Source organism: Nilaparvata lugens, chromosome 3 (genome assembly GCF_014356525.2).
Source record: "Nilaparvata lugens isolate BPH chromosome 3, ASM1435652v1, whole genome shotgun sequence".
Lineage (NCBI taxonomy): Eukaryota > Metazoa > Arthropoda > Insecta > Hemiptera > Delphacidae > Nilaparvata > Nilaparvata lugens.
Window position 1 is genome coordinate 94,856,513 of NC_052506.1, and position 237,032 is coordinate 95,093,544.

Here is a 237,032-nt window from a genome sequence, read left to right on the forward strand (position 1 = left end):
GGGTGTAGTTCACTCGCTCGTTTGACCTATGTTTTGTGTGCATTCGCATGCCAATTTTCAATGCCTGTCTATCGGAATGTTTAGGTGGGTAGCTCCACAGTCTAGGGCGGGCTTTCTTCTATCTATGTAGCTGTATGTGACTATGTAGTATGTACTTGATAATGCAATGTCAGGGTGGAGAGGTATCGAGCTGTCGGTGCTTCTAGTGCGCATGTCTACATTGGTGCACCTTTGTCCCCCCTTGATCATCCCCCATGAACACTCAACCACCCCCCAGCCAACAGGACCCCAAACAACTACTACACCGCTCCCACACATCGATTCTGCAAATGTTTTTCTTCTCGTACCATGACCCATATACACCAATTACCTACCTATCCACCCTGTCACCGGCATTCTCTGCATATCTTTGTCTGACGGCGTTTGAATTGGCGCTAATAAGTGTGGTAGGGTGAGGCTGTAGCTTGTAGTTTTACTTTTGAAGTTAATTAACTTGAATCCACCACAGCTACTATGAATGGATATTGAATGGATTCATTGGATTGATTCAATATGAGAAATCTTCTACTGATTAATAAATTAGAATCAGAGTTTATTTTTTGTTTTGAAGTTGATGATCTCATGATTCAACAGATTTGCTATAGAATGGATACTGTGTAGATTTACTAGATCAATGTAATACAGTAAGAGAAATCAGATTCGAGTTATTGCATAATTATTCATTTGTATTGATTTTGTAAGAGAAAAGAAAATAGTCCTGAATTTGATGTGATTCGATTCGAGAATCGAGAAGTTGGAAGGTTTTATGTGGAATTGATAGGAATAGTCATTATTCACAACTATGAACAGGTACTGAGTAATGAAAAATTCTGTTATGAATTGAATTGATTGATTCAACATAGAAAATCTGCTAAGAAATAAAATGATAGGATTCAGGTTCATGAAGGATAAAGTCGTAACTGATGTTTGGATGTTTATATCATATAAATTCATAATTTTGAATTATGAAGTTCATTTAAATTGGATTGTATTGACTGCATAACGATGTATAATAATATACTTAAATGAATATTAATATACTTGAAACTGTATTATATTCATTCAATCCGGAAGTGGAGTTCCTTTTCCAACGAAACTGAAAAAATATTCTCATTTCTAAGTGATACAAGAAAATAGTACACATATTGAAAAGTAGGGTCCTTCGCAGAACATATTTTGATAATTTTTTATAGTATTTCAATAGCGATGATATCTCATACGAATTGCATTTTTGAAAACTTGATCCCAAAACTAAATGAATAAGAACAAACTCTAAGAACTTCAACTACATTTCACTTACTAATGTTAGTTTGCGAATAAATACACTTCACGTTGCTTCATCTGATACCTGATACTCCATTTTTGATGAGATTTCTCGAGATGGAGAGTATATCGATATGGTTCAAATGCAAAGTTAGTAGACAGAGGTCTACTAACGTTGGTACAAATGATACAAATAAGGATTCATCACAGTGATAAAACATTTATTTTCGGAAACTCTCACCCCAAGATTTGGGAACAGCCCCAAAATTTCAATGAATCACTCACTCTGCGTCAAAACCCCTTCTCTCTCCTCAAATTATTTGGGAAGTGTGGGCACCTCTGATTAACATGAATTTACGTGAATAACAAAAAATAAACAATCCATCCATGAAAATAATTTCTCATTACTGTTTGGGGGGAAATAATGATAAAAACCTGAATTTGACAATCTCATAACTTGTATTTCTTTCTAAAAGTATACTAGAATATAATTTCGGTGAAGAAAAAATTAGGAATAGAACTCAAATTCGACAATTTTTCGAGAAATAAATACGGAGATAGGATCTTGCTGAAGCACCAGTGTAAATTGAATCATCCGCTACAGAGAACAGCAATTGCCCAAGGGAGTGAAGATGTCCGTCTAGCGACATCAATTCAACCGTCATCGAATTTATTGACGTTTAACGCTTGAAGTTGCACTGTTATGGGTAGGAAGGACATCTAATGGTGGATGGTACGCATGATTTGTTTCGGAAAGGGTTGTGAGAGGGGAATAATGACAGGAGGTGGATGGCGTGGAGTAGAAGGGGGTTGTTGTTTAATGAAGTATGCCAAGTTGCTATGACGAACAGAGGCCCTGACGACTTGGCGACTATAGTATGATGCTGTATCTGTATCCCATGGTAATGATAGGGTTGGGGGAAATTTAAGGGTTGGGGATATCGAGGGGTAAAGGGGGGTTCGATGGCGCCAGGTTTTGCTTCTGGTGGCGCCTGAATGCTCACTTCTCTTCCTCTTTCTCCTCCATTTTCTCCTCTTCCTCTACATTTTTCTTCTTCTTTTCCTCCTCTTCCTCCTTCTTCTACTCTTCCTCCTCCACCTCCACCTACTCTTCCCCTCCGCCACTTCCTCCTCTCTCCTTTCTCCTACCATCCTCCATCACCAGATACACGAGTCTCGTCTCAACCCTCACTCACTCACTCACTTGAAAGATCTTGCTTCTCATACAAAAGATTTCAACTTGTGACGTCCAAGAATTCGTTCTTTGTTCTGATCCGTGAGGGTGGAAAGGGGAGGTAGGCGCTACATATCATGCCAGTATACAGTTGTTGAGCTACTAGTCTGGTTATTTCTGATTATGATGTCCACACGAGTCTTAGGCTTGTGCATGGTTAATGGGAGAGTTGTTGAAAGGAGAATTATTGTTAGATAACTATCAGAACGTTTCTTTATTTGCTGAGGATAATTTACATGAGCCCTCTGCGTGTGCTTGGATATAGTGGGTGGGTGAGATGATACTATTTGAATTGGAATTCATTTACAACATACAAGACAGTGAAAACTGTTTTTTCTGTGAAAATTGTTTATCGAAAACTTTTCGAATAGAACAGTTACAAACCTAATACAAAAGAAAAGCAAATATTGGTGTCGTGGAGCTTCAAGCTGAACGCAATTGTGTTGTAGGCTACAGAAGATCTGAATTGAAATGAAATTCACTATACATTTTGAATTTAACAAGAAATCTGAATAATTCTAATCAACTGGCAAAAATTGTGTAATACATTCGATTAGAAACATATAACTTGTAGAGATCAGACTAATAACTTGAATCAGAGTGATTGGCTTCCATAAATAATAGTGTATCAGTGAACATAATTCAAGAATAATATATAATATTTTATTGAAATAAACAGTCGACAGTATCATAGCCACCTCTAATACAAGGCCCCGGCCTACGATATTGCAACAGCGCAGTGTAGGCCTAGAATCTAATACATGATTGGTGAGAAAGATCAGCTGGTATTTTAAGAAATCTTTTTCACCAATCATGTATTAGATTCTAGGCCTACGCTGCGACGCTGCAATATCGTAGGCCGGGGCCTTGTATTAGAGGTGGCTATGCCAATATGCGTCTGTTAATAGTAGGCTATATTGCTTAAAAATTGAGCAATCTAGTACAGTAAATAACATGTGATTCTGGGAGCTTCTGTCAGCCAATCAGAGAGCTCAATACTCGGTCTGCGTCTAGACCAATCAGCGAGTTGCATTAGTGTGGTCGGCCATTTTGCTTTAACTTTTTTTCAAAACAAATTCTCGCTCATGTTTGGCTCTCTATGATTTGATTTGGAGTTCAATCCTCAATTCAGTGATTGGGTGTCTCTGAATCTGGAAGTTAGAAATTTGAAATGCATTACATAGGGATTTGTAGGTTGGGATAAATTAAAGCATTGAAGGCTTTAATAGACATGGCCTGGTTGCACAAAAGCCGGATAACTTTAACCGTGATCAATTTCACGAGAACCAATCAGAGAAAGCATTTTTGAATAGACGGCTTCTCTGATTGGTTCTCGAGGAATTAATCACTGTTAAAATTTAACCGGCTTTTGTGAAATCGGAACATGGAGAGATAGACAAGAACATCTATTTGTATTTCATACGAGTACCTTCTATAAGAAATGATAATTTTTTAATGTGAAAGGTTTTAATTACAAACGTTTTTGGTCACTTTAAAATAAACGATCACGGAATTATCACTGGAGACGAATTTAAATAATAAATGTTATATTCGATAAAAGTAACAAAATTTTATAAGCGTTAAACTCTTACACTTTAAAAATTAAGTATCCCGGTATTAACTCTGGACACAATTATAAAAGTTTTTTTGATGAATGTTACAAAAATGTTATAAGCGGATAAATGTATTCAGTGACAGGACTCATGTTTTGTTTTCCTATGAAACAGCAGGCAGATGAAGCAGCTTCAGCCAATTCACAAGACCTTAAAGCTTCAACATCCAAGTCAACATTAATCCGCTTACTTTTCCACTTTTCATCAGTCGTCTTCCCTCTCTGTCAGAGATGATTACAAAACTTTTTGTTGAACTTTGTTTAATAGATTGAAAACTCCGTTGCTGCAATGCCTTGACGTTGAAAACACTCAACGTAGTCTGTAAAACATCTGAAACTATGGAAAAATATGGACGCTGAGAGATGGAAATTGTAAATTTCAGCATAGATAGATCAATATAATCAAATCACTAACACAGCTTCGATTCTAGTTTGAATCTTCCATGAAATCAGTGGGTGAAAATGTTTTCGTAGTTATTCACGGAAATACTCAATCTGATGTATTTTATGACATCCTTTCTTCTAATCTATAATAAGAGAATTCTCTACGTAATTCATCTATATAAAAATATAAGCGAAATGGCACTCACTCACTGACTGACTCACTCACTCGCAGAGCTAAAAATCTACCGGACCAAAAACGTTCAAATTTGGTAGGCATGTTCAGTAGGCCCTTAAGAGGCGCACTAAGAAATATTTTGGCGATATATTTTAACCACTCTAAGGGTGGTTTTTAAGGGTTTAAAGTTCGTCTCTTAGCATGTATATTCTTCTTATTCCAATATCTTGAAATTATAATTGAAGTGTCCATACCATATGTAATATAGAACTATAATCTAGAGAGAGTACCTCTTCGAAACAGTTGTTCTGGTAACTAGATTAAAAATTTTGTCTGGTTGGCATTAAGTTGAGTTGACTTTGTTAGGTTGGCACCAAGTTGAAGATTGAAATGCATTTATCCAGGACCTCCTAAATACCAATTTATCCAGTACCTCCTAAATAACTGTTTAGGAGGTCCTGATTTATCGCGGAAAAATTGATTGGGTACTGCTACTTCAATCAGAGCTATTCCTGGGAATATTATATTACTAGCCGTCAGGCTCGCTTCGCTCGCCATATCCGTTTAGCCAGACGTTTAGTCTGGACCCCCGACTGGATCGTCCTAACATATGATAAAAATATGACATAATATTTCAAATTTGGTAGGTGTGTTCAGTTGGCCCTTTAGAGGCGCAATAAGAACGGATTCTCAGCTTTATCGAGAACAAATAAACAGAAAATGTTCAAATTTACTACAGAAGCTCAGCTGGGGTGCAATAATGTTGTGTTAGAAGGAATTTGAAATAACGCCAAAAATTAGCGTTTTCTCAGCTTTTCTGCGTTTCCTCACCTTTTTCAATAATTGATGGGAATATATTAAAAGAAAAATCAGTACACAGGTTTAGCTGAGGTGGAAGAATTTTGTTCGCCAAAGATACGCCGATATAGTAACAGGTGTTTTTCGAGATCAAATTGACATAATACGTTCAAATTTGGTACAGAGGTTCCGCTGAGGTCTACATGCAGGCGAGCGAAGCGAACCCGCTGATCTCATTTTTGGACAATCCAGTCGGGGGTCCAGAATTCGGTACAGAGGTTCCGCTGAGGTCTACATGCAGGCGAGCGAAGCGAGCCCGCTGATCTCATTTTTCGACGATCCAGTCGGGGCCCCTGGCTAAACGGATATGGCGAGCGAAGCGAGCCTGACGGCTAGTTCAATATAATTATGTCTATTTTTCGAGGATGATGTCCACATGAGCGCTAGGCTAGTGCGTGGTGGGCACAGGTGTGCACCTACAGCTCAACCGGAATTTAGTTGGGTTCTGAACCGCAGGAAAACAATTTTTGAACTTTATTTTTGTTAAGACAGAGTATTTATTATAATAATAATATTTATGATAATGAACAAAGTAGATTCCAATCACCTCATTATAAGAATCTTTCAAATATGTAAGGCTATAAAGCTAATAAGTTTACAAAAATTTGAATTTTTTTTAAGATAATGAATTATTGATAGTTAAAAAAATCATGGTGGATAGAACATTCCCAGATGAAAATATTTCTTTTTATACATAAGTATTTTTATATTTTCATCGGTCATGTTTCATGAAGGCTAAGCCTAGTGCCAAATGATCGTTTCAAGGAATATTGTGCTTAGGTTGATTCATTATCATTATTTGCCAAGTAATAAAATATAAGTCTCGGTAATATTATAATAAATATTTTATTTCCATAGATCCAATAAAGGTATCCATATTCCATTCTATTAATTTGTCTTATATTGTAATATTTTGTGAACTATGAAAATATTGTATGCTAAATTTGTATTATAAAAAATATTATTTGCTAAAATTGTCTATAAATCCTTCATCATTGCTATTGTTTTATTTTTCCGTTCTTATAATATGTAGTTATTTATTATCTTATATTAAATATAGGAGTATAGAGTATAGTTAGGTACCTATACTTAAGTTGCAAAACGAATGAGAAACAATTTCACGAAATATTGTGATAATGGTTAATTTATTATTATTTGCCATCTAATAAAATATATGGTAATATTAGCAATCTATAATTTTTGTTTTATTTTTCCCGTTCTTATAATATGTAGATATTTATTATCTTATAAATATAGGAGTATAGAGTATAGTTAGGTACCTATACTTAAGTTGCAAAACGAATGGAAACAGTTTCACTAAATATTGTGATAACAGTTAATTTTTTATTTGCCATCTAATAAAATATACGGTAATATGAGCAATCTTTAATAAATGTTTTATTTTCCATATTCTAAATACATGGTAATAGGAGAATATTGTAAAAATGAGATTCATTTACTAATAGAATGGATCAAAATCTGTAGTGAGGTAGGTTCACTAAATTAGATGTTTGGTCGAGTTAAAAATGAAGTTCAATGAACAAATCATTGTATCATATGGTAATGGAAATGATGAAAAGTTGAAAAAAAATTATATTGAAATCCATCAAGTATGTCAAAAGATATAACGTAATGAAAGTCGATGTTTTCCCATATAAGTCTGTCTGGGCGCCTGACTTCTTGCCCGATATTCAATGGCGACGAGAAATGAAGGAGGCATCATGCTTCCAAACGCTTGAAGGTATAGCTTAGTCATCTAACTATATATATCAATGGGCGAAACATCGTATTTCCGAAAATCATACGGCCACATATAGCCAAACTGTGAAGTATAAACACATAAAAGATGAATAAACTTAAGGGTTTGAAAGGTTAAACGGTAGGTTAGGGGGTTAGACTATTGATTTTAAATAACAAAATGCTTGTATTATTCAAATGCTTTGATAATTGTAAAGCAAAAACAGGAAGAAGCATTGCATGTCAGAACAAGTTTGTGTTAGAATAGTCACCGTATGATTTTCGGGAATGTGATATTTTGCCTACCCTGTGAGACGTCCGCATCTATAACGTGCAATAAAGAGTGGTCACGACACGTTCGCGTAATATGCAGAGAACCATAAATATGTGCCATACGTAGAGAACCATATGTAGAGTGGTTATGTAACGTCTGCCGCCATATTTTTACCAAACTGAAATCGCTTATACATAGGTCTTTCTCCATCATTCTATAGTTAGACTCACTTTATAGTCAGTGGAAATGTAAGAATAAACAGTTGCCAGGTTTATTCTTCCATTTCCTCCCATAGTAGATAGCTGGGATTCAAGGTATACCCATGAATAATAAAATGGTAAAACTGAATGTGATAACTGCCCTGTAAAACTGATATTTATATTCTGATATATGATATTAACTGTTGATTCCTGTTGATTCCTGTTGATAATGATCAATTCTATCTCTGTATATTTTGTTGGTCAAGGAATTGTCATTATATTTCTACTTAAAAAAGATGAATGAATTCGATTGGCCAATCTTTTCTCAATCCTAATCTGTGAAAAAATATACAGGCTTATTTGTTCCCACAAAGATTCATTTTGAATTGAATTTTCCAAAAAGCATAGTCATCCTCTGCCCAGAAACACGATTTAAAAGTGATATTTCTTGATATTTGAAATTGATATTTCTTGCTTGTTTCATTTATTATAAAAAATAGCCACACAATCAATTCTAATGATTGGATAGTTGATTTCCAAGATTCAAAATATCAATCGAGAAGATGAAGATGAAGATCATTCTTGAACATCTTGAAGTGAAATGAACTTCATGAAAATCGGTCTTACTGCCCATATGAATCCATTTATTAGCAATGATGGTGTTCAACAAATATCTTGAAAAATTTGTTCCAGTGCCTATATACAGGAAAACTTGTTTCAGCTATGTCAATTTAGCCGCAAAATGGCGCCGGCTGCCCCAAAGTCGTGGCCACACTGTCCGCTACAGCAGCGACGCGACGCTAGCGCCGCTTCATCGCCTGGCGGAGGGTGCACGAACTAGCACCGTTTTGTAGTGTCGCCTCCGCGGAGATTTCTGCTCATTCTATTGGAGCCGCTCTCACCGTCAACATACGCGCGTGATTCTTCCGACTCCACTCTCACGTCACAACTGATCCGGCGTTTCCTGCCTGTCATGACCGGAAAACGCCTTTCTCTTCTGGCCCTGCTTGTCGTGGCTCTTGCAACTCCACACGTCGCTTCAAGAGCGGTCAGTAGACAATATACTTATCTCAAACTTACTCTTCTAGGTATTGAGGGTTGCAGATTTCAACTTTGATGACAACTTGTTATAAGTCTGATTTGAAATTTCTATCAATGAGTTTGACTGTAAGCAAAGATAATAGGTAATTGGGGTTAGTTTAGTTTTCATTAATATAATATTTGGTGAAAACTCGTTATGGTTTGATTTCAATTTCCAATGATATTCACTAATGAATTTGACAGTAAACAAAGAACCTATTCTCTAAAATATTTTGGTTTGTGATTTTCCTTGTTGTAATACGAGTAGATAGATATATGATGAAAACTAATATGTATTTGAATTGAAATATTCTGTAATCTTTTTCCGGACTGCAACAATAATATGTGAATATGAAGTAGATATTGATTGTGAGAGGAAACTTGTAAAAAGATGTTCTATTTGCAAAATAAACACAATATTAGAAGCAGATCAAAATATTATTTGAGTAATTTATGTTGTCCTATAAAACATATTAGAACTGGATTATATTATCATATACACTTACTCCAGGATTATAGTGGCTGATCCTAAAGATTAGAAATGAAGACATTTCCCAAAGAAGTTGTAGGATTATTGGTATTGCGATTCAATTATTATTGAGTATTGACTACTTGAATTGAAGAAGAATACAATTATTGATCTGGGATGGAATAATAATAGCTCATCTCCTTGTTTCACCTGTATCATTCTATTTAATATTTTCATGGTAATCAAGCTCCAATGTTAATCTTGTACTGATGATTTAATAAAGCAGCGGGTTGTCAAATTGTAGCAGTGGAAAAGTCATAGATCAACAACAAAATTGATTATTATAGTGAAAATCGCATTTTCAATAAGATTTAAGATATTATCAATACCCAATGCTGAAAAAAGTTTGGTCACTAATAATACTTCTGATTTTGTGAGTTTTCCATTCCATTATTATGGAGTATTGACAACTTGAATAATTGAGATAGAATACGTTCTAAACTCTCCTTTTCTACAGTCTGATAGAAAATCTTAGTATTTCCAAGCATTCTGATATCGTTTCATCGAGATTTACTCTTTCGCCGAAACAAGTACCTCCAAAGTAACTCAACATAATTTACTGCTAGTATAAATACTGTACATTTATTACTCCGACACTGCAATTAGCTTGTTATGATTGATCCTTCAATAGTAGCCTACTTGGTCAAAATTGATCAATACAACAGATATTGATTAATTCAACAAAAGTTTTTCTTCTAACATTAATTAGACCTACAGTTTATTTTGAAGCTGCGGTATGACGGACCCATCATGAAGAATATGGAACATCAATCCAGAGAGTTATTTACTCAAAATTACATTGTATATTGGCCTACTCCATAAAAAAATTAGTTATCAAAAAGATGAGCGAACCAGACAGAGAGTGTATCGGATTCATGACATATTGAGAAACAAATAAAACAAATTATGAGTATATAATTGGAGTATTCTAGTAGTGAAACAAGTAGAACGAAAAGTGAGTCTTATAATTTATGTATATGAATATTTTCAATCTCAAATATGTTTCATGTACATGTTGTATATATGTCATGAATTATTATGACAATGTTTTGTGAAATGTAGTGATATTTATTTATGATGAAAACACAAAGATTTATTCAACCATCAACAATTTTATTTTAAAAAAATACTGGAACATGTTTGTGGGTTTTCTCTCCAAACAAAATTTGTGATAGATGACTACATATTTGTCTCTTCATCATGTGAATGTGTTCCTGACCAGAAAAATATTACACAATTCTCTGTTGAGTGAATGATGTTCGCTTATTATGAGGAGGACAGCAGACGAATAATACTGTGGAAATAGAGACGTTGTGACGTGAAGCAATCATCATTAATTCACTTGCCATCCGCCATATTTCTAATCTAGCACATTGCTCAGAATTTCCTTAATATCTTCCTGAACAATGGCCACAAAGTTTAACGAGACTTGCTTTCCTTGAGGAGGGAGAGTGGGTGATGAGGATGAGGGAGAGGAACACCAACTTTGGTCTTCTTCCCTTACACGAGAACGAGTTAGTGTGTAGCTGCTCCAATATGTTTACAATGAACTCATCCTGATTAACTTTGATAACTTCCAGTCGAGTTTGAACAAGAAGTTGAAGGAATTGTCTGCGTGATTCCTTTGTCTGCGCTTGGGTCTCTCAGATTGTTCATTTATCGAAATCCGAATGAGTATTGAAGCAGTAATTCATATTCACATACTGTGTAATATGCAAAGATGACTTATATTTGATTTGAACTCATCTCCGATTAAATTGTTCTAAACTGTAAAAGATATTCAATCATGTGATTTCAAATTCCATTCCCACTTACTACTTCCACTTACTCGAACTATTCACCAATCCACTCACTTGAACGATCTTTTTTACTTTCCTTGCCCTATTACCATAGGTAAGGAAAGTATTGCTTTCCAAAAAAAATTAAGGTACCCCAATTTCAAGTTTTCTATACGTTTCAAGATCCCCTGAGTCCAAAAACATGATTTTTGGGTGTTGGTCTGTGTGTGTGTATGTGTGTGTGTGTGTGTATGTGTGTATGTCTGTGAACACGATAACTCCATTCCTAATTAACCGATTGACTTGAAATTTTAAACTCAAGGTCCTTATACCATAAGGATCCGACAATTAGAAATTCAATCAAATTCAATTCAAGATGGCGGAAAAAATGGCGGATAATTACTAAAAAACCATGTTTTTCACAATTTTCTCGAAAACGGCTCTAACGATTTCTCTCAAATTTATACCATGGATAGCTATTTATACGTCCAATCAACTGACATGAGTCTCATTTCTGGGAAAATTCCAGGAGCTCCGTAATATTCTGAAGAAAAATGGCGGATAATGACTAAAAACCCATGTTTTTCACGGTTTTCATGAAAACGGCTTCAACAATTTTCTTCAAATTTATACCATAGATAAGTCCTATCAACTGACATGAGTCTCATTTCTGGGAAAATTGCAGGAGCTCCGTAATATTCTTGAGAAAAATGGCAGATAATTACCAAAAAACCATGTTTTTCACAATTTTCTCAAATATAACTTGACCGATTTTTTTTCAAATACATACCCTGTATAGTTATTTATCAGCTCTATCAACTGGCATGAGTCTCCTTTCTGGGAAACCAATGGGGGGTTCACCCCATCCTTGAGAAATGGACTCAGTAACCTCCTTCTCGTGCATGAGGTAGGTAGGTAGCGCAGTTCATAAAAATAACACATAGTGGAGATATTTCATCTGTAGAACAGCTGTTTTTACGACATTAAAAAATGACGACTAAAAAAAATCATCGAATTTCACAATTCACACAAAGAAAAAGTTCTCTGAAAACAATTATATATACACATATACAGAAGTCTGATCGTAGTTTCAAATATGAGCAAGGAAAGTTGTGTGAGTGTACCACACCAAATTTTTAAGTAAGTTGTATAATCGATCACAGGCTTTGTCTTTGTGGAGAGCTTTCATGAAGTTTATTAAAAAATAGTGTTGTATTTTCTGTAACTATGATATATTGCAGTTAGATTTAGCTATTACAATTCAATTAATTATTCTATTCCAACTGTAAGCTTTATTTATGATTATTCTTCATTGCAGAAGATGTAATGTTATTGTATGATTTGAATTTTTGTACCCTGTTATCATGGATAATAAAAACCAATTTGATTTGATTCATTCAATTTCAAATAATCGCAGTTTCAAGTCGGTATGAGTTTGAGGGGTTAATGTTCTGAGAAGCTTGGTTGAGACAATGTTATTTCTAATTATTTCCAATAATATTAACTTGAATCATGAATATATCATGAACTGTATATAGTATGTATAATACTTTATAGAACTATATTATTTGGTATACCTAACTTTTGAATGAATTCATGGATTCAAGTACAGTAGTAACTCTATATTATTCATAGTTAACGGGACCAAGCGTTCACCATGAATTATGGGGTATACGAATTATAGAGGCTATGGAGGAGGAGGATGAGAAGGAAAGTTTGAAGAGGAGGCTAATCATGGAGTTTGAAGAAGAAAACATAATATGAATTATAGAATGCTGAATATTCACTGAGCAAAGAGCAATCATGGATGATATAATATAGATTAGAAAAAATATTCACAAAATTGTAAATAAAAAATGATCAGAATTCAATCAACTTATTTTTTAAGCTTCTAATGTAAATTTAATAATGAATTGTTTTAATGATTAGGTAGGTAGTCGGAAAGGGATTGGACCCAGTAAATTGCATAATATCTAATCTTGATTTTTTGATAAGTGACGTGTCTTTGATCCTACTCCTATTAGAAGATTACCTCCGTAGTTGAGGTCAGTTTCACGAAGTGACGGCTACGAGCTCCAAAATAACTCCTGTTCATTCGAAACTCTCTGAGACTAAAAGTTCACTCATATCTTGTTCTTTCTTCTTAGAATCCTGTATTGCTCTCCCATTTTGCAGGTAGGAACGTTTATTACCTTTATGTACAAGAATTGCCCCCACTATTGGCACCTGTTTGTTTTCCTTCTCCGTCTTTTTCTTTGAAAATGTCTGTACTGAATCTACAGTTTGAGGGTAGGAACGTTTAGTATCTCCACGTAACGTTATTATTGACAGAAACTGTTTGAGGGTAGGAATTTGTAATGATCCAAGTTTACTACTGCTCCAAACTATTCTCATAAACTGGCCACTAAATTACTTGTGTTGTACCGACCGTTACAGCTCTTGCACAGAACTTCCAGCAGTTACACGAGCTCTACAGCGGTATTAGACACGCTAGAAGCTTTAAATTATTATCTCAGTACCAGCGAAATTCCCGATCGAAGATGTTCAGGACGTAATTGAAAAGAGAATGAATGAAGGGGAAAAAATTAGGGTAAACACGAAAAACTTTACACCTGTTTGAGGTTTCAGTTATTAAACGTTGACACTCAATGGAAAAAATTGAAGTAGTTGGAGGTAGAACATGAATAAAATCACCATATATCATCATCCAATGTAACTTACTGAGCGCGAGGTCTACTGTTCACTCAACTACTTGTTGAAGTATGTTTCGTTCAATTGAAACATGTAATATATCAAATTTTGCAATTTAGAGTGAATTATATAGATTACTCACAAAGTATTTTCATTTGAAGATTATGTCATTCAAATGTTTTCCACACACTCACTTAAACCAGTTCTAAAATCTGCCATTGCTCGCTCAATCATCACTTGTGGAATTAATTACATTTCTCGTGGAATGGATTCCTTCAGCTCTTGTCACGTGGTAATTTGAAACCACCAAATATTTTTAAATGAGCCAATAAAATGTAATAGAACTATAAAATTGGAAAGAAGGTTAGACCTATCCAAAGAGTAAATCAACTCAAATCAAGTATTATTAGTGATTAGGAGCAATAGCATTATCAACAACGATAAGAAAACATGTATTATTGTGATTTAATAATTATGAGAACCCATTGGTAAGATCAAAAAATTATAAAGCGGCATAATTATTATTGGCGGATTACAAAAAAATAAAATAAAATGCATGAACATTGAGGTTAGAGTTACTTGTTTACGTTTTGAAAAGAATTAGTCGATCTTGGATAAATCGATAATTATTAGAACCAATACTGAACGAATCAGCTGATTATTCGATCAACCCATATGACCGGTTGAATCATATAAATTCACTCATAAAGGATATATTATGTATACTAAAGGAAGTCGATGTGTAGAAATACAAATAACTATTATTTCTGTATAAATATTTATTATAATCTAAAAAAGCATGATAAATCAAGAGTATACAAAACTCATATAAAAACTAAATGTATTATCTATTAAAATCGTATGTTACGATTTATTTATGAATTCAATTTAAGATAAACACTCCATATATTTGTATGAAAACTTCTTTTATTTAATTTTTTCTATTGTAAAGCCGAGGAAGCCCTGATTCCCAAGGCAACCAATTGTATTGAGTCTATTAAATTGAAAGCCAATCAGAGAGTAGCTTACAGAATTATTCTAGGAAGAAGCAAAATTTTTCTAAAAACCTATTTCTTCTGGCTTAAGATCCCAACCGGAGAGGATGCACATGGAGTTTAGGGTCTTTTCTTCTTCCTTTTAAAAAATTTTTAATGAATTATTAAGCCAAACCCTTTTTTAAATGTAATGTATGTTTGTTGAATGTTAATTGTTTGTGAACTCAGTGCTGTCAAGGAGTTCGTAATTGTAAAGATTCCCATAAAAATAGCTTTAATTCGAAAGAAACTTATAAAAATCTGGATCACGCGTTAGCCCAGCAGTGACGAAAAGGAGCCTACCTAATTAATTATTGGAAATAATTAATTCAATCCACGAAGACATCTAGAACTTCAGTCAGTGAGTGATAAGTCAAACCAAATGAGCTCATTTTTTCTACGTTCAGTGGGGTAATAATTAATAAAAAAGCGCTATTCCTATTAATTTGAATTAAAATTAAGAGTCACCACGTGTTGAACAATATCACATAGTTCACAAGAACATTTTATAAATTTATTTATTATATGTAGGAAGCTTACTTCCATGCACTGCCCGAATTCATATTAAAAGCCCTGAGATCTCATGTTTGAATATTAATTTATTAAATATTAATTTTGTAATTGAATCAAGTATATCATATCAAACTTATAGACCGAACAGGTTTTTATTGGTAGAATTTTGTATTGATTGGAAGTCTAAGTACCAGTATTAAATATAATATATTTATGAATTTGAAACTCATTATTGTGAATATTAGCAAAGCCTGTGATAATTATTCAGATTTTAAAAGTAGATTATTTAAGTGAATTATAGATTTATCGAATATCTTATACACATCTTTTTTGTGGGAATATATTTTGTGTTTTATGTCAGCATACAAATCGTAGAAATTTATTTTATCCTAGTTCATCTCGTGTTATATAGTTTGAGCTGTTTTGGTACCAACAAATATCTAGCAGCATTTAAAATTATTGAATCAATTATATTAACCTTATTCAAAGCACTCAATATTTATCATCCTTTGATGATATTCACTTTATCAGCCAGAACAAGTATATTAAGAAATTATATTAATAAGGTTCCAGTTATATCATATAAGGATCCAGAGAGCTTCAAGAACTGGCGTTGTAAGTTCTAAGGAATTTTGAAGGGGTATATTGGTGAGTACTTGTATTCACGACGAGCGTTTTAAGAATCAACTAGAAACAACTATAGTTGGTCCTGATTATTCTCTAGTGGTACATGGTTACTGATAATCAGTCATCAAATATTCTTTTAATTTCCTTACTGGTATTCTTCAAGAATTTCATAGAAGCAGCGGTAAGAATTATCAATCCCTGGTCCTTGAACCTTATGGTGATTATTTGTATTTATAAAATTCATGTTTCTACCACTGAGCTAGAGCTGAGGTTTGAACCCAGTAATTTTGCGAGCCGGAAGGCCTTAATTTTTTGTGAATTTATTCGCAAGAGAGGGAATTTAGAGACTGCTCTTATAAATACCAGAAACATCGTATTATCTGTGAAGGAATTGCAATCCACAACTTCTCACAATAGCTTCATAACGTGGGACTCTATCATAAGAGGTAACCCCCCCAGGAGCACAACTTCACACTCTGTGGATAATTAGCTGCCCAATAATGGTAATTTTGTTTATTCACAAATTCCGTCAAATGGAAATGTGCCTCGTCACTTGAAAGAATAATGGCACCCTGGTGGACATTTTCGAGAATTATCTCGCAAGCGACTTTGCGATGTACCCAATCATTTGCATCAAGTTGTTGCACTACATTATTTTATGCAGATGGAATTTCAGGTCGGAATGAAAAATTCGTCATACACTTCGATCGGAAATGGCTAGCGCAACAGCATATTTCGCTGCTGAACGTCGTGGAGACCGTGTAACAGCTACTACTCTTACCGCGTTAATGTTTTCAGGCAGTCTCACAGTCCGTTTTCGTCCTGTTGGTTTCGTTTCTAAAGCAGACGACGTGTTTCTAAAATTCTTTACTCACAATAAGATCGTATTCTTACTGGGAACAGGCGCGTGGCGATTTAAATTGAAATGTCTGCGAAATAAACGCTGTGTTAAAATAACATTTTAAAAATAAGCTTCGATCACAAACGCTCGATGTTCACTTGACCACGAAATACTGGCTACTGAAATGGCATGAATAGACCTGTCGATGTACAACATTCCCTTTTCTATAACAGTGGTTCCAACATAACAATTACTACAAAATCGTCAGATTAATATACCGGTCTCTGTATAACTTATGACTTGAGGCAATCAGTTTGATGAAGTCTATCAACTAGGGAAAGTATTGGGAGGGTAAATATTCACAGAATAGCTATCTCTCTCGAAGCAGAATTCTAAGTGGAAAATACCTGGAATAACACAGAAAAAACTAAATGAAATGTGACACAGAAAACTATTTTTTTTCGAATTCGTTGCAAAAAATTCTGGATTATTCATAAGCGAGAAATAATCGTATCACTGTCAGTATCTTATCAATCTGGACTATTGATTCAGTAAAGTTCTGTCATAATTATGACATGGAAAATCCATAAAAAATACTCAGGCTGTTGATTGTAACGAAACAGTTTTTCACAAATGAAAGTACAATACCCTCTGATTTCTTGGAACCTGGGCTTTTTCAAGCTAAACGCCAACTGACTTAGCTGAAGTGTTCTCCAGAATAATCCATTATCCTCTGAGATTCCCATCTCGTGAGCTGTTTTTACAACAAAGATTTGTTCTTCCAACTTCCCCTAGGGATATCTTCGAGAATTTTCCACAGTAATGTACTTATAAAAATATTATTGGAAGAGTGTAGATTTTGACGGTCCCAGTTATTATTAACTCATCAAAGTATGTTGGAAGATGAATGCTCCTTACATTCGAATAATGGATAAATTGTTAAACTACATTCATTGATTGTATGAAATACACGTTAACCTTGCAGAATTATATAAGCAAATCAATAATTCACAATCATATATGACGTTAAGATACTCTTTCATGTGTTGATGATGGTGTGCATTATAAATATTCTTTACAAATCAGCAGGAATATTAGGAAACAAGGAAATGTATGGATTAATTTTGACATCATCAGCAAATAATGCTTTGTTTTTCGAAAATCTCATGGAAATTGCTCCTCGATTCTCTCATCTCACTCACGCACAAGCCTCCGGCTAATGTGAGCATCTTCATCAATGCAAATAATAAAAAATCCAATTATATGGATTACTTCTCAGGACCCGGATTATGCGCATAATTCGAGAAGAATCAGCTTTACTCATGTTCAAAAACATTAATCTCTCCTCCAACTTAACCCCCCTATTCCACCCCATCACGCTCTTGTGTTGATGGGAAAGATATCCTTTTCAGAGAATCGACAATTATTTGTTGAAACACCTTTGATTTATGTAGTTACTCGTACTTCGCAATAATTATATCATCGTTATTCAAATCGCAATCAATCTTCATTCTTATCAATTTATTTTTCATACTGTAGAAAATTCGTTGAATAAAGCGTGTACCGTATGTCAGATGGGCTCAAATCTGTTGTCAAAAAGTTAGATAAATAAATTGAAGAATTCAATAACGGTAGGACTAATCATTTTAAGTAAACGGCATAAGCAATAATGACATTTGATAAATTAGTGTATATTGTAAAATACATGAATGGAGAACTCAATAATCTAATTTAATCTAATGGTTTGGATGTGATGTGTGTCGAAAGAAACATGAACACATAGAAAAACATTACCGACTGATGTCGATTATCTTTCGACGAGGCGAGCTCCAGTCGGTTGGAAATGATAAAGATAATATCCAACTAATTAAAAGTGTAGAATAGCTTTCCGCGAGTCGGTTTTGCCTCGAATCGAGAAAGAAGTGCAATATTGTGATCGCAACGCTGAATGAAGAAGTTCTCCGGACTACAATGATTTAATTATCTTGGAGAGGACCTTCTCCTCTATCACTCCCTTTCACTCTATCTCTCTCTGTGGAATACCTCTATTCTCTCGGCTACAGTCTGAATAGATAGCTGCTGCCTCTTCTATTTCTTCAAGTGGAACTGTGCTCGCATTTTTCCAAGCAAAATATTGTTCCGCGATGAGAAACTGTGTTCGTTGTGCGCGATAAAAATTGTAATTTTCGTGGGATGACGAAGCCCATTGTAGCTGTCAATACATTTTCAGAGTTTCATTTCTGGACTGGATTAAATTTCTTCCGACAAATGAGAATGCAATGTACTTCAATGATGATGATTTACCATCTTCTCCATCTTCATTCTAGTTCTTCCTTCGATCTCATTTTCTAAAAAATACAGTCTTCTGTCCTGTTTTTCGAATCAGCTACTGGAATCGGGAATACTGTCAACAATAATTGATCTCCTTCCTATTCCAACCTACGTTTTCATGTTTAATAATAAGTTTGTTACGTTCCTTCTCTTTCTTTATATTAGTTCTCCCTTCGATATTATTTTCCAAAAATACAGTATTCACTTTTGTTTCTCGAATCGTCTACTGGAATAAAGAATATTGTCAGCAATGATTCCTTTCTTGCACCACTATTCCTTTATTTGTTTTGCTGTGATTGTTGTTGTATTTTGTTTTGCATGTGTTAATTTGTACAGTTGCATTCATCTTGTGTGTGTGTGTGTGTGTGTGTGTGTGTGTGTGTGGTGTGTGTGTGTGTGTGTGTGTGTGTGTGTGGTGTGTGTGTGTGTGTGTGTGTGTGTGTGTGTGTGTGGTGTGTGTGTGTGGTGTGTGGTGTGTGTGTGTGTGTGTGTGTGTGTGGTGTGTGTGTGTTGTGTGTGTGTGTGTGTGTGTGTGTGTGTGTTGTGTGTGTGTGTGTGTGGTGTGTGTGTGTGTGTGTGTGGTGTGTGTGTGTGTGTGTGTGTGTGTGTGTGTGTGTGTGTGTGTGGTGTGTGTGTGTGTGTGTGTGTGTGTGTGTGTGTGTGTGTGAATAAATGAATAAATAGTTTGTAGATTTAATTTGATAACAATTTATCTTCTTTTTCAAATCAAATTTTTATTTCGCCACAACAAAAATTGTTTTTCGAACATGCTTTTCCAAGTTCATCTATCACCACAGAACTACGTTCAGATGAAATAGAAAACTCCACACGATTTTAGATTACTGCAAGGTCCTTAATTTCAATGAATTAACACAGTCTGTGCTCGGAACTGATTACACGGAAAGCAGAGCACAGATAAACAGCTCCCAAACGCATGGCGCAGCTTCTTTTCCTGGCCAAACGAAACAGAATTTCTCTCTGCTCCACAGATTTATATTTCTTTTATCAATTCTAGCAAACTCTCTACCTCCCCCCATCACATCCTCTTAAACCAACCCAAAATTTCCCGCAACGAAGACCGAGGGAAATGGGAGTGGGGGTTCAAGAGGTAGGAAAACAATTATTATTGTTGCCAACGAGGGGGAAAGAAAAAGAGTGATGGAGTGGAAGAAGAAAGGAGGAGAATTCAGGAGAAGCAATAAATTGTGAGAAAGAGGTAGAGGGAAAAAAGAAGGAGAAGATGAAGAAAATATGATAATAGAAGATGCGTAGCAGAATAAGCAGAAGAAAAAGAAGAAGAAGAAGAAGAGAAGAAGAAGAAGAAGAAGAAGAAGAAGAAGAAGAAGAAGAAGAAGAATGAGAAGAAGAAGAAGAAAAAGAAGAAGAATGAAGAATATGATGATGATGATGATGATGATGATGATGATGATGATGATGATGATGATGATGATGATGATGATGATGATGAAAAAGAAGAATAGAACCGACCGAGGGAAATGGGAGTGGGGGTTCAAGAGGTAGGAGAACAATTATTGTTGCCAACGTGGGAAAAAGAAAAAGAGTGATGAAGTGGAAGAAGAAAGGAGGAGAATTCAGGAGAAGCAATAGATTGTGAGAAAGAGGTAGATGGAAAAAAGAAGGAGAAGATGAAGAAGAAGAAGATGATGATGAAAAAGAAGAAGAATAGAAGAATAATACGAGAAGGGTGTAAGGAGTAGATGGGGAATAGAAATGGTGAAGCAACTAACAAGGGAGAATGAAGAATGAGAGAGAAAGAGGAAGATGAATAAGAAGATAGCCTTTATTAGACAGAAATTCAGAAATGCTAGAAAACCTGAAAATAAGGAAGAGGACAGGAGGAAAGAGGATAGAGAAGCAGATTAAGATGTAGAAGTGGAGAAAGTCCAAGAAGATATATGAGAAGATGTATGAAAGGAGAAGGAAAAAAGAAGTAGGAGACAACTTAATCCCTATTCCTTGAATTGCTTGCAGCGCTAGAAATATTCTATTCTGGTACTATGTCTTTTCCTGTATTCTTTATTATGATTGTGGGGTGGCAGGTTACCTGGGTTATGAGTCGGTGGTGAAGAGGAGAAGTTTGCGAAACGTTAACGCTTATTACGGGGGATGAAAGGATAAGGGTGGTTGGGGTTGGGGAACTCCATTAAAACTCTGTCTCAGATGCTGCTAAATTATGACTTCTGTGCTGACTGCTGACCAACCAAGGTGACGCTCGCACGCGCCCGTTCGCGCGTCCGCCGCGCTGCGTCCCACGGCTCAATAATGTATGAAACCATCCCCCTTTCCCAACCACCCTCTGCTGGTCGACAAATTGGAATTACTCATGTACAAAAACAACACACAAAAGAAGACCTGTTTCAAATTTCAACATTAGAGACACAACAACTCCTATTCCACCTTCTCCTCTTCCTCCTCCTACACCTGCTTCTTCTCCTCCTCCTTATCCTCCTCATTGTCCTATTACTCCATCTCCTCCTATTATCATTTTTTCTCCTCCTCCTGCTTCTGCTCCTCGTACCTATCCATCTATCCATCCTTCTCATCCACATCTACCTTCGCCTCCTCTCTCACTCCTCTTCCACCTCCTGCTAATCATCTACCTCCTCCCTCTTCACTAACATCTTCTTATCCTCCTTTTCTTCTCCTTCCCACTCTTCATCCATCCCCCTTACCCCTCCTTCGACAACTTCTCATTCACTCATTCTTCTCTCTCTCTCTCTTCTCACTCTCTCTCCTCTTACTTGATCTACTACTTCTCTTCCACCATATAGTACCCTCCTTCAAGAAACTTCTCACTCTCCTCTTCTTCTTCCTCCTTCTCCACAAGTCTATCCTCTCCCTGAACCTTGTTCTTATTCTTTTCCTTCTGCCCCGTCATTCATAATAAAATTCTCATCCTCTTCTTCTTCTTCCATTCCTCAACTTCCTTCTCCTACTCCTCCTCCTATTCCTCTTCCTCTCCCTCCATCACCTCCATCTCTTCCTTCTCTTTTTTATCCTCTTCATCCTCTTCATCTCTCTCCTCTCATTTTTCTTGCCCACATGCCAGTCAACAACTGAAATAAAATATACACTCCGTTTGTAATTTTAATGTAGCACCTTTGGAATCTCGCTTCCCGTTGTCACGTACTTAATCAGAACCGTCACACCACGACAAATACTTAATTTCCCGTTGATGGCTTGCTCTGTTTCTGTCACCTTTTCGATTCCACTCATTTTATTACTGCAGAAATTTGTTTTTCCTACAGTTACGTTGAAAAGTGTCCATTGCTGCACTGATTACAGAACGCAAAGAATCACTTTTCCGCTCTAGTGCGGGAAAAATTTTTCTGCACTCCAGATTTGCAACATGGCAACGCAAAATACTTAGTAGGTTATATGGAGCAACAGTGCAGCAAAATGAAAATGAAGTTGGTAACAGTGACTGCTGTGGCTGCTATAGTGAGCAGAGGTGCAACCAAGCACAACGCGCTAATTATTACATTATATATTATAACCAAGGACAACGAGGACTTTGGGATTTTAGGATTAAGGTTTTTATCAATAATAAAATTACACAGAAAAACATTTGATGCATTTCAGGCAATTTTACCCATAATTACCCACTTTTCATATTCAATGGTAACTGTAGGAAAAACTTAATGTGAAATACGTGCGCAAAGTTCCTCTGCTGCACTCAAGAAACCATTCCGCCCTCGCCTACGGCTCGGGCGTAAACGTTTCTTTCGGTGCAGCAAACTGTCACTTTGCGCACTAGTTGCACAAATAACTATTTCAACTCAATTTTGTTTCCCGTCATCGTTCGATTCCAGACGAGAAGAGATTTAGAATAACCTGTTTTTCACTTTATATAGCAGCTACTATTTTCATTATTTGAGTTTTGAACATGATTTATGTAGATTTTCCATATCTATTCGACTCCTTAATGCACAGAGTCGTCATACTCATAATAATAATATTATTAATAATTACAGACCAGTAATGTTGCAGTGTTATAATGGAGATCACTATGTTCTCCATAAATACCTGGCTGACCCTAACTTGATCCTGTTCACGTTGTGAACACTCAAAACAACGAAAGTTCTCCCAAAAGATATTATTTATTCTCAATGAAACTAATGATGAAGAACGAGAGAGACATTATAGATCAAGTAATATTTGTCGAAAAGTTGTATAATTATTATTTGGAAAACAGGTTTGATCGATTTTGCACCGGGTTGAGATACTGTGCTCTATTTATCGTTTCTGGTAAAATTGATCAATCTTGAAAGAAGTGAACCAATAAAATCATCTCATATACAAACCGTGAATTTTGTTTTGTTGATAGAAATCAAATCTATATTCAGGTCTAATTGGTCGAAAATTTACTGGTCACAAATTACAGTGTATTTATATATGATTTCTAGTAGACTGCATAATATTCTGAGATTTAACTACTATAAGATGATTCTCTCTATGAGAATGGAGTGTATCATCCATTGGAAAGAAGGAATGTGAGTGAGAAATAAAATGTGAAAATATTGAAAGAAAAGCTAATATTCGGGAGCATTATCACTTCAAATGAAAATGTATCCAATATATCCAATCTGTATGTTAATATATCCAATTCGATGTTCCCAAATTTTCATTGATTTGGATTTCTAAATTGAAGCTTGCAATGGGTAGATTAATCAATATCTATTTGAATCCTTATTCATTGTGGTAATACATTCAACTACCTTTGAACGCTGAAAATCAGAAAACAATAATTTTCCGATTTGAAATCTCAACCAATTATCATTTACAATAATTAGTAGGATGAATCAAGATTAATTTGATTTCATATCTATTGTGGAAATACTTTTTATCATTTTCAGAACCTCGAAACTAGAAAATTATTATTTTCAAAGCAGGGAACAGAAAATTTGATGAGAAAGTATAAACAGTGGAATGCTCCCCTTTGACAAAATGGGTAAACTCAATCAATTCAATCAATTGGCTTTCGAATTCCATCCCTAGTACTTCACAACCAACAGAATCCAAATTAATTCTAGAACGTGTCATTGATCATGTCGACCTCAAACGAAAAAATATCAGCCCCAAGTGTTAATTAAAATCTCCATCAATTGAGTTGGCTTTCAATTCTCTTCCACCTTTTTTGTTACTCTGTAACATGTATTACATGGAGTCTTTGACTTTCAATTTGCATTTACAGTACAATCTGTCTGCGATGTATTGGTTGTAAACGGTCCGTTGTAAACGGTTCCGTGTTATGTATTACATGTATTACATGGAGTCTTTGACTTTCAATTTGCATTTACAGTACAATCTGTCTGCGACGTATTGGTTGTAAACGGTCCGTTGTAAACGGTTCTGTGTTATGTATTACTTGTATTACATGTATTACATGGAGTCTTCGACTTTCAATTTGCATTTACAGTACAATCTGTCTGCGACGTATTGGTTGTAAACGGTCCGTTGTAAACGGTTCCGTATTATGTATTACATGTATTACATGGAGTCTTTGACTTTCAATTTGCATTTACAGTACAATCTGTCTGCGACGTATTGGTTGTAAACGGTCCGTTGTAAACGGTTCCGTGTTATGTATCACATGTATTACATGTATTACATGGAGTCTTTGACTTTCAATTTGCATTTACAGTACAATCTGTCTGCGACATATTGGTTGTAAACGGTCCGTTGTAAACGGTTCCGTGTTATGTATTACATGTATTACATGGAATCTTTGACTTTCAATTTGCATTTACAGTACAATCTGTCTGCGACGTATTGGTTGTAAACGGTCCGTTGTAAACGGTTCCTTGTTATGTATTACATGTATTACATGTATTACATGTATTAGATGGAGTCTTTGACTTTCAATTTGCATTTACAGTACAATCTGTCTGCGACGTATTGGTTGTAAACGGTCCGTTGTAAACGGTTCCGTGTTATGTATTACATGTATTACATGTATTAGATGGAGTCTTTGACTTTCAATTTGCATTTACAGTACAATCTGTCTGCGACATATTGGTTGTAAACGGTCCGTTGTAAACGGTCACATGTAATAGTCCATGATTCAGTGATATACAACATGTTGTATTCAACATGGAATACAACTTGCATTCTATGTTGATATTTATGTTGTTATAGCAAGCTAGGTTATACATTTGTGTGACTGTATTACTGTATAATCCAAGAAAACGTATCTAAACCTGTTAGTTGTTATAGTTGTGTCGTACATTTTGTGTAACAGTGCTACACAATGTCACAGAAAGCATATCCTAACCTCACAATATCATCGGGTGCTGCAAGTCAATGACTTTTAGTCTCTTTGTGATCATACACACGAGTTGATATTGAAAGGGATCGCACCACTGCTTCTGACGAATAGGAAGACGTGTTTTGCGCGAATTTGCCTCAGTTGGCAGCCATTTTCCACTCCAGTCACGCGATTAAAATTCAGTTTGATTGATTACCTGACTCCTTTTTCACCTCCCAGTTATGCCACGTGCTCAAATAATATATTCTAGCTTGGCTATTGTGGTCGATGACTGTGCACACTACGGAATGGATTGGAAATAAGAAAGCAGGATTTGGATCGGGTGAACATGTCTCATTTCGAACAATGGCCAATTAATTGAAGCTATTTTGTCATTATTTGTAGGATTTGGGAAACTAATAAATCATTCAACATCAAAAAACGCGTATGATATGATGACATTTTATTATGTTGCTAGCGGTCGAAATGAATAACGATCTTAGATACACACTGATTTCATCACCGAATGTACAATGATATAACTCCAAGATTAATCCAGGCTATTCAGTATCGAATGATGCAGTGATTTGAAGATTATCAACTCTTCAATGTTCCATAAATTAATACCCGGTTTTCCTAGAACCAAGTAGAAAACAACAAAAGAAATGCATACTCATCAACTCATGTAACGTAATCAGTATAAACGATTAATTCTACACCTCACCACTCAAACATCCCTCTAGCTTTTGGTTTAGAATAAGCGTGTTGGTTTTTCAATGTAGTTCTCCTAGTTTAATTCTTTACTCTCATCAACTACTCGTTTCTCCACTCCTTCTTCCTCTGAATTTGATGGAAGCCATAGGATTAGATTGAATCTCATAATTAATATATATTACAATGACATAGATCTTATTTTCCACTGATCAACGACAGCCTCTCCTCCAGAAATATGGCTGGAATCAAGGTGTTCAGAGATTGAGGCCAGTGAATGTGAAATGTAAATATATTTCAATCTATACTCACAGGTTGAGGCTTGAGTAAATGATCTGAGTTATATGATAATTAAAAATTGGAACCATTAGATTCAATTTAAGCTTAGAGGGAGCATATATGAGTGTTTCTGTGTTGCATCTACCTGAGAGAGTGAGATTTAAACAATTTTAAGTAGAGAATTAAACGAGGAGTTAATAGAGGAGAACCAATCTGGAGAACTAACACGTATATTCTAAACGAAGAGTGAGAGGGATTTTGGGTGTTTGAGTGGTGAGGTACACGGAAAAACTGAAGTATTATAACATAATCATCCTCGTGTCAACAATGAAAGCTTGTTATCGTGTATCAAGTCGTAATATTTTGTCAATATGAACTGAACGAGTGTTTTGAGCCATCATCTGCGCTGCAATAACGAGACAATACGCAGCCGGCTATTTGCTTATTATGCAGAACGCATAGCTATATGCAAACAGTGAGCTGGAATAATGGGATTCAAATATAGCAGCAGTCTCTACTCCCGAATCACAGCCGGCTGAGTGGCAGTGGCTGAGTCCCCCTGGACTGATATACCATTAGCATATTTGGGTTGCTACTGCTCATGTATATTGTAATTAACTTATTCTGGTTGATAAGAAGCGTGTGAAGTTGTTCTGAAACCTCAAGAAAGAATTATTTATATCAGAAATCATGATCAGATGACTATGAAACATTATTATCGTTTCAGAAGAAACATTTTATTCAATAATTATTCTATTCAATAATAATTTTATTTACTATTTCATATGAAATAAATTTAATAATGTGTAGTCTTGAATGGCGTCTTTCCATTTGCTATTGACCATGATGGCAACACCTGCACTCGCTCTTTGGTTCTGCAGAACTCCTTTATATACCATCCAGTGATCATTCAAATCCTTCGTAGCCTGCACCTTCTTCTTCGTTTCAGTTATAACTGCTATGTCAACCTTTTGCATTTCCAGACAATCATTTAGTTCAATGAACTTATTTGACACTCCTCTAACATTCCACGTGGCTAATTTCAACGTATCCATAATTCCAAATCGTTTTTGTTTAGCAATCCTATTTTTATTATCCTTGATTCCGGTCCGATTTCCGAGGCTATTTGTGAGTATGTCAGTGATTTGATTGATCCCCTGGCCGCGTTACGAGCGCTGCGCAGGTTAAGTCCAAAGGTGGGAGCGCCATCTCACTGCATCTGGACTCACAGGATTTTTATAGGGTTTACTCCCCTAGACAAGTTGCTTCCACCACATCTAAAAAGTCTTGTCTACCCGAGAAAAGATTTGAAAGGGAAGTAAAAGAAAAAGAGAATGGCACAAAGCTAAGCCAGTATAAATAGTACCATTCTAGTATTAAAAAGATCCAAACCTGAATAAGAAGAAGGAGGGAGGGGGAAGAAGGGCTTTGGAAAGAGGGGCAGACCACGCAAGCGGTGGCAATAATAGAATTTTTCAAAATGTTTATTTGAATAATTGGCTAGATGTGAGTCGGAACAGCTTAAAGCCTAATCCTTGTTTGTAAGAAGAAGAAGATAAATAATGTGATAATTATTAATTTCCATCCATCGAAAGTGATGTTTCCTACTCCATTCTTAATATTACTGTCGCCTGAAGAGGATCTTTGGAAGCCTACAGAAGTCTACAGACTAATTCTGAAGTGATTTTTCTCCTCAACTTGTCATTGGAATTTGACAAAACATACATTCCCCTCCCACTCTTCCTCTCTCTCACTTTCTACTGTCAGCAACCAGCTCTCCATTTCGTATTGGTGTGTGCACTATTTTTCACATCGTGTCAGATGTGTATTTTTTATTTACATTGCGAAGTGCACTCTGTATTCTATAGGGCGTAGCAACATACATAGTGAGATTCACCATACATTGTCACCAATGGTTGAATGAGAAGCATTGATGTTGAGTATGAGAAATGCTGACAGTATGAAGTGAATTTCACGATACCTCCATCTATCATTCTTGCTTTCTACTCACACACATACATGCATGCATGCTCGCTCACACACATGCACACACTCAGCTGGCGCCTATTTCTACAAATACAAGCACTTGAACAGCAACACACAAACACACGTTGGAATCGAAGGCCTCCCTGCCAAAAACCAAGGAGCACTCACAAATAACTCGTGATCCTCCCACACCCTATAATAATTTCACTCCTTTTTTCTTGTAATGGTATTCTTGTGTGTTTAGAAACACTCACCAATAAGCCTATGACCCTCAATGCAAATACACGTATGCTATGCGCCTACATTTTCTTCATAAATAATATTTCCTGATAATCCTCCAATCTTGTGTATTAAATTGGAGATAAGAGGGTGCAATGTTTATGGTGTTTATCGAAACAATCAAGAAAATATTAAGTTTTTAAAGTTGGTAACGGAGTAAAACTACTCATAAACTGCATAATATTATACAATACTTGTACAGTAATATTAGTATTATTTATAGTAAATGATAGCGGTTATATTATTTGGTACTTAGCAAATACTCAATGTTCTACCCTCCATTCCACTCCACCCTTCATTCACCATTCCACTCAGTGCTATATTCAGTGATGTAAAACACAATCACCGATTGAAGTTCTCTCATTATTATATTTTTCTCAAAATTCGAAAATGTATATACCATATTCAGTAAAAGAGAACAAACCGTTTAAAACTTAATTTCTATATTATGATTGTTCATTGAGTTTCTTATAGATTCCAGATTAGTTAATTTCCTCGTAGACTTCATATTGGGTTGTCAATGTAATGAGATCGGTCTTTCACGGTTTCTATCCTCTTTCACAATGTATTTTCTTGAATGGATCTAAATCCAAATCATTTCTTATGAATATCTTGACAATTTCCCAGTTTTATATAGTATATCTTGCTTCAAATCATATTCAGACTAGTCTACCCACAAAAGTAAAATTTCTGTTGTAAATTTTCTAAAAATACCAATTTTTGAGAAAGTTGAAAGATTTACCAAAAATGACCAAAATTAACTCAACTAAAAGTTATTTTTGGTAATTTTTAGTAAATCGAATAACTTTCTCAAAAATTGATATTTTTTTGAAATTTTTGTTCAAATAGATTAACAATACCATAAACAGTCCATCCTTTAAATGTCATGAACTTATCTCTTACCGAATTTGAAATGTTCTGTCCCAAAAATTAAAACTTTAGGCGCTCATATCTCAAAAACTAATGATAGGAAAAAAAATTAAAACTTTTTAATTTCGATAGCTTCATCATATACAAATTAAAAAACGTTGAAAAATATCACCAGTAGAAAGTTTATTTTTAGCCTTTGCACTGCCTCAAACGATTATTGCATTCCAGTTTATTCAGCTCAATATAACGTAACCCCGGGTTAACCACACCCCACAACCAAAAATATAAGTGGCGCATGCATACTCTAACAAAACTGGTCAGTGCGATGACATATTAATTGCATTTGGAGCCTCCCCTCTACAACATTCTTCGATTTGTGTCAACCTGTACGATTCAAAAATTCCTGTACGCTTCAAAAATTGGTCATTTGTCATACATGCCTGAGGGGTGTGCGGAAAACACATTCCAATCGAAGTGATACAAAAACTCAGTCGTTACAAAGATAACAAACGAATCACTACTACTCTCCCATTCACTTGCTATCTCTGTATTTTTCTCTCTACATTATCTACCCCTCTCTTTCTCTTTCCAAGACCTCATCCGATGTTATTGTAAAAAAAAAAATTGAACCTCACGGTTCCAGGAAGATATACACCAATCATTATCGCACAATCTATAGTGAGATTCATTCCAAACTGTCAGCATAGATTGGATGGGAAGCTTCAATATCAATATTGTATGGAATGGTGACAGTTCAAAGTAATTCTCGCCAATTTTGTGTTCATTCAGAGCAAGTTTATACGTGATAAAAAAAGCGGCAGGTAAACAAATGTCCCTGTTCCCAGGCTTCCAATATTGGATTTTATTACATCGAGATAAATCTATCCTCGTAGCAAAAAAGGGGGGTGTGGTGGGTAGGAAGCAGAGCGTTGAAAAATTCCCGGGCATTATTCTTGGGATTCCTAGCAGGCTATTGGGACAGTGTGTGAGAGAGACAGATACTGCAGCGAGAGAGGAACAGATGATTGTCGATGAGATAAATGTTACAAATAGATAGAGCAAGAGAGTGAATGCTGTGATAAAGTGAGGCATAAAGTAGTGTAAAAAGGAGAGAGAAGAGGATGTGATGTTTGATGTAGTTGAGATGAAGTGTGAGATGCGATGGGAAGGTGGGAGGATAATTTAAATCAAAAAGTAAAACGGAATCTGTTCTTAAGAACAAGAATATAATACAATCCATGCCTTGATTTTCACATGCATATTTTTAATATCAAGACGGATGTTGAGAATAAATAGTAAGAAGACGTGAGAAAGACATGAACCGCGAAATAAAAACACAGAAGAGGTTTGTTTTGTTCATTAAACGTTGCTATTGGTTGATGATTGTGTGGCATGGTACAGTTTGAATGCTCTGCCCACTGTGGGTGTGTCTTGTCTCGGTGAATGGCAGAAGACTTCAACCTTGATAGACCTAACAGTTATCAACAATTATATGGCTCAATTTTCACTATCTCTGCTGATCGATGTTCAAGCTATCAGATTGCTGGATGATGATAGTTTTGTAGTTCCTATGAATTCAAGAAAGTTTCATCATTTTTCAATAAATTGATTTGGGTTTGGACAGTTTAAAGTAAATTCATTAATTTCGATAAAATTGTCCAATTTTTCTATGTCCAGCTATTGTAATACCATTCAAGAAATCAAATAATTTGGACATTGAGAAGTATGGTGATGCATAGATATTATAACTAAAACCATCAGCAAAGAATACAAAATAGTTTATACTGATATATTCTGAATTTTTATACCAAAAGTTCACACTTACTATTTTCAGACCTTTATATTCCTAATTGGGTATCACTGGAAATCTTCTCTATTAATTTTCCCATCAGAACTTGTTTAAAGGTGTAGTGGGAGGAGAAATGAATAATAATTATAATAATAATGAGTGTCAGAAAGTGAGTGGGTAAGAGTGGAACATCCAAAGAAAGTTTATACGAAGATAGGAAGTTGAATACCCTCCAGAATTATGCGATCTTGAGATCACTCACAGGAATAGAGATGGATTTATCGAGAGGAAAATGCGAGGCAGTGAGGAAAGATAGAGCGACTCAATGATATTATTCGACCTGGAGATTCCAATCAGAGATAGAGAGATGAGTACAGCTTGCTGAGAGAAAGAACCTGAAGTTACAGAGTAGAAACATTTTGTGAGAGTGAAAAAGAAAGTGTGATATCCAAAGTTGAGGTGATCCTGTGACGATCGGACATAGATTCCTGTCGCGAACCCATCATACAGTTGAGCCTTTGAGGGTTCGGATCTCATCTTCGGCCGGACACAGTCGCGACTCTTGACTTTGAGGTTCTAATCTCATCTTCTGCGGGACACGCTTGTGTTTAACTTGTCAATTCGTGAGTCCAACTTGCGCTGGAATCAGTCCTGAGTCTCAACCTGGTCTGAGCCTAATCTCGACTAGGTCTAACCCAGTCTGGAGCCCACAGCCGGGTAATTCATGGAAGGGTCGCGATCAAATCAGCGAGCGGCTTGACTAACGGCCTCCTCGATTCTATGAGAAATGGAACCAATAATAACGCTCGGCTGCACATTCCACTCTATAGTCAGATTCACCTTAAACTGTCAGCATTATTATTTCCTATTCAACAAACCCTGGCAATATGAAGTGATTCCTACTCTAGCCGTTAGCCGTTGGTCTCCAATTCATTCTGCGTCATTTATTCATTGTCCCAGGGGATTCGCCCACATCCAAGAGACCTAGGCGAGTCCAAATGATCTATTCGAGCACAGAGAGCTGCTAATAAATGAGGTGACCTCTAGCGTGAAAATTGAGTGGGTTCTATGATACTGAATAGACATAAAATGAATTATTCGAGATTTGCACTTCTATAATAAGTTACGATTTGAATCCCTGAGAGAGTCTTCAAAGTGATTCAAATAACCTTAGGCACCTTATTCTTCTGAATTATGATATATACCACTCCATATTTAATCTCATTAGAAAAAATTTCAGTCATTTCATTTCTCATTTAATATTGTACATTGATTATGTCATATTTATTGTAACTAAATTGATATTATAATATTTTGGAAAATCCCAGCCTACTATATTTGATGTTGCAAATCATCTAGGTGTTGAAGCAGTGAAGAAATACCTTAAATTCAAGTACTTGACTCATTTTGCCATTTCTGTTTCACTACAACAAGATTTTTGGAAATTATATTCATATTCCACTCAATCAATCATCATTTTTGAGTCATCAATTGAGTGATGACTTTTTTGTGTAATGAATCAATCGTCACTTTCTCCTAACAGCTCATTAATATAACAACATCAGTCTCCGCACTCAACGTCGACTTGATAGGCAAGCGGACAGCTTTGACAAATATCTGATGAAAGAGTACAGTAGGACCTGATCTACAGCACGTATTCTATCATCACGGGTATTATCATCACATGTCGCAACTAATCTGTCAGCCTGATGGACGGAGAGGAAGAAAAGATGGCTGCATTTAAATAACGGATAGAATTATTAATAACACACAGGCTTGACGTTGACACCAAAGGTTTTAGCCTGATGCGTTCCACAAGAGAGAGAAAAAATGAAGGAGGGAAAGTGTGTGTGTATGATTGTCTGAGAGAGAGGGATGAATGATGAAAAGTAAATGATAAACGAGGGATAGAGTGAGATGGATTGGATGGAAAAGGGATTTGATGCTGTTGAACGAGGGATGGCTTTGGTTGGTTAGATGATGGAAAGCCAAGTAAACAGCAAAATCCAGCACTGACAGAATGCCTGATTTCAAATACCCATCTAGATTCAACCCTAAACCCATTCACTCCCCCCCCCACCACTAGCCACTCCACAAAATCATACGTCTCCCGAAAAATATGAAACGTCGCGAATTTGAGAAAGTGGATTTTGGCAAGAATCTGGTGATAATGTCAATCTTGTTAATGCTGGATTATCAAGTACCTTAAATCAGTCGCACAAACTCACTTACAATTGTTCTTCTTATTATGGATTAATTTTATCTCGTTCAGTGTTATCTAGCTTACAAGATTAAATGTCAATTGAATCGATATGGACATGAATTTCATCAAAATCTCATCCTTTCCAGATATAAAAAGGACTTCTCAGAATAAGTCCCTGACTACCCATCGAATTATTATTTATTTCTTCCACCATCATTCATTATTAATCAAATAAAGTATTTCATTCATTAATTCGCACAGGGGTACTTAATAGTTTTCTCAAGAATATCCGATTCTTGTGACATTTCTTCATTTTAACAGGGCGATTCCATTTTAAAATGTTTTTTTTATAAAATTACTAGTACCCTTTCCTTATGTGGAGAATTAAATTATTAGTTTACTTCAATTCAATTTAGCTTATGTAGGATGCACTGTGGAAAAAATATTTGCATTAGTTCATAAAATGCCAAATAGATTGAATTGAATTATTCACTTCCTAGCAATACTTTTTTGGACACTTGATAATAGCATAATCGACCAAGACCAGTCGTGTCTTCGAAAAAATAATAAGAATAGAAGTTCTATAAATAAATTATGATAATTATTGAACTATTATCAAACTCTTGAAACTAGTATATTTCTTCTCTCTCTGCAGCAGCATAGCCACCATGAATCAAATGCATTTTTTGTTTGTTTACATTGTTGTGTTGTGAGTTTCTGAATTTATTGTGTGTTCCAATTGAATTTGTCATATAACATTGATGTTGATCATTATTATTTATATAATTCACGTTGCACAACGAGTCATAGCATCCACTATTGTTGCATTCTGGTCATATTTCTAGTGAGGAAACCTCTCAATGCTCGATATCTATTTCAGAACATATGTATCTGTGGAACGCTTCACAAACTAACAATTTCTGAAGCCTTAGTTAGGAAGCTAACGTTAGAATGTGAAGCATATTCTTGACTATAATGGTGTCCTATATATAGGCTTTGACCAGTGGCCTACCCTTTTTCTACATTAAAGGCGATTCGATAATAATCCATATTATATCAACGACTTCGGGTTGTTACCGGTGGCTTGAAAGATAATTTTAAGCTGTATTAAGTTCACTCAATTGTCTCTTGTATTCATCCAATAATCAAACATTAGTAGTAGGTGAGTTAAGTATATCAAGCTCTTTCCATTTTTTATTACATTGATTGAATAGAAGTACAATAATATTAGGTGATTCAACTTCATCAAGTTTAATCAATCGCTCCTAATAATCATTCAATATTATCACTTATTTTGTCATAATATGAGGAATACAATTAATTCGACTTAATCAAGTTTAATCAATCGTTTCTTGTAATCATTCAAGAATATCACTTATTTTGTTATAACATGAGGAATAAGATTTAAAAATCTCCCAGTTTTGTCGGTTTTAATGTTGGAAAACTAAGGCAATGATCCAATTTATTGATTTTCAAATAACTCCAACGCAATCAAATTTTTCTTCCTTCCTTTGATCTTTAGTCTTCCACCAGGACTCCAATCTCATCTCGCTGATTATAATTTCTCAAAAACATCAATCTTTTCTCAAATTCTGCTTGACTAAAAACGGAGATTTTCCATGCCTCTGTTGTCAACCAATATCTATTTTCATGTTCTTGATTGTTCTGAATGACCTTGCAATCAACTTTGAATAATTGAAATTGAAATGAGTTTCAGCCCACAGAGTTTCCGAGAATTATGCTGAATATTTGCATCTTATCAATTATATTTTGTTCTCGGCTCTCGATAATAACGGCTTCTCAATCATTCGATGATCACAAGTTGCAGTATTAATTTCATTAAATTCTTAATCACTGGTTTTCAATTGGAATTGAAATTCAGTACCGGAACACTAAATGACTTCATCGCTCGAGCAACTTGATTTTCATACAAATTGGAATTGAAAAAGAAGCTGAAGTCAGTGATTTCTCAAAATTCGTCAAGAGTTAATCATAATAAACCTGGAACTATCTATATTCCTTTTTTGGAAATGATCATGATTCTAGAATTTCATAATTTCTACATTAAAAGAATATGGTTCAATGCAGGATATTATGAAGCTCAGGGATTGTTAGAAAAAAATTTGTGAATGTTGATGATAATAATATTCTGTCATATTTAGTTGAGTAGTCTAGAATATTTATTAGACTAGACTTTCTCTAGATAAAACTTTAGGTAATACACTAGACTATATCCATCCAGCTAAAAATTCACTTTGTGAATTTCATCTCTACTCACTACAATATTATTAGAAGCATGATTGGAGAATTTCCAAGAATCTCTTCATTTCTGATATAGATTGATAATATTATAAATATATAATTCAATGCTCTCATGAAGAGTAAATCTCCTGTCAGATTCTATTCCTACAGGAATCAATTGAAAACAATAATTTCTTTATCATTCAGTATGCAGGAACATAAAATAATCAGTTGTTCATTAATGAGTTCTGCAGATATTGATCCAATGTTAGAATTAAAGTGAAGTGAGCAGACATTTGTGGGAGCTGGAATGTTATTGCGACGATCAGTTGATAGTCGACTGCATTTATAAAATCGAAAACTAGCACTTTTGGACGAACGGAAAGTGGGAAAATTGGGGCAAAAGTTTCGACTGCTCTTCAAAGTTGGCGTCTATCACAACGTCAAGTTGGTTCGGCCGAGTCGAAAGTTGTGTCCTCCCAGAACGGCACCGCTCTAGGGCGAAAAGACAGGGCAAACTTGCTTTTCTCATTTTCTGCCACGAGCTTAATTCAAGTATGTATTTGTCTGTTCAGATTCCCTCGAGGTTCCAATCGCTGGCAAGATTGGATTGCTCGCTCCCAGACTAGACTCTAGACAAGTGAAAAACTTTCCAGAACATCAAAGAAATGACTCTTCACTTTGTTTCCCAAGCATGATCTTCTTAGCTCCATTCTGGAATAGACGCGCGGAATAAGAAAATATTCAATATAAGGTTCGAAAGTGGTCTTGTCGCTGCCAATATTCTTCACAGATTTCCCAAAGTCAATACTACTCCCAATACTTGAGGCAAACAATTCAAAAGCGTCAGCTTTCTCTTGTACTTTTGTGATCTCACTCTCCAATCACCTCTAAGAAATTCTGTAACCTTGTCATGTTCAACTTTCTTTTCACTCATGAACACTGACTCAGATTGAACTCTGTTGAAAGATATATTTGCTGCATATTCTCAGATAAAATAACATAATCTGTTGTATTTTCAGCTAAAATAGTTGTTCTATGTACACGAAACGTATGTTCAAATGCTCATGACATCCCCGCTAGCTCAAAACTCAACCCACGTCTAAGGTCCATATGCACCATACACGTTTAACGCTAATCTGCGTTAACTAGTAGAAACGGACGTATTGATTCCCCTTTTAACGTAGATGTAGTATACGGGACTTTGCGTTTCGTTTTTTTCCAGGACAAAATTGATTTTAATTGGTTCTTATTGATATCAAAAATAATTGCGTTCCATGACTTATATGTATTATGACTTTTCAAAGAATCGCATTTATATACAATGCACATTTAGAGTGGATATCACTACAGTTGAAATACAGCATACATAACATCAGGACAACAGATAATATAGGCAGCAGAGATATCATGACATCATAATATAATGATCAATCTCATGAAACATGTATATTGTAGATTGTATCCTTGCATCAAGAGCAGCCTGGGGAATCGAATAGTGTTTATTAGCACAGTACAGCACTGACAGCTAAATCTGAAATGCCATAACGGTGTGCACTCGGCTGCATGAATAATGCAACCATGATAATGGAAGAGAAACACATCGCTAATTTTTAAATAACGATTCCCTAGACAGCATGAAATTTAGATGTGATGTGTAGTTGCGCAACTCATGCTACTGGGGGATTAAGTTGCTGTTCAGAGTTCATATAACATTCTGTTGTTGAAAATTCAAATTAGAAACAGGAGAGAAATGCAAGTTTGGTGATTCAAATTGGGAGCAAGAAAGGTATGCACGGTTTGGTATTTGATCTCACTTCATAGGCCTACTATATGGGAACAAATGGATACAACAAACACTCAAAGTAACTATGTAGATATATGGAGTGGTTTGGAAATATCTTTTTGGAGTGAGTATATCTGTGTATTTTGATATATAGGTTGTCAAATATGTTGTCAATAATTTTCCAAAATAGTCAGCGTGTCAGACAATGTGGAATAGATTAATAAAAAATGATAACAAGTGACCCAGAATAACAGGAACTTTTAAAAACGCCATAAAATATTGGTGGGAAGGGCAAAAATGATTTTATTCAAACTAATGTGAAGTTCAAAACTTGCCATTTGAGAATTACTAATAACATCTATCACCTTTTAAAAATAAATTCATTAAGATTGCTTCCTCCTGCACGAATACACTTTTGAAATCTGTGTTGAGATTCCTAAACGATTGCTGCAATATTTTAGCTGGGATATTAATAATTTGAAATCAAATAAAATCATTATTGCCCTTCCCACTATTGTTTTATGGCGTTTTTAGAAGTTCCCGTTTCTTGGTAATCCAGTATTTTATTGACTCTACACACAGTTTCGATTCCCATTAGCTCAGACAGTTTTTTTTTCTGAAAATCAGCTCTGATTCAGAAATTAGTCTTGATTTAAAAATCAGCTTTTACGGCTTCACATATTGGAATATAACCTGTATATCTTTCCCAAATTTAAATGGATGTCGTGGTATGGGATAAAGTCATGTGGCCTATCTCTCATTAATAGAGGAAAGAGAGAATAATTTTTTATTCTGAAAAAAAGAATAAAAAGCTACCATTCATGAGCAGAATGCATCGGTAGTATGGAATATAGCTATCTCCACTCCTTAAAATTGATCAAAAAAGAATGGTTATGCAATAATCAGAACCATAAAATCTCAATTCATGGGAGGAATGTGCTGGTTTTGTATCTCTTCTGATTGAAATTAAGGTATATTTGCAGGTTCTCAATTCTACAACTGAAAACTTCTCCACACTCAATCAACACAATTACAGTTTGCATCAAGTTGAAGCCAGCCGCAAAACAACATACTCAACATTCACAACCTGCGCTCTCTAATCCACTCTAATTCGATCAATGGCCGACTGTTTCGAGCAGAGCTGCCCTCGTTCAATGCATCAAATCGGCAAATTCGATAGTGTACTTTGCAAGGTTTACTAACTACGCTGCGGTTGCATTCTGACAGCGAACCGAACACAGCAGTTCACCAGGAAACCACTGTGCGATGTGGAACAGGAACAAGAAACAAAAGGAGGGAGAGGAAGAAATGGCTGAAAGAGAGGATGGAATTTGGGGTATTGAAGGATTCCACTCCACACCAACTCTAACATGGCAGCGGACTTCCATTTGTTTCCTTTCAATTTACGATGAACATGCGTCGGATGTTGTGATAGTTTGATCACATTTGGAGCAGCGTATTGTCCAGTGTAGAGTGTAGGTCTAATACCTGGTCGCCAATCTAGGGCTATCACGAATTTCAATTATCGGCTACATTATTTGGATAGAGTTTGGGCAGGCTCAACCATTTGAAGCTTCTAATATCTCTATGAAGCTTCAAATGATCTCTAGAACAATATTATCTCTAGATGGTGTGGGTTGTGTAATCATATTATATAACAGACCATTGTTTTGGTATGAACCGCTTGTAATTTGGTCCAGTATAATGTTTAGAGTGGATGTCATTGATTTTGTCATCTAGTATACGTACGGTATAAGGATTCACAATAGTGATTGTATAATGTTTTTTTTTTATTGCCAATGAAGAATTCATTCCATATTACTTACGTCTACTCTATGGACCATCTCAAATGTTTTCCACAAATAACTTCTTATGGTAACTTTATATTTGTAATGTTACCGTACGCTTACCGAAATAATATAGTTGTTGATGAATTTGTCTTTATCATTCAGCAGCCAAATATCTTGAATATTTTTGAGGGACTGAATGACAAGAATGAAAATAAAAAGCTTCCACTCGATATTCCATCCTTAATAAAGATAATATCTTGAAAATATAATATTATTTTGAATTTCAAACCCGTAGTATTTATTGGGTTGATTGAGAATTTTGAGAGACCGCACAAAAAATAAAAATGTAGAGCTATTGATTGTTTGATAATCCATCAGGAACTTGAATGAAACTCATCATTGCGACAATTATCATCACTGTGTTGATATTGAAATTGACAAGGTGCGACCAGAAACCTCTGACTCCAGACCTGAGCAAGCCAGTTCACTCGGATTCATTTTTATCACTCATATGGGATTATATATTATGACAGATACACCCCATAATGTGTGTGATACAGCAAGCGAGGTTGGTTGGTACCCACACAAGCCCACTTATTGTGAAATGGAATGGAAGTTGCTACACGGCTCTCACGTGAGTATTTCCGTTCACGCTGTAACGGTTTCAGAGTTGATTCCCTCAGATATAATGCAGCATTGAGCAGGATTTTCAGAGAGGGGTAGAACGATTTTCGATCTCGGATTCCGTCCAAAAGTTCCACTTGTTCGAAAAGTATCTGTCCCAACAAATAATTAGATTTATATATTAAAAATGGACTTTTTCATCAGATTATGATGCATTTTATTTTGACTTTTAGGTCATGAAATAATCACAAAACGTTTAGCAAGATCCTTGTGCTTTTGTATTTTTTTATCAAGATGATAATTTATTGAAATGTACTGTTAGGTAAGATCAATGTTCCTATTTCCCATGTTCGATCAATTTGAAACATCCCGAAAATATGTTTGAATATTTTAAACCTCTAAACAATAGTGATTTTATAATGTCAACTTTCAAATCATTTCCATGGGAATTTGGGATGTGTGGAATTGGATCGAGTCTCCAGTTCGAAGCAAATGCCTGATTTTTGATCCCCTCACTTCGCATGTAGTTACTCTCAATTGGCTAAGAATTGGAAGATGGAATAACATTAATAATATCAGAGAAGTATAATAGAATGATAGCAAGTATTCTAAGGCTAAGCTACTTCCTCGTGATTGGTTTTCATTCTTGTTTCTGATTGGTTGTAATTTTAAGATTTGAATACAGAGAATGGCGGATTCAACTTGATACAAAATGGCTGATATCTCATGCCATAGTTTCCTTTCCGTGATTTGTTAGAATTCTGGACTCCTGGACGATTCGAATTATTTTAACATATATGATGAACAATCGAGCAGAATGGTGATACCAGGGCTTGAAAAATAGGCTGTATCACGAAATCTGTACGAAATTGTCCTGATTCTACTCTTAGTCGAATAATTTCGATAACTTGCTCCAATGAACAGGAGCTCCGTCAAGTCTCACGTACATTGATGTAACATTCATCAATATTCTTGTTCAGAAAATTCTTCCCACGTTTAGTAAAACTTGTTTTAAAATTATTGGATGTATCTGAAGCGCTCTATAACATAGAAAAAGCCATTCATGTCGTAGAGCTGCTCTGGATGATGAATCTTTTTAAGAATAAATAATATGGACAATATCTTGTTATCCTAATCTTATTGAACAAAAAAGTTTAATTACTCGAAACTATTCCCGGCATACCTGATAGTGAACTCACTTATTCAATAGACTATTCATTATGAATTGGTCATTGAAGTAAGAATCCCAGTACCCTTTTCACTTCAATTTTATAAGAATGATGTTGAAAAATTAGAAGTATAAAGCTGAGGATAAAGATAGAACAGCATTGCTTTTCATTCTCTGTCTTGTCACTGGCTTTAATAGAATATGGCTGGTACCCTGTTTATCTGATGCAAAATCAACTGTTCATTCTTTTAAAAAATTGTAAATCATATTTCATTCACCAATAAATTATATTTTTCAATGATTTAATAATAAATGTTCACGATTGAGATTGGATATTTTGTTGATCAATTATATTTATACATTGTTAAAAACGACCTGACAACCTTGGGGAGCTAGAAAAAGATGGAGCTATTCGCTTTGTCGAATGATGGAGAATGGTAGCAACACGAATGCTGATGGAATACTGTCATTATAACGTTGATCTCACTAACTTTTCTAGTGAGAGATTTAGAATACATATCTCGTATTCTGTATCATTTTCCCCCGCACATTCTGAAATCGGATGAATCTTTGTGCACATGCTGAATCAAACAATATGATGCGTGTTTTGTATGATTTGATTTCTATCATCTCCAACTCAACATGACGTTTCATCGTTTGTAACCAGAATAGAGGGAATTTAGACAGTAGATTCAGCTCGAAGCGGGCCCGATTTCCACTCGTAATACCTGTCGAAAGTCAACCCTTCAAGATAATACACGCAGCTAATGTTACTTCCAATCCGCCATTTGTTTGTCCAAGAACAGAGATGGGGAAGCGAGATATACAGCGAACGAATCGTATGAGATTTGCTTCCAAAGCTGGAGAGAGACTGGAGGGAGAGAAAAAGGAAGATACAGGAAAGGAGAAGAATGAAGAGGGGAAGGAGAAAATGGATGATTAGGAGATGTGAAGCAAGAAGGAAGTGGCTAAGGAGCGTGAAAGATGAAAGATATAGAAGAGAAAAAGTTGAATGAGGAGGAGGAGGATGAGAAGGAAAAGAATTTGAAGAAAAAATGAAAAGGAGAAAGTGATGAGGATTGGGAAACGAGGAGAAGGATGGGGAATAGGTGGAGGAGGAGGACAGCGTTGGAAACTGACAAGTGGATGATAAGGAGTGGGAGAGGTGGAGAAGGAGAAAGTAGAGGCGAATGATGAGGGGAAGAAACAGCATTAGGTGGAGAGAATAAAATGAAAATTTGAAAGAGTAGAATGAGGAAGGAAAAGGAGAAGGAAGATATCGACGATAATGAAGAGGCGAAGAATGAGTAGAAATAATAGAAGTGGATAGGGAAGAAGAAGAAAAAGGAAAAGTATGAGAAGAAGTAGAATAAGGAGAAGGAGAGGGAAGATAAATGCAGGAAGAGAAGGTGAAGGAAAAGGATGAGTTGTATGATATGGAGAAGGGAGAGGAAAAGGTGCAGAAGGATGAAGTAATAAAAGAAGGATGTAGTGTAGCAGGTGAAGCTGGTTAAATTATAGAGGTTAAAGTACAGATGAGGGAGAGAAGAAAGACGATAAGGGAGAAAAGGAGAAGAAAGAAATTGGCGAAAGTGATAGAGATGGCAGAAGAAGAGTCGCTTGTTAGTGCAAAAGTAATGGCAAGGGAAAAACGTAGGAGACAGGTGAACGAATGTGTGCATGATGAGGAGGAGGGTAAGGATGGGGAGGAGTAGGAAAAGAGGGAGATGCGATGGAAAAGATTAAACAAGCGGGCTGGAGTGCCAAGCGGCCCCCTGCGCCGTTCAGGTCCAAATCCTTCTGCAGCAGTAAACCAAGCTTTCCTGTGCGACGACATAATCGATTCGCACAATAAATCGATCTTCTCACTCTTCGATACATCGATCCTCTCACTCTTCAATACATCGATTCACAACGCCAGTCCAAACATGTTTATCCACGCGCTATTCCGAAAATTTTCCCAGTAACCCCTTCTCAATCACAAACCGTCACACACACACATATATACGAATATACGCACCTTCCAGCGACGACGTTCACCCCACTTTTATTTCTGCACATTGGAACTGAGAAATTAATGGCCGCAACTCCAGCCGTGTTTTTGCAGAATGAATGAATTTCCATGCAAATTAGCAGGTTTGCCTTTTTTCAGCCACTTCATTCTGCAAAGTCAGCTTGAATGGCTATCGTGTTTCGCTCTTGAAAAATGTAGGCCTACTATTAATTTTATGAATCGTTCACCTTTTTCAACCCCAGTCAGGTACAGTTTCTGTTGAGTTGTGTGACTTGTGTCACCCATCCAGAAAAAAAAACGGCGATATTAATTAACTTTAGTTCAATTAAAACTAAACTCATGAGAGTTGAACTCAAATTGAAAAAATTGTTGAATAAAAACACACATATGTTGTCAAATTCTACACAGTTGTAACTGTGTAGAATTTGACAACATATGTGTGTCTTTATCCAATTATGGAATGGTTCTACAATATTGACAATGACTCAGTCGAATTTTTGAAATAAATTGATTCATGCCAAGTTTTTGAGCAGTCAGTGAAGAGTTGTAGCAGGAGTATCTTAATATGGCTACTAACTACTCTTATTGGAACACAATAGAAATCATACAGTACCCTCAGACTGTACAGAACATTGTGTTTGAGTGTCGAGAAAGGAAGTTTAGTGGAGATTGGCAAGATGATTGGAGTTTCATACGCTTTTGAGGCTCTGGATGTGGTACTATGGCTGGAGCTGCACTAGACAAAAACTATCTCATAACCAATACAAGGAGATCGAATCTCAGCTAATTGAAGTGATTCTAATTATACTTGTATTGAATCTCTGTTGATCAAAGTGGTACTTGACTTGTATACATACTATGAACTCCTACTCCTATACCTCCATACTTTATGTACTTTATATCTATTGTGGAGCGTGATTTTACTCGCCTCACATATGTAGGATGAATCTTGTACGGAGTCAATGGTGTAGAGGCTATAAGTTTTTCAATGCGTGTGTGGACGCTAAGTGAACACCAGACTGATTGACTCACTACAAGATTCAATACAATTGTCGGAATCGCGGGAGGCCTAAACGCTCGCTCACCCTTGATTCTTCTAATGACAAATTGTACAGTGATGAAATTTTTATAAGCAGTGTAGCGATCGCTAAACACTGAAGACGGATACCTTAAAATTATTACCTGTGAAGAATGAGCATACAAAATCATACAGGTCGAGCAAAAATCCCGATGTAGATAATTTACGGGACTGCGTCTCTAATAAGTTCCGAAGGATTAAAATACGGTATTTGGACCAAATATCGTTCAGAATATACTTCGAGAACAGAGTCTTGTCGGGTTTTAAGCTCTATTGTAGGAATTTATATGATCTCTGGCTGCATCTGCTGTACAATTGGTGTGTTCGCTCCTAAGTCGAGGTAGGTAACAGATAAAAGCTGATATATGAGCAGGTAAGGACAAAGAATAAATATCTCGATCTGACCCCACTCACTACATCCACTTAGACCTGTTCCAATATCCAGCTTAATTCAATTATTCCAATGATCGTATTCGATCGGTTCTTGATGATATAGAACGTATCAGACACAATAATTGACAGGCTTAAGAAATAATCGAACTCAGAAAGCGAATTAACAAAACTGAAATATATTATAATAAAATATATGATCATACAGTGCAGATTCAGAATTTGATTTACAGGTTGATAATAATTTAGCATTAACAGAATAGTTAAAAATTTTCTTGTGCTTGCATGATATCATGCGTGATTCAACAGAATTTTACAATTGATAAAATTGAACAGTTTTGAAAAAATAGTGAAAAAATGAATTATAAAATATTTTTAAAATGCTCGGGGTCGTGGTTCTGGCAGCGGAGGATAGCTAATCAACTACAAGTTCTTATAAATTCTATAGGAATAAATTCTAGGCTCTTAATAACTAAAAGCGCTTGTCGGCGTGGCCAATAATTTAACGAAGAAAATTTTATGTCTTTCTGCACTGAAATATTTTCGAAGCGTAGATTGGGGCCCCTTTTAACTTATAACTCACGTGAATTTCCTTGGCGGTCGTGGTTTTCTTCTTTAGATCAAAAATCGTTTGATCGGCAGCAATCCAGGCTTCGGTTTCAGCACGTGGGGAATTTTTAATTTAATATTTCCTTCACCAAATTAATTAAGGGATAATTTACTTTAAACTCTTAAATTTATCGATTGATGAATACAAATTTACAAATAACAAATAGATTGGCCTAAAATATTGGCTCACAAATAAAACATATAAAATCGAACAAGAAATTTTTACGAATAGGTCTTGGTAACTATAAAGAGATCTGAACGGTGAGGATTCCAAAAGGGAAGTGCTGTCTTTTCTCTCAGCTTCTTGGCTAGACCTTTCTTCTGAGAATCTCAATGTAATAATTTGCATGAAAATTTGCCATTGGTAGAACGATTGTGACGTAGACATGACGTCAGTGGCAGGCAGTAGAATATAATTCCTTTAATTACAATAATAATTCAATTTATGTAATTCTTAAAACTGCTTAATCTTAAAGACATAGTTCCTCTCATACAATGTACATGTGCTAGCGTATATGATAAGGCAGGGTTGTTGTCTGATAGTAGATTAACATGTGTTGCTTTCAAACGATCACCTTTTTGGTGCTATTTCTATGCACTATGATTGGCTTAGGCTTGTCAAAGAGATTTAATTACCATGTGGTTCAGCTGAATTAAATCATTAATAAATTAATATTCTTATACAATTTTTATTAGGTTTGAGACTGTTATAATTAATTTCTGCCGTTTTATCAATAATATACTGTTCATGCTATGACCTAGTTAGTTACAATAAGACCTGACATATAATATAATTTCTTAAATAATAAATAATTTCAACGATAATACATACATTTTATTTTTTTTTTATTTGAAATTCTTGGTCCTTTATTGATAGTTTTATAATTTTTAGAGATGGTATTATATCTTACGTGAAGCCAGCATGACATTTGACAATACTTTGAATCAGTCAGCTGCGTTCGAACTGTTTTAAAAACATCTGATCGATAGTAAACAAAGTGTAACCTCAAATTCAATGAGCAATTCGTAAATAATTCGTGCTTTATTTGCATAATAATTATAATTTTATTGAATAATTTTCTAGAAAATATTCAGTACAGAACGGTACTCTTATCTAATATACGGTTACTGATAAGTAAGCTTTATCGCTCGGTCGCTAACTATTCCTTTAGCAAATTCTTTCATTTTAAAAGGTAATCACAATTTTTCTCTCTTCTCATGAGATCTATTTGAAAGATTCATCACACAAAAGCCCCCAGGATATTTTAAATAGGTAATTGGGAGACGAGTCGAAACAATGACTATTTGAAAAATCTGATATTGTGATGAATACACCATTTTATCTCCTTATTTCTACGAAAACTCCACACTTAACACTAAAAACGATATATCGTACACTTTTGGCTATGAGAAAATAAATAATTGATTGTTCCTTTTATTGGATACAATCGAAATACAATAATTAATGAGGTCTCTTTGGATCCTTCATTAAAACAACTCCACAACTTCCATTCACGGGTGGCTTATGAGCAGACCCATAACTATAACAAATATACAAGATTTCACATATTATCCTCTTAGAATTCAAACAGTATTTGCAACAAATATAGATTTTCATCATTTTTCATGGTTATTACAGGTTTCGACTCTTTGTTCTGGCTTTTACATAAATTGGGTGAGAGTGTGATTTTACTTCGGTGACTTGACAATTGTCTACCGTTTGACTCGAGCAATTCCTTTTTTACGCTTAGTATGTTGTGTACGAACAGGGTTACACTTGAAATGGTTTTCTTGATTTTTATCAATGCTGGTTACAAATATTATGTCTTCAAGATTACATTTATCAATTTGAATTACAATTCATGATCTTTTGATGCAATAATAATAAATTTCACATTTGAAGGTAAGAATTTCATTTTCTTTTTTAGCTTTTTAGCAATACATTTATATGATATAGAACATGCGCATTTCGTGCAAATTAACATAAATATATATTTTTGGTTGCGTTTTTTACTTATAATTTCACATTAAATAATAGGTTACAATAATTAATAACGATATTGCTTCGGTTCCTTTACATTGACTCTATGATTTCGTACACATTGGTTGGTGTGACGAAGAAAATTATCGAACAGGCTTTGGTTCTGAATAGATTTTTCTATCGATTCTGTATTTCGAGGTTAGATTTACATATTTTTTCAAATAAACTTTGTTTATTTTCTTTCCTCCTATTCACTACTAACTCCATGTTATTTCTAATTTACAATTATTTTCCGTGGATAATATAATTCTTGTTTCTATTTTTCAGTTGTGCAGATGATACCAGGCGATTGTTTCGGTGATGACTCTGACACGAGGTGGATGGCTTGATCAGGTTGGTAAATTCTTAAAGTTGTTTTCAGTTTTAATTTCTTGACTTAAAGTTGATAATAATTTCTTCATTCAAAGTATTGATAATATTTCCTTATTAGCTGATATGCGGCGAAGTTTAGGTTATGTTGATTAGGCTGCAGTAGAAAGATGCTAGTCTGCAAAGTAATGATTTGATGGGTAGGCTGTGATTATGAAGTGTTTGATGGTTGATGTAATTCACAACGTAGCTTCCAGTTGATTAAAAGATTATTATTTCCTCAAGCCCCCCCATCTAAATTTGATTTCTGATTTATTTCAAAGTTTCCGTTCCAATTTGCAACTATCCGTTTTATTAAACTTGGCTTAAAACGAATGTGCCGACAAAGTAGGTAGATTTCTTCAGCCAATGTTGTCTTTTCCTTGTTGACCGGTGACATGTAGTTTGATCTTTTTAAACCTCACATGCCGATGGTGTCTGTGGGTTCTTCTAAATAATATTTTCCTTTTCTGCATGCTAGTGTACAGTCTGTTTGATTTCAACCTGACATGACTGCGGTGGTTGTAGGCCTTTCTTGATGATTTTCTTCTCTCTTGCATGCTAGTAGAAAGCTTGATGTAAGATTTCAGCCTTATATGACGGCGGTGTAAATGAACTCTATTAATGCTTCTTCTTTTCTGTTGAACTACTATTTTGCTTGTATGTTGTTTGGATTCATAGGTTTCCGGTTTTTGTTGTGACTTTGATTTGTGGTGGGTTTTTGTTTTATTTCTATTGTTTAGTGGACTATCTTCATGAATGCTGGGTTTATATGTTGCAGGCGCTGTCCTCGGTGGATGGACGGTGATGTGGATGGTCGGCGGTCCGGGCTGCTCTTCAACGTGGTGGGCAACGTCCTTGGACTCCTGGTGTCCGGCGCGCGGTGGTACAGGCTGTCCCTCTATGCTATGAATGTCGTCCTCAGCTTGGCGGGTGATGTCGTCCGGTCCCTCTCGGCGTTCTGCAGGGTGCGGTGCGACTTCAGTCTTGACATTCTTGGTAGGTTGGTCTTCCTTATATGTGTCACGTTCGCTTGCCTGTTTTATGACCTCCTCCTTGGGTGTGTCTGCCTTCGCATGCATGGGCTCGATCACTGGTCCAATATTGATTTTAATTGTCTGACTTTTCTCCTTGATTTGCCGTCCTAACATCCTGCTTCTTTCCGCTGCTTCCTTCAACTGTTGATCCAGTTTCTCAAAACCTTGTTCACTTGCTTTTCTCCACTGTTGGATTTCCTTCTTTAATTCTTCATTTGCTTGTTCATGTTCTTCGAGTGGTTCTTTACTTGCTTTCCTTAATTCTTCATTTTTTTGTTTATTGTCTTCCTTTAGTTCTTCTCTGGCTTGTTTGTCGGCTTCCCTTGCCTGTCTGATTTCTTCCCTCCACTGTCTAATGTCTTCTTTTAATTCTTCCTTCATTTGTTCGTTCATCTTGGTTATTGCTTTCAGGAGGGTGTCCGTATCCAGTGCGGGAGCGGGCGTATATCTAACGGTCATCTGCTGGTTTTTCATTCGAGCAACGGTGCGAGAAATGGGAGTTCCTGTTTCTGGGGCGTCGTCGTCCGTATGCTCTCCCGATGTTTCGTCCTCCGGCTCTTGGACTACCAACGGATCTTCCACTAGGATGCAGCTCTCCTCCACCTGTGTCGAAGATAAATCATCCAGTACATTGGGGTGGAAATTGGCGGATGCGGTGGCAGATGCGGATGGCGGCGAACAATCGGGTGAGAGGTCCTCGGTGTCCGACAGACTTGGATTGACCTGGTCGTTTCCTGCCATAGTTTGCGGAAAAATAGCGCAACGAAAGTGTGCAGTGAATAAAAAACGTGAAAGTGTTGTGATATACAAAATAATTGGTAAGGAATCCAATAGAAATTATTATAGCGCCGTAGTGAGTGAAATACAGAAAAAGTGGTTTAGCAATGTGTTCAGTGATAAAATGAGTCAAGTTAGCAATATCGTTAACATAAAAATGACAAGAACATACAGGATACACAATGGACACTTATGCGGTAATACAGGTACGCCTCTTATAATTTATTATTGTTATTATTATAAATATTTTACTCTTATAATTTCTTGCCGCAATTCTATATATAGGCTAGTGTTCTTTGCAAAAATTTTATATAAAAGGAGCAGTGTTCTGTTTGAATTATTCTGCAATATATCCGTGATTTAATTTTACTTCCCTCTTTATGCTTTAAAAATTCTTTTTTAAAAAATGTAAATAACTTCAATCCTCTTTTCCAAAAATTTTTTATAAATTGTTTCAATATAGACCTAATATTCTTCAAATAATATGACCTTTCTTATGGTATTTCTTATACCTATGGCTTATGATATGACCAATTTTCGAATAACACAATAATAAAATTCTGAGTTCGATTTTTTCTCTAAAAATTCATCAATCGATAAATTTCTTTTCTGTTCAAAAAATTGGGTATGGTACGTCTTGTTATTTTATATAACAGTGAACAGTTAATATTAAATTTGAAGAAATTCACAATCATGAATTTTTCAAAAAATTTTCCCGTTGTCAGCGCTATAGTATACTGAGCAACTAAATAATCCTCGCAGTCGATTATCCACCTCTTCAATGCCTATCACTGTTGGGCGCCAAATCATGTAAAGCTCTTCCTGGGGGGAGTCACTCTCACCTCCAAGGATAGGACAACACACGTAGGGTGATGTAATGCTGTATCTAAATGCCCCACGTTGGGCGCCAAATCATGTGGAGCGTGATTTTACTCGCCTCACATATGTAGGATGAATCTTGTACGGAGTCAATGGTGTAGAGGCTATAAGTTTTTCAATGCGTGTGTGGACGCTAAGTGAACACCAGACTGATTGACTCACTACAAGATTCAATACAATTGTCGGAATCGCGGGAGGCCTAAACGCTCGCTCACCCTTGATTCTTCTAATGACAAATTGTACAGTGATGAAATTTTTATAAGCAGTGTAGCGATCGCTAAACACTGAAGACGGATACCTTAAAATTATTACCTGTGAAGAATGAGCATACAAAATCATACAGGTCGAGCAAAAATCCCGATGTAGATAATTTACGGGACTGCGTCTCTAATAAGTTCCGAAGGATTAAAATACGGTATTTGTACCAAATATCGTTCAGAATATACTTCGAGAACAGAGTCTTGTCGGGTTTTAAGCTCTATTGTAGGAATTTATATGATCTCTGGCTGCATCTGCTGTACAATTGGTGTGTTTGCTCCTAAGTCGAGGTAGGTAACAGATAAAAGCTGATATATGAGCAGGTAAGGACAAAGAATAAATATCTCGATCTGACCCCACTCACTACATCCACTTAGACCTGTTCCAATATCCAGCTTAATTCAATTATTCCAATGATCGTATTCGATCGGTTCTTGATGATATAGAACGTATCAGACACAATAATTGACAGGCTTAAGAAATAATCGAACTCAGAAAGCGAATTAACAAAACTGAAATATATTATAATAAAATATATGATCATACAGTGCAGATTCAGAATTTGATTTACAGGTTGATAATAATTTAGCATTAACAGAATAGTTAAAAATTTTCTTGTGCTTGCATGATATCATGCGTGATTCAACAGAATTTTACAATTGATAAATTGAACAGTTTTGAAAAAAATAATGAAAAATGAATTATAAAATATTTTAAAATGCTCGGGGTCGCGGTTCTGGCAGCGGAGGATAGCTAATCAACTACAAGTTCTTATAAATTCTATAGGAATAAATTCTAGGCTCTTAATAACTAAAGCGCTTGTCGGCGTGGCCAATAATTTAACGAAGAAAATTTTATGTCTTTCTGCACTGAAATATTTTCGAAGCGTAGATTGGGGCCCCTTTTAACTTATAACTCACGTGAATTTCCTTGGCGGTCGTGGTTTTCTTCTTTAGATCAAAAATCGTTTGATCGGCAGCAATCCAGGCTTCGGTTTCAGCACGTGGGGAATTTTAATTTAATATTCCTTCACCAAATTAATTAAGGGATAATTTACTTTAAACTCTTAAATTTATCGATTGATGAATACAAATTTACAAATAACAAATAGATTGGCCTAAAATATTGGCTCACAAATAAAACATATAAAATCGAACAAGAAATTTTTACGAATAGGTCTTGGTAACTATAAAGAGATCTGAACGGTGAGGATTCCAAAAGGGAAGTGCTGTCTTTTCTCTCAGCTTCTTGGCTAGACCTTTCTTCTGAGAATCTCGATGTAATAATTTGCATGAAAATTTGCCATTGGTAGAACGATTGTGACGTAGACATGACGTCAGTGGCAGGCAGTAGAATATAATTCCTTTAATTACAATAATAATTCAATTTATGTAATTCTTAAAACTGCTTAATCTTATAGACATAGTTCCTCTCATACAATGTACATGTGCTAGCGTATATGATAAGGCAGGGTTGTTGTCTGATAGTAGATTAACATGTGTTGCTTTCAAACGATCACCTTTTTGGTGCTATTTCTATGCACTATGATTGGCTTAGGCTTGCCAAAGAGATTTAATTACCATGTGGTTCAGCTGAATTAAATCATTAATAAATTAATATTCTTATACAATTTTTATTAGGTTTGAGACTGTTATAATTAATTTCTGCCGTTTTATCAATAATATACTGTTCATGCTATGACCTAGTTAGTTACAATAAGACCTGACATATAATATAATTTCTTAAATAATAAATAATTTCAACGATAATACATATATTTTATTATTTTTTATTTGAAATTCTTGGTCCTTTATTGATAGTTTTATAATTTTTAGAGATGGTATTATATCTTACGTGAAGCCAGCATGACATTTGACAATACTTTGAATCAGTCAGCTGCGTTCGAACTGTTTTAAAAACATCTGATCGATAGTAAACAAAGTGTAACCTCAAATTCAATGAGCAATTCGTAAATAATTCGTGCTTTATTTGCATAATAATTATAATTTTATTGAATAATTTTTCTAGAAAATATTCAGTACAGAACGGTACTCTTATCTAATATACGGTTACTGATAAGTAAGCTTTATCGCTCGGTCGCTAACTATTCCTTTAGCAAATTCTTTCATTTTAAAAGGTAATCACAATTTTTCTCTCTTCTCATGAGATCTATTTGAAAGATTCATCACACTATTCATGAAAATTTCAACCATACGTCAAACCAATCCAGTATTATTCATTATTTTTCGACTTATGAGAGCCATTATGTGAAATTCGTCAACAGGATTAATTTTTTCGGTAGGCCTTGATCGAATAAAAGTTTAACAGACTGATTACGGGCTGATATCTACTGGCATCACAGTTCTTAGTTTTCAAACGCCCTATCAGAGGAGGGAGTAAAGTGGACAAAGTCAATAATTATCTGTCATCCAGCTAGTGCCGTCACCTGTTATCAGAGTTTGAAGTTGGATGCATTTCAAACTGTTAGCCAATCAGGAGAGAGTAGGCGGAGTCGTGAAGTTTCACTTGTCAAGTGGTGCCACCTATTGGCGGAATTCTGCACTATTAGATTCATGCCAAGTTATCGAGCAGTCAGGGAAGAAAAGCATCAGGGACATCCTTTTCATCTATATGTAACTTTTATATACTTGCCAAATTGTTGGGTAGGCCCGAGCCTGCTCTGCCTATTCTTCGGAGTTCGACAGTCGAAGTGTGCTGTACCAGTCCATACTGAATTTCGTAACGTTGAGTCACTGGAAAATTATGATATTTGATCCACTCTTTTTCAACGAAATACTACAAAAATAATGTAACATCAAATAGTGATATTGTAATAATGGAGTCACAAGACAGCTAAAATGGCTAGTCATCATTCTGTCTCACTTTACTTGTTACTGTGAATCATGAGATATTTTCCAAATGATTATGATATAAATAGTGATCAATATTTTTCATGCTTAGTCAAAAAGTCTATGTCGTCGTCTCACTCCTTCTCGGTTTTCCTCTTTACTATTACTATTACTTCACTTATTACTATGGAGTAAGTATATGAATCATGTGTAATTCTATAATCGAATTTACTGGTGTACCAATCCATATTGGAATTTTGTTACTGAAGTTTGATGACTGGAAATCATGATGTCTGGAATAAACCAGGAATTGTAAATAATTATAGATAGTTTGATATATCAGGTTTTAATTTTCTATATAACATTGATGAAATGATGGAATAGAAACATTTTACCTGAATAAATTTTCTTCTTTCATCTCAAAAAACTAGAAAATTATCATGTGTGTTGGGCATGTACAATACCGAATCCATCAAATTATCATAAAACTTGTGAAGCATGAAAGAAGGGTTCAATAGACACGGGAACAAACATTACCAAGATAAACACTTCCAAGATAATAATGTCGTAAAGAGGGAAATGGTGAGCCGCTCCCTAGACAGCTAGCCTACATTCGCCGCATAAATTGATCTAGTCTCAACCATTGGAAAGCCCAGGCTGAACCAATGAAGAAGGAATGGAAAAATGGTTGCATAGAATCGGAATGAAGAGAAGGAAAGGGGCGAGACGAGAAGGGGGGGAGACGAGGAGGAAAAAGGGAGAAACTTACTCATCCACCATTTTATTCCTTCTATAAGTAGAGAAGAAGAAGGGAGGAAGTGGAGATAGGAGAAAAAAACATGGGGAGAAGAGGGACAGGAGAGAGAAGATGTGGAAAGATGAGGAGAAGAATTGGGAAAAAGTGGAAGGATTAAGAGAAAATAGGCTTGAAGAAGTGGAAGGAAGGAAACGACATGATAGAAAAGGAAGTGGAAGAGGAGAAATCTGAGACATTGATTTCGCTAAACAAATCAAGAGAAGGAGACAAACAAGTAGAAACGAAGTAGAAAATCATATCAGGAAAAACAAGAAAGTAGATGGGATAAAAAATAGATGAATAATTGAGGAAAGATATGACAGGAGGTGTAGTAGAAAATGTGGAGGTATGGGAAACGATGAGGAAGAAAGTAATAACTTAGACAACGAAAGGAAGAGAAGGTGGCTGAAAAGAATAAGAAGATGAAGCAGGAGGGAAGAGAAAATGAAAATAAGAATAGGACATATAACCATTGAGAAAAGATACGGAATTGGTGAAAATGAATGGAGAAAGAGAATAGGGTGATGATACGGAATAAGAAATGCAATATCAAGAAAATGGAGAAAAGAAAGAATAAGGTGGTGTGGCGGAGAAGCTGGAAGTGGAAGTAGGAAAATAATTGGGAAGAATAAGATAAAGAAATAGAAAAGAAGAAGAAGAAGAAGAAGAAGAAGAAGAAGAAGAGAAGAAGAAGAAGAAGAAGAAGAGGAAAAAGAAGAAGAAGAGGAGAACAGAGAAAACGTGGTTTGAAGAAGGCATCGATTTAGTAGGGAAGCAATGCTCTTCCTCACTTGACCCCATCCCATTCAACAATTGCCTTCGAACAAGATCAGAATCCCAAATGGAACGAACGTCTTCTTCGCCAAAGAGAAAAAATATCACCATCACCTCCGCTCCAAATTTGGAGCAAACACCTTCAGCAATCAACCAACTAAATTGGACACCAATTTTGCAAAAACGGCTTCGAGCAATCAGCCAACTCAAATGAATACCAATTTGGAAGGGAGGTTCGCAGCAGTCAATAAACGGTAAAAAGCAATTCTGCTAGATCTTTCTAGGAGCGAATGACAACTTTCATGAAATGGATCCCAATAAAATTTGATCATGATTACTGGTTCTGATACATGATACAGGGTTTGGCAATAAAGTATGGATAATTTGAAGTACGGTAGCAATTACACATTCATAAGTAGAACTCAACATTTTTCCTGGAATGCCGCTTTGTAGATAATTAGAGAAGAAAAATGCAAATCAAATACCATATTTTTGTTATTAGGCCTCGATGTACTAAAAATAACAAAATATTATGGCGTCCGTTTTTGTCCTTATACTTATGTAGATATTGTGGGCTTGTCCACATACTCCTTTGAAACGTTGCACATGGTATCGCTCGAATTTCTTGCGTTATAATCCTACTCAGGACTCCAAGTGTTTGTGTTTTCTATGGACCGTATACACATGCCTTCAGCTAGTCCATGAAAATAGTAACAATTATTCACAAGTTGACAGGTCCGGTAACTGAACATCTAGAAGCAACGGAATGAGGTGTCCAGAGGAGGTGTGCTTTGGAGATTCCATAGTTTCTCTTGATATAGAGCATGTTGAACCGTACAGTATTGGGGTACAGAAATTAATACGTAACTGCTTTTTCAAATGCTTTATTCTTCATTTCTAAACCCTAAACTTTGAATGTAGAGATCGGTGTTTACTTACCGTGACACGTGTTTCGTCATACAAAAAGTACTCATAAGAACACTTCACTCACATGGGCTACTTTTCAACAAATTAATGAAACAATATAAAAATATTGAAGTACCCTCTATTAAAAAAAAAATTCAGAATAATTCAATAACTAGTTTTGATCCTAAATTAGGTAATTTTCAAGATGAAATCTAATTAAAAGTTGAATACACCCTGCAGCAAGTGGGTGATTTCAACGATAGTCAGTTATTACTAATTCGGTGGAAGATTTCAATTGAAAATGACCTAAGTTGGGTCAAAACTAGTTGTTGAATTATTTTAAAGTTTTTTATAAATAAAGGGTACTTCAAGATTTTTTTATTGTTTTATTACAAATTACTCGTTGCTTTTAATCAACCAGTTAGTTCATCATATTCTTCAGTACAAAAATAAGAAATGATCCACAACATCTTCGGATTGGATTGATCAATGTGTTTTTGAAGAGCAAAATATCCTAAAGTTGATTAAATGATTCAAGAATTATCATCTTTTATTGGATGGAGTCGTTTTTCTTAACCCTTCAATCCAAAATTTTATTGTAATATGCTTGTGAGTATTAACCATTCATGATGGTATCTTATTTTGAACAATAGAAATGTTGAATGAGAATAAATCTTATTTTCCCATGATATAAGTCTTCTCAATAAAGAGTCGGGGAGAGAAAACTTTGAGACTTAGGCCCGGTTTCTAGAACACTCATTGATTCTAATCAACGAACGGACCATAGTATCTAATATCGGGACACCAAGCCTCGCTCGTTATTTTTTTTACTTTCCTTGCCCTATTACCATAGGTAAGGAAAGTATTGCTTTCCGAAAAAAATTAAGGTACCCCAATTTCTAAATTTCTATACGTTTCAAGGTCCCCAGAGTCCAAAAAAATGGTTTTTGGGTATTGGTCTGTATGTGTGTGTGTGTGTATGTGTATGTGTGTGTGTGTGTGTGTGTGTGTGTGTGTGTGGTGTGTGTGTGTGTGTATGAGTGTGTGTGCGTCTGTGTAAACGATATCTCATCTCCCAATTAACGGAATGGCTTGAAATTTGGAACTTGAGGTCCTTACAATATAAGGATCCGACACGAACAATTTCAATCAAATGCAATTCAAGATGGCGGCTAAAATGGCGAAAATGTTGTCAAAAACAGAGTTTTTCGCGATTTTCTCTAAAACGGCTCCAACGATTTTGATTAAAGTTATACCTAAAATAGTCATCGATAAGCTCTATCAACTGCCACAAGTCTCATATCTGTACAAATTTCAGGAGCTCCGCCTCATCTATGCAAAGTTTGATATTAGATTCTCAATTATCAGGCTTCAGGTAGAATTTAAACAAAAATTACGAGTGGAAAAGATTGAGCATGAGAATCTCTACAATTAATGTTCAGTTACATTTTCACCTAAAATTAAAAATAAGCTCGAAATTCGAGAAAATGTGATTATCCAATGGCAAACTGTTGTCAACTGTTGATTCTATTGAATTATTCACTATGAAGAGATAACAGACCTCGTGTGTCTCCAGCGTTATTGCCCTGTCACCAGCTGGTTCAAATCTTTGAATAGTAGACTTGAGATGCGCGGGAACACTAGCGTCACGTAATCAATTTCCATAACTGCAAGGAAAGTTGTGTGAGTGCGCCACACCAGATTTTTATTTATTGATAAACAGGACACAATTCTCTGAAAATTATTGTTCATAAATTTCACAGCTGGCTAAATGTCGTCTTATGAATTTTGGGGAAGCGATATTTTGATTTTTCACAAACTCACTCCCTCACTCACTTTTTTACTATCCACAGTTGTTTCAGCCAAGGATGAATTATCCTTTTAATGTCGTTCAGCGAGTTTTCCCAAGGATTGATTGATTGAGTACTTTATTTATGTAGATTACAATATATACTGGCTTATACACTTATATACAATAGCTGACAATACAGCAAAATTATATATGATATGAAAACTGTGTATGATATGAAAAAGCAATTTGTAATATAATAACTATAGATAATTATATTGTTATGCATCTACATAAATTGGCGGAGCAAAAGGATGAGACCTAGTGCAATCGAATCTTTATATCATAAACCTACTATGTTCCAAATTTCGTGAAAATCTTTAGAGCCGTTTTCGAGATCCGTCAAACATAAATAACTAGATATTATATAAATACAGAAATTGCTCGCTTAATATAATAGGATAGATTAAAAAGTGTGCTAGATCGTCCTTAGTATTTTCTCCCATGTATTGATCATCACATGATGAATATATTATTGAATCAATAAATCAATGAATAGAGTTTTTTCCCAAATCAGATCTGTCTCTTCCATTCAGACATAATAAAGCTCAATTTGATAGCCTACAGGAAAATTCTGTTCCATAATTAGTGATATTCAACAGAACAACCTGTAGGCTATTGAAACAAACGGCCGAATTATTTCACATGTTTCATCATTCTATTATATCTTACAAATGCAATGAAAGAATCATATTATACCAGAATGCTACAACACTTTTTGTGGATATTATGGAGAAAAAAGGCAGCATTTAATTAAAAGTTGAATACACCCTGCAGCAAGCGGGTGATTTTAACGATAGTCAGTTATTACTAATTCGGTGGATGAAAATACTGTGATATGCTCTGTGGGAAATCGGAAAAAATTATATTTTGTCATGTCACTGAAACATATTGCGAGAATTCTTTTTGCTCTCTCTCTTGAAAATTTGCACCATTTACAATTTTGCGAAATTCTGTTATACTCTCGATTCATTTTCCATCATATTAGCAAGCAAGGTTCGGTTATTACGAGTGAAGCTTATGCTCTCGTTATTTTGGAGTTATGGAAAATAGCGGGCATGTTTTTAATCAGCAAGCAGAACTCATTAATCGTGGGCTGATACAGCAACAAAAGTAATTAAATCATTACGGCCAGCGTTCACATCAAACTATGGATTTTTAACAGCGAGCGAACAGCAGAGTGAATTTTTGTTTGATGGCCACAACTTATAAAAGACCAAAGGGGTTTTTAATTTACTTGTTACATATCACATAATTGATACATGTATACTCGCAGGTCTTTAATTCACAGCATAAACTTCATCACAATAATCAACAACTTAGATTCAGGATTTCTAACAGCAAGCAGAGTGAATTTTGTTCGATGGCCACAACGTATAAGAACAATCTATTTGTTACATAATTTTATATACTCGCAGGTCTTTAATTCACAAAATAGACTGCATTAAAATAATAAACAACTTAGATCTAGAAAACTCAGAAAATACTTCTATACAATAATAAACAACTTAGATCTAGAAAACTCAGAAAATACTTCTATAGAAAGAGGTCTTGACACCGGACACCAATAGAATACTTAATATGGCCGTCTAACATGTCACATGTCACTTTCGTCCTTATCATTTAATTTTGATATAGTGTTCTATTAAATTGTGATATTGTCTGGCTCAATTCGACAAAGTTGCTTTCAAGCAGTGCTTTCAGGCAGGCACTAGTGATGCGTCACTCACAATCAGGCAAGTTGCCTTCCTACATGCATCTACAGTGGTTGGCTGGCTGGTCTTATCGATTGACATGCAACAAGCCACGAGATGGATGTTGGAAGCCTCCATTAGGCTAATTTGGGCGTGGTTTACCACCTTCTGTAACCAGATTGCTGCTCTTTCAGGCAAATTACATTTTACTCCTTAATAATATTATATGATTACCTACTTCTCAATATGATAGAATGATTTCATTAACTATAGTTTTTCAAAGAAGAATAACATTCACTCTACACTCTATCAACAAATCATTTGGTACAAGTAACTTGTAAAGAGTTGCAATTATCAAACAAGAATCGAAATTGGATGCTGTAAACCACCCCGAAGACTTTTCCTACTGAAAATATTGACAACAGGGTTAACAGCGTAATATAAATTCGATGAGAGCTACTTTTTCACTCTTGTAACTGCGTCATCATTCTGGCTTTAGTGATGGAAGTTCAATTGTTGTGTAATTTTGGACAGTCTTAAGATATCATTTTTATTTAATAATAGAAAATGGCTTTACATAGTTCATCATTGTACATCATAATTCATAATATTGTGTATTAGATATCATAATATTGATTTGGAATTTATCTTGTTAAGATAATCACAGGGGATATTGGTAGACCTCTAAAAAGAGGGTGTAGTCATATCCTTTGAAACCGGAACAGGTGTGTACACCTAATCCTGGAAAGAAGAAGAAAAAAAAGAGAAGAAGAAGAAGAAAAAGAAGAAGGAGAAGAAGAAGAAGAAGAAGAAGAAGGAGGAGGAGAAGAAGACGATAATCACTGTAATAGTGAGAATTCCCTATGTAGTGATAGAGAAGATAATTATTATTGTGGTTGAAATTTATTTCTGAGTCTTTGTGACAATGATTATAAAACCTGTCTTCCCAATACTATGAACAGACTATGGGATGAGAATAGGGATAGATAAGTAGAAAAATAGTATTTAAATAGTAGTATTTCTCTGTCTATTCCATAGTTGCTATGAGGTTATCATGTTATGATGCTATGCTATTATTATATAGATGTTATGTCTATTTCCATAGACAGAGAAATAGTATTGACAATCCCTAACAATCGTATGGAATCCTTATAGGAATTATGTTATAAAGTAATAATAGCAAATTGGATTTTATAAAATAATGTGTTAGCAATATTTGGTTATAAAAGCGGAAAAAGAATAATATCCTTTGAACTATAGTATCGATGATCCTTGAAAAATGTAAATACTAATTTAACCTGAACCTTAGATGACTGTAGAAAAAAATACCTGGTACTAAAATCAGAAAACCATTCATTCAGTTTAGTTTTCAGTTTGTTCCAGAATTTTCCTGGCAATATAGTTTTTTCATCGTTGTCGGTACGTGAGTTAAAAACTTTGGAAGGATTAATTCACATTCAATGAGAAACAAAACCAATGCATTGGTTCGATTCCACATCGGATGGAAAAATGTATCAGTTCGATTACGTAACCACCTCTCAAGCATCGAGCCGCAGATAGCAATTGCACAATGGGGAAGAGAGAGGCGGCGAAATTGGAAGCGGATATTTAACTCGGAAGAGAATCGAGAGTCTTCTTCACCTGGAGGCGGAGAAGTAGGAGAAGAGCGCTGCGATCGAAGGAGAAGTAGATCACAGTGGGATGTTGGGAAGGGGGCGGGAATGGTGGATGTCTCTTATCTCTGTTCTCTGGGTCCTGCTTTTCTCATTTTCTTGCTCTGAACACCTCTTGTGGCTCAAAGTCGAAACTTTTCCCTTGAGATAACGTCTCTTTTGCAAGAGAAAGGTGAAAAAGGGAGTGACAAAGAGGGAGTGGGAGCGAGTGAGGTAGAGAGAGTGACAGGATGAGAGAGAAAGATAAAATGTGTGAAAGAGTATGAGAGAGAGTGGAAGGTGAGGGTGGAGCATCTGGAATACTTTCCTACTTTCTTCGGGGTTTTTTTAGTCGCTTTTCTCACGTTCATCCCACTAGAGAGGATCACGCTATCTTCTCCCGAATATCACCGCAGACATTTCTATTTGATCGTTTCCTTTTCTTTCACTCTCTCTCTCTCACTCTCCTCACTTTCCAACCTCTCTCTCTTACTCTCTCGGCACCTTCCCATTCACACTTCACGGGTGTTCCTCCGCGTCCCGTAAGAATGCAAATCTTTATCAGGAAAAGAAGCGAGGAATTTCTCGATTCTCCCGGAACTCTTCTCTAGAAATAAAGTTTCAAACGCAAACAGATTCAGCTGAGCTGTGATGCAGTGGGTAGACTACAACACCTCCCACGATTTTTGCAAGTGAAATACTTCGATATTGCCACAAGTATTGAGTGTTATGAAGATTTGGTGTAATTCTGTTGCTTTTTTCTGTATCCAGTTGAACGGACTGTTCTAGAATAGCATTTAATTTCTAGTGTATTTTGAAAACGACAAAATGAATTCTGGTAAAATAGCTGGTTTGCCTAACTAGTGTTTGGGAACAGTCGTCTCTCCTCCTATAACCCACCCACAAGCTTGGAGCTTATGACAGTATCGCCCTCATCGAAACAAATTACTGATCTTATTGCTATGAATCACGTAAAATTGATTCTTTGATCACATTATTATTGTTTTCATTATTTTACATCTCGATTTTTCAATGCAATATATTGTGATTATAAGTGAGTATTTCTAACAAACTTGCTATCAAGATAGTGGGGAATCAGTATTAATCTAACAATTATTTCCAGATACATAAACCTGAGCTCCAGGAATACATTACTAATATTAAATGATCCATTCAATGCAACTGATTCTTACAATTTCGATTCGACTCGATAACTCCATCACGTGTTTTACTGTTCCCGTTATCATGAGGATGAATATTAATAATTATTATTTTTCTTAGAAAATAGCCAATTCAAGAATACAAGAATCTCCCGGGCTTCTAATCTCATACTTTCAGACAAGAATCCATTGGAGTATACAAATCAGCACGAAGTTGATGAGATTTTGAAAACTTTTTCTCTTCTCATAGCTCGCAGGCGAGCTATGTATTTTCAAACGTTGAAATCGTCACTCACACAGCATGAGCATGAGCTTGTTGAAAAAGGTATAAGCTGTCTCTAAAAATTAAAAACGAGCACTGAAATGTCAATGTTTATACAAGTTGAAGAATAAGGAATATTTTCAATGAATTTTTGCAGAAATTTCCATGGACAGTTTTCATCAATTGAATAAAGTGAGATAAACTCTCAAGGGAAATTTGTTTTGTTTCTTTTTTACAGTAGTGAACTGTGTTTTCTGTATGGAAAGCTCATGAATATTACTGAAGATTGTTAGAAATGTGAAACACTCTCTCTAAAAATATTTATTCTTGATTTTTTTCTCTCTCATTCACCGGTAAACTTGGGAAAATGAACATTTTCCATTTAAAAGCCTGCAATTATCTAATGGGTAATGGAGATGTGGACTGTTCATTTTGTAGATGGAGTGAAACTGTTCGTTTTTAATGGAAAGAGAAGATTTATTTTCCGGAAACATGTTTCCAATATTTCGTGTCCAAACAGACTGTTCCATTTTCTCAAAGGGAAATAAAATATGCTGGCTATAATATCGAACTCTCGTTCGTTCCCTTTATCATTTTGCCAGCAAAGTTTTAATGGAAGAGTGATGTAGTGCTCTATGGAAACATGCATTTTGGAATACCTAATCAAGCTAGCGATATTGAATGAAAATATGTTTTTTTTTCAAGTGGATGTGGGTTGACTATTACTGTACCTCAGTGATAACTAACTCTTCACCTACTATCAATATTGATTTTATCTTCACAAAGTAGACAAATCTCGAGCGTTTTATCCTCCTTCAAGCTTATGGTATTGGATTAAGAGTACCATCTGATTAAGTGAATTAGAAAATGAAATTAAGTGAGAATTAGATGAATACTTGCCCTCAGTACTTCTGTTCGAAGGATAATTGCGCTTTGGGGCCAGTAAGACTATTATGATAATTTAAAAACATATAAAAACACTATTCTGATAAGAGTTTTCAGCTTTAATAAACATCATCCATGTTATTTCAACAGAATAATTATATTTTTTATAATAATATTGATAACTATTATTTATAATAGTTGATAATAATTCTATTTTTTGTAAAAATTGAATAATCACAGTACCCTTTTCTCAACTTTATTCAATTTCTCACATGTTACGACTTATAATGTCATCTCACTTGTGAGTTATTCACTTGAAAATGACATTAAAAGCTGGTTTATACTAGCATCAAAATACTGACGTTATACTATAATACATACTGACATTATAATTTTGTTTTTATAATGTTTACATTATACGAGTAGTTCTTACCAAGAAAGTAACTATTCTGTTTTTTAACCAGGTTAACTTTTTCATTGACAATTTTGATCCATCAAATATCCATGCCTAGTAAAGTTGATAGGATAACAGTGAGCATGGAACAAACCCTAGAGTGTTGATAATGTCATTCAATTCATATGTTTTTTCAGATTGTTACGGGGTATGGGTTACATCTGCCCGTTCATTATAAATCCTGCTTAATTCACAGTTCTCATATATTCATCAACCATCATTACACATTTATAGATGGTGGCAGTGACTATCGAGCATCAGTTACACGAGATTAATGGCTGGGCGATTGCTCGCTCACGGTCGATTACAAATTTCAAACTTGGCGCTAGCACGGCGCCAACTTTGCCCGCTTGATACTAGCCGGTGTTGTTAATACTAATTAGCAGTTGGCTGTTTTGTTTGTAATAGAGCGCATGTGATGTATACCGTAAGTCAATTTGAGAAATTAGCAGCCGCCATGCGAGAGTTCGATGCTGCGAGTCCGTTAATTAAAGTTTCCTCTAGCGGTGGGGGTTCCTAAGTCACTTGAGATAAATCACCCTCTCGTTCCCCCACTTCTGTATCCCTCCCCGCACATGTCTACGAATCCCGGCTTCAACTTGAAGCACCGCCCAATAGACAAACTGTTAATACATTCTTAATCCGTTTTCTTGGTATCGGGCTACTGCTGTAACTCACTCCCATCACGCAAGAAGAGTCAGTCTGTGCTTGATAATGATTGATAACTTTCTATAGAGTTGCTTCCTGGAGAAGTGGTAGAGCATTCTAATTAATGCAGAGTGAAGGCTGTGCTATCACTGATACAAACTCGGAATAACTTTGGTGGAAGTGATCGGAACAATACGGGGATTGTGATATTCTTCCTCCGACTTCCTAGGAGTTGTAGATATCTTCCTGCAAGTTCACTATAACTCAAATGAGTTAACGGTGTTCATATTCATCCTCAAATTAATAATGGAACCGAAGAGGATACAAGTGTAGATATTATACATTTTGAAGCACTTCATTTTCCTTCAAGGTAGAGATATTGAGTTTGAGAAACTATCAGATTATATGAATCACATATTATGAATTACATAAATCAGATTATATGAATAGAAATTAGAAATACGAATAAGAATACAAATAGAATTAAAATTAAAATTCAAAACGGAATTAAGTGAGAATTAGATAGATGGCGTGCCTCCTGTACTTCTGTTGGTTGATTACCGTTGGGCCAGCACTACTATTATCATTGTAAATCCAATGAAACTACTAGTAGTTCTGTGATCAGTAGACCTCGCGCTCAGTAAGTAACATTAACCTGTTGTTATATTCTCTCTCAAAAAAAATATCAATTTAAAATGTCTAGAAAAAATCCTAAATAAACATAGAGCTTTCTGTTCTATCGTACCGTGACGTGTCGTCCAGGAATGTGAGTGTGAGCGCTGTTATCAGGTCTTTCTGCAACTGTCTACAACGTTGATGGAAAGATACATTTTCAAGATGTTCGATGCTCTTGAACGGGTAGTATTATAGTCAACTGTCTACAACTAACGTTGATGGAAAGATACATTTTCAAGATGTTCGATGTTTTTGAACGGGTAGTATCATAGTACACTAAACAGCTGATTTATGATGAATAATTCTATAGTCTGATTTGTACGGTAATATTGGCGTATGAAGGAGGCTCCTTTTTCCTTTTATATTATCCTTGAAATGCAAAATTTTCAAAAACCTTGTATATACGTCGACACGCAATTTAAAAAGGAACATACCTGTCAAATTTTATGAAAATCTATTACCGCGTTTCGCAGTAAATGCGCTACATAAAAACATTTAAACATTAAGAGAAATGCCAAACCGTCGAATTGAATCTTAGACCTCACTTCGCTCGGTCAACTATTTTGCTAAGAATTTTTGAATTCAATAAAATCAAATTACAAAAATTGTTTTTCCTCAACTTATATGATGGAACTTATCCAATACCCAAGTTTCATCAATAACTTTAGCGAAGATATAACCTGAAGGAAGGATACTGATAATGAATGGAATAATAGGGCCCTTCCATGAGACATGATACCAGACATTATTAGTCTATGGAATTATGAGCTTAGTATGTGATAAGTTTTGTTGAAAAAAACCCATTAATTTATTCTCTAGATTACGAATATTCATCATAGATCACCATGATTATTATAATAATCGCATCAGTCATCATAAGTATTGACTGTATTTCTTCAATTTCACACCAAATATTATCATCATGGATATCAACTAATTTAGTTGTTTAATGAAGTTGACTTCCAATGAATTAACTATATTATATCCACAGTCTTCAATCAAAACCATTGTATTTTGACCATTTTACTTGAAATTCAACTAATTCATATTATTGTTTGTTTTTGATTCTAGGTAAGAGAAAGCTGGAATGAGTTTCAAGGTTTTTAAACAGAGATTCCCGTGAGTTTTTGAAATTTTCTCCGACTACATTATTAATGAAACGATATATTTTCTATTGGATGATATAATATATTCTACATATAACTAGCTAGCAAGGTTCATACAGATTTTAGAGAGATTTAATTCCTGTTGGAAGAATTTATTCGGAAAATCAATAGGCATTTCGTTGATTTCGCACGTTTTCAATCTTCTCCATGTACATGGAGCACAATGAAAATAATCCCTATTGTTGTTAATAATAAGGGAGCGTATTGTAGAGATGCACCCTATTGGTCGAGATGGTAATATTGCTCTCTTTTTCATCATTGGGGGAACAGTATTTTCGGAAGGAAATGAATTGTCCAAATGAATGAGTAATGAGGGGGAAGGCGACTTTTCGGCCTCAATTTCGAGAGACTCGAGGGGGGAAGGATGGGGATATTCTGGCTGACACAGCTGAGGAGAAACAGAAATGAAATTGCCGAGCCCTGAGCGGCTCCTCAATTGAGGCAGCAAGGAAAAGTAGGATGAGGTGGTGGTGGTTGAGTTGGAGGAGAAGGAGGAGGAAGTGATGGAGAAGAAGAGAGAACAGTCATCACTCGTTTGCATACTCGAATAACGCGTGAAAGATTGAATTTTGCGGTCACGACAACGTATAAGGAGATTACAAAAGAGGAGAAGGGAGTGAAGAAGAATAAGAAGGCAACGACGACGACAAAGTAGAGGACGGCGGAGAAAGAGAGGAAAAGAAAGATAATAATAAGAATGAGGAGAAGGAATAAAAGGAGCGAAAGGAGAAGATTGAAGAGTAGGAGAGAAATGAGTCAAGGAGTAGAACAAAATGGAGAAGGAGAAGGTGAAGAGAAAAGAGAAGGCATAGAAAAAATGAGAAAAGAGTAGAAAAACATTGGAAAAAACCACAAAGGATGATAAAAGTGGTATCGAAATGACCCTCAAGAAGATGTATAATGCTGAAGGATATGTATGGAATGAAAGGAAAATGTAGAGAGAAAATGGATTGAGAAGATAAGATGATAAGAATATGAGATGAGATAAGAAACTCTAGAGAAAGATGGAAACGGAAAATTAGAAGAAGAAGATGAAAACACGTAGATGAAGAAGCAAATCAATTGTAGTTGAAGAAGTGTGTAGAAGTGTGTAAGTGGGAGTGCATAATAATAATAATAATAATAATAATAATAAAAATAAACCTTTTATTGCAACTTTTACAGTATTTACCTATTGGTACATAGTAAAAATAAAATAAAATTTTCATGGTTGCAAATCAGCTTCCGCTGAGGTTACTTCTTTGGTTGGCACCAAATGAAATATGAACATGATAAATACATTCACTTTTGAAATTTAGTCTTTGTATAGCCAAACACCGCCGTACACCTTCTTCATCCTCTCCCATTCCGTCCTCTCCTGTGCTACCCTCTGCCATGTTGCTCCACCGCAGACTCTCCTAAATTCCTCGTCCCATCTGTTGGTTGGTCGTCCTCTGCTTCTCTTCAGTGTTCGTGGATACCAGTCTATTATCTTCTTTGTCCATCTGTTGTCTTTTGTTCTCGCTATATGTCCTGCCCAGTTCCATTTTCTTTCTACTATCAACCGTCCTATGTCCTCAACCATTGTCTCTTTGGATATCCATATTTTCGTCTTTTTATCTCTTTTAGTAACTCCCAACATGATCCTTAGCATTGCTCTCATACTAGTTCTCATTTTCCTGATAATTTTTCCTGTGAGAGTCCATGTTTCACAGCCATACAACATAACTGGGATTATACACATCTGAAGTAATTTTCGCTTATTTTCCATAATAACCGTGGAGCGGAAAAGGTGATTAAATCTTTTAAACATTGACCATCCCAACGCAATTCTTCTTGTGATTTCTCCCCATTGACCGTCTTTTCCAATTCTTTGCCCTAAATATATGAAGCTGTTGACATTTTCGATAATTCTTCCTTGGTTCAAATCAATTACTTCATCTGCTTGACAATTGAAACTCATAACCTTTGATTTTTCAAAATTTACTTTAAGGCCTATTTGTTTTGTTTCTTCCATCATCTCATTTAACATATCCTTAACTTCACTTGCACTTCTTCCTATAAGAACAATATCATCGGCAAATTTCAAGCAGTTCAACCTCTCCCCATTGATATCTATGCCTCTATCTTGCCAGTCTAAATTTTTGAAGGGTGTTTCTAAAACGGCATTAAATATTTTTGCAGATGGCACATCACCTTGTCTTAATCCTCTTTTCACACGTATCTCTTTACTCTCGGGAGTGCATAACATAATAATAATAATAATTGATGGATAGGTAGAAGTCAGAAACATACAACAAAACTTCAAGAGCTATTTGAAGAAGATCTGTTGTTGGCTGGGGGAAGAAGTAGTATCTGAGGAAATAAAAAAATCGGTTTCAAAAGAATGTGGGAAAGATAAAGAGGAGTGGTGAGAAGAATGAAAATTGTAGGCGAGGGGGAAAGGGGAAAAGACAAGGTAAGGAGGGAAATAGTAGGATAAGAAGTAATGGGGACAAGAAAAAGAAGTAGAAGAAGATGAAGGAGAAGAAGAAGAAGAAGAAGAAGAAGAAGAAGAAGAAGAAGAAGAAGAAGAAGAAGAAGAAGAGAAGAAGAAGAAGAAGAAGAAGAAGAAGAAAAGTATGATTTGGAGGAGGCGGGCCCAACTAATGAAATTCGTCAGCCTTCAACACTATTGAGTTGACTGTCATCATCATCGTCGCGCTGATTTATCTATTCACATAATTTTCGGCATGCAAATTACTCACGAGTCAAAATTGTTATTGTAAATTGGTTTTCTGGTTTTCGCCTGTCAACTGTTGAGAACAGCAATTCGAATAAACGTTGTATATGTTGATCTCGAACTCCTCATTGCAATTTGTTACCGTTCTTGTGATGGTTCTCATATAACTGTCTCTACGGTCTACTAGCATGATGACAAGTATGATGGCAAGTACCATATGATTGGAAATTTTTGTTATATTGTCTAAATCTAATTCCAATTCAATCCAATAATAAATAGAAGGTGATGTCCGAATTTATGTACATTCATCATTTTAGCTCAATTGCCTGATATGCAACAGTTTAATCAGAGTTGGTACAGCTCAAATCTATAAGCGGAGCAACAAAGTCTTGAACTGAATGCATTGGGATGCATTGATGATATTCACATTAGTAGAGTAATGAGTTCTGTCAGCATTGATTGAATGGGCAGAATTTATCTACATGTAATGCTGTAAACAGCATGCATGTAATGTGAGTAACAGACTTGTGAAAAAGCTATTAGAAGTATCAGAGCTACCAGAATATCAGAGTAACTAGGTAAAGATTGATGAAGTAACAGAGTGGTTGAGTGACAGAGTACCAAAAGTAGCAGAAGAAAGTATCAGAGTAATAGAGGAACATAACAACAGAGTAACAGAGTGATCTGCCATCTTTTTTAATCTCTTTTCTGTATAGGGCTACTTGTAATATGAATATAAAGGAGAATAAAAATCTCAGTACCCTTTTTAGAAATATTTTATCACAACATGTTTCGGACATATATGCCACTTTCAAGACTTGAAAATGTCATAAATGTCCGAAACATGTTGTGATAAAATATTTCTAAAAAGGGTACTGAGATTTTTATTTTCCTTTATATTTAACAGAGTGATATTTCAGAGTAATATAACAGAGTAACAGACTAACATAGTAACAAAGCATCAGAGCATCATAGCCCATGGTAGAACAAGAGAAAATCCAGGGTTGTGGACGCAATAGGCCAATGCACTCAAAACCGCTGTTCGTAAAATAAGCAGTATTCAGAACAGGGCTCGGTTGACATTGGACCGCTATGTCTATGTCCCCACTACAACCACTATTTCTACTATGTCTATACATTTGGCTGGGTCATAAGGTCAGAGGGAGTGAGAGGGCGTTGTGACGTCACTCGGTGTAATGGAGAAAGTAGGGGGAGGAAAAGAGATGGTGAAAGGTTGGGGTGGGAGTAAGGAAATGAAATCGTTGCTTCCAGTCACGAACCGTGGAGGCTCTCACCCAGCCGACAGCTTGAGTTATTTGTTTACCTACTTCTTATGAAATTGGTGTGTTGTGCATAGGGAGAAATTCAGTATACGTAATTGTGTTTGTATTCCAAGTTAAGTTTATTCACAATTGTTCTGTTTTCTTGACGTACCAAAACTATTGGCATCAATTAATTCATTTTAATAATTATTATTAAATGCTGTTTAATAACAATTATTCATTAATTAGAATTTGAACGAATGCAACTTCCAATTTATTTGAATTATCAACTCTCTATCAAAATTCAATATAAAATATAGTCATCATCCGTTATTCAGTTCTATTTATCAATTATTTAGACTACATTCAATTTAATTCATTTATAAATCGATCTAACAAGGAATAGGAAACACACTCAACTCAAAAACTTTTTTTTGTGATTTTCATTCACAATCAATCACTTTTGTGAGATTCACTTCTAAAATTGAAATCTGTAGGCCTATATAAAAGGCCTACTGGAGTTGTGAATGTTCATTGAGGAAGTCTAAAAATATGAAGCAGATATGAGAAGAGATTTCAAGACATACAAATAACTCTTGTACAAACCTGGAGCTCAAGTGTGCATTACCTCTATTCAAATAGAAAGAAACACACACTCATACTAATCTAGAAAGTTATGATAATTATTCATCGAAACAATACATTAGACAATAAAGCCTGGCAATAGACAGACAATAGCACAATTGTTGCACTTGAGATGATGATGATCGTGAACAATAATTTATTAAAACATTATTACGTTGAGGATTCACCTGAGTCGATTATCTATGTTTGAATTATCAGGTGTGGTGTCGAAAATGGGACACTTTTCTCAAATAAACAATCTACATCCATATTACATTTGTTACACTGTGCTACCTTTGTTACATTCAGCTACATTTGTCCACTATGAAATTGTATACATTTATAATTTTATAGGAAAATGTAGCGTTCTATCAGAATACCGAGTTAAATGGTTTGGATGCTCGGTGATGACGGACGAAATGGTTCAAGAGTTTTGAAATGGTAAGAACTGGAAAAGTCTAGCGGGATATGTGAATGTCACATTGAGATATAGAAAGCTCCTTGTGGATGAATTTAATTTCAGAAAATAAATATTATAATACTTCCGGATTATAGAAAATTAATTTGTCATTGTTAATATTGTTCACAAAACGAAAACTGTACATATAGCTCTGGACATGTGTGATTGCATCGGTTGAGAATGATTTATTGTTTGAATGAGTTCAAATTATCATTGTATTAATTCATTTCATAAATAATTATTTGTTGTTTTCATTGATGAGTGAGAAGAATGTACTTTATGTCAATGTGTAGTTGAAATCTCTATAATAATAATTATTCAGGTTTCACAAATGAACTGGAAATGATAAGCATGATTAAGCATCTACGGACTAATGTGACTGATATTATTTCAAACTTCCCAGTTGCCTTATCAAGTTTATTGAGTGCTATCGCATGACATTGTGTAGCTTGTTCACTACCTACTGTGAGAGCTTTGACAAAAATTAGAAGATGAGGATGAGATTTACATAAAATAACTACCTATCAACTCCGGCTGACGGCTTCGGCTATGTCTGAGAATTTTTGGATTATTGTGGACTATTGTATTTTAATTGGTAATGGATGACATTTTATTTGATTTGATCTTATTTTGTATTGTTTTGAAGTAAAAAATAAATTCTTCATCTATCTATCATTCATATTCCATGTTAGAAACGTAGAATTATTGTTTCTTGAAGGAATATAAACGAAATAGGTTGTCACACAAATGTAAATATTGTTAGAATTTTACCAATGTGGAACATGTCGAACAGAAGATCAATTCAGACAAGTCGTTTAAATTTAATCTCGATTAGATTTCCATGATAATTTTTCTATTTTCTTCTAGTCAGTTCTCCCTCGAAAAATAGTCTCCCATTCCCCTCAAAGAAAGTTTCACTCCTCAACCTCATGCAATCTTTCCTATCATAAAAGTGGAGCACTTGGATTCCGCTTGAGAATGATTTTTACTTTTGACTTTTCCTGTACTCGTATGCCTCGACCTAAGTAGCTCAGCACTTACACACTTGAAAACTTAATTTTGCTGCTTGCCTCCTGCCTTTGGATCTATCAGTAACTGCTTTCCACCCTACTCGATATTCGAGTACTTTTACTGCCTCATTCGACTCTTATAGGAATCCTTTCGGAATCGTTAAAAGAAATAGAACTCTGTGTCTCCCCCTTCACTTCTCACTCACTCTTCCTCTTGGTCACTCTATCTCCCTTCCTCCCCTCTCTCTCACTAGATTATCCTCTCTCTCCACCCTTCCTTTTCTCTTTAGATTACTCTCTCTGATATAAAGTTCCCTCTCTCCCACTAGATTACTCTCTCTCTCTCTCCACCCTTCCTTTTCTCTTTAGATTACTCTCTCACTCTCTCTGATATAAAGTTCAGGAAAGCGTCTTAAAGCCAGGTACCACCGTAAACACGGTAAATCGGTAAACCAGCCAGGCAAATGACAACCCAGTCGTCTCAAATTCGTTCCCATAACATCTAAACTGTCAGTTAAAGTGGGTATAACATCTATACCACCAATTCAAATGGATATAACATCTATATAGCCAGTTTAAATGGGCAACCTACTTCTTGTATGACTCCAATACACATTGAGATTGCGAAGATATCTGATACCTTATTCAGCATTTACTGGATTCTATTGAATCTGGATCACTTCATTATTGTAATCGACTGTACTGGAGTAGGATGATCTATCCAGATGATTTTTGATGATAGCAGCTTAAATAGTATAAAATTGCTTGTAAAAGAGAACCATTTTTGAAAAGTTTTTAAAATAAAAAACAAGAATTAAAACTGTTGAAATTGTTTTAATTTGTGTTATGATGCTATTTTACAATTTAGAAATTAAGTAGTCCTAAATATATACATTGTAAGAAGAATAAAATTGATACATCATAGCAAAATTAGTTTCAATCACTATCTCCCTACGAGCAACCTACCAGCCAGTGTTTAATTCACTACAATTGGAAAACATATATCAACAAATTTTGTAGTTATAGGCCGGTTCAAATCAGATTTCCTCTTCTGAGAGTGATCCCCACATCATGAGATCCAGATTTGTGCGTGGGTAATGAGAGATAAGTGGATTTACTGGTGGTGAATTCCGAACCATCAAGAAGCAATTTTTAAACTTATGAATTATTTTTAGAGGAGTCGGCTCTTCAAGTGTCCACCCTTAAAATGGGAGGATCTGGCGCATGGATCTATGTTCATCTTATCGATAGCGCGACCACAAAACTAATCACTTCTAAAATTTAAATAACTTTTTCCTCCACCTACTGTCAAAAGTACTTACTTTACTCCCTGAAACATGATACTAAAGTGTCACTTTTTCGCTCTCGGTACTAAAAAACAGAAAAACTCCCTAGGGAGTAAAAGTGACTCCATTTAAATAACATGGGAAGCATCTCTATTTTAAAAACGTACATTTGGAATAGGTCAGAAGGTCTAAGCTTAGATGAGGAAGCATATAGAGTAGTCATTAAACTAACTAAATTCAATACCTCAACCAGACATTTGATCGATATATAAAATTTATGTTTGTATGCTGAAATTATTATTACAAACTTCATATCACTATACTAAAAAAATATATAAATTTTTTCTTTTATACCATATTATTCAAAATATCAGCCAACGAATATTACTTATTAACTAATCAAATTTGAATCGGGAACTTCATCATAGCTGTAGTTTTGGCTGTCATTGTTGTTACAACTTTAGCCGACAGATAGTGCTGTCGGAGGAGAACTGTGATTACAAGCCAGCTGTTTCTGTTTACTTTTTAGATTATGTTCTAACACATTGTTTGGTCACATACGTTTTTAAAAATTATTTTATTAGCAGTTTTTATAAAAATGTAGGTGGAGGAAAAATGTTGTGTATATCACGAGTGAAAAATGTTTTTTCTCCCTCAGGAAAATTGTTGCCCTCGGCTTCGCCTCGGGCTTCAAACTTTTCCCTCAGGGAGAAAAACAGCACTTTTCACTCTAGATATACAAATAACTATAAATCACTATATTGTAATACAGTAGACTTGTAGGTTAAAGCACAGTAGTATGTTATGGTAGTAGATGTTTTTCCCGAATTCTTTCCCTTCAATATAGATCCTTGCATCAAAATAATTCGCCAAATTGTTGACTATATCCTCAATACGATCCTGACATCCTTTTATCCTGTACTATACACTACATAACAATCAATTCTAGAGCGTTATACAATAAAACTGAACTCATATGTTCAGGATTCATTTATTTCTAAACTCTGGAAGAATGTTATCTTGGAATGAGTTGAATATGAGGAATAAAAAATCAGATGAGAATGAGCAAAATATTTTAATTATTCAAATACTTACGCCCTATTTATACATTGATCGGGGAGACCGATCTCACTATAAAATAGGCATCATACCTGCTATAGTGAGGTCCACGTTATAATGACAGTATTTGATCAACTTTGGTTTTGCTATCCTTGTCTATCATTCGACAAAGCCGGTGGTACTATCCTTTTCTAGGTCCACAACGATGCCAATTATGTTTTTGACAGTGTAGAAATATAATTAATTGATGCAGAGAATCGGCATCGCTATTCTTCTATCTTTATCCACTGCCATTAATACGTGGACCTCACTATACCTACATCACTGTAGAAATCAATTTGAAGAAAGAAACCAATTATGTGAGCTTCGTATAATAAAAATGATATATTAGAATTTATGGTTGTCTGAGAATTTCGCTGCAGTGATTCAAATTTCATGACTTTTGACATCTCGAGTATACTGAAGTTTATAAACATGATCAAGCATCTCCTGAATACGGTCTGACGAGTAGGTTCTGAGTAGGTCTGGGAGCTTTCTCAGTATATTGCAGTGCGATACGCTCCACACACGCCGCGCCTAACAAGACAATCGCGTGGTAAACGTCGGATAAAAATGATAGTCGTTTGCAGCCTTATGAAGTTGGAGCTTCCTCTCTTTATTGCCGCGTTTAATGGTGCTCATAAACTGGAATTATTTCAGTCTGACAGAGCACTAAATTCAACAGTAGACGTATGACTTGCTGTTGCGAAATTCACTATAAACTGTCAGATCTCTATTTCATCTTCAATGCTTCCCATTCAAATAATTCTGTCAGTTTGAAGTGAATGTCACTAGAGACTTATCTACTGTCAGCAGTTCCTATGAATGCAACAACAATGATGACAGTTTAAAGTGAAGACTGGAGACTTATTCAGTATGCAAGCTGTTTGTATCCCAGACGGGTTTCATCACTGGTTTAATTATTTGAATTCTTCCGCTCCCTATTTATACAAAAAAGCAGTAAAAGAAAATACATACTGCATAATATATTTCTATACGCCTACCTTCAAGCTTCATTTCGGATGCTTTTATTTTCATGCTTTGGAGAGATTTAATTCAAATAACTTTACTTCACCATTCTTACTGCGAATACTATACTTTACTATACTGATTTTACTAGCTTCAGTTTACTTGAAATTACATTAATGTTATTACATACATAATTGATACATTTTGCTGGTTCACTGTATCATTGTCATTCATATTCCTATGTCACTCATATCTGCATTCTGCATTACCATTTTGATAAAATAATTTTGCAGTGAGTCTCAATAAAAGCTGAATGAGATAATAATGATCCCATAACATTACAAAGAAGGAATCACGTACCAATAAAACCTAAATAGACCAATGAAACAGACACGTTTTAATAGAAGACAAGATTAGTGAAAAGTCATAAAGTAAATAAATAATAATAGATAAATAAATGTTTATTTCCCATAAAAACTAAAACTACAACATCAATTGCACAAAATATTAGATAAATTACAATATTACATACAATAGTTAGTTACAAAAAATTCTTATAATTTGTCCTCTACTTGTTTAGTTTTTTCTGTGTGGAAATTGACCTACTCCGCTATGGCGTACCATGTTCTAGAGTAGGTTTTCATTATCTTTGAACTTGAACGAACTGTTAAGAAAATATCACTGTAAATCGGATCTTTCTTTGTAATTCGAAGTGAGAAAAGTATGCTCATTAAAGAAAACTGATACAGTTCTCAGGTGAGGCAAGAAATAACCAACATTATATTGGAATTCGAATGAATTATTGGTATCATTACAGCATCATTACAGCATTTTAGAGACTTGAAGGGAATTTTACATGAGAATAATATAAAATGACTGAATGTAGCCATTCTTACCAAACGTATCATCATTCTAATCATTGTAGTGTCATCAGGATGTACGATTACTCATCGCCTTGTAATCAGAATCATCTGAATGATTATCGATCATAGATGTTAGAATAGTTATTTGTGCAACTAGTGCGCAAAGTGACAGTTTGCTGCACCGAAAGAAACGTTTACGCCCGAGCCGTAGGCGAGGGCGGAATGGTTTCTTGAGTGCAGCAGAGGAACTTTGCACACGTATTTCACATTAAGTTTTTCCTACAGTTACCATTGAATATGAAAAGTGGGTAATTATGGGTACAATAGCCTGAAATCCATCAAATGTTTTTCTGTGTAATTTTATTATTGATAAAAACCTTAATCCTAAAATCCTAAAGTCCTCGTTGTCCTTGGGGTTATAATATATAATGAATAATAATTAGCGCGTTGTGCTTGGTTGCACCTCTGCTCACTATAGCAGCCACAGCAGTCACTGTTACCAACTTCATTTTGATTTTGCTGCACTGTTGCTCCATATAACCTACTAAGTATTTTGCGTTGCCATGTTGCAAATCTGGTGTGCAGAAAAATTTTTCCCGCACTAGAGCGGAAAAGTGATTCTTTGCGTTCTGTAATCAGTGCAGCAATGGCCACTTTTCAACGTAACTGTAGGAAAATGAAATAATCATAGCCTCGTGAAATGTCTACTCAGATCGGGAGAGTGGAATTCACAATCTCTGATTTGATTCGTCTGTCAAGTTTGCACGTGAAATTAGCTGCAATGTCGGGGAAAATGGATTCGTGGAAGCTGGTCTTTGATGTTCAAGTATGGCGCGCCCTTCAAAATTGAAACACTTGGCGGCTTATATCATGGTTGACTTGGTGATGCCGGTGAAGCAGGGGGTGAATGTGCGGGGAATAGGAAAGGGGAAGAAGGAGAAAAAGAAGAAGATAAGGAAGAAGAGAGATAAAAAAGAAGGAAGAAGAAGAAGATGAGGAGGAATAAGAAGAAGAATAAATGAAGGTGGAGGAGGAAGAGTTTTAAGAGGAGAAGAGGAAAGGAGGATGAAAAAGACGTCACGGCATGAATTGAGAAAGTAGAAGAGAGAAAATCAAATGAGAAAAGAAGATGAAGAAAATATTGGTGAATAAGAGAGGTGAGAGATAATGGAGAAGAGAACAAAGAAGGAAGAGAGGAAGGGAGAGGATGAGAAGAAGAGAAATATGAGGAGGGGAGTGGAGGGAGAGAAGAGGAAGAAAGAAGAAGAAGGAGAAGAGGGGAAAGTGACAAGAGAAAATAAAATAAAAGTGCTAGGATAATAAGAAGAACAGGAGGATGAGAAGAAGAGGAATAGGAGGAGGGGAGATGATGGAAAGAAGAGGAAAAAAGAAGAAGGAGAAGGGGGAAAAGTGACAAGAGAAAATATGATGTGGAAGAAAAAGAGCTAGGATGATAAAGAGCTAAAAGATGGGAAACGACATATGAAACTGGGAGAAGAACATGAGTTTGAAGACGGAAAAGTTAGGAGAAGAGAAGAGATGGAGGAAGGAGAAGAAGAATAAGAGATTTTTGGAAGTTGGGAAAAAAAAGGAGGAAGAGGATGAAATGGAGTGCGAAGGTGTAAGGAAACAAGATGAGGTAAAATAAGAAGAAAAGAATAAGGAGAGAGATTTCTAAGAAACAAAAATGTGAGATGAATAGGAGGGAACGATGCTAGTAAAGAGGCAATTAATTTCATGTTCAATGAAGGCAATTTGTTGTAAAGTTGAACCTTGGTGTAAAGAAAAAGTAGTGATAAATTCTCATTTTCAAAAGATGTCATTCTATTTTTTTCATCACTTTACTTCTGGAGACTTCCAAGTTAATCGTTTTCTATTTTTAATTTGGAACTATACTGAAATGTCTATTAAGTTGTGACTTGTGACACTGTAATAGCATAGAGAGAAGATAGCATTATTTTTTTCTCTATGGTTATATAGCCTATCCAATAACTATTCAGAAACTCAATCATGAGTGTTATAGATTTGGATGAATTTTGAACAACTGGTAAATCATTCTGGATTTATGTTATATTAGTGTCCTATACTGATGTCCCTATCAATAAGCCTAATACTAATAAGTTTCAATGTTATACTAGCTATAAAGAAATATTCGCTCCAAATATCCCACATCAATCAACACACAGATCATTGCAATCATGCCTCAACAGATAATTTCAAAATTGCGGTTGGAAAACTGCTGAAACACAACATCTCCCTCCCACACCTTTCAAACTCTCATCCAATTCCCTCCTAGTGCTAGAAAGTGGAAACAGAACGGTAAAGTAGCGACGTAGAAAAGGGCAATCACAGAAGCCAATTTCATTATTGACAGAAGAAGCGCGCTCTGGCTGTGTCTTTCGGTGCACAACATTCAATATCTATCTATCTGTCTATCTATCGTTGTGTCCAATCTACCGCGCCTCTCCATTCCATCTCACCGCTCTAAGCTCCACAGACAAATAGCCGCTTGCCGAGTGAAATTCAGTTTGAACTGTCAGCATAAGATAAGTGGGAGGATTGGATGTTATTCATAAGGAATGCTGACAGTATGAATTTCAGTGTAGGTGCCTCACATATTTCTTGTGTCGGATCTCCAAATCCCCTTTCCGCTATTGAACGGCGTTCTTTATTTAATTTCGTCAAGGTTTCATACTGTCGTATTCTTTTGTGCTTCCGATCAAGTAGTGTCCGACAAAATCAAAGCTGAATACAACGTTGTGTGAATTTTTCAATATTTCTTCAAAACTCTCTGAGGAAACAAGTGATGCTGTTGATATTACACTCGTTCATATAACGATGTTAATATTGAAAAGTTACATTCATATTATCATTGTCTTCCCAATTCGCTTAGGAAACAAGTTGTGCTGATACAGATATTATGGCCTTCACATGAAGCACACACAGATCATACATGAATGTACATTTTGTTGATAAATAGCTTTTATAATCATATATTTTCCAGTGAAGATGGAGCTGGATTATGACAATTATCCCCTCTGTGATATTACACAAGGTTTTGAATACAACTAAGATATCTCGATATTACTTGAAATCCCAAGGTTTTCCCATTTGCAAGTTATTTAAGTTATTTCCTTTGTTAGAGATAAACCACTAATACAGATACACAATTTACAGCCGAAATTTTGAAATATAAATCTCATTATCAGTCTCTTCTTGTAATAGTATCAACATCCAACCCGACTTCAAATGTCGAAAAATGTGAAGGAAACGAAAAAATGTAATAGGGTAATTTTACTCTCTATTCGGTTCTACGTAGAACATTCCCATTTGAATTGGTTTTTATTCAATCCGCATGAATATACAGCTATATTGCCTAGTCCATCTTATCTCCTCTATCAGCTGTTCCTTCTCCTCATATGCGTACCTTCATAGTCCTCTGTTATTATCTTCTCGTTTCCATTGTATTTTCTTTCTTATCCTTCACATCGTTTCCTCTTTCCTATCGTAATTCTGCTTGGATTAACCTTATTATTATCATCACAGTTTCCCTCCTCTTCCTTCTCCTTCTACTCCTCCTCCTACTCCTTCTTTTCCTTTTTCTCCTCTTTCTCCTCCTCCTCCTGCTCCTCCTCCTCCTTCTTCTTCTTCTTCTTCTTCTTCTTCTCCTCTTTCTCCTCCTCCTTCTCTTTCTCATCCTTCTCCTTCTCCTCCTCCTCCACTTCTTCCCCTTGCTCCGCATTTCTCCACCTCATTCCCTCCTCCATCTTATCTCCCTCTTCTACTTCTTGCATCTTGATCATGAGGCGGGAACAGGCACTTGACAGTGAAAACGCGTCTCTAAATTTGTCGTTGGCGTGTAGCAGGCGCGGAGGAGGAGGAAGAGGAGGAGTTGGAGGAGAAGTAAGTAAGCGAGGAGGTAAGACCTGCTCCGAGGAAGCACTTCACTTAATGAGGGTCGAGCGAGTAGATTCGCCCAAGAGTTCAACTTCAGCGTCTCCCGTCTCTATTCAATGTTTGCAGCTCTATTATGTTATGATGCGAACTTCACTCTTGCACTTCACCTCTGTTAACCGTATAAACTCGGCTGTATGCAGATACCATCTGCTATATTTGTCAAAAAAAAGTTCAGAAGCGCTAGTTTTTCAGCGGTCTTACTTTGAATGTATCATTTCCATTTCTGAACAAGATACTGCCATCCATTTCACTCATTCAAAACTCTGAATGATATCTCTGTTGAATCAAAATGTAAAGGTTTGAGAATAATGATATCAAATTAATTTTAATTCAATTTAGAGCAGTACGTTTCCAACTTGAAAACATAATAGATTGAGACATTCAACTCGAATTGCAGAAAATATGACTGAAATTGAGTATTGAGAGTAATATAGCAACTAATTCTATTAATTTTTTGAGCAGCGAGTTTTCCTCACAAGTCACTTCAAAGATTGAACATTCAACTATAATAAAACGAAATATGGCTGTGTAACTAAGTTGTGTCATAATGTAATGGAGTTCAATAGGAACAAGGTACACTGGTTTCTATTGGAATATGGTATTGCACAGAGGTTAAAACTCAAACTTTCGATCGCGAAAACATTCTTAGAAGTTTTTCAGGTCTGAAAACAATCATAGCAAGCAGATCAAACTTATTGTTTAATTCGACAGAGGCTGGCTCAAACAGCACTCTGGTTTGTGGACTGTATCAATAATTACATCGAGAACTTTTGGGTTGTCTGGCGTCGGGTAGCAATTTGAACAATTAAAATGGCTAAGTGCACAATAACATAGGCCTACCTTCATGTCCAAATCCTCCTTGCTTCCAGGATCCCGGGTCCAGATCACGATACGAGACGAGACGACACTTGTAATAAATCACAATAAATAATCAATAGATCACTTTGCAAAAATCGACATTACGAGAAGTGAGCTGTTCAATTGGCTGTCAATCGACGACTGGCCACAATTATGCTTTGCGCATCACCGTATAATTGCCCCCTCCACCACACAACGCCAGACAAGAAAGGGAAGCATTCATAACGTCCGAACACTTATTGTAGCCTATAAATATCACAAATACACTAAAGAAACATAATTTGTAAAATTTTTATAAAAGTAAATTCCAGGAAGAGAAGAGAAAAATATAAAAGATGCATTAGCATTCAATTAATTAGCATTTGAATAAATGCATTCTCTATTCAATTCCATCTATAAAAGATTCATTATCAATAAGCACTAATCCGTACGATTCGAGTTATATGCTTCCGATAACCTGCCGGTTGCCCAGTTATAGTAACTAGTAACTATACTTTGATATAACTTCCGAACTTGTGTAATACGTATAAGATAGGAAATACAATGTATTTCAGCTTGGGAGTTTCAACAATAGAGTAGCTTATAGGAAGACTACTGAAGCTATGGAAAAGCGACATTCAACTTCTAAAACAAATCTCATTCACTTCATCATCAATTAAATTACATTAATAAGAGAACAGACACATTGATAAGTCTACTAATCTGAAAAATACGTATCCACAGTATTTTCATGAACTACAATGTATACAACAATTTTCGGTTTATGTGTAACCTTATCTATATTTGGGAGAGGAATAGAACAAGGTTGCTTTATTTTTCCTGTCTCTATCATTTTGATGATGTACTTATTGTATGATATGAATGAATAAATTAAATAAATCTCATTATATTCTAACGCACTAATAATCAACGTCGACAGCAACAACAAGGTACTTACTCTGAAAGTGAAAACCATTAGCTACTTGTCAGGAGCCATTGATGTTCATTTATTAGCACTTGAAGGGAGAAGGTTAACCGAACTGGGACAGCCCGACCACGGACACACTAAGTATATATATTTAGTCATTGTTCATATACTTGTATATATGAGCACAGTATAGGTACATATAGCACAGTATATCTGTATTTGTTGAGCATGCAGCTTATATAATATATGGTGTGTGTTGAGACCTTGCTTGGACTAGCATTGGTGAGGCAGTAATTGATTTGTTAATGTCGCTTGCAGACAAGATAATCCACTGCAAATATATATGGAACTATTGTGTATATTTGGCATATGTATATCATATACATAAATATAGGTCTATGAGAGCATATGGTGCAAGGTATAGGACAATACTGCTGTCTCGCTGGCCATTGTTTCTTCATGCCTGTAGTTGACGGTTGTTTGGCATTGTGAGGGCTGCAAGGGTTAGGGAGGGGGGAATGAGGGGAAGAATGAGAAGGAGGTGGCGGAGGAGGGGGTGGCGGAGGAGGAGGAGGAGGAGGAGGAGGATTAGGCCTGTGCTGTAGGATGAAGAGGAGGATGAGTAGGATTAAATTGAGGTGGACAAGGAAGTGAACAGGAAATAGGGAAATATATTATAGAGTGATTCAAGAGAAATGAAATAAATCTTCCTGATAAATTATGTTGAATCATGATGGAAGAGGAGATAAAGTAATAGAGTATTTGAATGAATGAAAAACAGACTACCACATTATGTGGTCCAATTGGATGAAGAATGAAATACAATATCAATAATTTTGAATATAATTCATGAAATATGACATCAAATTTCAAGTTCTTCATCTCAGATATAATATGAGTTACAAAAATGAATTCCAATCCATTTTAATTCATATTATTTGAATTGAGGTTCAGAAACCCAAATGAGAAAACAATCTACCTTGAAGTTCAAAGGAAACATTGACTCACTGGATTTGATTTTTTCTCATGAAAGTGTTTCTGTCAAGATTTCAGATTATTGAAATTGAATTCGTTTTCAAAGATACCAGAATCTCATTCCAACCAAAATTCAAAAACAGATTGTAACTACACATTTATAAATTGGAGAGGAGAAAAACCTGGGAGAAAACCGAGATTTCAGGAGGGTGAGGAGGAAAATAGTGTGGATTATAGTTGAATCGAGGGGTGGGAAATAAGGAAAAATTGTTGGAAAACTGGGACTGTTTCCTCACTGAGGCGCCACAGAAAATGCTCGCTGGCGACGCAATGCTGGTAAGTTTCACTTTAAACTGTCAGCTATCCTCATGAACAACCTTCATGCTTTCCATTCAACCAACCCTGACACTTGATAGTGAATCATCTCACTAAAGAACCGGCTGGACTTCAGCTACCGTGTGGGGGTACAAGGGGCTAGGGGGGCACAGAAATGGTGTTTTTCAACAACCGGGCATGGCAGAAATGTTTTTGTCGGGGGCCCATGTTGGGGGTGAAAAAAGGGCGGGTGGGGGGTTAAATGGAGCCACGAAGTCGATGTCGACTTCATTGTAAGAAACTTGGCCTCCGAATGCAACTCTCCTCCCCTTCTTTAAAAGCCCCCCCCTCACTAGCAAATCAAACTTTGTCGCTTGAACCCCCCAGCCCCAGAATACGAAGATATCCAGCACTTGGTCGAACATACAGAGTATTATAGAGCAATACTTAGCCTATCCAGTACTGTACTATACAAAAGTCTGGAAATACTGTATTGTTATTTGAATTGATTTTTGAATTTACTTCACAATAAATAACCATTCCCACAAGGTTTCAGTACTGGAAGTGGTAGTAATAGCTACTCAGTCTTTACTAGTAGTAGTGGTTAATTAGCATGAGCAAAAATGAGCATGATTAGATGGAGAAGACGATGCTTGGGAAAAATTTCATGACTTCTGGAAATATAGTCCTATCACAATTTTCAAAATTTATTTAAAACATAATACTATTATTTTTTCCGAAATAATTTCACGTTTATCGGAACAGAATGTAATGTTTCTCGGAGAATAATGATAATGATGATGATGATGATTCTAGTAATTGACAATGCATTGTATTGCACATTTATAATGCAAAAGACACATTATTTATTAGTTGCAAATTTATATTAAGTAGGCTTCATTATTATTCTGGGAAAAGTAAAGTGCCTTCATAAGTGTCAGGAAAAATCAAGTAATTTTTTTCCTAGACAAACCGCAGTATCTGCATTGTCATTTTCCAGGATGACATACTCCATTGTGGAACTGTCTTCATATTTATCAAAAAAATTACACCAATACTGCCAAAATTACAGGAGTTCGCATCAAAGTTATGTGCCAAATTGTGGTAATCATCCAAGCAATTAGTTGTCTAGACAATGAGACATGAGTTTGCTATGATAGTAAATTGAAAATATGATTCTGAAAAAGTATGATAATATTAAGAAAAGATGATATAGTGAGAAAATATGATAATGATATTAACAATATTGTCGTATTCATGGCAGTATGAATTTCCGAGGACTACTCAATTATTTCTTCAATGATTTTCATAATTATCTACCACAACCGTTTATTACAGACAGATTACTATGATACATGATAGCTATAGAGTCGAATGATAATGATCATACTTAGCCAAATTGTACTTTGGTAATAAATTGAGACACAACCATAAATACCAGTATACTACCAGGGAAGCTAAGAACGAGGACATTTTGCTGATGGTTTGAACAGCTTTCATATAATCAGGTGTTGGAGAGTCGCCAAGCCACTATGCTAACAGTTTGTTTCCCTGCATCTCCAATGGCTTCACCTCTGATACCTATCTACAACAGCTTTTGTTTATTTATAAATGGATCACTCATGGCTCTACCGGTAGTTTGCACGTTTTTTGGCTAGGATCTGCATATATCTGTCTATTTGAATGGGATGATAAGATTTCAGGACTCAATTTTGTGGGTGAGAAATCATACACATTTCGATTATAAGTAATGTAATCGTATAAGCGGATTTAATTTAAAAATATACATTGCGGGAGAATAATTTTGATAGAGATTTGAGTATAATCTTTTACTTCAATCAATGTTTCACATTGCAATTTGATTTTACAGTCTTCTTTTGTTCCAGCATTACATCATACACATGGAATATGATCGAGGGAAAAAATAAAATACAGAGATTAAGATGTAGATATGGGTTATGTAGTTAAACCGCTGTGTATTAGTGGGTGGCTATTCTCGTAGGTAAGACCGTTTATCACACTAGTTATTTATCATAGTTATTTGTGCAATTAGTGCGCGAAGTGACAGTTTGCTGCACCGAAAGAAACGTTTACGCCCGAGCCATAGGCGAGGGCGGAATGGTTTCTTGAGTGCAGCAGAGGAACTTTGCGCACGTATTTCACATTAAGTTTTTCCTACAGTTACCATTGAATATGAAAAGTGGGTAATTATGAGTAATATTGCCTGAAATGCATCAAATGTTTATCTGTGTAATTTTATTATTGATAAAAACCTTAATCCTAGAATCCTAAAGTCCTCGTTGTCCTTGGTTATAATATATAGGTACTTAATAATTAGCGCGTTGTGCTTGGTTGCACGTCTGCTCACTATAGCAGCCCAGTCACTGTTACCAACTTCATTTTGATTTTGCTGCACTGTTGCTCCATATAACCTACTAAGTATTTTGCGTTGCCATGTTGCAAATCTGGAGTGCAGAAAATTTTTTCCCGCACTAGAGCGGAAAAGTGATTCTTTGCGTTCTGTAATCAGTGCAGCAATGGCCACTTTTCAACGTAACTGTAGGAAAAAATAATTGTCATGCCACCGGTTCTACCATTGGAAAGGGGTCTGCTTGCGGTCAGTTCAACCTAACTGAATAATCGACAGTTATAGCTGCATAATCACTTCTTATAACCCCATAATGACTGCGAAACTAAAAATTCTGGCTTCCGGAGTGAGCTTCCGTAGCCCACAGAATCCAAAAACTGTAGACCCAATGATATCTCACAATCAGGTCTCTCTCGCACAAGTGTGTGTAAGCATCACCTTCAGCGAACAAAAACAGTAGGTCCAGTATCGCATCGCTGACCATCTCTCTCATTACCCAGGCATGAATTGAGTTATATAATTATACTACTTTGAGCAGAAATTGATTTGAGGTGATGAAATTGAAACATGTACTCTCTATGATTCACTCTCATCGTGAATATTGCTTCACCTTGAATGAATTCAAGATTTACAGTTGGATATAAATTAGTTCACATACTGACATTCTCCACACTATTTACATTTTCATCTTGATGTGGAAATGTAAAAATTTGAACCGTCTTGTGACTTGAGAATAAGCAATCCAGCCTCTATGAGAAACTCCATTCTCGAATATACATCAAATGCCATTTACCTGGAACGATCAAAGATCTATAGCGAGATTCAATCACACCTGTCAGCATTAGTTCAATGTGAAACATTGTCATAATGTATGAGGGTTGCTGATAGCTTGACGGGAATCCAACATGGAGTGGATATCGATGCAAAGGTGAGCTGGCAAAGTGGGTATCGAACGCAGCCTAATCAGCTCTCTCGCTTCACTCGTCTTGGGTCTGCGATGGAGACGGAAACTGAGACGGGGACTGCAACGGACACTGAGAGGGAGACCATCTTGAGCCAGTAATCAAATTGTAGCCGGTTGTAGCCTGTGGCGATAGTGCTCTCGCTTAATGCACGATTGATCGTTAAATTCACGGCAAGTAACTCTCAGTGAGATTCACTTGAAACTGTCAGCATTCCTTGTAAGTAACATCACTTCTACCCATTCAACCAATGGTGACAGTTTGCAGTGAATTTCCGATGCTTCGAATCATCTGCAATGAATAGTGTATGATGCTGCTATCAGTGACGATGATTGGACTGATCGACGTTACGATCTTCATTTCTGATGGATGAATGGACAAGGCAGAATAATAATCAACAATGATGAGATCTGATGTATTTGAGATTGAAGAGGAATGAATAGTCATCTATATAATAAGAGAGAGTGAGGTTGTGTTTGTCCGTTTGTTCGTGTGTTCGTTTGTTCGCATCAAAACATGTCAACTTGTGGATTGCATACCGGAAAAACGGGAATGATTTAGAAAATTTTGCTCATAGATTCTAAAAATATCAATCTCGTGTACCTCTCTATCAATCTATATCAATCATGCGTTGATTTGTTTATCAATGTATAATTTAAAAATGTATGTATTCAGGCTACTTTTTTCTATTCATAAAAGAACATCATCTTCAGTGTTTAAAAATAAATTTCAAATAAACGTTTCACTAATAGTGCATGATTATGTACATTGTATGATCAAGGACTTATGTACATTGTGTATGAACGTATTATATGCGTGTTCTTATATTTTTTTTAAGAACGAAAGAAAGGAACAATACAATCAAAAGGAAAGGAAGAAAAGTGAATTCGAGTACAAAGATGAATGACGAATTGAAATGAATAATGTATTTACAGAATTGGAAAAAATGAGAATACTTCACTCATAAATTCCATCATAATAATCAAATAATGAATATGATTGTATACAACAATACTATTGTATATTATTATTTAACTAACGTTGCCTGTTCCTGCAGTAAAATTCAAAAAATCTGGTGTGGCGCACTCACAAAACTTTCCTTGCCGTTATGAAAATTGATCACCTGACGCTAGTGTTCCCGCGCATCTCAAGTCTACTATTCAAAGATTTGAGCCAGCTGGTGACAGGGCAATAACACTGGAGACACACGAGGTCTGCTATCTCTTCATAGTGAATCATTTAATAGAATCAACAGTTGCCAACATTTTGCAATTGGATAATCACATTTTCTCGAATTTCGAGCTTATTTTCAATTTCAGGTGAAAATTTTACTGAACATTAATTGTAGAGGTTCTCATGCTCAATCTTTTCCACTCAAAATTTTTCGTTTAAATTGTATCTGAAACCTGATAATTGAGAATCTAAATTCAAACTTTGCATAGATGGGGCGGAGCTCCTGAAATTTTTACAGATATGGGACTTGTGTCAGTTGATAGAGCTTATCGATGACTATTCCAGTTATAACTTTAATCAAAATCGTTGGAGCCGTTTTCGAGAAAGTCGCGATAAACCCTGTTTTTGACAACATTTTCGCCATTTTAGCCGCCATCTTGAATCGCATTTGATCGAAATTGTTCCTGTCTGATCCTTGTATTGTAAGGACCCTACGTTCCAAATTTCAAGTCATTCTGTTGATTGGGAGATGAGGTATCGTGTACACAGACGCACATACATACACACACACACACACAAACACACACACACACACACACACACACACACACACACACACACACACACACACACACACACACACACACACACATACAGACCAATACCCAAAAACCACTTTCTTGGACTCAGGGGACCTTGAAACGTATAGAAATTTAGAAATTAGGGTACCTTAATTTGTTTTCGGAAAGCAATACTTTCCTTACCGTACCTATGGTAATAGGGCAAGGAAAGTAATGAAACGTATAGAAAACATGAAATTAGGGTACCTTAAATTTTTTTGGAAATCAATACTCTCCTTACCTATGGTAATAGGGCGAGGAAAGTAAAATGTTGAGCATTCAGAAAGAATAGATTATATTTTGAGATTTTCATAAGTTTTGTTTGTTTAATTATTAGATTCTCATAAAAAATATAAGAATTGTGAAAGATCTTGAAAATGTGTGTGATTTAAGTGGCATATAATGAGTGATAGTTGAGAGAATTGGAATCAAACCTATAGTTATGATCACTCAATATTCCAAATCCTAATGAATAGACGAACTTCGGAACTTGATATCTCTGAGGCTTGAATCACCTTGAAAGCTTCCAATCCCTCCCTTGCACTAATGAAGTAGACGAGTTTGACAGATTACGATCTTCCCTACGAAGATGAATCGGTCCTTGACATTGTGAACCAAGATGGCTGTCTGAGTCAAGGGATGCCAGAGAAGCTAATGAGATTAATTATTTTGTTTGAAGGTGAATGGCTGCCAGGGAACAAAGACAACGGGTGGTTATTAAACTGGAATCACGACTAACCGAAGTTATCTCGCATCTTCGTCATTATCAATATTGTTACATCGTTCGTCTTTGTCTGGCAATGTTATGAACAGCGTAACCACTGCAGCCAACTTTGCCCCATCACATCATAAACCACGTTGTTGGATTCTGAGTTGAAATTTAATTTCAAAAGAGAAATGCCACATGAAGTTTGAAAGTGATTCAGTACGGGTTGAGAGGGTACAGTTCCAGCCATCTTGGAAATCCTTGTTTGACATTATAATTTCAAGACATGAGTGTTACGTTCTGTGAAATACTGTTCTCTTGCTATTCTCTTCTTGTGTCTTCTTTCTCTGTCTTTGCCTCTCTGTATCACTCATTCTCTCTGTTTCTGTTACTCTCATACTACATATGATCACATATTTATTTGTTCAGCATATTGCAATCCATCGTTTTAGCTGATTAAGTAATCAAGCAATTTCTCTCTATCTCTTTTCTCCCTTTTTTTCTCTCTCTCTCTCTCCCTCTCTCTCTCTCTCATCCTCTCCTCCTCCTCATACTCTCTCATGATACATAATCTCATAGCATATTGAGATCTATTGCCAAATTTCATCTAATGTAATTTACAAGTTCCAGGGATTCTACAAAAATGTAACCGCATCTTAGTCTCCAGAAAACCTCTTGATGAGTTGAAGCTACGTCATCCCCTATAGAGCTTATGAGAACTCAACCGAAAAAAGCTTGATAATTTTGCTGTGGATGATGCCCATATGAGCTCTAGGTTTGTGCGTGGGTAATGCCATTATATTTATTCATTTATCTACATTTCATAATACATAAATCAAACACATGATCAAAAAATTATATCTATTATGATATTTCGATCTCTATGCTCTCTGAACTACAAATTACTGTATTGGATATATTTTTACTTTCCTTGCCCTATTACCATAGGTAAGGAAAGTATTGCTTTCCGAAAAAAATTAAGATACCCCAATTTCTAAATTTCTATACGTTTCAAGGTCCCCTGAGTCCAAAAAAGTGGTTTTTGAGTATCGGTCTGTATGTGTGTGTGTGTGTGTGTGTGTGTGTGTGTGTGTGTGTGTTGTGTGTGTGTGTGTGTGTGTGTGTGTGTGTGTGTATGAGTGTATGTGCGTCTGTGTACACGATATCTCACCTTACAATTGACGGAATGACTTGAAATTTGGAACTTAAGGTCCTCACCATATAAGGATCCGACATGAACATTTTCGATCAAATGCAATTCAAGATGGCGGCTAAAATGGCGAAAATGTTGTCAAAAACAGTGTTTTTCGTGATTTTCTCGAAAACGGCTCCAACGATTTTGATCAAATTCATACCTAGAAAAGTCATTGATAAGCTCTATTAACTGTCACAAGTCCCATATCTGTAAAAATTCCAGGAGCTCCGCCACATCTATGCAAAGTTTGATTTTAGATTCCCAATGATCAGGCTTCAGATACAATTCAATCAAAAAATTTCAGGTGGAAAAGATTGAGCATGAAAATCTCTACAATTAATGTTTAGTAACATTTTCACCAAAAATTGAAAATAAGCTCGAAATTCGAGAAAATGTGATCATTTAATTGCAAACTGTTGGCAACTGTTGATTCTATTAGATCATTCACTATGAAGAGATAGCAGACCTCGTGTGTCTCAAATCAAATCAAATTTATTTGCCATAATATCGAAAATACAAATCAAAATAGACAATACAAAGTTTTACACATTAATATAAACAATTTCTATAAGTACATAAAAATAAACTTTGATAATAAAACTTATTATATAGGCGCTGCCTGCAAAACCTCTAAGGTTTGTGTGCTGGCAGCGAGTATCAATAACAAAATACAACACTAACAAATTTATTGAAGTGAAAAAGAAAAAAGAAATGAACTTGGACCTAATTATTTAAAAAGTTGTTAAAAGTACTTCATATGTGTATAAAATGAGCTATGTTTATTGATTTGATCCAGTCTGCTATTTTTTTTATATTAGTTTTTGTTGTCTTACTTGTAATTAGGTTCGATGGTATTAAATTGATCAACCTATTGCTTATATATGTGAATTGTCTCCGGCATACAGTAAGGTCAGTTCTGTTAATTTGGAAATTGGATTGCATTCGAAAATTATAAGTTCTGATTTGTGGTGTGAATAGGTTTCTGTTTTTAATTATATAAAGTATAATATTTTTCACATAAAGTTGTTTAACTGTTAAGACTGGGAATTCTGTAAAAATAAGATGTGTGGGGTATCGTCTGGGTCGACCAAGGGCAGCTTTTATTATATGTCTCTGAATCAAGGCGTGTCTCCAGCGTTATTGTCCTGTCACCAGCTGGCTCAAATCTTTGAATAGTAGACTTGAGATGCGCGTTTACACTAGCGTCAGGTGATCAATTTTCATAACGGCAAGGAAAGTTGTGTGAGTGCGCCACGCCAGATATTTATATTTTTGCACAGCAAAAAATATTCCTTGAAACTGCATAGAAGGGCTTCACAATATCTACAACACTGGAAGACATGGCTGCTTAAAAGGTACCTGAAAGATTATTCCGATCTGTATTAATTTGGCTCTTGTGAACTCAGATTATCATTAAACCCAAGCTACATAAACAACTCTTCTCAAGTGGGAAGGGTTTTGAAACACATAATTATGTTTGATAACCACGCAGTGAATGGGTTTACAATATGAGCTGATTGAGTGGAGGCAGATTGATGCTCTGATTACAGGCATTTGATGCTCAATAGGATTCACATGCAGACTGATCTCATCATACATCATCGGCTCGCCGTTGGAAACCACCATCGCAACAATGTTCTTAGGAGCTGAATAGAGTCAATGAGGTTAGATATCTGCCAAGTCAAATCGAATCATGACGTATATCGGCATCTTGTGCTCTTAGATGAATGCATAATCAAGTGAGTTATCCTTCGCTTGTTTTGCACTGTTGGATTACCTGGATTGAATCACTAATGATATTTGATAGTTTCATATTATACAGTGATTTGATCACCAGAAACGTATGTAATTATAGTGTGGTATTATGGAGCGATTTATATACAATATTAACGAGTTCTCAATGAATGAATGATATAACGTTCATTTCATCGGAACAAATGATTGACAACCAGAAGCCAATCCACAGTGAACAGATCAATAATAACTAATATGATTATATGTCAAATAGGCCAGCTTGCACAAGAATTTATTGATATTTAACAGTAGAAAAATGTCGAATAAAGGTGTCTTCCTTCTCTCAGATTGATTCTCGCCGTATTTAATAACGATTGAAATCTAATACATCTGTTGAAAGTGTGGTATTATTGAGCGAATTATATACAACGTCGAAAAGTTTTCAACGAATGAATGAATGATAATATAAAGTTCTCTTCAGCAGAACAGATGATTAACAAGAAAGAATTCACAGTGAACAGATCGATAATAACTAGTCTGATATACGTCAAATAGGCCAGCTTGCACAAAAATTCCATGAAATTCATCAGTAAAAAATGTCGAATAAAGGCATTTAATAACGATTAAAATCCAATACATTTGTTGGAAGTGGACTCGCTTACAATTTTTGCACATTTTTTCCCTACTTTCCTCTCCAATACTTCCCGTTTCTTCTCCTCTTCACCTTTCATTCCTAACTTTTACACCCTCCACCTGCCTATTACATGGGAAACCATAGTTGGCTAGGTATTTTCCCTCCTTTCTTTCTTTTCAGCACACCCGACCTATTTTTGTAAATTATTAGAAATTTACTTTTGATTGTGAATTTTTTTGTGTTTTGATTTCTTTTATGTATATTGTGTTGGTTTGAATAAAATTATTGATTGATTGAATAGTGTATGACAAACCGGGAGACAAAAACAGTAGTCGTATTAAATTTCAGGGGAATAATATGCATTTAAGTTAACTGGACATGTACACTGATAATAAATTCATTGATTGATTTATAATGTAAGTCCACTCCACCCCAATATTATGGAAATAATATTTTACATTGGATAGTGGAATCTACTTTTGGAACTCAACTCCTTGCCCGTTACCACGAAACCATACAAAGCCTCTCCAACTGACCCAGTACGTCTGAAACTGTTTTCTAAGAACTTCATATTCATTGCATAGTTCCCAAGCGGGTTGCTTCCAACTTCCAATCGAGACGGTGCACAAAAATAGGTTACAATAAAAAAAAAAACTTGAATCCGGTTTTCCAAGAACTTCTACAATGTGAACTTCGTGCATGGAAGTTTGCGAAGAGAATATTATATCGAAGCTGGGAGTGAGGAGAAGTATGAGTTGTGAGTGGAGGGGGTAGAGGCGGAAAAATGGTATTAGGGAAGAGGAATAGTAGAGATAGAGGGTGGTAGAATAATAGAGAGGAGAGAAAGAGAAAAGATGGCACTGTTATACAATGGAGGAAGTATGAGGAGAATTGCAAGGGAAAATGAGGGAGAGGATGAGAAAAGAGAGAAGAGCAAGAAAGAGAGGAGTAGATAAATTAGAAGGAGGAAATTGAAGCACAGGAATATGGAAATTGATTGGTTTTTATTTTGTGCTAGGTCTAGACAGACCAATTGCACATCAAAACATTGTACATCAGAAATTACTTAGTGTTAAAAGGAATGTAAAATAGAAGAAAAAGTGAAAGAAGCAATAAGATGAATGTTGAGATTTCAAGGGCTTTTGAGATCATATGGGAAAAAACTGAGGTGTAGTAGAATGAATAGAATTGGAAATCGATAGAATGAAGGAAACAGGAAAGAATAAGACAAAAATATCTAAGAGTAAGAGAAAAAACGATACTTATTGGAAGAGAAAACTATAAGAGAATGAGCAGAAAGTTACAACAAGGAGTGAGAGAGGAAGGGATCATCACAAAGAGGAGAAGTGCGAGACAGAAGTCAAAAGAGACAAAAGGTGAAAAAATAAGAAGAAGCAGCTAAAAAAAGGAGTGGGTCCAAGGGAGAAACATATTGTGCGAAGAAAAAGGAGTATGACAAAGAAGGTGAAGTACAAAAGAAAGGAGAGTTTCATAAGTGTGCGAATGCGGGAAAGAAGAGAGGAAAGATCTTAAATTTAATAGAAGAGGAAGAAGAAGTGGACGAAGTAAAAGAATGTGGAGTAGAAGAAGAAGATAAGAAGAAGAAGAAGAAGAAGAAGAAGAGAAGAAGAAGAAGAAGAAGAAGAAGAAGAAGAAGAAGAAGAAGAGAAGAAGAAGAAGAAGAAAAAGAAGAAGAAGAAGAAGAAGAAGAAGGAGAAAAAAGAAGGCGAAGAAGAAGAAGAAGAAGGAGGATAAAAGAGAATAAGATGAACGAGTAGAAGAAGAATAGGATGAGGAGGAAGAAGAAGAGTATAATACAAGTAGCGACAAGAAGGCAGTGTGTTGATACATAGTGTAGACAGATCCCTGGATGATCAGAAGCCAATGCACAAGTTTGCTTGCCTTGCCATGCATGATAAGAGGTCAGACTCCGACCGCCGCATACTAAGTTTCACAGATCACTCATCACCATACACGATGAACCACTACATCAAGCTCACTTCACATCAATAGCAAAGTGTGCCATCAGCGTGAGGCTATATTCACCAAATTAGCGATTAAAAAATATTTGGAAGCGAAAGGTTTTGAGAAAGATATTTGGCCTAGTATATTTATTTATTTATTAATAATCATCACATTACTTCAATTTTGGGAATAATCCATATTGACAGGTAACTTGTCAGTATTAATACTAATACTATTATACATACAATCAAAAAAATAAAATATTATAAAATATGTTAATTGTGAATGGCGAATACGATCGAATACAGAGCTGCGTGATCTGTACCAGAAATGAAATGACGAGATAAAACTGAGGCTTTTGAGTTGTCTGGGACACGTCGAGTGGATGAGTATCTCAAGAGTTGTAAAAATGGTCTTTAGAAACAACCCAGGAGGGAGTAAGCTAAAAGGACGTTCGAGAAAGCGTTGGCTGGAGGATGTGAGGACGACATTGGGAAGCTGGGTGTCAGGGGATGGAGACGTAAGGCTGCCGATAGACGCGAATGGAGAGGCTTTTTGAAGGAGGTCTAGGCTCTGAATGAGCTGAAGCATCAAGGAATAATTAAGTAAGAGTGGAAAAATGATTCCTTATCGGTGTTATAATTATGGCATGTACTCTGAACACATAAAGATTCGAACAGAGCGAGTAAGTCGCGGTGAAGATCGTCACTAAACAGCTGTGCAATGATAGAAATATCTGGATCCATTGATAAAGGTGCAATAGATATGAATAGAGAAGGTCAATAGAGAGCTGGAATCTACAGGGTGACTTGACCATTCTGTTGTAAGGGTACGGACAGGTCAAATCAAGTGATTCAGCTCGCTAGGTTTCTTCTATATCCATGTATAGGATGGCGCACGATATGATCCAACATGTAATTTATTTATATCAATATGAATGACTTTAAATGTTCTTATCATTCCACAGCTGTTTAGTGACATCGATCTGTACCGCGAAAATCTCGTTGTCAGCAGTTTTAGGGTAACGACCCTCGATTTCTGACCGTTTAGAGTCAAGTCGATGTCAGCCTTCAGTTTAAGTCGCGATCGCAATCAACATTCAAGTAGAGCTGCGTATACAGACTTGAGTGCCTCGAAGACGCGCATTTCACTTTTCATCAGCTGTTGTACCTTATTATATCTGTACCTTACTATTTCTGTACAAATAAAGATATCAGCTGTTGAGAAGTAAAATGCGCGTGTTCGAGGCGCTCAAGTCTGTAAGCAGCTCAACACAAATATATTGAAAAGCTTTAACTCGGAAAAAATATTAGTCAACAAATTCTATGAGAATATTGTCCTCCGATCGGTTGGTAGTTAGCTGTTCGTGAGAATTAGCCAATCGAAGGACGATTCTAAGTGTCGGCCGAAAATCGGTCAGTTAGTATGAAACGGAAAACTGAGAGTTAACTTAAACCTAAAAAAGGCAGGAAATAAAGGAGGATAAATTGATTCCAGTCCAAAAAAGCGAGGAAAATGCGGTGAAGTTTTCCGAACACTACTGCTCTAGTCAATGTTAGAGTTTCTCCTGTACATAATAAAACTCCATTCCAGGTGAAAAAGAGCATCTCTAGCATTTCACAGTTGTATCAAGAACATTGAATAGTGATGTGATGAGTGTGAGTCCCAGTTCGCACCTCTGTCCTATTCATATTGCAATTTTCCGCACAACTCGTGCAAAATAACATTTCAGTCCCGGTTGTATGAGATTCACCAGACAGAGAAGGAACACAAAATGTACTTTTCACCATTTCATACAGAGTGGAATACTAGTATGATACTCAGCAATTCGCTTGGCAGAAATCTTTCTTCTATGATATCTAGAATAAGATTGAAATGTCAGTACTGTTTTTAAGATGCATTTTGCATGATTGTGTACAATATAAGGATGAATTCCGGTATCCATATTATTCATTTTGTACTCTCGTTATTCAACTGCTTCATCAGAGCTCCCTGAATTTTCAATTTCGAGTTATGCACAAAAACATTGTAAAATTCAGAGATCTTTAGAAAATTGAGGAGTAAACCAATAATAACGGTCAGACAACTTTATGTGTAGGAAAATGCGAAGTATTTTTAATTTGGAAGTTTGGTCAAAGCAGTTGATAGAGATAGTCGAGCATATAAACGACGAAACATTGAATCTAAACAAAGAACTAGCTACGCTCGGTCAACTACTCGATTCAATACTGGTAGAAACAACTATTTTCACAATTACCGACTAATTGAACAAAAAAATATTAGTTAAACGCTATAGTTTCAGTTGTAGCATAATTTGTATCGATAATTATTCTTAAATTAGGAACTTGGAAGTACTCAAACACTTCAAGGTGAGACTTACTTGAAACTATAATGTCCAATACTAATAATAGTGATGCTAAGACGAACTTGAAATTGATACTCAAACGAATTATTTCGTTTGTTTCGCTCGAATCGAGCTCATGGAAAAAAGCCAGCCGATGAAGCACGTCACCCACCGTTCCGTTTAACCAACATTAAACCACCGTAAGATAGTGAAGAATCCCTATCTCTCTCACCAATTCCCCAATTACTTAATGGACTATGTTTTTATCCTTCTAATATAATATGGAGTGAACGAGCGGGATAACGCTTACTCAGTCGAAATAAAAAACGTGGGGATGAACGTTTCGGCAGAGGCAGCTCTTCTAGGACTCGGTTCTCACTCATGTTCTCCCTCTCACTCACTCTTAGGTGCTTGCTCATCACACACGATCACACAAGGAGAAAACTCTCTTTATCATTCTCTCTCTGTCTTTCTACCTATCCTTCTCAGTCTTCCATCTTGCTCACTTTGATGTGCTTGTTGTTGGTGTGTGAACCTACGCAGGAAGCAATCAAAGCAGACAGTTTCATTATTGACATTGCAACTTGAATCGTTCCTTTCTGCTTCCAACTCCAGCCTCGCTGCCGTCTTCGAGTTCACCTGCACTCTGCACTCTGTGCTTCTCATCTCCCTTCGTCTTCTCCAACCATTTCGTCTTCTACTCCGCCTACGTATTTATCATTGTCATTCCTATTTCAGCTGCTTCTTCACTTGTCTCTACAGGTTTAATATTTTTCTTCTCTAACTCTGCAATTTTCTGCACATTGACTTATTTCTCAGCTCTTAACTACATGATCTTCGTCATAGTCTTTGAATTTCCCCTTCTTTTCTCAATCTTCCTAATTCTCCTTCTCTAATTCAGTCTCTATCCTCCTCTTTTTTCTCCACCTTCTATTCCTCGTCCTCTTCCTCCCCTGCTCTAACGCCTCCACCATCTCCTCATCCTCCTCCTCCTCCTTCTCCTCCACCATTTTCTTCTTCTTCTCCTTCTTACTTCTTCTCGTGCTCCTTCTCATTCTCTTCGTCCTCTCACTTCTCCTTCAAAACCACTACAAAGTTTTCTCGTTGTTTCTTTTCTTTTTCTTTCATTTGTATCTGTTCCTCTTCCTCTTCCCCAGTTTCTCTCTTCCATCATTCTCTCTTGCTTCTTTTCCATATCCCTTATCTTTTCCCATTTCTCTATTATCTCATCAACAACTAAGTTTCCATTCTCCTTCATTTCCCTGTAATTCTCTCTTAATTCATTTTTTTACACAATTCTCCCTTCTCCGGATGTCCCTGTACTTTTCATTTTTCTATCAATTCTCCTTTTTTAGAACTTTTATCCATAAACTTTTTCTCTTATTGTCTTTTTCCTCTTATTTCCTTTTTGATTATCCGTTCCATCTTCCTTCTCCGCCTTCACCCTCGTACTATATTTTCCCTTTCCATGTAGCCTACTCACCGATCTTCTTTTTCCATTCTTTCTCATTTACATCTTCTTTTTTCTCAAGTCTATCTCCCTCCCCTCTTCCTCCTCCACCTTTTCCTCTTCAACCTTCACAATGACTCAAGCTATTCAGTCCTCAATGTTTCTTTACGCCTACCAACTAGACAGAGACAAAGTGACGAGCAGGCATGTGTGTTAGACAGGGACTAAGTATCAAGCATACATGTGTGTATGTGCGTGCGGGCGTTTATTTCTGTGAGCGTGAAAGGGCAAGAAAAAAGTAGCAAAGGTAGAATGGTGGAGAAAGTAGACCTTGGGGTTGATTTGGTGGAAAAGAAACAGGAAGCAGAAATCATCCCCCGCATGAAATTGTGAGAGAAAAGGGCGTTGGTCATTGTTCAAAGGAGAATGCCGGGTTTTTATTCTGCAGGTTTTATTGAGCGAAGTTTAGCAATTGTTAAGTCACTTATAAGCGCACGTTAATTATTGTTGAATCCCACCTAGTTAACCGAATTATGAGGAATACGCTGTGATAGTGATTAACAGGAATCGTTGTCTTAAAATATTAATTATAACAACCTTCGTGAGAAATATTCATGGAAACCACACTGAAATTCACTAGGAACTAGAATATTTCGTATAAATTTGGTTACTTCGTAAGAAATAAGAAAAGATTCTCAGGTTCTAGTTGAGAGATGCTAAAGTTGAACAAAAAACCAGTTCTATATTTTTCCTATTTCTACACCATGTTTTCAGAATGTATTCTACATTCTAGCTAACATTTGGAAGAAAAATTTCTTGGCTACTCTCAAGAATCTCAAATTCACGTTCTAAGGAGCTGATAGAATTATTGAGACTTGATGTATCCATTCAAACCCAACTGCCGGATGAAGCGTCACTGCACACTTATTAAAAAATGACATGCTACGGTACTCGTAGAATGGTTGACGCTGATTACATCATAATACACAAATAATGGAAGATTCTGAGGAAAGAAGAATCGGGTGACAAAGAGGGTAGAAAAGCTGAAGTGCTCATTAGGGTAGAAGACGCTGTGATACTGTTCAATTCATAATTTATACATTATTACGGGAGAAAAAAGAACTCAGCTTCAGCCAGGTCGGTGCAGTTTCCCTTCCTGTGCCAACTCAATGGAAAAAGAACTTCCCTGCATCGATTCTCCTTACATCAAACCCGGGAAAAACAAGGAAAACCGGGAAAACAGCCAGGATCGCATTATATAGCGGCAAGAAAATAATGATTAACGATTGTATTAATGCGCTCTTCCACGTGATTAATGATATTGAAACTATTGAAAAAGAGTACGGTTCCTGGTGTCGAGGAATTTCAATTAAATTGAACTTGTTAATGAATTGAAGCTCGCTTGTCAGATATTGGTTTTTGTGGTGGGTTTCTGGCATTGAAGGATTGATTGGGGTAATGATTATGAAATAATGAAAGTCAAAGTGATGAATATGTGAGTTAAAAACGGAGTTTGGGTCATTGAATCATTGAACAATGCTACAAAATATGGGTTTGGGTACAGAATAGAATTGGAAAACGTGTTGAATGTTATTGGTATTTTGAGGTATAAGTGAATGAAAGCGATATAATTTCGAAACAAAAACCGAAGTTGGGTAGTTTTCTTGGCGTATAAAATAATATATTTGATTTATAACTTATCATTACTAGCATGAATCAACTATATTTGATCACGATAATTCAAATCACAACTATTTACTGAACAAAACGGTGAATGAATGAAAGTGACAACAATGTTTTCCTATCATTTCCACTGATTATGAAATGTGAATTTCACTATAGGTGTCTTTCTGATTGTACTGTCTGTCTAATTACGGATAATAAAGCATGATCATTGAACGAGCGTCAGCGAGTTCCCACTTTCGAAAGTCAAAATCGCTTTCCGTTTTTTTGTTCTATAATAATTGTATGTTTGTATAATAATAATTCATATTGTTTGTTTATAATAATTTTCGAACGCTTAGCTCGATCAGCTTCGAATTTCGAATTAAAGTATTTTTCAGGAACAGTTAAGAAAGTAGAATTTGTTCAGAGCTATCAAGAATTTAAGAATGCAAGTTCTTGAGCGAATTCTTCAGCCCAGGGGGCGCACTAGTGATAATTCAAATAATTCCGATTAATGAATTCACCAATAATAATATTGGTTGTTGCGGTGTGATTATTTTGTAAATTTCGAAACGAGTTAAGTTTTAGTTGAACTTTCCAATTATCACACTCTATGAACCGATAAAACATCTATGAACTAATGGTTTGAAGATATAGTTGAAAATCCACTGAATCGAATCGATTGGTAACTGTTATTTGCGCGCCAGTTGCAATTAATTGGTTGCTTGTACCCCACTCACTTGAGTTTAATTAGTGTTTGAATGCATGCATTAGTTGCCGGTTAATTGAACTCAGTTTAAAGTCGAGAACGGAATTGAGCAAAATGAGAATATAGGTAAACCATGAAGCTATATCCTAATGCTTTAATTAATATTAAAACCATTCAAAAGTTAATTAATTTCGAAACCTACTGGAGACATTTATTTTTTATAAATACCTTTAAAGTCACATCTCGAATGTTGAATGTGGGCTTGTTATTGAAATCTTGTTTTGTCAAGTCAAACAATATTCACTTCCAAAATACATTGAAATAATCTCATTCATAAGTAAATTGAATTCCATTTTTAATGGCTCTATTTAACAACAGATTGAGCATTCGTTTTTGATAGTTTCCATTCCTTTTCTGACCAATAATTGTAGTGTCTCCAGTTATTTTATTGAGCTGTAATTTATAGTCACATATTTTGATAATAGTATCTGCCTTTCTGACGGAAATTCAACTTTGATCAACATTTTTTTAATTCACTCATCGACAGTGATAATCAAAACTAAATATTGTAAAAATTTTCATTTTGGATATAGTAATATTTCCCTACAATCACGAAGCTAACTGTGTTCCTTATCAACTCATAATAATTCTCAACTCTTTTAAGAGTCCATATTTGCTACATAAAATATCTTGTATTGAGGAAGAGATAACACTTTTCATGTTTGAAATGGATGAATGAATTTACACTATCAACAACTGATTCCCTAGTAGAGGATTATAATATAGTTGATAAATTATATTGATTGTAATATAATTATTAATTATTTTATTCCAAATGAATTTGGAATAACAGTCATGCAAATCCATAGCAGTTCAGTTGAATCTCAATGTAACCTTGGTCACAAGAAAAACTTTAAACTCAATCTCAATGAAACCTTGATCCCAATAAAACCTTGGGAGACTGTCTCTAATCGCGGTAAATTGAAAAAGACGAGGCAAAGGCAGCCGAAAAAAGTTGCAAATTTGCATCATCATTCTTGTCGCTGAGACAGAGAGTAATGAGTCAGAGTCCTTGTGGCTGCACCAGAGAATAGCTAATGCTCACGTGAATTGAATTCTAAAAGATAGCAAGCACCAAGAAAAAGAACGGAGTGAACACAGAGTGACTTGGGGCTTGAAATTCATTGTGATGGTGTGAAAGAATGCTGGCCTGAATCAGATCACGTACGGAGTCATCAGAAACGGCTTCGAATAACAGCCAAATAACGAATAAAGTGAAGTTCAGGCGTGCACAGTCCTAATGAAAGTAGCCGTTTTTCTCTTCGCACTCTTGCAGTGCGCATTTTCACGCATGAAATCGTCGTGTTCTGTTAATTGAAATTGGAGGAAATTCAGCCTGGTTCGTTGTGCACTTCGTAAAACTTCTGGCTTCCACTTGAGAATGCTACTTGCTTTGTAGTTTGCAATATTGTCTCATTATTCGCTGCAGAAGCTATCAATTTCCCATATTTCTCAAATACTTCTATTTCGAGCAACAACCTTAGAGGAATCATAATTTTATGTTCACTTTATTTTTCTAGAATTTTATCATTCTAATCTAACGAATGATTTTTTTTCTATGCCGCAACGAATTCAACGTATTTCAACGTGTTACTACTGAATTTTATGAATGATATTATTCATCGGATACAAATGGTATATTTAGTTAGCTTCCTTTACTCCTACACTATTTTTAACTAGTGGTTCGAAGCTTCTACAATACAAATAAGAGCTATTAGACCTAGAGATATCAATGTCGGTGGCTCCACTCTCTAGTAAACCAAGAGATTCTAGAGTCGAGAGTTTACTATGGATTGATAATGGTGAAATAAGCGAATCTAGTATTGAATTGAATAATCTTGTACTAGTATTATACTAGTATTGATAGCTTTGAATAAATCAGCTGTCTCGAAAATAACAGTACACTACACTACACTGAATTGAATTACACCCCATAAACCTACATTACTAATCCACGCAAGGTTTCTAGCTATTGCATTTGCATTTCTCCAACACTAGCATCACACTACTCTACACTACTGAAACATTAAATCCGTATCAATCATCAAAGTATATCATGTTTTCATGACAAGTATTTTCATTGATCTTCTCTGATCGTCGACATTGAAATATATCATCTTCCAATTATAACTCATCCTGAAATTATTTAAGAGCAATTGCAACTCACATCCAATGAATACACTATAAATTTACTAAACCACTTTACACTACTTAAAAACTGCATCTGTATCAATCATGGAACGTATATTTTTGTTTTATGTTGACTGGTATTATGATTGATTCTCCCTGATCGGCGAGATTGATCATCCCAGTACAAATCAGGCCTTAGACCTCCTGAGGTCTCTCAATCAAAAGTTTATTTTCCTTTCCACACGCACATACCCACGCAAGAAACACGCACACACGCACGCTCTCCAGCACCCAGCACTTAGATCTACTCAAATCTATCATTGTCAATGCTCTCAGAAAAGTTCTATATCCTCCAACCTACACGCAACGTTTCTAGCTATTGTGATTCGTATTTCTCCAATTCTCATAGGCTACTCAATCATCTGAGAATGCACTTCTTATGGATTGAGAGTAGACAGATAGGAGTTGGAAATCCTATTTTTGATGGATGGTTCAGTGGTAGGTGATTTCCAGCATTTCTGAATGGAACTCTTTCTGAAGAAACTCTGAAAAAGTTATAGATGAATTGATATGAGGATATGTATCAAATGGTTATTAGGCCTCTCTATGAATCAGTGTGTATCCACCAATGATTTCATCCTAGTTTACTAATAGAGGCTCAATTCGAGCCTTAATAGGAAAGCGGCGAATAGAATGGAATAGTGATAGTCTTGTTTCTAGAATTCTACTGCATCAACATTTCATGAATTCTATATCTTATCTTATATAATTCCAATTCAATATCTTATTGATAAAAACAAAGTATTGCTTCTGAAACTTCGTGATGAGACACAGGAGAGTAAGACGTATTGATTAAGAACGTGAACAATAATCAATTGTTTTTTGTGTAGTTGAGGAGTTGATATTGTGGTAATTATTTATTTGAATGGAAAAAAAAACAATTTTCTGACAATTTCTTAGTTTTTTTTCCATTCAATAATCAATTGTATTACAGTATAACTCATATTTTGTCCCATTTTTGGCAGGACCCTAAATTGTTTTTTTTTGAAATTGTGAATAAAATTTGATTTGATTTGATTTGATTTGATTTGATTGATTTCTTATAAATAGTTCTATATAATATAAAGAACTATGATTTAAGGAAAGTTATATAATGAGATTCAGTATCTGGGACATGTAATGAGAGACGACGTAAGATATTCTCTATTACAGGTGATTCTCCAAGGAAAGCTTTTTGGAAAGAGGGGCCCAGGTAGAAGAAGAATTTCTTGGCTAAACAACATCCGTTCCTGGTGTGGAAAAAGCTCCATAGGAATATTTCGTATTGCCGTGGATAAAGTGAAAATCGCCATGTTGATCGCCCACGTTCGTAGCGGACAAACACAATAAGAAGAAGAAGAAGAAGATATAATGAGGTTATATTGTAAGGGAGTGGTTAATAAAAGGAAAGATTTTATCCAAACGATTTCCAAAACTAAAATGATAAATGAAATGACTTCCAAATGAATGTTCAAACGACATCTAGAATATTGTAACTTGGAAGAAATGGATGATTCAATTCTTATTGGAATATAATATTTGGCAATCAGAACTGCATATTAACATACTATCTATTACCAATTGGAAAGTTAACAGTGAAATCCCATTAGTTCAACGGTATTGCAGGAGAAACTAAAATGTTGCCGTTCAACAAAATATAGTCTATACATGACGCAATAGGCTAGTGTCGACCAATGCGAGTTTGGTCGTAGCCTTGTACTGAGCAACTGAAGAGTGGTCGGACGTGATTGGTCAACGAAGTATTCCTCATTTGACGTACAGATTGTCATCTACCAATAGCATTAAAGAAAGGCATCCCCCCTCATGAGCAGACTCCTTATTTCTGTATTGAACTGGTCAATTTCCATCAAGAAATGATTGGATTACTGATCACAAATTAAAAAATGTCAACTTCACATTTTTATCAATTCATGTAGAGTTTCTATTATAAATAATATTTTCATCTTAACTTTGAGACCATACAGTGTACATCTTTTGTCGGGTGTGTGAAAAAGTCTGGTTGTTCAAATTCATAGAGTTAATGTAGGCCTATAGTAATGTGGTGAAATCTTAATTACAGTTAGGCCTATTTATATTCATAATTATAGTTATTCATTAAAGTTGTTAAATTATTCGATTGAAGAAATTATTCCTGATAATTTGCTGCAAGCTCTTTCCCACATTCTATCTCAGGGAGAGGATCTACTCTTGCGTGAAATTCTTGGAAAAGAGAACGAATTTTCTGATTCCAATTATCATAAAAACTCTGAACTCTGAACACTAATGATTTCCCATGAATAGCCCCTGATATTTTCTAAGAGGCAACCTTTCTTATAAGGGTTTTATATTGAATTGTGGAACGAAATCGATAAATACCGGTCTTAATAAGAAGGGACATAATACTCTATGATTAATAACTGCCTCTAAAATCATCATGGCTGCTGATTGCATGGGAATTTTGTGATAGCATTGAGTCCTATTCAATCTTGTATAGTATAGTTGAATGCTACATAATTAAATTTGTGATATCGATATAGATCCTCCGTTATGAATTGGATAGAGAATAGGCATTGCTGCTTGAATAGAAGGAATTTCAGGTATAATAGATGAGCTTATTGGAACTGAAGATCACAACACCTTCAAATATGAATCTATTCTTCTTTATCATACTGAATGATTTATCATTTGCTTATGATTTACTCATTCGTTATAATTTATTCATTGGCAATTTCTTTGCTCATTTGATTTATAGAGAAGATTTCATGGATAGTGAATAATAATCAATGATTATGAACTAAAAATGGAATTCAAAATCTTAAATAACGTACTACCTCTAGAAACTGGATGTTTCGAATGAATCTGAAGAAGTAGGCTACATTTGATGAATTCATCAAATACCAGAAGAAGCTATAGTTTTTAATATTAATTGTTTCGATTTTTATCGGAATCTCTTCAAATACGCAAATTAAGAGAGCTGTAGAAAATCAAAACTTCCAAAAAATTTACCGATATTCACTCTATACTTTACTAGACTGAAACTTGATACTTTATTGTTTTGTCATTTATTGGTTCAACAATTTGCTGATTCAGCTTTTCATTGATTCGCTCTCCACTCTGCTGCTGTCATAGAACCAGAGAGTATAGAATGTCAATTACATTCTGCATAGAACTCTGTATATTACTCTGCATAGAACGATGGATGTGACCTAGTTATTCAGTATACGTTTTTTTTCAAACACCTTCTGATTCGATAGACGGATTCTAGTGAAAATAAAATAATCATGCTTGATTAAATATGATGCAAAGAATTCAATCTATGCTTATTCATTGATCAGCTATGTAGCTGCATTGATGTGTCTTAAACCTCGAAAATCGTAAAGATCTCAAAGATCGTAAAGGAGCCACAGTATTCTACTACACAGCATCAGAAGATCCATGACAACCATAGTATTTTACTATTATTATGCTACAAAAGCTTTACTACATTATCTGGACTGTTTCTCACTAACACTTTATACGGTTTCATCACAGTATTCTATTTAGCATTAGTTTCCTCAATCCCTTGAAAGAATCTCACCAGAGAGATAAACAAATCTCTGAGAAATAAAAAAGACAAATAAAACGCGGCGATGAACTAATTTCCTGTTCAATCCTTCTTCCATAAAACAAATGAAATATATAGAGAAGGTAGTACTGTACTCTCTCTCATTGGTTGCATCGATAGTTATTCACTTCCCGATGCAGTTTATTGTGCAGCAATTCTGATGAAATCATCTAGTCTGAATCTAGCTCATGTTTGCCATTAAATTCGGAGAGCGTGGACATAAACTTTGCTCCTAAATCTGTGTCATGTTCAAATGCAGTTGTTGTGATCGATAGATCCCCTCATTAAATTTAAATTCTGACATGTTCAAGCTTGTGCTAGGAACTCGTACATGTTGTTCCATAATATTAATGAAGTTGTGTAGAAACGATTCAGCAACGGTGTGGGATTGAAAATTGGAGAAGGATAGAGCTATCTGCTTTGTTAAATTGAAGACAAAGACAGGAAGGCCAATTTAAATCAGGTTCTGACGTAGATCTCACTATTGTGCTGTCTAATTCCTTATCTATCAAGACTACTCCATTCAGCCATCTGTCTATTCTATTCCACTATCACACATACAGTGTAATGCTTTCGGAATAAATTAAAGTACCTAGACTGTCTATCTACTACACTGTCTAATTCCTTGTCTATCAAGACTACTCCATTCAGCCATCTATCTATTCTACTTCATTCACGCATACGGTGTAATGCTTTTGAAATAAATTGAAGTACCTAGACTACTCTATACATCTGTTTATCTACTACACTCGAGTACTCAGTACTCTACGATCAATACTATTCTATTGTTGGGTGAAGAGAGAAGGTATTTAGTTATGCACAAACTGCCTGCTCTGTTTAGGTCATTAGGCATTCTAATTGAGCACTGAAGCTCAACGGAACCAAAACAACGGCTCGGCTCATTAATAATAATGCCAGCCAGCGGTTATTATTAGATGTATTCGGAATTTACATGAAATCCGAGGTGGATTATGTTGTGATGTGCAGAAATCAGAGCTGCAAGGCTCGTGAATTATTGAGTGGCGAGGGGCCGGGACTGGGCCGGGCTCGATGTTATGAACGCCAATCACGGAATATTTGAGTTGTAGTCAGTTCTAATAAGAGGAGGTTTCAAATTCTGTCTACAATTTTTATCTGTTAGAGCTGTAAAACTAGAGTATTGAGTGGTTGCTATGAACACCAAATATTACGGAATATTCGAGTAATTTTCAAAAAAGTTACAGTAGTTACGAATTATGTGTTCCAATTTTTGTCAAGTTTTGAAATATTTTTCTCATAAATCAATCTTATTTTATTGAGTTGTTGACCAGTCATAAAGTTTTGAACAAAATCCACCAACAATGTATTCTGGTATGTCTATTCCAACCTTCTTGAGATCATTGATTTTTTGAATATTGATTAAAACACAGTTTTCTAGGTAGACACTAATAGTAGTTAGTTCTCGTTACTTGGTTCCCTTGTTTTCTCATATGAAAAAATTCTCATTGAGTTTACCAATAAAACTCTTAGCCTTAGCTTGACCTACATTTTCTAACATGTTCCTTGGGATAAAACAGCTCCATATAAGTTGAGTTAGCTAGTTCGATCTTTTTCCCCTTTTAGCCATAGTTTCAGTGCATATCAAATTTTTCTATAGAATCGATTACCCCATGACTTGAAATTTTTCAGTTTCCACTTCCAACTAGTTCTACTTGGAACTTTTCGTGATTCTCTGCAGAATGAAGCACCTGCTTTAGAGTTCTGCATACTGCTTTAGGGCCGGTTTCCGAGCTCGGGATTTAGCTAAGTCCTAGACTTTAAACAGCTGGAGTCAGAAAATTGGTTTTCCAAAACGGGGCGTAGTCGCAGTCATTGTCATAGTCATGTTTGAATTAAATTTCGAAAAACTAGAAAATTGAACATAAAATAAAATAAAGAGAGAATAGTGTAAAGTTTCAGCTATTTTGAATTATTTAGGAGAGTCTAATTTCGTCCAGGGAAAATGTTTCCAATTATAGAAATGAGAAAATATAAACTACGGCTACTGTTATAAAAGCTGCGACTACGCCCCGTTTTGGAAAGCCAATTTTCTGACTCCAGCTGTTCAAAGTGTAGGACTTAGCTGAATCCCGAGCTCGGAAACCGGCCCTAAGTGTATATATTGTAACATATTTAAATCTGGGTAGATGAAAAGCCCTAACAGAAATAGTAATAGGTCTAAAAATAAAGTAATTGGCTAATATCGCCAAGCAGATAATAATCAAGATAAGATAGCATCAGCTTGTTCTGGCTAAATGGTACAAGAACTTAAAAAGGATTTAAAGGAAGTTTACTACTCATAAATAGATTATTTATAAAATATTTGAAGATTGAGGTTATGTAGAAGTATTCACGGATCGGTGACCTAGAGATCGATCAAACCGAAGAACGTAGAATCTGACCAAAACCCCTTGGCAGAGCTTTATTGCATTCGGATGGTGTGCAATGTGAAAAAACACCCGTCCACGTGGCTAATTATTAGTTAGCATGGAATTAATATTAATACATAGAATATTAACTAGCATGCAAAGGGCATAAATAAAAAACCAAATAAAAATAATTTATTGTATTCAGGAAATAAGAGTTACCAGGCGCATGAATACCTAACAAAATTTGCATGCACCAATAGTAAAACGACAGTTAATAGGCGGCAACTGTAGGCCAATTTAAAAATATTTATATATATTTATATAAATGTACTAGTTTTCGTGTAAAAATTTGTGTAATCTATGTTATCAATATGGCTCGAATGCAAAGAAATTATTAATCATATAATCTAAGCAATATTTTGGTATTATTTTGTAAGATCTATTTGAATTTAATGGCGGAGGATTGAGATATTTAAATTTTATGCTAATTTGAAAGTCGGAAAGAGGATCTGTAAAACTTGAGAAGGAAGAACCAGCACTCGCCAGCCAAATGCCACCATAAGAGGACCCCAAATATTTTAGAGCGAAGTACCTTATTAATAATTTTTGTAAAAAGTTAAAGTTAAAGTAAATTATTAGATTTCTTAAAAGACTTCGTGATGCTATTGTGAAGCAGAAGTCATTTTTCATTTTTATTAAATTTATAATCCCTTGGAGGAGACGATTCCGGCTACCATATTCCCGGACCACATGGAGTTGGATCGACATCGGCGGCTTACAAGAAGATTTTCGACACGTGAGTGATTTAAATTTGAATTTAGTGATGGGCGCCCTAGTGCTTCGAAATAATCTGATGATCAAAGCTAGCTCGCCGAAAGGGTTATTATAAATTAAGAAATTAATAAGAGTAATACTTGCGCAAGTAAAAATTAGTATCAAAGGTATTTAATTGAAAGAAAAATATAGATCAATATTTTAGAAATTTCTATTTAATCAAAGAAGTACGAAATCTAGGCTATCAAACGTATGCATACAATATTTAATTTTTTGCAATACAATTTGCGATAATTTATCATAGTTCTAATTCACTAGATGAATGGCTCTACCTATTCCGTCAGGTGCCGAATCTTACACCCTGAGATGAAAATATATATTCGATTCAAATAAATCTACTAAATACTAGAGATTTTAATATATAGATATATTTGGATTATTAGTGGCTAATTTATCAAGCTGATCTTAGAGCACATATTTTTGATTGAATTATCCAAGCCGACAAGTATTAGCAAGTACATGTCACAGCTACATGCCAAAGAATGCATATGATTTCAAGATAAAGGCACATGGTAATGATTCGTGCCATAAATCTAGAATATAAAGTTAGCCTGTGATATTTTTATTGATTTCAAATATTGTTCTATTTTTTATATTATATTTTTTATCGCTCTATATATATTTTTTTGCCTCGATTGATCTTTGCATTATTTGTGTAATATATGTGTGAAATTTTCATGGTGTGCAATTTATTTTATATTCCTCATCTCTATAGTATAAGTATCATTTTTATATATACTTATTATTTATTGAATTACAAGAGTTATAGGAGAAGCCCATATCTAGGCCTATCAAGATTTTTTAAGACTGAATACTATTAGAAAAACCACGACCTAATTATATTAAATCTCATGCTTTACCGACTGATGCCAAGCAGGAGGCTAATCGTTATTTTAATATAAAGAATAACGTGACAATATCCTATCAGTTTTTTTCTTATCTTCCTCTTTGTTACACTGAAGAAGAAGATAGACTAAGGACTGAATCACAAGAAAGATGGAAATTTCTCCGAATTGGGCAGTAGTAACGTATGCTGTCAAATCATCCAGCTTCCACTAGAGCAAGAAATAGCCTAACAACCACATTATAGTTGGTTATATTACAACAACAGTTCTTATACTCTTCATCCTTTACTTGTGATTTTCCAATTTTCTCACACGTTTTTCCAAAAAAAATTTCACTTGCATTTTTTTAAGTTCTAATGGTGCATTATTACCAATGTCACTTTCATTGGAACTCATATTATTTACTTCTTACAAATATTCAGAGGAATAACGAGCGCTGAGTATAGGTATAGGATATAAGCATAAATGGCTGGACACTCAAACACAACTACTGCCAGTGCTGCCATCTGCAGTCATTTGAGAAACAACACATTTCCAGGAGATGAGGTAGTTCTTCAAGGAATGAATATTTCAACATCTGGTATCTCCATATGAGCTCAGTGAAGTTGAGTATTTCCAGCGTATTAGGTTAGTCTTAATGAGAGCAATATTAAACTTGTAGTACCCTTATATTAAAACATTAACTTTCAAGTTTTTAAAATGTTTTAATTCATTTATTTATATACAACAATAATGAAATGAAACCAATAATGAATTTACCCATTTAATGAAAAGGTACTACAAGTTCTATATTGTTTTTATTAATTTGAATAAAGTAGCCCATATAAGTGAAGTGATTTTAGGTTAGACTTGCTTTTGCCAACAATTCCATATGACTAACTCAATTTTTGTAAAAAAATCGAAATGTGTTTCTCAATAGTGATGTGAAAAATCGACCACATATCGTACCTCTATTAATAAACCCACTGAAATCTCGGAAAACAAGTTGGGGTCTATCTTTTAGCGAATAATTTCAGTGAATTCGTACTGTATTGGTAGTGAAGGTGAGAGGGGTGAGAGGGTTCCGAATGAGTTGATAGCAACGGCGAACTACAACAGGCCATTAGCTGAAGTTCGCAGGGCTGACCCCCGCCCTAGGGCCCCCTTGGGTACAATACTTTCCACAGACCTCCATGTCCTAACCTGTTATCTCACTGCGGGCACTTTCTCTCTCACTTCCCCTATATTATCTACTTCTCCCATTCCTTCTCACTCATACTGATTTATTCTTCCCGTCTCCAATTATTTCTCTCCTCACTCTTCTTGAAAATTTCTCTCACTCCTTATTACTCCTCCTCAATAATTCACTCTCACTCATATATCTCTTCCACTTTCTATCACTCTCTCTCTCTCTTTCACTTTTACTCTCTCACTGTTCCTCTACACTTTTACTCACTATCTTTTACTATTTTTCTCTTTACACTCTCACACTCTCTCCCACAGCCTTCCTCTCCAATATACCCTCTATCATTTCTCTCTCTTCCACTTCCTCTAATTCCACTCCTCTATTCTTCTTTTTTTTCTCTCTCTCTTTCTCCTTCTTTCTCTTCCTCTGAACAGAGGTCTATCTGACCCTTCCACAACTTCTGGCCACCAAATACAAATTACCGTTTATCATTCTGTTGTGCTTTTTTCGGAAATATACACCTTGATTCAGGGAACTGGACACTACTAGGTGTTGTGAAAATATTATCTACAGATTTCTGGATACTCGTGTGGTCTGATCCAGTTTATTTTCCATCATTACTGATTAAGTTAACGCTAATATGAATGCTAGATTCGACTGTGGGTGATAAGAGGTGTGATAATGAGACATAAAGACTTAGATGAGTCCCAATTCACTGAGAAGTGATCCAATGTTAGTTTCAAGAACATACCCTACGTCATACATCAACCACATGCCAAGCTGTCAGACAATTGATTAATATTGATCAGTATTGATTAAATAAATAATGTGCTCTTTTTTTCGACGTGGAGATGAGGAAGATTTTTATGTTAAAAATATTTTTGTTTCAGTTTTGTGTTCGAAGCGTAGAATTTATATGACTTGTTTTCTGATATTTGATGTTTGACTCCCACGATACAATCGACAATCGAAACAAACAATCCTATGATAGGAATTTGACATTTTGGTTGATTGTCATTTTTGACTCGACATAATGCTAATCATTTGAACTGATTATCATTTTGGACTTGGATAATTATCATCTGTGATGTGGAGAATGTCGTATCCTTTCGACTGTTAATTTCAAACGTTTTAATGGAATTCCCACACAGAGGTTTAATGCAGCTTTGAAGTCTTGTCAATCTACCCGCATTGTATTCATGAATTAATTGAAGAAAATGATATTTGATGAGTAATGTTTTAACAAAATTAGATCAAAGTATTTATGTCCTCTAAAAATCACAGAAAGACTCTCTAGAGAAATTCATTGCCAAAATTCCATCCTTTCACTGAAATGGTTTTCACAGGTTATCGTTTGTTTGTTCCAGGTGAACATCAGCAGTGCATGGCTGCTACCCGAGGAGGGGTTTCCAGTTTTCTACCGTTACTTCAGGGATCGCATCACGTGGTTTGAGGCGGATGCTGTCTGCCAGTTCCATCACGCCCAGCTGGTAACCGGTAAGTGCTCTCACCACTTACACTTTCACTTACTAAGGCCGGCCTTACACGTTGCGGTATACCGGAGAGGTATACCTGCGCAGGTATTACTCTCTGGTATACCTGTACAGCCAAAAGCTCACACACGTTACGGTAAACCAGATGAATGAAGGATGTTTAGTTAGAGAAATGATGAGTTGACATGATTGCTTTGGTGGTTTGTTAGTGGTTATAAACCACTTAATTCGCCATAAACAGGGTTCTGATCTGTAGATTTCAATTAATTCCTCTAGATATAGATTCCCTTTTCGGACAGCCATGAAGAAAAGGCACACATTGCAAAATAATAACTTGTAAACAATATAGAACGATCTGGGAGATCAGTGGTGGTAGTGCAGAGAAAAGACAATGGAGTTAAAGCACAACAAATCACGAAGCAACGCGAAGCTCTCTAATTTAGTCAGAGTATTTACCACAACTGACTCAAACCTGTGCAGGTATACCGTCCCGGCCCACACACACGCTCAGGTGAGCACACTAGTGCAGGTAAAAAGAATTGAAATTCTATTCTTCTCCGGTCCCCTGCGTAGGTCAGTCTACCTGTGCAGTTAGTAACTCTCCGGTAAACCGCAACGTGTATGGCCGGCCTTACACCCTCGCTCAAACTTTCATTCATATCATTCCTAGGTGTGTAGGATACTTGAGAGCATTAATAATAAACTAATGAGAAAATCTATGTTTGTGGAATGAGTTTTACTGATCACATTACATTACAATATCGGGAACCGAGCTCCGCTCTGGAGTACAAGAGCATGAACAATTTATTACGAAAGAAGAAACTATAATAACATTCATAGTTCATACAGAAATGTTCTATCTAATCACAGTAAATTGAGATTAATTTCCCAAGGAATGCAAAAATTCTCCTCACAAAAGCACGGTTGCACAAAAGCCGGTTAAATTTTTATCCTAATTAATTTCACGTGAACCAAATCAGAGAAGACCATTTCAAAAAGATGGATCTACTGGAATTGATCAGGATTGAAAATAACCCGGCTTTTTTGCAACCGGCACTAAGTACCTGATTGAATGATTACAAAAGTTCAACAGCTGAGTCATAATTTTGACACAGTCCCACAGACATGAACTCGCTCACTCACTTCCATCATCAACAGACGACGAAATAATTATTATCAGCTGTTTTTCCAAGGATGAATAATAATTATCCTTCTAATGTCCTTCAGCGAGTTTTCCCAGGGATGAGACCTAGTGCAATAGAATTTTTATATTATAAAACTACTACGTTATGAGTTTCTTGAGAATCGTTAGAACAGTTTTCGAGATCCGGTGAAATACAAACATATAAACATTTAAACATCCAAACATCTAAACATCTAAACATCTAAACATCTAAACATCTAAACATCTAAACATCTAGACATCTAAACATCTAAACATGTAAACATATAAACATCTAAAACATTCTAACGTTCTAATCTTTTAATAGTTGTTATCGCATTTGGCGATAATAGACTAGCTATTTTACTTCAGACCTATAAAATTCTTCCCAATAGGGATTTTGCTTGCCCATCAGATTTTAATATGTTACAACATCTAAACATCTGAACATATAAACAGAAATTCCTCGTTTAATAGTATAGGATTCTGTTCTATATTCCACCTCAGATGCTCTATCAGAGACAAATAATCTAGGTAATCTTTACTCTATGGTCCTACTAGCCAGCATGGACTCCCATAGTGAGATCCACGTTATGAATGTATCACCTATTCACATTGATTTGCTATCAATCAATCAGACCAGGACCTCCTATATACTACCGAACCTAAGCCTACAAAAAAATTGCCGCCGTATGTGGTGGTCTTAAAGAGATTCCTACTGAGAAAAAATCACTAATCAGCTGTTACAGAGCGTCTCAGTTTGTCGAAATCTCAGTTCGTCTAATTCCTGGTCAAATTATCGATGCCAACCACAACCTACGGCTGCCATTTTTTTTTTTTTTTTTTGTAGGCGCAGATCCGGTATATAGGAAGTCCTCATCAGTATGTCATTAAACAAAGCCAACAGCTTTATTTTTTCCAACCCTGCTTTGATGCGAAATTGTTTGAATACTGTTTAGAAAAGTGATGCACTACTAGAATATTCAATCTCAATAATTATGGATATTTATTATTGAATCTTGAGGAGATATATTTTTGCAGTGAATATAATATATATCTGAAATAAAATGGAACATTATTATAGGAACGAACGAATAATATGACCTATGGAATGACTAGAATGCAGCTATCTATCAGACTGTAGGAAGCGGTAGGAAAATAAGCGAGTAAACCAACTATGTCGTCCTTTCATTTCTACTCACTTTATAATTTGAAATTTGATGAAGTTCAAGAATAAAGGCATCTTACTTATAGCAGAGGAGTGGGTACAGTTAATAATTGGTGAAACTTGAGTTCATGGTTCACATTTACAACTTATTATGAAAATTAGATAATGCGATATGCTGTAGGTTATAGGAGGAACAGTTTATAGCTTCAGCTGTAATATCTTCGATTATCATAACGATTTTGATTATTCGGCTAATACCGTTCTATAATGATAGAGCTTCATTAAAATAATTCATTGTAACCTAAATTAGACATTATGTTCAATCAATATCCGTGAACCATGTTGAGAGTTCACGGGGAGAAGCTTAATACTGTCATCAAAACTTTTTGACGAAAGTTGTTCATCGATAAGTCGAGTTCCAACTTGATTCAATAGACCGTTAATTAAAACCAATAGAGTGACTAAGCAGTGCTCTGAAAATTTCCAAGATTTCTTACTCTCAACTCTTAGACCAAATTTCTCCCTCAAATCCGTAAAGCATGTGTTCAGGTGGAAAATTGATTGAATTTCCACTTTGTAGTGAAAATACGATTTTCCGCTCTTGAATACTATTATTCCCTCATAACGTATCACTGCAGAATAATGCTTGAATAGATTCCAACCAAGCTCTTCCAGCTACATGATCGATAGTGTACGTTTCAAACATCACTATGTCGTCGAATAATGTAGTCATTTTTCATTTTTCAACTCACCCATGCAACAACGAATATTTAAATTTTGAAGTTTGGATAGGAATTTTCATGTGAAACAATTTTTCGCATAATTTGTATTTTGGAAGTATTTCAACATTTCCACATAATAATGGAACCATGTATGATTATTTTGTTTTCAATATAAACTCTCTGATGTTCGACGTTTATCAAATTTTCATTCAATTTTCTTTGATGTGTGAATCCCTCGAAACAATCCAAAACCATTTTCCCTTCATATACAGTCAAATAAAGTTCATGGTTGAGAATTAATTTTGTGAAAATGACGAGAACCGTTGCATACGTTATCAGGGAATCATAAATACGATACGCATGAGTGATGCGTTTTCACAACTGCAAATGACAATATAAATAACGCAGCCACATTATGCAGTGTGCACAATTTTATTCCGCACACGTACGCTTTGGTGGTTGCGATAAATTTCGCTCCAACAAAGAGCTTGTGAGTGAAATGTTCATGAACTCTCTCATATCATGAATCGTGAAAAAGTGCCAGCTTTATTAAAAAGGCAAGTTTGTTTAACGCATTGTTAAAATATGAGTTCCATGAGGATAAGAGCACGGTGTGGGAAATGATATGTTGGGACTAAAAATCAGAATTATTGTGGCAGGAACGTTTAGCTTCCAAATTATTATTTGAGAATTCAAATTTTAAATATTATAAAATGAGTCAAAGGAACTATTTTCTATATATTATACAAAATAGGTATGAAAAATATAAAGCTGGAACGAGAAGATCACGATTCATAAAATAATATAATTTTTCAATGAGCTAATTGCAATATCAATTTATCAATTTCAGGATAATATTTTCCTATATTGAACATGATTTTCTCAAACTCAGATTGATGCTTCGTCATATTATTGCTCAAATTTCTGAACTCACATTTATTGGAATAACTGTGGATTTTAATTCCAGGATTATTTTATCCTGTCTCGCAATCTACCTCTCAAGTTTTCTAAAATATTGAGTTTGAAAATTCTCTTGATGGATGGATATTATGAATCTTGATTGGTTGATCCGTGAACGTTTCTAGTGAATTTTCATCGTAATCGTTTCAGCATTCTTATCAAGTACTTTTTGGAGTGTTAAAAAGTGAGTTTCCTTCTTGAAAAGTGATTTCAACCTTCTCAGAGAAGGTTGAGTTCTTTGCGAATTCTACTTATGGATTCTACCTTCTTAGATAGGGTTAATACTTTTTCAGGAAGGGAGAAATTGAATGAAATTTCCGAGTACCATCTATGAATGATTTATTCAAGATTATAGCGTAATTTTTGTTTGAAGTTCTTCCTATTCTTCATCATCATTACTCGAAATTATTATCACTCTTATTATTGAAATTCTCTCATGAACATCAATATAATCATCAACATCATCATCATCATCATCATTATTATTATTATCATTATTATCAGAACTATTCAAGACTCTCAATATCATGATGACACAGCTACATTATCATAAAATTCAAAAAGTAGTTGCATGAAGAAGAGTGTGAGGAATTATTATGCACCCATCTTCTTTGAAAGATTTCCAGATCCAACACTTTTGAACTATTTCCAATAAGACGACCTGACGCGTGTTGTCAGAGTGATGTCCCTAATATCATGAGAACATGATCGTTCAACGGAATAAGTAGCTTTTAACGGCTCTACACAGATTACTTTGTTGAGCAAGTTGCGCCTTCATACTAGAAAGACGCAACCCGCCCAACAAGCTTAGAAGACGCGCCGAAAATAACGCTCTTCAACATTTTGCTTGTTATGGGAGACACATGGCTACACACTCACACACAAACACAAACTTCAAAGATAAAGAGTCCCTTCATTATTCAGTATTTATGGAAGCTACTTTAAAGTTTAATGGGAAAAGTCCCAGATATGAAAGATCGAGACAGCCAACATCATAAGAATTTGTTCCAGTGTGCTTTTTATCGCTTCTCCACCCCTTCTCTTCGACATATCTTTCTCCCTCTCTCTTCCACTACCTCTCAAATCTCCCTTTTCTCTTATTTCTCCTCTTTGTCTATTGGATCCCTAGAAAGACTGAGGAGTATGTTTCATACTCTTATGCACTAGATTAACCCGATAGCAGTTTGCATCTCTGTGAAGCAGCATCTTGCAAAAGATGGAATCATGGTGGGGAAATCTTTCTTTCCTCTTTACAAGCGTTTTCCGTTCAAATTTTTGAAGAAGATAATGAGATCTTATAAAGCACGGTATCAAGACAAAGAGCTTTGCAATTGTGTCTGTTATCTACGTAAGTGAGAGTCGTGTATGAAAAAAATCTGGTGTGGCGCACTCACACAACTTTCCTTGCCGTTATGAAAATTGATCAACTGACGCTAGTGTTCCCGCACATATCAAATCTACTATTCTAAGATCTGAGACAGCTGGTGACAGGACAATAGCGCTCCATACACACGGAGTCTGCTATCTCTTCATAGTGAATGATTTAATAGAATCAACAGTTGCCAACAGTTTGCTTTGCAATTAAATAATCTTATTTTCTCGCATTTCGAGCTTATTTTCAATTTTAGGTGAAAATGTTACTGAACATAAATTGTAGAGATATTCATGCTGAATCTTTTCCACTAAATTTTTTTTGTTTCAATTGTATCTGAAGCCTGATAATTGAGAATCTAAAATCAAACATTGCATAGATGGGGCGGTGCTCCTGAAATTTTTACAGATATGTGACTTGTGACAGTCAATAGAGCTTATCAATGACTTTTTTAGGTATGAATTTGATCAAAATCGTTGGAGCCGAACACACACACACACACACACACACACACACACACACACACACACACACACACACACACACACACACGAACATACCAATACCAAAAACCATTTTCAGGGGACCTTGAAACGTATAGAAATTTAGAAATTGGGGTACCTTAATTTTTTTCGGAAAGCAATACTTTCCTTACTGGTAATAGGGCATGGAAAGTAAAAATGTACGAAGAACATAATTATGTTTCTCAATTCTTGAATTCGAAATTTGTGGATATATGGCTTTGAATATTTCTCTTCCGACATGGTTCCTGACAAATCTTTGATTCTGATTGGTTCCACTTGAAATAGTGAGATAGTTATGACTAGGATTCGAAATGAATTGCAATACTGAAATATATTCTAAATCATCAAAACATTGGAATACACAGTAATAATATCATACACAGCTAGGTCGGAAACGCATTTCCAACAGTTGCACGTATTCTGTGAGGTAGAGAATTAGAGAAGTAGGTATATTCCTGCGAGGATCAGACAGGATGTATGTTACTTTTATGGGGAGGAGCATCAGTGTTACCCGGTGGGGTTTGGGGGGTTTGATTGGGATAGAGGAGGGTCTTGAGGAGAGGTTTTGCTGGTTTATGGCGAACTGCAGGTTTCGATTCAGAATTCATAAGAAGGTCCATGCTATCAATCATACCCAAGTCGGTTTTGTAGGGGGTATTTTTGGGCTCCTGGGTTCCTGAGAGGCCCCCAAAGACCCAGACCATATTCAAGTTTACCAGGGTGCAGCAATCATAAAGGAAACTGAGTCTCCTTCATTTGTGTATACTGTTGATGATATACACCATATCTTTTTCATAAATTTTCGATCGTTGATTATATTGAGCGGTTGATTATTTAATTCAACGCTTTAACAGAATAAAAATGTGAATAATACTCCTAAACGTGAAAAGCTATTCGACTTCAGTATGTTTGTCAGTCTTGAAGTATAACTTGGATTATGATGCTTTTGTAGAAGATACTCCGAACTTCAATTCGAACCACACCTTAGGACTTGACGAAATAGGGGATAGGAAAATATAACTATGAAAAATAATCAAAGTATCAAGGTACCTCATACATCCACAATAATATTCAGTTATCACTCGATTAATTTGATCGTCTGATTCTATACCCATTGACACTCAAATTATCGACAGCCTTGTACGAATTGAGGATATATCAATCTACTAAGTAGATTCACTGCGTGAAAAAACTGCAAAATGATTTAACTCATTCTATAAATACCCCATGGGAGATAAACCCTCAATCTGTAGGCCTTTAATCCTACTATATTAGGCGAGCAATCTGGTTATTTTTATAACTGGTTATTTATACTCAACGAATCTGGAAAACGGCTCTAACGATTTTCACGAAATTTGGAACATACTAGGTTTATGATATAAAAATTCTATTCTATTTATTTATTTATTTATCTGAGTATTACAATAGTGCGATAATATCCCTCTAGCTGTAAGCTATTTGAGGGATATATAAAATAATCCTTTACATACAATAAAAAACAATTGCACTAGGTCTCATCCTTGGGAAAACTCGCTGAATGACATTTAAAGGAAAATTCATCCTTGGCTGAAAAAGCTGTGACTTTTGTCGTCTGTGGATAGTAAAACGTGAGCGAGTGATTCTGTTGAAAATCAAAATATCGCATCCCCAAAATTCATAAGCTGACTATAGCCAGCTGTAAAATATAAAAACGATCATTTGAGAAAATTGTATTCTGTCATGGCTTACTCTATCTATAGTAGGCTTAGGTTCTGTTTTTCAATAAATAAAAATAACGAGCGAAGCTCGGTGCCCCGATATTAAAAATAACGAGCGAAGATCGGTGCCCCGATAATATATCTAATTCTGCAACATATGCATGAAAAACAACAGCTTTGTACACACATGACGCCCAAAACAGTTGAAATGCGAATCTTTGAATGAATTATCGCTTGAAATCGCTTACACAGAGGTGTAAACAGAGGTGGTGCAATAGAAATTGCATTTCCAATTCGAATACTCCGCAAAGATTAGGGGAGGAGAGGCTTCTTAGTGAGAGGCTGCCATCAATTAGGAGGTTATGAGGCATTCATGTTCTGTAACAGTAATCCGCGGATGCTGACTGAGAGCCGGCGCTGATTTTACATATTCAGGCTCATTCAGAAATCAATGAAACGCCGGATGTTCCATTCAGCAGACGCTGAGAGCGGTCCCATGTATTCATTAAGTTCAACAGCAGCTTCAAACGAAATCGACTCATCTCCGCCGTCTCACTCCCACTCTCTCTACCCTCATTCTCTCTCTCTCAATCGGCGATGATCAGCGTTCAGGCCTTGAATTGAATCCGGCGATCATATCGAGGCGCTCACTCTGATCTCTGCAATCAAACGAACAATTACGAAACCAGTGATTGCTCCAGCCGATGCAATCTCACCTGAAATTTCAACACACCGATGAAAAGGAAAGTTGTGAAGTTTCGCCAACAAGCTATTTTCATCCCAATTATAACTTTGCCAATTTAGTCGCAACCAGGTTCATTGAGAATGTCCCATCCACGTGGTGTTGTATGATATGTTGTTCAGCCATTTTTGATTAATATTGCTCTCAAAGTTGTCCGCTACACTTTGAGCAGTCGATTTATCTATTCACTTGCTAGAGATGGAAACTGATGGCTCTAAAGCTGTGACATCAATGCTGCATTTGAATTGATATTAGTAGCATATAATTTCAAATACTTCGATTCAGTGATTGAGAAAAGAGAGAAAACAGCATTGGAATGGTGTATTGCAAGCAAAAGCGTTTACAGTGAGAATCAAAGTCAGTGTGAATAATATAAATGCATGGTCACCACTTTTAATATTGGATGCTACAGATCATATAAATGGAAGTTATATTATGGATGTTATATCATAGAGAAAGGATAGTGTGAGCAACTACTTGTACCAATTGTCTCTGGTTATATTTAGATGAAATTGATTTATTGAGTCAAACTTGAATGCATCATAATAATTTGATGCGATAATATTGCATTAAACTAGAATGAAATTATGAAACAATACATACAACTTTCTTCAATGTCCTACGAAAGCTGTAACTACAGTTTTGTATGTGGAGTTGGAAATGAGAAGTGTTCCATCGAATAAAAAAATATATAGATAAATATATTCATTCAACTTGAAGAACGTAAAACATTGGAAGTTTGATCTGAATCAATCAATTTCTTAATCTAGTAATTATTTCTTTATTTCCATGAGAAACCCACATTAGTGACTTGAATAATTTCTTTTCTAGGTTCTTTATCATTATTTGTGGATCGTCAATTTCAGGTGCTTGCAAAAATAATAAATCATAGATTATGAAGAGGCTTCAAAAATCAATTTTTAATCGTGTTACAGTTGGGAATCTATTGTGGAATTATTTTAACGTTTCATCCTTTTTCGGACTATGTGTTATCTGAATTTGGGAGAGGAATAGCACAAGGTGACCTTATTTTTCCTCTCCCTATCATTTTGATAATATACTTATTGTTTGGATAAATAAAGAATCAGAGACTATAGAAACACAATTTCTGAAACAAGTTGCAGTTGAAAATCTATTGTGAGATTGTTATAACTCCGGTTCAGACTACTAGAACACAATTCTGGCACGATCTGCCAGTACAGCAGCTACGGAAGTGGTTTGGCCACAAATGACAAAATAGGAGATTGTTCCAGAACTCTCAATCCCATTTTCTAGACTTTTCCAGAAAAGTCTTACTTCTTTCTTTGCAGCAGATCCTCCACACACTCCGTGAGAAATTGCTGAAGCGTTGTCCGACTGCCATCAATTAAACTCGACGAAAACGAAAGAGAAGAAAGAGAGGGATGGAGAGACATGGAAGGGAGTGAGATAAAGGAGATCAGCCAGGGGAATTGTGTGCCAAATACATGTCCACTGTATACCACCACATGGCATCGAACCACCCAAGTCTGGACACGTAAACTGCAAAGTATTGGACCGTGATGGTTTTCAGGGGGTTTGGTGATTCGTGGTGTAGGAGGGGGGTTTGAACCCCTACGTGCCTTACAGGAGAAGCGAGCCCACAACAGCTAAGCTGAACTTCTTTGAGGCGTTCATCTTTGGGAAAGTGTGCCTCCCGTTTCTTGATCATGCCTTCAAAATACTCTTAAAGGAAGAAAAAGTAAAAAAGTATGAGATTATGAGAAAGAAGAATGAAAATGAAATGATGAAGAAAAAGAAGACGAGGAAGAAGAAGAAAAAATAATAAGATGATGATGAAGAAGAAGATTAAGGAGGAGAAGAAAAATGATAAATGATAAAACACCATGTTTTGGTGTTTACATGAGTATAATTGTGGATTTAAGTGAAATTTTCAATATTTTTTGCGATTGTGAAGGAAGATTTTTGTTAGGATTTGTATTTTAAAATTAATTAATCTAATAAATTCATAATTGTGGTAGATACATTTTTTTCTAGGAATTGAGTTATCATTTTTACATAACTTCTAGACTGTGTTTTCCAAATTAAGGTTAAGAGCAGTTTTGGGCGAACCTGTTGTTTTTACCTGGATTGTATTTGTATATGAATAAGTCAATAAATAAAAAGGATGAGAAGAGTATGAGGGGGAAGGAGAAAAAGAAATTGGAGGTGGTGACAGAGGAGGGTGAGGGAGTGATTGAGGGTGAGTGGGGATGGGGAGGTGAAAGAGGCTATAGGAAGGCATGGGCTGAAGTACATCGATTGAAAAGAAGGAACAGGATATGGAAGGGAAACAAAGGAAAAAGATGAACAAGAAGATAACAGAGATGAAATAGCTCAAGCGATAGGTTTTTAGTGTGGATATATGTGTGATGGAGACGTAATAAGAGGGGGAAGAAAATGAGAAGATGAAGATCAGACCAAGAAAAAGGAACATATTTCTATAGAACTTATTTGAGAAGAATGAGAAATTCTATCCTGTTGCAATCATTAGGTTTTCTTGTCCAATTTAGAAAGGTGTTTCCAGTTATAAGTTAATTGGAAGAGAAGCATGAAGATGTACTGTTGGATACAAAAAGATTCCTCTGATTGATCAGACTGTCGGCTGCTTCAATCTTCGACGAATCATTCGAAGTTGATTCTTGACGTTCGAGAAGTGAAAAATCCATCATGGAAACATTAATTTCTTCCAATGAGGTACAAAACTGGTTAACTGGTTGTGATGGATTTTGCCGATTTTATTTTTGCTGTTTTCGATGATACAAGAAAACTCAAGTTGGAAATTAATTCATTCATTAGTACATGCTCATGCCATTTAAAATTATCGTTTAAATGATAATGCTAAGCTTCATGAGTCCGGCCCAAAAGCTATTCACAAACAAACAAATTCACTGACACATCATGCAGTCATCAAGTCATTGAAAACAAGCGTCTAAACATTCAATATGCATGTGGTTCACGCTTGTGAGCGCGAATAAAATTGAAAATTCAAAGCCACTTCATTTATCTCACAGCATCATTCAACTTGTAAACGAGAAGTTTCACTCGTTAGCTGAGTGTAGTTCATCCACTGCTTGTTGCAAATATAACTCAACACAATCTTCTCTCATTCATTCTCATCATAATCTGTGAGAACATTTCAGGCGCACACACACGCACAGGATCGCGCGCCACACTCGTAATTTGTAGCAGCTGTTGATAGAACCCTTGGAAACCCCAGAACCCCCTTTCCATCACCCAAAACCCCTCTGAACCCCCCAAAAATACCTCAACCACCTCCCAACCCGAGTTTAGCGGTTACGGGTGGAGCACGGCCCTCATTCGCTAATTGGAATTAAATTATGGAGCTGGAATGTTTCGTCGAGAATTTGTCATCAATATTAACAGCGCCTGATGTTTTCGTACAGTATACATACACATTGTTGATAACGCGTGAATAGAATGCAACAATTTTGATAACGTGTGAAACAATGTGTCGGGTTTTTTTCAATCGTTCAATTACTGAGAATATGCGAGTTGTCGAGAGCATATCGATTAGCGAGTCTGGTAGAATGGAATATTTCGCTCTGTAATTGAATCATACATTTCTGGTCTGTTTGAATTGATTGTTTTTTGTAAAAGTTAGAATCTTGAAAGCATTGAATTGAGGACTGGAATTTTTTTTTTCCTACAGTTACCATGGAAAGTGACCATTCCTGCACTGATTACAGAACGCAAAGAATCACTTTTCCGCTCTAGTGCGGGAAAAATTTTTCTGCACTCCAGATTTGCAACATGGCAACGCAAAATACTTAGTAGGTTATATGGAGCAACAGTGCAGCAAAATGAAAATGAAGTTGGTAACAGTGACTGGGCTGCTATAGTGAGCAGAGGTGCAACCAAGCACAACGCGCTAATTTTTAGTATTATATATTATAACCAAGGACAACGAGGACTTTAGGATTTTGGGATTAAGGTTTTTATCAATAATAAAATTACACAGAAAAACATTTGATGCATTTCAGGCAATTTTACCCATAATTACCCACTTTTCATATTCAATGGTAACTGTAGGAAAAACTTAATGTGAAATACGTGCGCAAAGTTCCTCTGCTGCACTCAAGAAACCATTCTTTCGTAATAGTAAACGTTTCTTTCGGTGCAGCAAACTGACACTTTGCGCACTAGTTGCACAAATAACTATTTTGTTCGAGAAGACGGTGAGAACAAAGAATGTGATGAAAGTATAGTTAGTTAAAGTAGTGAAAGGTTAACTGATCATCAAAATACTGTGGATAGATATCGCATGCCTTGATGGTTCAGGTCTGGGGTGAGAGTATTCAGGTCACACCTAACGGGGAGTCAACAACTGTTGTAAGCAGCCAGGACCAACTTACTATCATTTATCTAAATTTCACTTATTACTCCTATTAGTTCAATTTGAGAACGAGATAACCATTTCTCTGCTAAACTAAGGATACCAATCCATTTGATATTCTGTTATAAGAATTTTTGTATTGTATTCAATTGGTGATGAAACAGTTCATTCTATTCCAAAATTTATAATTGAAAAGTAGGAGTTCTTAGATAAAATAATTCAATGAATACTTAGATAATGATGCTCTCCTTAAGGAGTTTTGAGGCTTTTTTCAAGAAGAAAGAAGTTATAGGATCAAAACTTTTTACAAGTTATTGATCAGTTTCATAGTATATAGTATATAAGTGTTCATAGTTCCAATAATATATGAAACTATTCTTGGTTGTTGGACCATTCTCTTTTTCTTAATTCATCAATATTGTTACACTATATCAATCCTCAGTGGGTTGAGTTGAAGAGGGGAAGTCATCTTCGCTCACAACACTTGTGATGTTTAAAGTGTAAAATAAAGGCATTTATCTATCTATCCAACTGGTAGACTAAAACTCGAGAAACTAGCAGTGAAATCAGACCGCTAGATAAATCGAGCTATATGATTGGTATTTGAGTTTTCATTTAGCATTGGTCTCTATCATGATGAAGAAGCTGCCTATTGATACAGGACACGACCCCTGTGAGAAATACTTTCAAATTATCAATCCGATTCTGCAGAAGTGGTTTATTTGGACAGAGTTGAACATTTTTCAAATCTTCATGGAACATAATTGAATTAATTTCAAGTTAATTAATAAATACTGACAAATAAGAACAAACGAAAGCAATATTGAAACACGAAGTTAATAGGGAAGCAGAACAAAAATGAAACTGATAGAAGTTTATTGACGTTATAGCTGTTTGCTAATAATTATTGAGTTGACTAATAATAAAGGTCAACATTGAATGATGATTGCAGTGTTTGGTCTAGTCAGCTCAGTCACCGATCCAACTCTGCTTGAATTTCAATCAACATATTGATTGGCTTATAGTGAGTGAGTTGAGGTCAATTCAATACACAAATATTGACACTGTATTATGTGCACGCTCTGGCAGTTAATTATTACGGCTTTGACGTGAGAATCAGAAAGTCAGTTCAGGTGGATGAGGATGAATAGATAAATGAAGTTTATGAAATTTATCTATTATACACAATAAGCATTTTATTATGTAAATTTATAAACTATTTACATGATAATTACAAATTTCATTGTCATCATCTTCAATCCTCGCAATTCAGTAGCTGAAACTATTCAGGATTGATTGAGTATTTTTTTTTCAGAGATCTTTTCTCAATGAAAATGAGGATACGGGATCTGAATAATACTGTTGTGAGATCCTGGAAGCTGGACAGGAAAGTTTCCCTAGAGAAATAACAAGTGAAAGTGATCTAGTAATACAATTATTATCATTTGTCATTCATGGAATATATAATTTTATTCAATGAATAATAAAACTTCATGAATGGAGCAAATAAGAAGGTTGAAAGTGTATGGAAACAATGGAATACATTGCTCCAGTTTTCTCATGTTTGAGATTTTTTTATGCTTATATCCATCCACATTTCCATGTTTATAGTATGGGAAAGTATTTCTACTAGTGTCTCAGACACAATTTTCAACTTAATTAAATAAGTTTTACTATCGGTAAATATGGTAGTTTATTTTATTCTTCAAATATAGCTCGAAATATACAATTTTAAAGATGGAAATTAAAATTCAAGTAGCTATTTGTGGAGCTTACAAGTCTTAAATATTAATCTCTGGTTTTGAAGTATTGTTGAGTTCAATTCACATTTAGTAATCTGAAGATCACATTTAGTAATCTAAAGATCACATTTAGTAATCTAAAGATCACATTTAGTAATCTAAAGATCACATTTAGTAATCTAAAGATCACATTTAGTAATCTAAAGATCACATTTAGTAATCTAAAGATTATACTAAAGATTTAGATTCACATTTAGTAATCTGAGATCGATCTCAGTCAGGTAAAGGTTGTTTGCCCAACAAACAGCTACTAGAGTCATTCTGATTGGTTCTTGTAATATTGGTTGTCAGGCAACCAGAGCTTACTTGACTAAGATCGACCTCAATAGTTCCATAAGAAAGGGCCCAAGACTCTCTACCAATACATATTCATGGACCAATATGAACATGAACTTTGTAATTTGATATGTATGGTTCCATCTGGCCGATTATTTCGTTTTCAAGAACGTTCATGAGCACAGCGCACAGACTTTCCACCGATACATATTTATAGACCAGTATGAACATGAACCAATATGTATGGCCGTATGAATGGCATATATACGGTATATTGGAGCTTGTAAGGCTTGTGTATAGGCATATAGTTGCAGATTTAAGGCTGAATATAAGGCGGGCTTGTCGACACGATCTATTCAACAGGATGAAGGTGGCTTATGTGTGCTCAGATGAATAATGAAAGCAAAGATGATGTGCATGTGAGTCTGAGACAGAATATATCGACCAGTGAAAAGACTCTGTACAGTGAAAGGCTTACATAGTGGATATATATATACTGTAGTATGTAAGGCAGGTATTGTATGTAGTTAACCTCTGTTTAGTGCGTTTCCTGGCTGTGTGGTTTTAGATGCAACACAGGTGGCGAGAGGGGGGAGGCATTCCAAGCAGGGGTGCATTCCACCCCCCACTAACCATTGTTGGTCCGCTCGGCTGGATCGCTCCATTATTTACATGCTGTAGCCATGACGATAATATCTGCCTGCTAACTGTGAAATAATTATCGCCTCAACCTCCTCCTGCACTCCTCCTCATTCCTACTTTCCACCTCCTCATCTACATCTTCCTTCTCCTCGTTCTGCTACTGCTCCTCCTCGTCTTTCGTGACCTCTTCCTAGACCACCGCCTCGACATCCTCCTCCTTCTCTTCATCCTCGTCCTCCACTATCTCCTCCACCTCTTCTTCCAAATCGTTCTCTTTCCCCCCTCCTCTTCCTCGCCCTCCACCTCTTCCTAACACTCCTTCTTTCTCCTCCACCTCTTCCTAACACTCCTTCTTTCTCCTCCACCCCCTCCTCTTCCTCGCCCACCACCTCTTCCTCACCCTCACCGTCCTCCTAACTCTCCTCCTCTTCCTCATCCTCCTCCTCCTTCACCTCCTCCTCATCATACTCAGCCACTTCATCCTTCCCACCTTTTCCCAATTTCAGGAGAGGTAGTTCAACTACTGCTGTACTCTGTTGAAAATGATGCAGTTATCAGTTTAGTTCATTCATACTGGCAAGTGAAACGTGTTCATTTCCAGTTGGAATTTCAGTTGATCATTTCAGTTTTAGTAGTAATGGAAATGTGTCATGAATATAAATTGCATACTGATTACTCAGTTGACATGAAAATGGACGCACTTAAAAATGGTGATGTCTCTGTTTGCTATTTTAGTTATTGCCTTGCTTCGGTTCATGATTATTTCAGGTAATTATCATTTTTATACGAGAATTCATCTCTTTCAAAAGTAACATTGCAATGTAGGTCCACCCATCTCTCATCATAACCCACGTACAAGCCCCAAGATCATGTGGGCTTCATCCTCAGCAAACAAAATTACTCAAACATGAAGAATAGTGTAACAGAGCTTGGAAAACTTGTACCAACCTCAGCATTCAAGGAACGAATTTTGAAAGAATATTCTAGAAGAATCACATTATTCTTCCAATGAATACATTACAATACATTTGGGTTATTGAGATAAAGGTGAAAGGTGGAAGAAGAGTGTTGCTCCTTTGTAAACAAACATCGAGGAGATATAAATATGAGATTCAAATGAGGAGATGATCCATAACATGATAACTCTATTCTGACAACATGATTTTTTTTTTTTGGATGAGGATGTTCGGGCTGGGAATGTAGAAGGAAATATCAGTCTTTCATGTCTTACTACAGATATGTATCTTAGTTATATTGACATTTTATTCACGATATTTTCTTATAAAAGATTTGTAACTATTGTTTGTGAATCGAAATACTTCCATTTCTTTGTTGAAGTACAGATAATGTAATAAATATTGGATAAAATAATCATGTTTGATCACTCAATTCATAATATTTATTTAGATGGGAGTGATATTTAATTGTTCATTTAATAATACACAAAACAGAATTCATTAGAATGAAGGACCAACAGGCCCAGCCCAAAACTGGTTCAACCCCGAGTTTCGATTCATACACTAGTCCAAAAAGTAGGTTATAATTCTTCACTTTTAAAATTGAGCTCAATTTTCAAAAAGGTTTGCGGAAACACTTAAAAACAAGAATATCGGCGACCTACGTTTTCTTTCGTCATAGATATTTGTTTTCTTCCTCATGTGCCTCTATCCACTATTTTTCGAAGTGAAACAAGATATTCTAATCATATATTCGAATATTGCGAATTATACATTTTCCGAGTTCCAAACATGTCTTATCCTAAAATATTCATAAATTCTAGAGCACCGTCTCGATCTGATAGAAACAAGCTACAGGAAACTAGGAAACTATGGAATGTATACAAAGTTGTTAGCGAAGTCAAGTCAAGTTATTTGCATTTGGAAAACTTTCGAATGGTGGAAGGGGGAACATGATTCAGCTACTACATAAATATTTCAATCTATGGATCAAATCCTTGGAACCACCAATTAATCATTTTATTATTTCTTGTGAATTCACGCTAAAAGATAAAATTAATTCAGTTTCACATGCTCAAACATTATAAAGATTTAACACAGGAGATGGAAAAATCCCAGAACTCACCTAAAAGGCACAAACTGGCTTCAAAATTATTGCATCAACTACATTTTCTTCACACAATCACTCATCAATAAATATCATCGACGTGCCTCATTCAGTAGTCATCGTGTCTTCATATACAGATATTACACATTTACACAAAGCCACATTCCTCAACAATACAAGTAAACTTGCATATTTGAAAATTGACCCAGGAGATCGAAGAATCCTAAAACTTGCCATTATTTGTATGGCACAAACTTCTCTTCAAAATTACTGCATCAACTACATTTTCTTCACACAATCACTCATCAATAAATATCATCGTAGTACATCATCAGTAGTCAACGTGAATTCATACACAGATATTACACATTCACACAAACTCACATTCCTCAACAATACAAATAAACTTGCATATTTGAATAGTGCTGGAACGTAGTGAACAACATTTGAAAACTTGGAGCGCCTCCACTACTTGACAAATGAATAACTGAGTCTTGCTGGTAGGTGAAGAGGCACCACTTGTATGTATGTGTAGATGTATGAGTGAATTTGTGATGTGTTGGTGTGTTTGTGTGAGTGTTTGCCTAGTTCTGTTCTGAGGCAGAGGAATACTACTTGTGTGTACATGAATGTGTATATGTGAACTTGTAATGTGTATGTGTGTTTGTGTGAGTGTTCGGGTAGCTCTGTTCTCACAACTGCAGCAATTCGGAGACCATAGAGAGCGTCGCGACGCTGAAAAGACGTCCCAACAAGCACTACTCCTGCATTGCAGAATACGAGTGAGCATCCTCAGTCTCTATTCAGGCTCAGAGAATTTGCACCGTTACGCCAGCCCGAGCGCATGAAGCAAAATGTCTGAAGCAAACCGTTGGAATGCTATTCAAGGCGGCAAATGTTCTGCTCTAATGCTGCCATGTTACAATGGTATGCAGCTGCTGCTAACAATGAGCCGTTCTTTGATTTCAGGTGGGACCGTGCTGCTGTATTATGAACAGTTTTCCCGATTTTCCAGGCTGAATAACCTGAAAAGTAGTAGTAGTAGAGCCTACCTGAGGCTTTGAGGCGCCAAATATACGAGCAAAAGTACTGATGAGCTTTGTATAGCTGTGTATGTTGAGTAGCTTCTAATAAAGTGAGATACCAAGCATATTTTATCATTTGTACAATGATCCACGTAGATAGCCCAGGAATATTACAATGGTGGAATGAGTGGGAGAACAAGAGTAAAAGAGAAAAATATATCAGGATGAAGTGAAAGAGAAGAGGTAGTGGAAGAAGGAGAAGAAAAATAACAAGAAGAAGAAGAAGAAGAAGAAGAAGAAGAAGAAGAAGAAGATGATGATGATGATGATGATGATGATGATGATGATGATGATGATGATGATGATGATGATGATGATGATGATGATGATGATGATGATGATGATGATGAAGAAAATGCATCTGATAAATCAACCAAGAATATTTCTCCACTAAATATAGTCAGAAAAGAGCGAATACACAATATATAGTGAGATTCTCTTCGAACTGTCCACATTGGTTGAATGGAAAGTATTCTCATTTTAGTGATCTGGAATGCTGTCAAATGAAAGTTATTGTTACTGAAGTAACTGTCTTCATGTATTAAAAATTGGTTGAAGCAACAGAGTAAAGCACCGTTGGCATACCTTGCTCTCACTCCTATGGCAGCATTCTATGTATATAAAATATCAATGTTTCTATTCGAACATTGCAGACGGTTTGAAGTGAATCTCTCTTCTACCTTATAATAACCAAACCACTTTAACCCTCCACTGACACTGTCACATCTAATTGAATTTTTAATTGCGTTTTTAATTGGAAAACAGTGTAGTAATATTGAGAAAGCTTTCGGGGAATCCGATTTGCCAGCAGCTCAGTGACACCTTCAAGGGCCGGAAAGGCAAAGGTTGGTCAGTTTGCGGTTGCAAAGGGACGCCCTATGGAATTTATAGGGCATCGAACCGTATTGCCGCAGCCCTTACAGATTCGCACTAATCCCGTAGCGGATTAGCCAACGGAGGCCAACGGGAGGCCAACGGGAGGCCAAGGCCACTGAATTGACTCTGTTTATCCTTTTAGAGCAAGACCGTTCACTTTGAACTGACACCATTGGTTGGATGGGGAGTGTTGGTGCTGTTCATTACGAATGCTGTCAGTTCAAAGTGAATATCGCAGGGGAATTTCGGCCGGTGCTAGTGTTTATCGAGTAATATGTGAACGCAACGTGTAACCGAACGTAAGTTGACAGCTGGATCGCGTCATGCTACCGGGCAGGGAATTAGCCCTATTACGCTCTCTCTCCCTCTTGCCACATTCTCTCATCATTTTCTTCGTCAACATAGCTCCATTTCAAATAGTTCACTCTCTCATTCTCTTTCACACTTACTGTCTCTCACTCACTTTTTCTCTCACGATCTCTCACTCTCCATCACACCATCTCTATTACTCACTTTCAGTAAGATTCAAGGCTACAAAGTCGAAGAAAGTGATAGGAAGGCATTATTGCAACTTTTCCTCTTCCTCAGCCTTCTATATTAGATAGCTATGATTCAAGCAAATCCCAGATTACAGCATCCAATTGGATTGATAGGATAGTTTGCTCTTCAATTTAAAAAATAATTAATCTATAAAGCTATGGATTTGTCTTGGTAACAAGTTGAAACAACATGGCCGACAACGCCAATCGAGCTTTATGATTGGCCCAGACGTGAACTGAGCGTGTAGCTTTCATATTGGCTAACAAAAGCACTCTGATTATGACTGTATTTGAACCATTCTTGATTGGAGCTTTTCCCCTCAAGCGTTGCGTTAATACTTCAATGACTCTATTTGAACTTGATAAGGCTTTACTTCAATTTTAACAATTTTTCGTCTTATTTGTTCCAGTTTTCTATTGATTGGTATGACTTTTAGATGGCGTGATAGAATTCAATTCCATTTGATTCAATGATTTGATACTCGCTTTTATTTATTTTTGACTTTCTAGTTGTTGATGAAACATACAATTATTAATGTTCATACAATCCAATATCAAGCTGTCCATGTATTTGTCATTCCTATTTTGTGCTATTTTATCGATCAACCAGTCTCTGGCCACGTTTGTGCACTCAATTAAGCTTTGCTCTATTTGAAAACGGTTGTTTTGTGTTTGTTTCAGTTGACTGGAGCACACAGTATGACGCGGCAAGAGCTTACTTGAAAGAGCTGGACGTGACCAGCAACGTTTGGATAGGATTGAAGAGAGCCAATGCTGAAAGCGACTTTACTTGGACGTAAGTTGACATTGTTTCAGAATGGCGGCGCTGCTGTAATGAAATCTGTCACTTGCGACATGTTGAGTGGTCTGCTCGAGTGTAAAATGTAAAATTCCATCACATAAGCTTTTATGGTTGGAGACCCTTGGAAACAAGGGTTGCTTTCAATTTAGAATTTTGACATGACTTTGCGATGGAGATTAGGTTTGGAAATGGCGTTACCAAATTTTTTAGGTTGTTCAATTACGATTGAGTCTTTGACAGGAATGATAATAGGTTTTTACCATTACTGATTGAAAAAGAGGCTGTGTGTGCAGTCAGTCGTTCCGAGTTCCATTTTCTTGGAAACTGAAATTAATTATTGAATTAGTACGACTGAGAGACGCTATAAGTATTACATTGATATGAACCAACAAGGTACCACATGATAGTTATCTAAAGATAACATAACAATTATTTTTGAAATTAAAACGGTAAATGCTCAACGTTTAGCACTCTCTTTACGTTACAGGAAATCAACTCAAATTCAAATCCCAAATTCATTTGCTAAAAGTTCCAATACAAATAGACAGAATGCAACAATTCACAATCTATATAAATATAAAAGCGAAATGGCACTCAATCACTGACTGACTGACTGACTCACTCACTCGCAGAACTAAAAATCTACCGGACCAAAAACGTTCAAATTTGGTAGGTATGTTCAGCAATGTTCAATGTATGTTCAATTTCAGTTGGCCCTTTAGAGGCGCACTAAGAACGGGTTTGGAAAAATTTCCAAAGTTACGCCCAAAATCTGCGTTTTTACAGCGTTTTTTAGCGTTTTCTCAGCTTTATCGAGAACAAATGAACAGAAAACGCCAAAGATACGCCCAAAATCAGCTGTTTTTTGCGTTTTCTCAGTTCTTTCATCAAGTAATAGACAGAAAATGTTCAAATTTGGTACAGAGGTTTAGCTAGGGTCTAAAAATTTTGTGATGAGGTGACTTTAATCTTTAATAATCTTTCATCAAAGATACGCCCAAAATCAGCGTTTTTCTCAGCTTTTCTGCGTTTTCTCAGTACTTTGAAAAAATGCAGGCGAGCGAAGCGAGCCCGCTGATACCATTTTTGGACGAACCAGTCGGGGGTCCAGGGGGCGGAGCCTCCTGGCTAGACGGATATGGCGAGCGAAACGAGCCTGACGGCTAGTATATTAATATACAAGTAATAAATTATTTTAATGTTTTTTTAAAAAAAGTAATATTCAAATTGAATTGATTGCATATAATATTATATTCACATTTTTCGCAAATGTCAAAAATTATTTTTACAAATTGTGTTGCTCGACTAGCATAAGTATATATTTTTGCCCTAGTCGCTATTCAACCAAGCTAACTAAGTTTCAACCCAAGAATTACTACTGAGGGATGCATATATGTTTTGACGGAGATCCAATTACTTAATGTGTAGCTATTATTATTTGTCAGAAACTGACTATTGTAGTCGGACAGTTTGTTGACAGAAGACAGGTATAGAGCCTTCCGGTCGTTTTGCGAGTGAATTGACAGGCAGTCTGTCACAAAAATACCGAATGATAGCTGTCTAAACTAGTTAGAAAAATGATGGAAAAAGGTAGCACGCTTTATTTCAGTCTGTATTCCTTTTATCAGTTTTTCCCTGAAATTATGATGAATTGTCAGGCCCCGAAGATAGATGTGGAAAATTGTATTGACATTTGTGATTGTGTTACGTTCATCTATGGTATTATCAAATCGATCCATCAGTATTCGGTTCATTCAGTCATTTATTCATTCAAATATACGTACGTTTCAAATAGAGTTCATCAAGATCGGATTTATTTCAGCCCCGTTGAATTACCATCCTGATACTACTGTTTGATTGGAACTACATAGTATTTTTCATGAATGTAGATAAAAAATCGAATTTGATGTAAAAATAAGACTGCAATTCAACCCGATGTTTCATTGGAAGTTCGAAATTCATTCTTACTGGATCTGATGAACTAATCAACAATTGAACCTAGCTACTATGTTATCAAAAGGATTAGCTTGATTCCTATTCATAACACTTATTCAATTAATAACAAAATTCTATCAATTTTATCACTTCGATTAAATTTGAGAGGCATCAAACTTTTAAAAATAAAATAGGTACATGAACATTTTCAAATCACAGAAGATGTTTCTAGACTTGTGCTTAAAAGTCTGTTACAACAGGCTTTAGCCCTGCAACAATTCAATTCTATCAATTCTATTTTACTTCACCCCACTGCTATAAAATAACTAATAGCTCATTCACTATTCATTAGAGAATAAACTCACATTGGAATAACTGTACTCCACTAGATTCTATAGGTGCTGTACTCAGATTTATATTGATGAAGCATCGGTGATTAAAATCACCACAAGGCCCATTTTCGCATCAATTAAACTTGGGTTGAAACAGTTTTTGAGGAGCCTAGTGTCTTATTGCTGTTGCAAACCGTACATAAGTTTCATCAATTTTCTCTATTCATTTCCTATTATTGACAACATAAATCTCAATAATAACAAATCATAGGAAGATGCGACATCCTACATACCTAAAACTGCTCTCAATTCCAAATTCAAAGATATCAATAGCCAAATATAAGAGACTTTATGTGTTCATAGATTACATCATTTTTTCCCACTAATACTTGTACTAGTACTGTAATCTGCTTATACTGTACTATAGGCCGACCATACTTTACTGTACTCTGTACAATTTATTACTACAAACTTTTACTTTCACTAATACTTTCTTGTACTTTTCACTAATATGAATCTTCACTAGCCTACTATATTCAGGTACCCAGTATGTAGCTATAGGAAATGATCAATATTACTCTCACTTCGTAGTGACTGATTCTCTCACAATGTTATTTCTTATTTTGTTAATTGTAAAGGAACTACAAAGAGCTGAAAAGTGTCGGCTACTGGGCAGAAGCTTTTGCTACAAGCTAGTTCCTGTATGCTATAAATTATATTGGACCATATCAAAATTGAACGTTACTAGTACGCGATTTTCATTTTCCCATTTTCCTACTACAAAGAGCTGGAAAGTGGAGACTACAAGCAATGACTTTTCCCACAACCTAGTTTCTAAATGTTATAACTCATATTTGACCATACTAATATTGAACGTTACTAAAATAGTGCCTGATTTTCACTTTTCCCATTTTCCAACTTATAAAGAGACTATAAAGGGCTGAAAATTGGCGACTACAAACAATGAGCTCTCCCATTATAACCTAGTTTCTATATGCTATAATTTATATTGAATCATACTAATATTGAAAGTTACTAGTGTCCGACTTTCTTTTTTCACAATTTTCCAATTTGTTCAGGGACTACAAAGGGCTGGAAAGTGGCGGTTACTGGGCGGAAGCTCTTCCGACGACCGACACGGCTGTGTGTGCAGCTCTGGACCCAGCTGCCGACTTCCGGTGGCATCCGCTTAATTGTGGCGGACCGGAAGTTGCATCCTTCATATGCCAGCTAGAAGGTAAAAAGCACAGAATTAGCTTGTATTTTGATAAATTCTGTTTGAATAAAGTATTTCAATTTGGAATAATATTATAATTAGGTTGGGAATCAGAATAGGATATGTATCGAACCTTGTCAGCAAAAAAGCAACATAAGCCTCTCATGTGGGCTTCTTCAAGCAAAACAAAAAACAGACCTAGTTGAAAACATATATTTTTCCTGTATATTATAAGAATATTCCGAGTGCTTCTTCCTTATGTGATATTTCAAACAATCATAAGCATCAATCCACAGTACATGGAGAAATACATGCATAATGTAAGGGAGATGAAGATTGTAGAGTGAGAGAGGGGGTACAATTTACCCGACAACATTCAAGTCAGACATATTGACACGAAATGGTGATTGGTTACGAAGCATGGGCAGCAAAAGTCATAGTTGTGTATATCTAATTACAGATGGAAATTACTGCTATGTTGCAATTATTCAAATGTTAATGAATTTATAATTATTATTAAATGAAAATCCAAATTAAATTCTATAATATTCACCCCGAAGACTTCTGCTACTGCAAATATTGACAACAGGGTAAACAGCTAGATGGAAATTCGATGAGCGCTACAATTCAAAAATTAATTATTTTTGTCAGCCAGGAAAAAAATTATTTGTCATTCCCGGGCTGACAAATAATTTTTGAATAGTAGCGCTCATCGGATTTCCATCTAGCTGTTTACCCTGTTGTCAATATTTACAGTAGCAGAAGTCTTCGCGGTGAATTACAGCATTTAATTTGGATTTTCGTTTAATAATAATTATATCTAATTAATAGAAACAATATAAAACTTGTAGTTTCTAAACGGGTAGTTTTGTAGTTTCAATAAAAGGATGCTACATTGTTTTTATTAATTTGAATGAAGGAGCCAATATAAGTGAAGTGATTTTGTGTATTTCTATTTAACAAATTGGTTACTTCAAAAAAAAATTTGCCGATTTCTATCAATTATAGGCAAAATGCTGTTCAACAAATGAAAGGAGCAGTTTCTATGGTAAGGTGTAATCTTATAGTATCAATTAATAGCATTCATCGATTTCATTCATGAAGTGTTTTCTGAGGACTGCCACAGAGAAGAATAGAAGAAATCCTTTCAACTTTGTGTTAGTGTGGAAGATTTATCAATTTGAAAATTAGATTCAATATCGTTATAAAAGGTTTTAATCAAGTGTTTTATTCATTATTTGAATCAGTAAGTTAAAGGAAAGTTTAATCTCGTAAAGGAAAGTGAAATCGATGAGAAATCTGTTTGAGATGTTGAGACAAAAGTGGATCTTCAAGTTATTGCTGACAATGTAGAAACGAACAAAACGCGCACGCACACACACCCGCGCAAGAGCGTGTGGTAGTCGAATGGAAAATTTATACTAACAATAGAGACAGCTGAAAGCTTGTTTCGGATGGAATACTTACCGGGTGGAAAGCACTCAAGCTGGAGGGATTCAGTCATCTTTCACCATTGAGCTGTGAGCCCTGACATAACAGGTGATGTGAACCCACTCGAGGAGCGACGGAGCTCCATAGCATTGAATGGCAATCGATACAGCTCGTACACGCGAAACGACTGAATATTTTTGTGGAGCAAGGAAAATTTACAAGGTGTCTTCCAGAAAAGGGGATCCTACGATGAGGGAAACAGGAAAATTACTTTCAGAAAAAGAACTCTAGAAAATAACTGACACAATCGAATTAAATCAAGTTTTATTCAATGACATCACTTACGTAACAAATTCCGTTACACAAATGATATAAGAGATCATTGAATACAATACTGTTTGCTTATTAATTTCTTGTAGTAAATTGTAGTGAAATACATTCAGAACTTTACTAGAAATGCTTATGATATAAACTCAAATAGAAATACTCATATTTCTGGATACTGTGATAATAGACATTCACTTCAAACTATCAACAACAGTTGAATAGCAATCATTGATTTTATTCTTGAAGAGTGTTTCCTGAGGAATGTCACAGAGAAGCTTTTAACTTTGTAAGAGAGTCGAAAATAAAATCTCAAGTAAATCTCAAACTGTCAGCATTGTTGTTAATTATCAACTGCTAACAATTTTAGGTGAATCTCACTATAGCAATACTGAGATTTCCATCTCATAAGAGTATAGAATGTTTATTAATAAGAATGTTTTGGACTCGATTACTTGGTTCCTCTATTGTAAATTTTGTTTTCGCCCCACTTGGATGTAATGAGCTGGTTTTCGTGCGTCATATGGAGGCCGAAAGTGATTGTTTTCTGACCAGGCCGGTAAAATTTTTACGGCCCTAGGGCTGTAAAATAACCTTGAAGTCAGCTGATTCTGATTTGATGTGAACGTGTTTACAAAATAGTTTATGAAACGGAATCAGTTTAAGCTTCTAGAATTGAATAAAGTATTTGGCAATAAGATACTATCATTCTATTTGGATAAATGAAATACAAATAAGATATTATAAACCATTCAAATTCAATTTTCAGAGTATAATAGAATCTAACCTCAAACCTCCTAGTAAAGCGTTTATCACGGAACGTGGTGGATAAACGGAATCATTTTATGCTTCTAGAATTCAATAAAGTATTCTGTAATAATATACTATCATTTTATTTAAATGAATAAAATACAGATAAGATATATATTATCAACTATTCAAATAATTCGATTTTCAGAGAAGGATAGAACTTCTAACCTAAACTTCCATTGACATTCAGATCACATCAGATTGGCCAAATTTCAAGTGTGCTAAAACAGCTGATCAAAAACTTTTTCAAGTGTGATAAACCAGCTGATCAAAAACTTTTAATTATTTTTGTTTATCATTCAATAATTAAAACATTCATAATAATATCATCTTATTGTCATTTGGAAGAATAAAAAGTATAAACTCAACCGCTTACATAATTGAACATAATCTTTTAGGTTATTTAGACAAATCAGAATAAAAAATAAAAATACTTGGACAATTTCTTGATATTCAGATTTCCTCAGATTTGCTAGAGCTATGACCTTCCACTTTTGCTTTCGGAAGTGCTTATAATAGACAATGAGAATAATTATTATTCTCATATATATATTGTTTATTTTTGTGTGTGGCGAAAAATAACGTTCTCACCATGGGCAAAAATGTTTTTCCGGCTCTCAATCTTTTCTAGTCCTCGGCCTACGGCCTCGGACTTGAAAACCGATTTCGAGCCAGAAAAGTCTCATTTTCGGCCCTAGGTGCGAAATATACTATTGAATTCTACAGATATTAGATGAGGAAGACTTTATATTATTGTGAAAGGCACTGATTCAAAGTCAAAATCACTAGTTTCTGTTACCACAATAGTTTACTTTTTACACTAGTTTTGGCTACTACATCATAATGTGAACGAGTTTAATATAATTAATCTCTAGTTTCGGTTAACATCCGAACTAAAATCTTAGGGCCGGTTTCCGAGCTCGGGATTTAGCTAGGTCCTAGACTTTAAACAGCTGGAGTCAGAAAATTGGTTTCCCAAAACGGAGCGTAGTCGCAGTCATTGTCATAGTCACGTTTGAATTAAATTTCTAAAAACTAGAAAATTGAACACAAAATAGAATAAAGAGAAAATAGTGTAAAGTTTCAGCTATTTTGATTTATTTAGGAATGTCTAATTTCGTCAAGGAAAAACGTTTCCAATTATAGAAATGAGAAAATAAAAACTAAAAATACTGTTATAAAAGCTGCGACTACGCCCCGTTTTGGAAAGCCAATTTTCTGACTCCAGCTGTTTAAAGTCTAGGACTTAGCTAAATCCCGAGCTCGGAAACCGGCCCTTAGATGTTTTAATAAGTAAGTAGTTTTGACAATTTGTAGTCGTTTCCATATAATATGAATAGCAACACAGAAAGTTATCATTAGATTGATAAATAATCTATAATACAGACGTACATAAGTTTAGCATTACCTTTTTTGTTAGGGCTACTCTTAATTATCGAAGAAATGGTTCTTGGATTTTTAATTTCTTGATAAGTTTGGCTTAAAATATAATATACATACCACACTATCACCTTCACTACTAAACAGACAGAAGAGGATCATTGTACAATAGGCTACTTTTAAAGAATTAAGATAGAGATTCGAGAATAAGCATGAGATAATCTAGATTTCTGTAAACCTAATAGAATAACACCTGAGTTATTTTGGAAAGTAGCCTACTACTGGAAATAGTTCACAACATGCATTTGCCAAAACAATCTCACAAATTACCACCTGGAGAGCTCCAAAATTCATTGTAATAGAAATTCAGAAGAGGAGCTCATTTGCGAGAGGAAGTGCCACTACATCAGATGCGGTCGTTTCTTTCAGGAAGAACATCACTTTTCACTGGAGAAGAAGGAAGGGAAAAAGAAAAGTAGAAGAACAAAGTCTTCTGCTTTGCTGAATAATTGATGTCATCTCCCAAGGGGCGAAAATGTGATAGCAATTTTTTTCCTATTCACTCCAATGAGTTACAGAAAAGCGAGTAGCTAGCTACTACACTTCAATGTTTTATGAGTTTTATTTTTTATCAATTTCAAAATACAATCAGAAAGAATCAAACGAGTACGTTTAGTTTTTTTTTAAATTACAATTATTTACAATCAATATTGTACTAACTATTGAGAATATAAATATTACTTTCAAAATCGTATAATATTACATTTGATAATCAATTTTGAATCAAGAACTGAAAAAAATTAGTAAATTGGGGAAAATTCTCCATCAAGACAAATCTCATTCCCTATGAGCGCGATTTCGATTACTGTCAAACAACGTTATAAGTTTCCCGGACATTTCCAAATATAAGCTGCGTAACAGCTGATCTGCAAGACCACACAAATTAATGCCCGCCTGCGTTGACAGTGTTGGCATCAATAATGAGACCACAATAAATTATTAGCCTATTGGGCATTTTTTCTAGCGCCAACTTAATCAGTAGAGCTTCCTGCTCTGCCGACTCTGAAAACGCCTGAAAAAACGCCAAACATGGTCTCACCTTAAAACTTTCAAATTTCTTGGACTATACAATCAAAAATATCTGGCGAATTATGTTTGTTGTGAATAAATATAAAGTAAAAAATGTTGAAGCAAGAGAAACGCACTCTGAGCTCAATTATTATGCCTCTTGTGAAACAATGAGGTAATTTTCTCAATTATGACTATTGTCAAACAATGTGGTACTTTGTCATATTTTTAATTGATATAATATTATGTTGTATTCAAATTTCGTCCTGTTATAATGCTGCTTGTTTTGGATGGTCTTGTGATGTTACTCTTTGCTGTTATTGGAACAGTAATATTATACTTTGAGTTATAATTTTAGCTCACTGGATACAATGTTATACATTGATTGATAATATTGTTTGTTGTTTGCAGTTCCGGTGTGGGCTCGCCAAGAGGACGGCTGCATGTTGACGTCTCTGCCATCGCTGACGGTGACCTACCTGCCTGAGCAGGGAGCTGTCGAACTCATCTCAGACTGTGGTCTCGAGGGAACCAGACGCATCGCCTGCAAGGGACAAGCTGTGAGTCACACTTGAACTCAATTCAACTTCACTTAAACTGAACACACTCAAATACCACACTTGGGGCCGAAAAGTGTGGAAAGTGGGGCTACACTTGGGGCCGGAAAGTGTGGAAAGTGGGGCCACACTTGGGGCCGGAAAGTGTGGAAAGTGGTGCCACACTTGGAAAGTACTATGAGTACTTTCCCTCAAATATTACAAATTATTTGAAGGGCGATAAACAGATTAGATAGTGGTTCAAACAAACATTGATCTGCTCTGGTTGTAACTTGTTAAAGCTGAATAACGATGATTTGAACTGGATTCCTATATCAGTATCAGAGAACGTGTTCGATGCAGTGAAAATATTATTCCTATAAGTAATAATGGAACTAAACCTATTCAGGCCGGTCAAAAAAGTATAATTATTCCCATTAGAACTCAAGGAAGTAATATTTTTACGGTGCCAACACGTTCAGTGATACTGATATGTAGGGATCTAACCTCAAACTTGGAATGTGACAAATTATAATAAAAATGAATTCATAGCTTTATGTAATCCCAAATTGGCGTTGAACTCAGATTATGCATAATATGTTCTCATACTATGAATATGTAACACTAGTTCCAACCAGAACTAAAATAAACTATAAAATCAACCTTCAAAATTCAAAATTTTTAAATCATTATTCCTGGACCAAAAATCAAGTGACGAAGCAGTGTGTGATTACATAACCTTAACTTTTGGACAACATTAACATTTTATCAAAATTTTTAGAGAGAAATAGTACAGGCTCAGCCTAGTTTTTCCTCCAATGTCATAAGTGTATTATGATCATAATGTTTTATACAATAAATGAATGAATAAATGAGTGAACCAGAGCAGATCACCTTTAACCAGTTGTTTAGCCAGTTCCATAGTTTTGAATAGAACCTGGTTTGCATTGAGAGTATTGGCCAGAGTAGGAAATGAAAAACTGTTTTTTGGTAAAAAAAAAATAAATATCGAGTGACCTGACTGGCTCAGGTCTGTTGTCAGAGTTTTCAGGTTGTAACTGATCAATTTCAGGGCCTCTGACAACACCTAACGGCTTGTTCGGGCAGCCGGGACCGACGAACGTCCATCCGAACCACGGATTATGTTCTTATGATGTAGGCCTATCATGCTTATTTTCTTGTCAATCATGAGATGTAGTGTCATATTTTGGGAAAAAACTATTGAGAATGAATCGTGAAGAGATGATGGAACCAGACTGTAATTTCAATAATTCTTATACATTTTTACTAAATGATCCTTCCATTATGTTTGAAGAATCAAGAAGATATTATGAAAGAACTTTCTTGGGTAATATATTATGTATGTTAACTAAATCTATGTAAATGATCCATGAATCATTTTAATAATTCTAATACATTTTTACTAATTACTCTTCTATTACCGTATGTCTTGGAGAATCTTGAAGAGATGATAGATCAACCCTTGAGTGATCAATGCAATTTTTACAACTCTAGAACTTTTCTACTAATCATTCTCTCATTATGGTTTGAGGTAGCCTATTGGGGAAAGATGAAACCGTACTGTAATTTTAATAATTCTTATATAATTATATATTTTCACTAACCATCCTTCCATTATATTTGAAGAATCGATAAGAGATTATGGAACAACTTTCTTGGGTAATATCTATGTTACCTAAATCTAACTAAATGATCTATGAATCATTTTATTAATTATAATACATTTTTACTAATCCCTCTTTTACTATATCTCGAAGAGATGATAGAGCAGCCCTTGTGTAATAATATCAATGCAATTTTAACAACTCTAGAACTTTTCTGCTAATCATTATATCTCATTATGGTTTGAAGTATTGTGGATATATGATGAAGCAACTGTGATGTGAAACGTCAATACAATTTATTATCATTTTACATCTTTATCAATCATTATCTAATTCTTTTTTGAAGAACCGTGAAGAGATGATGAAGCAACTGTCGTGTGAGACATCGACTGAAGCGACAAGCAGTGGTGGATGGGGCGACAACGAGCTCCCCACGAGGCATCGACGTGACACCGACGTCACGCCTGACATGGCCAGTGAACAGAGCAGTCTGCCCACTACTGAAGGTGGGTCACGCCAAAAACTGTCTCAAATTCAAGTCTCATTATCAAGTCGTCTTAAATCAAGAATTATTATCAAAGAATCAGACTTACAGACATAGATACACAGTAGAGACTTCAATTTGAAAGATCAATCAGGTTTTGATTAATACAGTGGTTCTACATTTCAACTTGAAAATGACCTCAGTTAGGGTCGAAACTAGTTGTTGAACTATTTTAAAGTTTTTAAAGAATAAAGGGTACTTCAAGATGTTTATATTTATTGTTTTTATCAATTTGTTAAAAAGTAGCCCATGTGAGTGAAGTGTTTCCAGTGATACATTGATGCATACAAAGACAGACAATACAGATTCCAAATCAGGGGTGCCCACAAGGGGGGGCATGGCGCAATTTGCGCAATCAACATTTTTTTTACATTCTATGTCAACATTTTGAATCGTGGCTAAAAAATCAAGGTATTAAATAGAGATATCCTAATGTAGTTAATTTTAATACTTTTTCCCACCTTTACAATGTTATATTTTGCAAAGTGTAACTCAATATAAAGCATGAAAAATACAATTGATAATATGTTGTATGCAGGAATTTTAGTATTTTCAAGCCTATGAGTTTGAAGGTAAATCTTTGACAAAAATAAATTATAACTTCATCATCCACTATTATTCTGATTCCCTTTGCTTGATTTTAATTTTTAATGGGCCTGTGTTTGAGTTTCCTTGCTGTTGCAACCTAATTTTCTCAAAAGCACAATGATAAGTTAAATTGTAATGTACATTTTAATCTAATAATTATCTCAATTTCGAAGGCGTTTCATGATGATATTAATGTCTCTAAAATGAAAATGCAATTTTAAACAATATCGCAAATTCTAGTGAATTTGACAGAAGAAAAAACTTCTTTTGTCAAAAATTTGTGAAAAATATAAAATGAAGCCAATTCCAATCTTTCAAATTTACACCCTATTTACCACACAGTAATCAAGTGATTATTGTAATGCTTCATAACTTTTTTCTGTTTTGTATAATAGTCCAGTCAAATGGTCGTTTTTCAGGAAACAGCCCGAAAGAATTTTTATCGACGGTTCTATATGTATTTTGGGGCGCTGAATTCTAATCTGAAATTTTCTGACACGCCAGAGGGCGGCTTCACCCCCAAAACTCCCAAAATTTCGGTCTTTTTTCAAGTTTTTTATTTAATCTTGAGAACCTTTAACTTTTCGAGAAAAAGCATTCTCTAAAATATTAAAGATAATAAAATTTCCAATAAATTGAGTGGTCGTGCAGGATTCTACGATTTTTGATTCTGGAGCTAAAAGTTTTCAAAAAGGGGTATTTTTAAGGAGTTTTCAAAATTATGCAAACCAACCACTTCTACCCTATACAACTAGGATTTTTTCTAGTAATGATAGAGAGTCACACATCACGTTAATTAACAATATTAATTCTGAACAGAATCCCTGAGGTACCTATTTTTGAATTTAGTAGAGGTGGGAGGGGGAATACTCCCAAAAATAGAAAATCATGTCCTACAGCCAAAATTCAAATTTCCATTATAATACCTTTTCATGGCCTTCCTAACAAAAAAGAAACATATTTCAGCTGAAATCACCTTACGAGGGTTATGTTCTATGAGAATCACTCATTAGATTTCAGTAATTCCTAGTGGGGGGCACACATAAGGATACGTCCAGGATCAAAACTTTAAACACATAACTTTTGACTGCATGATCATATTCAACTCACAAGTGATTAGTGAGTGTTATTTTGTTATTCAATTTGGTATGTAAACAATCTAAATTAGAACTTTTATGTTTTCGAATATTTGGACTAAAAATTTTACTTGTGTATGAAACATAACCTACTTTTTGGAATATTAAATATTCCAACTATGAATTTTATAGTGTATAAATCAAAATTCGGGGAAGAAACAGTTTTGGACTGTGCCTGTTAGTCCTTCCCCAATCATTTCGAATAATTGAGTTCTGTTTATCAATGAATGAATAACGAGCAAAGCTCGGTGCCCAGATATTTGGTATTAATAGATAGAATTTACAAAATGTATTTGTCAGATGATATCTTTATTCCAAAAACCAAAACATTTATAGATACATTTTGTTCGAATTGTGTTATTTACTCCTGTAATGTTAAAAATCAAATACTACCAACAACACAACATCAGTGACAACCAGTTCCAATTTATGATAAATATCGGGGCACCTAGCTCCGCTCTGGAGTACCTACAAAACTACAAAAGCATATAAAAATTATTACGAAAGAAGAAATTATAATAAATATTCATAGTTCATACGGAAAGGTTCTATCTAATCACAGTGGATTGAGATTAATTCGCAGAGGAATGCAAAAATTTCTCTCACAAAAGCATGTTAAATTTTAATCCTGATGATTAATTTCACGTGAACAAAATCACAGAAGACCATCTCAAAAAGATAGCTTATCTGATTGGTTCTACTGGAATTAATCAGGATTAAAATTTAACCGGCTTTTGTACAACTGCCACTAAGTACCTGATTGAATTAGGTACAAAAGTTCAACAGCTGAGTCATAATTTTGTCTCAGTCCCACACACATGCACTCGCTCACTCACTTCCATCATCAAAAGACGACGAAATTATCAGATGTTTTTCCAAGAATGAATAAATTCTTTTAATGTCCTTCAGCGAGTTTCCCCAGGGATGAGAACTAGTGCAATCGAATTTTTATATTATAAACCTACTATTTTCTGAATTTCGTGAGAATCGTTAGAGCCGTTTTCGAGATCCGGTGAAATACAAACATACAAACATATAAACATCTAAACATTTAAACATCTAAACAGAAATTGCTCGTTTAATAGTATAGGATTTAGAATTATCACGTACACCCTGAGTAGCTTCAGAGGTGGGTGATTGATACCCAGGTGTTGCTCCTGGATGACTTTGCTCAGTCGTAATGTGGGCGGGGATAGGAGGCAAGTCGAAGTTCCTCTTCCTTCTTCTTTGTTCCTCAGCTGGCGTGAACAGCCCCTCCTGGTGCTTCTGACGGCGTGAAGGTCGCTCTCTTCTCTGATGACACCACTTTGATGTAATTTTGTATCGGCCTTACGGCCTCGGTTCCGCTCCAGTGAAGTAGGAAAAGGAAGGACAGACAGGATAGGGACGGCAGACAACGGTCCGCTGTGCCCTGGGGAGAAGGAAGAATAGGGACGGCAGACAACGGTCCGCTGTGCCCTGGGGAGAAGGAAGAATAGGGACGGCAGACAACGGTCCGCTGTGCCCTGGGGAGAAGGAAGAATAGGGACGGCAGACAACGGTCCGCTGTGCCCTGGGGAGAAGGAAGAATAGGGACGGCAGACAACGGTCCGCTGTGCCCTAGGGAGATGGGAGGACAGGGACGGCAGACAATGGTCCGCTGTGCCCTGGGGAAATGGGAGGACAGGGATGGCAGACAACGGTCCGCTGTGCCCTGGGGAGAAGGGAGGACAGGGACGGCAGACAACGGTCCGCTGTGCCCTGGGGGAATGGAAGGTCAGGGACGGCAGACAACGGTCCGCTGTGCCCTGGGGAGAAGGAAGAATAGGGACGGCAGACAACGGTCCGCTGTGCCCTGGGGAAATGGGAGGACAGGGACGGCAGACAACGGTCCGCTGTGCCCTAGGGAGATGGGAGGTCAGGGACGGCAGACAACGGTCCGCTGTGCCCTGGGGAAATGGGAGGACAGGGACGGCAGACAACGGTCCGCTGTGCCCTAGGGAGATGGGAGGACAGGGACGGCAGACAACGGTCCGCTGTGCCCTGGGGAAATGGGAGGACAGGGACGGCAGACAACGGTCCGCTGTGCCCTAGGGAGATGGGAGGTCAGGGACGGCAGACAACGGTCCGCTGTGCCCTGGGGAAATGGGAGGACAGGGACGGCAGACAACGGTCCGCTGTGCCCTAGGGAGATGGGAGGACAGGGACGGCAGACAACGGTCCGCTGTGCCCGGGGGGAATAGATGGTCAGGGACGGCAGACAACGGTCCGCTGTGCCCTGGGGGAATGGAAGGTCAGGGACGGCAGACAACGGTCCGCTGTGCCCTGGGGAAATGGGAGGACAGGGACGGCAGACAACGGTCCGCTGTGCCCTAGGGAGTTGGGAGGACAGGGACGGCAGACAACGGTCCGCTGTGCCCTAGGGAGATGGGAGGTTAGGGACGTACGGCAGCCAACGGGCCGCTGTACCAGGGCAGGAGGTCGGGGACGTACGGCAGCCAACGGGCCGCTGTACCAGGAGCAGGAAGGTTGTGAGCGGAATGCTGTGGTCTGGGGCTCGTCCGGCCTTTAAATACTCCCCCAAAGTGGAGGGGATGGAGTTGAGCCGCCGCCAGAGGCGGTGGAAATCGTCTTGATGCGCGGAAGATGGTGCGCCATCGGTACCTCCCTTATCTCCGCGGTCAGCTAGCATTGCTGATAGCCGAGCGTCTTTCAATAATATTATTAATTATTTAGCAATATCTTCCGTCACAATTTTACTTTGTGACACCCCACTCCTACTTGGGGGGGGGGGGGTCGGAGCCCTCTATGGCACCACCTTTAAAGGCGTGAGCCATCTAGGCATCACCTTAAGAGGTGTACACCTCCCAGGCATCACCTTTAGAGGTGTATGCCACTCACTATGATCATCATCTACACCCGGTCCACCAGGTACATATTTACATCGTCCATCTGGAAATTGGACTTTCATGCGTGGCTTGCCAGCCCGTTTACGCTTACCAGGTGTTGAGACTCGGTGACACAACACTGGATCCTTATTCCTTGAGAGTCCTGGTCTGGGATCCTGGGACTGTGAGACTACTTCCTTGATGGTCAAAGACTGTGTTGGCTCTTCTACAACCATATCAATGGGGGGTGGTACTAACTTTTCCACATCACTCTCGGAGCTACCACTTGTATTGGTGGCTGGGGCATGAATCGTGGCCTGCTGTTCATACTCAGTCATCTCATCCCTGTGATCCATCACAATGTTGCCCCAGGATTCTTGCCTTGGAATATATGACATCTCTGCCTTTCTATCAATCAAGGCATTGGGTTTGACCCTGTTCAAACCAAACTGCATGAATATCCTTTTGTCGCGATCCTTGTTGTCCTGAGATTCGGATTGTACAGCTGATATTGTTGGTACTGCTGTTGTCTTAGTCCCCAATAAGAGAGATCGCGACATTATTAGCAGACTTGTAGGATTCAGTTGGGGAGGATCCCACTCTACCTCTCTCGTGAATGTGTGAATATTCACTCTGTTTTCACGCATAAATTCCATGCCTAATAGCAACTCTTGTCCAAGTCCTTCCATTATAGACGCCACTAGTGGAACTGTGATTTGTCCTATAGTTACATTAGTTGTCAGCTTCCCATTTAATGGGGTAGATCGTCCATCAGCTAATATCGCGTGGTGACGTGCTGGTTCTTTCCGTATCATCCCTATTTTCCGGAGAACTTCATAAACCTCATTACTCATATAATTAGCTTCAGCGCCACTATCTAGCAATGCCCGACACTTTTTACCACCGATTGTCACAGTAATGAATAGTCTGTTGTCCCTTGATGACTCTTCAATCACAGGAATCATGTGTGCCGTTCGCATCACTGCTGTCTTGTTCGGAGTTTTATTCTCCTTCTGCACATCACAGACACATTTCAGTGCTCTCTTTCCGCTCCTTTTACATGGTGGGATATCGGGACAGTGTGATCTCCAGTGCCCCGGTCTCTTGTATTGCCCACACATGGGTTCAGATTCACTAAGAGATGGTCTGTTACTAGTAGGGGCTATAACTGTCTCAACCTTGAGCCTTGTAATCTTTTTCGTGTCCTCAATCATGTGAACTCTCGAATTCTGTCTATTCTGTTTCTCCTCTGCTTTTATTTGTTCATACTCCCTCGCGAATTTTTCCAATTCGTCAATACTATGAACATCCGATTGCCGAATATACAATTTGTACCGAGGGAGGAGATTCTTATACACTCTCTGTAATTTATTTTCGTCTGTGAAACCTCCTCGTCGCCTCATGAGTGTCAGTACATCTTCGAGAAATTCGTCAAACGATTCTCCTTCCCTTTGCTTCCTTGCCTGAATTAGATTCTCGAGGTCCTCCTCATAGGTAAGTGGGTAGTAGCGTGATCTGAAATCTGTCACAAAATTGTCCCATGATTTCCACTGGTCACGACGATTACGCATCCATAGAGTAGCTTTACCAACCAGTAATTCAGGCAGCGCGACTAGTAGCTGGTTGCCAGTGAGCCCATAGGCTTGTTGTAGCTCGTCTAGCCTTTCCAAGAAGCTGGGAGCATCTGATTGGCCGTCGAATGACAGTCTCCAGCTTCTTACCTTGTCACATACCGCCCCTGGGTCCATGAGAGGGTTTGTGTGAATATTGGTTCTAACCTCAGTATGGGTACCTGTCACCAAGTGTTTACTTCCCCCACTGCTTCCGCTCATTATGCCGGGTCTTGGGCTGGGATAACGTACTGCCATCTTCTTATGTTGTTCTACTAACAACTTTCTCAACTCAGCAAGTGTTCCAGATGACACTATGCCCCAATCTTGTAGAAGATTGAATGCCTCATCCTTTTTCAATCTATAGATCCAGGAAACTCTGGGGTCAGCTATCACCTCGGGGTTTATGTCCTCGACCGACTGATCCTCTATCAGCTCCTGGTGCTGAGCATCTAAAACAGCCTCGCCTTGTTCACTCATGATAATTCTCACTTCGTTGCCTCGTGCCCCACGTTGGGCGCCAATCTATCACGTACACCCTGAGTAGCTTCAGAGGTGGGTGATTGATACCCAGGTGTTGCTCCTGGATGACTTTGCTCAGTCGTAATGTGGGCGGGGATAGGAGGCAAGTCGAAGTTCCTCTTCCTTCTTCTTTGTTCCTCAGCTGGCGTGAACAGCCCCTCCTGGTGCTTCTGACGGCGTGAAGGTCGCTCTCTTCTCTGATGACACCACTTTGATGTAATTTTGTATCGGCCTTACGGCCTCGGTTCCGCTCCAGTGGAGTAGGAAAAGGAAGGACAGACAGGATAGGGACGGCAGACAACAGTCCGCTGTGCCCTGGGGAGAAGGAAGAATAGGGACGGCAGACAACGGTCCGCTGTGCCCTGGGGAGAAGGAAGAATAGGGACGGCAGACAACGGTCCGCTGTGCCCTGGGGAGAAGGAAGAATAGGGACGGCAGACAACGGTCCGCTGTGCCCTGGGGAGAAGGAAGAATAGGGACGGCAGACAACGGTCCGCTGTGCCCTGGGGAGAAGGGAGGACAGGGACGGCAGACAATGGTCCGCTGTGCCCTGGGGAAATGGGAGGACAGGGACGGCAGACACGGTCCGCTGTGCCCTGGGGAGAAGGGAGGACAGGGACGGCAGACAACGGTCCGCTGTGCCCTGGGGGAATGGAAGGTCAGGGACGGCAGACAACGGTCCGCTGTGCCCTGGGGAGAAGGAAGAATAGGGACGGCAGACAACGGTCCGCTGTGCCCTGGGGAAATGGGAGGACAGGGACGGCAGACAACGGTCCGCTGTGCCCTAGGGAGATGGGAGGTCAGGGACGGCAGACAACGGTCCGCTGTGCCCTGGGGGAATGGGAGGACAGGGACGGCAGACAACGGTCCGCTGTGCCCTAGGGAGATGGGAGGACAGGGACGGCAGACAACGGTCCGCTGTGCCCTGGGGAAATGGGAGGACAGGGACGGCAGACAACGGTCCGCTGTGCCCTAGGGAGATGGGAGGTCAGGGACGGCAGACAACGGTCCGCTGTGCCCTGGGGAAATGGGAGGACAGGGACGGCAGACAACGGTCCGCTGTGCCCGGGGGGAATAGATGGTCAGGGACGGCAGACAACGGTCCGCTGTGCCCTGGGGGAATGGAAGGTCAGGGACGGCAGACAACGGTCCGCTGTGCCCTGGGGAAATGGGAGGACAGGGACGGCAGACAACGGTCCGCTGTGCCCTAGGGAGTTGGGAGGACAGGGACGGCAGACAACGGTCCGCTGTGCCCTAGGGAGATGGGAGGTTAGGGACGTACGGCAGCCAACGGGCCGCTGTACCAGGGCAGGAGGTCGGGGACGTACGGCAGCCAACGGGCCGCTGTACCAGGAGCAGGAAGGTTGTGAGCGGAATGCTGTGGTCTGGGGCTCGTCCGGCCTTTAAATACTCCCCCAAAGTGGAGGGGATGGAGTTGAGCCGCCGCCAGAGGCGGTGGAATCGTCTTGATGCGCGGAAGATGGTGCGCCATCGGTACCTCCCTTATCTCCGCGGTCAGCTAGCATTGCTGATAGCCGAGCGTCTTTCAATAATATTATTAATTATTTAGCAATATCTTCCGTCACAATTTTACTTTGTGACAGAATACATAAACTTGCCGACATTATATATTGTATGAATAAAATCGTTCCAAATTTGTATGAATGTTCACCAAAATTGCTATGCAATATTCTTTTGCAATATAAGAATATCAATGATATTATTATTCAACTTTTTATAAGTAACCTTTACATTTAAAAAGCAAAGCCTCCCTTACTTATCTTCTAGTATCCTATTGAAATATTTTTCATGTAGTTTACCCTGATGTAATGTTGTACTTTTTAGTCCTCCCGAACAAGAACGGGTGCACTGCTAGTCTCAAAAATAATATCAAAAAGATACTTTATTTCTATTTCAAAAGAGATAAGAAACGATGGTATATATTTTTATAATATTATGAAAACAGAATGAATTCCCCACAAGAACAAAGGTGAATAATGTCCTTTGGAAGATTAGAATGTAAGATGTGAATTTTATTGTCATACAATGAGCACTGACTAATGTTAAAAACTAAAGGGTTGGGAATTGGGATACTTTGGGAGGGGGGGCATTACACTTGGATTGGGGGAGGGCATGCACCATTGCCCTTGGGGGGGCTGGGCACCCCTGTTCCAAATTGAGAAATCCAATCCGGGTTCAATAATTGCAATTTGAGAGATTCAATCATGGTTTCTCCCTCAATCTCTGAAATTAGAATCTTTATTGTCTGCATCAGTCTGATCAATGTATTACTGTATGAATCTCTGTGTAAATCAAACCCTGATAAATCTTTCAAATTGACAACTGTACTGTCCGTATATGTCTGTAAGTCTGTTTCTATCATTATTCGATCAGTCTTTGGTGGATTATGTTTCAATTGGATTGGTCACTTAGGAAATAGTGTTGAGAATAGTGAAGCTTTGTGTTGCAATGCAAAAATATTACCTGGGAATCCTGGAAATTCTATCATTGTAAATGATTTTCTAATCTCGATAGCAACTTCAAAGCAGGAAGCATACTTTCATAGAAGCAAAGTGAAGCTTAGTGGAAGCCTGGTAGCATAGTGGAAGCATAGTACTTTCATACTCCAAGAATTGAGGAAGATGATTGGAACTTTCTCTTATTCGAAATAACACATTCTCTTAATGTAACATCGTTCAATTGTCATCATTCATATACTGTTACACTCTCTATTTTCTTCTAAGACACGGCCTGTTTCGGGTATTCATCCCATTATCAAGTGTTCATGATGAGACGAATATCCGAGAGCGATCGTGTCATGAAAGAAAACAAGAAATGCCCTAATAATATCATATGTAATATGAAGAAGCCCCATAGAAATGAATGACATTATTGAAATATAGTGAGAAAATATATAAAAATAAATTATAGTGATGAGAATAATGAGTATTGTTTAACCACTCAAAATTAAAGTGTATGCACAAAAAATTATAAATTTGTTTTAAATAATGAAACCTTATAGTACATCCATTTCCATAATTAAATAATAGTATGAATAACTATTAGCATTTCTCAAATTTTATAGTTTTGTAAATATTTTCAGGTTTAACTGAAGTGGACGTTATGGAAGAGGTTACCGTACACCCTGCCTCAATGGACGAAGAACTCCAACCCTCCACCACTCTCGCGCCCGAGGTGTCGTCCCAAGTCCTCCCTCAGGAGATGTCAGCCGCTGAGGAGCCCGTGCAAACCTCACCCGAGCTGCTCCAGGAAGAAATCAACTCACTCACCAAAGAAATAGCCGCTTTCAACTCCACAACTAAACCCGTTGCCAAGGACAACGAACTGGCTGAGAAGATGGCTGATATTCCGTTGCCTGATATACATCTGAAGCACAATTACGCCGGGATTACATCTGATGAGGCATCGGAAACAAACCCTGCTGGTAGGAGGAATGTAGTGTTGACTTCCAAACCATTGCCGCCATCTTTGAGAGGAAACTCGCCCTTCATTGAGCCCTCAAATACCACCTCCAAATCTAACAACTCGTCTGAGGAGAAGGATGACTCGAAACCTATTGAGAAAGAGTCACACGAAGTTTTCAGGGAGGCCAAGTCTTCAGATGTTTCCCTACCGGAGAAAACCGAAGGGAAAGTTGAGAAAGGTGCGGGGGTTGCCGTTTTCCCACCCCTGTCTGTGTACCCCAGTTCGAAAGAGGAGTCCGAAGAGGTCACATCAGCTGAGAACCATACCTCGAGTTTGGAGGTTGAACTGCACGTCAAAGCCACAAACAACGGATTGTCCACTACGGAGTCAGCTGTCACAACAGGTGGACCTGTGGGCGATGATGCCAAGTTTTTTGTGAGAGTCAACACCGAAGTCGGTCCCACCGAGAAGCCAACCAGCACCCAACGGGTTGGATCCGACAGTGACTTCTTGTTTGTGTTGACCGAAAGCCCAGAGAAGGCTGAGGGGACATCCGTGGAGACATCGAAGGAGTCCATGGTGATGGGCGCTGTCACTCAGCAGGAGGAGGACGAGGAGCAAGCCCTGGAGGAGGGAACCGAACCCGAGGCTCCTGAAAGACCCAACAGGGGGCGCCTCCTTGTCAGGCCACAGCATCACTCCTTCTACCCATCCCTACTCAACAGGGTACTTGGCTAAGTATCCAACTGCAATATGAGGGATATGTGCATTAATTTGTATGATGTGAGTGAGAAAGTGGGAGAATCTAAAATTGAGAAGGCAGAATGAGAGGGAGTGAGTAGTTAAAGAAAAATAATATTAATATGCTTCACTCTATTCGTGTAGTAATAATTGTTATAAATGTTTTATTTTTGTCACGGTGCAGCTCAAATTAATCTTCGTACTGCTCGCTTTTTACTGGAGTTGGACTCTCTTCGCAGGACTTTGTATTCTCATTCAGGAATTTGAGAGTATTAGAATGTTATTTGAATAAGGAAAACATTTTTTCAATGGTGAGTTGGAAGATATGTGAACATCGAATGTATGAGAGTAAGGGGATACCATCGAATTTGGAATTGAACTGATTTGAATTTGATTTTGAGTTATGGATATTTGAAATGTGATGGAGTGAAGATGACCTTCTGATCATCCTCATGATTTAAGATTGTCAATTGAGGGAGAAATATGGGATTTTTATATTATATATGGAGCTTTTATTGCTGAAAATGACATATGATACGTATACCAACAGTATACAGCCAATTCTATGACAGGATTTCAGTGATGGAATTTATTTGTAACATGCAAGAATTATCCAAAATGATTGAAATAGAAGAACAAAGAGAGATTGTCCTTGATGACACTAACTAGGAGGAGATAGATCGATGAGCTTTTGAAGAGATGAGATATGGTTTTGTGACATAAAAATTTCGATTCTCAACAGAAAAAACTTGAATATCGACTGAACTTGAAAATCCTCTCAAATTGATTTGATTACAGAAATTGAAAGGTTTGATTGATACTTTTCAACAATTAATAGACCAAATATTGAATTAACAACAGTATTTGAATTGTTGAATGAAACAAAGAGAAATAATGATGCTATCTTTGAAGAAAAAAGTGGTTTGACAATTATCACCGAGTGAATCTGATGTTGTTGCAAACTATATAATACGGTAACTCAATTCTCGAATTAAAAAATTCATTAAAGTCAAACACTTTCCAAATACTGAAAAGTCCTGTGAAGAGAACTGCTCACACAGCCACATGTATGATAAATTGTAACATAGTAATATTATTGACTTGTGGAAGCTACACACATACACCAACGTAATATAAATGATGTTGAAAATAATCATTACTAGGTAGTCCACTTGTCCATATCCATATTATGGTCCATGTTGATGGACTTTATTTATTATTAATCCATTTTCGAAAGCACTGCGCGCAAACACACACATGCACTATCACACTCATTCTTTCATTCTTAAAACACGCACCGTCCTGTCTTGACCCGTCCTGTGCACTCAAGCAAAATAAAATTATTAAAATAAATTAATATTATTCAACTAAAATAAGCGAGTGACATTTCAACGGTTGCTCAGTCACAACTATGGTAACGTGTTTTAATCTTACACTTATAGATATATTAGGTGGAACATTTTTAACTAGTCTAAAAATTGTACAGCTAACGTGCCGTATAACACAGCTCATTCTCTGAAAAACCGATCTCAAATATTAATAATGGAAAGCAATGCTTCTAGTTAATAATCACTTATTGCTGTTTAGAGAAGCACTAAAATGAAGCACTAAACTCAAGCACCGACTGATCAACACATTTTATTCCCAAATATATAATATCAAAGTATGTATATAATTATTCACATACTTGGTATCAATATGCCTAGAAATGTATTAATTTATGTGCTATGTAATAATTATTTAATGGATTAGAAATCACAGTAGGAGCTAGGCTGGTTACAGAAAACAATAAAAGATGTAGAGTAAAATCAATTGATGAATATGAGATTGTTCTAATAACAACAGGTATTGTCTTATCTTTTCTCAGTGAAATAAATAATGATTTCGCCAACCTAGAGATAAAATAATACGAAAAAGGTGTCAAAATAATATTATAAATAAACTACTCATAGTTTTATAGTTATGATAAATAATAATTAGTATAGAATGTTATACAGACACTAAAGTGTCTTATTCATTGTATTCAGTTGGTAATGAATTTCAGTTATCATTGGTTATATGATTTCACAATATAATACTCTGAAAATATAAGCTACTCGTTTTGGGAGATTCCCTGATTATATTTGTTTGCCTTATGCAATAGATAAATGATTTAATAATATTCATGTTGGATAATATAAAATAAATTAATAGTAGCCAGTCGAAAATAATGAGTTCAGTGTTGATTTTCTAGATTTTCCATAGATAACGGAAAATTGAATGTTCTCAAATTTGAAATCTAATTATGAAAGCATTACTTTTGATGTTTGATCCACTTTGGCTACAAAATCTAATATACTAGATGTTGATACATTTCAAAAGAACTTTTCAACCATCTTAATGATGACATAAATCTCAATTTTGAAGCATTTTTTGCAAAATAATAAATTACTCTTAAGCAATTATCTTAAAATCAAATAGTTTTATTCCATCAATCTATCCACATTCTATTCATCCAATACATTCAATTCACATCCATTTGATTGCATAGTTTGAAACAAAACGATTACAATCAAAAATAATAAAATCTATGCATCTTGCTTTTTTCATAGCAATATACTTTTCTAGTTCATATAGTAATGAAGGAGAAATCCTCTGGCTCTTTTTATTATAATTAATTTGTTCTGAAATCATAAGTTGAAAATTTTCAACTTTGAAAAGTTGATTGAATCTTGGTCCTATTTATTTCATCTTCTTATTCGATTTTATACATGATCATTCTTTCAACATTATTTGTATATTTGATTGCTGAAATTTCTTATATTATTGTTCATACCTTATAAGAATATATACATTTTCATTCTTATTCTTGATAGAGCACAAATATTTATTATTCTACGTACCTATCAGCACATAATAGGTAATTTGTATTTTTAAATGTCTAAATATTTTATCCATTATCAATTGAGTATTAGGTATAGTTTATCTTAATCCTATTCAAAATTAAATATATATCTATATTTGAGCTCCCGACTCATCCCATAAAAAGTGGCAAATCAAGCCCATATTATATTAAATCGCATACACTTATTTACTATGTGCCAAGTAAAGTGACCAAAATGTTCTGAAGAATCGTGCAAAACTTTGTAGTTATTGTATTTATTAACTTTATAAAAGTTATTTATTATGAAGAATAGATGATAACACTATGTCTTGTGATTGAGTAAAAGTTAGTTACCAGTAAACTAGAGTAGTTTCTTTTGTGAATACCGCTATTTTATTCCTTATATTACCAGTTGAAAAAAAATTGAAAACTTGACAAACATATTTGTTAATTTTCAGTGAATATAATTATTAATATTACTTTTTCCTGTTTTTATAACAATAGATTACTCCTCATTGGTTATTCTATTACCATTCAAGTAACAGCCGCACAGCAAATTGCATAAAGGTGTAACAATTAGTTTGACTTGGAACTGAAGTTACATCAGACTCCAAAACAATCGATTCACAATAAAATTAGTGATTTTCTATTACAATCACTATTATCAACTGAATTTATATTGTTTAGTAGGTACAATCTGCACATATTTCCAAACAAATCAAATCTGGCTACAAACTATTTGAAAATACTATTTTGATTTTATTGTGGTCTATTTGTAATGCAATTGGATGATTCCAATCTGTAATGAATATATCAACATCAATAAATATATTCAAATCGTTCATGATTGTGGAAAATAAAGGTACCTATATCCAGTGACCAGAAACAATAATCATTAGACTTTTAGGATTCCATTTGTGCATTCTTCACAACAATATTATTGACTGTGAATGCTCTATATGAGTTCAACTTTTTGATAATATTGCTTCAACCATTGACATAAATCATTAATTTCACTAAAATTAACAACAAAAAATTTAAATACAGCTTTTAATTGGGATTTTCGTTTAATAACGATATTATTAAAACAAAAAATATTTAAAAATGTACAATACGTACTCATATTATTGATATCTGGTACTAAAACTCAAACCAGATGAAGATCTCGTTATCTCTAGTCACATATTTCGGTGATGAATATTCCAATGGAAACACTGAATATATACAGAAAAAGTTACAAATGATTCTCATAATTGGAAAATTACTTGTTCTTTCTCTAACTAATATCCAACCACAATTCTGCTAATTCAACTACGTAACTGTGAATTTAATTATTGTATATTCATTTATACAGTACATTCCAATGCGATTATTTATACTATCTTTTAACATTCATATTTTTTCAATTAATTCATATTTTTAGCTATTGTAATCTCAATATTAGTTATTGTTGACTGTAGGCTATTCATTTTAATGTATGACATTTGAATATTAAATAATAATTTGAATTGAAGTTCATGAAAATTCTGATTTATTCATTTTTTAAAAAGGTTTTAAATCTACCGGGACTACCATTATTGATTTCCAATAGGTGCCCCATTATTGATTTGAGATAATTGGTACGGTAATCACCAATATTTACAAAATTAGACTAATGTAGATAATATGTAGTAAGCTCATTCATATTGATTAAAATCAATCTATTGAATTCTATATTTGTCTATATCTATATTGCAATTTAGATTGGAAGGACAGTTTGCGAAATTGATAATTGACTCTATTATATTCGTTAGAAATTGATAAGTTTATTGTTAATCTATATTATATTATTGTATATCCTAGTTGGTTTAGATGATAAACCATAGACTCAGTAGTTATTGTTTGTAGCATTCAATCATAATCAGAGATTATCTTTAATCAAACTTCATTTTCCTCTGATAATTATTATTGTACTTTTGTATATGTCAAAACATGGCTTTTCAAAATAATCTGATTATTGTGTTTGAATAAGATCCATAAATACAGTCCAATTGCATGAGAATAATATAGAATAAGTTTAAATGTAAGTTGATAGCAACATGAATAATACTGATTTATTAAATAGATTTTTTGAAACCCAATTCTTTGACTTACTAAATTAGGTCAGAAAAAAAACTTATTTTATTCTGTTTTCCCCCAGCTAATTTACAGCACCTTCATGAGTGTTGTGACATAGGCTTGATGAATTTTCTCACATTATTCAGAAACAATAAAAAACGCTAAATATGAAATACAAAAATAACAAACTATAGAATATAGAACAAATTTAATTTAAAAATCAGCTAGCCCAACAGTATTAGAGAGCATAATATTATTGACATTGAAAGCATAAATAAATAGTCATCTTTTCTGTTGATCAGGCAAGTATAGTATAGATTATACTTGAAAACTATTGAAAGTATACTGTCATGAAAGTTAATGTAAATTTCATAGATTGGTTCAATCGCAGTAGTAAAACATTTTATATTTAGAATCCTGTTTTCATCAACGGTTACTTTCAACACTCACCTAGTTCATACATACGCTAACAGATAGCGTTCTGTGTCCAAAACTGTGTTTCAACTCGCCAGGTGAGTTTTCCAGAGCAGTTTCCTGGAGAATAGAAGCAAAGACAAATGAAAATAGGGTTTGCAAGTGTTATTGCAACCTGGGGACTGTTTCATGAGCTGATAAATTACGTAAAACAGGAAAATCATCACTCCCATTACATGCTCAATACTGAGATGAACAATGATAGAACAAGCTCATTGAAATTATCTGTTCCAGGACTACTACTACTACTACTCATTGACTCTACGGCCCTTGAAGAGCATTGGCCTCCTCCACAAGCCTTTTCCATGCATCCCTGTCCTGTGCTCGCTGCCTCCACCTTCTCACGCCCAAGGATTGAAGGTCTGCCTCCACGTCGTCCAACCATCTCTTGCGTAGTCGGCCACGCTTTCTTTGTCCCCCTGGTTGCTGATACAGAGACATACGTGCTGTACGGGTTTCCGGCATACGTTCCACATGGCCAAACCAACGAATACGTGCTCTTCTAATTTCAGTAGCAATGCTCGGTTGCCCATACAGATTATAGAGCTCATCATTTTTTCTGAGTCGCCACCTATCAGCCTCTAACACTGGCCCATAAATTCTTCTTAGGATTTTTCTCTCCCATCGATTCAACAGCATCATATCACAACTTGTCAACACCCATGTTTCACAAGCATACATCACCACTGGTCGCAAAACTGTCCTATAAATTTCAATTTTACTGCTCCAGCTTAACAGCCTTGATCTAAGGATTTTCTGTAAGCTGAAGTATGCCCTATTTCCAGCTTTCAATCTCTCTTTGATTTCCATTTGATTTTCATTTTCATTTTTTTTTTTTCATTTTTTTCAGTATTCCAGTATTCCAGTTCCAGTATTACAATACTCCTAAATTCTCTATGAAGCTGGTCCCAGGATACATATTTAAACCTTAATTATTAGATTTGGTTTTTATCCATTTCTTGTTTTGGCTCAATATACGAGTATTTTTAGTATTTTCATTATTCATATTCCTACATGAATATTTTCCTTAGAGCATAGTGAGTATCGGAAAAATGGAATAAAACATAGAAAACAATTAATTTTACAGGTAGCCTACGCATGTGCACACAGAGGCGTTCTGCGGTCCATGTCTTTCCATTAGGAAAATGGCGGCGGTCAAATAAAAGCATTCTAATTAAATTCTGCAATCAAAGATAAATTTAATAAAAACAAGATACTACCACTATCAAACATAGAGCTAGTATCTGTAGCTTCAGGCATTCAACAGTGATTTAATTATATGATGAGCATTTGTCTCTCTGTAATAATTCAATAGTTAACTCCAGTTTCTGTTGAAGAACGCGGAATGTGGAACACTTACCGCTCTCTGTTTGCACACAACTTATATTATGCCCTAGCAAAGTATCCTACAACCACAAAATATTAAAGTAGATGCAGCACGATTTAGTAGATATAAAACAAAGAGAATACGGGTTCACCTAACCTTTATAGCGCCTGCATATTATGTTGAATAATGTTGAATTAATGTTGTTTTAATCTACGGGAAAATTTTCTATGGAAGGTCTTTGAACCCCTGTGTTGTAGAATGTATCTTAAGACGCGTACAAACCTCTGTGTGTAGACACATATGAAAATCAATAGAAGCTAACATCAATAACTACTGTTATTGATATTGCAATAATTTCAATTTGAACACCTACCATCACTGGGAGCTATAATACGAACCTGCATTACATCACATACCTATACCTACATTATAGAGTCATTACATTTCCACTTATTTGTTTAAAACTCGATCTAGGTAGGCCTCCATTCATTCATTGAACTCGGACGAACTATTCTCTAAACCGTTCAAATCAATATTGAAAGGCTGCAGTAATTTATACAATTCCTTTTGTGATCGCTAACATCCTGAATTGTTAATGACCCACGAACGTACGCACTGTTAACCACTGGAACGACTAGGAAAAAACCAGATAGAACTCAAATTGATGTTGCGTTACGGTTAGTCGAAAGTGATCTGCTCCTTCAATTTAGGGTCACCTACTCCTGACCCCACCCACTATGTCATGTTCTAATTCTCTTTGACAAGATAGTTGATTCTATAGAATGACCCAAAAAGTAATAGATCCACTCAAGGATTATATATAGCATTTATTTCAAGCTGGAACAAACAAAAAATATTGTCCTTGGAGAAAATGTGAATTTCTGTAAATTTTCTCCGTAATCTGCTTTTCTGGGTAGGCTTATCTGATGCGATGTCTATAGAAAAAATTCCACGAGGACTTTTCACTTTCATCCTTTTAGTTTTCCTCCAATTCGAATTTAATTCTGGATTTGGAATAAGAATTATAACAATTTCAAGGAGTAAAGAGCTGACGGAATACAATGTTTAACGCATTTTTTAAAACACAATTTGAATCCTTTCGCTTGTAGGATACAGAGGCGGAAGTAGAGTCACAATTTTTGTGAAATGCAGTGTAACTGTTGAACAAAAGATATTACAAACATCTAATCTGTTGATTCCAAAGGGTACTTTCGTGTTCTATGTGTGTCAACCTGTAGTGAGATTCATTTTAAGCTGTCAGCATTCCTCATATATGTCTCATCAATCCTCCCCTTCCAATCAATGCTGACAGTCTGAAGTGGATCTCTCTCTATAGGGGAAACCCGGTTTCCGCTGCAGCAGTGGTCTCCAACCCCCCAACAGGATCACCCTTTCCCCACAACCAAGCCCTGCTACCGACACGCAAACATGAGTTTAATAAGTTGGCAGGGAATGAAATTCTTCCCAATACTTTCTTATGACGAGAAAATTATTTCCACAAGGAGTGGAAATGCTTTGCAGTACTTCAACACGACTAGAGTGTTTACCTATAATGAGATTCAGGTTATGGTCAGCATCTGATCAACATTGGTTTACTATTTGATCCTTGTCTGTCATTAGACAAAGCAGATAGCTACATCCTTTTCTAACACCACACTGTTGCCAATTAATTATTTGTACGCTGTTTAGTAATATGGAAACTACCAAAATGTTTCATTTGAATTATTATCCATTCTAAGATTTATTATTAAATTATAAGGAAAAAATTACTGGAAAATGAAATATATTCGAGGATAGAATTTTGATCACTATTAACAAGAATCAACAATAAATTGATGTATGAGATCAGATTTACCAGGATAACTTGCGAATCACAGCTATCTACTACTACTATAGAAAGCGGTGGATAGGAAAAGTGACAACAACGCCTTCCTTCAATTTCCACTGACACTATAACGTGGATCTTACTGAATTTGATGACATATAACTTCTGCAACGATGCTGCAGCTCACGATCTACGAGCTTTTTATCAATTATTATTTTTGAAAATAGTTGAGAAATCAGCGAGGAAATCAAAATAGAAAATCAATTCGAATTTCAAGATGAGTCTTCCAATTGGCATTGAGACTTAGACCACCTTCCTCTCTTGCAGTAATGACATTAATTTCCTATGTAGAGTCAATAGAAATTTGTGACTGTCAATTGATAAAATGAGAAAATCAATTCAAATTGCAATCGTGGAGACACAATTTCAATAATGTTCTATGAGTCGAACAAATCATAAAGGCAGGAATTCAAGCTATTAACGAATAATCGGTAATTCATCTGGAACGTTCATTTGAAAAGACAAACCTCAATTTGCATCACATTTCAAAGCAATCTATAAAGCTTCCTTGGTGATCACTGAGTGTGAAATTATTTCCACTACATAACAAAGTACTCTAACTCTGGAAGTTGAAATAGTTCATCAGTTATAATTCATAATTTGAGTTTTTTCTCAGACATTTGTTTGAATAGACCTGGGAATCCAAAATGATTCAACAGTTCTAACGTAACAGCGTTTAACTCCACACAAACACAATCTTCATCTTATTGTCAGAGTTGATTGATAGGAAATTGTGGAAAAGAGTATTTTGAAACGAGTATAAAAGCTTCAAGTGTTTTTATGATGTAATGGCGTTTCATATCAATACTAGACTGCAATCGTAGAAGTGAGCTATTTTTAAGAATGGCATTGAAATGAAGTTATATGAATGATTTTTATCACTCCTAAATAAGTGGGTTCGAACATGAGTAGGCTACAGTATTATGATTGAGGAAATAAGTTTCCAAATTACAATTGAATGTGACTCACATTTTGCCTCGAACAATTATTTATGTATGGAGTACTTCAATATAACTAGCTCCTGCAGCTGCTCAAAGTGCGTTCGTATCTGCAAAAGTGTGAACACTCCCACAAGAACCAAAGGTATTTGATTCTCAGTCGTCGGCCGTTATCGCATAAACTGAAACATATCCTATAGTTATTTGTGCAACTAGTGCGCAAAGTGACAGTTTGCTGCACCGAAAGAAACGTTTACGCCCGAGCCGTAGGCGAGGGCGGAATGGTTTCTTGAGTGCAGCAGAGGAACTTTGCGCACGTATTTCACATTAAGTTTTTCCTACAGTTACCATTGAATATGAAAAGTGGGTAATTATGGGTAAAATTGCCTGAAATGCATCAAATGTTTTTCTGTCTAATTTTATTATTGATAAAACCTTAATTTATTGTCAAATTGAATAAAAATGTTGTCCTTGGTTATAATATATAATGAATAATAATTAGCGCGTTGTGCTTCGTTGCACCTCTGCTCACTATAGCAGCCCAGTCACTGTTACCAACTTCATTTTGATTTTGCTGCACTGTTGCTCCATATAACCTACTAAGTATTTTGCGTTGCCATGTTGCAAATCTGGAGTGCAGAAAAATTTTTCCCGCACTAGAGCGGAAAAGTGATTCTTTGCGTTGAGAAATCAGCGAGGAAATCAAAATAGAAAATCAATTCGAATTTCAAGATGAGTCTTCCAATTGGCATTGAGACTTAGACCACCTTCCTCTCTTGCAGTAATGACATTAATTTCCTATGTAGAGTCAATAGAAATTTGTAACTGTCAATTGATAAAATGATAAAATCAATTGAAATTGCAATCGTGGAGACCCAATTTCAATAATGTTCTATGAGTCGAACAAATCATAAAGGCAGGAATTCAAGCTATTAACGAATAATCGGTAATTCATCTGGAACGTTCATTTGAAAAGACAAACCTTAATTTGCATCACATTTCAAAGCAATCTATAAAGCTTCCTTGGTGATCACTGAGTGTGAAATTATTTCCACTACATAACAAAGTACTCTAACTCTGGAAGTTGAAATAGTTCATCAGTTATAATTCATAATTTGAGTTTTTTCTCAGACATTTGTTTGAATAGACCTGGGAATCCAAAATGATTCAACAGTTCTAACGTAACAGCGTTTAACTCCACACAAACACAATCTTCATCTTATTGTCAGAGTTAATTGATAGGAAATTGTGGAAAAGAGTATTTTGAAACGAGTATAAAAGCTTCAAGTGTTTTTATGATGTAATGGCGTTTCATATCAATACTAGACTGCAATCGTAGAAGTGAGCTATTTTTAAGAATGGCATTGAAATGAAGTTATATGAATGATTTTTATCACTCCTAAATAAGTGGGTTCGAACATGAGTAGGCTACAGTATTATGATTGAGGAAATAAGTTTCCAAATTACAATTGAATGTGACTCACATTTTGCCTCGAACAATTATTTATGTATGGAGTACTTCAATATAGCTCCTGCAGCTGCTCAAAGTGCGTTCGTATCTGCAAAAGTGTGAACACTCCCACAAGAACCAAAGGTATTTGATTCTCAGTCGTCGGCCGTTATCGCATAAACTGAAACATATCCTATAGTTATTTGTGCAACTAGTGCGCAAAGTGACAGTTTGCTGCACCGAAAGAAACGTTTACCGGAATGGTTTCTTGAGTGCAGCAGAGGAACTTTGCGCACGTATTTCACATTAAGTTTTTCCTACAGTTACCATTGAATATGAAAAGTGGGTAATTATGGGTAAAATTGCCTGAAATGCATCAAATGTTTTTCTGTCTAATTTTATTATTGATAAAAACCTTAATTTATTGTCAAATTGAATAAAAATGTTGTCCTTGGTTATAATATATAATGAATAATAATTAGCGCGTTGTGCTTGGTTGCACCTCTGCTCACTATAGCAGCCCAGTCACTGTTACCAACTTCATTTTGATTTTGCTGCACTGTTGCTCCATATAACCTACTAAGTATTTTGCGTTGCCATGTTGCAAATCTGGAGTGCAGAAAAATTTTTCCCGCACTAGAGCGGAAAAGTGATTCTTTGCGTTCTGTAATCAGTGCAGCAATGGCCACTTTTCAACGTAACTGTAGGAAAAAATAATTACAGTTGTGTTGTGTGTGATGTGGTATCTTTCCATAATGAAATAGATGTGGTCAACTACAGAAATACATCACCCCTACTAAGTTAATGTACAAGTAACCTCTATGGTCCTGAATCGAAGCCTGCGAAAATGTGAATTCTTTCACAAGAAGCAAAGAAATTTTTTCTAAGTTTCGGCCGTTCTCGCATAAACAAAAGCGTATCTTGAAATATTGAAATAGTCGAATCCTTCATCACCCCTGTTGAGTTATTTGTAAGCTCTATTATGATCCTAGAACCTTTTCTTCTTGGGAAAACAGATCTTACACCACATTTTGACCACGGAAAAATACTTGCATACCCACCTACCTGCTATTATACTCTAAAATATTTCCCTGAATATCTCTTCTAGACATTACCGGCATCAATTTATTTATGAGTCCCATGACAATGTGACCCTTCGATATTCTTGTAAAACCAATAAGTATTTTCATAATATTCGACTACAAGTACAGCAATTCTCGCTGTAATTTCAAAACTAATTTTCTTGACAATTAAATAGTTAGACTATACTTACATGTTTTATTTTGATTTTTATTTTTCACCTTCCTAAACTTTGAAGTGAACTCAAGATGTATTTTTACATTAACCAGAAATGTGATTTGAAAAGTTCAATTGGGCACTTGAGCTTATTTTGAATCATTTAGATTAGGCCTAACCAGAGACAATATTATTTATTTCCGAACTATTTGTCTCTAGCTTATCTATGCTACATTTAAGCACTCAAGTAAGTTGAACTAGACATTAAGTTATGAATAATTTGTTGTTATCTTCGACTGGGAATTAGTTGAAAGCAGCTATTAGCTATTATATAGCCTAGTGTTGTGTCGACTGACCCTGACCATGTGACTGGACCTTGGCCCACTTCCTCATATAATATTATGCGATTTACCGGTAAAGTTTCTCATCTGGTTTTGTCTGGTAACTGGTATTGCACTCCTGCGTCTTGTAGGAAGAAATAAGTTTCCTGCTATTATTGGACCAATAGTTCCGTTGCAACTTCCCAAACTGATTGAAAAATGTAATATTTTTTAAATTCAACTACCAGCTCTTATGGATTGGTTGGAATTTACACCACACGATAATGCGAACTGAGTGCTGAGACGATTATTTTTTCATTTATTGCCTATAATATAATACACTGTTTAATTTTTTTATACAACTACATATAGTTATTCAAATAAATGACTTATTATTTATTTACTTAAATAAATAATTGACTGCATGTCGTTGTATGAAACATTAAAACAGTATGTTAATACATAGCAGTTCGGAATGGATCAATAAACCATCAATAACAAATAATATAAAAATTACTAAATTCTGAATGAACCAACAGGCATTCGTCCAAAACTAGAATAAACGGAGAATATAAATTGAAGTTGTAACAAACAGAAAATATCAAGTTTGACTGTTGTTTAACATTCATAACAGAATAGTTATTTGTGCAACTAGTGCGCAAAGTGACAGTTTGCTGCACCGAAAGAAACGTTTACGCCCGAGCCGTAGGCGAGGGCGGAATGGTTTCTTGAGTGCAGCAGAGGAACTTTGCGCACGTATTTCACATTAAGTTTTTCCTACAGTTACCATTGAATATGAAAAGTGGGTAATTATGGGTAAAATTGCCTGAAATGCATCAAATGTATATATGTGTAATTTGATTATTGATAAAAACCTTAATCCTAAAATCCTCAAGTCCTCGTTGTCCTTGGTTATAATATATAATGTAATAATTAGCGCGTTGTGCTTGGTTGCACCTCTGCTCACTATAGCAGCCCAGTCACTGTTACCAACTTCATTTTGATTTTGCTGCACTGTTGCTCCATATAACCTACTAAGTATTTTGCGTTGCCATGTTGCAAATCTGGAGTGCAGAAAAATTTTTCCCGCACTAGAGCGGAAAAGTGATTCTTTGCGTTCTGTAATCAGTGCAGCAATGGCCACTTTCCAACGTAACTGTAGGAAAAATATCAAGTTTGACTGTTGTTTAACATTCATAACAGAAATATCAATTTAACGATTTGTAAAATATTCATCACGCTGATTGTTGGGATCTGGAAAAATCTGTTCTACCCAGGGGAGGCAAATATCTAAATCCGGCACTAACACAATGACAATAATATGATAAAAACAAATCTATTTTTCATGACCGAGTCTGTGCGGTTGTAGAGAGCCTATTATTATATTGTAGCTTTTTCAGTAATCCAAATTTACTACTATTAATTGCTAGGATCACTGGAATATAGTACGGCGTAGTATGACAACTATACTATTAGCTCTCATCGATCGCGTTTTGATGATAACAACATCACAACAAACCACTATTTATGTTAAGCCTATTCTATTTCAGTGTTCCAGTAATTTATGGAATAGATTATCAACTCTGTTCGTTTTCGGTAAGGTAATGATCCAAATCTAGCATTATTACTGTTTATGAATTAATGTGGATCCTATTATCATTTGTTTTTTATAAGCTCAACTTCAAAGTACGGTACTCCGCTATTTCGATATTCCTGAGAAATACGATTCTACCTTATTGAAGCTCTCATCTATCAAAGGTTTGACATGATTTGAATTTTCCAATCATTTTAATTTATCTTTTCGCTATTTCTAGGCTCTATAGTCAAACTAAGTTTACCATTATTTGAAAAAATATATTAAATCAAAGCAAATTGATATAAAAACATAAACAAATAGCCTATCAAGAACTCTAATCTATTATTGCTTTTAAGCAATTATTATTGCTTCTATCATTAATGAAACGTATACTCATTTGAATGAGAAACTAAATTTTACTCATATCCATTAGAGATCTTAACAATCTAGCTAAGTTTATTCATAACATAGAGTTATAGAGTAGTTTACATTAAAATTCTATATCAAAATCTGCTGCAGTACGAAATACCCTTCCAATTATTAAATTGAGTTTGAATTTATTATAAAATTTAATGAGGAATAGAATCGATTTAAGAATCATTTCATTCAATTTAAGATTCTAATTTATTGGATGAAATTAAGTTTGAACTAAATACTAAGTTTAAATATTAAAACGAATGCTAAGTTTGAACTAAATACTAAGTTTAAATACTAAAACTATTTGAACTAAATACATGAATTATGTACTAACAAACTGTGTTGATAGCAAAGTATTCTCCACAGAATAATATTATTCTATTCTCGATTCGATACAAAAAATACGCCTATTATTCAGTGAATGATCAAATAATATTTACTATTATAGGCCTATTATAATGTAGTCGTTACACTATTATTGTTTCCTACCGATACTATAATTATTGTGACAAGAAGTATTCTATATAAAATATAATTTCATCTCCAGGAAATAAATATATTCTAGTGACTATTCCGTATAGTCTAGACTCTATAGTTGGCCAAACGAAAATGGGTCCCTCAAGGTCAAAGCTTGCTCTTGACACCACCACCCATCTCTACCAACACTGTTGCCACTTTGTACTAAGAGTGGCTAGTAAGAGAGAAAGTGAATGAGTGTGTGAGAGAGGGTGTGATAGTAAAGTATTGTTATTGTGAGGTATTGTTATTGTTATTTGTCTTATCTGTCCAAAGCCTGGATGAAGTGTGATGGGAATCAAATGATAATTCATGCAAATTGAAAAATGCAGAGTGAAGTGGGCACTGCAAGAATATTGACTAAAATAAATAAAATTACATCACTCCACTCCCAATTGATTATTATAAAAGTCTTCAAGTAACCTTTATAAAGTAATAGCTCAGTTTATAAATAGTTGCGTTTATAAAGAAAAATCTAATCATCATTATAAAATTGGATTTCTTGATGTCATGACTCAAGAAAGAGTTATACATTATACATAACAATATTCTTTCCTTTATTTCATGATGTTGAAGAATATAGCGGATGATGGGAGGAGGTAACGGGGGATGTTATTGTTCTAACTTCAAAGAATGACACAATAGAATTTTTGAACCTGACGTGCTCAAAAGAATTTGTGACAGGTAGTGACGGAAAAGAGGAAGACGGAAGGTATGAGAAGGAAAGAACGATGTTCAGGGTGTAGAAATATAGTCAATGTATATAGACTGGTCGAGTTAGGGGTGGCAACCAGCAACCAGTGGCAACATTGCAGTGGCCTTGAGAGACCCATTTTCGCTTGGTCAACTATAAATAATGTGACTGACCTGGTGAGTAGACTTAGTACGGGAACAAAACCTACTTTAATTCTGGAAAGGCTAAATACTTTTTTTATTTCTTTGTTAATTCATTTTGTGTTGTGCAAGGTGCTTACGTGTTTTACTACTTTTTATGCTCTAATAATCTGGCGATTTTTTAATCATCCAAACATTTTTATAGTATTCAACTTGCATTCCGTTGAGCGATCAAATTTCAGTTTGAAATTATGAAAATCAAACTGTAGCCTATGAAGACTACGGGAATTATGTTGATCGAATATTGCAAACTAGAGTTTCAATGTGGTTCTTAAGAGTACTCTATCATACTTTATTGTCTCAGAATATAATATATTACTCCAAGTTATCAAAATAGTCCAAACTGAAAACAATACTGCGATCTGTCTACTCACGCTGTTTCATAACCAACCAAAAACCACAGACAGACTTAATGCCCACTTAACATCCATAGGAGACTAATTAGAGAGCTATTGTGAATTGCTTCCAATAGTACTGAAGCACTCATGAGTGAACAGTAGCGTGGATATTGGTACAAACATGAATTAATTAAAGCCCACTTGAAACTCTCGACGGGTAGGCCTACTTCAATTACCTGAAATTTACAAGTAAATTCCGTAATTTTACAATTCAAGATTTTAGGTTCTATTAACGATATTTTGACCGATCAACTAGGAATACAGCGATGGAATATATTTATAGGGAACATATTATTTGAATCCTTCTATTATAATCATACGTCTTGAAAGCCACTGGGTCAATTCATTCGGGGATCGCGCCAAAATATGGTTTAGCGTTTCTATGTTTATAGATTTTTTTATATTTTGGAAAAAAGTTTATTTGGTCGAAAATGTTATACACCGTAATAAAATGAATGGTTGAAGTGAATTTTGGAACTTTTTTATGAAACTACTTTAATTTATCGAAAATGCTGCTAGTGATTATTGAAAGGATTGAGTATGAGGAGATCTGAAAGAGTATTGAATAAAGCGGCGGAAAATTTGAACAAGACAAGAGACTTCTACTGTGGGTCTTTACAAGTAGATTATATGATTAATATTAACTTGAATCAATTTCGATCGTAAGGACTCTTTCATTCCAGATCTTCATCAAAAAATTGATAGAAATTAATATTAGAAAGTATTAATATTATCATATTATTATTATGATAATCTAATAGCCCTTATGTCAAATTTAAGGAGTCTTTTGAATTGACACGACGACTATTCACAGGCTGGTCAACTACAGTATCTATCAGCATCTGAAAAAATCAAATGATTATTGTGAACGATTTGTTTATATAATGAATGTTTCTTGCAAAGCAGGTATTTATCTGTCCAACAATCAATAACAGGAATAAACAGAACTATTCATACTAGCTATCAAACGTGCTTGTTTGAGAACGTTCTCAAGAATCGCTTTCAAATACAGCCCTAAAAGTATTATTCCAATGGAGCCATAAGGTGATAGGGAGCTGACCTAGTTCGACGTAGTCAAAGCAAGTAAAACAGCTTCAGAAAGTAAGTTCATTTTGCTTGTACATGATTTACTGCTTTGCTGCTAAACTAAAGTAATAGTAATGACCTTTAAGTTTACCTTCACCACTTAAACAGAAAATGTTGTACAACGTACAATACTTGATAGCAATAGATGTGAAACTGTGCATAATAAGTCCAGTTCAATTAGATTGATGACTTTATGATGTCCATTTAAAAAGTGTGTAGTCCAAAGTCAAGTAATCTCTATACAATTTGACAGGAGTCAGGTTCAAGGCATACTAGGCATGTAAACAATTATTATTCATAGCAGTCAAGAGATTGATGATGGTGTAACAACCGTGAATAGTATCTCAAATTGTTTTAATAGATTGGTGGTTTTAACAATATCAGTTCGTTTCCATCAAAAAAGGGTATCTACCACAACATTAATTTCGCAACTAACAGAAATTGAATATGCCAGTGCCTAGGGGTGATACTTTGTGAAGTTGTTAATGGTAATTCCTTCACAGTTAATACGATGTTTCTGGTATTTATAAGAGCAATCTCTAAATTCCCTCTTTTGCGAATAAATTCACAAAAAATTAAGGCCTTCCGGCTCGCAAAATTACTGGGTTCAAACCTCAGCTCTAGCTCAGTGGTAGAAACATGAATTTTATAAATACAAATAATCACCATAAGGTTCAGTGACCGGTGATTGGTAATTCTTACCGCTGCTTCTATGAAGTTCTTGAAGAATACCAGTAAGGAAATTAAAAGAATATTTGACGACTGATTATCAGTAACCATGCATCACTAGAGAATAATAAGGACCAACTATAGTTGTTTCTAGTTGATTCTTAAAACGCTCGTCGTGAATACAAGTATTCACCAATATACCCTTCCAAAATTCCTTAGAACTTACAACGCCAGTTCTGGAAGCTCTCTGGATCCTTATATGATATAACTGGAACCTTATTAATATAATTTCTTAATATACTTATTCTGGTATATGAGATGAGTATCATCAAAGGATGATAAATATTGAGTGCTCTGAATAAGCTTAATATCACTTGATTCAATAATTTTAAGTGCTGCTAAATATTTGTTGGTACCAAAACAGCTCAAACTATATAACACAAGATGAGTTAGGATATAATAAAAAATTCTATAAGTTTGTATGCTGACATAAAACACAAAATATATTCCCATAAAAAAGATGTGCATAAAATATTCGATATAACTATAATTTACTTAAATAAATGTTTTCTAGAATCTGAGTAATTATCACAGGTTTCGCTAATATTCACAATAGTATGTTTCAAATTTATAAATATATTATATTTAATGCTGATATTTAGACTTCCAATCAATACGAAATTCTGCAAATAAAAACCTGTTCGGTCTATAGGTTTGATATACTATACTTGGTTCAACAAACAAATTTATAATTAATAAATTAATATTCAAACATGAGATCTCAGGGATTTAATGAATTCGGGCTGTGCATGGAAGTAAGCTTCCTACATATATTAAATAAATTTATAAAATGTTCTTATGAACTATGTGATATTGTTCAACACGTGGTGACTCTTATTTTAATTCAAATTAATAGGAATAGCGCTTTTTTATTAATTATTACCCCACTGAACGTAGAAAAAATGAGCTCATTTGGTTTGACTTATCACTCACTGACTGAAGTTCTAGATGTTCTCGTGGATTGAATTAATTATTTCCAATAATTAATTGGTAGGCTCCTTTTCGTCACTGCTGGGCTAACGCGTGATCCAGATTTTTATAAGTTTCTTTCGAATTAAAGCTATTTTTATGGGAATCTTTACAATTACGAACTCCTTGACAGCACTGAGTTCACAAACAATTAACATTCAACAAACATACATTACATTTAAAAAAGGTTTGGCTTAATAATTCATTAAAAATTTTAAAAGGAAGAAGAAAAAACCCTAAACTCCATGTGCATCCTCTCGGGTCAGGATCTTAAGCCAGAAGAAAGAGGTTTTCAGAAAAATTTGCCTCTTCTTAGAATAATTCTGTAAGCTACTCTCTGATTGGCCTTCAATTTAATAGACTCAATACAATTGGTTGCCTTGGGAATCAGGGCTTCCTCGGCTTTATAATAGAAAAAATTAAATAAAAGAAGTTTTATATAAATATATGGAGTGTTTATCTTAAATTGAATTCATAAATAAATCGTAACATACAATTTTAATAGATATACATTTAGTTTTTATATGAGTTTTGTATACTCTTGATTTATCATGCTTTTTTGGATTATAATAAATATTTATACAGAAATAATAGTTGTTTGTAAGTCTACACATCGACTTCCTTTAGTATACATAATATATCCTTTATGAGTGAATTTTATATGATTCAACCGGTCATATGGGTTGATCGAATAATCAGCTGATTCGTTCAGTATTGGTTCTGATAATTATCGATTTATCCAAGATCGACTAATTCTTTTCAAAATGTAAACAAGTAACTCTAACCTCAATGTTCATGCATTTTATTTTTTTTTTTTTATAATCCGCCAATAATAAGTATGCCGCTTTATAATTTTTTGATCTTACCAATGGGTTCTCATAATTATTAAATCACAATAATACATGTTTTCTTATCGTTGTTGATAATGCTATTACTCCTAATCGCTAATAATACTTGCTTTGAGTTGATTTACTCTTTGGGTAGGTCTAACCTTCTTTCCAATTTTATAGTTCTATTACATTTCATTGGCTCATTTAAAAATATTTGGTGGTTTCAAATTACCACGTGACACAAAACGCCCTCTGATTTCTGATTTAAAACGACAATTCGAGAATATAATATAAATTTTATGATCCAGTTGGTTTGGATCAGAAATCATACATGTTACAAAGTCTGCTAATAACTCTACTGAGAATCCTACCTCCTAACAATTCAACAACATATACAACAATAAATAAATTCAATTCAAATACATATGCCTTACATCGGCCAATCTCCTTCTACACACAATACACAATATAAACTATCTCCTCCTCCATACATAATATAAATCTTTTTTCTAATCCACGCTCCGCCCTCAGGCCAGAAGCACATTTGAACGTTGGTGCAAAATCATTGCCAACCTAACAAACTGGTAATTCTCCGACTTGCAGAGTATAACATATTTTCTTCCTCAACATAGAACAGTGACTTGTACATTTTCATTTCATTCTCTTGCAGAATTTGGGCTTTGCTTTCATATAATGGATATTTTTAAGGATAATCTTTGGTAGGTTTTATCAACAAGAACTTCTTATTCCTCTAATACATTGAGACTTGGGATTAATGCTTTTGGTGGTAACTATGCGGTTTGATCATTTGGCGGATAATTTTAGTGATTTTCTTAATAGTTTATACATAAATAATAATAATATAATATTTTTATAATATCTCTACATGCAATTCACATTTATATGACACTTGATCTTCTTATTCGGGGTATCAACTTTGATGATTTAATAGGCATTGACTACTCTGGTTTTTGTAGTGGACAGCTGGTTTACGTTGGCTTCGGTTTGTCACTTGTCGCCATCTTGATGTCTCTTCCTGCTACATGAAGGTAAGTTGGCTTTTAACATTAGAAGTTATTTATTCTCTTGTTTCATTAATAAGAAAGGTGTTAAAAATGGTTTCTAAAATTTTTTATTTCTTTATTTTCAGGTGTTGTTATTCGAAGTGGATACTCGTCTGCTAATTAAGTTTATTGTTGGCGTTCATCTGGTATGTATATCTTGTCAGGTAGGCCAATGACGTTTAACCAAAATATTATTGTTTATATCCTTATCGCTTATTGTCTCGATAATACGGCTTGAGATTAGAAATATTTTGCTTTGATTCTGTGAATTGTTCGGCGGTTCTGACGACCGATTCTCCATCAGCTCTCTTATCTTGGATAATTAAGAATATTTGCTTTGTCTATCCTCAACTTTTCTGGGTTTCAAATTGGTTTTGAAAATTTTTGAATTGATTCTCTTAGCATATATCACGCCCTCATTCATCAGTACTTTAATAATATTTTCTTTAATTGCTATCACAGCCATAATAATAATAATATTCACGAAATAAATCAATGTATTTACCGTGTTTCTCACAACATAACCTTTCCATAAACAACAATTGTATAATTCCATTTTCGATAAACAATGTACTATTCCTTTCGATTTTAGTTCACACGTTTTACCCTCCATTATTATATTTGCAACATAATTTTTACCTGACATCATAGTCGTACTAATAGTCATAACAAAATGAATCAGCATAATTGTTAAGCTTGTAACATAACCTCTTGGTGAACAATACACAGATGTTCTTTCCTTCAATGAACAATTCATTCCTTCTTTAAATTTTAATGCACATATTCCATCTTCCAATAGCTTCCTATAATAATTTCTTCCTTTATCATTTTCTAAACCCGTATCCGTTATTACTTTTTCCTTGTTTTTGAGCATGTTCCTTTTCTTTATTCCGTAATTGCAATCACGACGGTAAGCTGCTTGCTTGAACCGCGTGTGCTTCAGGTGCATGTTGGTATCGTTATCCACTTCATTTTGGTGTCGGTATTCCTCCCTGCATGTTGCCTTCTTTTCCTGGTCGCTTGGTTCCTGTGCCTCTTTTTTGTGGTGTTTGAATTTGGCATGCGGACGGTAACCTCTCTTCCGGGGCCTTCTCTGTCGTTTTCTCCGGTGGGCCTTCCGGTGTTGGACTCTAGGATTCGCTCCGACGTCGTCCTGCCGGTCACACTTTCAGCTTGCTTTGGTAGCGGTTTGCTCCTTGAACCTAGTGTGCCGCGGGTGAATCCAACGATGCTTGGGTGGTGGCTGTTCAAACCGGGTATGTTGTGGGGGGGTTGCTTGCTGGCATATAGGTTCAGTGCATGAAGGCGGTGTATCATTTTCAGGTCTTATTATCGGTGATTCTCTAATTATTTCCGTGTTAATGTTGCATGTTATTTTCGGTGGTGGGCTGGTTACTGGTGGTAGATCCTCGGGGGGAAATAGTAGGCTTAATATGGGTTGCTTTTTGCAGATTGATTTTGATGTATGTTTGGCTTCTTTATTTGGTGGCGGGCTGGTGCGGTGGTGGTTGACTGGTCATGTCAGGTGGCGATTGGGTGGCGGCACTCTCTGTTCCCTCGGCGACACTTGGAGCGATCTGCGGAGACGCCGGCACCGAGTTGGACGCCCTCACTCCCTCATCTCCCTCAGCCGGACTCTCATCGGAATTAATCGCGTCAACGACATTATCGATCTTCATAGAAGACAATTGGGCCAAGTTTTGCGGGTCGAAATTGATGGAGCATATGCTGCCTCCCTCTCTCTCTCGTGGGGTCTCCGCTGCATTGTCCTGAGGTTGTTGAGTGGCCGGTGTCGTAGCTACATAATTTTGGGGGTGGTCGCTGAAGTAGGAAATTTGTGAGTTAGCTGGCGACTGGTTCATGGTGACGTTATTATGGATTACTTCGAATAAAGTGCCAAGTGTGTTGCCAAATTTCAGAAATATCAAAATGAATTCAGTGATAGTGCCTATTCTGGATAAAATTGTGTGGTGTTAAAAGTTTCAAGTGTCATGTACATATATTACTAAACGGACATCAATAGACAGGTATGGCTTACAAATTACACTAATATGGTTCTTAAAATTTTAGTTAGGGTCTTATCTTCCTTACTAACAACAGTATTGTGATGCCTCAAATAACCTATAGCCCTGGTCAGCATACAATGTCTAGATTCAAAATCAAAATCAAAATCTTACTATAACTTTTATGGAAATTTCCATCCAATTTTTCCTCTATTATGAGAATTATGTTATCAGACTCGTGTGATATAGTTTGTCTGTATTTATGCAGCTTGAAAAATTTTAATTTGAAGAGCAACTCAATTATTTTAGCCAGAAACTTACAATAGATTATCAGATATATCTTGTTGAATCAACTTCAGATTATGCTTCTTGCAGTTTTCAGGTTTATCAATAATTTCATTAATCATTGATAGTGAGATTGAGTAGGTAAGCTTTTCATCACGCCCCACGTTGGGCGCCATTGTGTGAAGTTGTTAATGGTAATTCCTTCACAGTTAATACGATGTTTCTGGTATTTATAAGAGCAATCTCTAAATTCCCTCTTTTGCGAATAAATTCACAAAAAATTAAGGCCTTCCGGCTCGCAAAATTACTGGGTTCAAACCTCAGCTCTAGCTCAGTGGTAGAAACATGAATTTTATAAATACAAATAATCACCATAAGGTTCAGTGACCGGTGATTGGTAATTCTTACCGCTGCTTCTATGAAGTTCTTGAAGAATACCAGTAAGGAAATTAAAAGAATATTTGACGACTGATTATCAGTAACCATGCATCACTAGAGAATAATAAGGACCAACTATAGTTGTTTCTAGTTGATTCTTAAAACGCTCGTCGTGAATACAAGTATTCACCAATATACCCTTCCAAAATTCCTTAGAACTTACAACGCCAGTTCTGGAAGCTCTCTGGATCCTTATATGATATAACTGGAACCTTATTAATATAATTTCTTAATATACTTATTCTGGTATATGAGATGAGTATCATCAAAGGATGATAAATATTGAGTGCTCTGAATAAGCTTAATATCACTTGATTCAATAATTTTAAGTGCTGCTAAATATTTGTTGGTACCAAAACAGCTCAAACTATATAACACAAGATGAGTTAGGATATAATAAAAAATTCTATAAGTTTGTATGCTGACATAAAACACAAAATATATTCCCATAAAAAAGATGTGCATAAAATATTCGATATAACTATAATTTACTTAAATAAATGTTTTCTAGAATCTGAGTAATTATCACAGGTTTCGCTAATATTCACAATAGTATGTTTCAAATTTATAAATATATTATATTTAATGCTGATATTTAGACTTCCAATCAATACGAAATTCTGCAAATAAAAACCTGTTCGGTCTATAGGTTTGATATACTATACTTGGTTCAACAAACAAATTTATAATTAATAAATTAATATTCAAACATGAGATCTCAGGGATTTAATGAATTCGGGCTGTGCATGGAAGTAAGCTTCCTACATATATTAAATAAATTTATAAAATGTTCTTATGAACTATGTGATATTGTTCAACACGTGGTGACTCTTAATTTTAATTCAAATTAATAGGAATAGCGCTTTTTTATTAATTATTACCCCACTGAACGTAGAAAAAATGAGCTCATTTGGTTTGACTTATCACTCACTGACTGAAGTTCTAGATGTTCTCGTGGATTGAATTAATTATTTCCAATAATTAATTGGGTAGGCTCCTTTTCGTCACTGCTGGGCTAACGCGTGATCCAGATTTTTATAAGTTTCTTTCGAATTAAAGCTATTTTTATGGGAATCTTTACAATTACGAACTCCTTGACAGCACTGAGTTCACAAACAATTAACATTCAACAAACATACATTACATTTAAAAAAGGGTTTGGCTTAATAATTCATTAAAAATTTTTAAAAGGAAGAAGAAAAAACCCTAAACTCCATGTGCATCCTCTCGGGTCAGGATCTTAAGCCAGAAGAAAGAGGTTTTCAGAAAAATTTGCCTCTTCTTAGAATAATTCTGTAAGCTACTCTCTGATTGGCCTTCAATTTAATAGACTCAATACAATTGGTTGCCTTGGGAATCAGGGCTTCCTCGGCTTTATAATAGAAAAAATTAAATAAAAGAAGTTTTATATAAATATATGGAGTGTTTATCTTAAATTGAATTCATAAATAAATCGTAACATACGATTTTAATAGATAATACATTTAGTTTTTATATGAGTTTTGTATACTCTTGATTTATCATGCTTTTTTGGATTATAATAAATATTTATACAGAAATAATAGTTGTTTGTAAGTCTACACATCGACTTCCTTTAGTATACATAATATATCCTTTATGAGTGAATTTTATATGATTCAACCGGTCATATGGGTTGATCGAATAATCAGCTGATTCGTTCAGTATTGGTTCTGATAATTATCGATTTATCCAAGATCGACTAATTCTTTTCAAAATGTAAACAAGTAACTCTAACCTCAATGTTCATGCATTTTATTTTTTTTTTTATAATCCGCCAATAATAAGTATGCCGCTTTATAATTTTTTGATCTTACCAATGGGTTCTCATAATTATTAAATCACAATAATACATGTTTTCTTATCGTTGTTGATAATGCTATTACTCCTAATCGCTAATAATACTTGCTTTGAGTTGATTTACTCTTTGGGTAGGTCTAACCTTCTTTCCAATTTTATAGTTCTATTACATTTCATTGGCTCATTTAAAAATATTTGGTGGTTTCAAATTACCACGTGACAACTTCCAAGGGACGGCATATTAGGGTTGATATATTGAAAAGATTTGATTTGAGCCAGTTAAACATTGAAAAGTCTCTAGAGATCCAAGTTAGTTTGTAAGTTTCAAAAGTAATTTTCATTGAATAAAGTGGTGCACAACTCTTTTCCTCCACTACATTTTGATGGTGATAGTGGAAGAAAACTGTGTGATGCAGAGTATACGAGATGAAATACGAACGTCTGACAAAGGAGAAAATCTAGTTAGATTAAGCCAGCAATGATGAAATCATCCTTTATAAGTAGAGTCAGTGTTTGGAGGCGGGGACATTGAGATAAAATAATTGGAACCGATTTTTGTAGCTTGTAACAAGAAAGTTTTGAGGTTGAACGTCTTAAAACATCTTTTTGCTTTTAACTGTCTTGGCATTCAACAGAAATTATGTACGGTAACAAATTGAAGTTACAAACTTAACAATAAGAGAACAGCAATTCAGTTGTCATTACAACAGCTAATGAGCTGAAGGAAATATTTAACCAATCACAAGCCAACCAACAAGAGAGTAGAGAGCTGCGTCGACCAAGCAGCAGCCAATGAGAGTTGAGTAATGGAGAATTCAACCAATCACAAGCTAGCCAATAAGAGAGCAGCTGTCATGGTGGCAGCCAATTAAATTAATTGAATTATGTTTCTTCATAATAGTGTCAGATATTCATTTGTATCAATCTCCAGAGTTTAAGTAATAACCAAATTCAATTATCAATATTGTTTGACAAAATTAACAATCAGTATTTGATTCTTGAATGTTCCCTGAGATTTTTCAATAATCTACAAAGACTCTCATAGAACTCCAACAAGCATTCCACCACGACACAGACCTGGATCTAAGTAAATGGGTAATAAGAGCTCATACTGCACGTAGACCATATAAGTGAACGGACGTCTATTGACACTTAAAATAGAGCTCTTTCTCAACAAGGCAGACACTCACGCAACCTTACCATAATTTTTATTGTCGCTGCTATAGTCAGACTCACTTATAACTGTCAGCACACCTTATTAATAACATCTATGTTTCCCATTCAACAACTGCTGCCAATTTTTAAGTGAATCTCACTGCCGTGCTGTACATATATCTGCTATAGTGAGGTCCACGTTATAATGGCAGTGCTTGATTAGCAATGCTGCTATCCTTGTCTATCATTCAACAAAGCGGATAGCGCTATCTCTCTCTCTCGCTTATTTGCTCAGTTGCCAGATCGGCCTTTAACAATTTAGAATTCATGACAACATTATTTAGAAACTCATTTTTGTAATTAACAAAATATTCAATCTCAATTTATAAAAATCCATTATGAAATAATTGAAAGGTATAATGTTTTGCTTAGTAAAATATAATTGATTATTTTAAACAAGAATGAAAAATTAATATCACATTAATAAACCTTTATCAGCTACCGTCAAGAAGGCATTGCAGTGAGGATCGGTGTTCTAACTATGGTCTATGGTGTGAGTATTGAGTGTTCTCCTATCTCTCTTCACTGCCATTATAACGTGGACCCCACTATATAGTCATACCTTTTTTGTACTTTCAGCATATTCCTTAAAAACGGCTTCAATACTTTTCATTCAGCAAATGCTGACAGATTGAAGGTGAACCTACAGCTGAGCCGTACATGCCTGCGCAAATTAGACCCACAAGCAACAACCAACATAGGCTACACATAGCATTGGTTCAATAAGCCGAAACACTGTGCTGAGGGCTTTTATCAATCCTACACAATAGTTAGTAGTAAATTAAGTAGCCTAACTGTTGATAGCCTCTTGTGCAATATGAAGCCTTCTCCCAACGGTACTTCGGCTGTAAAAATCAATAACGAGAATACGACGTGATCCAACTTTAACTACCTCCAATTTAAGTGTTAATAATTCTTGTTTAGCTATTAGTTATCATTGATGTCAGCTCTCAATATGCGTCTGTTCGAGAGGAGAGACATCATCATGAGAGTAAAGATTTTCTTTGCTGGAATAATACAGAAAGTTTGGAAATGAATGACCAATCCAAAAAACAAAAATGAAACATAAGTTACAGAAAAGTTTACGTATAGAGTACTGTTCTCAATAAACAGTCATTCAAAACTTGTTCAGGGTCTGAGAAATGTCTTGCTGAAGACCAATATCTTACTGAAGACTTATATCTTACTAATATATTGTAATAATATCTTTCTGTAAGGAGAGAGACATATTTCTTCAGTTGTTATCGATCTTCGCTGAGCGAAAAATGAATAATTTCGAATCCACGAGACTTGGCGGCAGCCTTATCGTGGTTTCCAATACAAAACCATATAGTCGGAGATAAGAAGAGAGATAGTTTACCTGAATACAAGGAAAAGTGTGCACATTTCACCAGTCGTGAAGGGAGCGGGGAGGGAAATAAGAGACTGAAATTACGTCGAATAATGACTTTCTAGCGTGATGATAACAGCCTCGAGCAAACACTATGCTCAGAAATAGTCATTCAAAATTTTCTTTTGTGAATTTTCTCCCTTTTCCCTGAATCAGGTCAGCATCAGCACGCATAGGTCAGATGTTTACAAAGTTAGTCACTTGACGATTCTTGACAAATTGTCGATAACATTTTGATAACGATACATCATTTCCTTGAATAGTCTTGTTAATGTTTGGAGTGCCTCCTATAAATAATAGGAAAAGAGAGTATCGAGTTTGTTTACGGTTTTGTGAGAACGTTTCTATTGAAAAACAGCTCTATAAGTAGGCCTGCTAGTCAATAAAGCGTTCAGACTTCAAGTGTATTTAGTCTGTGATTTTATTTGAGTATAGTTCGTCTAAGCCAGTTCTTCTCATGTACATGCGATATATCTTATTTGAATAATATAACTGGAATTAAAAAAAGGTTTTGATACTATTCGCTAGTTTCGATAGTATAGCCTTCCATGAAGTTTCGTTTCCTCACTTGAAAACATAAAGTACCTGCAAGCTTCAAAGCTTCCAACTTCACTCCTAAAGCACAGTCAAAGAATATACTGTAGAGAGATACACTTTATGAAGTCAGCACCTGATTAACATTGGTTTGCTATCCTCGTGTCTGTCTTTTAACAAAGCAGATGGCTATCCTTTTCTAACTCCACAATGTTGCCAAATTGTTGTTCACACAAAATGGGGGATAAGATTCGAAATCAAGTGGCATTTATTCCATATAATTTACCTCGAGTTACTACTACTGTATTGATTATAATATCCTAGTATTTAGAAATTGACTGTTATGTGAAATGGATGCTTTCATGTTGAGAAATAATATTTAATTGAAATTCGATCAAAAACTGATTTGGAGGTCTTTTTTCAGATTATAATTATTCACTAATCATTCAATTTAGTCGGGAGAGCGAATATAGGTAACAGTTTATAAGAAGAATGAATAGAGTTTTTACAACAATCAATCCATAAAATGGCGTTTATTACTTCATTAAAGTGTTTGATCATAAAGAAAAGATAGCATAAACTATGAGATAGCTTAATGTGCTATCTTCACTATGGTTTGATACAATGAATTGTCAAACACAACTTTTTTCTCATTTGTCCAAACGTATTGAACATTTTCAATAAATATAAAAAGGGAATCGACAACCCTTCTATTTGAACTGAACACCTTGCAGATACTCCTAATTATTGGCAGAGTTTAGAATCACGTATAACATAATTATAACAGTGGACCAATAAGTAGAGAGAAGGCGGAGTTGAAAATATTACCCACCATCTGCTGCCATCCACTGGCTGAATTCCCAGTTAGATTACAAACTTTTGACAAATCAGGAGAGAGAAGGCGGAGTTTAAAATATTACCCAACATCTACTGCCGTATTCTGGCTGTATTCATGGTTAGTATTCATGCTGTATTCTGGCTGTATTCACTGTTAACCAATCAGAAGAAAGTCGAGGGTAAATAAGTTATCCAAATATTCAACAGGTGCCCACAATATCGCCCACAATAATTATTGGCATGATTCCAAGTTGTGCATTTTACAGACTAGCGCCCAATTGGCCAATCAGAAAAGAATTTGGCAAAGTTGAAAATAAATATTATAGTGACAAATAGAAGAATAGTTTGATAAAATAGGCAATAGTGAAATGATTCTCTGCTATGAGAAATTCGTTTATTTAGACTATGAATGCGAAAAACATAACGTTGAATAAAAGATGGCCATTATTCCTACAGAGCTGATGACGTATTGGCATACTTGGGCGTTTATGTAATAGGCAAGTTGGCTCTCCTCCAGTTATGACTGGTTTGTATGCTTATGAAGAAGATACCTACGCTTTTTTATTCCTCCATCTCTCTATATCAATTTATATTGATATATTTATATTTTTATTCCTCCATTCTCTATAATATCAATTTCCAATGTTCCAACAACACTAGATTTCTATTGTAGTGTTTCCACACTCTATTTGCCTCTATTCAACAATGTACCATGACTTCATAACACCATATGGGTCTTTAATACGAGTATGTAGACAAGTAAACAAGTAAGTTTCATTGAGCGAACTTTTGCAGTTTTATTACAGCCATCACCACAACATTTTGTCATTCACATAGTTGTTCTATTATGATAAACTGAGCTGACTGATGATATCACAGATGCCAGCCTAAAATCAGTGCTAAGCTATAAAGCCTGGTCCACACGCTCAAATAGTAATATCAGTAAATACGCCGTATCTCGTAAATACTCGTATATTGTGTATTCTTCGATCCACACATACAATATAATCCATAACCAGTTTTCACCGGTGTTAACTTATGTGGAGGGATGCTATTCGGTTAGATATCCTAATTGACCAGTAAACCGTTTAACGAGCCCATTAACTTCTGATGAAAAACATTATGAATGAAGATCATCAATCTACTATTACCTCAAAATAGATTTCATATTCATGCATCCGATAGGATTGAGGAGAGAGCCCAGACTCTATCTCTAAAGTACCTGGAAATAAGAATCATTCATTGACACGGAATATAAAATCTGTATCTGATATTGAATAGAAAAAACATTCACAAGATACTCTTCACAAGATACAAAAGTCTGGTGTGGCGCACTCACACAACTTTCCTTGCCGTTATGAAAATTGATCACCTGACGCTACTGTTCCCGCGCATCTCAAGTCTACTATTCAAAGATTTGAGCCAGCTGGTGACAGAGCAATAACGCTGGAGACACACGAAGTCTGCTATCTCTTCATAGTGAATCATTTAATGGAATCAACAGTTTGCCAACAGTTTGAAATTGGATAATCACATTTTCTCGAATTTCGAGCTTATTTTTAATTTTAGGTGAAAATTTTACTGAACATTAATTGGAGAGATTCTCATGCTCAATCTTTCCCACTCGAAATTTTTTGTTTAAATTGTATCTGAAGACTGATAATTGGGAATCTAAAATCAAACTTTGAATAGATGGGGCGGAGCTCCTGAAATTTTTACAGATATGGGACTTGTGGCAGTTGATAGAGCTTATCGATGTCTATTTCAGGTATAACTTTAAACAAAATCGTTGGAGCCGTTTTCGAGAAAATCGCGAAAAACCCTGTTTTTGACAAAATTTTCGCCATTTTAGCAGCCATCTTGAATCGCATTTGATCGAAATTGTTCGTGTCGGATCCTTATATTGTAAGGACCTCAGGTTCCAAATTTCAAGTCATTCCGTTAATTGGGAGATGAGATATCGTGTACACAGAAGCACATACACTGCAAGTAGATTTCGGGCATTAAAAGTTCTCTGTTCCAGAAGCTTTTTGGATATCTTTTATTCCAACATCTTGTCATAATAACAACATCTTTATTATTATTATTATCAGTCTATACTTCAATAGTTATTGATAACGGTGTGAAAATCCGAACAACTTGCAACTTGCTCTGCTTGTTATTTCAATAGATAGATGGATTGACCGTTGACAAATTCAAGTATCTTTCTCTATTTGTGTGATTGTAAAAAAGTCTCTATTTTTTAAGATTTGAGAAAACCCAGATTCTAGGATAGTAAAAATTGATCTAAGGTATAACCAGATACATTCTAGTCTGTACAACACTACTTCATTTCCATGATTTATTTGGACCTATTATTTTGCGCTTTGGAATCCAACCATAAATCTTCCGTCTAATCAAATTCAAGTCTTTTAATACAATAGCATTTCATGCCTACGCATTCCCACCCCACATTTCCCCGAGTGAGGTCGATACAACAGTAGGAAAGAGAGATAATCTTTCCAAAGATGCACTTCTATTTTGAAACTCAAATAACTGCGATGTTACCGCAATTTTTAAAGAAATAATTGCACCTAAGAGGAAGTATCTAAGTGGTAATTCTGAGCCACTATTATTTCCGCAAACGCGATCGATGATACATAGTGCAATTCACTTAAAACAGTCAGTATTCCTCATTAATAACACCAATGCTTCCCATTCAATCAATGACGACAGTTAAAAGTGAATCTCACAGTAGCAGAAAAGGGCTGTTATCATACAAAATTAGAATTCTACGTAGTATTAGTAGAAGCAGCAATAGTAGCAAAGACACCCCTCCCACTAAATTCCAAACACAACTTTACTGAGCTTCACTATGGGCGCGTTTTAGTGGTGGCGCTTTTATTCAGCGATGCACCGTAATTAAGTGTGCTAGTGGAATAGTGAGACAGTTCACTTCAAACTGACAGCATTCACCATGAATACAACATCACTGCTCCCCATCCGATCGATGCTGACAGTTGAGAGGTGAATAGCGTCGTGGCGCCGGCACAAATTAAACGCACACTTCTCCGCATTTGAACGCTGCAGAATGAATAGAGAGAGATTGTCAAATATTTATAAGACGCCTCGCGCCGAGACCGGACGGACAATTTAGGCGACCAGACTACGATAATGGAGAATCAATACTCGTAGTGGCCTAGACCCTTCATGCCTTATTAATTAGGTGGTTGCTGAGCGCATATAATAAGTTACTAGCACAAACCAAGGCCATGTTTTTGGACGAGCGTAGCGAGTTCCTGTATTCTACTTTGTCCGTTGTGAGTGTATGTTCAATGATAACTTCCGAATCTTGGCATCTATGTTAAGGATATCAGCACAAAAGGTAACCAAATGCTGACTTGATAACGTTGTTCTAACCTTATTTTCTGCACCTTCATGTCATCTCCAGCGCTCCAGGTGAATGATAAAATTCCTGATTTGAAATTCTAAGATGATTGAATAATAATAACAATATATTGAATATTAATAGTAATATTATTATCATAATTATTATGAAATATCGGGGGAAATATTTTCGCTCTAGATTGTAAAAACATAGAAGATTTGTGAAGATTGAATTTATAGTTTATTTATATCACTATCAAAATAACAATTTATTCTCACTTCAAAAAACAATCACTCATCAAAATAACAATTTATTCACACTTAAAAAATCAAACACATCATCAACTACAAAATAGATATACTATGAATTCGATTTAGAATGATATACTATGTTTGCTACAATATTTATCAATATACTTTGTACTATAGTACACTAACAGCATCTAGTTACTATTTTGGACTTTCTGAAGTAAACATGTTTTAAAAAATAAGAGAAATAAACGAAAATAAATCTCTCTTGCTAAATTTTTCTTCTCGTGAGATCTGCTGAATGATCCCACACATGCACTCGTTTACTCACTTCCATTACGGTATCGACAGACGACAAAATTTCCAGCTGTTTTTCCAAAGACGTATTGATCATTTAATAGTATATAGGATATTACTGATGGATTATTGCCATTTAAAGTCGAGAAACCTAACATCCTATTTATCTATAGGAATTCCTTAAAATAATTCATTCCTAGACTTATCCCTTTGGGCTTGAAAGATCTGAAGGAGAGTGTTCTTATATTGGGGGGGTTTCAGAAACGGTTGGAAGTGTTATTTAACGACTGACAACCTTTTTGTGAGGGGCCCCAATTAATTGGGAGGCTAGTGCTGAATTTGGGAATTTGGGAGGGGTATGTCACTTGGAAGAAGGGATTTGGCACCCCAGAATACGTATTGGAAAACAGAATCGCCTTAAAGTACAGTGGTTGAATTCAATCTCATTTTCCTGCAACCTGCAACTAATCTCAATGCCCGGTTGCACATTCGTCCATTGAACCGTCGTAAATTGACATCACATTTTCGCCCGATTTTGGGCGAATAGATCACATTTTGGGTCCTATAGATGGCGTCATTTTATGGCAGTACAACCGGAAGAAAGACTTTTAGGCCCATATGCATCATCTCAGTTTAAATGGAAATAAATCAGCTGATCGTTTAAACCCGGAATGCAGCAAATTAGATTGAATGCGACCATATTAACAAGTAATCGTGATTTTGCGTTCAACGTGTAGATGGTGCATATATGGCCCTTAGAATACCAAGAGTTTTGTAAAACCGGGTGTAGATGTTAAAATAATGAAATCAAGGAAACTAAATTCCTTGGAGAACAATACCCTTGTCATTATGATACCCTAGCACTAGTACAAGGAGAGTTAAGTAGGCTACTACTCTTTGTTAAACTGTTGAAGTTCATAATTTATTCAACGGTTTAGAGTACGGTAGGCTACTATTATGCCTCTCTGAAAACCCTCGCTATCCGATCTCATGTCCAATGTCACGTGATATTCTTTGTTAGCCATGGAAAGTTTCCAACAAAGGCTTGAAAAAGTACCGCAATTAATTATAAATAAAGCAATTTATCTGGTTGAATAGAATTTTCATGGGCATAAAGTATGGAGCATATTATAGCTGTGTAGGCCTAGTGTAGTTGTCAAGTCTCAATTCAGCATCACATCAATAGATTGACTGTCAAGACTGAGCTGAAAAATGTGCATGATTCTAAGACTGTTATGATCGAAGCTACAGAGTTCGATAGAGATTTGATGTTAATATGTTACTAATGTTACAGATAATGTTATCGAACAGAGTTCAAAAAATTTTGAATTCATTGCAGATCCTCAAAATAACTCATTAATCTTACTCTTTAAGAAACAAGCAACTAATAGTAACGATTCTCAGATCAAAACTTATTAGCTAAACGTGACTTTCTTGTCTAATAACCTTGCAAAATATTAGTATTGCACTATTGGTTGTTTAACAAAAAATACTGGCCAATTTGAAGTAAAATGTTGAGTTAGAGAAACTTTTACGTAAAGATAAAGCTTTACTCACAAGCTACTTTTCCATGTGTATTGACTGTATTTTGTTATAGGCAAGGACAAGAAACATTGAGGTTCAAACGTAAGAAACTCAACAATATAATTTTTTTAAACTCATCTAACAAATAGTAAAGACTGAATGCATTTCCTCCAGGCACTATAATATGCCTGTGTAAGCCGCTATATCAATGGAAAATGTTGTTATAAATCAGAAATCAGACTTGCAAAGATGTTCACAATGTTTACTACCAAAGGAATTGGAAGAATCTCGAAGATAATGAATTCCATTTATATATCTTCTACCTCTAATGCGAATTGAGAAAAATATCTTAAAAGCACTTTAAGTAGGTGCTCTATAGGTATCTTTATAAATGCAGCAATGAATGCAAATAGAATTTGATTGGATTTATTATGAGTTTTCTTATTTGATTGCACTCTTGTCATTATCAATGCACTCTCTTATCTCTTTCACGTAAGTTACCTAACAGATGTTTATCAGAGTTCAAATGTTTTTATTTACAAAAAATTACTTGATTCGGCCTCGCCATGAAATTTTCATTGGAAAATGGTTTAAAATTATTAGTTATAAAGTAAAATAATTAAATTACTTTTTTGAAAAGCATGGCAGTTAATGAAGATTTATCAAATATCCCAGTGAGAAAAAGGCTTCCGACTGGCCTAGAAGCTAAAGCCGTAGACGGAGTAAATTGTGAGTACTGGTAAAAATGTTTTGATATAGAAAGCAAAATTGACACATTTGAATTATTTTCAATGATAGCCTACTTTTAAAGTCGAAGAACCTCAACAATCCTATACAGTATTGACGACTAAAATACAGTAGCGGTAGTCATAATATTATATGTATTGACCAATTGAATACTTTACTGATACATAGTATTTAGGTCTATAGCCCTATAATAGTTTAAAAGGCTGAAAGATATGACAAAATTTACTTCAGTCAGTGGGTGAATATTATATGAATATTTAAGTTTGTAAGTCGTCAATGCAGTTTAAAATTCAACGAAATAACGAGGTTTGTGACGAGTGATTGTAGCAGTTTCGGAATTCTCTTGATAAAAATTGGAAACTTGGATAACCTACTCCAAGAATTGCATTTATTGTCAATGAGCTGATCATCGATTTATAATTATTAAAAATTATGTTATGTTTGTACTGTATATAACGTATCACTAATTAATTATTAACTAGAGATACTGAATGTGTAATTATAGCATATAGCTAGTACTTTTGCAATATTTTAAAACTAAACGCAATTAGTTTGACTCATAATATAACAAGAATTATTTTCTATTATTATGTACGGTATTTAATTTAGTGTCATGAAAAATCACTTTCAGTTGCATATTGATTCTGACTTAATTATTGATAAAATAAGTAGCCTACTGCGTATTAAGCGATTGTGGTTGTGGATATTGAACAAAGCTACGTTTTTATCTATTAATATACAATACAATAATTATTATTTCAGAGGGAGGTATTGTTTGTTCTGAGAAAGCAACAGAGACTCCACTGTTGCAATTTGACAAGTTATTTACCGAGCTGGTCTTCGAGTTATTTTTCCTACCGGTTCAGTGAACTATTATGATGACTTCTGATCGATGTTTGATTGATCGGAAAGTATCAAAAGCAAATTCTGTCTGGTGACTGAAAGGAAAAATCAACAAATAGCAAAACCGTAGAATATTGGAGTGGGGTGTGTTATGAGAGGCACTCAGAAAGCATGATTCTTTTATAAAGATTACTCACCCACATTAACGTGGCCGCCCACAAAATTAGCCAATCTTTGTTCTCCAAAAGACTAGCCTATAGTAGTCTACACTCTGTAATCGCCAGTTTTATGAATCATTGTTGCAGAGGACCTTGAATGTTTGTGCAATCTAGAACACGGTACCGTATCTCAAGTGCATTCACTTTTGAGTGGACGTTTCCGAATGCTTAAAACACATTACCTGACCTGCTTAACAACAGCGAGGTGAAGTAGTTATCAAAATTTAGTGAACGATTGGAATTCATGTAAATCAAAATTACAAAGCTCTCTCTCTCTTGGGTTAACAGCCGTAGGGCTGGTTGGCAGCAACTACAAAGCTATACTATATTATTACAAAGCTATAAGAAATATAAAGCGAGTAAAAATTACAATGTAGGTAGTTTTCGAACAAAAATGTTCTATACTTAGATTGAGGCAAATAGGGACAGGGACATGGATAATATAGATATTATTCTACTGAGACGTGAAATAACCCTATGACTTGTTAGACTTTTTTTAGCAAGTACATTAACGTAACGCAAATGGCATATTCCTCGCTTTTCTCTCTTGTGCCCGCAGTGGGTTTTAGTTGAAAAAGGGGATAAATAAAAAATTGCATATCCTCTTTATATAATAATATTACCGCAGTATACAATATTCCACTTTTATTTAGTAGATTCAATTAGTCAAACTGAGCAGTATAAATACGCGTGTTTATAACAACATAACCTCTAAGTGCCGGTCGCACAAAAGCCGGTTAAATTTTAACCGTAATTAATTTCACGAGAGCCAATCAGAGAAGGCCTTTCTGATAAGACGGCTTCTCTGATTGGTTCTCGTGGAAATCACGGTTAAAATTTAACGGGCTTTTGTGCAACCGGCACCAAGTATCATAAAATGTACGGTATACGAGAAGAATTTCAAACTGGCAAACTTTATACAATATTGCTGTCAGTATATAGTTCTGAAATATTTATTGTGAATTGTAATTGTTGTATTTCTCAAAGGCAGAATAGATTTTTATTTTCAAATTTCCAGGGGAGAATCCCTCTTTAGCTGGGGGGAATTCCAAACTCGTCAGAGCCTCCAAATGTTCATTATCTTTTGCACCCCACTGATCAAAATACTTCGTTGCGGGTTCCAATGCTCTTGCTTTTGCTAAATTATCCTTTATTATTTACCAGTATGTTTTAGAAATATATTTAGGCATCACGAGATAGATAAATTGATAGATTTCATCAAAAATCCTTGAAAATGATGGCGGCTTATCAATTAGACGTTTGGTGAAGAAAATCAACATTTTGTCATGAAACGCTCGTTAAACTTGATGAAAAATTACTTTGGTCATCTGTCAATTACACAACAACAAAGCTATTCCACACCTTGTTGACAAAACTAATACAGCAGTTTAAAATACTTTGTTTGTAAATGATGGCAATGAAAAAATTTGAACGAATTTTGTCTTGCTAGACTGACACAGGCGACGCCTTATTTTCGGAAGTTTTGAGTGTTACGACATTGTGACCAGAAAAAAAACGGCAAGAGGTGGTAGTAGTAGAAAAGAGATTTATCTATCGATATAGGAATAGGAATTGGAATGGTATATAGAGAGTGAAGTGTATAGTTATAGAGAGAGGAAAGTTTTGCTCTCGCTTTGACTTTGCAATCTGCGCAGAGACAAGAGACAGGAGTTGCGCATCGTCGGTTCAGACTTGCCCTACCAAACCAGCATTCAGCATTGCTCAATCTTTCCGAGTTTAGTCCGACTGCGGTGCTTAACAAGCAAACATGTCGAACTGTGGCAATTCGTGTCAAAGTTTGAAACAATATCTCAAGTGCTACACGAATTCCCGCAAAATTTCACTGTTTCTTAGTTTTTAGCGATTGAACGTCCAAAATATTTATGTGTGCAAAGTACCGTAACCTAAATTATCCAACCGTTACCAGTTTCAAGCGCCTTTGGAACTTTTGGGTGTGTTGAGAAACCAATAACACTATGCGGATAACGTGTCCTGTGTTAAGTTCAGTGTAGATTTTCATCTGGATTAAATCAACTGTTATCTAGTCAAGTTCTTTTCAGTTCCATCCTCATGTCGTGTGATTGTGAAAAATGTTTGTGACTAGTGCTGAAGTAGGTTTTTTATGGCTGTGATGTCGTAATATCAAAAACAGATCAAAAGGACATCTGTTTGGTTTAGTTTAGTATTTTGTGCCATGGCGTCCAATTTTCTGATGCCGGTGAAAAGTGATGAAGAAATTCTGCAAAACTCTATGCTTGAGGATGATCCCAACGCCAATTCTTCGGCAACAGCTGAAGAAACTTTGAGACCACGCTGGGGCCCTAATCACAAAGGAGCGCAAGAACTTGCAAATCTTTATAGCAGAGGTAATGATTATAAAATTTCCAGCCTTTAAAGCTTTAATACAACTATTTACACAAGATTTTTTAATAATTATTCATAATACAATATTTTATCTCTGACACATTATCTCTGATACAGTTTTGTTTATAAGCCATCGTATTTATAGGTTATGTATACATTGTAACATAACCTATTCACATACAGTTGTTATCACGAATAATACTTCACTGTACTTAATTAGCTTTTTTTACTTGACACACTTTGAAACTTAGGTGTAGGTCGTGAAAGCTATTTAACTTGGAACGTCAACCCATATAGTCGTCAAGGGGTGCTATTTCGGGCTGAAGTAAAAACAGAATTGACAGTTTAAATTACACACGTTGAAAAAATCAATTCCCCTGTAGGCATAATACCACAGATAAAAAACCAATTACTGTATCTTATCTCTTTTTGTGGTAATGCGGTAATAACATGCTACCGATTAAAAACGTTTCAATTCAAGTTTAGTCAATACATTCAAACTGAAATTTGCGTGTTGTTTACAGTAAGTTTAACTTAAATTTTATTACAAATTGATAGATTATTGTTTAAAAACTTGATGTACTTGCATCCTATGTAATAAAGATAGTTCTTCATAACTAAATGTATTTTTTCATTCATTGCCAGTTTAGTAACACGGTAGGCGTGCACCCTTACTTTTCTTTACTATCACCCTTACCACTTGTTGATTCATTAGGGTTGAGTACGGTAGTGTACCTGTTTCATTAAATCCAAATAAGTTATCCTTTGGCATTGCAGTACTACACTGTGTGAACTCATCTATTGGTATTTTGGAAAGTTCTGTTCTGTGCTAACTAATTTGAATCAATGATTTTATTTATTAAATAGCTTTAGATTAAAAATACCAAAAAATGGTTGAAAACAAAAATGAGTTTGATTCTGAAGATCTGATAAAAATATTAATTAATTGATCAAAATTGTGTAGCCTTGGCCTAATTCATAATTATTGTAGTGATTTGATTGATTTATTTTGATAATCAAGATTGAAACTTAGGCCTACTCACTTAACCTTTTTCGAATAAATAATAAAATTTATTGCCAAATCAATAAAATTTACTAACATGAAAAACAAAAATTAAGCAAACATTTTAAAATAAAACTTGATAAATGAAGTAATTCATAACATGAGCATAAACGTAAACATAATACTATTCGACAAAAATATTGGTTCTTAAAAATTGTGAAAACAAAACATGATATAATTATGAAATACAGTATTTCAGGTCAGCATATAAAATCAAATTCAGTCTGAGAGACAAACATGTAGGTGGTATCGGGGGAAATAAGTTAATAAATGCATAGAATTTCATTTTGCTACAAATACTATTTATGCTCATTCCTTCTGAAATTCCAGAGTGACAATCACATACTTTGATCTTGGAAGGAAATTAGAATTATTATCTTGTTTCTTATGAAACACTCAACACCTCAATAATCTATCTATATGAATAAAAATCTAGCCTTAAATTTTGACATTCAATAACTTTTTTATGTATGCACCGAATTTGATGATTTTTTTAGTTTTGCCGTTATGTTCAGGACCAGGTTTATGGACTATCAAATTTTCAATCCGACTCCAGGACTCTTTCCTACGGTCCTTCAAAGTGTACATGTAATCCTTATGGGAGAAGATTTGTGAGCTGGCCATACACAGAAATAAAAATCAGCTGTTATAATCATTGCGTCATACAACAGCCTAGATAGTAGACAAGAGTGTGTGCTGCTTCATAACCACCCATATATATTTTATTCTAAACGCCCCGACTGAAAACAAAATGACTGTTCTGTGTGTAACCATCCAGCAGTGGCGCAGTGCGGCCTCAGGTTAAAGACTTACATGCTCTAAAGACATTACTTTGTTTCGAATAATTGTGCTCTCTTCGTTGTTCAGAATTAATTGATTTTTAGTGAATTATTTATTTTGCAGTTGGTAAATTATCTAAATAAATAAAATTCCGCATCGCGCCTCCTCAGTTGTGCATCCAGCTAAAGTTTGTCATGAGATGCATTAAACTATTTGGTGGTACGAAGTTCGCCGGGCCAGCTAGTACCTTATAATCATGCTTATTGAACTTTGTGTATTTTTAAATTCAATAATATATATTAGGTTATATGTTTAGGTACCCAACCAATCGTCACAAGTAGTGCTGTAGTACTTTCCAATCTTGAATAATTTGGAATTCACTCCTCAAAGGACCAGGATTGTGTCAAGCTCTGATATACAAACTGTGTCATTGTAACTTATAAAAGAGGTTGAACACAGCTATTTGTTATGCAACAACTACATTTTAACTCTTAAAGTGAAAAGCTATCAGTCTTCTAATTTGTACAAACTATTTAGTCTTGTTTGATAAACTTGTCCTATTGAATAAAAAGGTAATCACTGTATGTGTGGATTCAGTTGTATTCATTCCCAACTGAATTCAAGTCGTTAACGTACCCTATATGTTATGTAATGCGAAACGCATTAGTGGTAGCTTTATTGGTACGGTAATTCACAGACAGATATCAGCATTGAAAGCCATGCATGGGAAGTGTTAAATTATGCTCAATAACAGTTTTAATTCTAGTTTGTTTAATGAAATACTGTGGTCAGAACATAATTGCTCTTTTACCATGATAAGCTATCAAACAACCTGTTTCCAATATCACAAATAATAAGACAAAACTATGAATAAAAAAGGATGTTCTATAAAAATTTTATAATTGACTATTCCAACATTATTTAAGGATTACCTTTTCTAATAGAAAGAATAGAACATTTATCATGATTCACAGCTCTTTGCTTATTTGCTGTGTGCATGAGGAGGTTTGGTCTACTTTTCGCTCATGGAAAATTCACTTGTCATTGAAAAATATTTTGGAATTAATAGCATGGAAATAATTGCTGCTGTATGCTATGACTGACCTTTGCTTCAAGTTTTAATCAACCCATTACCAAATTGCTAATTCCACTATCTACTTGCCTGATTAAATGTCAGTGCATTCTTTTCAACTCAATATGCTCGTCAATTTTTATTATTAAATTCATGAAAAATTGAATTGGATGTCGCATTATTTAGCATTACCCATCAGAAATTTCAACTATTTTGAAAATATCTTTCTCCCTCTCAGTATTGAAATATTATAAATATTTATCCATTCTTATTATGTAGAAAAAGAGGCAGAATATCTTGAATTGTTTCATGATTGAAAACTAAAAATGTTTTATCAATTTTTATTAATTGGATTGTTTTGTTTTTTCAGGGAAAACCTCATTTGATGTCTAATTGATCCTTGAAAGCATTTTATTACTTTCTATTTGTCTCTGAGTTTAATGTTTTTGTGTTAACTATATTTGAATATCTTATTTATGTCATGAAATTCAATTCAACACTTCAGTTGGATGACACAATAATTAGGATTAATCTATTTATCCTTTAAAACATATTCTTTCAACTAGAATCATCATACTCACCTCATGTCGTATAATTCAACCAGACGTTTCAATAAAATGGATGTCAGAATAATTGGGATTGAATTGAATTCATAATAAGTAGCCAGCATCTAATAGAGAACTTCAAAAATTCTTCTTTTTCAGTTCAATGGAGTTATTTATTCGATTTTTAAATGTAATATCAGACCACCATATTTATTCCATAGATTAATGTTCAATTATTATTATTCGGTCAATTATTGACCGCCTATAATCAATTCTAATCAGTTTAATTATAAGTGATCAATATCTTGTATCATTTTGTAGTTGTACAGTGGCAAAGAAAATGGGTTTCCTGATCATTGTAATAAGCAATATTGATAATATTGATAATGCTTTTCCTGACCATTGTAGTAATCAATATTGATAGTATCCAAATGAATCATGAATGGTTTGATGTTTGCAGGGAAGAGAATCCAAGAATGTGTGAGTGTGAGTGTGTGCCTGACGCTTATTGTGATCAACAGCCTGTTCATGCTGTACCACATCCGACTGACCAACATCAGCACAGTGCTCATGTCGGCGTTCTGCGGCATAGTGTCGGCCGACTTCGGCTCAGGCCTTGTGCATTGGATGGCCGACACCTGGGGGACCATCGATATCCCTGTCATAGGTAAAGTGAGTATCAACATGCCATCACAATATTTGTTGCTCCCAAATGAAGGTTCATTTTCGAGCATAGCCAAACTCCACATGTCTTCTTGGTGAATTAGGTACAGTTGTTGTCATAGGTAAAATGAGTATCAACATGCCATTACAGTATTTGTTACTCTCAGATGGTGGTTCATTGAGGTACCCACACTTGTGGGATCGATTCCAATTTTTGTTGCAGTTGAATGAAGGTTTACTGTCGAGCATAATCAAACTTCATGTGTTTGAATCACAGTTAACGTGAGATATCATCATAGAGAAACGATAGTATAATCTTATGATATTATACAATTCCAATAAGTAGGTAAAGTAAGAATCATCATAGAGAAAATATAGTATATTTCTATGCTGTCGTTTCCCTATTGTATCATACAATTCCTATAATTAGGTAGAGTTTTCATAGGTAAAGTGAGAATTATCATAGAAAAAAGATACTATAATTTTATGCTATCTTTCCTCTATGGTATCATACAATTCCAATAACTAGGTAAAGTTGCCATAGGTAAAGTGAGAATTATCATAGAAAAAATATACTATAATCTTATGCTATATTTCCTTTATGGTATCATACAATTCCAATAACTAGGTAAAGTGAGAATCATCATAGAGAAAAGATAGTGAAATTTTATGCTATCTTTTCTCTATGGTATCATTCAATCTCAATAATAGGTAAAGTTGTCATAGGTAAAGTGAGAATCATCATAGAGAAAACATAGTACAATATTATACCATATTTTCTCTATGGTATCATACAATTCAATATTTCAATATTTGTTAAAGTGGAATAAAAGTTCATTATCGAGCATAACCTGATTCCATATTCTTGTTGAATTAGATTAGTTGTAGCTGGTATCAACATGCTTCCTCCATTACCCACATTTGTGAGATCGATTCCAGTATTTGTTGCAGTTGAATGAAGGTTAATTATTGTCGAGCATAACCAACCGCCATAACCAACGTCTTCTTGGTGAATTAGGTAGAGTTGTCATAGGTAAAGTGAGAATCAACATGCCATTCCTTCTGGTTCATTCTTCATTCATTACTCTCACCTGTGAGAACTCCATGTTTCTTCTTGTTGAACTAGGTACAGTTGTCATAGGTGAAGTGAGTGTCATAGAGAAAAGATAGTATAATCTCATGTTATCTTTTATCTATGGTATCATACAATCCCAATAATTAGGTAGAGTTGTCATAGGTAAAGTAAGAATCAATGTACCTAGAATGTATTCTTGGATCCTTGGTGATAATCATCATAGAGAAAATATAGTTCTACTACATAATAAGGCGACAGCTAATTCGAACAAAGTATGTGTCGCTCGCTTAGCTCTGTGTGTTTTGTCTGGTTAGATTCACTTTCAGTCTTCATTAGTTGTATGGGTAGAATTGGTGTTTCTTATAAGGACAGTTTACAATGAATCTCACGATACTTGCATTTTAATTATGTAGTCGCACAATGGTATTGGCTAACTTTACAAGGGTCTTTCAACAATGACGGCGTGACTCCGTGTTAGGGTGGCATGAACAGGCTAATGTAAGTTTCAGTTATATTGATCACATGCTCATGTGTGATTCTGGGGTTACCGTCCTTGGAAATTTGTCGTTTCACAAGTTGTTTCAATCCTGGCATTAGATTAGACTGCATCAAAACAATATCCCTACTTCAATTAATGATTTTCCACTTAAAAGTGTTGAATAAAATTATTATGAGTTGCCACTAATTCTGTTTTTAAACAACGAATATCAGTTTTTTTGTAATTTTCAAAAGTAAGTAACGTTGAAATGTAGAACACCATTCACTGTGTGAAGTCTTTTCAGTATGGCTATCAGCCACATTCTTCTTCCTCCTTCCTCTTGATAAAACAAGTGTGCATCTTCCAAGAATGATATTTCGATATACAGTTGAACCTCTATCATTCGTAATCCTCTATAATTCGTAATGGAAGCTCGGTCCCTTGAAAACCCATATATAATTCGTAGTTAAACAATCTATTTCGGTCCGCTCGATATAATCCTTGGTAAAATTGAGCGCTTGCTTATCTTTGACCTCTAAAATTTGTAGTTTTGACTTCGAGAACTCTACAATTTGTAGTCTCTGGTTTTTTCATACATCATGGAAGGGGAAAATAATTACATTTTAGACGGTTCTCATTTCTCAAACATTGTTATAGCGTATTTCGAGATGATGATTCAATTCAATACTTTCAATTAATTATCATTTGATGCTCTTAAATCATTTCATGAACAATCTGGTATTCAATATAATCTAAAATTGTTCAATAATTTGTGAGAAAATCTTTTTTGACTACGTTTGTGGTTTCATTCTTTTTGTGAGTATCCTGACAATAAGGACATGTTGAGCTTTCACGTTTGAACCAGATTAAGAAGCATGTGTGAATTACATCTTAATTGAGGCCCTGAAATTGATCAGTTGCGACCTGAAAACTCTGACACCAGACCTGAGCCAGCCGGTCACTCGATATTATTATTATTTATCTTAATCAAACGTAATAGTAGCTTGATAAGATTACGGCTATGCAGAGAGCGACATTAGGCGTTTCTAGTTTCAGCGGTCTTGAAAGAATATAGATGCTATATCTTCCTAAGAATGTTCTAGCCGCTGAGCGGTCTCTGTCTACATATTTATTTACCCTGCATATGTGCACGTACTCTGCTTGTTTTCAATACTTGACTCTTGAGTACTACAACTTCAATTTTCTAACACTATAAACAAGAGTGTTAGCAAACTATAAATTACTAATGCCATCAAAAGCACACTGTCCTCTTCACCTCACTATCTCTACACCACAATGATTCAAAAACACACTATAAACAACTTACACTGACGATATTACAGCAAACTATAAATTACTAATACTATCAAAAGCACACTGTCCTCTTCACCTCACTATCTCTCCACCACAATGATTCAAAATCACACTATCATTGAATCATTGCTCTCATAAATTTTTCACTCATGATATGCCTTCTCGTCAATGTAGAAGAAAGATTCAAACGAATCGTTTATTGACATCCATTCACTCAATCGTTCATTCTATAAATTCATTCACCCAATTATTCCAATTCATTCAACCCGCCCTGCCATCAAAATTCATTGATAGTCATCGATGATTGATGATCAGGCGCAGTCATCAACCTCTGTGAAATACATCAGTGAATTGATGATAACAAAGAGGCTACATTGTGGAACCTTTTCTTCAGTGCATGAGTCTCTTGTCAAGAAGTCTGCAGTAGAAGGGGGGAGGGAGTGACATGTACTGTATATGTCTGCACACTTCAACCTCCACTAATATTATCAGAAGATTCTCTTCAAACTGTCAGCATTCTGGGCTATATAAACTGTCAATAAACGGGGTATAAATAACATCAATCCTTTCCATTCAACCTATGCTGGCAGCTGAAAGTGAATTTTGTTGTAGTCTTTGGTGGCTTTTCACCAGTTTATTGTAGTAGTACTTTCTTATTCTCACTTTTGTTGAACTATTGAATGTTTGGTTTTGAAGTAGAACTGAACTGTTTTGATTTGATAAATAATAATTTGAAACCCTACAAAAAGTACGTAGAAACTCAATGTTGAAGGTTTGGTATTTGAATACAGTAATTTGTTATCCTACTGATTCCAAGATAATAAGACCAACTTCATGAAATCAGTGGAAATGATAGGATAGTAGTTTATTCTTTTTTTCAATTCAATTTATTCTATTTTATCTATTCAATTCACAATACAAAGCACAAGATACATTTACATAGACAACCTATCTAAAACCAAATTTGTGAATATTTTCCCCACATAGACGGATCTGTGTGTGGGGAATGAGTAACAGTACAAGAAGTAGCCTATAATAAAATAATAATAAGTATAATAAAACACTTATTGAAATGGGCTGCTTTTAAATTAATAAAACAAAATAAAACTTGTAGCACCCTTTATTTATTAAAAAACTTAATATTTATTTTGTTTTATTAATAAGTATAATATATCTATATATGAATGATAATAATAATAATAATACCAAAGAAAAATCCTAAGCAAGGTCAGAGAAGGAAGATATTGAAGAGAAAAGAAAACTATAACTTTCCATGTAACGCTTAATAGATTAAAAGAAAAGGAAAACGAAAGAAAAAAATAAAAAGAAAGAAAATCAGCAATAGATGCAGATGTGAGAAATTGTTAGATGGAAATAAATGGTGACAAAAGATTTCTCGGTACTGAGAAAGGCAACAGAGGAGATGATGAAGATCCAAGCTATTCGATCATTATGAATATGACAAAAAAGCGAATTCGGAGACATGGTAACGGTCGTTCCTACTGAAATAAAACTTAGTTTTCGGGCTAAGTCAGCCTAAAGAAAATGTTCCTATTAACCCAACTCTGTATATCTGAGAGTAATGATTCGGTTGCATTTCTGTAATCAAAGCCTATTGGTATTTTGTTATCAAGTAATTACAATAGTACGGAAGTTGATGTCTGCATATAGTGAGTTTTTTGAAGTGTATGTTAAATCTATTTGTGTTATTTGCACGAATGTTGTAGGGAGTTGTGTGAGTGGTAAATAAATTGTTATGTTTATTCAAGTACAGAATTACACTTTTAATGTAAGTCTGTCTTAGAGTTGGAACCTTTAATTCTAGGAAAATTTCTCTTCTTGAGTAAATTCGTGGTCTTCCCAGAGCCTCTCTTACCATGTGCTTTTGTAAGATAAAAAGTTTTTTTACATGAGAATGGAAAGCAGCACCCCACACCTCTGTAATATATTGGAATAATGAATGTGCACATGCGAAATAAATTTTCCTAGTAATATCTATATTATTCTATTTATTTTTATCACCGCTTTCCATAGATAGCTGTGATTCAAACCTTCTCAGTATATTATCTGATATAATATTAATTGTTGATTCTTGTTAACAATGATAATATCTCAAACATATTAACTTTTCCATAAACTGAAAATTATACAGAAACTATACTACTCTGACGAAACGTCAGACTCAAGTAAGTCAAAGCAACCGGATGTACGGTACCCAGAGAATTCTTTTTTAAATTCAAATTTATTTCTCAAAAAACATACACAATTATAATAATATAATATGACATCTAAAAATAATACAAGAAAAATACTATTAAATATATAAAAATACTCCCAAAACTGCAGTATATATTTTATGTCCATCTATGTTTAAGGAGTAGCCTACAAGGTAAAACCTGTGCGTGGACCTAAAAAGGTAGTATTACCAAACTACTACGTATATTTTTCAAACTACTACTTTATATACGAGGCTACTGAATGATATATTCCAACTTAATCTCTTAAATATATTATATTCACCAAGAAAAAATATATATTCTCATGATGTAATAATACATTCTCATAATTGAGATACCGGTAGGCTATATGAAATGTTTGATTGAAATATTTTGATAGTTCATTATATTTCTTCCTTCACAGCCTACAAACGATTTGGCAACGGTGCAGAGCTAGAGAAAGATGGAGACATCGTCTTTATCTAATGATTGACAAGGATAGAAAATCAATGTTAATCAGATGCTGACTCTAGAACACGAATCCCACTATATTTACAAACGAGTATATAATAACGTAATTTCTCAATAACGAGAAATACTCCTTTGTAACGTAATTTCTTAATAATGTGAAATACTTCTTTATAACGTAATTTCTTGAAAACGCGAAATACTTCTTTATACCTAACGTTAATCCCACTATAGGTAGGCTACTCTTTTCCGAACCATTCATATCAAACCGAATCAATTCTATTGTTTACATTGACTGTAACAGAACAGCTCATTCATCAATATACAATCATGAATTCTTTATTATTAGGTACCTTTATAGATTCACAAATATATCCCTTGCTTTGTTTGTTTAGTAATGTTGTCAAGTTCTATTTGCAGAGCTGTGTCTTCTCCTACTACTTCTTCTTCTTCTTCCTTTCACGTTTAAGGCACCATTGCCTGTTCCGAACCTCCTCGTCTCTGTGATTTATTATTAATTTTGTGTTTTTGCAGAACTATCTGCGGCCATTCAGGGAGCACCACATTGATCCGACGTCGATAACAAGGCACGACTTTGTGGAGACGAATGGCGACAACTTCATGGTGACCATTCCGTTCCTCGCACAGATGACCTACGTGTTCATAACGTCGTCCAATCAGCAGATACAGGACAGCTTCAGTTGGAAGTGCTACATTTTTCTGCTGTGCATTTTTGTGGCGCTAACGAATCAGGTGAGGCACAAGTGGAATCTGCAACTTTTCCAATCAACACATAAATTCTTGTACTAAAAATAACATGTTTTCAATCATAATGTGACACTTATGTATTACATAAAGTAACAACATGTTTAGTTGTACAATTCAAGTTGAGTTTTTATCGGGGATCAGTACAAACCAAACAAATCCATTTAAAGGTATTGGCGAGTGAGTCTACCGCGCTGGAGAACTCGCTCAAAATGCCGCTGGTATTCTGTCAGCTGCTCTATTGAAAGCTAAGTGAAGTCAAGAGAAATAGTTCAAGTTGCATTGAGTCAACTTCCAACGGTACTACACCAATTTTACGAAACAATAGAACAAACAAATACAAGCAAAAATTAATTTCAATATAACAATATTCACATATCAATGTAATATAAATCATATTAAGCAATAAAAACAAAACAAAATAAATATTAAAACACCTTGATTTTAAGATATAGATCCAAGTGAAAAACACCACAAAAAGTAACAAAAAAGCAACATCATTTCATGCAATGAAATGACAACCAACACCTCATTGACAATTCCAACTGACACCTGATTTGTGATTTTAAATGATGAACTACTGCACACTTTTTCTTATGCACTCAAACAGGATGAAGGAGTGAGTTAATTCCGTAGGTCAACATACCGAACTCGATTTGTATAATGGTTCAAAGAATATGTCTTGATAATTTGAATGTGATTAATGGCAGCATTCGACAGTTTTCGTCGAATATACCTACCCACAAACGGGCAGTGACTCAAGTCAAAAGTAGTAACTCTTCAAAAAGCTATGCTCGTTCAATTAATAGATTGTAGACAGCACTGCATCTGAAGCTTGTTTGTGAATTAGGGCCAGACCATATTAAGCGTTTTTCAGGCGTTTTAAGAGTCGGCAGGGCAGGAAGCTCTATGATTGGCTGACTGGGTTGGTGCCTGAAAATATGGTATGGTCCTTATCCTCAACTCATAGCGAAACGAACAAAGTTGGACCTGGTCTGGTATATTCATATTAATTTTATAACTAGTACCCTTTTATTTTCTTTGTCAGCACGACCTGTTTGAGGGTATTCATCCCATTATCAAGGGTCAATAAAGGGTACTAGTTATTTTATTCTGTGTGATATTAATTTATCAAGTAGTCATTTTCATTTATTGATCCAATTGTATACAGCAATTTATTGAAATGATTGGTGGAGGAACAATTACCCCAGCCCAAAACTGTATCTCACGCTGATTTTGATACATATTCTTGTCCAAAAAGTATGTTATGTTTCTTTCACTCAATAATTTTGAGTCCAATTTTCAGGGCAAACACTCACAAACGATAAATTTTGAATTTAGATGTAGGCCTATTGAAAAACCAAATTGATTAGAAATATTACATACAGTACAGAGTAAGCATCTGAAACTTGATAAGTGTAGTACTACCTACCATACAACTAGTGCAAAACAAGGTCTACTCCAAAAGTAGCTCATGCTTTTCAAAAACCTAAAAAACTTCAATAAAATTATGTAAAACAGCCGTATCACTTTGTTGTTTCCTGTTAAGTGGCGTCATATTTGAACTAGTATGTTTATCACGGTGCATATCCTGTGAACCTGTGAATGCAGAATGATAAGATAATCCGCCAACCTTGAATTACAAGTAACTATAGTCAACTATAGTAAGATTCACCTTATAAAGACAACGGAAATGATAGGAAGGCTTTGTTGCCATTTCTCATTTCCACCGCCTCATATATAGTAGATAGCTGTGATTCAACTTATCAAGGTAAATCCGATTTGATATTAATTTATTATCCATTTGAACAAAATCACTTATTGTTGAAATTATTTTTTAACAGGAAAACCAGGCGAATCCTCTAATACTCCTCTCCCAAATATAAATAGTTTTTTAATATCAAATTAGATCAATGTATTTTCCACATTGCATTACAAAAAAATGTAAAATTACATAATTTCAATTATGAATAAAATACATCAATTTTAATAGATAATGATAGACCGATAAATAGCTACGTACGTATCGACCGAAAATGATACATTATTACATTAATGTTAGTATACAGAAGGCGTGGAATTCCCCCAAGAAGACTATAGGCCTAAGTCTGTGAATGGGGGAGAGTTCTTGCATGAAAATAGAGTAACATGTAGTTTTATCTGTGCTATGTACTATTAACTTTATGTTTTATGCAACCTATATAAGTAAATGTAACTGCTGTTTATAGTTTATTCAAAAAAAAAATGTTATCAATAGCAGAGCAGAGTTGATTACAAGTGGAAGAGCAAGGGAACCTAAGACCAGCAATGAAGTGAAAAAGTTATATTTCAATTAAATTGAGCAGGTAAGTTATACTACATGTACGGTGAATGGAGCAGTTCCTCAGTTCCAATCCAGCCTATGCCAAAAAGCCACCCGACCAACCTACTTTTATACACCACGTCACTGCAATCCTCAGCCTCCCTGATGACGTCCGGCAAATTCCTATAGATAATTTGAGCTAGGTAGTATGGTGATTTGAGTTCTATTCCATGCATTAATCTAGGTGTTGAATATCCATGGTTGTTCCTGAGTCGTGTTTGATAATTGTGTTGTATATTAGCAAATAGGTTTATTATATGTTTCCTTATATATGTGAGAATTGTTTTAATAAATAACTGTCTTAGATTGAGCAAAGGGAACTCCGAGAATAGCAGCAACGTGGGATACCTGGATTCTTTTTTCAGAATAGTTTTCATTATTGTGCGTTGAGTGACGGCCAGCGGCTCCTAATTAAATAGTTAATTGATTAGAAAATGAAATTGTTGATTCTTGTTATTAATGATCAATGCCATCTCAGATATCCGGCAAGGCAATATATTTATCCATTATCAAATAATAATAAATGCTCATAAAAATTGAGATGAAGTAAATATTAGGTAAAGATTAAATATTCTGGTAGTTCATCATATTCCTACATCGTCTACAAACAATCTGGGAATGGTGTTGAGTTGGAAGAAAAGGATAGAGTTGTCTGCTTTGTCCAATTCTTTATTCTTTATTGATTCATACAATAAGTACATCATCAAAAATGATGTGCAAACTTGTGCTATTCCTCTCCCAAATTTAGATAAGGTACACATAGTCCGAAATAGGTTAAGTCTTGTAGTTGTTCACTTTTTATTTTCACAAAAATGATTTTTAAATTTAGATGCTTCAGAACCAAACATAGGAGAAAAATGTCACATTATTATCACTAAAATAGGAAATATTCACATATTAAAGAAATAATTTAGAAATACCAAAAAACAATCTTAATTAGAGACAAGCTGATAATATTAATAATATATTATGTTTCATTGACTCGAGAGTTTGTTAACAAACATAGAGTTTCGTCAAAAAATGCAATTACAAGATGGTGGTTCCTTGATCCATTCTGAACTACGATTCATTAACACTATTTTGTTGTTTTTTACACCGACATGCAGCCAATTATTGGTGGAAATAAATCATTCCGTTTATTTTCTGTATATGACTGGAGTACTTTCGGGTGTCAAGCACCTATTTTCAACGGACACAGTTGAAAAAATTCACAGTTCACTGTTGAAAACTAAATCGGTTATTTTCACCAATAATATTGTCTTAATGTCAGTGTTTAAAACAACAAAATATTTTTTCAATATGCAATAACAATCACAGCACAGAGCACACCGTCAGGTGAAACAGTTACACAATATATTCAGTAATAACATTTAGTCTATATCGAAGCCTCTAGATAAGAGATCATTTATAGAATAGGATGAATTTCTTTCAACCACTGATAGAATTTTATTTTGAAAACATTCAATGACAAATCACCTACATTGAGAGGCAGCTTGTTGCATCCCAAAGGAAAATCACGCAACACTAATATGCCAGTGTTTCAATGTTTCTTTTTGAACCGACATCTAGATATATCAGTAACACGATTAGTTCTTACGTTAAAGCCGTGAAGCTCAACTCTTTTATTATATTATATATTGGAACACCTTCTTTAACATTCATTAAAGCTGATTGTTAGTGAAGGTTATCTCAATCAGGTGCTGACTATAACGTAAATCTCTCACTATAAATATGAATCATATTATATTGTATTCCTTACCTTATAAAAAATTAACGGTGTGGTTATTGTTTTTTAGATCCACAAATGGTCGCACACCTACTTCGGGCTGCCGAAATGGGTGGTGTGGCTGCAAGAGCACCACATCATCCTGCCGCGACGTCACCACAGGTATCACCACGTGGCGCCTCACGAGACCTACTATTGCATCACCACTGGCTGGCTCAACTGGCCACTGGAGGCCATCCGCTTCTGGCCGTGTCTCGAGCGGATCATCACCGCCGCTACCGGATGTCTGCCGCGTGACGACGACCTCAAGTGGGCGCAGAAGCGGACGTGACTCGGCTCATGTGAAACGTCTCATGCTAAAGCTAGGAGAATATATTCGTTCATACGAATATACTCATTCAAACGACTGAATCGTCATTATTATCTATCATCGCTGTACATCTGTCTGTGTACTTTCCAGCTCGTCGCATAGAACAATCGATATCGATATTCCGATTGAATTTAATACTCGGTTCAGACTTGCCTCTTAATTTACATCTTGGAAGGTCTCATGTTATAACGTAGGTCTATAACGTAAGTATCATTTTATATATAAGAGAATATATTCATTCACACGACTGAATCGTCATTATTTCTTATTGAATGTTTGGGGTGACACCTACGGTTTGTGTAATTTCCAGCTCTTGGCATAGAACAATCGGTACACCGTTTTAAGATAATACTTGAATACTTGGTTTAGACTTGCTCTCTTAATTTGCATCTTGAAACGGGAGGTCTCATGTTCTAAGAGAATAATTCATTCACACGACTGAATCCTTATTATTATTTAGCATCGCGGTGCATCTACGGTTTGTGTACTTTTCAGCTCTTGGCATAGAACAATCGGTTTTCCAATTACAGCTAATACTCGATTCAGATTTTCCCTCTTAATTTAGATCTTAGAGGTCTCATGTTATAACTCACACGACTGAATCGTCATTATTACTTGTTGGGTGCCTGGGAAGACACCTACGATTTGTGTACTTCCCAGTCCGTCGCATAGAAAAGTCGGGGTTCAGATTCGAAACTAAAGCTTGGTCTAGACTTGACCTCTTGCTTCACATCTTTGAATGAATTTTATATGCTTTCAGGTGCTATTAAAATGTTAATCCGACTGAATTGTCCTTTTTTCTTATTGGCTGCATGGGGAGACACTTGCTATTAGAGTACTTAGCATATAATCAGTTTCTTACTTGAAAGCTCGGTCCAGATCTGACCTCTTATATGGCACACAAATGCCTACCCAATGAAAATGTTTATACCAGTGATATGTTCTTATTTTTCCATTTGTTGCATTAGGACTCATTTAGTATTTGTGTATTTTCCAGCTCTTGGCATAGAATAATCAGTTTTCTGATTCGAAAGCTCAGAACAGATCTGACCTGTATTTAACCGGTGTTAAATCATGTACTTGTATTTTCCGTTTTGGAGTAGATCAATCATTTCTCATCCCAAACTGAAGCTCAGTTCAGATAAGAGTTCTTGCTTTACTTATGTGCTACTTCGTCAAGTGGTATCAGACGCCTTTAAATCGTTAACACAACTTAATTGTGCTTATTTCTCATTTATGGAGTTGTAGAACGTTGCGTGTGAACCGTGGACTCCGTAAGCCAGATTAATGACGACTATCCGCAACATCTTTCTGAAACCGTTCCACTGTCACAAGTCACGTTACAAGTAAAGTTTGGTCCATGCTTTTAACTATCATAAAAGAGGTAAATTGGTACTTTCATACGTTTTATGGACTATATTCAATATCTTGGCTGATTTTTTTAAACTGTCATGTAAGAGGTCAGGACTGAAGCTGTTTAATCTACTGGAGTCTTGTGCTTTGTGAATCGATCATATTTTTATATTGACCAACTTAAATTAATTTGTATTTCGAACGCTCCAATTATCGATCCTCTAACAACCTATTGATGGATCAATATTATATTTGAAGAATTGGAAACAAACCACATTACTGTCAATCAATAATGCCAATCGGAACTATTGAAATCTAATTATGTTTACTGCATGTATTGCATTTGGATCATTCTTGTAAGGTTATGTTGTTTGACACATCATCAAATCGCAAAACTACAGAACTGATTTTCTTGAAATTTTACTAATGATTCTGAATCCACTGAGGTGGGTGGTTAAAGGCCAGTTCACGGTTTTTTGATAAATCAATTTTTATTTTAATGGTTAAAACGAATCCGTTCAATTTGTTCTAAAATCCAAACCACGCTGGAAAATTATCACTTTGTGAAAGTGAAGACCCGACCTTTTTTTCGAATTTTATTTCTTTACTTATTCCAATCACGTAATTTTGTGTTTCATTTCATGTAAATCCGGGAGTGAATTATCTCAAGGTTAACCTTATACCTCTTCCCCCAATTTTATATGTATATTTATCTTTTCTATGTATATTGATATTTTTTTAAATGAAGAATAAAGAAAAGAAGATGAGTTAGGAGACGGCACCTGTGACCACTTGAGGAGCCGACTCCACTGTATATAATTTATTATGAGTTTGAAAATCGCTTTCCCGTGGTTCGGAGCCCACCTGAAATTGTAGATCCACTTTTCATCGTCATCATCCTTCTCGTTCCCACGCACTAGCCTGTTGCTCATGTGAACATCACCCTCAGCAAGACTTTTTCGGAACGGTCCAGTAACAACTACCGGTACTTAACTTGATATAGAATTGATGAATATGAATATAGTTTTAATTTCTTAACATAATAATAACACAATTATTTCAAATATATAGTGAAAACTACAAACAATAAAAAGACATCCAGTTTAATTCAAATTCCATAATTTTCCATTCTTCATTAAATTACTTTCGTGTTTGGAGTAGGAATCACAGATGTTAAAGAACAAATTTAAATTTTCCCCGCAAAGACCTTATCTATCTGGTATCTACAGTTTGCACATCTAGCAAAACTTTCTCGTGTTCAAGTTTTTGCTGTCCTAGAAATTTAATCCAATATCCTTTCACATGACGAATTTGCTAGTTGATAGTCGCCTTATTTTTACTCTAGATTTGTGTTCATTTTAGAGCTTTTTTATCGGTAGATATATTTTTTTCGTTGTGTTTTACAGTATTATCTATTTTTTATTATAATCATGACTAAAACTCTATCATTTCATAATTCATACACGAGAAAAACTACTCACACCATTATGTTACCATTTGATGAGAAAACTGTATCCATAATGATAAATACAATTTCATAATTCACTTTGCATTAAAATTAGTTGTATATCATTCTAATGGCGTTTTAGAAATAGATGTGGAACAAACATAGTAAGTTCCATGTATTCATGAGGCTAACGTCATAATAAATTCAATTGTTTTACCTCTGAGAAAAATTATATTTGAATGGATTGATTGTGAAATATGTTCCAATCACAATGGATTCAATATACTATGTTTGTGAATGTTACGATGTATAAAGGGAACGCTAAGAATGCAAAAAGCACATTGCTCTAATTTGTAAAAAGCTACTCTACTCTATTTTCAAGGACAAATGCTTGCAATATGGTACATTTTCTATGAATATGTAAGTATTGTTGTATTTTTTTGACCTAACTTACTACTTAATAATTTTATATCTTAGAAAAACGTCAAGTATTTTTTTAGATTCAAGTGATTCTGAATAAATTAACATTTTAATATTAAGGTAGTAATATTTATAAAATTGTGAAGATTCCAGTTTTTGTGGAAAATGTTGTAAATAATTATTGTATCAGCTTAACAATACTTAGGAAACTATAATAATATGTAAATCATATCAGTCCTGATTCATATATTATTTTATACTAAGATCTTTTTTAGTTCATCTGGTATCTACAGTTTGCACATCTAGCAAAACTTTCTCGTGTTCAAGTTTTTGCTGTCCTAGAAATTTAATCCAATATCCTTTCACATGACGAATTTGCTAGTTGATAGTCGCCTTATTTTTACTCTAGATTTGTGTTCATTTTAGAGCTTTTTTATCGGTAGATATATTTTTTTCGTTGTGTTTTACAGTATTATCTATTTTTTATTATAATCATGACTAAAACTCTATCATTTCATAATTCATACACGAGAAAAACTACTCACACCATTATGTTACCATTTGATGAGAAAACTGTATCCATAATGATAAATACAATTTCATAATTCACTTTGCATTAAAACTAGTTGTATATCATTCTAATGGCGTTTTAGAAATAGATGTGGAACAAACATAGTAAGTTCCATGTATTCATGAGGCTAACGTCATAATAAATTCAATTGTTTTACCTCTGAGAAAAATTATATTTGAATGGATTGATTGTGAAATATGTTCCAATCACAATGAATTCAATATACTATGTTTGTGAATGTTACGATGTATAATGGGAACGCTAAGAATGCAAAAAGCACATTGCTCTAATTTGTAAAAAGCTACTCTACTCTATTTTCAAGGACAAATGCTTGCAATATGGTACATTTTCTATGAATATGTAAGTATTGTTGTATTTTTTTGACCTAACTTACTACTTAATAATTTTATATCTTAGGAAAACGTCAAGTATATTTTTAGATTCAAGTGATTCTGAATAAATTAACATTTTAATATTAAGGTAGTAATATTTATAAAATTGTGAAGATTCCAGTTTTTGTGGAAAATGTTGTAAATAATTATTGTATCAGCTTAACAATACTTAGGAAACTATAATAATATGTAAATCATATCAGTCCTGATTCATATATTATTTTATACTAAGGTCTTTTTTAGTTCATCTGATATTTTTAGGTTGTAAATCAGCACATTTAAAATTAGTTCGTGCTCTATAAAAAATAATTTTCTATAAAAAATAATTTTTAGTATGTATTAATTTCCTCCGGCTTATCATTTCTTAGTATTGTTTCGTGTTATTTTTGCTAAAATGATAATTCATATTATGAGTACCTCTTCGAAAAATTGCGAGAACTTTAAATATGATTCTCACATATACTGTTTCAATAAGTTTTATATATCATATATCATATTAATCCTGGCTTCGATTTAAATTCATCTCAAGTTCTAATTAATTCTCCACTCTATCCTATTCCAATTTTTCCAAACTTTCATGTATCAAAATATAATTCCCACCTCTTCAAGATGAAACATCGTTTTTTTCAATAAATGTTTACTTTATTTCGATCAAAATCTAATATAACCAAAACAAACTGCACGCGTAAGATACAAAAAGTATGTAATTAAAAAACTACAGTCATCCAATCCCAAACTATCACTAATGGAACAAGGAAATCAAGTCTTTATACCTAACCCTATGTTGTCTTTTTATATACGTTTTATTGTCCAACAATTTCTTACTCTAGAAATCTATGTTTAATTTGTTTCTTTTTTTTTGAGTAAATGAAGCATAATATTTTACTAACTGACAGTATTGTCCGGTTTTTGTATAACATGACTAGTGTTCAACAAAGAACATGCAATGATATTGTTTTCTTTAACTTTTGAAATAATATTCTTTTCAAATTAGTCTGTAATCAAGTATTGTAATCTGCCACAAATATTCAAAGTTACCTGCTGACATATTCCACCCACAATAAGGCTAGGGCCACATGAGCGCACAAAGTGCGTCCGTTGCAACTTACTTTTTTCGGCCGTCGCCAATGACACCACAGGAGCGTTGAGTGTGGTGCGTCAACGTCATGCAGTTGGCTTTACGCAATTGAACCAGACGAAGCAGTAACTTTTGCATGTCTCGATGAGCATTGTCGCATTTCTGCGCAGTTCAAAAATCACCGTCCGTTACGACTTCCGTTACTTGGTACGCACGTACCTCGTGTGTTGTCACCAATTCACTTCTATGTATTTCTACAACAGACGTCAAAAAGTAATTTGCAACGGACGCACTTTATGCGCTCGTGTGGCCCTAGCCTAAATGATCTACTGAATTATAGAGAAAATGTCTAGTCATATCTGAAAAATAATACTGATAGCTTCAACCTCAATTGATTTTAAAAGAATATTCAACAAATATATTAAGCTGACTTTATTTGAAGCTATTTTTTCACTCTATGGAATTATAAAGTATACATAAACTATTAGCATTATTTTAATGTTCTATATCACATAGAAAATGTAAAGTCAACATATAAAAAATAATAAGAATTACAGTCAAATATTATGAAAAAAGAAGTTTTCAAAAATTGAACTCTCATTTTTATCGTAATATTTATTTTTCCTCGAGTACTGTTAAGTTTACATTTCTTGATTAGATTCAGCTTTTAAGAGTTGAGTACCAATCAACTGAGCCCCGGTAACTTCGTAATTTTTAGAAACAGTTATTATGCTTTTATGAGCTCAATCTATTGTAGTAGTATTTTATACAACAGCTTTACAATGAGCACAAGTGAGCGAGCATAGAGAGCGAACGCGTGTCTTAAGTAGGTATCTTACAAGTGTTTTAAAGACCATATAAAACTGTTGTATACACTATTTTATCTACGACCACTCTAGCAAATTATCATATTGCTGGCTTGTTGTAAAGTTGAAAATCAGCCAACCAAAAGTAAGTCTTCAACTATGGTAAAAGAGGAAATAAAAATAGATAAGAGAGAGTAAACAGTAAACTTGAAACACTGAAAACAAGACTGAAAAGTTGACGAAAACTTGACAAACTAAAAGCATAACTTACTGAAAACGTGAATATGAGAAATCAACAAACTCAAAAATAGACGAAATGAAAACTTGAAACCTGACGAGTTTAAAACTTAACGGAATGAGAACTTGATGCAATGAATACTTGACATACTAAAAACTTGATAAATTGAAATCTTGACAAAATTAAAACTTGTCAAACTAAATACTCGATTTAGTGAAATCTTGATGACTGAAACCTGCTGCCATCATCAGAAACCGTGTTCTAATGTTGATGCCACCAGTATCGAAAACTATGCTATAATATTCAAGTCGTTGCAGAAAGTTCACATTATAGTATAGGCCTAGTTTTGAAATAGTTATTTGTGCAACTAGTGCGCAAAGTGACAGTTTGCTGCACCGAAAGAAACGTTTACGCCCGAGCCGTAGGCGAGGGCGGAATGGTTTGTTGAGTGCAGCAGAGGAACTTTGCGCACGTATTTCACATTAAGTTTTTCCTACAGTTACCATTGAATATGAAAAGTGGGTAATTATGGGTAAAATTGCCTGAAATGCATCAAATGTTTTTCTGTGTAATTTTATTATTGATAAAAACCTTAATTTATTGTCAAATTGAATAAAAATGTTGTCCTTGGTTATAATATATAATAGTAATAATTAGCGCGTTGTGCTTCGTTGCACCTCTGCTCACTATAGCAGCCACAGCAGTCACTGTTACCAACTTCATTTTGATTTTGCTGCACTGTTGCTCCATATAACCTACTAAGTATTTTGCGTTGCCATGTTGCAAATCTGGAGTGCAGAAAAATTTTTGCCGCACTAGAGCGGAAAAGTGATTCTTTGCGTTCTGTAATCAGTGCAGCAATGGCCACTTTTCAACGTAACTGTAGGAAAAATACATTGCGTCAAGACCCTTGTTATGGGATTGATTGTACTGTTTACATTATATCATTGTCGTAAAAAGATAGGTATTCTTAGACCTAATAATGTTAATTATATTGTAACAAATAAATAAATAATTGAGTTACTCTACAAGACGATATAAAGTGATTGAACTGTGCAATAGTAGAAACTCATCCTTAAGGATTGTGAAAAAGTCGCATAATCTTATTTCAGACTCAATACAACGCTATTTCTTTCCGTTCTGTGAAATTAAAAAAGACAGTAAACAGATGGAATAAATATATACATCCCCGGTGCTAACTTATAACTTTGAAAAAGTTGGATCTTTCACTCTAATATGAGTAGATCTTTGTTAATAGGATAATAAAGTAATGTTGACATCTTAAAAATATAACATTGTTATTTATTGAGCAAAGTAATCTTTATTTCTACATCGCTAATGATACAATACAAATGTAATTATGAATATATTACTGATACTCTCGTAGAGAAATTTCCTAGCTTTAATTTAATAAAAAAAGTAAATGTAATATCATTTGAATCTTGAATATTTGTATTAAAAATTGCCTATTGAGAAACAAAAAAAATAATGATAAAACTAAAGGTGTCTTACATATTTGCTCTCAGATGCCTTATATACTTTGTACTTGAGAGGATTGCTTACTTATATTGTATAGGCCTAATCTATCAATAAATTTATCATAACTCGTGCCTTTATTTACTTAGAAACAAGAAATTAGTTATTTGTTGATGATAGGGGAATGAACTCTTTAATCACATACGTGTGAGGCGGAAAGCAAAAAGGGGCCTGATTGCGCAAATTACAATTATCCCTTTTTAATATTTTTAAATAGAAATTTGATGAAAATAGCAACTAAAATTTTATTTTAAATAGCAAATTTGGAAATGGTAAATAGAAAATTTAGAAATGAATCATCTATCAAAGTGATATAAACAAGGTAATGAAACATCTGAAAAAGTTTTGACTTTATACTTTATGAAGAACTTTTATACTGGTTTATAGTTGTAGAAGTTGGGGTGCTTAAAATTCATGAACTGTTAATGTTACCTTTCGAGCTCTCACAGAGCTGTTAAAATACAATTAATAAATATGTATAATCCTCTATTCATCTTGTTACTTGATTATTGAACAATTTCTTTCATGTACGAAAAACATGTCTTAATGTTTCTTTTTCAGATATCATCACTACTGCCCATTGTTTTGTAGAGACATGTTTATTTAAGATAACTCTCTATCACCACAAAGTGCTATTAGTAATATAAGTTTAAATACTATATTTTAGAATTATTCTCCGAAATGTTGATAATGAATGGGTTATAATAATACTATAGTGCCATCTTACATTACCATCACTCAATTATGTCAGCAAGCTTTGTTCATATGAGTTGTATTCTTGTACAGTATTCTTTTTCTTAGTACAGTATTCACAGAGTATTCCGTTTAACAGTATATAATTATAAAACAATTAAGTATTATTTTGATAACAATTCCACTACTCTCTCGTTCTCTCGTTTTTGTTATAATAACTTGACGAGTCCCCAGTCAAGAATAAACTAAGCTTCACGAATTCTAATTATTTCTGAATGAATGGTGGGATCATTGCAAGAAAATTAAAAAAATTTAATTGGGAAATTGAGTTACCATGTTAAAATACCATCATTGGATAAATTTGTCTCAGGTAGTTTAAGCTATATATAACTTGAATTGACATTTTATTGGAGTGAAATTTGATTCTTCAATCCAATTCTCAAAAAAATTTTCTGTCAATATTTCTTTTAAATAGGATTATCATTATCTTATACAATGTTATATTCATGATTAGTTTCAATAATTTCACTTCAATTCGTTATAGTCAAACAAGAAAGAACTAATTTTGTTTTGTTGGTTAGAACCTTACTGTATATTACATTACACTACCTACCTAACTTATTTTGCATCTTAATCTATGTTTTTATATTTATTTAAATTTGAATATTCTCATGCATATATTCATCAAGTCTGTGAAAAGGCTGAAAAAACTTTCTAATGTTGATATTTTTAAAAGTTTTTCGATTTGTATTACTCAAGCTATTAAAATGAAATTTTTTTCTCAGGAAAATGTTTTTTCAGATCATCACTTTTTGAGATAAGATTGCATTAAGTTTGAATTTTTGGTACAGATCATTTCAAATTCGGCAAGAGATAAATTTATGAAGTTTTGAGGATATATTCTCCATGGTATCGTTGATTGAAAAATACAAAAATTTTCTGAAAATATCAATTTTTGAGAAAGTTATTCAAATTACCAAAAATAACTCAACTAAAAATGTAAACTTTATTCGCTCATATCTCAAAAAGTAATGAACGGGAAAAATCATGAGAAAACTTTTCCATTTTGATAGCTTGATAGTATACAAATCGAAAATTATTTGCAAAAATATCACGAGTGAAAGTTTTTTCAGCCTTTGCGCAGCCTATAATAATTTTCATTGTAGAATATATAATGTAATATATGTTCAAACCCCCACTTTACAATGAATTTCTTCTTTTTTGAATAATCAAATTTAATACCTTATGTTTCTTATGGGGATGCTCACACTTTGCATCCTGCCAATGCTTTATTTTTTGCTCAGCGAAATCTCATTGGAAATCAGAGCTCTTACCTCTTAACTTTTGAGTGTCTGAGTACCTACCTATTATTTTATTCAAACCTACTTAAAATGTATTAATATAATTATATTGTAAACCGTTTTCATCTCACTGTGATTTCACTGGATTGGTAAAACCATCAATATATCCATCCATCCATTCTTATAATTCAATCAATAATAATGTACTGTATGTTTAATAAACTAGGCTATATTTTCAGTTTTGTGGTATTCTATTCAAACCCGTTCTTTAACATTTCAAGTGTCTAGTTTGGAGTATCTAGTTCATGGAATCTGTATATAGTGTAATATTATTCATTGATTACTGTAATATCATTCTCTTGAAAAACGCACAAGTATATCAGGCAAGGGAGAGCACCTGTAAAGGTCGGGTATCGTTTGTGCGTATACGCGTTCGGCTGCGTATGCGATCAGTTAAAATAGAAACCATCCAAAAGAATAAATCGTACCGATTTGTATTATATTCACTTGGTTGATTATTGTACGCTATTCCATTTAATATCACAGTAATTTTAATACTGAATAAAAATATCAACTGAGTGAATGAATATGATAACAAATAGATACGATTTATTATTTCCCTGGCAGCAACTTTAGAATGTCAAACTAATTGTATTTTCTAACTCTCAGCTCTACCCCATAATTTTCATTCCAATAAATACATCACTTCGATTTGTTTGTTTATATATTTTCAATTTATCAAGTTTTTTCTTCATAGAGATTTTGAGCATTTCAAATTTCAACTTTTCAATGACGACGAGACAAGAGAGACTGAAATTAACATTTTCAGTTGATGAATTTGTTTTTTTTTTTGTCGAATCAAATTAATGATTTTAAAAGGCTAATCAATTTTTTCCTGAGTCAAGAAGCTCTCTATTCATAGTAGCTGGGCTGAAATAAATTAACGTTTTTTATTTGAATCATATTTACCTACTTCATATTGATTATTGAAATTCAAGAAATATTACTACCTACAATTTTTTTTTTTTTTTTTTTTGAATTCTCTCGCAGAGGATATTATAATGGAATAATATCTTCAATCATCAAAAATTAATAACGTGTTTAAATTAATAATACGAATTAATAACAAGATCGTAGCAATACATATTTTCTTTATAATCGTTACAAGTTATGTTATGTTTTTTATGTACAGTTCTATATTGGTTTTGTACCACTATAAGCCTTATCATACTTAGTGGAAATATGTAGTCAAAATATTTATATTATAAATAAATCATGTTATGGTATAGTTTAAAATGAGACTTGTCAATATTATCAGTTATTACTGATAATTAGACGAAGTCTCAAACAATCCCAAGAAGTTTTGGTCAACTGTAAATGAAGTTTCTGGTAGACCTAATAAAAAGCTAGCATTTCCGGTCGATGTTTTCGCGCAGGATGGGCGGACTCAACAGAATGCTACCGATGTTAGCATCAATTTCAATAAGATTTTCGCCTCAGTGGAGAAGAGCTTGGCCGACTCGCTAACTCCTATGGGTGAGCCAGAAATAAATGATTCCGATCATGCTGTCGAGTCCCTATTTGAATTCCAGCCTGTTACACAAGATGAGCTTAAGAACGTAATTGATAGCATGAGAGGTAATAGCGCCCTAGGCCACGATAGTATACCTGCTAGGGTAATCAAAGAAAACGTTCACATCCTCCTACTCCCTATTCAACATTTAGTAAACTTGAGCTTCCAGGCAAGTAAATTTCCAGACATTCTGAAAATTTCAAAAATAATTCCAATTTATAAATCAGGCACAAAAAATAATTACACCAATTATCGTCCCATTTCACTAAGTTATTGTCTATAATTTCAAAAATCCTTGAAAGATGCGTAAAGATACAATTAATGCAGTACTTGAACAGACATAACCTTCTATCCACCTCACAATACGGTTTTCAGAAATCAAAAAACTCTTCTGATGCATTATTTGATTTATCTAAATTTATTGGAGATAATATAAAAATAAGGAACAAAGTAATTATTACCTATCTTGACCTAGCAAAAGCATTTGATTCAGTCGACAGGGAGAAGCTCTTGACAAAACTGGAGATGATGGGTATCAAACAACCAGCTTTACAGTGGTTCAGGAGCTACCTGAAAGACAGAGTTCAATATGTTCAGATCAATGATAGTTTGAGTGGCCTGGAGCAAGTTGATTACGGGGTTGTTCAGGGGAGTACTCTTGGGCCTATTCTCTTCCTGATATATGTTAATAATCTACCACTACTGAGCATCAAAAGTAAACTTTTTTTATTTGCTGATGATACGGCTGTGGTCTTAACTGGTAAATTATGGGACGACGCATACAGGAACAGCTGACTTGTCTAGAATTAAGACCTGATTTGACCACAACTCATTGACAGTCAATATCAGCAAGACCAAGTACATGCCTATAGTAACCCGTAATCAGCAAGATCCAGGACACAAAGACCTGAAACTCCACTCATGTGGGGACTCTATTTCAATTTCCTGTAACTGTGAAAACTTAGAAAGAGTTAATCAATACAAGTACCTTGAGATAACATTTGATAACACCTTAAGTTGGAGTCCGCACATCCAGTTGGTGAAGCAGCGACTTAGAAGGCTACTGTATGCTTTTTCCCAGTTAAGTCAAGTTTTGACTAAGAAGCAGTGTAAGACAGTCTATTACGCATACGTCCAGTCTATTATACAGTATGGCATACTGGTTTGGGGAGGCCTTCCTGCTACCCTCCTTGAACCGCTTGCGGTGTCGCAGAGACAAATTATCAAAACTGTTTTAAATAAGGAATGCCGATATCCAACAGCACAACTTTTTACAGAATTTACAGTTTTAAATGTAAGGCAATTGTACATTTAATCTTTATTGATCTACCTAAAAACTAATAAACTTAAAATTGTATCAGATATTTTACATACCTATCCTACACGGTATAGAGCTAACTCCGGTTTTGCGACGCCGCAGGTGGTTCATGGAGTGGAGCTGAGGACACCTTTTTATTTGGCTTAGATGGTCTATCGTAATTTGCCCGCTGAGATAAGAGCTGATATGGATGAATGCAGTGTGGCTGCATTCAAGCGTAAGGTGGAGGGGTTGGCTATACCGCCTGGGCTGGGAGACGTCAGAAAGCCTGCTTCAGTCTGTTTATTGGCACTAAGATCATCTCTATTAATTTGATAGTTTTTCTTATACATACATAGATTTTTTTCATTTTTGAGAGTTTATAAATTTTCATAACTTACCTTTCTTCTCTTTATATTTACCACATACTTTATTAATCGTTTATAGATTTACATATCTTCATTACTATATTCTTTTTAATGGTCACTGGGGAATCGGCTGGTTTCTGTTCCTCGGTAATTTTTTTTATATGAGAAGCTACCATTATTTTTTACAATAAGTATATACAAAATTTATTCCACTCATTCAATCTCAAGAATTTATTCATATTTCAATTCTCGAATCTGTATATGCTACTCTTATCAATCTTTTTCTGTTTATGAAATTTCGTCAATGAACAATGTAATAGGTAATATTTAATTTCATAATTATAATACAAACTATCTTATACTTACCTTCTTGTTAACAAAGTTGAACATTCTCTTACCTATATAATATCATGAATAGACTATTGGCTACCCACTGTAACAGGAACCCACCCCCTACACTCAGACGAATAGTCTTGTAGGGGTATTCCAGTAAAACATGCTCTGTATTACAATGTAATCTGTATTTTGTATGGAATAAAGAATATTTTAATTTGAAAAAAAATGAAGTTATTACTAGTTTTCACAAACATTGAGCAACTCAAGTTAGCCTTTATGAGTTTTTTGTGAATTTAGAGTTTCGTAGGTTTCTCACAATTTTCAAATCAGCTAATGTGCTTAATATTCTCACATAATTCAAACTTTCAATTTTTCCAACCTCGGCAGCGGTTGTACTGTTACCCGCCCCGTCGCCTCTTTGCCACTGCAAATGTGACTTAAAAGCTACTCAATGAGCAAATCTCACAAATTGAGGCAATTTTAACGGTAAATAGATTGTTGCTTACTAACCTCCGAATCACTGCATGTACGTTTTATTTCCCTTTTGAATTCAAATAATTTAAGTGGTTCATATATAGCTTCTTTTTTACTACTTTCCCATCTTAGAATACAGCTTTACTAAATAGGACATCATTTTTTATTTATCATAGAACATTATATCTCTAGATATTTCTGGCATGATGTATTTTGGAGAAAAATTGTATTTTTTTCAAATTTGATTTCCCTCAACCCCCCACTCTCAACAGCGTAACATATAGCTTCACTAAAAAGAACTACCTAAGGACTATCGGCTTGAGTTAATTGTAAAATTTAGAACATAAACGCCCTAAACCATCGGATATCTTCTTAGGCCCATTTCATACCAAAGCTGGGCCGAGCCGAGCGGAATCGGCCGGAGGCGGATCGGCCGAGCGGAATATGCCTGCATTCACACTGAAGCCGATTCAATCAGTACCGTAGGTTTTCTAGCCTTGTAGTGAGAACGTGTGAAGATCTCACTAAACTGAAAGAAGGCAGAATCCGCTTGGCCGAAAACGCTCGAGTTGGGCGTCAAGCCGACTGCACAACGGGCTCGGCCCGGCGTTGATTTGAATGCTCCTGCATAGTTAGCGCGCACGCGGATTCCGCTCGGATCGGCCCAGCTTTGGTGTGAAACCCTACTTATGCTATATTTTCTCTATGGTAGTACTGTACCTAATAATTTATTTTGAGAAAATGCATTAGAACCTTGTACCAAATACATATTATTGACAAATATATGATAGAATACTTTTCAGTCATTTAATTTATAAAAGATCACAAACAGTTATAAAAATCCTAAACATTTTGATCATGTGATTTTTTGCATTGAAACATCCGCACTCAGAAATTTTTGCATTGAGAAAATGCCACTTTTAGTGTTACTGCAATCATTTCAACTCTATTCAAGTCCTTTCTCAATTAATTCCTATATCTATACGACAATTTATTGTACGGTATTCTTCTTGCTTTTGAAATACTCGTCGACAACATACAACACAAAATAATATAGCATTTCAGTTATAGTCAACATACTGATTCCCAACAACATGTCAAGATAGAAAATTGCAGAATCAATTATATCATCTTTGTTGTAAGTGTAGGTAAGAATTTTCGGATAGAAAAAATCGTCTCTAAACATAAAACTAACTTCTATAGGGTTATAGTCAATTTCGTCAGGGACTTTTTCAACTGACATCACTTTGTATTCAGTGTGGTTACAAGATGGCAAGCAGTCGCAATAATTGGCAGAATTTTCATCAGTTATGTCGAAATAGTCCTCCGTGATAACTTTCATCGCACATGAGTTGTAATCAGTCGTGCATACGTGTGTGGTCTCATTATGTGGCATGTAAAACATAACACAACCGCATTCTCTCAACGTTTTTCTCGCGGAACACTCTTGCAGACAGTTTTGCCGTGTGTAAAATTTAAAAAATTCCAATTTTTTTCCTGTTGTACTGTAGCATCGCTTATTTGGATATAGCTTGTGAAATAAATCATCTGAAGGATATTGAACTATCAGTTCCGGTTCAATATTGATTTGAATACTATCATTCGATGAACCAATAGGATACCATCGCATGTAGGGACTTGGAACATCCCAGGGATTGTGGACTGCATACTTACTGGAACTTCCCAATACAACATGAGAAAACTCAGATATTTTTCTTGAACTACTTACAAGCAGTGGGTATTTTTCAAAGAAGTTTTTTTGGATATCTCTAACCAAAGGAAATCCATAAATTGTGTCATTAATCAATTCAAAAAATCCATCATCAAGAAAATGATGCGAAGTTATGTTTTTATATATTTTTGAAGGTGGAAACATGTTACATGTTGCACAGAGTCCCCTAAAGGTGAAGATATCGAAACACAAAGTTGTTAAGTCAATATTTCTAACACTACCAAATTTACCAAACAAACGGCGTTTCGAAATTTCAGAAAATGTTGAAATTGATATCTTGAAACTAGTTTCACTTGTACTATTCCGAGTCAAATTTGTTTTAAAAAAACCATCGAACATTTCTCTACTCATGCCAAAAATTTCAGCAGCTATGTGGTAAACTGAATTCACTTCATTGGGATAATCTTCAAAAAATGATTGAAGTGTTTTTTCAACTGTAAAATTAACTTTCTGGAATTGTCCATGCTCATCTTCCAACATTATCCAGAAGTGATGTGGTTGTTGTTCATAGCTGGGTTTAGGATTGCAATAAGTGATAGCAGGAATAGGTAGAGTAGATATGTGGAGAGGAACAGGCGACTGTTCAATTGTCATAGGTGGATCTTTCAATTGGTTCCATTTTATAAGAAATATTATAGCTAATGAAATAGAACAAATCACCAAAACTATACACCAAAATAAACGTTCCATCAAGTGTCTGTTAGAGTCGATGATGAATTTCACTCCGTGAAGTGAGGTGTTTTCCAAAAGCTCCTTGAAATGGGGATTGATTCTCCTTCTCGATCTTCTAGGTCTATTTTTGGAAACAGTCTGCTTGACCACGACGACTTTTGATACGACTTGCTCTTCCGCAACTTTCATCTTGTACTATCGAACTTCACAAACTACTGAACTAATGAAATGCTAATTTATAACCTACATTAGAAAATGTATAATTAGTATAATAGTAATGTGCTTTAGAATATTATCCAGTTCAAGCGGATCACGCCCAACTTGAAACTAATTTGTGTGAGAGCATACACTAAACTTATTAATTCTTAACTTTGTTATCATCGTGACTATTAACCATTTTCCAGACATGCTGCATGATGTGACATTCCCTTGGGAAAATTTCGAGTAATTTCGCCTCTTGTGCATAATTGTTATTGCATTAATCTCATATCGTTCAATAACTTATCAGTTCATATTTTCTTCTAAATTAATTAATACTGTACTCATAAAAATGTTGTTAGTGACTTTGAATTTTAAACTTCTAGTTGTGGGTATAATTTTTCCAAAGGTATTTTTCGCAACAAATGAATTTTTCCCTCCTTTAGTCCTCCTTGCTCAGTGTTGAGATAAATAACTACTCTTACTGCCAAACAGCATAGTGTGATTTAAGTCAGCTCCTGATTCACATTAGTTTGCTATCTTAAATAGTTTGTCATTAGAAAAAGTAGATAGCTATATTCTTTTCTAGCTCCACACTGTTGCTAAATCGTTTATTATAGGCTATGAAGAAATATAACGAACTACAAGAATATATAATTCATTCTCAATTATGAAAATGAATTATCAAAACACGCAACAATTATGTTAGCCCAGTCAATAAAGGTTTTTTCGATCCGAAAATTAAATAAGAGCTGAATCTTTTACCATCGATAGAACCCTCCCAGAGGGTCATTCTCCCAAAAGTCCCAAAAAATCCACTTGGAGCTTTCCCCCCTAGCCCCCCTCAAAGTTGATAAATGCAGGTAATCACGGAAAATCAATTAGCTCTGTACACATTGATCGGAAACAGTTCTATCATATGCCATTCGATTCGTTACATTATGGACTACAATATTAGTTATATTCATTTTTTTGATAAAATTAACAGTTTTTTTTTGATAAGATAATATATATATGTAAAAATTTAGGAAGTTTGCGATTTGATTTTTTTGTTTTCTTCGATTAACTTCAAAGCAAGTAGTTTTAAATAAAAATAAGCCGAATAATTAATGTAGCCACTCTCATTGCAAATCCATTGATGTATATTGTTATGTATTTTCGATCCGATTCGACGCCGTGGAAGGGGAAACAGTCGACGCGGAACAAGGCGGCTGACTCTCTTAGCCATAGTAGACAGCAAACTGGAAATCAATTATCTCTGTAACCATTAATCGGAAAAAATCTATCATATGTCATTCGATTCGTTAAATTAAGGACTACAATATTAGTCGGATTCATTTCCTCGATAAATCGAACAGTTTCCTTGAAAAATAATATAATGTAAAAATTTAGGGATTTTTCGATTTGAATTTTTTGTTTTCTCCGATTAACTTCGAAGCAAGTAATTTTAAAGAACAATGTAACGAATAATTATTGTAGCCACATTTATTGCGAATCCATTGATGTATATTGTTATGTATTTGCGATTCAAGTTGACGCTGTGGAAACAGCCGACGCGGCTGACTCCCTTCACCATAGTACGGTAAACCGAATAATACTGCTGTCTACATTGCATCTTACTTACACTATGGCGCTTGAAACAATTAATTTTGTCTATTGTTTTGACATGCGCTGTATATAGATTTTCACTTTTCAATACTCTAAAAAAATATTACAATTTTCTTGATTTAACCATGCTCATGATAAAAATCAGGATTTCGTTGTTTGCTCATAGAATTTATTATATTAATTTGAAGTGTGCCTTCTACATACGAGTCAGAGGTAACACAATTTGATAACTCTAGTTTCAGATATTGATTTTTATCAACGAAGTTTCATGATATATTATGTGTCCGACTCCTTCATCTTATCCTTATTTTGTGAAAAATGAAGATTTAAAATTTCTTTTCATAGCTTTTCTTGTGTTTTATCTTGTTTTATCACTCTTTATAATTTAAACACTTGATAATGGAATGAATATCATCAGATCACGCGAACAAAAAAAATAAAAGGGTGGGCCTACTTGAGATACTATATGATAATACTGTACTTCTGATAAGTTGAAAATTTTCAAGCTGAAAGTAGATTAATTTGTTGCACATTCGGTTCAAATATTAACAAATGTTACCAAATATTACCAATATTATCACATTTAGTGAGAACGAATTACTCTGAAGCTTTCTATTCTTACTGAACATGAAGAGGCAATACCAAGCCAGAATCGCAGTTCCGTTCAAATCATTATTATCAGAGCTTTCAAATTGATGCTATGTAACTATGGATGTTATCCCCATCTCACAATTTCCCTATTTATCCTTATCCTGATTCAGAATAAAGTAGTTGATCTCTACTATAATCACAAAAATCAATGTACAGTACCTATAATAAATAGTAAAAATAACAAAATTTCTAGTAATAATGCAACTTTTTCTAGGTACGAATTTCAAGGCTCATAAAATGACTTTTTCTCAATCACAGGCAGAAATTCCAATGATCATCATAATAGTAATTTAATGAAAATTTGTTTGTATTGTACATTGTTCGACGTAAGGTAAGCTACATCTTTAAGGTAATCACCGTATTTAGGATTATCATGTTTATGAATGAAAGCGAGACTGTGATAGAAGATTAGTCAAACTGAAATATAAACATTATATACAATGCATATTTCTGATCAATTATAATTACAAATGATATTATCAAGCCGAAATGAATTGAGCAACTGAATTTCAAAGTTACTATCCACTGTTCAAATCGCACTGTGATTTCCTTTTACTTCCAAATGGATTGAATTGCCTCACTCTTCAACGTAACAATTATTGTAAAAAAAAAACAGTGGAATGTGAACCTCATCCAAATATAATTTGAATTTCAATTTTCAGATCATGAAATTCATAAAAGACTAATTCTTGAGAGAATAGTGATGAATTGCAAACAGTGCAAGTAACATTGATACAAAGCGATACAATGAAAATCAACATAGATTAATTTAATACTAGACTTATCAAATTTATATTACCGTTAATTTATATTATTTATAAAGCTTATAAAATGTAAAACCAACATTTTAAATTTTCTCTACTGGAGCAAAACATCGATAGAAAATAAAGAAGAGCCCATTATAAGCACAATATACTTGTGTACTAGAATTCACTTGAACTAACTCATCACTTCAACCCTTCAATGATCACAATGAACTAGAATGGTATATAAACCATTAAATTGATAATCAGGTACATTTTTCAAATCGCTTCACCCAACTAAATCTGTGAATGCTAAGTCATAAGAAATCATGTTCAATAGATTTAATTTGAATGCTTCAAATAGAAAATGATCTATTCTTTTGGTGCCCTAATCAAAAAGAATTTCAATCAACTACATTAATCGACATAAAGAAAAGTTTCTGCCAACCTTGTGTAATGAATGACAAGATGCGAGTGGAGGTAAAAAATTGATATGTTAACAAAAATAATAGAAGATGATGAATCATCTTTCACTTTTTGTGTAGTTGAGAAGTTGATATTGTGGTAATTATTCATATTGAATGAAAAAGACTAAGAAATTGTCAAAAAAATCAAGAAATCAGTGGTTTTTTGACAATTTCTTAGTCTTTTTCATTCAATCATCTTTCAATTAATCTTATACGGTAGGGTACTTTGTGGTTAAATGTCAAACACTTTCATGATTTTCCTACCTTTTATGCATGCTTACTCTTCCTTAATTTGTATGTTTGTATGGCTTTCATCTTTAGAATCTACTGAATTTTCATATTGGACTATCTAAATAATGTAGATTCAACTAGTAAGAACGGAAGATAAGCTACTTTACAGAGAGAATCATAGAAAGTTTCAACAAGCCCAATGTATAAATTTTTTCATGCCTCAGCCGTCATATATATTTGGCTCAACTGAAGGTAGGCCTATATTATCAACCTGGCTTGGAGAATATTAACTGTAGAAAACAGCAAACACTGCACGCTATGATTTTTCAGGAAATTGCCATTGTTAACACTATTGTAATCTATGATTTATCTCAGTTTTTGACATTCATAACTTATGATAAATTTTAGCATAGATTTATGATCATACACACATCTCTTCTCTTCTCTTCTCTCTCTTCTCTTCTCTTCTCTTCTCTTCTCTTCTCTTCTCTTCTCTTCTCTTCTCTTATATCTATAAAAGGCTAAGCCCCGACAGACTGAAATCACATCACCCCAAACTTCTGAGCCTGAAAACTTGAAATTTTGCACAATTGTTTATGGTAGCCTCAAAACATCCACTAAGAAAGGATTTTTAGAAATTTGCCCCTCTGAGGGAGCTGGGGCCCCCAAAAATGTTGTACTTTTCAACCGTTCATTTCACAGCAAAGTCATAAGGAACTTTTTTGTTCAGCTACGAAAAAAATTAAATCTATGTAGAAAAATTCTGATCAGGAGCACAGAGGGGGGTTCAGGAGAGGGCATTTTTCGAAAATGTTGATGTAAAATCACACTACAGCTCAAACTAATTGGCCTACAGACTTAAAACTTTGCACAAATATTCTTCAAACATCCTAGACGCGGATTTTGAAATAGTTTGTCTCTAAGGGTTTCAAAAATTGAAAAAGGATCCTATTAAGTAAGGTTATGAACATGGTAAAGTGAACGCCATATGTATCTGAGATAATTGACACATGATATTCTAACATATGTTGTAATCATTGGAAAGCTTAAAATAATTTTGTCAATCAGCTGATCAAATTAATTTTGCGCGAACTTGCCTCGTGTGTATTCCATATTGTTGTATGCTTGGCCACGAAGTTCAGTTTGCGCCTTCTATCAGCTGTATGGAGTCTCATACATTCCGATTGGAAAAGAGCACATAGATTTTCTTTGGTTAGGAGTATGTTTGTTGATAATTATTTTATCAAATTCAAATTTTATTGTTTTCAAAAATCACATTGAAAACTTTCTTAATAGACAACAAGATTACAAAAATATACCTACATCTATTTATTTGTAGCACGGCCAGAAAAAGACAAATTTGAGTACTAGCCGTGAGTTCATTCAATATAACTTATATATATTTTTCGTTAATATTTTGTGAATAAAAAGTACGAGTTGATGAGAGATGTGAGTAAATCCTTATATTTGAACCAAATGGTTATTCATATTGTAGTAGTAGTCGGGGTCACTGCATTTTTTATTCTGTGGCTAATAAATTCCATACATATTGATTGTCCATAATGTATCCAGTGTCCACAATGGAAGTGATTGAACTACTGAAAATTAATGGCTTACTGGTCCCTCATAGAATTTATAGTATTCCTGGTGATTGAGCCTGTCTTTTTTCAAAGCGTTGACTATTAATAATAAATCTTTATTTACCGTATAAATAGCTTACCCGGCGAACTTCGTACAACCAAAATGTCAATGTATCTCATGTCACACTTAAGTTGTATTTTATATATGCATTATATTATGTAATAGTATGAATATTTTATCGGTTGCAAACAATATCTTTTTCTGTCATAGAATGCATGATTTAGCACATACATAACAACAAAATGATTTTAGAGAATTTAGAGAATTAAAATGTGAAAAATTAGTTTCATTGCAAGTCAAAACAATAGACAAAATTGATTGTTTCGAGCGCCATAGTGTGAATAAGATGCAACTTAGAAAGCAGTAGGCCTACTACTGTATTTTACTGTTTACTGTGGTGAAGAGAGTCAGCCACGCCGTACCGCGTCGACTGTTTCCCCTTCCACAGCGTCAAATAGAATCGCAAATAAATAACAATATACATCAATGGATTCGCGATGAATGTGGCTACATTAATTATTTGTCTAATTTTCTTTAGATTATTTGCTTCGAAGTTAATCGGAGAAAACAAAAATCAAATCGAAAAACCCCTAAATTTGTACATATTATTTTATCAAGGAAACTGTTTGATTCATTGAGGAAATGAATGCAACTAATATTCTGGTCCATAATGTAACGAATCGAATGACATATGATAGATTTTTTTCCGATTAATGGTTACAGAGATAATTGATTTCCAGTTTACTGTTTACTATGGCTAAGAGAGTCAGCCGCGCCATTCTGCGTCGACAGTTTCCCCTTCCACAGCGTCAAATCGAATCGCAAATACATAAAAATATACATCAATGGTTTTGCAATGACAGTGGCTACATCAATTATTTGGCTCATTTTCCTTTAAAACTACTTGTTTCGAAGTTAATCGAAGAAAACAAAAGAATCAAATCACAAACCCCCTAAATTTTTACATACCGTATATATTATTTTATCAAGAAAACTGTTAATTTTATTGGAAAAATGAATACCTATAACTAATATTTTAATCCATAATGTAACGAATCGAATGGCATATAATAAAACTGTTTCCGATCAATGGTTACAGAGATAATTGATTTCCCGTGTTTACCTGCATTTTTCATGTTTTAGGAGGCTGGGGCGGAAAGCTCCAAGGGGATTTCTTGGGACTTTTGGGAGAATGACCCTCTGGGAGTGTTCTATCGATGTTGGGAAATTCAGCTTTTATTTAATTTTCGGATTGAAACTGCTTTTTTGGACCTTCATTGACTGGGCTATGTATTTTCTTGCTGAATAAAATAAACAAGGTGAGATAGAATTGATCATTATGCTATATTAATAAGGATAATTAATAAACGTTATTTTAGATACTTGGTATAACTTATTTAATCACAGCTATCTACTATAGAAGGTGGTGTTAACAAAAAATGAACAGCTCTGCCGTCCTATCATTTCCACTGATTTTATAACGTGAGTTTCACTATAGTGAGTCATTTTTACAACTCCCAAACAACTATAGTGGGTTCTCAACTCCCAAAATATGAATACATTGAGGATTTTTGAAAGAAAAGTAATAAGAAGAATGCATGGCCCCATATGCGAAAATGGAGAGTGGAGAATCAGAAGCAATGCAGAGATAAGTAACATGCTGCTGGGAAAAGATATAGTACGTTTCATAAAGCCTAGGACATGTGAAAATCATGGAGAACAACAGGATGCAGAGGCAGATGCTTATTGTCGGAAGAATGGAAGGAACAAGGAAAAGAGGTCGCCCGAGAACACGTTGGCTGCAGGATGTGGAAAAAGATGGAGCGTGCCTGGGAGTGAGGAATTGGAAGAGACTGGCTAAAAAGAGAGATGAATGCAGGTAAATTGTTGAGGAGGCCAAGGTCCACGCAGGGCTGTAGCGCTTCGTTAGTAAGTGAGTAAGAGTCATTTTACAAGGTTTTTTACAATAAATGAATATCTTTCAACCCTTATCCTTCCCTTGTCCAGTTTTGTGAGTAGGGTAATGATTGGATATAAGATTGAATGAATAACTTCTCTTACTGCCAACACACTAGTTTTATGTATGCTGACAATTAAATATTTATTGCGCCTATTTTACTGTTCTAAATTTTCATGTACGTTTAATTTTCTAAAGCACTCACTATCGGATTCGTTGTCCAACTTGAGGTCCAGCATTCAATGTCCGACAACGGACTATGAAGAACGGATTAAAAGAATGTTTTTTTTTTTGGATGTTGGAAGTCTAGTCGAACGAGTTAAGGAACAATACTGTACACTGGAGGCTCAAGTCAGAGGTCCTAAATCCTATTTTCGCAATTATGATAGACCTGCTAATAACAACTGGCTGAAGTTTCTGCGCCTGCACAAATACTATATTGAATATTATACAGTCAATTCAAAAATTTGGATTTATATTATAAGTAATTCTAGAATATTGAAACATTAATTTCATGTAGTTTCAAAATACTGTATAGATTATTAATTTTATGTAGGTACCGTAGTTTCAAAATATATCTACTGTATTGATGAAATATTCTATTGATGAATCCTAATTTCGGGCTATTCCTGTAGACACAGAAGATGAGAATCATAGTGCTGGTATATATTTCGGTGCATAACAATACCACAATCAGTCATGTATCGTAAATATACAGGGTGATTCATAATTATGGTAAAATAATTTAATACGTGATAGTAGAGGTAAAAATAAGAAAAAAAGTTCTTATAAACATATATCCATAAACGCTTCATTAGCGAGCTATACAGAGTGAAAGATTTCGCCCGGAATTCAGCTCCTCTGGTGAAATACACCGATGCTGAATTGTTTGGGGACTAGTTTTTGGAAAACTTATGCAGGATTTATATGGAAAAATATCTGAAAAATTGAATAAAACTAGTCTGGAAGCTGTAGTGTGAGTAGTTTTTGAGAAAAAAGTTGAAATGTGCAAAAAATCTAAGTAGAAAAACACAGACTTCTACGTTTGATGCCCAATAACTTTCTTAAATGACCAGGAAACAAATAATTTTTCGCAATAAAAATTGTAGAGAATTTAATTCTAAAAAGAATCATGTAAGCTGTGTAGACTAAATTCAAATAAAAGTTGAATAAAATGTATTTGTATGTAGTACCTACATTACACCACAAAAATTTGCTGTTTTATGAGGAGAGAACTAATAACTCATAAGTTGTAGCTGATTGCAAATAAAATATTCGGTTTTTTATGAAAAGTTGTTTTTATATGAAAGTAGCATATTTAAATGACATTAAACTTATACCAAAAGGCTAGTAGATTATGCCATTAAGCCTGGGAGGAAACTCGAACAGAAGTAGATGATCTCCTATGATTCCTGCCCAAATGTTTACTGAAAACTGATGTTGTGGAAGATTAGGATTGATGGCATGAGGATTCTCAGCTGCCCAAATATGTTGGTTGTGGACGGTTAACGATAGCTGTTCTTGTAAAGTGTGCCTCGTCAGTAAATAGAACGGTTGTTAAAAAGTTTGGGTTAACGAGTTTTACTAAAAACCATCGGCAAATACCAGCATAGAGAATACAGTCTCGTGGCAATATAGTATGAACTTTCTGGAGGTGGTATGGATGTGATTGTTGCTCTTTTAGTATCCGCTAAATAATAGATTGATTGACATCAAACTGCACTGACAATTCTCTTGTGCTCTTCTCTGGATGTTCATAAATTTCATTAAGAACTTGTTCTTCTAACTCAACAGTCATAGTAGATCAGGATCTGCCTGCATAAATGTGCTCTTTGGATATCAAAGAATCTGTTTCAGACAGACGTTGATAAATAGTGGCAAAAAACCTTGAACTTGGACATACTCGGTTAGGAAAGTTCTCTTGATACAAACGTCTTGCTTCAGTACTACAGTAATACAGTAGTGTCCCATTCCTACATTAAATGCATGTCAGCTAATTCGGAGTATGAATAATGTCTAAAATTACCTGCCATTTTTTTTAAAAGTTAACACATAACGCAAAAGCAAAGTGAAATGGTTACAAATAACTGGTTAATAGATTAAACAGAAAACACAGCGCGGTTACAGTAGGCCCAGCTTACAGTTTGTTTTTTTGTTCAACAGTGAGCTGAAATATTTCTGAAAATAATTTTCAGCTGATTATTCCTTTTAAAAATATGTTCTTATTCAAAACAAAATAAATCAGCTGTTATTAAAATCCATGTTTTATTTGCAATCAGCTACAACCTATGAGTTATTAGTTCTCTCCTCATAAAACAGCAAATTTTTGTGGTGTAATGTACTACATACAAATACATTTTATTCAACTTTTATTTGAATTTAGTTTACACAGCTCACATGGTTCTTTTTAGAATTAAATTCTGTACAATTTTTATTGTGAAAAATTATTTGTTTACTGGTCATTAAAGAAAGTTATTGGGCATCAAACGTAGAA

At 35.2% G+C, this 237,032-nt stretch overlaps 2 protein-coding genes across 3 annotated transcripts; both read left to right on the forward strand.

Moving 5' to 3' along the window:
* The first annotated feature begins 8,617 nt into the window (after nt 1-8,617).
* On the forward strand, nt 8,618-161,644 carry LOC111054842. Its single transcript, XM_039425137.1, has 7 exons — nt 8,618-8,824; nt 113,637-113,766; nt 134,450-134,564; nt 137,917-138,074; nt 143,478-143,626; nt 145,574-145,733; nt 155,598-161,644. The coding sequence occupies exons 1-7, from the start codon at nt 8,750-8,752 to the stop codon at nt 156,656-156,658; spliced, it is 1,848 nt and encodes a 615-aa protein (XP_039281071.1). The 5' UTR covers nt 8,618-8,749; the 3' UTR covers nt 156,659-161,644.
* Nucleotides 161,645-192,160: 30,516 nt separating this feature from the next.
* Nucleotides 192,161-213,362, forward strand: LOC111054838 (plasmanylethanolamine desaturase). Of its 2 annotated transcripts, none has more exons than XM_022341950.2 (4): nt 192,161-192,415; nt 199,779-199,990; nt 206,067-206,285; nt 210,456-213,362. In XM_022341950.2, exons 1-4 carry the CDS (start codon nt 192,328-192,330, stop codon nt 210,714-210,716), a joined length of 780 nt encoding a protein of 259 aa, XP_022197642.2. In that variant the 5' UTR covers nt 192,161-192,327; the 3' UTR covers nt 210,717-213,362. The 2 variants fall into 2 exon arrangements, with proteins under 2 accessions (XP_022197642.2, XP_022197641.2); XM_022341949.2 differs by lacking the exon at nt 192,161-192,415 and adding an exon at nt 195,214-195,860.
* The last annotated feature ends 23,670 nt before the right edge of the window (nt 213,363-237,032 follow it).

Bases quoted from the DNA above. Each gene is read 5' to 3' on its own strand.
- LOC111054842 (XM_039425137.1), top strand. From the start codon at position 8,750: ATGACCGGAAAACGCCTTTCTCTTCTGGCCCTGCTTGTCGTGGCTCTT. The intron at 138,075-143,477 runs GTAAAAAGCACA...TGTTGTTTGCAG, and splicing joins CTTCATATGCCAGCTAGAAG to TTCCGGTGTGGGCTCGCCAA. The intron at 145,734-155,597 runs GTGGGTCACGCC...AAATATTTTCAG, and splicing joins CAGTCTGCCCACTACTGAAG to GTTTAACTGAAGTGGACGTT.
- LOC111054838 (XM_022341949.2), top strand. From the start codon at position 195,689: ATGGCGTCCAATTTTCTGATGCCGGTGAAAAGTGATGAAGAAATTCTG. The intron at 199,991-206,066 runs GTGAGTATCAAC...GTGTTTTTGCAG, and splicing joins ATATCCCTGTCATAGGTAAA to AACTATCTGCGGCCATTCAG. The intron at 206,286-210,455 runs GTGAGGCACAAG...ATTGTTTTTTAG, and splicing joins TTGTGGCGCTAACGAATCAG to ATCCACAAATGGTCGCACAC.